The sequence below is a fragment of the Protopterus annectens genome, chromosome 3.part1 (genome assembly GCF_019279795.1).
Source record: "Protopterus annectens isolate FY-2018-M chromosome 3.part1, PAN1.0, whole genome shotgun sequence".
Taxonomy (NCBI): Eukaryota; Metazoa; Chordata; order Ceratodontiformes; family Protopteridae; genus Protopterus; species Protopterus annectens.
The window spans coordinates 1,873,567,956-1,873,848,081 of record NC_056732.1 but is presented as its reverse complement, the minus strand read 5'-3'; the positions used below and the strand labels follow the sequence as shown (position 1 = coordinate 1,873,848,081).

The 280,126-nt window shown below is 41.4% G+C and overlaps 1 protein-coding gene across 1 annotated transcript; it reads right to left on the bottom strand.

Annotated features, from left to right (window-relative positions):
- Positions 1-73,953: 73,953 nt before the first annotated feature.
- On the bottom strand, positions 73,954-240,337 carry LOC122798797 (zinc finger protein 320-like). The gene is made up of 4 exons (XM_044067910.1): positions 240,202-240,337; positions 172,160-172,286; positions 138,040-138,162; positions 73,954-78,282 (listed from the first exon to the last, which is right to left on the bottom strand). Exons 1-4 carry the CDS (start codon positions 240,211-240,213, stop codon positions 76,412-76,414), a joined length of 2,133 nt encoding a protein of 710 aa, XP_043923845.1. The 5' UTR covers positions 240,214-240,337; the 3' UTR covers positions 73,954-76,411.
- Positions 240,338-280,126: the final 39,789 nt, after the last annotated feature.

The following is a 280,126-nucleotide window of genomic DNA, read 5'->3' as shown; positions in this document are numbered from 1 at the left end:
GGCATTCCAGTTATGGTGTCATGTGCAGGTACATCAGCTGTTCCCCACTACATCGGTCCTATCACCTTTGTGATCTACAAGTGTTTGGCCAGAAGACACTGCTATTCCCTACTACAGGGCCAGATAATGTGATGCATACCTGTATGTACAATTCCAAGGGTGTGTCCATTTTACAGTTGCACATTATATACTGTATGTCTGGGGTACATTTCCCTGTGTACTGCTTGTATATCTAGGCCAACAGCCATGCCATGTCCATTTTTGAGATGGTGACACATATTACCACCATACATTTACAATGGCTTACTCATAGCATGTGTTATACTGGTGGGGATTGTCTGGTGCACTGTAGTTGTGAGGACTTGGCCCTGTCATCGGCAGTAGTGGGCAATGGCCACCAGGTAAAACCTCAACATGCATACATAGTGACCTCTCTCACACAATATGAAACACACACCAACCTAACACACGCATACCTGCATATTGTACAAATTCTACAATCTAAACTGCTACCTTGGCCACCTCTGGGCATCTGTGCTCCACTGGTATTATACCTACACATACATGCTACTGCATTTCTACCTAGGATTGGGGACACACCTGACTGTTACTACATTTCTACATAAGAGTGGGGGGCACACCTGATTGTTGCTAATACATGTGTACATCGGATTGGGGGGCACACCAGACCATTTCTACTTTTCTGCATAAGATTGTGGGGGGGCACTTGACTGTTACTACATGTCTACATAGGTATTCGGGGCACACCCAACTGTTTCTACATTGCTACACAGGATTCTGGGGGCACTCTTGACTGTTACTACATTTCTACGTAGGATTGGGAGGGCACACCTGACTGTTACTACATGTGTACATAGGATTAGGGAGCACACCTGACTGTTTCTACATTGCTACACATGGGTGGGGGGCACACCTGACTGTTACTACATTTCTACACATGATTGGGGGTGCACACCTGTTACTACATGTCTACATAGGTATGGGGGGCACAACTAACTGTTTCTACATTACTACACAGGATTGGGGGGCACACCTGACTGTTACTACATGTCTACATAGTATTTGGGGGGCACACCTGACTGTTACTAGATCTCTACATAGGATATGGGAGGCACACCATAATCTTTCTATATTGCCACAGGTGAGTGGGGTGGGGCACACCTGACTGTTACTACATTTCTACATAGGATTGGGGGGCACACCTGAGTGTTACTACATGTCTACATAGGATTGGGGGGCACACCTGACTGTTACTACATGTCTACATAGGATTGGGTGAGGCACACCTGTTTCTACAGGGCTAGATGGGAGTGGGGGGGCTCACAGCTGACTATTACATTTCTACATAGGATTGGGGGGGCACACCTGATGTTACTACATGTCTGCATAGGATGGGGGGGGTGCACATGACTGTTACTACATGTCTACATAGGATATGGGTGGGGCACACCTGACTGTTTCCCATTTACATAGGATTGGGGGGCACACCTGACACTTGTACATGTTCGCTGTGACTCTACTGGTATGTCCGGTACTCTATTTCATTCTGTTTTCTAACCTATCATGCTGACTAGAGGCATATGAGTATACTACAGTTCTTAGGTTTGATTGACTTACATATTAGTTTCTAACTTCCTACCCTTCAGAACTAATATCCAACTACCTGACCTGATGTAGTCTGTCTGTGTAGGCCTGAGGGGGGGGGGTTACCCATAAGCATCATTCAGAGGCTTTAGTACAGCCTTTGATTGTGTTTATCTACACTTGTCCTGCTGGCTGAGAATGTTGTTGGGTATGTGAACCTCCCTGACTGGCATGAGTGTGTCATATAGACACAGATGTGGACCAGCACATTTCCTGCAGTGGGTTTTGTCATCATGTGTAGTACTGGCTACTATGGTGACACCAGTATTTGTTACAGATCTCATGTTGCCACTATAGGTGTCTAATATCTGCTGGCATCCCATTCTGCCACCCAATTCCCTCCATGCTCACATCAATACCATAGATACAGGTAACAACACATACTACTCCAGTTGGCAATTGGTAAGGTGAGTGACTTACCTTGGGGGTGTGCCAGTATTGAGAATGATGGTGCTGGAGGGCTGCCTATGTCAGATGCATATAGTACACTCCCTAAACGTGGTTGGGCACAGGTAGTGTCATGTTTGACATCCCTTTTACTGTATCTGTGCGTCAGAGAAAAGTGTAATTCCTTGGGTCCCTCCTGTGTCAGTGTATGTGCTATGTGTTGCCTCTTTGCCAAATACCAGGGCATAGCGAGCACACCTCGTTCTTCCTACTTGGGCAGGCTCATGTTGCTCCTCCTCCAAGTCACTCTGTGGCTGTGCAGGCCTTGGCAATGGTGGGGGGCTGTGTGACCCTGCCCCGTGCTGTTCCTGCTGAAGCTGTTTCCACAGGATCATATTGTGTAGCATGGCACATGAGATGACAATTTGAGTACATGAAGCTGGTGATTACTACAAGGCTCCACTGGATGTATACAGGCACCAGAACCATGACTTGAGCATCGCAAACACAAGCTTTATTATAATTATGGTCAGTGTGTGTGCCTCATTATGGAGTTCTTGTATGGGTGTGTGTGCATTTCTGATGGGTGTCATCAGGCACGGATCCAGTGCATAACCAGCATCCCCCACTAGGTGACCATAAGAGCTGTCCCCTTTGGAAAATCTCTGGTACAGCTGCATCAGATGCCAGATGTGGGAATCGTGATAGCTTCCACGGCAGCCAGCACACACATTTATTAATATGCCCTGGGTATCGCACACAACCTGGCAGTTGATGAAGGGGAAGCCCCTGTGGTTGATGTAGGCCTTACCTCACTCACTGGGTGGTGCTTTGATGCATATGTGCTTGCAGTCTATAGCACCCACTACCTCAGGGTATTCTGCTATTTGTTGGAAGAGATGTATATTGCTGGCCAACACCTCATGGGTGTTGGGGAAATATACATGCTCACCAGCATGTGCTGACATGGTATCAATGAACTGGTGTAGTACCCTGGATGTTGATGCCTGTCAGATGCACATTATATCCCCAGTTGTCCTTTGGAAGGTTCCTGTAGCTATCATTCTTAGGCCTACACATACCTTGGTATCCACTGGGATGGGTTCCCCTCTGTTAGTTGTGTGTGTGAGGCATGGCTGGCACAGCTCAACAATTTGCTGTATGAGGTCCCTGTCCACCCTATAATGCTCCACTATTGCCAGCTCATGTAGACACTGGTAGGTTACCCTAGGTCTGTACAGTCTTATCTATCTCACTGTGGGTTGGTCAACAGCATTGTCATCCTCACTATCCACTTGTTGTTGTATGATAGCTATTGTAGCCCCTATCATTTGGTTGTTTTTGTTTGTTAAAATTCCCCCACTTGTATACACCGATGGTGTAGAGTATGTGGGAAAACCAGAGGAAAAGGTGTTTGCATAGTTTAAAGTAGTGTTCTGGGCTGGGCTGCTGCCTGTGTAATTGGCTGATTATGATACATTTCACCTGCCAGCTATGCTAGTTCTCCTTGATTACCTTCCGACTTTTCTGCATAAGATTGTGGGGGGGGCACTTGACTGTTACTACATGTCTACATAGGTATTCGGGGCACACCCAACTGTTTCTACATTGCTACACAGGATTCTGGGGGCACTCTTGACTGTTACTACATTTCTACGTAGGATTGGGAGGGCACACCTGACTGTTACTACATGTGTACATAGGATTAGGGAGCACACCTGACTGTTTCTACATTGCTACACATGAGTGGGGGGCACACCTGACTGTTACTACATTTCTACACATGATTGGGGGTGCACACCTGTTACTACATGTCTACATAGGTATGGGGGGCACAACTAACTGTTTCTACATTACTACACAGGATTGGGGGGCACACCTGACTGTTACTACATGTCTACATAGTATTTGGGGGGCACACCTGACTGTTACTAGATCTCTACATAGGATATGGGAGGCACACCATAATCTTTCTATATTGCCACAGGCGAGTGGGGTGGGGCACACCTGACTGTTACTACATTTCTACATAGGATTGGGGGGCACACCTGAGTGTTACTACATGTCTACATAGGATTGGGGGGCACACCTGACTGTTACTACATGTCTACATAGGATTGGGTGAGGCACACCTGTTTCTACAGGGCTAGATGGGAGAGGGGGGGCTCACAGCTGACTGTTACATTTATACATAGGATTGGGGGGGCACACCTGATGTTACTACATGTCTGCATAGGATGGGGGGGTGCACATGACTGTTACTACATGTCTACATAGGATATGGGTGGGGCACACCTGACTGTTTCCCATTTACATAGGATTGGGGGGCACACCTGACACTTGTACATGTTCGCTGTGACTCTACTGGTATGTCCGGTACTCTATTTCATTCTGTTTTCTAACCTATCATGCTGACTAGAGGCATATGAGTATACTACAGTTCTTAGGTTTGATTGACTTACATATTAGTTTCTAACTTCCTACCCTTCAGAACTAATATCCAACTACCTGACCTGATGTAATCTGTCTGTGTATGCCTGAGGGGGGGGGGGTTACCCATAAGCATCATTCAGAGGCTTTAGTACAGCCTTTGATTGTGTTTATCTACACTTGTCCTGCTGGCTGAGAATGTTGTTGGGTATGTGAACCTCCCTGACTGGCATGAGTGTGTCATATAGACACAGATGTGGACCAGCACATTTCCTGCAGTGGGTTTTGTCATCATGTGTAGTACTGGCTACTATGGTGACACCAGTATTTGTTACAGATCTCATGTTGCCACTATAGGTGTCTAATATCTGCTGGCATCCCATTCTGCCACCCAATTCCCTCCATGCTCACATCAATACCATAGATACAGGTAACAACACATACTACTCCAGTTGGCAATTGGTAAGGTGAGTGACTTACCTTGGGGGTGTGCCAGTATTGAGGATGATGGTGCTGGAGGGCTGCCTATGTCAGATGCATATAGTACACTCCCTAAACGTGGTTGGGCACAGGTAGTGTCATGTTTGACATCCCTTTTACTGTATCTGTGCGTCAGAGAAAAGTGTAATTCCCTGGGTCCCTCCTGTGTCAGTGTATGTGCTATGTGTTGCCTCTTTGCCAAATACCAGGGCATAGCGAGCACACCTCGTTCTTCCTACTGGGGCAGGCTCATGTTGCTCCTCCTCCAAGTCACTCTGTGGCTGTGCAGGCCTTGGCAATGGTGGGGGGCTGTGTGACCCTGCCCCGTGCTGTTCCTGCTGAAGCTGTTTCCACAGGATCATATTGTGTAGCATGGCACATAAGATGACAATTTGAGTACATGTAGCTGGTGATTACTACAAGGCTCCACTGGATGTATACAGGCACCAGAACCATGACTTGAGCATCGCAAACACAAGCTTTATTATAATTATGGTCAGTGTGTGTGCCTCATTATGGAGTTCTTGTATGGGTGTGTGTGCATTTCTGATGGGTGTCATCAGGCACGGATCCAGTGCATAACCAGCATCCCCCACTAGGTGACCATAAGAGCTGTCCCCTTTGGAAAATCTCTGGTACAGCTGCATCAGATGCCAGATGTGGGAATCGTGATAGCTTCCACGGCAGCCAGCACACACATTTATTAATATGCCCTGGGTATCGCACACAACCTGGCAGTTGATGAAGGGGAAGCCCCTGTGGTTGATGTAGGCCTTACCTCACTCACTGGGTGGTGCTTTGATGCATATGTGCTTGCAGTCTATAGCACCCACTACCTCAGGGTATTCTGCTATTTGTTGGAAGAGATGTATATTGCTGGCCAACACCTCATGGGTGTTGGGGAAATATACATGCTCACCAGCATGTGCTGACATGGTATCAATGAACTGGTGTAGTACCCTGGATGTTGATGCCTGTCAGATGCACATTATATCCCCAGTTGTCCTTTGGAAGGTTCCTGTAGCTATCATTCTTAGGCCTACACATACCTTGGTATCCACTGGGATGGGTTCCCCTCTGTTAGTTGTGTGTGTGAGGCATGGCTGGCACAGCTCAACAATTTGCTGTATGAGGTCCCTGTCCACCCTATAATGCTCCACTATTGCCAGCTCATGTAGACACTGGTAGGTTACCCTGGGTCTGTACAGTCTTATCCATCTCACTGTGGGTTGGTCAACAGCATTGTGATCCTCACTATCCACTTGTTGTTGTATGATAGCTATTGTAGCCCCTATCATTTGGTTGTTTTTGTTTGTTAAAGTTCACCCACTTGTATACACCGATGGTGTAGAGTATGTGGGAAAACCAGAGGAAAAGGTGTTTGAATAGTTTAAAGTAGTGTTCTGGGCTGGGCTGCTGCCTGTGTAATTGGCTGATTATGATACATTTCACCTGCCAGCTATGCTAGTTCTCCCTGATTACCTTCCGACTTCTGTTTTCCCTTACCATTGCCTTCCTGTTTAAGACTGGGGGTGCACCGCGTAAACAGAGTGCTCAAATATGCACAGAGCTGCTATTTGCTGGTTTACTTTTTTTTTCCCCTTTAAACCCAATGCGTGTTGTGCACACCCGCTTAGGCAATGTAAAGAGTACTTGGCAACCTGAGACACACCACCTTGCTTAGCTCTGCTAAGCTAAGGGCAAATGCGAGCCACAGGGCTCCAATCTGCTTACAATATGCCTGACACACCCCTCTATGATGTCAGCTAGCTTCTAGGTTTGGACCAAGCTATTCCTGCTCTTACACTTTTGGGTGCTGAAATGCATGCAGGGGAAATCAGGGATTCAGTATCATTCCCCTCATTTGCATAGGACTGCCTGCTGATGCATAGTTACAGGTCTCTCATTGAGCCTCCCCACTTAGCAACCACTATTCATTGGCCATGTTGTCTTCTGCCTGCCATTGAGTATAATGGCAAAATAGAGATTTTGGTTAGAATGCTTATTTTAGTTTTTTGTGTTAATTTTCACCCAATCATGTTTGCGAGCCGCTGCCCTATGCTTAAACGGGCAAGATCGGCTAAAAAAAATTAAAAGTTAATTTTTTTATTTTTGTAACTGTTTTTCATGCCAATGGCCATTGGCATGCTTTCTACATAATATACACCCTTTATTTGAGGCTATCATGGTTCCGCTTTGTATTTTTCCGAAATGTACTCGGTTAGTGGCCAAGTACATTTATGCAGATTACACTATTGTTGCACGGCCAGCTTACAACTTCCTGGATCACAAAATCACCTCATTTGCATGGATTTCACCTGAAAATTGGGTGATGTGCATACAGGGGATGAGTCCATGCAGGACTAGTGCAGGAGCACTCATGCACGCTCCTGCATGTGACTACAACTTATTCCTGGATCGCACGGCAGACATATTGCATGCTGTTGCTCCAGCACTAGTCCTGCACACCATGCATGGCTTGCTGAATCCAGGGGACTGTTATAATAAGTAGTAGTGACAATACCCAGATGAGGAAGTCAGAATATGCCAGGTAGAGAGTATGGAAGCAGATACCTCATATATTATAAGTACATAATGTACTTTTGTATAGATGTGTCTCTTTACTCCATGAAAGGGTTAGTTTGTGGAGTTTTAGCTTTAGTGGAATTTTTGTGACATATACATAGGCTATTTCAAGTCTGTTGCTTGGTAACAGATATGGATAGTAGGTACTGGTTGTGGTGGAGATGGGGGAGCCATTTGTTATGATATGCCTATGGATGACTGTTTTTTTTTTTTGACAGTACCTATGATGGTGTTACAGACATACTGCACCAGCAGTGTTTGTGCACATGCTCATGTGTCATGCACAACATGTTTACCGGTGTGGAAATCTACACACTGCACCACAATAGTCTTTTGGCTGGTATGGACTTAGGGTGCACTTAAACAATACACTGTGCCTTGCACTTGTTAATCCAGCACCCTATGTAATTCGCATCACTCTCCTCTGCTTTTGGTTCGTGCAGCTTGGATGTTGCATGCTTATAATGTAAAATTTTTTTTGGTATCATTCAGAACTATTCCTTCTACATCATGACTAATACTTCATGTAGTACTCTAGAAAGGACATCTGGAATAATCATAGCTCGCAAATGACCATTGTTCATAGGTGTTTACTACAGTAACGACCACAAGTGCCTTTTTAAGCTTAACCATGCATCCCAAATCTCTTACAAGTTCTGTTAACCTTGATAAGTGTAAGCATGGGCCTGGGAGATGAACCATTTACAGGTTACCTGTGCCAAACGAGGGATGAATTTGTGGTTTCCCATGCAATTGTCTCACACTCTGTAAATCTTGGAAACAGCTTTTGACTTTTACTGTGTGAATTTGTTAAAATTTATCTGCACAATATTTTTACACTATGGGCAACAGTGCTCACGCTTTGTATTATTTGATATGCTATCGTTACTGGAATGTGTTTCATGGAGCCTTTCTCCCCGGACCTCCACTTAAAATGGGTTCTCTGGGGACAATCGACTTCACCGGTAATCTAACTGGAAATAAAGAAATAAATAAATTGTACAAGTTGCTCATGAATTGGGTTAGGGAGGAACTGTGCTTCACATGGATGTGGAGCCTGATCCATAGATAGAGTAGTCTCTGGGATACATACCTATCTCTGCAGCAGGTCCTATTTATATCACAGGCAAGCTTTAAGTGTTTAGAACATGTAATTCTGGTGCTGCGTATTTTGTGAATATGCAGGAGATTCATCAGAGTGGGGTCTGACAATGCCCTGTAGGCCGGGCATAGATCTCCCCTATAAAAGCCTGTATGAGACATAATACAGGGCAAGGGCCTTGTCTTCCAGAAAGTCCAGAGTGATAACCCGTATATCTGAGCTATTCATCATAAATGTGCTCTGCATGTAAATCCATGAGGACAGAATATGCTAAATAATGACATAGATTGGATTTTCTGACTAGTTCTTTCGGACAACCATTTCTATTCATAAGGGCAGTATTGAAAACCTGCTCTTATTTTGGGGGAGTGGTTCCACCTTAAGTAGATTTCTGAAACTACTAGGCTGAGAGGTATCACCATAATTGAGCCTTTAGAGAATAACTAAAACCAGTAGGACCTACCACAGCAACAAGCTGAAAGGGACATATATGTGTGCTTGTAATTCTGTACCGTGCTGCCTAAAAAGTCTGTGACATTCTGGTTCTGTTACCTTCCTTACATCATTGCAACAGTAAGACTAATTCTCAAATGAATAATATGTACATAGGAATTAACTGGCCTGTTTTACATCTAAGGAAAAATAGGCAAAAACTATGCAACTGAGCAGTCACTTCAGGAATGATTCAGCGACCAAAAAAATTGACATATGCAGTATGACCACGGTGCTAGTCTGGACATGTATGGAAAAAGAACCTCAATGAGCAGTTACATCTGTAAGTGAACATCATTCCAGACTGGATTATAAAATGAAACCAGTATATTTATTACTTTTAGCAGAAAACACATACAACTAGGGTAATCTGTAATTTATCTAGTTACTTATGTATGTATGTGTTTATGCATGTACTTGCCATTTGTTGACTGTGAAAGTATGACCGGGTGGAAGCCCATATACAGGGGATGCCCAGGGAGAAAAGGTTCAGAATCAATTTAATCGTTTTCACATACAAGGAAGTAAATAAATAATGGCTAGTACATACATTGTACATATACTACATGAAACATAGTAGCATATTAATTACAGAGATTAGACATTACTAAGGAGCCCATATACATGAGACTACAGATCTTAACCAAAATACGATTCAGATCAATCTGATTCTGCTTGAGAGTCACTTAATTTTTTGTGTATTCAAATGTACTTACTACACATATCTTATAGTGCAGAGTTGAGAGGAGGGGATTTTTAGGAGAGGGAAAGTGAGGTAGAAATGTTATGTGTTTATTAATAAAGTGAGGAGCATGGAGAGGGAAGAAGCAAAAAGGAGAAAGAAAAGTTAGGGCTTGTATAGTGATAACAGCACTGTGAGGTATAGGTAAAAGAGGCAAGAAATGTTCAGTTCTGTAAAATAGTGCAGCAAGACAGTATCAGAGAATGAATATTTAAAAATTAAGGATTTATTTGATTAGCCTGGTGAAGGACATGAGCAAAGCCATGCATTTTTCCATAGCTGCTGAAAGTAATGAAAAAGATACAGAGCAGTGTGTGCATGCTAAATGAAAGTATAAACCTTTTAAATACAATGAAAAAACAACAGTAAGCCTTATAAGCACTACTTCTTTACATTTCAAAGAGAAGTTCCCCTGTCAGTATGGGCTGTAAATAAAAGCAGCACACACAGGAAATTGTTAGGCTTTCTGGAAGTAAGATGTACCCATCCCCCAGTGTACTGAAACCTGAGCTCAAAGAGTCAGAGCAGCCTGAATGTAAATATTAGGATCACATGACCTGACAGCTAAACCAAAACAAAGACAGTAGCAGAAAATCTTGACACTCTCCTAATGCGTCATCACCTTTGAGAAAAACTGTTTCCACTAATTACCACATCGATAGGAGCCAACTGAATACTGAAGGTGTTATGAGAGATCTGGGGCAAATGTTGACAGCAGCCTCTCCTTTGATCACCACAGTGCCACTGTGGTCAGAAAGTACTTCTATGTGGCACATCTCATTACCAAGGGTTTTGCATCCAGGAAGAAAGATGCCATCATTTCTGTCTACTATTCCCTCATTAGACCAATCATAGAGTATAATGCCCCATTTGGCATGTACTTCACTAGACACATGCAACAGCTGGAGAGGCCACAAAGGTACCTCACAAAGAGGACACCAGGCCTAAAACACATCGCCTACATGGACAGACAAAAAACTCCAGCTAGTCTCTGTCTCATATTATCTACTAAGAGGAAATCTATGCTTGACTTACAAAGCCATGTCTGACCTAGCTCTGTTAGAAATGCTACATCTAAAGAAATCCCAATCCCTCCGCACCACATGCTCCAGAGACCTCAGCCTCATTGCCACAATCAACAGAACATGCTGAAGGGACAAGTTCATAACCCAGAGACTGCCGATGCTCTGGAATAGATTTCCCATACATGTCAAGTAGAGCACCTCACTAGCCTTCTTCAAGAGAAATCTTGATGAGTGGATGGGAAATAGAAAGTTCACCCTGGGGATCACCCCAGTGGCTCTACTTGATAGAGGCACTGGGAACTAATGACAGGTGCAACAATGCCAGGGCACTTCTATGGGCTAGGCTTGTAAAGGCCCCAGGGCCATTAGCCTAGTACACACCTATGAACCTATGATTGTGAAAGCATGGGGTTGGTCTACATAGCACTTTGCCAACACTTCCAGTGCTTCTATGTGGGAAAAATAGAGCGTAGGCTCCACAATCTAATTTGTTCATAGGTTCATAGGTTGATACTAGGCTATCTGCCCTAGGGCACTTATAAGCCTAGCCAGAGTGTGTTTGGCATTTGCCACCCTTTTAGATTAGTTGACTGTGCCTCTGTATAGTAGGTCACAGAAGGTAGCCATATTAAGGTTAGTTTACTGTACCTCTGTCTAGCAAGGACACAGTGGAGATCCCAGGGGTAAACTTACAGTCTCCCATCCACTCGTCAACATTTCTCTTGAATAGGGTCAGTGAGGGCCTCTGCCTAACATGGATTGAGATTTTGTTCCAGAGTGAGGGGAACCTCTGGGATATGAATCTGTCCTTCCAGCATGTCCTATTTATTTCTGTGTTGAGGTTCAAGTCCCTGGAGCCTGTAGCTCTAAGGGATTTGGATTTCTTGAGGTGGGGAATGTCCATTAATTCTGGGTAGGACATGGCTTTATACGTCAGACACAGATTGCCTCTGAGTAGGCGGTACGCAACTGAGTAGAGCTGGAGTTTCTTTAGCCAAAGTGCATAGGGCATCTGAGTCCCTTGATCCTCTTGGTGAGGTACTTTTGGGGTCTTTCCAGTTGCTGCAGGTGTCGGGTAAGGTACACCCCAAATGGGGTATTGTATTCAATTATGGACCTGATAAGTGATGAGTAGAGGGGCACAATGACCTCTCTTGATCTAGATGTGAACCCTTTCATGATAAGGTGGGCTATATAGAAGGTCTTTCTAACTACTTTGGCAACGGGATTGTCAAAGGAGAGATTACTATCTACTTGGGTCCCCAAGTCCCTAATTACTTCTTCCATACTTAATGGATTACCACCTATGTGGTAATTTGTGGGCACTTTGTTTTTCCCAAAGGGGATGACAATGTACTTTTTGGCATTTAGCTTTAGGCCACGGCCCTGGCACCAATTATCCATCTCTGTGAGACCCTTTTGGAGGATGCTCGTGTCAGCCGGAGAGTCTATTATGGCGCCCAGTTTGCAGTCGTTTGCGAACTTTGCCAGCCACAGTCCACCCGTGTTAGCCTGTACCTCGGAGAAATATATACCGAACAAGAGGGGTCCCGGGACTGAGCCTTGTGGGATGCCACTTGTAACTGGTTTATAGTCTGACATAGCACCTGCAATTCTGACCATGTGGGTTCTATACCTGAGCCAGTTTGCAATCCATCTTGTGACATAGGGGTTGATATTTAAGCTGGTGAGCTTATTTATGATGCCCGAGTGGGGTATTGTGTCAAAGGCTTTTGTGAGGTCCAGGTAGGCAGTGTGGACTACCTTCCCTTCATCTATGGCTTTGCTAACAGTTTCAAAGAAGTCGACCAGGTTCAAGAGGCAAGATCTGCCTTTAACAAAGCCGAATTGGGTAGGATCCAGTGTCTGGAGGTTCCCAATGTCCTTGTTTATGATTTCCATGATGATATGCTCCATAGCCTTGCAGACCACGCTGGTCAGGCTTATAGGGCGATAGTTTTCGGGGTCTGTTGTGGCGCCACCTTTGTGGAGCGGGACCACTGTTGCTGTACGCCATTCCTTGGGTACATATCCTGTAGTAAGGCTGAGATTGAACAGTGTCTTTAAGTGAGGGTTTAGTTCTTCTTGGAGCTCATGTAAGACGCAGCCCGGGACACCGTCTGGTCCCATTGATGCTGTGTTTTTTGCTTTGGAGAGGGCAGCTCTCACCTGTGCATCTGTGATCACAGGGAGGCTACATTCTGTTGGGATAAACATTTGCTCTTTTGGAGGGGAAAGGGGGGAGAAGTTTGCACTGAACCTTTCTGCCAGGATGTTGGCAATGTCTGTGGGTTCAGTGTATTTTTTGTCATTTTGCACTAACTCAGAGCATATCTGGGAGTTGCCTCCCAGGTTCCTGAGATAACTAAAGAAGGCCCTGTGATTATGCTTAGTGTCTTGTGCAATTTTTCTTTCGAAGCTTGCCTTAGATGATTTTATGAGGGATCGTAGTTTCTTGCTAGTACTGATCAGAGACGCCTTCCCTTTGTGGGATTTTACTCTATCATGTAGTAGCTTCCTTCTTCTGTTATATAGCTTATTTATGGCCGAGGTCCACCAGACAGGTCTCCTGCCTTTGGAGGAGTGAGTCTTGGTTTTATTTGGGATAGCATGCTCCATGCATTCCTGTACACAATTATGACATTTGGAAAAGAAAAAGCATTAATGCACTGGCAAAACATATCAAAGAGCATGAAGGGTATTTCTTTAACTTTAACGTGTTGGAGAAAGTTACCCCTAATGAACAGGGAGGTCCCTGGTCAGTTTTATTAGAAAAAGAGTTATTTTGGCAGTTGCATCTAAATTCATATTACTGGCCAGGGTTGAATGTCCACATTAACATAACACCTCTGCTTAAAATAAAAACCCTAAAAACATAAATATTTGCTCAAAAATGTCTGTGTGTATTTGGGCTTAAAAGCATGTGAGAATTCTTTTTTAAAGAGAAATGTCAATGTGAACATTTTAGTTAATGGATTTCTGGATCAGCTGCACACAATCACGTTAATACAGGCAAGTTTTATCATATGATTTTTTTAATGTATTTAAACACTGAATGTTTTCTAGGTATTTTACCTGAGGAAGTTTTTTTACATGCAGTGAAATAAAAGCACTTATCTAGTAGTGAATAAAGTTTGGATTTTTTTATCATACATTTAAACCTACCAACTGAACTGAACCTATAAAGGAATATCTGAAGGTGGTACTGTTCAGTGCTAGAAGGCTTAACTAGAAACTCCACTCCCTGCAAGCCTTCAAGGCTAAATTTGAAGAAAAAATAGCTTCTCAGGCAAAGGTCATCCACAAAGCTTTCTACAGCTATGTCCGTAACCTCAGGGGAAATACAAAACAATGCACAAAACGTATTCTAAATGGCATCACTCACACTGAACTGGAGGCCACTGCCAACCTTTTGGCTGACATGTTCAACTCAAATCCCCTCCCACTCCCCTGATAGTTCAAAGAAAATACCACATAACACAATCCCCCCAACCTTTACTAGAGAACAAGTCAGTAATGCATTTCAAGTCCAAAAAGACTGCATTGATGGTCCCAGATAACTTCCTGGGATGTTTAATTAATAGCATGAAACATGATCTCTCTAGTACAGTTGAATCACTTTTCAACTGGAGCTTTCAGTCAGGTTTTGTGCCCAAGGAATGGAAGATGGCTAAAGTTATTCCCTTGCATAAAGGAGGTCCAACCACTGATCCTGGTAACTATAGGCCCATACGTATTACCATCCACATATGTAAGGCCATAGAAAGAATCATTATGGACAGGATAATGAGAACATAGGTAACCTGAAAATACTGGTCCCCATTACAGTTCAGCTTTGTTAAAGGGAGGGCATGCCTATTAAATCTGGTGGACTTTTTGAGAGGGTCACTAAAGCACTGAATAAAGGTAAGACTGCGCACATGGCTTACCTCGACCTGGTCAAGACTTTTGATACAATACCTGACTTAGGCATTATAGACAAGCTCACGAATGTGGGTATAAACCTTTTTATCACCCACTAGAAAGCCAGTTGGCCACTCTTATAGAACCCAGGAAGTCAAAATAGAAGAGGCTACTTCCACCAAGAGGCCAGTCACTAGCGGAGTCCCCTAAGGCTTGGTACTAGGGCCTGCCCCTTTTTGGCATCTATCACTCTGAAATGGAAGCAAAAGCTGAAGGTTTATGGCTGACTAAGTTTGTAGATGATTGCAAGCTGGGGGTTATCATCAACTTCCCTGCAGAAACTAGCATTCTTCAAGCAGATCTGTCTCTGACTAATAAATGATGCCAAAGCCATGGTCTTAAACTCAGTGTATTTGGGACACACATCTGTCTCTCCAGCATGTTATGGTAGGGTAAGGCTATTGCATGCAGAACCAAGGAAGTTAAAGTACCACTCTACTTGTCCCTTAACAGACCTATCAGAGTACCATGCCCCCTTTGGAATGCATCTAACAAGACACATACAACAGCTGGAATGCTCACAATGGTCTGTCACTAACAGAATTCAGGGCAAGAACACCCTGTCCTACACGGATTTTCTAAGGGCACTGTCTCTGTATTAAGTCTTCTACAAGCTACTTAGAGGTTATCATTGCCTGGCTTACAGGACTTCCCCAGACCCAGCCCTGATGGATCTGTTGCACATGCGCAAAAGAAACAGCACCAGAACCACTAGATCCAGTGATTTGAATTTCATTTGTGACATAAACAGAACATGCTAGACAGACAGATATGAGTCCCAAAGGATCACTGCACTATGTAATAAGCTCCCCATCCATGTGAAACAGAGGTAATCCCTGACCCTATTCAAACAAAACCTTAAAAACTGGATGAGAAATTGTATATTTACCCCCAGTCTGACCCTCATGTCCCTTATTAACAGAGGCCATTAATAAGAAAAGTATTATCTTAACGTACCCCCACATATCCTTAGTTACCTCCCTACTAACATACCCCGTATAGATACCTATGACAACCAGGACGCAAATGGTTTGGGGTGCACTGCAAGGTTTGTAAAGGCGCTACAGGATTTTAGCCTTGTAACAACCCATGAACAACAAAAAGATAAACTACTACTACAGCTGTACAGTAACTTAAAACAGCTCAACCAGAAGTAAAACTGCAATATCAAAAAGTGATAGCAACTGGAGAACAATACCCGAGTAAAACATCAGGAGAAAGGTAACACCACCACTAGGAAGGACACAGTGTAGGTTAACTGCCCCATACTGGTTAACTGTAACAATGAATATAACAAGCATGAAGTTGTTGATGTAGCTAGATAAGCACACCTACATTAGGTAAGACTAGCTAAGATGAACCTCCGCTGTAATGTGGGGGGGGGGGTCCAAGGATTTCCTCTTTAAAGTGGGGTTCTTTGGGCAATAGCTGCTTATGTGGATGTTGTTTACTTAGATAACATTAGCTAAGATGAGCCCACAGTGTGATATTTGAGGGCTCTGAGCTACTGACCCACTGCCATCTACTTGGACTTTGTTATCCCACCATATGACCCATGCTACAGGTATAAATGCATGCATGCATTTGATTTTTGCACATAAAATTTGGGCTGTCTTTGTATATGCATTCATATCATAAGTATTTGCCTCAGTTGCATTAATTTGGAGGTAAAAAAAAGGGTAGGTTCACTAAATGACCTGAAGTTTGCTTCAGTGGTAATCATGGGTATAAAACATGGGTTAGTCCACAAAGAAAGAGAGGAAGCTTGTAAATGCTTGCCCATTCATGCCTAAGTCATATATATATATATATATATATATATATATATATATATATATATATATATATATATATATATATACACATACATACATACACCCCTCTTCTACAAAACCTGTCTAAAATTTCTGGGAAGCATGGTCAGGCTTATAAAGACCCTTTAGGGTCATTAGCCTCATATTCTACTCAGATGATATAAGACATTATCATTGTGAAATATTAACTACAGAGGTTTTACACACAAGGTTTACAATTTAGAAATTCTTCTAGATGAAGTAATCATCACTAGGAGTGTTTCCAAGGTATAGCTGTAGTTCTTGCAGTCTCAAAAGAAGGAAAAATCAATTTCTTTAAAAAATACAAATCTTATGGAGGTATACGATCCTTGATAAGAAGATGAATAAGGGGGGCCTGGCTACGATCCCAAGCACATGACAGCACAAAAAGTATTTTAAGGCAAAGCCAAAGTTCTCTGATAGGATTTTGTTATTTTAATATTAAAAACTTTGAATATTTTTGTCTCTACATGTTACCACAATAATCCGGTAACTTTATTGAATCGAAATTTAATTTCTACAGGAGCATTTAGGAGTTTATCCTGTCAGAAGTTCTACAGACTGTAACAACTGTAAGTCATTCAAAGGCTTCTCTCCAAGATAATTCTATGAAGAATGAATTGCAAACAATTATAATCAGTATGCAAGACCTCTTCATAAAGATGGATAACTTGGAAAATATTACGGACAATTTGAAGAAAGAAAGAAACAAATGTATATAATTAAGGAAATCATCACAAAACATTCTGATCAAATAACAGCTATAGAATATTCTCTTAATAAGATAGATGGAAGACAAAATTAGAATGAAAGCCAGATAGAATTCTTATTAAAACAAAACAACTTATTACTAGAGAAGGTGGAATACCTAGAAAGCACATCAAGAAGGAACAATATTAGAATATATGGAATCCCAGAAAGAATGGAAGGTAACAACATGGTTCAACTCCTAAATGACTGTCTGCCAAAGGCATTACATTTACCTACATCTTTATTCTATGGAATAGAGAGAGCCCACAGGTCCATGCCAAATATTTCCATATCAAAAAACACATCAGCTTCAAGATCTACAATTGCTAAATTTTTGTCAACACAGGATAAGGATCTTATTCTGAGAGCTGCCTGGTTGGGCACTCCAGTTCAAATAAATGGGAACGGTGTCAGATTTGATAATGATTATACCACTACACTAATAGACAAAAGAAAAGCAGGTATCCCCTTAATCAAGAAATTGAAGAAATCTGACATTAAAGCACAAATTATATTTCCTGCCAGAATAAAAATCTCTCTACGAGAAGGTCAAAGAATATTCAACACTATGCAAGAAGCACTAGACGTTGTTAAAAAAATAAATAACTTGTTGGACAGAATTGAAGAAATGGACTTGTCTCTACCCAGCCTGAAAAGACAAGCAGCTAAATCTACTATAGACACCAAAGATAAAACTAGTAAGAAATTTAAAGAAAATCATCTGACCCTTATTTTATGACTGAACCTCTACTGTGAAGATTATCCCGGATCATCAAGGACGAACACTCATATTAGGTAATATTATTTTTTCTTTCAATATTATATTGCCATATATACAGTAGGAATATTGTAATAGGATAATATTTAATTTCTTATTGTGGGTAATAGATTTTATTGGGTGGGCAGGGTCTGATGTTGTTCAATGATCTATTGTTTACCTCCACCTTTATTACACACTTTAAGAGGATAACCATTTTATGATATCTTAATAGACAAGCTGTTAGTAAGTAATATTTTTGATATATGATTTTTATGGGACTCAGACTGGGAGGAGGCTTTGAAGAGAAGTTTGTTTTTCCATTGCTGAGATTTGTGCTGTGCATGGCTTTGAATTGCAATTTGTTTACTTTCTATTCTGCTGTTGGTTTTTCCGGTTTTGACTCTTCTGTATTTGTGTCTTTTGTTCTTCCTATTGTATAATAATAGAATAAAGTAATAGTCTTTTAATGTTTTTTTTCTGTTCTGGTCATTGGATGTATGGTTACTGTGTGGAGTATTACAAAATAATTATCATGTTTCTGTGGAGGAAGTGGGTGGCGGAACACAGATTAACTGTTTATCTCACTGAATTTATACTATGCATTAACATTAATCTGTTTTTTTGCCTTATGTATTTCCAGCTCCTTCTGACTCATGTTCTGCACAAGCTGCTGGTTGTTTTCTCTGAACCCATTCCAAGTTTCCCACTAAAATGGAAAGCTTCACTTTTGTCTATCACACAAGCTTAATTGCTTCCAAATGACAATGGTAGAGAGAAAAGACAGCATGGAAGTGCAACAAATTGTCCAAGGTGACCACTGAACTTCTGCATTACAGAATGCATGTCTGCAGTAACCTTTAATGAAATACAATATTGCAACACTGAAGACTCTCAGAAACCTGCTTGTCACTAATATTTCTCATTACAGGGTAGACTAAATAAATTGTACATCAGCTTCCAATGTGTACTTAAAACAATCAAGATGAGAAACAACATACAGAAATGCATACTGTGCTTAGTTAGGTAACTTGTTTGTCTATTAATATAGTTATACTGGCATTTTAGAAACCTAAATATTCCAGCTCTTAAATAAAATGGGAAATCTCTATATCACAAATAAAGTAGCAGTATTAAAGTTACTGTCAATGGTCACAAGTTTTCTTTTCCCCTCTCTCTCTCTTCTCAGTTACATGAAATGTCTTACACATCAATGTGTATAATCAAGGAGGGGGATAACACTATTTTATTGTTTGTCTTTTCGGCTTTTCCCAGTTGGGGTCGCCACAGCAGAACTCTGGTCCACTAATGATTGGCAGTAGATTTTTATGGTGCCGAGTTGCCAGCCCAATGCCCAACCTTTAACAAAGGCACGCCCATTCACGCATGTCTTTCGGAGGCCACTCGACCGTAGGGAAGACATGCAGACTCCACACAGAAGGCACGCCAGCTGAGAATCGAACGGGAGAACAAATGTTCAAAATAGAAGAAAATTAAAAAGGAGAAAGAGAGTGGGGATGAAGAGGGAGAGTAATGGAAAAGAGATAGAAACGAGTGACAAAGTAATAGAAATAGTAAGGATGAATAGACAGGAAAGAGTACAGAAATGAAAAACAAATAGAAGAGAGAAGAGGAACTGAAGGGAGAGAGAAATAAGGAAATATGTAATGAGAGGAAAGTAGAAAGATATGTAGAAAAAAGGAGATATGAAAAATAGAATATGGAAAGGATGAGGGGAGGAATGTGGGAAAATTATTCATATTTCTGTCGTTGCAATTTTGTTACAGAAAACTATCTAAAGGAAGGATTTTTCTTTCCTTAGTCCATTTTGTTTACTTGGAATAAAAGACACAAGGAATTAATAATGAGCATTTAAAACACTCAAAACACATTCTAAGCAATGTGTACTATAATGAAGTGAGCTATATGTTCAGTTCAATTACAGTAATGCATATATCCCTTACTAGCTCCACTAAATTAACTAGTCTGTTTTGGAGAACCTGAACTATAAGCTGTTGTTGTTATTACTACTTATGTTTTATACTAGACATATATTAGTTTTCAAATATAACTGGTAACAGATGATTATTAAAGGATATGAGGCTGCTTTTGTGGTCACGGTTACTTAGATCACATAACATACAGTTGAAGTCTGATTATATTGTGGCATTTATATCGGATTATCTACTGTTGGTATATATACAGTAGTGGAGACTTTCGCACCTAATTATGGGTAACCTCAAGAAAATATTCTTTACCTGTACTGTAAGACTGTGGCTTCTTCAGTTATATAAAAGTAACACAATTTTCCAAACAAATAAATGTTACTATTAATCCTCATAATTTTGATAGTCAAGAGAAATGCCTAGAGGATTGTCATATACAGACAGTAAGTCTTTTGACCTGATTGGAATCCTGTAAGGTGTCTATCAAATGTTGATAAAGATTTACATTTCATCCTCTTACATTACTATACGTCTAATAATATATACAGTCACATGCAAACCAGTTACATAAAATACACACACTTCCTTGCTATTCAATATCTTCACAAACTTACTATGCACCTCCTGCCAACTCTCCTCCATCATACAATACGCCGATGACTCTACTGTTTTAACTATAACTAACTCTCACTCAGAACTCTTAACAGCAACCCAGTCATTACTGAACTCTGTAGAAACATGGCTCTCCAATAAAAAACTCATAGTTAATCCTAAAAAAAAATCTTACTCTTCCTACCTAAATCAGCAAATCAAATTAAGACCTCCTTTACCATCCATTCACTCAATAACACCCCAATCATACCTGAATCAAGTTCAAAACTGCTAGGCATCACTATTGATGACCAGCTCAAATTTGATCTCCACATAAATAACTGCATCAGGAAAACCCACCAGAAACTAGGACTGCTTTACAGAAATAACAAATTCCTTACTCAGGAATGACAAATAGCCCTCACCCATGCCTATCTTCTTCCCTGCTTAACATACTGCTCTCAAATTTTTACTAATTTAAACTCCACACTTACTGCTAGACTTCAGGCTACATACCACAAAATAGCTAGATTTGCAACCCAACAAACCCACAGAACTCACCACTGTCTCACTAAAATACTTAAACTGGCTAGAACTGCCTCAACTCCTCCTTCTCTCTCAGCTCCAAACTATACATGCAATCCTATATCAGCCATCCTTTTGTCCAGCCTTACACCCTATTATCTCCCATTATGCTCCCACAAGAAACCTCCATAGCTGTTCTCAAGACCTTCTAAAAATCTGCACGCCTAAAGCTAAAGCAGGTCAAAACGTATACAGCTACCACCCCTCAATGGAATGGAACAAACTACCTCTTGAAATTCGAACATAGACTCATCCCAAAAAGTTTAAGCTAGCACTAAAAGAACATCTTACCAAAAAGTGGATATGCCAGTGCTCAAACCTCCTCGAAAACTCTCCTTCTCCTCTGACTCTCCTTCTATGCTTTCCCACTCATTAAACTCCTGTCTGAATAGACATCTTCATGTAAATGTTCACAAAATGTATTTTTTTTAAATTTTTTACCTTTATTTAATTGTTGAACTACTATCTTGTCATGTTTTCTTTATTTTAACCATTCTAAACCAATTTTGCTGTAACTCCACTTGTAAAACATTTGTGAAAATCTACTATTCTACTATGTATGTACAGATGCTTTTTCACCAGTTGTTTTTTTAAACTTGTAACTTGTACCATATGGTTATTAAGTATGTACTGGAGCTTTTCTCCCCGGGCCTCTGCTGAAAAAGGGCTTCAGCTCAGCCAGACATTCCCAGTCAACAAATGTAAAATAAATAAATAAATAAATTCCTAAATATGTTAGACAGATTATACTCTTTTATGATGGGGTAGCATATGAGAGACTTATCTGTTACTCAGTTTTCTGTCTTTCTCCTTGACTCATCCTGACTTAGAAGTACAATATTTCTGATAATATGAATCTAGTTCTACATTTAATGCTTTTAATATATATACTTTTGATTCAGGAAATTTTATTAACAGTTATTAACATTTGGTAAGGAAATATTAGGATTCACGAAGGCTTGCACGGAGTCTAAGAGTAGTGTAAGACTCCATGCAGCCTTCGCGATCCAAGAACAGCCCAAAGTCCGTGTAAGAGACCAGCTAAAACGTCTCTTACACGGAGTGGGCGTGGATAAGCTAATCACCTCACTTGCAGCCGAATAGCATGCAAATGAGGATGATTAGCGATCCAGGAAGCCCAAAACAGCCCGTGTAAGAGCCGTTTTAGCTGTAGAAATGTACTCAGTTGACAACTGAGTATGTTTCTGCAAAAACCACAATGGAGCCATGTCAGCTCCAAATAAAGGGTGCATATGTGTCAGGCAGCATGCCAATGGCCAAATATGTGGCCATTGGCAAGGTAACCTGATGCAAAAGTAATAAAAATATAATTTTTTTTCGGCGATCGACGATGTTTAAACCCAGCGCAGCCCCGCGCAAACAGGCTGAGCTGTATAAAACATAAAAATGAAGGTTAGAAACCCACAAATGTGGGTTTTATGCAATACATGGATTTTCAATGCAGGGACCAGCAGACCAAAAACAACATGGCCACCGTGTAGTGGTTGCTAAGGGGGGAAGCTGTGTTTAAGAGATGTAACTAAGCATTAGTAGGCAATCTGATGCAAATGAGTGTTAGGATACTGAATTCCACTGTCACATAGCAAATGGGCACATTCTGAGTAGTGTAAGAGTTACAGAAGGGGGAGGAAAAGAGTAGGAGATAGGTGACATCACAGGGGAGAATGGCAGAAAGAAATGCAGTTCATTGGAGGTCAGAGTTACATGACAGATGTCAGACAGATATCATGGAAAAAGGAGTGCCACAACATAAGCATGGGAAAGTCAATAAATGGAAGGTGTACACTGTTGCCTACACCAAAGTTTCTTGCTGGGCATGCATGCGCACGTGTGTGCACCATGAAGCGCGAGTAAGACAGTGTGCGCGCGTGTAAGGCAGACTGAGCATGTGGGAGCGTATTGGTAGCTGTTTAACACTGTTTGCACGAGTGTGCGTGCGTGTAGGGCAGACTTAGCATGTAGAAGCCTGTTGGCAGACCTGTAACACTGTTTGAGCTGGTGTGTGCGCGTTTTAACCCAAATAAGACGATTATGAACCGTGTAAGCATGTATGCGCGTGTGTAAGCCACTGTGAGCATGTTTCTGCTGGTATACACGCTGCTCCCCCCTGAGGAAACAGAAAGGAAAAAGGAAGCAACATAATTAGTAGGAAGCTACCAGGGAATACTGCTGGAGCTAGCAGGTGAAAACAATTAGAAGCAGGCAATTACACAGGCAGAATAGTAGCTCAGCCCAACACTTAAAAATCTGCAAACAGCAGTGCAAGATGTTTCTCTCAAGAGACACTGCAAGACAGGAGTAAGCTATTAGAAGTGAAAACTGAAAAAGCTGAACTCAGACCAGAAATGTTAGGGGCTGCCATAGCTGTCAGAATGAGACATAGGCGACTTGCTGAGGGCGGTGACAATGCAGATGGTGCCAGACAACCCACAGTGAGGAGATGGAGAAGAGTGTACAGGCCCAGGGTCACCTACCACGGGTCACATGAGCTGGAGATAGTAGAGCGCTATAGAGTGGACAGAGACCTCCTGCAGCAAATAGTGGAGCTGTGCAGGCCACGCCTCACACACAAAACCAACAGAGGGGAACCCATCCCAGTGGAAACCAAGGTATGTGTTGGCCTAAGAATACTAGCAACAGGTACCTTCCAGAGACCAACTGGTGATATGATGGGGATATCACAGGCATCAGCCTCCAGGGTACTGCACCAGTTCCTGGATGACATGTCAGCACATGTCGGTGATTATGTACATTTCCCCAATGCCCGTGAGGTATTGGCCAGCAATATGCGTCTCTTCCAGCAAATAGCAGAATACCCTGAGGTAGTGGGTGCAATAGACTGCACGCACATACGCATCAAAGCACCAGCCAGTGAGTGGGGTAGGGCCTACATCAACTGCAAGGGCTTCCCCTCCATCAACTGCCAGGTCGTGTGTGATGCCCAGGGCATAATAATGAATGTGTGTGCTGGCTGCACTGGGAGTTACCACGATTCCCACATCTGGCATTTGACGCAGCTGTACCAGACATTTGCCAATGGGGACATCCCACATGGACACCTAGTGGGGGATGCAGGTTATGCACTGGAGCCGTGGCTGATGACACCCATCAGAAATGCACACACACCTGAACAGGAATGCCATAATGAGGCACATGCACAAACACATAATGTAATAGAGCGTGTGTTTGGGCTGCTCAAGTCATGGTTCCGGTGTCTGGACACATCTGGTGGAGCCTTGCAGTACACACCAACAACATGTACCCAAATTGTCATGGTATGTGCTATGCTACATAATATGATCTTGCGAAAACAGCTGCAGCAGGACCAGCATAGGGCTGGGCCAAACAGCCCCCCACCATTGCCAAGGCCATCACAGGCAGAGCGTGACTTGGAGGAGGAACAACCTGAGCCTGCCCCAGTAGGCAGAAGGAGGCGTGCCCAGTATGCCCTGGCCTTGGCAAAGAGGCAACGCATAGCACATACACTGGCTCAGTAGGAACCCTGGGAATGAACACCCCTCTGACTCACTCAAATAATAACATGGATGCCTAAAATGACATGACCTGCTCACAAACATGTACAGGGAAGTGTAATATGCGCATCCGACAGAGGCAGCCCTGCAGCACCACCTGAGGCATGAATGCCATGTGTTAAGTAATGTAACACCATGTACTATATGCACACCTGAGGACCCTGACTAACATCCTACCCTCACCAAGCATCATGCCACAATATGACAATGAGATGATCAAGTGCAATAATTGACTGAAGTATCGCAGTTAGTCAAAGGGGATCCAATGTGTGCCAGCCTGGGATGACATGCTGAGCAAGACATGATGCTCCACCTGCTAGGACTGGCATGCACCTATCAGTGCAGGCCGTATGGATACTGGCAAAGGCTGTTGTTACCCACAGCGTGCCCTGAATAGGTAAGGCTCAAAACACAAACCTACTTCCATAGGTATCAGAAGGGATAAGAATAAGTTAAGGGATAAGTCGAAACAGCAAAATGCATGCAGTCTAAACTCACCCAGTATGGAGAATGTTGATATCTGTGCTGTAACAGAAAACTGGGTCAAGGCTCACAACAGTACCCTAACACTACCAGGTTACACCTCATACTGTGCTGTACAGCCTCAAAACATGGAACAAGCTACAAAAGGAGGGTGACTAGCAATAATTGTCAAGGATAACCACACCCCCATGTTGGTATCACAACAAGAAGCAGCATGGACTAGCCATGGTCAAGTAACAGTGGTTAAAACTGCCCCCCAGTTTATAGCCTGCTACAGACTACCGTCCCAACACCAGGAACTGCACCTGGCCTATGCTGGAATACATGAATATATCAAGTCCTCCAAACCACATTATATTGGGTGACTGAAAATACCCAGACATAGACTGGGAGCATTATACTAGCTCCAACACTGTAGGACAAAAGTTCATAGAATCCATAAACCAAAATGCCCAGGAACAACGTACCACTCCCACAAGAGGGGTAAGCATACTGGATGTGATAATCAGCAACATGGGTACTGGATGGCAAGATGAGAAGTGTATTGCTCACTGGTAAAACCAGACCATAGAGTAATCACACTGGATATACAAATCCTGACCACAGTCCCTGGCCGGAAAACATGTGTAAAGCAATATTTGCACTCCTCCAAACTGATGTGGAATCCATTAAAGGTCCTGTGCATGTGCAAAATATGGGCCACACCTCAGAACCTGTAATACAGCCATTCCATGAACACTGCCAGGAATGCTTGGATTATGCAATCCTAAATTAAAACAAGACACAATGCCATACACACAGGCATCTGGCATGGTGGACACCAGCCATAACCAAACCATGCAAGAGAATGAGGAAGCTACTACATGATAGAGCAAACATAAACAATGAAGTAATCACTGATCAGTAGTACGGCAATAAAATATGTCTACACATACAATCCACTAAGGCCAGCCACAACAAGTTGAATCTGTGAATCTTGAGGCAATGTTACACCTGCCCCAAGTACACAGACAACCCCAACTCCCCAAGAAATACAAATATATGTGAGAGATGCAACCATCTATCCAAACTGGAGGCTGAGCTCCCTCAACTCAGTACTCCCAAAACTAGTCAGGAGGAGAAGGTAACCACACACACCACAAACACAGTCCCACATAGACCTATCACAACTGCAAACCAAAGACATAAACACAGAAAAACATTCCCGGAGGCACAAATTACAAACACGGCACACCAACAGAGGCCTCTAAAGCAGACACCCAATCAAACAACTTCCAAACATAGCACATGCAACACATAGTACACAAAGCTGGTGTGCCAAACAGTCACAGGCCAGAAGGAGAAACAACATGCCTGATACAGTTGTAATAGGTGACTCCATAGCGAGACACACTGCTGTCCCGCACACCAGACTGAACAAGGGAAAGGGTACAGTAAGCTGCCTGTAGGCTGCCACAATACGCCGCATAACACCAGTATGCAGGTCACCCCAAAGCAAGTAGAAATATGATGCAGTCATAGTCCATGCTGGTGTGAATAACCTGAGATGTACCTCCCTAGACTACATGAAAAGAGACATAGATGAGCTCTCTGATTATGTAGTCCAGGCCGGTATGACACTCACCATTTGCAGCATCCTACCCTTACCAAGAATGATGCCACAGTACAAACACGGAATGATCAGTTATAGCAAGTGGCACACTTACTGGTGTCATTCCAAGGGGATCCAATGTCTGCCTGCTTGGGATGTCATGCTTGACAAGCCACACAGCTGTTCCTGGGATGGCTTGCACCTGTTACCCCTGGGCGTCTGGATATTGGATAAGGCTTTTGCCACCTCCATAGAGCCTTTCGTAGGCAAGGCTGAAAAGACTAACCCACCACCCTAGAAAACATAAGTGGAAAGAAACATAAGGGTAATGCTGACCAATGCCAGATGTATAAACCCCAATATGCATGCTCCTGAGGCCATCCCCAGTACGGAGAACATTGATGTCTGTGCAGTGATAGAAACCTGCTGCAAGCCTCCTGACAGCACACCAGCACTACCAGGTTATACCACATATCATACGTCATGGCCCCAAAACCTGGAACAAAACATAAAAGGAGGGTGAGTATCCATATTCAGCACAGACACCCATACGTCCAGGTAACTGACAATGCACAAGGCATTGGAGTCCACCCATGTGCAACTAACTATAGGCAAGACTGCTGTACAGTCTGTAGCATGCTACAGACCACACTCTCACACACAGGAACCCCACCCAGCCATCCTGAAGACACTGGACAGTATGAATGTCCCACCAAATACCAAACAAGGTACCACAAATTACCACATAGGTGGTAAACCATTATGTATGGAAGGAGTAATCAGGGACCTAGGGACACAAGTGGACAGTAACCTGTTATGTGACACTCACATTGCCAATGTGGCCAGGAAGACTGTCTACATTGGACACCGTATCATGAAAGGATTCACATCTACATCAACAGAGGTCATTGTGCCCCTATACTGTTCTCTTATCACACCCATAATCTAGTACAATGCCTCATATGGGATGTACCTTACCTGACACCTGCAGCAGTTAGAAAGACCTCAAAGGTACCTCACCAAGAGGATAAAGGGTCTCAAATATATGTCATATGCTGCCTGGCTGTAGACACCCCAGCTGAATGCAGTCACATACTGCCTACACAGAGGCATTGCATGCCTGTTGTACAAGGCCATGCCCAACACAGGAGTAATGGACATGCTCCACCCCAGAAAACTCAAAGCCATCGGAGATGTGAGAGTGAGAGATGTCAACCTCAACAAATAATGAAATAGAATGTGCTGGAGGGACAGATACATAATCCAGAGGCTCCCCACACCCTGGACCAGAATCCCACTCCATGTTAGGCAGAGCCCCTCACTGACACTCTTCAACAGGAATCTTGCTAAGTGGATGGATGATCGTAGAGTTACACTGGGGGTCTTCACTGTGTCATGTCCAGACAGAGGCACAGCAAGGCAAATCATAAATGGCCATAATATTCACATAGCAAGGGGTGGCGAAAGCCACACACACTCTGGCTAGGCTAACAAATGCCCTAGGGAGGATAGCCTAGTATGAACCTATGAACCTATGAAGATACAAATTGTACAGGACACTAAGGATAATCCCAAGGCTTTCACAACTGATGGTAGGAACCGTGTTGGGAATTCACAGATATGCTCTGAATCACACAAATATCACAAACAACATACCAAACACACACACATATTGCCAACATACATCCTGACAGGTGCAGTGCACCCCCCCCCCCAGAATGCAAAATATCTATCCCAGCAGACTGCTGGCCCCCTGACATTGCAGATGCTGAGGTAACAGCCAGCATCTACAAAGCAAAACACACAGCAGCAATGGTATGAGATGGTGTCCTGGGCTGAGTCCAACATGGACTCCAAGACGAATGGAATGTCAAATCACACTACTGCGCAATGTCAGCCTTACCACAGGATATGTACCCAAAGAGCAGTGTACAACAACAGTGGTCCTTCTCAACAAAGGTGTTGCCTGAATGGATACTGAAAACTACCACCCCAGAATCCTGAGAAGCTCGGTCTGCACAGCTATGGAAAGGATCAGCATGTACCGCAGGCATAAAGATATTGGGGACCTACTGACACCGGACCCTACCCAGTGTGGCTTTCTTAAGTGCAGATCCTGCCCCTAAACATGTTTGACTCAATTGAAACAGTCATTAAGGTCATTGATGAGGGCAATGTGGTCCACACAGCGTAGCTGGACCTTGCAAAGGCTTCTATACAATACCCTACATGTTCATTATAGATATGCTCACCAGCTTAAATATAAACCCACATGTCAGTAGAGGGGTTGCAAACCAGACCAAGGACAGAACAGACATGGTCAGACATGCTGCAGCCATGTCAGACTACAAACCAGATATAACTGGCATCCCACAAGGCTTGGTCCTGGGATCTCCCTCGTCTGGTATATATGTCCCATAGGTACAGGCCGACATGGAAGGACTGTGTCTGAACATGTTTGCAGAGGACTACAAACTGCTCACCATATATGATCCACCAGCTGACACAAGCATCCCACAAAAGGGCCACATAGAAACAGACGACTGGTGCCATAGCCATGTCAGCAAGCTAATTGCAGAAAAGTGTATAGTCAACCCCCGTGGATATACAGTAAGCGCCCACCAATTACCACATAAGTGTTAACCAATTACGTACTTAACATGTAATGAGAGACCTGGGGTCACAAGGTGATAGATATCCTGCATTGGACAAGCATGTGCTGTAGTGTTTACAGAAACATACCATATACCCACCTAATCATGAAGGTTGTCAAATCTAGATTAGGGGAGGTCATTGTGGCTCTGCAGTCATCCTTCATCAGTGTTACAACTGACTACAATAGCCCCTGTGGGATGTACCTCAGCAGACACCTCCATCAACTGTAAAGTCCCCAACAGTACCTCACCAGGAGTATCAAAGAGCTTGCACAGATGCCATGTGTTGCCTGATTAAACAAACTGCAGCTACACACACTGCCATACTGCCCACCCAGAGGCAAGCTGTGCCTGATGTATAAAGCCATGTCCAAGCTGGTATCAATAAACATGCTGCACCTTGTACAACCTGAATGGCAGTGAGCTATGCACATGAGAGACCTGAACCCCAGCACTGACTTACATAGGACAAGCTGTACTGCATGATCCATAACACAGAAGCCAACCCACCCATGAGTAAACCCCCAGTACAGGCTACCCATAGAGTCACTTATCGATTCTCCTCAAGAGGAATCTTGATGAGTGGATGGGAGATGGTAGCTTTATCCTGGGTATCACTGTCATGTCACACGTAGACAGAGGCACAGTATACTAACCATGACATATGTCATGGCAAACTCCACTTACAATGTGTGTCGAAGGACAAACACACTCTCCGACTAGCATTAGAAATGGCCTAGGGCACATCGCTAGTGTTTGCAAATGTACACCTATGTTGTGGAATACACTACCAATGTTGGACAAGCCTGGTTTAAGTAGTTCATATCTGAACATAATGCAACATGGTCAGATGTGCACAACTGGCCCCTAACCAGGCTGTTGTGCTCACTATGGAAATGTAAAGCAGTGATAGGGCTAAATCCCAGGATACTGTCCACCACAGTCAAAGTACTGAACCAGTACACTATACAGTACTACAGTGTTAGGTCAGTGTGAAAGGATGTTGACAACTGTATGCAAAGTATCCCATGCAAACCCTGCAGGCACAGTATAATCCTGTTGTGTTCACACACAAAACAGTTGTACAGTAACTACACAACATGACACACAACACACAACCATAAACGGGAGATATTTGTTGAAGTTCACACTCATCCACAAATGTGGTGGGCTGCAGAGTTCAACATATGGAATGCTCACACTGGGCATGCTCACACACTTTGATAAATGAGACATATGTCAGACAACATGCCATGGGAAGGCTGAACCTGGCATGCTCACACACTTAGGCCAAATCTCAGTTTAGCAGTTGGCCACACATATCTGGTATTTTTACGTGTTATTCCAGGAACCAACCACATTACAGCAATCTGCCCAGTGCACACAGTTAAATGACTACAGAGACATATGTGATATAGTGGATCCCTCCCATATGCAAACATCTTCCACAGATACACAAGTTGTTCATACAAACAGGGAATGCTATGGCAATAAAGATGTGCAAACAGTCTATCAGCAACAAATAATGTGCATTTGACAATTAAACATATGGGTGTAGAGGTCAACACTAGGCTGTTTGCCCTAGGGAATGACAGCTTAGCCAGAGTGTGCTTGGCGTCTGCCTCCCCACAGAATGCACATTTCCCTTTCTAAACACCGATGATGTCAGCACCCTATAAGTACAGCAGGAGAAGAGGAACCTCACAGTAATGAGAATAGTGCGCTCCGCTAATGTGTCTGTCTCAAGTGTCATAACATAGTTAGGTAGGGGTTTGAATCCTGCAAATGCTCAGTGTGTGTGTGTGTGTGTGGGTGTGTGTGAGTGGGGTTGGTATGTGTGCAAGTCTGTGGGAGGGAAATGCCCCTTTTGGCAACTGGGAAAACACACTACAGGATGCACATTCCCCTTTCTAAACACTGATGATGTCAGCACCCTATAAGTATGGCAGGAAAAGGGAAACCTCCCAGTAATGCGAATAGCGCGCTCCGCTAATGCGTCCATCTCAAGTGTCATAACATAGTTAGGTAGGGGATTGAATCCTGCAAATGGCAAGTGTGTGTGTTTGGCTGAGGGGGGTTATTGTGTGTGAGGGAAATGTCCCTTTTGGCAACTAGGAGAACAGACTACAGGATGCACATTCCCCTTTCTAAACACTGATGATGTCAGCACCCTATAAGTACAGCAGGAGAAGGGAAACCTCCAGTGATGTGAATAGCATGCTCCGCTAATGCGTCCATCTCGAGTGCCATTACATAGTTAGGTAGGGGTTTGAATCCTGCAAGTGTGTGTGTTTGGCTGAGGGGGGTTAGTGTGTGTGTGAGGGAAATGTCTCTTTTGGCAACTAGAAGAACAGACTACAGGATGCACATTCCCCTTTCTAAACACTGATGATGTCAGCACCCTATAAGTATAGCAGGAGAAGGGAAACCTCCCGGTAATGCGAATAGCGTGCTCTGCTAATGCGTCTGTCTCAAGTGTCATAACATAGTGAGGTAGGGGTTTGAATCCTGCAAATGGCAAGTGTGTGTGTGTTTGGCTGAGGGGGGTTAGTGTGTGTGAGGGAAATGTCCCTTTTGGCAACTAGGAGAACAGACTACAGGATGTACATTCCCCTTTCTAAACACTGATGATGTCAGCACCCTATAAGTACAGCAGGAGAAAGGAAACCTCCCAGTAATGCGAATAGCGCACTCTGCTAATGCGTCCATCTCGAGTGCCATAACATAGTTAGGTAGGGGTTTGAATCCTGCAAGTGTGTGTGTGTTTGGCTGAGGGGGGTTAGTGTGTGTGTGCAATTGTGTGTGAGGGAAATGTCCCTTTTGGCAACTAGGAGAACAGACTACAGGATGTACATTCCCCTTTCTAAACACTGATGATGTCAGCACCCTACAAGTACGGCAGGAGAAGGTATGTGGCATGGACAAAGACTGAGTCATATGTGTCCATGCCTCTGACTGACCTGTATGCTTGTGTTATGTGGTGGACCATAGTGTCCCACAGGCATATCACTGTGACCTTCACCTTGTCCAGCCTGGTGAGCGTGACCACACTGTACCGGACAATAAAGGTAGCTAACACAACTGTGGCAGGTGTGTTGTCTAGCCGTACAGGCTGTGACTGGTACACAGGATTTGTGTGCTATGTGTTATGTGTGATGTGTTCAGGCATAACGTATGCCTGTGTGCCAGCTGCAGAGGTGTGTGCCGCTCAGGCAGGATTCTGTTCTAAGGCTCCACAAATGGCCCAGTATGTTCACGTGCTTGTATTGCTGTCAGTGTAGGTCTACATCAGACTGGTATTGTAGTCACTGTAGTATTGCATGCCACCTGACAGGTTATGCCAGTACTGGGTTCAGAGTGCTTAGTCCCCAGTTTGGCTATGTGGGTCCATCTCATACATGTGTTGTACGTCCATGTGTAGGGGAGAGGGTTGACTGTGTACATGTGGCAGCTGTGACATTGCCACATGACCCACATATTCCACAACTGTAGCATAGAGGTGACTGACAACTGACCTTTGAACATGCTACCATAGTATTGTGATTGCCATGGTGATTAACAGCACATAGGGCCAATGGGGAACAAGGTACATAGGTTCATAGGTTCATAGCATCATACTAGGCAATCTGCCCTAGGGCATTTAAGAACCTAGCCAGAACGTGTTTGGCTGTCGCCATCCATTGTAAATATATCCTGCCATGCCCTTTTCCGAGGTTAGTATACTGTGCCTCTGTCTAACAGTGACACAGAAGTGATACCCGGGGTAAACCTACAATGTCCCATCCACTCATCAAGATTCCTCTTGAAGAGAGTCAATGAGAGACTCTGCCTAACCTGGACTGGGATTTTATTCCAGAGTGAAGTGAGCCTCTGGGTTATGAATCTGTCCCTTCAGCATGTCCTATTTATTTCAGTGCTGAGGCTCAGGTCTCTCAAGCGTGTATCCCGATGGGATTTGGATATTCTCAGGTGCAGCATGCCCATTAATTCCGGGTTCAACATGGTGTTATACATTAGGCACAGATTGCCTCTGAACAGGCGGTACGCCACTGAGTAGAGCTGGGGTTTATTTAACAGGTCAGCATATGGCATCTGTTTGAGCCCTTTGATCCTCTTGGTGAGGTACTTGTGGGTTCTTTCCAGTTGCTGCAGCTGTCTGGTAAGGTACATCCCGACAGGGGGATTGTACTCAATTATGGGCCTGATGAGGGATGAGTAAAGAGGCACAATGTCCTCCCCTGATGTAGATGTGAATCCCTTCATGATGGGGTGGGTTATATACAATGTCTTTCTAACCACTTTGGCCACGTGGTTGTCAAATGAGAGATTGCTATCAACTTGGGTCCCCAGGTTCCTAATTACTTCTTCTGTGCTTAATGGAGTACCACCTATGTGGTACTTTGTGGGCACTTTGTTTTTGCCAAAGGGGATGACTATACACACTTTTGCATTCAGCTGGAGGCCATGGCTCTGGCACAAGTTGTCTGTTTCTATGATGCCCCTTTGGAAGATGCTTGTGTCAGCTGGAGAGTCGATTATGGCGGCCAGTTTGCAGTCATCTGCATATCTGGTCAGCCATAGTCCTTCTGTGTTGGCCTGTACCTCCGATAAATATATACCAAACAAGAGAGGTCCCAGGACTGAGCCTTGTGGGACACCACTCATAACTGGTTTGGAGTCTGGCATGGCACCAGCAATTCTAACCATGTGGGTTCTGTCCTTGAGCCAGTGTGCAATCCATCTAGTGACATAGGGGCTTATATTTAAGCTGGTGAGCTTCTCTAGAATGCCCGAGTGGGGTATTGTTTTGAAGGCTTTTGTGAGGTCCAGGTAGGCTGTGTGAACCACCTTCCCCTCGTCAATGGCCTTGGTGACTGTTTCAAAGAAATCAACCAGGTTTGAGAGGCAGGATCTGCCCTTAACAAAGCCAAACTGGGTATGAACCAGTGTCTGTAGGTCTGTAATATCTATATTTATGTGGTCCATGATGATCCTTTCCATAGCTCTGCAGACCAAGCTAGTGTGGCTTATGGGGTGATAGTGTCCAGGATCCGTTGAGGCACCACCTTTCTGTAGAGGGACCACTGTTGCTGTACGCCACACTTTGGACACATATCCTGTAGTAAGGCTGGGATTGAACAGTAGGTTTATGTTTGGTAGTAGCACATCTTGGAGGTCATGTAGGACACAGCCCGGGACACTGTCTCGTCCCATTGATGCAGTGTGTATTGCTTTGGAGAGGGCGGCTCTTACCTGAGCATCTGAGATGTCAGGGGGGCAGCACTCTGCTGGGATACGTATTTGCCCTTTCAGTGTGAAGGGGGGTGAGAAGTTTGCACTGAACCTGTCAGCTAGAATGTTGGCAATGTCTGTGAGTTTGGTGTTTCTATTGACATTTTGGACTACCTCTGAGCATATCTGGGAATTACCACCCAGGTTCCTAACATAACTAAAGAAAGCCTTGTGATTATCCTTAGTGTCCTGTGCAATTTGTCTCGATGCTGGCCTTAGACAATCTTATGAGTGCCTGTAGTTATTTGCTAATACTGATCAGTGATGCCTTCCCTATTTGGGAATTTGCTGTATCATTTAGTAGCTTCCTCCTTCTATTGTGTAGTTTGTTTATGGTTGGGGTCCACCAGACAGGACGTCTGCCTTTGGAGGATTGGGTCTTGGTTTTATTCGGGATCACATGATCCATGCATTCCTGAAGGTGTGCATAGAATGCATTTATAGAGGAATCTGCGGTCTGGTCTGTAGTTTCCACAGGCCCGGGGGCTTTGAAGGTTTCCACCTCAGTTTTGAGGAGTGTGAATTTGCTTTAGAAAAGTTGTTCACTGTGGTGTTCTGGGCAGGGGGTGGGGTCGGGATGTGAATATCCAGTGAGATTAGTTTATGGTCCGATCTTACCAGTGAGGGATACACTTCTGGTCTGGAGCATAGAGTCCCCATGTTGGTGATGATCAGGTCCAGTATGTTTCCCCTTCTTGTGGGAGTGGTAACAAGTTGTTCCATGGCATTTGAGCTCATATATTCTAGGAATCTTTGGCCTAGGGTGTTGGAGCTAGAGTCATGCTCCCAGTCCATGTTTGGGTAGTTGACGTCGCCCAATATAATGGTGTTTGGAGAGACCTTCATATTTCCACTGTTCACAGGATGGCCAAGTGCAGTTCTTGGGTTTGGGAGGGTGGTCTGTAGCAGGCTATAACCTGGAAGGCAGTTTCACCCATTGTTAGTTGCACATGGATAGTCTCTGATGCTTGGTGCTTTGCCACCAACCTGGAGGTGTGGGTATCTTTGATGAATATCAATACTCCCCCTCCATTTGTGGTTCGTTCTGGGGCTGAAAAGCATGGTATGAGGTTAAACCTGGTAGTGCTGGTGTGCTCTCAGTAGCCCTGAACCAGGCATCTGTTACTGCACAGATATCGATGTTCTCCATGCCAAGGAGAGTTTCGGGTGCATGCATCTTGCGGTTTAGACTTCTGGCGTTGGGTAGCATTACTCTTAGTTTCTTATCCCTTGTGATACCTATGAAGGTGGGTTTGTCATTTGAGCCTTGCCTAACATAGGCACTATGGGGGTAGCAAGAGCCTTTGCCAATATCTGAAAGCCCATGGGTGACAGGTGCAGGCCGTCCCTAGCGAAGCAGGTGGTTCAACAGAAGATGGATATGTGAGGGTGTAGTGCCTGTGATTAGTTAGCAGTAGCATATATGACTGCTCACGTGGACACATGCCAGGTAAGTCATATGCAATGTGTCACAGGCAACGTACATGTGAACAGGACAAACAGTGACATTCTCTCAAGTGAGACGTGGACATACATATAGTAAGCTATGCAGATGGCACTAGGAGTTCACAGAAGCTCTATAACTATGCATTGCAGGTGGGATCAGTATTCCAGGGTAATTGCAAGCAAACATGCATGCAAACAAAGCTACAGTAAACAGGGCTGCATGTAGTCCATTGTACGACAAACAAGCTGTACCATTTCCAGTAGGTAACACTGCAGATATGCAGGCACTATGCACATGTACATGGAAATACACAGGTCAGATGGCTAGGGTCCAGTCTCAGCGCACACACGTGTACAGACCATGTACTGTCAGGATGTACAATAACTGGATGGAAACCCATGTGCTCATACCTGCAGTAATACACATGTCAAATAACAGACACTGAGCCTTCACTCAGTGGTTCCATACTTAGTAGGATGTATGCTACCTGGCCTGCCACCACAGTATCCCTGACATATATGGGGACTCTCCCTCCTGTGACAGTTAGTTTTGTGTGTTGGGGCTGTCTAGCATGGTATGAGATGTGAGCTTGGAGTGCTAGGGTGCTCCTGTGTGTCCTGTACCATTCGTGTAGTACTGCACACATATCAACATCCTCAAATATCCGCATTGCAGAGTCCAGTGTGGGCAACATGCCACTTGCAGTTTACATGTCCATCATTGCGTATTACTACATTCATTACCTTATCCCCTGTGCTACCTATGTATGTAGCCTTCTGTTGACATCATTACCACCAGTATGCCAACATGTGCAGATGATACACTATGGTACTTACCATGGGTGTAGACAACAGTACATGACAATCACACCATTACTGCATCAGGCATGCTGTGATATACCCACAATTAATTCAGCACACAGTACTGTTAACAACATGATACTATTACTACACGTCTATGTGGTCACCCTGTGCATCAGCCACATGTTAACCTGTACCTGCACAGTTGTTACAGATTGCAGGAGGTGGCACAGTTTCATCATATGCACAGGGTGTAAACTTGGTATGCCTGAGTCAGCCACCGATACCACCGATTGACATGTATGTGTATGTGTGTTGGTGAGGGACAGCAGTAGAAGGTGGGGCAATGTTGATGCAGTGTGTGCATGTATGCAGTAGCCCTAGGTGTTGTCAATTCGCATGTGTGTATGGATGCACACAGTTCCACCTCATGGCTGCCATACAACGGTGTTTGTGGACAGCCACAGACTGTACCTGCCAGGTCATACAGATCAGTGCCTCTGGCCACGGACACGGTACCTCTGCCTTGCAGGGGTGCTATGGACCATATCTGGTACCAACCCAGACTGGGTACTGTCATCAGAAGCAGGTGTTCATTGACTGGACACAGATCCCTGTCGGGCCTGGCCAGAGCCACGTGCACGTGGTCTCCTGGGGCGGTCTGATGACAGCACAGACCCAGCATTGCTGGGGCTGCTGTTGGCACTACGGGGGGCAGCCGCGGCCCTGTTGTTGTCCGCGACGACTGCCAGCTGCTGCTGTTGCTGGCATATGGCCACGTCAACGCCTCAACCGTCCACTATTGCCCTGGCTCATGGACATGTAGTTGTGGAACCGGTCTAATATGTCCCCACAAAGTCTGTCTATGACATCGGTGAAATTACGGATGGCAGCCGCAATGTCACGCATACTGTCAGTCATGGCTGTGCGACATGCTGTCAGCTCCCTCAGACCCTGTCTGGTGTACCGTTCCATACGTGACTGTGCCTGCATGACAGCCCGAAACATAGCTGAGGTTGTAAGACCTCTGTGGGCACGTCTGACAGGGGCAGTACGCCCACAGATGCTCCCACTAGACCCCCTGGACATCTGTCTGTGTGGTACCATCTCTGGGCCATGCCCATGGCTGCTGTGTGGGGAGGCATGTGCCACAGATACCACATTACCCTGGTCAATGCCCACTGTATGCTGTCCATCACCAAGGGACATTGGTGTCAAAGGGTGTATTGGCAGGATAACTGTGCACATTGATGGGGTCGACAGCTGTGTACTGTCAATCGGCTAACCAATGGTGGACCCTGGCATACCTTCCTGTGCCATTACACAGATGTCATCATTATCAGTACCCATGGCACCTGATTCAGGTTCCCTGCTACATGACACCAGAGCAGCACCAGAACCTGTGGGAGGGAAACAGGAAACACAGTTTACAATGTCTACACATTACCAGTGATGCACACATGCACGCATGCACACATGCACACATGCACAAGTGCACACATGCACAGGTGCACACATGCACAGGTGCACACATGCACAGGTGCACACATGCGCACATGCACACATGCACACGTGCACACATGCACAGGTGCACACATGCACACATGCACACGTGCACACATGCACAGGTGCACACATGGACACATGCACAGGTGCACACATGGACACGTACACATGCACACAGTTTCACACAATTGTACAGTACTCAGTATGCGTGATATCAGCACACAGACATCGACACACCTACATGCATACAAAGAGCACTACTAAGTGAGCCTAATATTACTATTACTATCAAGACTATTACAGGTATTGTTAATACACACTCACCAGCATGGATAGGCTGCATTGCTGTTACACCGGAGGGACCTGCAGACGTGAAGAAACTAATGTCAGTGGGCACAACTGTGCCATTGTTACTGAGTATGATACAGGTCAGTAGTACAACAGTCGCCTTTCACAGGTCTGCTGCTAATATTGAGGATATCACACTTGCACATTAAATACTATGGTGACAGCTACAAACCAAGGACACACCTCACACATGCATTAACTACCAGTATACACAACAGTCAACTATACATATGGCATATTACCTGCACGCTCACTGTCTTGCTGCTGCGTGGCTCCAGCCTCCATCATAATGCATGTCTGCTGCTGTTGTTGTTGCTGGCGGACTGGAGCCACTACACTCATGAGTAGTCCCTCCAGTCTGGTGAGTGGGGGATGTGTAGCCACCCCACCACCTGTGGCGACCTGTTGCCTGTGGATATCCGATGCACGCTGACGGACATTTCTGATTAAATCACTGCAGTGATGTCGTACCTGCTCATATGTCCTATTATGCGTGCCTATGTCATTTACCCGACGGACCAGGTCTTGCCACAGTGCAGTCCTCTCCTGCTGATTCTGGCTGGTGTGGGGAAAGAGTATTGCATAATCCCACACCAGGCTCTGGTGTATCTCCTCATTCTCAGCTGTGGAGTAAGCAGGATTCCGCGGGTGGGCCATGTACCTGAAAAAGAAAATAACCTGATATCAGCAATATATGTCAGCAGAATTTGGCACACATACTACACATGCTACTCGACTGTTATGATACAACATATCTCACATATATAGCATCTGTCTGTCTATTGGTGGATACACATGTAAATGGCCAGGTATCAGTGCTCAGCCAGCAACTGTGCAACAGTACCTGGCGCACTCCATATGACATACTACCAAACCCCAGCAGTCAGAACACTGATTCAGGTCAAGAGCACCTCCTCACTCTGGGGGTTTGTATCTAGGTACTGTATGGCCTACATCATCAACTACTGTGAGCTGACCACACACTAATTGCCCTGGATATACATATCCCACCTCCACCACCAGCACAAACGACTATAGTGAATAACATTGCAGATGCAAACTTTACACTTTGTAACAGTGACATGGTATCCTTTCAGCCCACTGGGCCAGTGGCAGATACAACCCACAATGCTGACCCCTACACAAATGCTTTCTACAGACATCTCCGAGAATGCATGGATCATGCAATCCCATATATGACCAAGACACTCTCCACAAAGGGACAGCATCCTGTCTGGTGGACCCCAGCCATAGACAGGTTGTATTACAAAAGATGGAAGCTACTGCAAGACAGAGCATAATTCCATAAAGGGAGGGCATGTCTGAGCAGCAGTAGTAAGGATCTATTTTCCATCATACAAACATCCATGGGCAACTTTGAGAGGGAAATCAAGAGGGACGCTACAGATAACCAGAAGGCCTTCTTCAGTTATGTTAGCAACCTGGTCAGAATCCATCCTCTATGCCCATAGTTAGTACAAAACAACAAATATTTCACTGAAACCACAGATATTGACAACATTGTGGTAGACAGGTTCAGTGCAGGTGTCACCCCGCCCTCTCCCCCAAAATAAGACATAGTTATCCCAGCTTACTGTAACCTCCCTGTCATCACAGATGTCCAGGTGAGAGACGCCCTCATGAAAGCAGAATACACAACATGACTGGGACCTGATGGTATCCCCAGTTTCATGCTACATAAACTCTGTCAGGAGCTAAACACACATATAGAAGTGCTATGTAACACTAGCCTGACTATAGGATATGTACCTGTACACTGGCGCACAGCAGCAGTGGTTCCACTCCACGAAGGTGGCACCTCAACATACCAATACAATACAACACAATACATTACATTACAATACAATACTATACAATATGCTATTGCCCCTAGGACTACAGCAGCATACTGTTCTGCTACCATGACTACTGTGACACGTGGTGTGATGGTACCTGCTGCTGTCACACAGTTACACAGGGTGGCTCATATGGCATATTACCTATCTGACTAACATTCAGCAGGGGTATGTGTGACATGTACTCATGGCGAGTCTTGCTTCTTAACACTGTGTGGTTTATTGCAGGGTATGTCTTATCTGTGGGTAGGAACTTTTACCTACACATGTGCTCTCTATTGCAGTGGCATGGACGACACACAGCAGTCATTTAGGTTGTGGATGGTGTGAGGTGTTACTATGGTTGTTGGACATCTGTCATGGGTGTGACTTACGTATGTAAATCCGGGAGTGGAAACCTCTATGTGGGTAGTATGTGTGTACTCTGTGGTGTTGTCAGTCACTGTGCATTGGTAATGTGTTTGAGTGCATTGTCACAGTGTTGTACATGTCACTGTGTCCTTCTCCATATCTGTAGCTGTCATGTGAGGTCCATACCATGGCATCCATTATGTGGTGTGGAGGGTACACCGACCTACATGTCCATAGCTGACACACCATGTCTGCTGACACATACCATGTGCAGGTATTCCAGGAATAGTGTGCCACTGTGAATATCATTGGGGCCACTATTGTACACATTTATGACCCTGTTCACCCCTGACACATGCAGTGGTGGGCAGCCAATCACATATCTGGTGGTTACTGGTGTAGGTGATTTGAAATGGGGTATGGTACTCCGGTTTTGTCACTGGTGTTCACTCCATGCCTTTGTCACCAGGCACCTGTTGCAATACATCTGTACACATGTGCCTCACTCAGAATTTATATACATCTCTCTCTCTCTATATATATATATACATATATATATATATATGTATATAGATATATCTATATGTATATATATATATATATATATATATGTCTGTATACATATACACATATATATATTGATGTACATATATTGCTATAGATGTGGAGAGGGGGACAGAGAGGGGATGAGAGTGACAGAGGGGGTGGGACAGGGGGTGTTGAGGTCGTCATATACAGTCATACCTGTAGATAGTCAGATCAGTCTGTCTATGTATATGTATCTACATATATCTATATCTGTATGTGTGCATTACATATATATGTTTGTACGTATTCTATCTATCTACATCTGTCTATGTATTCCTACATCTCTCTATGTATGTATACATATATGCATATCATATATATATATATATATATATATATATATATATATATATATATATATATATATATATATATATATATATATATATACATACATACATATTTTGACATACATACGTATCCATATGATAGACAGGTATATCAACATGTTTGTCTACCATACTGTATACACACACTAACATACTGCTAAACATACATAACTGTGAAACCTACTTTGTACATTGCACTACAACCTACAGTCAACCTACATTGATATGTGCACATAGATGCTCTCACATACAAATGTATGTACAGCCTTCACTGATAGTTGCTGTATGTCCCCTGCCCTTTACACATTTTCGTATACATATGGATACAGACCAATGACACATATGGAGGGTTCACAGTATGTAGACCTTTATAGTATTACTTTACATTACCTGTGTTTGTCACAGCTGCTTGTGTTGCCATCTGGTTTTCTGTCCTGCTGCTCCACTTCCCAGTTGTCAGCTTTCAGGTGGCTGTTGCTGAACAGTTTTGTTTGTGTCTGCTTAATTTCAATTTTCTCTGTCTCTGTCTCTCTCTCTCTCTCTCTGTCTCTCTGTCTGTCTGTCTCTCACGTCCTCCTCAGGGTGCAATGAAAGTATTGCATGTGTGGACTGGGAGTACAGCATACATTTGTAGGTATCTGCATATGCCCATGTGATGGCCTTTGCACCAATTGTTAGCCAGCATTTGCTAATTGCAAGCAGCAAGTTGTGTACTGATTGCAGTTCTCACTGTGATTTCAGAACAGTGCTATAAAAAGGTATGTGAGATAGGCGTAGCCCTTTCAGATTTTAAGGGCAGGGACCATGCTGTTATGCTGTGGACAATGTTCTGTGAGTGTAAAGGTTGGTATCTCTCTCATATTTCCAGCTGTGTTGTAGATTAACATTCCTCCATTCATTTCTCCAGTTTCCTGTACTAACTGTGTATGTAAACTGACACCTACAACTACTACTACTGTTAATGTGTGTGTGTGTGTGTGTGTGTGTGTGTGTGTGTGTGTGTGCTTTCCTTTCACTTTTGCTTGCACTTTGTTGCTAAGGCTTCAATATTTGCCCTTTACAGTCACTACTTGTATGCCTGCTAGGTGTCCTGACTGTAGTGTGCTGCTGTAGCTTTCCTATTTTCCATGTACATTCACACATTGGAATGCTTGCTATATCTGCTAGGATGTTACAGCATGCAGTGTGGTCTGGCCATGGTGTGGGCCTTGACATCTATTAGGGTATTTGAGTATGCTGCTGAGCAGGCCCCAGAGACTCTCAGGTTCATCTGTTATCTGCCTCATGGAATGGTACATATCAGTGGGGTACACCCATTAAATTGTCTGGTATGCTGCAGTTGTGACTGTGGGTTAGCATGAGCATATGTATTACTACACTTATTCTGCCATGCAAGTAGTGAATACTTTCAGGACTCCATAGTTACCATTGCATGTGTTGTTACACCTTTCTGCCTACTGTTTGTACATTTCACATGGAGTCTGTGGGGCATCCCTGTAAGTCATTCACTGTTGCTATGTCTAGGCTCTTAACTATTCAAATATGGTGGTGTCAGACCTCTCATGTGTACAAATATTTGCAGGTTGTCCACATTTCTGCCTCATATTTTGGTCAATATCTCATGCACAGCTTTTTCTGGCAAATCACTCTGGGCTGAAGTCAGAATATAGTGACAAACATTCAAGTTTCAGACTTCATACCCTTCCAAACATCCCACAAAATGCAGACCATGTTACTATTTGAACTGTCTGCGTTTGTTGTAACATTATTTGTAATGTGTCCCTGGTTTTGGGCCTTTGCTCCACATATTTTATTACTTGGTCTGGATGTGTTCCTGTAAGAGGTTGTGGGGTATGGGCAGTGATTATCCTGCTGTATGTGTGTGGCTTGCAAAGTGCTACAGTGACATTATTACCTACTAGCTACCAACTAGCATGGCTGTTTCTGTTCACACACTACTATTATGGAAATCCACTAGTTTTGACAGTAATTCTAAATGACATGCTTTGTGTACTACACATCCTATATTCCCTTTACATTCATTCCTACTATTACATGATATATTTATTTTAGCACAATGTTCTTGTATAAGAGTCATGGCTTAGTGGTAAGTCATGCAGACTACTGTTTCCAAGGTCCTGGGTTCGGGACTGCCAGTGGGATTTTATTTTGCTTCTGAACTGACTACAGGACCTGTCAATCAAAGTGACTAAGGCACTTTTAAGCAGTTGTAACCGGGTTAGTGCTGGTTTGTGCGGAGCTCACGCATGCGCACTGGAGTTTAGCTCTGTGCACACACGCGCACACCTGCTTACAACCACTTAACCGTGCTTACTCTTGCGCACACCCGCGCTATTTTCTTTGAAAGAAATGAAAATGGGGAGACAGGAAAGTGGTGAAAAAGGGCCACAGAGAGGGTAAGACAGTAGGGAAACAAGCTTGGGTTTTGCAGGAGGGATGTGGGTAAGGCCCATAGCTGCCCATTCCTACATCAGCAACAGCTGTGCATATGTTTGTAATTTGGTGTGACATTTGATACCTTCCACCCCTGAGAGAGGTGTAAGGACAACAGTAATACTTGTTGTACAGCCAACTGTAATTGATAGTTTCCATGTCTGGTAGACATATGTGCAGAATGGGCAGCTATGTATGGGGTGTAATTTTGTTGTGGGTACAGAGTGCCCTTTTTCTTTTTTTTTCAGGTGAGAGTAGTATGTCAGGTGAGGGAAGTCGGTATAGCTGGGGAGGTAGGTTGGGTAGGTCAAAAAACAAGACAAATAAGACGCATACAGGGGCGGTGTATGACACATGTGGGTGGGGTTACACAATTGACGGGGACGGAGGTTTGGATATCCAGAGCCCATGAGCCCACAGATGGCAACAGTGGAACTGATATCCCCACCCATGGGCAGTTGCCACTGTTCTTTCACTGCCCAGGATGGGGCTGTGCTGGGGGCTGTGTAGGCTGGGCAACAGGCATGCCCATAAGTTGTGCCACCTGTGCCTCAAGCTGGCGTAGGGGCTCAAGAACAGAGTCCCTGATCTCCCTACGCACCACAGTCCGGATGCTACGGAGGGTGAGTGGTGGTTCTCCTCCGGCCACGCTTGCAGAGGGGGGATGGGCCCGATCCCCTGCAGCGCTTCCACCCACAGGTGGCACAGGGCCACCGGAGGAGGGTCCAGACTGGGCACTAGTGCCAGGTGCACTCGCCAGCTGAGGTGGGAGAGGTGGGTCCGCTGGAACCCGCCTTCTCTGTCGTTCTATGTTTTGCATTATGGCATGACAGTTTGGGTTAGTAACATACAATACCATTCGCAATTAGTTGTAACAGCATGCATTAGTATTCCCATTAACCAAACACCCAGATATTCACACCACTGAACAGCGAGCATAACACATGCATAATTTGAACAGCAATACACAGTCCAACAACATGCAGGGTTGATTGATGGCAACAGGCCATCAGGTTTGGATGTATGAACAGGGCAGATGCATCAACGGACATGCAAATATTTAGGACCCATCAGGACAAATGACCAGGGGTGTTAATTGTGATTGCACATACCATTTTCACGTGGAATGGATTATATGTGGTTATAGGGTGGGGTGCAGAAAATATTATTAACACCTTCGAATACCAATACATACGCTGTACATTTCTAATAGCTACAGATATATACACACTACTGTTCTAACTACAGTTTCCTATATGATAACTACTTCACTTTGGTGATAGGACTGTTACTGCTACATCAATATACATTTTATTGTTATTCATACATGTTCATATCTGGCTTTGTTCAGCTACATCATCCTGCTACATTTGCTTTATATAGCTATAGACAACTGTGGATGTTTGATATTTCAGACAATCATACTATCTGCATATTGCAGACTGAGAGCAACGTATCCAGATTTTGGGATACACATTCCAGCTGCAGCAACACTTTGGACACATTTCACAGTTTGGTTCTACTTGTCACATTCATTTCATTCTGTACTGACTGCAGTATACTTTATACAGGGGTTATTACTACTTTATTGGTGGATTCATAACTCTTTCTCACACCCTCTCACTTGTTTTCATTTTACTATTCAGGATGGTACTTACTTCTAGGCTTTATTGACATGTTTTACCTGTAGTTATTACAATCCTTTCCAGCAGTCTCACTTCTGTCATGTTTCAGTATTTCAACAGGGATATATTTCACACATGTGAGTTGCTCATCTTCTGCAGCTTTAGCCTGCTGCAGGTTGTGCACTATATTATAGATGGGGCATCTTTATTTCAGAATTTATTTCAGAAATTTTCATTTTTCTGTTTGGATTTCAGACTGCAACACACTTTTGTAATCAAGCAATACTTGCAAACACTTTTACACTGTTACTTGCACATTTTATTACTTAGTGACTACACTGCACTCTTTTGCTAACTGTCATACTTTTATATTTCTTTACAGTTACTGGGAGTGGATTACTGACCTGCCTGGTGGCGCAACCGCACCAGCCTATCACCATAGGCTCATCGGTTCGCAGAACGGACACCTGCAGCTGTAATATAAATGAAGTAATATTGGAATACACATCTCCATAATATCAGCTAATTTAATTTCTTACATACATAATTAAATGTAACTTACTCAGTAGTGGGGCGTTGGGCCATTGCCGGGCCTCCTGGATCCAAAGGTTCAATTGGTCCTGCTTGCGTCTCTTCAGGTCCGCATGGTGGTGACGGACCTGCTCACCAGTCCTTGGAATCCCTGTGGCACTGGTAAGATCATGAGCCAACCGGTCCCACGCCTCAGCCCTATATGCTCCCCACAGGACCTGGCCCTGCATGAGTTGGGCCTCATGATTGTGGACTAGGAGCCAGACCATGTATCTGGACTCCTCAATGCCCCACCTCTGTGCTCGAAAGCAACTACCCTCACCTACACCTGACATTCTGGCTGCAAGTCAGTTCTACAATCGTTTATGCTGTGTATTCCTGCCTAAGGGGCTTATATATGCCGTTTTTCCCGCACTTATCTGTGATTGGCCATTTTGGAATTGTATCCACTTCACAAAACCTGCTTTGTCATGCTCCACTTTCTATTCATTCCTATATATTTGCTATTACTGCATTTCTGAGTACAGCTGTCGTAGCTTAGTGGTTCAGTACCTTGACTATGGTGCATGGTATCCTGGGTACGAACCTGGCCACTGCTTTTTATATTTTATGACTGTCTAGACAGGCTAGGGGGTGTGTCTGTGTAAAGGCAGTTTTGTTACAGCTTGCTCAACTTGCCTGCCGGTTAGCTTGTTAGCGCGGTGCGCAGCTCCGCGCAAATGGGGTGTGCTGGCTTACACCTCATTTGGCTGTCAGCATGCATAGTATGCTCAGCTCAGCAAGGGGCACACAGTTTGAGTGTGTTAAACCACTGCTCAGCTACGGGCACTCATTTTGCACCTGTTAAACCACTGCTCACCTACGGGCAGATGCACTCACCTTGTTAAACTGTAGCTCAGCTATAGGCACATCTGGCAGTTTTTTATTGTTTTGTTACCTCACATTTCTTCAAAATAAATGGACTATTTCATTACATTTTACATAACATGTGATTTTATATGTGTACATGTTTGTCAGGGACTTGTTTCGTGCTTATTTTGCTAAAAATAAAAGTTGGTGGTGTGGGGGCTCGAACTATGAATGCCTGCTCTTCAGCTGACATCTCTACCGCTACGCTATTGCTTCCTGGCTTACTTTGCATATTTAATTCTTATATGCTTTCCCACTGACTGCTAACTGTAGCTGCGCTACGGGCACGCCCGCGCAAACGAGCGCACTCAAGGGCAAACATCTTTACAATTTAAAAAAAATATGTAAGATGTTCATTTATATATTTTCTGTTCATAGTCTGTGGGGGCATGTGTTGTGTTGTGTTTCTTCACATTTCCGTGGACTCTGTCGTGGGTGTTTACTTTGGGCACTTTTACTCTTCTGGGGGCGTGTCTGCTTGCAGGGCTCAGCCTACGGACACGCCCCCTACTGTCTTACACAGACCGTGTTAGACTTAGGTGTGATTCAGCATGCTCTCATGAATATGCAGAGCATGCTGACATCACTCCGTTTAACTGCAGCCTCCATGTAAGAGCTATAACTCTTACATGGAGGCTTCGTGAATCCTGCCCATAGTCTTTCAGCTCTAAACAAGTTGAATATTTTGATTGTGAATCCATTTCTTTTGCAGATTATTATAATAAGAGGGTTTAATGCATTATTACATCTCTCTGTGTCATAAAGACAATTTATTTATTAGCTTTTATAGTTCTGTTAAGAAAGAATAATAAACTTTTAATTGGTTTGTAACATGATTTGAAACCATTACTTCACATGCTTAACACTAAGTTTTTGGAATGACATTTTGTAAAACCTATACTTCATAATATGATGGTTCGGTGCTTTTTGAATTTACTCTAGGTCCTTTAGAGAATAAATTACTATAACAATGTAGCAATAACACATATAATTCTGATACTGAAACATTAAACTTTAGGTTGAAACCCATACAATTATAATTATATTACCGAAATTTTACATTTTCTAGAGTCTGAACAAGATTTAATGAAAATCTTGAAATTACAATAGTTGTAAGGCTCCGAATTTAAAGGCTAGGGTTAAGAAATACTAGAAATAGCTGCTTAAACATAATTACTAGGTATGTATAGTTGTTACATATCAAAAGTATCAACTCGTGGTGCTTCAAAATATTGGAGAGCAGCCATCTATTAAATCATTCTGACATTTAATTTGATCATTAGGCTGTAGCCCTAGACAGGAATGGAATAGCGAGCTAGTGATGGAAGAGGGTGGCGTTGATGATTACAATATAAAACTGGGAATGAAATATTCCAGGATTAGGGATGTAAACAGTTTTAAAATTTTATTAGTAATGATTAGTACAATTTATGTGTCCATAATAGAATCCAATGTATTTAAACATATCTTCAAGAATGTCTGTTTATAAATGCATATCATTAAATGTAAATGGTATTAATAGCCCTCTTCACGGCATTGGAGTTTATGAATTCTAGAAAACGTTGAGCGAAGTAGTTGGTACATGAGTAGTTTTCCCTGTTAATGGTGCGGTACTTGAAATCACCCATTATTAGGGTGTTTGGTTGAACCTTAATATTTTCCAGTATATCAAGAAAAGAGGAGTGTGAATCCTGGGGCATGGTGGGGGATCTGTAACAAGCTACAATTTGGATTGCAGTTTTGCCCAGAGTTAGTTGCACTTGGATAATCTTGGATGCATTATGTTGTGCAACTAGCCTGGAGGTGTGGATATCCTTAATGAATATGGACACACCTCCACCTTTGGTGTTCCAGTCCAGGTTAGATGGCCGAAAGATGTGGTATCAGTTATAGCCTGGTAATGCAGGTGTGCTCTCTGGAGCCTTGAACCAGGTCTCAGTCACTGCACAGATATTGATGTTCTCCATTTTAAGGAGTGCCTTGAGTGAGTGCCTTTTGAGGTTTAGACTTCTAGCATTGAGTAGCATTACCCTCAGTTTTTGCTTGCCTGTACCTGTTATGGTGGTGAATTTGTCATTTGAACTCTGCCTAAAAAAGGCACTATGGGGTGGCAAGAGCCTTAGCCAGTATCCAGCATCCCTTGGGTGACAAGTGCAGGCCATCTCTGGCAAAGCATCATGGCCTGTCAACCATGTCATCCTTGGCAGACAGATACTTGATCCCCATAGAATGACACCAGAAGCTTAACCAATTGTTGAAGTCAATCATTTTGTCCTTGTACTGCGGTATCCTTCTGGGTGATGGAAGGATGCTCTTCAGGGTTAGGGTCATACTCGCTTGGACTACAAGATCGGAGAGCTCTTCCATGTCTCTTTTCATGTAGTCCAGGGAGGTATGTCTCAGGTCATTCACACCAACATGGACAATGACAGTCATATTTGTACTTGTTGTGGAGTGACTTGAGTGAGTGGGTTATGTGGTGTATCCTGGAATCTTACAGGCAGCTGACAGTAACCTTTTCCTTGTTTAGCCTGGTGAGTGGGACATCTGTGTGCCTCACTATAGAATCACCTATGACTAGTGTGTTGGGTACGTTGTTTTGCCTTATGGGCTGTGGTTGAGTTGCACACTGAGTCTGTGAGCTATGTGTTATTTGGGTTGTGTTGGGGGGTGGAGGTTGCTTGCTTTTCTGCTTTGGAGGTCTCTGCTGCTTGGGCAGATTATTATTGAGAGCCTCCGTGAATATTTTTGTGTTTCTATGTGTGGATTTTGGTGGTGTAGGTTTAGTGGGCTATGTGATGAGTGTGGTGTGGTGCAAGCGTTTACCTTCTCCCCTTGACTGTCAAGTTGTCTTGGTTGGAGAGAGCTTTGCCTCCAGTTTGGCTAGATAAGTGTATCTCTCACAGGTTGTATTATTGGGTGGTTAGGAGGAGAGGGTTGTCTGTGTACATGAGGCAATTGCTACATTGCCCCAAGATGCCCAGATTCATCAGGTAGACAGGAGGCAACACTGGGAGCTGACCCTTGGACATGCCTGAATAAAAAACTATTTTCCTCTAGGTAAGTGAGGAAAGTGAGTACAAGAGCTGTTTTCCTCTAAGCAAATGAGGAAGATAAGTACAGCAACAGATTTTCTCTAGGTAATGAGGAAGATTGAGTGCTGTAGTAATTTGTTGCTTATTTAGTGCTTACAATGAGTTCTGAACCAGTGCTGAGCACGAAGAAGCAAATTCAAGTGCTAAAACTAAGAATCTAGCTAGTTCTAAGGGAAAAACTGAACAGCAGACTTTATGGTGCCAGGAATAGTTTAACTCTAGCTAAGTGGCCCTGTGTTGGTTTGTAACTCAAAGTTGAAAGGGATTGAAATCAGCCCAAAACAGCCACTAAGGTTAATTTCAGAGCTGGCAACCACTCCTCCTGTGACAGACAGGCTGCTCAATGCTTACTACTCTCATTGATAAGCAGAAAGACTTCCCACTACCACAACAAAGTCTGGACAACTCAGAAACACAAACTAGAGTCCTGAAACCAGCAGATATGGGATCCGGACTATTCTAGTATAGGAAAGGGCAGGAAACAAGCAGTACAGATAGTATTTGTTTTTATGAAATTAAACATAAAAAGCAATTTAAGCAGTAAATATACACAGAAAAGGCTGTCACACTTTAGTGTGATCAGTATCAAATGCAGTTTAAATTATTAACTTTAAACAGAAAATCAAAGTGCACACAGAGTAAAACAATTTAACAATAAAATGCAGCAGAAATAACAACAGAACCACAGTAAAAACAGCTTTTAAAGTGTGATAAGCAAAAACAGTTAAGAGAAAGCCAAAAAGATACTTAGTATCATCAAAAAGTGTCTCCTTCTCGTTTCTGGTGCTGTAGTAGTCTGCAGGATGCCCAACTATGATCCGACGAGGTAAAACAAGCACAAACCCACACAAACACGGGTTTTTAACTCAGAAAGTTGAAAGGGATAGAAATCAGCCCAAAACGACCAATAAGGTTAATTTCAGAGCTGGAAACCACTCATCTAGTGACAGATAGGCTGCTCAATGCTTATCACTCTCGCTGATAAGCAGAAAGATATCCCACTACCACAACAAGGTCTGCACAACTCAGAAACACAAACTAAAGTCCTGAAACCAGCAAATCTGGGATCTGGACTATTCTAGTATAGGAAAGGACAGGAAATGAGCTGTACAATTAGTATTTTTTGCTTTTTTTAATGAAATTAAACAGAAAAAAAGCAATTTAAACAGTAAATATGCACAGAAAAGGCTGTTGCACTTGAGTGTGATGCCTACAGTAGTAAATGCAGTTTAAATTTTTAACTTTAACCAGAAAACCAAAGTGCACACAAAGTAAAACAATTTAACAGTAAAATGCAGCAGAAATAACAACAGAACCACAATAAAAACAGCTTTTAAAGTGTGATAAGCAAAAACATTTAAGAGAAAACCAAAAAGATACTTAGTATCAGCAAAAAAGTCTATCCTTCCCGTTTCTGCTGCTGTAGTAGTCTGTGTTCTTCTTATTAACCTATATCTCTCTTAAATGTTGGCTACAAAATTTTATGTCTGTTTTCACAAAAAGGCTAAATCAATTTATGTCCAGACTTGTAGGAGATGACCAAGCAGGTTTCATTCTAAACAGACAAGTTCAAGATAATGTCATTAAACTTTTCTCTCTGATTGAAAGGTCCTTCTTCCTCTTGTTAGCAGTATCAGTCACAAGTTTAGATTTAGACAAAGTATTTGATTCCATAAACTGGACATATCTGTCAAAGTTCTAAGAGAGTATACATTTTCAACATTTTTATTGTTCTAATAAACAGATTATATGAAAATTCCATATTGTATATTAAAATTGGAGCATTTTTGTCATGTTCTATAAAAATTTTGAAGGGTACTAAGCTAGGTTCCCCATTGTCATCTCTCTTATTTGATGTATAAATTGAAACTTTTGCAAATTTTAAGAGCAAATCCAAAAATAAAATGTTTTCTTGTCGATAAGAACTATTGTTCTAAGATTTATCTATTTGCCAAAGATGTTTTATTGACAATATGAGACATTGACTGTTCCATAAAACATATTAATTCAATCAAGCTTTTTGAAAAAAATTGCATGTCTAAGATTTAACCATAATAAAAAGGAAACAATGTTAATAAATTAAAAAAATAAGAATATTACTGGGAAAATATAATGAGTTTAATTGCAAAAATGAACAGTTTAAATAGGTGTACTTATAAAATCTAATTGGAATGAATCAATGAAAGTGAACTATAAAAGTTTAATTAATATAATAAGAAAACAACTAGAGGAGTCGAACACAATGTTTTTCACCATGGAAGGTAGAATAGCTTTGATAAAAATGATTTTACCAAAAATTTTATTTTTTGTACACACATTGATTATTTGTAAAAAGATAAATTAAATATTACTTAAGTTTCTATGGCATCATCAAAAACTCAGAATAGCCTTTGACTGGCACTGCACAAGTTAGGAAGATGGACGTATAGCCTTTCCAATCATTAAGCTATATACTCAATCAGTTATTCAGTGGTGGAACTCTGCCTACACTTCAAATTGGAAAATATTTATAAATCAGTCTTACTCTCAACCAACCAATAATACAGAAATTAACAATAATGTAGGTTCATAGGTAGGTACTAGGCTATCTACCCAAAGGCATTTATAAGCCTAGCCAGAATGTGTTGGCTTTCACCACCCCCTTAGATTAGTTCCCTGTGCCTCTGTCCAGCAGAGCCCATGAAGTGATCCCTGGGGTAAACTTTCTGTTTCCCGACCACTTGTCAAGGTTTCTCTTGAAGAGGGTTAGCGAGGAGCTATGCCTAATGTAGATTTGAGTCTTGTTCCAGAACATGGGAAGTTTCTGGGACAGGAATCTATCCTTCCAGCATGTCCTATTTATTGTTGTGGTGAGGTTTAGATCCCTGGAGCATGTGGCTCGAGGGGATATGGTTTTCTTTAGGTGGAGCATGTCCATCAATTCTGGGCTGGACATGGCCTTGTATGTCAGGCAGAGATCACCTCTGAGTAGGCGGTATGCACCCGAATACAGCTGGAGATTCTTCAGTTGAGCTGCATAGGGCATCTGCTTGAGGCCAGTGATCCTCTTGGTGAGGTACTTCTGTGGTCTTTCCAGTTGTTGCAGGTGTCTTGTAAGGTACATCCCAAATGGGGCATTGTACTCTATGATGGGTCTGATGAGTGATGTGTAGAGGGACCCAATGACCTCTTTTGATCTGGATGCAAACCCTTTTGTGATTAGGTGGGCCACATAGAAGGATTTTCTAACCACTTTGGCAATGTGATTATCAAAGGAGAGGTTACTATCTACTTGGGTCCCCAGATCCCTTATTAAGTCTTCCGTATTTAGGGGGCTACCACCTATGTGGTAGTTGTGGGTACTTTGTTTTTTTTCCAAAGGGGATGACTATGCACTTTTTGGCATTTAGCTTGAGGCCATGATTTTGACACCAGGTATCTGTCTCAGTGAGACCCTTTTGGAGGATGTCTGTGTCAGCCGGAGCATTAATTATAGCCCCTAGTTTGCAGTTGTCTGTGAACTTGGTCAGCCATAGTCCTCCTGTGCTTGCCTGTACCTCTGAGAAGTACATACCAAACAGGAGGGGTCCTAGGACTGAGCCCTGGGGAACGCCACTTGTAACCAGTTTAGAGTCAGACCTAGCTCTTGCAACTCTTACCATGTGGGTTCTGTCCATGAGCCAATTGGCAACCCATCTTGTGACGTAGGGGTTTATGTTCAAACTGGTGAGCTTGTCTATAATACCTGAGTGGGGAATGGTGTCGAAGGCCTTTGCGAAGTCTAGGTAAACTGTGTGGATGACCTTTCCCTCGTCTATAGCCTTGGTAACTGTCTCAAAGATGTCCACCAGGTTTAGGAGGCATGATCTGCCCTTAACAAAGCCGAACTGGGTAGGGTCCAGTGTTTGGAGTTTACCAATGTCTCTTAACGAGATCCATGATGATGTGCTCCATAGCTTTGCAGACCAAGCAAGTCAGGCTTATAGGGCAATAGTTCGCAGGGCCTTTTGTGGCTCCACCTTTGTGGAGTGGAATAACCATTACTGTGCACCACTCTGTGGGCACGTAGCCTGTGGAGAGGCTGAGTTTAAACAGTGTGTTTAGGTGAGGGGTTAGTTCATCTTTGAGCTCATGTAGGATGCAGCCTGGGACACCGTCCGGTCACATTGATGCTGTGTTTTTGGCTTTGGAGAGGGCTGTTTTAACCTGAGTGTCTGTGATTTCAGGGGTACTACATTCTTCTGGTATAGTTATGGGCCCTTCTGAGGGTGAGAGGGGGTGAAGTTTGCATTGAACCTGTCTGCCAGGATGTTGGCTATATCAGTTGTTTCAGTGTATTTTGTGCCATTCTGCACCAACTCCGAGCAGATCTGAGAATTGCCACTTAGATTCTTGACATAGCTAAAGAATGCCTTGTGGTTATCTTTAGAGTCCATGGCAATTTTTCTTTCGAAGCTAGCCTTGGATGATTTTATGAGGGAACATAGTTTCTTGCTGATACTGATTAGGGATGTCTTCCCTTCTTGGGATTTTACTCTTTTCTGTACTAGTTTCCTCCTTCTATTGAATAGCTTGTTTATGGCAGGGGTCCACCAGACTGGTTTCCTTTTCTTGGAGAAGTGAGTCTTGGTTTTGTTTGGGATAGCATGATCCATGCATTCTTGTAAGTGCCCGTAGAGTGCATTACTAAAGGATTTTGCAGCTTGGACAGCGTTATCCTTTAGCATGGGGGCTTTGAAACATCCCACCTTGGTCTTAAGGAACGTGAAGTTTGCTTTTGAAAAGTTTTTCGCAGTGGTTTCTTTGACCGGGGGTGGTGGCAGAATGTGGATATCCAGAGTGATTAGTTTATGGTCAGATCTAACCAGCGAGGGGTTGACCTCTGGTGTGGAACACTGGTCGCCCATGTTGGTGATGACCAGGTCCAATATGTTGTCACCTCTGGTGGGGGTGTTGACCAGTTGATCCAGGACATTTGAGTTTATAAATTTTAGGAAATGTTGGGAAAGGGAGTTTGTACTTGAGTAGTTCTCCCAGTTAATGTTTGGGTAATTGAAATCACCCAATATCAGGGTGTTTGGTAGGACCTTTATGTTCCCCAGTGTTTCCAGGAATGCGGAGTGGGGGTCCTGGGATATGGTGGGTGATCTGTAGCAAGCTATAATTTGAATAGCAATTTTGCCTGTTGTTAGTTGCACGTGGATGATTTCTGAAGCATCGTGCTGTGCCACTAACCTGGAGGTGTGGGTATTCTTGATGAATATGGATACTCCTCCGCCTTTTGTATTTCGGTCCAGGTTTTGTGGCCAAAATGTATGGTATGAGTTGTAGCATGATAGTGCTGGGGTGCTCTCTGGAGTCTTAAACCAGGTTTCTGTTACTATACATATATCAATTTCCTCCATACTGAGGAGTGCCTCGAGTGCATGCATTTTGAGGTTTAAACTTCTGGCATTGAGTAACATTACCCTCAGTTTTTTGTTACTTGTGCTATTTACGGTGATGGGTTTGTCTTTTGAGCCTTGCCTAAAAAAAGGCACTATGGGGGTGGCAAGTGCCTTGGCCAGCATTCGAAAGCCTAAGGGTGACAGGTGCAAGCCATCTCTAGTGAAGCAGTGTGGCTTGTCGAGCATGTCATCCCAGGCTGACAGACACTGGATCCCCTTTGAATGACACCAGAAGCTTAGCCAATTGTTGAAATTGATAACTTTTCTCTATACCATGGTATCATTCTTGGTGAGGGCAGGATGCTGCTCAGGGTCAGGGTCATACCGGCCTGAGCTACGTGATCAGAGAGCTCCTCCATGTCTCTCTTCATGTAGTCCAGGGAGGTACAGCTCAGGTCATTCACACCAACATGGACAATGACAGAGTCATATTTGTACTTGTTCTGGAGTGACCCGAGTGCTTGTGTTATGTGGTGGATCCTGGCACCTGACAGACAGCTAACAGTAACCTTCTCCTTGTTCAGCCTAGTGAGTGGGACATCAGTGTGCCTGACTATAGAGTCACTTATTACTAGTGTGTTGGGTATGTTATTTTGCCTTAAGGGCTGTGATTGCGTGGCACACTGCTTTTTTGAAATATGTGTTTTATGGTTTGTGTTGGGGGGGTGGAGGTTGCTTGGACGTCTGCTTTAGAGGTCTCTGTTTCTTTTGCAGATTTTTATTTAGAGCTTCTGAGTATGTTTTCATCTATTTATGTGTGTTTTTTTACCTGTGCTGGTTTCATAGGTCTATGTGAGACTGGTGGTGTGATGCAAGTAATTCCCTTCTCCTCTTGACTGCCTGGTCCAGTCTTGAGTTGAGAGAGCTTAGCCTCCAGTTTGGCTGTATAACTGCATCTCTCGCATGTTTTAGTGTTTGGTGGAAGGAGGAGAGGGTTGTCTGTGTACATGAAGCAACTGTAACATTGCCTCAAAATGCCCAGATTCACCATTTGGACCAGAGAGTACACCTGAGACTGCCCTTTGGACATGCCTGGATAGGTACAATGAACTGTTTTACTGATTGGCTGGTATGGTCGAATAGAGAGCCTTGTCCTTCTCTACAGTATAGGGGGAGTCAAGTGCTAAGGTTTATTAGTGCTTGCTATGAGTTTAGAGCAGGTGTCGGGATGAGAAGTGACTGGTTTGAGTGTTTAAGTTGAACGTTTGTCTAGCTCCAAGGGTAAAATTGAAGGCTAGACTTTGTGGAGCCAGGAATAGTTATACCCCAGCTAACTGGCTCTGCTCAGCACGCAAAACCGCACAAATGCAGGTTTTACAGCAGGGAAATTAAAGAGATAGAAATTAGCCCACAATGGCCAATAAACTACTAATTTCTGGGATTAAACCACTCCTCCAGAGACAGATAGGCTGCTCAAAGCTAGCTCTCTCACAGTGAACAGAGAATCTTCCTTCTATCCAAGTAAGGTATGGGCAAACACAGAAACTTGTAACACAGCCCTGAATTCAGCACTAACCTGAAAACTGGACTATACTAGCTTAGAAAGGTGGGGAAACAAGTTTTTTTTTCCAGAAAATAAAGCAGATACAATCAAAAAACACATTAAATGCACAGAAATGGCTATCACACTTGAGTGTGTAGCCTACAACAGTTAAACAGGTAATTTAAACAGAAAAACAACTTTGTTAAAGTGCAGACAGTAAAATAAGTACAATATGTAGCTGAAACAAGCTTTTACAATCACAGAAACTCTAGAAAATCAGTGTTTTAGGCAGAATTAGCTAAAGGCAGCAAGAAAATGCAGAAAAATGATACTTAATCACTCCAAAGTCTCTCTTTTGTCTCTCTGCTGCTGTAGACCTCTGCAGGGCACCAGGCAGGAACTTGCCGAGCTGTATACAAGCACAAAAACCTTGCAAATGCGGGTTTTATAGTAGGGCAATGAAAGAGATAGAAATTGGCCCAAAATGGCCAATAAACTACTAATTTCTGGGCTGAAACCACTCCTCCAGGGACAGATAGGCAGCTCAAAGATCCCTCTCTCACAGTGAACAGAGAAACTTCCTTCTATCCAAGTGAGGTTTGGGCAAACACAGAAACTTGTAACACAGCCCTGAATTCAGCACTAAACTGAAAATTGGACTATACTAGCTTAGAAAGGTGGGAAAACAAGTATATTTTTTTTTTTTCTTTTTTCAGAAAACAAAGCAGATACAATCAAAAAAGACGTTAAATGCACAGAAATGGCTATCACACTTGAGTGTGTAGCCTACAGCAGTTAAACAGGTAATTTAAACACAAAAATGACTTTGTTAAAGTGAAAGCATTAAAATGGGTACAATATGTAGCTGAAACAAGCTTTTTAAATTACAGAAACTCTACAAAATTGGCATTTTAGGTGGAATTAGCTAAAGGCAGCAAGAAAATGCAGAAAAATGATACTTAATCACTCCAAAGTCTCTCTTTTCTCTCTCTGCTGCTATCTATGTCTCTCTGCTGCTATCTATGTTTTAAGATACAGACAGATTATACTTGGTCATAAAAGATTAATTTTTAATACCAAAAATATTAATTTTACCCCTTTTATTAATTATACTTTAAATAAATTTAAGAATACAATGAATAGTAATTACCTCATTAAAATGTATTATTTATAATGTGCCCCATTGCTTTCAATGAAGGTTGTTTGGGCTCATTTAAGTTAAACAAACAAAATAAGACAAATGGAAGATAGTTTAAAATTCTGGTACAAGTTTCTGAACAAAAATATGTATGAGTTGAAGTTTCTAATACCTAGGTACAATATAACACACAATAATTGGCTAAATATACAAATATTTATATAATTTATTAGAAATGAGTTAAAACTAAAACTAAATACAAATTTGGAGACTTGGGGACATTTCCCAAGATATTAAATCTCTTATTTGAAATAAATGCCTTTGATAACAAAAATAAAACGTCTTTGTCAATGGTTTATAAAATTTTGAGGTCTAAGTTCTTGAACCCTGATGAATCCTTTTGGAACTATTCGAAAGGTGAAAAAAATTATTTTCAAAGGAGCCAATCTTCTTCTTCTTCTTCTTCTTCTTTCGGCTTTTTCCCGGTTAGGGGTCGCCACAGCGGATCGCCTTGTCCGCACATTGAATGGCAGTGGAGTTTTACGGTGTCGAGTTGCCAGCCCGGCGCCCAACCTTCCACAGAAGGCACACTCACACGCACACCTAGGGCCAATTTAGAGTGTCCAATCCACCTGCAGCATGTCTTTGGGATGTGGGAGGAAACCGGAGCACCCGGAGGAAACCCACGCGACCACAGGGAGGACATGCAGACTCCGCACAGAAGGCACCCCAGCCAAGGATCGAACCGGAGAACCTCTTGCTGTGAGGCGGCAATGCTAACCACTGCACCACCGTGGCCGATTTTCAAAGGAGCCAATAAAACTTTAATATTTAAATCTATCAATAATACAACCTCTTCTTCTTTTTGTAAAATTTTTACATGGAAGTGCATTCACAGAAACTTTTTAATCCTTAATATATATAAAAAGGACAATATTAAATGCTGGAGATGCGACAAATCCTTAGATGCAAATTAGATACATATGTTTTTAGAATGTAAAATGGTAACCTCATTTTGGACAGATTTCAAAAATTTCACCAAAGCATTGTAGTCGGAGAATTGTGAAATAACGGACTTATGTTTACTATTTAATACACCAGTACCAAATTCCATTCTAGGAATGCAAGTACATCTTCTCTAGTCTTTTCTTGTAATCACAAGAAGTTGTTACGTCAAATCAGAAATGTAGGAAAATCCTCTCATTCTTTGAATTTATTTCTTTAGCATAAACTGTATGTAATAGGGAATTTCTGAGTGGAAATGTTACAAACAAATGTCATGGTTAAAACTTAAAGATCTTTTAGATACATTTTAATAATGATTAGATAATTGTCTTTGTTATGGACCTTGCATATAGTTTTTGTCTCTATTATTTTTTGTTACTATCAGTTGATAATGTAAATATGTTTCAATAATTTAATTAAAATCAAATAAATTTTTTTTTAAAAAAAAGATGAATAAGGAAAGCTCCTTTCAAAAGGCCTTACATACTTTTAATGAAGATAAAGAAATAAATCTGAAATAACTGCAAGATGCACTTCAGTAGAATATTAATTAAACTCTAAACTGAAAATTTGAAACAGATCATTCACAACTGATGGTACAAGAACTATGAAAGAACCCAAACCTTTTGAAGTGGACCAAGTAGGCAGATATATCCATTTCCCTTTTTTACATTTTCCTAGTACTGAGCTTTATGAGAAGAAGTTAAGATATGCGCCACTGCTGGAATTGGAGTAACCATGTGGTGAGGGAGATATGGTGGAAGTCTGGCTGAGGGTTGTTAGATGGATGGGTCAAAGGGTACTAAACTACAGTGTCATAGATGCAACTAGTAGCATGCTCATCTTTGGTACAGAAGCCTGTAGGTTCTATTCCCACTACAGGTAGACAGTGTCAACCTTCGGATAAGATGATAAACCTAGGTTACATCTGCTTGAGTTGGTAGTAACTCAGGTGGTTTTAAATGATCCCATGACACCTATAAAAAGAGTAAAGGAAGTTCCCTGATGCCCTAGCCAACTTTCCCCTGGTAGTGTAAATACTACCTGAGGCCTCCTCTGAAAAGAGGCCACTAACCTAGTAGGACTATCCCAGCCAACAAAGGATTAATAAAAAATAAATAAAAAGAATGTCCTCAGAGACCGAACTTACTCCATGAGACCTGCATAAAGAAAAATTCACTTGTCAGGGCACAGAGAGGGCTAAGACGAATATCCTTAGATTGTTCTGTTTGGTTTTATGGATGACTTTCAGTTCAGTATCAGGGAAATTGGGAATAGCTTAACCAAGGCCTACAGCCTCGTTTTGGATGACAGGATTCCATAGTTGTATAAGTTCATAGGAGGTTACTAGGCTAATGGCCCTAGGGCCTACACAAGCCTAGCCACGTAAAAAACCCATGTACCCCAATTGACCACAGTTAGATGGTCATTATTAGCAGAGTGATTCTATGAGCAGCACTGACTCCTCCTGTCCAGAAGGGACATAGGTGCCACCCTGGGGTTAATGTCACAGGCTAGCTTGAGATCCCTGGACCGAACATCTCTTGTCCCATTTGATTTGTGGATATGCAGCATTTCTATTAGGACAGAGTCAGAGACTACTCTTTATGTCAGGCACAGGTCACCTTTCAGCAGCCTGTATGATACAGAGTACAGTGACAGGGCTTTCAGTCTTTTTAAGTAAGTCACATTTTGGAGGCTCTGGATTTTCTTGGTAAGATGCTTGTGCGGTTTCTCCAATTGTTACAAGTGTCTGGTGAGATGCTCAATTAGCGGTCTGATAAGGGTGGAGTACAGTGGAGTTATAACCTCCTTACTCTTGATGATGGAGAGTTGCTGTAGTTAGTGCTGATCAGTGATTTGAACGGGTGGCAGCAAGAGTCCCCCCCCCCCCCATGATCAGCTTTAACAATTGGCTTAATGTCTGGTGTCATTCAAAGGGGATCCAGTGTCTGTCTGCCTGGGATGACATGCTTGACAAGCCACGCTACTTCACAAGGGACGGCTTGCACCTGTCACCCCTGGGATTCCGGATATTGGCTAAGGCTCTTGCCACCCCCATAGTGCCTTTTTTAGGCAAGGCTCAAATTCTAAACCTACCACCCTAGAAAACAAAAATGGGAAGAAACTGATGGTAATGCTGCTCAATGCCAGAAGTCTAAATCTCAAAATGCACGCACTCGAGGCCCTTCTCAGTATGGAGAACATCGATGTCTGTGCTGTAACTGAAACCTGGTTCAAGGCTCCTGAGAGCAACCCGGCACTATTAGGTTTTACCTCATATCATGCGTTCCGGCCCCAAAACCCGGACCACACCACAAAAGGAGGGGGTGTATCCATATTCATAAAGGGTACCCACACCTCCAGGTTGGTGGCAACGCAAGCTTCGAAACCATCCAGGTGCAACTAACCATAGGCAAAACTGCTCTACAAATTGTAGCATGCTACAGGCCACCCTCTCAAACTCAGGAAACCCACACAGCCTTCCTGAAGACACTGGAGGGTATAAATGTATCTCCAAACACCATCATATTGGGTGACTTCAACTACCCAAATATAGACTGGGAAAATTACTCAAGCCCTAACTTTCTAGCCCAACGGTTCCTGGAGTTCATAAATTCAAATGCCATGGAACAGCTAGTCACTGTTCCCACGAGAGGAGAAAATATACTAGATCTCATTGTCACAAACATGGGGACAAAATGCTCCACACCGGAAGTATATCCCTCATTGGTGAGATCTGATCATAAACTAATCTCACTGGAAATCCACATCCCGCCCCCACCCCAAACAAAAAAGACCATAGTGAAGAACTTCTCTAAAGCAAACTTCACACTACTCAAGACTGGTGTGGTATCCTTCAAGGCCCCTGAGCCAGAGGAAACCACAACCCAAGCTGCGGAAGCCCTTACAAATGCCTTCTATGAACACCTCCAGGACTGCATGGATCAGGCAATCCCAAATAAAACCAAGACTCTTTCCACAAAGGGCAAACATCCAGTCTGGTGGACCCCAGCCATTAACAAACTTTACAATAAGAGGAGAAAGCTATTACATGATAGAACAAAATCCATAAAAGGGAAGTCACACCTGATCATTATTAGTAAAAAAATACGAGCACTCATAAAATCAACTAAGGCCAATTTTGAGAGATAAATTGCCATGGATTCAAAGGACAATCATAAGGCCTTTTTCAGCTATGTTAGGAACCTGGGTGGAAACTCCCAGATATGCTCAGAATTAGTCCAAAATGATACAAAAATCACTGAACCCACAGACATTGCCAACATACTGGCAGACAGGTTCAGTGCAAACTTCACCCTCTCCCCTAAAGGAGAGATAACTATCCCAGCCGAGTGTAGCCTCCCGGACATCTCAAATGCGCAGGTGAAAGCTGCTCTCTCTAAAGCTAAAAACACAGCATCAATGGGACCGGATGGTGTCCCGGCTGTGTGCTACATGAGCTAAATGAGGAATTAAACCCACACATAAGGCAGCTGTTTAATCTCAGCCTTACCACAGGATACGTGCCCAAGGAGTGGCGTCACGGCAACTGTGGTCCCACTCCACAAAGGCGGCGCCTCACGGACCCTGGTAATTACCGCCCCATAAGCTTAACAAGTCTAGTCTGCAAAGCTATGGAGAGGATCATAATGGAGCTCATAAACAAAGATATAGGGACTTGCAGACATTGGACCCGACCCAGTTTGGCTTTGTCAAGGGAAGATCATGCCTTTTGAACTTGGTCGACTTCTTGAAACAGTCACCAAGGCCATTGATGAGGAAAGGCAGTCCATACAGCCTACCTTGACCTTGCAAAGGCTTTCGACACAATACCCCACTCGGGTATTGTAGAAAAACTTACCAGCTTAAATGTAAACCCATATGTCACAAGATGGGTTGCAAACTGGCTTAAGGACAGAACCCACAGGGTTAGAGTTGCTGGCGCTGTGTCAGACTCCAAGCCGGTCACAAGTGGTGTCCCACAGGGCTCGGTCCTTGGCCCGCTATTGTTTGGCATCTACTTCTCAGAAGTAGAGGCCAACATGGGAGGAATTTGGCTGACAAAGTTTGCAGGCGACTGCAAACTGGGCCATAGTGGAAAGTGCATCGGACACGGATATCCTTCAGAAGGGACTCACGGAAACAGATAGCTGGTGCCAGAGCCATGGCCTGAAGTTAAACGCCAAAAATGTATAGTCATACCCTTCGGGAAAAACAAGGTAACCCCAAGCTACCATATAGGTGGCAATCCACTAAGCACAGAAGAGGTTATCAGGGACCTGGGGACCCAGGTTGACAGTGGCCTTTCTTTTGACACTCACATTGCTAAAGTGGTTAGAAAGACCTTCTACATTGCCCACCTGATCATGAAGGGATTCACATCCAGATCTAGTGAGGTCATTGTTCCCCTGTACTCTTCACTTATCAGACCAATGATCGAGTACAATGCCCCATTCGGGATGTATCTCACCCGACATCTGCAGCAATTGGAGAGACCCCAAAGTTCCTCACCAAAAGGATAAAGGGACTCCAAAATCTGTCATATGCTGCCAGATTGAAGAAACTCCAGCTCTATTCAGTCGCATACCGTCTGCTCAGAGGTGACATGTGCCTGACATACAAGGCCATGTCCAACCCGGAATTAATGGACATGCTCCACCTCAAAAATCCAAATCCACCAAAACCACTAGAGCAAGCGACTTAAACCTTAGCACGGATATAAATAGGACGTGCTGGAGGGATAGATTTATCACTCAGAGACTCCCTATGCTGTGGAATAAAATCCCGGTCCATGTGAGGCAGAGCACCTCGCTGACTCTGTTCAAGAGAAATCTAGACCTGTGGATGGGAGATCGTAGGTTTACCGCGGGAATCATCTCTGTGTCACTGCTGGACAGAGGCACAACAAACTAATGGGCACAGTATTTTTTCATATAAGGGGTGGCGTAAGCCACAAAAATTTGGGCTAGGCTTATAAATGCCTTAGGGCAGATAGCCTAGTATAAACCTATGAACCTATGAACCTATGAACCAATGGAAAGTCTGGAGTGCTATTGATAGCTTTAGGGAACATTTGTGAAGTTTTAGGATCAGCAACTGAGAATGCCTTGGAAACTGACTTCACAAGGAATGTGGTTGGCAAACTGAAAGCATGTTGACATACATCATTTATTTATCTTTACTGAGGTAGAAATTAGTCATGTCTACTTCTCTATGTATCAATCCATTGCCATACAGGAAAAGAAGGCCTGAGATGCCAACAGAGTGGGGAAGTCATCCTCATCTCTAGAACACTGATGCATAAAAACTGGTCTCTCTCCATGACCATATACTTTGGACAGCCTGCTTTGCTAGTCATCTTTTTGCATCCATGACCAACACAAAGTACATCAATTCCTTTTACTCATCCCTGCTCTAGAGAATAAAAAAGGACCATCTCATTTTACTCTCTCCTAGGCCACAGACATTCATGGTGACATCCATTGGAGGACAGGAGATTTGGAAAGGGCGTTGCAGAATCAGGTTCATCATACAGAGCCACCACAGTAACTTGCACTCACCACAGAAGTTCTGGTTTAGCAGCTTCTGTTGGAGTCCATTAAACATTTAAGGTCTGTTGCAACATCCTCATGCACCTTCATGAAGGGAACCATGTGAACTGCTGCTACCATAAAACCTTGTGATGTTTGAGAAAGAAAAGCATAGATTGCCTGAGCCCGAAGGATTTGAGACAGTGTTCATTCCAGGAGATGAAGATTCTAGGTATTTCACTTATCCAGTATCTTTGTGAGTAGTCTGGACTGTACAACTCTTAGATCTGTGAAGCCTCCAAATGGAACCTCCTAACCTGCAACTAAAACATTCCATGTTGGTGTGGCTAGAAGCCAGCTGTCTAGGTAAGGGGGACACTGCCATCCCTTGTGATCTGTGTTTAGCTGCAATTACAGCATAACTGATAGCGAAGGATGGAAATGTACTATGATCATCTAAACGTTTATTTTGGGATACATTAGTTTAAGACACTGAAGTCTAATATAGACCACAGGTAATCTGGTTTTCTGTTATTTGGAACTAAAAAAAGTTGACTAATAGTGTGAATTTCTAGACTAGAGGGACCTCTTCTAATTGCTCTTTTGCTGATGGGATTTAAGCCCCACCTTTATTCTCCAGATGGCGCAGTGGTGCAGCAGTAGCATTGTCGCCTCACAGCAAGAGGTTCTCCGGTTCGATTCTCGGCTGGGGTGCCTTCTGTGTGGAGTCTGCATGTCCTCCCTGCGTTCGTGTGGTTTCCTCCGGGTGCTCCGGTTTCCTCCCACATTACAAAGACATGCATCTGGAGCCTTTCTCCCCGGGCCTCCGCTGAAAATTGGCTTTGTTCCAAGTCGGACTTTCCCGGTTAACAAATGATAAATAAAAAAATAAATAAAAATAAAATATTGAAACACTGGATGTGGTGGGACTTCTGGCAAGGGAACAGAGTGGGACTGTGCAATGGTGATGAAGGGACTGTTGTAGCTTCTAGATATTATTGACCATATATCCACTTGTCCTATATAATGACCAGTTGTAACAGCAGGTAAAGAGACAGATGATCCTTGAATGCCTCCATAAATGGGAAAGATTTCAAGCATTACAGTGCAGTCCCCACAAAGGTGGATCACAGTAACCCTAGTACTGCCAACCATTCTTGCCACTGGACTGCTGTTCTAGAATATGCTCTACTCCACCCACATATGTTCTACATGGCTGCTCCTTGGGGCAGAATAATACATAATTTAAAGTAGGCATTTAGGGAAGCTAACCTGGTTCTATGAATGTTAGGGATGAACAACTGACAAATGTTACAACTGCATTACAGCTACAGTAGTTCTTCTCAGCCCATAAGCAAAACAAACACCAAGAGTGGAGGTCTCCATAGGGGATTTGCCTTCCACATTTCACTTCCCTCTCTTAGCTGACACAAAAAAAATCTTTAGCAAAATAGGAGGTTCTACAGTCAGGTGCTTATCTGACCAAGACTTGGCAGTGGTAGCAGCACAAAGAAGTGGAATTCAGACAAACATTTGTAAAGCATCCTCATTCAGAATAGAGACAAGATAAGTTTGCATATACTGGATGTACCGTGCAACAAAAGGGTTTTAGCTGTGGTACACTGGACAGATGTCAGGATATCCCCATAAGTACTAGAATACTACAACAGTGATCCAAGAAAGGACATCTGTTATGTACTTTCAGACATTGGAATGCACATGTTCAGTGCATATGCAACAGATACCTGAATGGAGAAATGATAAATCAGCAAGTAAGAGAGATTAGTATTGCTAGAAATGAATTCATCCTCAGGCCTTGGTGAGTACCTTCACTAGGTGAACCATGTTTTTCACAAAATCTCACTAAAATGACACTTGTATATAGACGGTACTTTATATAGTATATATCATGGACAGAAATATGTTAAAAAATAAAAAAAAGGTAGATGGGTGCACAAAACCCAGGATAAAAAGTACCCAATCCAGGTAGGTGAACTGGTGCCAGGACTGGAAAAATGACCGTGCAAAATCCTCAAGACACAGAAACATACTTACAATGGGGCTAGGCCAGGCCCAGGGGGAAGATGCTCCCCCCACCCCATTGTAGACGAAAGTAACAGTCCAGAAAAATCACAAAAAATGATAGGCCAGAAATGAGCCATACAGAGGACAGAGTGGACTACTGAGGACAAGAAAGAAATTATGTATTGTTACTATTATGCAAGAAGCAAGAATTTCCAGACCAAAGATATATGAAAAGATTAATTGAGAAATTAGAGGCAATAAAAATACTTCCAGAAGAAAAATTGTCAGAAGTTTAAATGCAAATTTGTGTTTATTAATACAACAGATCCATGAGAAACACTATACACACCAAGAAACCTTGGGCTGTTTGGAAAAAGAAGCAAGTGAGAAAGTGCTAAAATATAAAGAACAAAATCTAGAGGCTTTTCAAAGGTATAACAAAGAAATATGGACATGGGAAAGGAAGAGAGATGTGATATGGTGCAATACTTATGCAAAGGAGAAAGCCAAATTAAACAACAAAAAAAGGCAACCCCAAAGATATTCAAAGAGCAATACAGGCAAAGGCATCCAGATATGCAAAATTTCACAATAAAAAATAAGATCACAAAGATGGAGTGTATAACAAAAGAGCAGTCAAGTAGAAGTTAAAAAAAAAACAAAAAACAATAGAAACAGAAGTCATGGAATACTTGCAAAGTGAAGGATTTAGTGTAGAAAGTCTAACACAGGTTTTATCAGCAGCATGATGGAAGGAGTCCCCAAAGTAAGGAGAAACGGGAAGAGCAGGAGACATCTGAAGAAGAAATATGGACATAGGAAAGAAAAAAGATTTAATATGGTGCAATATATATGCAAAGGTGAAAGCAAAATGAATAAATACAAAAAGGGCAGCACCAAAGATATTTGAAGAGAAACACAGGCAAAGGCATCCGGATATGGAAAATGTTACAATACAAAAATAAGAAAACAAAGAGGAAAAGTGAATTAGTAATGGAGAAGTTAAGGAAATAAAAACTGAGGTTATGGATTACCTGTGAAGTGAAGGATTTTGTGTAGAAAATGTAATTTGGATAACATCGCAGCAGGACAGTGCAGCAGTGGACACCCCAATTAAGGTGAAACCAGTGGAGTGGGAAACATCTGATCAGTTGCGGTTGTGATTTTTGTTCTTTTGATAGTAAACCTAGTGTGTGTGTGACCATCTCTGTGGTGGACAAGTAATTCTCTTCCCTATGAAAACTGTTCGCTGATGTGAACATTCAATGAATGGATGTGCACTGTAAAGTGGTTGATGATTAGGTCTTCATAGAAATAAAACTTTGATGAAGTAATATAGACCCATTGCTTTTATCACGTCTATCTTTCTGAGTATTTTTGTTGCTCTATTCCCTCTTCTAACAGTGACACTTCTTGTCTTAATCGCTTTATAGTTTTCTCTGTTCGATACTTCCATGATGGCGTTCAATTTCTCCCCTTCCTTTCCATTACTGTCCTGTGTTCTTGTTTTAAGACTTTATCTCTGTTATTAATTTAGCTGCAGAGTAATGCATCCTATTTACTTGTGTTATATCTCATGAATCTCTGTGGACAGTCCTAATTACTGTGTTCATTTGTTTTATCAAACTTCTAATCTTTTGGGTTTTATTGACTTTTTGTAAGATATTTCTTTAATTGATCTTTATATATCTGTCCACCTCAATTAAATTAAGCAATTCTCCTCTTAGATCATTTTCTTGTAAACTCTGGGCACATTCTTTGTTCTCCATTTCCTGCAGGCATTCTATAGAAAGTTCCAAAGCATCTTCCTGTGCCACATTCTTGTCAGTTTTATCCTGTGTTACCCAGTGCTCTTTCATATGGGAACTCACTGGCCTATCACGCCACAGTATTGACTGTGTTGGAGTTGCCACAGTTTCCTGTTCTTTCCCTTGCTGTACAACTCCAAATGAATGTTTGTACTGCTTTCCTATGGAAGGCCCCAATGTATCTTCATATGGTGATTTCCGTGACGCATATCCTCGACTCATACTATTAAGTAGGTCGTAAGGTAAAAGCAACAAGATTGACAACATTCTGTCAATATTAATGTTAGTAACTCCCATTGCAAACCATGCTTCGAGTCCCTGCCTTGTGTACGTCCTTCTGTACAGACGTACACATGAACGCCAAGATTCCGACTGTCGCTCCTACCATGTTCAAGGAGGAGGCTATCGTGCAACTGAATGTCGACATTTTGAGTATAAACCCACACAATACATTATTTCAAACCCACCAAGGTGGGGGATGTGCCCCCATACCCCTCTACTTATATATACCAACTTAGACATCGCACTACAGTGGGGGAAACGGCAAATTTCTAATGATGGCAAACTAACTCCCTTCCCTTGGAAAACCATTTGCTGATGTGAACATTTGATGAATGGAGGTTCAATGTAAAGAGGTCAATGAATAGGTATTAGTGGAAATAAAACTTCCCTGAAGTAATATAGACCCAAAAGCAACACGTACTACTACAACAGATCAGGATCTATCTTGAACTATCACAAATAATAAACTAAAAATAGCACAAGCAGAAAAACTTAGAAGAACTGTAGATAAATATAAAAGAAAACTACAAAATGAGTAATTTATTGATGACCCAAAAGTTTTATAGAAAACTGAGAAACAAGGCAAAAGGAATTGGAAAACTACCAAAAAAAAAGAAATGGATACAATTTTGAGAAATATCTATAAAGATCCTGTGGAACACAACAAAGATGCTAAATGGACAGAAGTAAAAGAAAGAATAAGAAGTTCAAATGTACAGGATATGAAATGGGATCAAATAGTGGCCAGAGAGATTAAAACAAAGTTGAGAAAAGCTCCTAAATGGAAAACACCAGGCGCAGATGCAGTCCCTAACCTCTGGCTAAAAGTATTAACATATTTACAAGATTTAGCCATGAGTAAGAACTATTTATATACAAACCCTGAACAGACACTAGCTTGGCTAACAACAGGAAAAACAATGCTCATACTTAAGAGCGAACTTGCAAGCTATCCTAAAAACTATAGGCCAATAACTTGCCTTCCAATAACATATAAACTATACACTGGAATTGATTCCAATGGAGTTTACAGTCACTTTAGAGGAAAACCTCAATATTGGCAATAAAATAAAAGGGCAATAAAAGAAAGTCATAAGTCATAATGGAGAACTGTAAAAAGGGGATGAATCTAAATATGGCATGGATAGACTACAAAAAAGCATTTGACAGTATCCAAGATTTGTGGATAAAAGAGTGCTTAAAAATGTATAAGATATACACTACACTGATTGATTATATTACAGTGACCATGAAACAGTGGCAAACCACTTTGCAGTTAAGCCATGACAAAGGACAAATTATTACTCGAGGGATAAAAATTCCAAGGGGGATATTCCATGGTGACTCTCTGTCACTGCTGCTCTTTTGTCTTGCCCTTCATCCATTAAGCTGTCTAATCAACAGATTAGGTCATAGCTATAATTTGGCTACCAGAAAACAACAAAGTGTAAAGACTTCTAAACTTCTTTATGTAGATGATTAAAACTGTATAGTTCATCAGACAAGGAATTGAAAGCACAACTGCAAGTTGTCAAAACTTTTTCAGATGATATAAGAATGTCATTTGCTCTTGATAAATGTGCAAAATCAACCTTTAAAGCATGAAAGCTACAGCACCTAGAACATATCAGTTTGGGACAAGAATAGGTTCATAGGTAGGTACTAGACTATTGGCCCTAGGGCCCATACAAGCCTAGCCAAAAAATGTACCCTGGCTTTTGCCACCCAAGAAAATTATTTTCCTGTGCCCCTGTTGAGCAGAGTCACAGAAGTGATCCCCAGGGTGAATTTCCCATTTCCCATCCAATCATCAAGATTTTTCTTGAAGAGTGCTAATGACGAGCTCTGTTTTACATAGATAGGTAGTCTGTTCCATAGTATGGGAAGTCTCTGGGACAGGAATCTATCCCTCCAACATGTCCTGTTTATTGTGGTGACAAGGTTAAGATCCCTAGAGTGTGTAGCTCAGAGGGATTGGGATTTCTATAAGTGGAGCATGTCCAACAGCTCTGGGTTTGACATAGCTTTGTATATTAGGCAGAGATCGCCCCTGATAAGGCGATATGCAATGGAGTAAAGCTGTAGTTTTTTGAGGCGGTCTGAATAGGGCATCTGTTTGAGGCCAGTAATCCTCTTTGTGAGGTATTTCTGTGGTCTTTCCAGTTGTTGTGGATGTCTTGTTGTGAGGTACATACCAAAAGGGGCGTTGTACTCTATAATGGGTCTAATGAGTGATGAGTAGAGGGGAGCAATGACCTCTTTTTTTCTGGATGAGAATCCTTTTGTGATGAGATGAGCCACGTAGAAGGATTTCCTGACCACTGTGGCAATGTGATTATCAAAGGAGAGACTACCTGTGTCCCAAGGTCTCTTATCACATTTTCTGCATTAAGTAGACTACCAGCTATGTGGTAGTTCATGGGTACAGAGTTTTTACCAAAGGGGATGACAAAACACTTTTTGGCATTGAGCTTCAGGCCATGGCTTTGACACCAGGTATCTGTCTCAGTGAAGCCCTTTTGTAGTTTGTCCACATCATTAGGAGTTTCACTAGAATGTATACATTCATAATGCTTAACTATACTATGTTTATTATAAATTCATTGTATGCACACATATTACACGCACACACAGTGTGTGTGTGTGTGTGTGTGTGTGTGTGTGTGTGTGTGTGCGTTTCTGTATATGTGTATGTAAATAATGGACATGTGTACAAAAGCATGTGTGTGTACGCATTTAAACACAGATAAGTACTTATGATTTCCTTTTCTTAGTGTTTCTAATGCAAGGGCACATAGTAAATGTATGTTAAAGTTAATTCAGCTGTTTATTATGGTTGCTCTCTGACAATGCAAGGACTGACTCAGTCAGTAGGACTCTCTATCAATGGATCTGCATGTACCAGATATGCACCCCCTCTATCTAGAAGGATGCCACACAAGAATAAAATACCTTTTTATGCTTTTATTTTTTTTATCAATGCACCTAGTTGATAGGGTTGCCACTTTGACTCTCTTTCTGCAGTTCTGGCCTGTATGTATGTGGGGGGGGGGTATGGAAATGGTAAATGTATTTATACTTTACAAGAAAAAATATGTACTGACTTTTCTCTAAATGTCACAGAAATATTTGCTACTACTCAAGTTATCTTAATACAAACTATTATAAATAACATTTAGAGCTTAGAATTTCGATATTGTGTTGCTGCTTGTGTAAATTTGTCAGAAGAGTTGACAATTTCCTTTAAACTCCTGACTGATCTAATTGCTTTGTTTTGCTATGAAAGGGGAGTGTTAAGTTCTCCTACCCTCTGTAATAAAAACAGAGGAAACAGTTCCACAGCTTTTTGTCTTTTTTTATATCAGCTGCTGTGTTCCTGACATTAGTAGGATTAATTACCCATCTAAGATTGACAGCAGTACCTGACAGGATAAACAACAGATTTAACTGTGTCTATGATATGTCATGCAGGTGGAGACGAATTTCTCTACAAAGTATGTGAGAAGTTGAGTTTTAAAAAAAAAAAGTAGGTGGGCTTTCCCTTCCTTTGACTCCAATGCAAGGAAATAAAAGTTTTAAAATCTACAAGCAGGTTTCTGGTACATACACAATGCTGGAACCATATTGTAGGGTGAAAAGAAACCTAACAATTGAGTTAAACTGTATGAGAGGGTGGGGTGTTCCTTTAAGCATCTCATCCCAAGATGACACATACTGAATCCTCTTGGAATGACAGCAGCTACTTAACCCACTACTGAAGCCAAATATCATTTCTTTGTATCTCGGCATAACTTGAGGTTCAGGGATTATTCCAGAATTATCTTTTCTTTGTATCCAGGCATAACTTGAGGTTAAGGGATTATTATTCGAGAATTATCATTTCTTTGTATCCAGGCATAACTTGAGGTTAAGGGATTATTATTCTAGAATTATCTTTTCTTTGTATCTCGGCATAACTTGAGGTTAAGGGATTATTCCAGAATTAACTTTTCTTTGTATCTCGGTATAAATTGAAGTTAAGGGATTATATTCCAGAAGGGTACAGCTGAGCCGTATTTACACTAACAGTATGCTTCTGTAGTTTCAAACCAAGGAACTCTTGACAACAGATATATTCCTTTAATTCTACAGATACAGTTTTCTGTTTTAATGGATATTTTACCACTGTGGGACCATGTCATGTCAGGAGGCTTAATGACAAAATGAAACAGAAAATGTGGTGGAACTTCAAAGAGATTCAATGAGATTAACACATACAATGTTTAATTGTTATTCATCGTAAATATGTATATTACGTGGAGTTTTTCTCCCCAGGCCTCCACTGAGAATGGGACTTGTACCTAGATGGACTTTCCTAGTAAATAAACAAACAAATCTAAGGCAAAAACAAAACTCTGTGCAGTTATAGCTAGTCACTGCAGTTAGGTCATCAGCTTTGTTGGCTATTTGTACAATATTTAAATGCTTAGGATCTACGGATCTTAAAAAAATATACAACAAAAATACACCACAGGGAATTTATTTGCTTTACCAAACAGACAAGCTAGTCTGTTGACCCTTTTCAGCCACAACACGAACTCAAAGAACACGCATACATACTCAAAAGCAAGAACACAAATTACAAAGAAACAAAAACATAGACAGAACACATGGCATGCAGAAAATAGATGAGTACTGTAAGAGAAGGTACACTTTATATACATACATACATATGTAGAATATGTTGATTGCAAGCAATATTAAAAATAAAACTATATGTACTTACAATTCATACAACAAATGTGTACATTTAAATTTGTATGCAAATATCAAAATGAAATGTAGTAATATTTATTGGTTTATGAAGTCTGTATGTTAAATTATTATCACTAAAACCTGTGCACCTGGCTTCTTTGTGCAAGTGTTCTGTCAGTGTTACGTTTCTAAAGGTTTGCTGGTTTCGTACTTCATGGCTCCCTATGACAGGCCCTGTTCTGGAAAAGGATTTTTTTTTTACCATAGGTGTTTTGAAATAAGTCTAGGCTAGCTTGAATTATCATCTTCACTTTTTCTGAGAGCAGAGACTTGCTCTTTAAGAAGTAGTTCAATTCTCAGAGATGGCCAGTAACCCAACTCTATTATTTTAGATAGTAAAGTTCCAAAGAGAAGGGTATCTGTCCTTTTGAACAGGAATCTATTTGAGGTTATTTAGGAGATCACAATGGTATGGTACATGTACTGGCCAATAAGATGAAGATACAGATTTAATTTACAACCACTTGTATCCTTCAAGCATTATTTGAAGTAAAAAAGCTAAAAATGGGAAATCACATCCTAGTTTTGAAAGTACATTTTTTCTTTAGCCATGCAAGCAACACGAGAAAGCATAACATAAATCGTATAACTCATATTAGTTGGAGTAAAATCATAGTTATATTGTCAGTATGGGTAACGAATATTAAATTATTTAGAGTGAGACCCAGGTATTGATATTTAGGGACATCAGGGATATTACTCTGTTCGCCTTTCATGAGAGGTGTTTGTTTGCTAATTTCTGTGTTGTAGAAAAAAGCATGAGAATCGTTTTGGGGGGTTTGGTAGTCTGATGGAGGGGGATCACTGGCCAAAATTAGTGAAACTTTTGTACATTTGTTTGCAGAACTGAATGTGCTTTATTAGATTCAATCAACAATACAGTATCTACATGCCAATGGCAAGAGTGGTAGGTCAGAAGTGAGGTCATTAAAGACATCGACTAGAAGGGGGCCTAAGAAAGAAACTTGGGGGACTCCAATATTGAGGAAATCGATTTTATTTTCTTAAAAGGGCAATAATTTTTGTGTGGAGAGATTCCCAATGGGGACTTAACTGCCACAAACAAACCTCCACGTTGACTGCTGCTCTTGTGAAGTTCCAGAGATGCTTCTCCTTGAGACAGCAAGAAAACACTGACAAAAACCTTCACTCTGACTGCTGAATTCCCTCCTCTGGATTAGCCAATCAGCATTCAGAGCGAAGGTGTGGGGCAGCAGGAGCTTTGTGAAGCTGTCTGGTAGTTGTCGCCTAGGCAGTGAAACAAGCCATACAGCTTATATATATGCAGCAGAGGGAATAATGACCAACAAGGAGGAGCCCTCATTAAATAGACTTTCTCCACACTTATTTTCCAGTGCTTAACGCCTTTGTTTTATTTTTTTTTTTTGGCTTTGCAAATTTTTTAAAGTATTGTTAGAAATGGTACAGCTCATATCTTGATCGGTTTTGCTGCTCTGCGTTTGTTATACCTCATTCACTTTTCTCATCTTTTTGCACCGGTTTCCTTTTTACATTCTAAGCTACTTCTTTTTAACTGTTTCAACAGTTCTTTCTAACTGGCGTTTCCATGGTGGCGACCTATTTGTTCTTTTATTTTCCTTTACTAGTTCATGTTTTCTTGTTAATACACAGTAATGTATTCTGTTGATTTCTGTCATACCATGTGGATCTCTCCTTTTAGTTTAAATTACTGTATTGATTTGGTTCATGGATTTTTTAACGATTTGTGTTGTATTCACTTTTAGTATCCCCCGCTCTCTCATATGTATTGTTATATTTATCCATTTCTATTATGTCCAGTGGCTCTTCCCTTAAATTATTCGTCATAAGGTTCATAAGAAAGTACCAAGGTTAGCTAACCCCTTCTGGACCATTTTAAAACTAGCTAATTTCCCACAGGCGAGACTCAAACCCTATATGTTGTCTCTGCGAGGTAAACACCTTAACCATTATGCCAACCCTACCTCCATAATGATTCCACTGGGGATCGAACCCAGGACCTTCTGCCTGTGAAGCAGATGTGATAACCACTACAATACAAGTGTTTCTTCTTAAGTTTGTGTTTGTTGCTGTTTCTGACTCAGCATATAGATGTTTTGTTTTTTTGAGTAATTGGTTAAATTCCTGAGATTCTGTTCTGTGAAACATCTTTACTATCAATGGTTAACTAAATTAACAAACCATTTTCTTTACAGACACATGGTTCTACCTGCTGTGTCACTTCTTCATCCTGTATTTGTTTTACTATATTACCATTCTGAGATAGCATTTCTGTCTGGGATTCCCATTCATATCCTTCAGTTCTTAGATGATCTATCACTTCACATTCAATTTGTCTCTTTTCTATATCATTAAACTGCTTAGTTTTCAATATATAGCACTTCTGTGCTACTAGTGTCTTCTTTGTAACATTTGCCATGTCTGGGTGTCTTTGTCTGTATATATTGTCAAATATTTTTAATTTTGTTTTAGAGCGATTAGTTAGAATTGATTTCTTTTCTGCATATGACCTGCACCACATTAGGTCTCGCTGCATCTCTCGATTCCATTTCTGTCTCTTTAAGGTTGCAGATATGTGCAGTCTTTCTTCTCTTTCTCTTAATACTTCCATCTTAGCATCTTCTTCTAATTCACTCAGTAGTTTCTTGTCCACACATTGTTTTGCTTTCATTTGCTGAATTATGTATCTTAGATTTTTGTCTGAAATGTTTGACATTTTCTCTACTTCAGTAATTTTTCTACTTTCTATTTTTTCCCTTATTCTTGCAGTGTAACCCCTTTTGGGAAACTCTGGGTGTGTTGCATAAAAATAGCAAAACATGATTTCTTTTTTGTCCTCGTGAGTCCAAGTCACTTTTTTCAAGCCTCTTGCCTTCCTTGCCAATTTTTTTACTTTTTGTGGACTGTCATCTTCTGTTGTCACCGTAGGATCTTTTAGATCAGAGGCGAGCAATGTGTCAGGATCTCTGTCATCCTTAGAAGATTTTACACAAGTCTTCTGTCTACTGTGCTTGCTCTGGTGATTTAGGACAGTGCTTTTGCATCTAAAACTCTTGTCACACACACTGCATTTATAGGGCTTCTGCCCACTGTGGGTCCTTTGATGAATGCGCCAATACCTTCTGCATCTGAAACTCTTGTCACACATATTGCATTTATAAGGTTTCTGCCCAGTGTGAATGGTCTGGTGATTTAGCAAAGAGGCTTTGTGTCTAAAACTCTTGTCACATGTGGTACATTTGTATGGTTTCTGCCCAGTATGGGTATATTGATGGAGTAACACCGTACTCTTCGCTGTAAAATTCTTATCACACAATGTACATTTATATGGTTTTTGCCCAGTGTGGATACGCTGATGCAGTACCATGTTTTTCTTCCCTGTAAAACTCTTATCACACAATGTGCATTTATATGGTTTTTGCCCAGTGTGGATATGCTGATGCAGTATCATGTTTTGCTTCACTCTAAAACTCTTATCACACAATGTGCATTTATATGGTTTTTCCCCAGTGCGGCTACATTGATGGAGTAACACCGTACTTGTTGCTGTAAACTTCTTACCACACGATGTGCATTTATAGCGTTTCTGCTCCATATGGACACTCTGACTATATCCAATATGACTAATTTTATGCAGTGCTAATATTTCTTCACATGTAAAACTTACACCACATGTAGTACATTCATAAAGTTTCTCACTGGTAGACATTTTCTCATCCGTTGCCAAGGAATGCTTTTGCCTTTTCTCACTGTCAGTAACACGTGCAGTTGAGCTGTTATTTTCAAGAAGTGGCACATTGTTATTATTAAGCCATTTGCACTGCCTTTCTCTTGCACAAGTTTCCAGATACATTCCTAGTTCACTTTTCTTGATAATCATTTTATTATTTTCCAAACATTTAAGTTGTCTGGTTTCAGACTGTATCAGGTGTTGCCATGTGATCTTGTTTGACAGAGCTTTGCCATATTCAGAATCCTGGCGTTTCCCGTGGGATGGCTGCAGACTCTGGATATCAGGGAAATCTGGATTCCTACTGACTTAAAAGGGAAAAAAAAGTTTCTTAGAATATAATAAAAAAACACTGAAGGTTTACTGTCATAGTGCAAACTATATCATGTATCTGCTCACAAACTAACTGTAGTAAGCACTGAAATGTTGGCTAACAGTTCATTAATGAATGTGGCAATACACTATCCTCATGTTACACATTACTGTTCCCGCTAACTACATTTATGGGTATAAGCTAGTCTGTTTACTGTTATCTTCACGTAAGAGTTTCCAGCAATGTCTGATGTACTTTGCTATCTCCATGCTCCCTACAAAATGTATAAAATTCCTTCCATTAGTTAAATGCAACAGCATCAATTGTGCTCCTAAACATGCAAAGTCAACTCTTTTCAGGGCTGTTAGTAAGTCAGCTTATTCTAGTGAAAAAAGGGGAAATATATTATTCCACGTTTCATAAGTAATCATAGATAACACATACATAGTAATCATAGATAACACAACATATTGGGGAAAAAAATCTCATTCCAGAAGTCAAATGCCATTTGCCAATGAAGCTCCTTCTCAGATTCTTAAGTTGAAGAGTGAAACAAGGTCTTCTCATACAGGGCGAAAACTTGTATTCCATTAAAAAAACTCTTTTTCTTTTAAATCTGTAGCAAACCGCTTGTTACATTTGTGGCAAGTGGCTCCTACAGTTTATACCACACATGGGGCGCTTTAGCACTTTACCCCTTACCACAAATGCAGTACCAGCATTCATTTCTGAAGGCCAGAATGCAATCACAGCCTTAACACTTTGCACCTGGCGCAGCTGCTGCCCCTTCACCTGACCCTAGCTACCCTTCTATAACAGTTATTATAAAACTGGATTGGATATTTTAAAAGTACAGCAGGTAAGTAAACACACTGTTCCTGATGGGATAGTAAATAATGTTTTCTTATGATTAGTGCTATTAAGTATAAAAAAAACGAACAAAAATGAAGTCACGATTCTTATTATTTTTAATAAGTAATTAAGCTCAGTGGGACCAATGTGGCTTACAACAACAATGGAGTAGTATTCAATTAAATGACCTTCTCACAGTGTCACAGTTTGCAAACGGAGACTGAACGGGTCAAACCAACAATTAGACAATAAAGCTTTTTAGCAGTTCAGTCTTAATTCTTCATGCTAATCTGTCAAAAAAGCTGAAATATTTCTACTACTGCATTTGCAGAAGAGCGCAAACCATAAAACATGCTGAGAACAATGGACCTTAGTATATTTTGAAATGTAAATATCCTACACATTTTGAAATTTATGTAACAACTTTCATACATGTTCAAGACAATACAGAGAAATACAGTGCCATAAAACAATACAATCTACCAAATTTCTTTAATTTCTTGCAACGTAGGACATACTGATTGGTATTGCCTAAAAGCTCAATCAATCCTGCAAATCACATGAAATCCTTACTGTAAGAAGTAACATGATTTCATGTAATCTAGTGTGCCACACTTCTGGAACACAACAGGAATCGGCAATCGATGCATGGAAAAACATGAAAGGCCACAATGAATTACTTCACATAGTAAAGTATCAGGGCTTTGAAGACCAAAACAAGAAAAGAACTGCCAAGAAAATCTAATGTAGTTAAAGAACGGGACAGACTTGTCATTGTTTCAGTCTGATTCATACCTGCAGCACTACTGGTCCCGAGTTAGTCACATGATTGCTGGCTGGGGCACAGGCTGCAGCACTACTGGTCCCGAGTTAGTCACATGATTGCTGGCTGGGGCACAGGCTGCAGCACTACTGGTCCCGAGTTAGTCACATGATTTGCTGGCTGGGGCACAGGCTGCAGCACTACTGGTCCCGAGTTAGTCACATGATTGCTGGCTGGGGCACAGGGATACAAGTATGTGGGGACCACAGAAAGAATGATGGCCACTGACAGTGGAAAGGAGGGATTCTATCCTCTAACATAAGCACTCCTGACTGTCAGGCTGGCATATAGCCTTGGGTAAATGCCAAAATTATCTTATAAAGTAGACATTTCACACAAGAGAACCACATTATATTCATGGCTATGAAAATTTCAAGGGGCAGAAGTGGCTGTACAGTAAGACACAGTTTTACACAATGATAGTGTAAAATCAGGAAAATAACAGGCTTGTCAGAGGGTTTCTTGAATAGTACACTTACCTCAGCACTGTTAAAGCTCTAGCTTCATGTTACACCATTAACAGCACCCATAAGCATTACAGAAGACCGTCAGAAAGTTGCTAAACACTTTTTTAAAAGCCCAAATAAAGTGCATTTAATGGCTTTCCTGATGCTCTTCTGCAGTGGCCACTCTGGCAGTAGTAAATCTGTTACAGCTTTCAAAACTGTAAATCCCAAGCAGTTAGATAGGGGAATCTAACTCCACAAGGAAGTCAGTCACTAGTGGAGTCCCTTAGGGCTCACAGGTGGGGCTGCTCCTTTTTGACAACTATTTCTCTGAGGTGATGGTCAACATCCAGTCTAGGGACACGTCTCTGGAACAGGCTTCCTATCCATGTCAAGAAGAGTTTTTCCCAAACTCAATTCCAGTGTAAAACGGACACGTGGCTTGGAAATCAGAAATTTGCTCCTGGTCTGGAACCTGTGCCTCTAACAGATATGGGCAACCTGCAAATGCTATGCCACCGATGTCAAAGTCTACATATATCCCCAAAAAAACCCTAAGAGGATCAACCTGCCAGCTACATTTGTTAAGCAAGGTTAGGCTTAAAAAGCACCCCCCCAGAGGTTGTTAGGCTAGTAATCAGCTATGAACCTATAAAAACTTAGTGCCACAACATCCGTAGTAAATATGAGTACGTAAAACTTCATAGACTAAAAAGAATTATGATCAGCTGTGTCTGGTAATAACCCAACTTATTAAGTGTTCTCGACACGGGTGTAAGGATTCACATCCTCAGCTTCATGTATCTCAAACAGAGAACAATCTAGTTATGATTGGAGGACTGATCATAACCTTCAGTATCATCACAGGATCATAGGAGGTTACTAGGCTATTGGCCCTGAGGCCCTTAAAAGCCTAGCCAAGAGTTTAGCCCATGTTTAGACAAATGAACACCCGATGCCCCTGTCTAGCAGGGACATGGGTGGAATCCCAGCTCAAATTGCTGAAAACTCATTTCACTGAATCTCATTTCATTGAAGTGAAGTACTGGCACTGTGTAGAGTGCTGTAAGGCAAGTAAAAGGTATATGCCCTTTTCCCCACTGTAGTGTGATCCTGGAGTTAGTATATATAGTTGGGGGGTGTGGCGGCACAGCCGGGGCCCCCCCCTCACATTGGGGGATGTGGGGGGCATAGCTCCCCACTTAGTTTGGATTTATATTGTCTTCTGGAAAGAGTTATTCATTGGTGTTGTAAGTATGCATGTCTATGGTTTAAAATATATTGTTTTGAAGCTTTTGGTGAAATATAATATAAAACGAAAGTAGGTTGGGGGCTATGCCCCCCACAGCCCCAATGTGGGGGGACTGTGTCCCCCACACCCCTAACTATATATACTAACTCCAGGATCACACTACAGTGGGGAAAGGGCATATATCTTTTACTTGCCTTACAGTAGTCTACACAGTGCCAGTACTTCACTTCAGTGAAATGAGAGTCGGTGAAATGAGTTTTCAGTAATTTTAGCTTTAAGAGATTTGGTCAGGGTGAATTGAAATTCAGTGAAATGAGCTTTCAATGAAACAAAGTAGACCCATAGACACACACACACACACGTATATATATATAAATAAAAATATTCATACATACACGCACACGCACACACACACACACACACACACACACACACACACACACACACACACACACACACACACACACACACACACACATTGGGGGAGGGGGGGGTGCACTTTTTCCAGCAAAACATTTGTTTAGTTTACTGATAATAGAAACAGTTATGGAGCATTTGGCGTTTGAAGAGGATAGGGAGCGGTTGAGTTATATGAAAACAAATATTCTGGGCAAAGAAAAATAATGTTTCATGGGCGAAGATTTGGAATATTTCTTTTGCTTAAGGCTCTGTGTTTTGGAAATCTTGAGAAGTGTGACTGAAGTCAGAAGGAACAGGTTTCAAGAGTAGAAACCTACCAAGGCAAGACCCTTGTACCAATTAGAAGAAGCTCATGCTCCTTGAACCTGCATAGCATCTCCACAGCTGCACAACAGTGGTGAAAAGAGTGACTTCTATTCTTCTGACGAAGTCAACTGGATTGATGAACGCGCTTAACTATTTGTGTGAATAAAACTGTGCGGAGTCCTGAAACCCTGGTGGTGCATTTTTTGGTTTATTTTCTCACCACTGAATCAAACACTATTATTTTGGGGGATTTCAACTATCCATTTATAAGCAGGAAGACATACTTCACTACAAAATATAAAACAAATATTGCACTACCCTGAAAAGGAGTCAGATTTACTTGACTCGGTTAACTCAAATATAACACCACTGTGCTTTATGCATACAGCCACTGGTCAGATCTAAACACCATTCAGTAACCTTCAAGGTAAAGACCAAACAAAAAAAATGCCCACAAACCATACCATCTTTAGAGAAGTCTCTAAGGTTAATATATTTAAGTGAGCTGAATGTGTTGCAATAGTACCTGTCCTTCGATACCCAAGTAACAAAGAGAACTGCACTTGCAGAGAATTTCTATTCTAACCTCAGGGACTATATCAAGACATCTGCCCTAATCAGACAAGAAGAGTGCCAAGTTTATTTGGAACTCCTTGTGGTGGAACATTGGTATAAACAAGCTGTATAAGAAAAGAAAAAAATCTCCACTTTTAGGGATACCTGAAGAACCTTACATTCTAAATCTGTTCTAAGAAATTAAACAAAGAACTTCAACTGGTTGTATACGTGTTTGTTCCCAAGCATGAACTGAAAGATACAGCCTCTAGCAATTACAGCCATGGTCCTGCTTCAGTGTCAGAAACCTTAAGACCAATACCAAGCAATGTACTGCGCTGAAACACCCACTTAGCCCTGTGGACACAGCCAACATATTAGCTGATAAGTTAAATTTACTTCAACAACCCTCCCAGCCCTCCCATATATGACATTATATCGACATACAAAAGATCAGCTCTGAGGATGTTTTAAGTGTCCTCTCAGACTTAAGCACTGGTTCAGTGGGCCTTGAAAATGTGCTGGGATGTTTATTTGTCAGTAGAAAGTATTGTCTCACTGAGACACTCCTCAATCAGTTTAACCTCAGCCTCTCAAATGATTTTGTGTCAGAGGTATAGAGATAGTCTTACCATCCTAATCTGCAAGATAATGTAGCACATCATTATGGACCTCATAAACCTAAATACTGACAGCTTGCAATCCCATGGCCAAAACTAGTTTGGGTTTATGAAAGGGTAACCCTGGCTGCTTAGTCTAGTAAATTTATTTACAAACATGTAAGAAGCATTGTTCAAGGGAAAAATATGTACACATAATGAACCCCAACCTACCCAAGCCCTTCCAAACCATTTCAAACTTAGACATTATAGGCAAACTAATCAAACTAAATGTAAGCCTTTATTTTACCTTATCACCAGCAATGGTGACTCACAAGCAGAACACAGCAAATCAGCACAGGGGCAGATCGTCTCCTCTGAAAAGCTGACTACTAGTGGGACTTCCCCCCAGGACTCATCTTTGGGTCCGTTTATGTGGGTATTTACATTTCATAAGTCCAAGCTGATGTCAGGAGTCTCTTGTTGACCAGGTTCACAGGTTATTTCAAATTTAGAGCCATCATCAATTCTCCTGAGGATTCCATAGTCCTACAAAGTGGTAAAACATTTACAAACAAATAATATCAGGATCAAGACCAAAACTTAAATACTAAGAAGTGTACATCACATTCTTTGAAAAACATGAGCATCCATGCACATACCACAAAAGTGTCACCCCACTCCAAACTAACAGTTTGGGAGAAGAGCACTGTTGTGGACAATGAGCTCTCCTTCGACCACCATGTATCTACTGTCCATAGAAAATCCTTCTACTGAGCCATGCTGATTAAAAAGCTATTTATTCTACATCTACAGATGTCATTTATTTATTTAAGTATTTTTTAGTGACTGGGTTAGTCCCTCTAGGCCAGTGCCCTCATTTAAGGGGAGACAAATGGCAATATGAATTTACTGACTTGAAGAAATTTGGTCAGAGTACTTGGGGAATTTCCTCTATGATTTTTTAATAAGTGGTTTGGAATCTTTTACATCCACCTGTGCTACGACCATCTCAGGCTGATGGAACCTTAGTTTAACATCTCATCCGAAGGACAGCACTCACAGCAGCGATACACCCCCCCATACTGTACTTCAGTATCAGTGTAGGAAAATGAAATCCAAGTATCTGGTGTGGGAAAATACTCCACAGGCTTCGGATCTTCCAGCACCAAAGGTTAGTGTGATGCCTGTTGAGTCACTGACATATGTCTATTCATCTCACATTAGGCCCACATTACAATGTAACACACCTTTTGATGTGTACTTTTCCAGACATATGACCCATTTTGAAAGACCCTCAAATGGTTCCGCACTAAGAAAATCAAAGGCCCAATTCCTATGACCTACGCAGAATGCCTTCAAACGCTATCTCATTTTTTGTCTCTTACTGACTTCTGTGGTGTGGTCTGTATCTAGTGTACAAGGCCTTAAATGACCCTATCCTGAGTGGCCGTCTATATTGTTCACAAAACTGGTAATATCACAGACACCTAGCCAAATCATTATCCACCTCTACTATGCCTTTTTAAGCAATGCCAATCTGATAAGCAATGCCAATCTGATAAGCCCTACGGCTATTAATAGGACGTGCTGGAGGGATAGATTCATCACCCAAAGACTCCCTATGCTGTGGAATAAAATCCCGGTATATGTGAGGCAGAGCACCTCGCTGGCCTTGTTCAAGAGAAATCTTGACCAATGGATGGGAGATCGCAGATATACCCCAGGGATTACCTCAGTGTCACTGCTCAACAGAGGCACAGCAAAATAATGGGTATAGTTCCCCATACTAAAGGGGTGGCGTAAGCCACAAAACTATGGGCTAGGCTTGTAAATGCCCTCGGGCAGATAGCCTAGTATGAACCTATGAACCTATGAATAAAGTAAATTCTACTCAAGATAAACTAAAGGTGCTACTGCTCATTGTCAGGACTCTCAACAAGAAGCTCCAGTCCCAGGAAGCACTCTTCACCCTGGAGAGTGTTGACATATATGCTGTTACTGAGATCTGTTTCAAAGCCACAGAAGGCATCCTGGCAGTGCAAGGGTATAATGTCTTCCATACATTTAGACCAGCTACCGCACAGGAAGGGACAAAAGCTGGAGGTGTATCAGTCTACATAAAACTAAGCACACCTCAGGATTGGTCAAACAATATGATACGCTTGTGCTAATGCATGTCCAATTAAACTTAGGTAAAGTCCCATGTCATATACTTGCTAGCTACAGGTCCCTGTCTATAACCCAGGATAACCATACCACATATTTGAATGTACTGGAGTCACTCACAATGCAGCCCAACACCATATTCATGGGTGATTGCAACTATTACACCATAAACTGGGATACATACACAACCACTAACATGCAGGTTCAAAGATTCTGGCATTTTGTCAATGCAAAGACCCTGTAACAGTTAGTCTGCACACCTACCGGGGTGCAAATATCCAGAATATAGTACTCAAAAATATGAGGGAATGTTGCACCCCTCTTGTGTAATGTCATCACTGGTCAGATCAGATCACAAAATGGTCACTCTTGAAATAAATATAAAGCCTGAACTTGCAGCAACCCACAGAACCTTTAAGCACTTTTCCAAGGCTAACTACCTCCTATTAAGCAATGGCATAGCTAAATTCAAGTCCCCCCAAACTCAGAGAATACTGTGGTCTATGTTTATGGAAACTCCATATAAGCATGTAAATAACAACACAGAAACAGCGGTTCCAAACTGAAATAAACTGAGGACAAACTCCAAAACAAGCTCCCTTGATGGACCCCCAGTATAAATAGGTTGCACAACAAAAGATAGAAATTACTGTCCAAAAATAGGAAGGGCTATAGCCAAATGACCAAAAACTCCCTCATTAGTCTCAACAAGCAACTCACAGGACTAATCAAGCCCACCAAATCCAACTTTGAAGCAAAAATAGCCCCCCAGGTTAAGGATAACCATAATGCATTTTCCAGTTATGTATGCAGCCTTACAGGGAACACCCAACAGTGTGCAGTTGAAACTTCATATACCAAACTGGAAGATATAACAAATTTGGGTCTATATTAGAACACCGAACTTTCAAATTTTCGAGTATTCTAATGTCGAACCATATGAATCAAAAATTTAAAACATCGAACATACAGAACAGAGAATTTGTTCCTAGGGAAAAAATTTGCTGTTCCAAAACACATACACACAACACAACACAAGCACACCAAACAAACAGCAATCCACACACATACACCTAAACTCTTACACCTAACCCTACACTACACTATACATACACCACTAACTATCCACTTACCTTAACCCAAACCCTAACCCTAAGGTCCATCACTATCGCACAGTCACCTCACCCGCGCCCTAACCCTAACTCACCTACCCCACCCTAACCCTCACATCCACATAATCGCACACTTACCTGACCTGTGCCCTAACCCTAACTCACCTAACCTGCCCTAACCCTCATATCCACACAATCGCACACTTACCTGAACCCGACCTGTAACTTTCCACCACAGCACTGAAAATACCGAAGCAACAGAAATGGACAACCAAATTCTTTCTCTAGGGAAACATTTGTTTTTCTGTTTCTTCGATATTTTCAGCATTCGTTGAAAATGGGTCGATATTAGAACACTCAACATTTTGATTGTTCAGTGTTCTAATATAGACCCACAAATTTGCTAGTTGATAAATTTTGCTTCAATTTCATCCCATCACCCCTGTTACTGCCAAGAAATAACCTCTACGATTTCTACCCCAACTATAAAGAGTAGGTCCTCACTGAACTCTCCATAGCTAATCACTGCATGAATAGGCCCCGCTAATATCCCAGGATGCTTCCTAAATAGCTTGAAACACAGTCTGTCAGGCATGCTTGAATCTGTATTCAGCCACAGCCTCCAGACAGGCTTTGTCACTAGGGAGTGGAGGACTACAATGGTAATCCCACACAATACACAAAGGAGGATCATCAACAGACCCAGGGAACTAAAGACCCATACGTTTGATTAGTCTTTATGCATGGCTATGGAAAGAATTATTGTGACCAGATAAATAAAGAAATAGGAAATCTTTAAACACTGGACCCATCCCAGTTCATAGGTTAGTACTAGGCTATCGACCCTAGGGCCTATACAAGCCTAGCCATAACAATTCCCCTGGCTATTTCTTCCCACACTATTTACTTCCCTGGACCCCTGTCTAGCAGGACGACTGACTTGATCCCCGGCGTGAATTTCTTTTCTCCCATCCAGTCATCAAGGTTCCTTTTGAAGAGGGCCAAAGAGGCACTCTGCTTGACGTGTATGGGCAGTCTATCCCAGAGTTTTTTTTTCATTTTTTTCAAACGGCAGGTTATGCCTACTCAACCTGGTGGACTTCTTTGAGAGGGTCACTAGAGCATGGATAAGGGCAAAACAATGCCTACTGCCTACCACGACCTGGCAAAGGCATTGTGACACAACACCTCACTTAAGTATTATACAAACTCACAAATGTAGGTATAAATCACTATATGTCACCCAATGGATAGCCAAATGGCTTAGGGATAGGACACATGAAGTTAGGGTGGGGGAGTCTAACTCCACCAAGAGGCCCGTACCTAGTGGTGTCCCACATGGCTTGGTACTGGGACCTCTTCCGTTCAGAATAAACTTCTCTGAAGTAAAGATAAATATAGGGGGCTTTTGGCTGACCAAATCTTCTGATGACTGCAAATTGGGTGCAATGACAGAGTCCCCCAAAGAGGTGGATATTCTCCAGAATGGTCTAACACAGACAAATAACTGGTGCCAGAGCCATGGCCTAAACCACAATGCAAAAAAAAAATTATACCTTTTGAAAAGATGCAAATGTAACAGTAGACCCAGTAGTAAAGAACTTGGGAACTCAGGTTGACAGTAACTTGAACTTGGATCTTTGTGCATCTATGGTGGTAAGAAAATCCATCCATATGGCACAATTTAAAAGTAAGGGCATGGCATCCAGTTCTAATAGGATCATAGCCCTTATTAGACCAATAATTGAATACAATGCACCCTTCAGCATGTACCTGAAAAGGCATTTTCAACAGACAGAGTGGCCACCAAGATTGCTCTCTAAAAGAATACAGGCTGTAAATAACATGTCCTATGTGGGACTGCCTTAAACTCCTGTCCCTGTACTCAGAGTACTGAGGCACGATCTTGGCCTAACCAACAAGGTATTGTCTGATCTGGCTCTGCTGAATCTGCTACACCTTCTCAAGACAAAAAGCACTAGAATTAACTGATCTGAAGATCTAAACCCTGTCTGTGACATAAAACATGTTAGAGGGACAGGTAATTGTCTCCAAGTTTACCCCTTCTCTGGAACAGACTCGCCATGCCTGTGAAAACAGAGATTTTCCCTAAGCCCATTCAAATGCAGTTTGAATCAATGGATGGAAAATTGCAAATTCACCCCTGGCTTGTTACCTGTGGCCCTTATGGACAGGGGGAACCTGTAAGGCACAGACATATACCAAATCTGTTCTTGCTTATAGGCATTGATAATTGGGGAAAATTGGGGCATGAATGGCTAGGCTTAAAAAAGACTCTAGGGTCATTAGTACCCTCCTACGATCCAAAATATGATCTAAAACTTCCACTGCAATGTAAACAGAACCTGCTTGTGATATAGATACCTCTTCCAAATAAATGTTTTCCTCTGAAACAGAGTTACCCAGTTTAACTTAAACAAGGTAACTCCCTAACCTTCTTCAAACAAAACTTAAGAGTGGAGTCCTATGAAACAGGTAATATGGAAATTGTACTGGTTTGGCTACAGATGATCTATCTGAGTCAATTGCACAGTAATAACTGATGAATCTATATCATCTGCAGAAGTGGTCATTTACTTCTGTAATTGTTCATTGAGGTGCTTTTTGTATGCATCACCCTTTCAGGCTCTTGCTATAGTGGGCCAAACTGCTAAGGTTGCTATACAACAAAGGGGCATAACAGTACAGCAATTTGTCCTTACAAGGCCAATACAGAAAGTAGTAAAAGGAAGTAATAACTCTGTTGATAGGTCCTACATCTCCTAGCTTATCTGCCATTATTGAAAATTCACAGACAGTGGGGAAGGATTTATTTCTACCTTAAAGCTTTGGTAAAAACACCATGCCCTAAATAAGGGACTTCTGATACTTCCTTGTTGCAAATGTCCCAGTTTTACCCATTAATCACAAATGAGTGAAACAATACTAACAAGTTGGACATCTATAAACTGTGGAAAAATTCAGTCACAAAATAAGTGTTCAAATAATAACCTAAAATCAAATCAAGTAACAAACAGCAATGCAACTGGCCAATTGTCCATCGCCCTATGAGCAGACTGCATCGCCCACAATCCTGTAGTTTTAATATGCCTACTCTGAAGTTGCCATTCTGTAACTGTACAGTACAAACCATTTTAATCTTACCATGTGTCACAGAGTCATTACAATACAGTATATCAGTGGTTCCCAAACTTTTTCGATTCTTGGCTCCCTTGTTGAATCCAGGTTTTCCGAAGGCCCCCCCCCCATCAAATTCTAACTAGTCTAAAGCACAGCAATGTCAGAGGTACGCTATCTGACTAGAATAATCACTCCGCATTATAAATTCCACTGCAGGTTATTTAGCATTTCATTTGTTAAAATATAATTATTGCATTGATATTTTGCTGTGACATTTAGTGCAATGTGGTTGTGCCCAAAGTCTTGGTGCAAATCTAGATTTTTGCTCTGATAGCTATCTTTAAATCAATTCATTTATTAATTTGAATTTGTTTACCAGGGTGGAGCACTGATTAATTCTGACCAGTTTCAACCTCAGCCTTTTAAATTCAGAGAAAGTGTTTTGCTTTTTGCTCACATCACACAGCACATCTTAGCCCAAAGGCTTGATCTCACAGTGAAAAAAATAAACAACAAAACAAACAGCTAATCACCTGAGCACCGATCTTTGTATGCTAAGGCAGTGAATGGAAATGTCATGTCACTATCATGCTAAATAACCTGCAGTGGAATTTATAATGCTGAGTGATTACTGACTCTTCTAGTCAGATAGCGTACCTCTGACATTGCTGTGCTTTAGACTGGTTAGAATTTGACGGGGGGGGCGGGGTGGGGGCACCTTGGGAAAACCTGGATTCAACAAGGGAGCCGAGAATCAAAGTTTGGGAACCACTGCTGTAGAAATTCTGAACATGCCTGCCCTCTTAGACAGCTATACCCAAACTATATTGGCTTCTGTAATACTTCCCCTACTTTGAAATTACCCTTTAAAGGGAGAGTGTCAAGATTTTCTGCTACTGTCTTTGTTTTGGTTTAGCTGTCAGGTCATGTGATCCTAATATTTACATTCAGGCTGCTCTGACTCTTTGAGCTCAGGTTTCAGTACACTGGGGGATGGGTACATCTTACTTCCAGAAAGCCTAACAATTTCCTGTGTGTGCTGCTTTTATTTACAGCCCATACTGACAGGGGAACTTCTCTTTGAAATGTAAAGAAGTAGTGCTTATAAGGCTTACTGTTTTATCACTGTTTAGACTTCCATTTAGCATGCAGGCACTGCTTTGTATCTTCTTCATTATTTTCAGCAGCTATGGAAAAATGCAGGTTAATCAAATAGATCCTTACTTTTTAAATATAACAACATATGTGCCACAATTCTCTGATACTGTCTTGCTGCACTATTTTACAGAACTGAACATTTCTTGCCTCTTTTACCTATACCTCACAGTGCTGTTATCACTATACAGACCCTAACTTTTCTTTCTCCTTTTTGCTTCCCTCTCCATGCTCCTCACTTTATTAATAAACACATAACATTTCTACCTCACTTTCCCTCTCCTAAAAATCCCCTCCTCTCAACTCTGCACTATAAGATATGTGTACTAAGTACATTTGAATACACAAAAAATTAAGTGACTCTCGAGCAGAATCAGAGTGATCTGAATCATATTTTGGTTAAGATCTGTAGTCTCATGTGTATGGGCTCCTTAGTAATGTCTAATCTCTGTAATTAATATGCTACTATGTTTCATGTAGTATATGTACAATGTATGTACTAGCCATTATTTAATTTACTTCCTTGTATGTGAAAACGATTAAAATTGACTCTGAACCTTTTCTCCCTGGGCTTCCACCCAGTCATACTTTCACAGTCAACAAATGCCAAATACATGCATAAACACATACATACATAAGTAACTAGATAAATTACAGACTACCCTAGCTGTATGTGTTTTCTGCTAAAAGTAATAAATACACTGGTTTCCTTTTATAATCCAGTCTGGAATGATGTTCACTTACAGATCTAACTGCTCATTGAGGTTCTTTTTCCATACATGTCCAGACTAGCACCGTGGTCATACTGCTTATGTCAATTTTTTTTGTCGGCGAATCATTCCTGAAGTGACTGCTCATTTGCATAGTTTTTGCCTGTTTTTTCGTAGATGTAAAACAGGCCAGTTAATTCCTATGTACATATTATTCATTTTAGAATTATTAGGCTTACTGTTGCAATGGCATAAGGAAGACAACAGAACTAGAATGTCACAGACATTTTAGGCAGCACAGTACAGAATTACAAGGCACACATATATTTCCCTTTCAGCTTGTTGCTGTGGTGGGTCCTACTGGTTTTATTTATTCTCTAAAGGCCCAATTATGGTGATACCTCTCAACCTAGTAGTTTCAGAAATCTACATAAGCCTTAAACTTAAGGTGGAACCACTCCCCCAAAATAAGGGCAGGTTTTCAATACTGCCCTTATGAACAGAAATGGTTGTCCGAAGGAACTAGTCAAAAAATCCAATCTATGGCATTATTTAGTATCTTCAGTCCTCATGGATTTACATGCAGAGCACATTTATGATGAATAGCTCAAATACACAAGTCATCACTCTGGACTTTCTGGAAGACAAGGCCCTTGCCCTGTATTATGTCTCATACAGGCTTTTATAGGTGAGATCTATGCGTGGCCTACAGGGCATTGTCAGACCCCACTCTGATGTATCTCCTGCATATCCACAAAATACGCAGCACCAGAATTACATGTTCTAAACACTTAAAGCTTGCCTGTGATATAAATAGGACCTGCTGCAGAGATAGGTATGTATCCCAGAGACTACTCCATCTATGGATCAGGCTCCCCATCTATGTGAAGCACAGTTCCTCCCTAACCCAATTCATGAGCAACTTGTACAATTTATTTCTTTCTTTATTTCCAGTTAGTTTACCGGTGAAGTAGATTGTCCCCAGAGAACCCATTTTCAGCTGAGGCCCGGGGAGAAAAGCTCCATGAAACACATTACAGTAAGGATAGCAGTCGAATAAAAATAACAGTACATATCAAATAATACAAAGCGTGAGCACTGTTGCCCATAGTGTAAAAATATTGTGCAGATAAATTTTAACAAATTCACACAGTAAAAGTCAAAAGCTGTTTACACGATTTACAGAGTGTGAGACAATTGGATAGGAAATCACAAATTCATCCATGGTTTGGCACTTATGTCTCTAATGGACACAGGTAACCTGTAAATGGTTCATCTCCCAGTCCCATGCTTACACTTATCAAGGTTAACAGAACGTGTCAGAGATTTGGGATGCATGGCTAAGCTTAAAAAGGCTCTTGTGGTCGTTACCATAGTAAACACCTATGAACCTTTGAACAATGGTCCTTTGTGAGCTCTGATTATTCGAGATGTCCTTTCTAGAGTACTACATGAAGTATTAGTCATGATGGAGGAGGAATAGTTATGAATGATACAAAAAATGTAACATTATAAGCATGCAACATCGAAGCTGCATAGACCAAAAGCAGAGGAGAGTGATGTGAATTACACAGGGTGCCCGATTAACAAGTGCAAGGCGCAGTGTATTGTTTAAGTGCACCCTGCATCCATACCAGCCAAAAGACTATTGTGCTGCAGTGTGTAGATTTCCACACCGGTAAACATGTTGTGTATGATATGAGCATGTGCACAAACACTGCTGGTGCAGTATGGCTGTAACACCATCATAGGTACTGTCCAGAAAAAAACAGTCACCCGTAGGCATATCATAACAAATGGCTCCCCCATCACCACCACCACCAGTACCTACTATCCATATCTGTTACCAAGAAACAGACTTGAAATAGCCTATGTATGTGTCCCAAACATTCCACTAAAGCTAAAAATTCCATAAACAAACCCTTTCAATGAGTAAAGAAACACATCTGTAACTCCATAAACCAACCCTTTCATGGAGTAAAGGAACACATCTATACAAAAGTACATTATTTACTTATAATATGTGAGTTATCTGCTTCCATACCCTCTACCTGGCATACTCTGACTTCCTCATCTGGGTATTGTCACTACTACTTATTATAACAGTCTCCCAGATTCAGCAAGTCCTGCAAGGTGTGCAGGACTAGTGCATGAGCTCCAGCAGGCAATATGTCTGTCGTGCGATCCAGGAATAGGCTGTAGTCACGTGCATGAGTGCACCTGCACTAGTCCTGCATGGACTCACCGCCTGTATGCACATCACCCCATTTTCATGTGAAATCCATGCAAATGAGGTGATTTTGCGATCCAGGAAGTTGTAAGCCAGCTGTGCAACAATAGTGTAATCTGCATAAATGTACTCAGCCACTAACCGAGTAAATTTCTGAAAAATACAAAACGGAGCCATGATAGCCTCAAATAAAGGGTGTATATTATGTAGAAAGCATGTCAATGGCCAGATACATGGCCATTGGCATGGAAAATAGTTACAAAAAAAAAAAAAAATTAACTTAATTTTTTTCTAGCCGATCTTGCCTGTTTAAGCATAGGACAGCGGCGCACAAATGTGATTGGGTGAAAATTAAGATAAAAAACTAAAATAAGCATTCTAATCAAAATCTCTATTTTGCCATTATACTCAATGGTAGGCAGAAGACAACATGGCCAGTGAATAGTGGTTGCTAAGTGGGGAGGCTCAATGAGGGACCTGTAACTAGGCAGTCCTATGCAAATGAGGGGAATGATACTGAATCCCTGATTTCCCCTGCATGTATTTCAGCACCCAAAAGTGTAATAGCAGAAATAGCTTGGTCCTAACCTAGAAGTTAGCTGACATCATGGAGGGGTGTTTCAGGCATACTGTAAGCAGATTGGAGCCCTGTGGCTCGCGTTTGCCCGTAGCTTAGCAGAGCTAAGCAAGGTGGTGTGTCTCAGGTTGCCAAGCACTCTTTACATTGCCTAAGCGGGTGTGCACAACACACACTGGTTTTAAAAAGGCGGAAAAAAGTAAACCAGCAAATAGCAGCTCTGTGCATATTTGAGCACTGTGTTTACGCGGTGCACCCCCAGGCTTAAACAGGAAGGCAATGGTAAGGTAAAACAGAAGTCGGAAGGTAATCAGGGAGAAATAGCATAGCTGGCAGGTGAAATGTATCAGAATCAGCCAATTACCCAGGCAGCAGCCCAGCCCAGAACACTACTTTAAACTATCCAAACACCTTTTCCTCTGGTTTTCCCACATACTCTACACCATTGTTGTATACAAGTGGGGGAATTTTAACAAACAAAAACAAGAAAATGATAGGGGCTGCAATAGCTATCATGCAACAACAAGTGGAAGAAGCTGAGGGTGGTGAGAATGACAATGCTGCCAACCAACCCACAGTCAGGAGATGGATAAGAGTGTACAAACCCAGGGCAACCTACCAGTGGCTACATGAGCTGTAGATAGTGGAGCGTTATCGGGTGTGCAGGCACCTCATACAGCGAATTGTTGAGCTGTGCCGGCCATGCCTCACACACACAACTAACAGAGGGGAACCCATCCCAGTGGATACCAAGGTATGTGTAAGCCTAAGAATGCTAGCTACAACAACCTTCCAAAGGACAACTGGGGATATCAAGTGCATCTGACAGGCATCAGCATCCAGGGTACTCCACTAGTTCCTTGATGCCATGTCAGCACATGCTGGTGAGCATGTACATTTCGCCAACACCCATGAGGTGTTGGCCAGCAATATACATCTCTTCCACCAAATAGCAGAATACCCTGAGGTAGTGGGTGCTATAGACTGCAAGTACATATGCATCAAAGCACCACCCAGTGAGTGAGGTGGGGTCTACATCAACCACAAGGGCATCCCCTCCATCAATTGCCAGGTTGTGTGCAATACCCAGGGCATAATAATAAATGTGTGTGCTGGCTGCACTGGAAGCTATCACGATTCCCACATCTGGCATCTGATGCAGCTGTACCAGAGATTTTCCAAAGGGGACATCTCTTACAGTCACCTAGTAGGGGATGCTGGTTATGACTGGATCAGTGGCTGATGACACCCATCATAAATGCACACACACCCGTACAAGAACTCCATAATGAGGCACACACACTGACCATAATTATAATAGAGCATGTGCTTGCATTGCTCAAGTCATGGTTCCGGTGCCTGTATACATCGGTGGAGCCTTGTAGTAATCACCAGCTACATGTACTCAAATAGTCATCTTATGTGCCATGCTACACAATATGATCCTGTGGAAACAGCTTCAGCAGGAACAGCACGGGGCAGGGTCACACAGCCCCCCAAAGTTGCCAAGGTCTGCACAGCCACAGAGTGACTTGGAGGAGGAACAACATGAGCTTGCCCCAGTAGGAAGAATGAGGTGTGCTCGATATGCCCTGGTATTTGGCAAAGAGGCAACGCATAGCACATACACTGACACAGGATGGACCCAGGGAATGACACTTTTCTATGATGCACAGATACAATAAAAGGGATGCCAAACATGACACTACCTGTGCCCAACCACATTTACGGAGTGTACTATGTGCATCCGACAGAGGCAGCCCTCCAGCACCACAAGGTAAGTCACTCACCTTACCAATTGCCAAATGGAGTAGTATGTGTTGTTACCTGTATCTATGATATTGATGTGAGCATGAAGGGAATCGGGTGGCTGAATGGGATGCCAGCAGATATTAGACACCTATAGTGGCAGCATGAGATCTGTAACAAATACTGGTGTCACCATAGTAGCCCGTACTACACATGGTGACAAAACCCCACTGCAGGAAATGTGCTGGCCCACATGTGTGACCATATGACACACACATGCCAGTCAGGGAGGTTCACATACCCAATAAGAGTCTCAGCCAGCAGGACAGGTTTAAACAAACACAAACAAAGGCTGTGCTAAGGCCTCTGAATGATGCCTGTGAGTAACCTCCCCCCCAGGCCTACACAGACAGACTACATCACGTCAGGTTGTTGGATATTAGTTCTGAAGGGTAGGAAGTTAGAAACTAATATGTAAGTCAATCAAACCTAAGATCTGTAGTACACTCATATGCCTCTAGTCAGCATGATAGGTTAGAAAACACAATGAAATACAGTACCGGACATACCAGTAGAGTCATAGCGAATGTGTACAAGTGTCAGGTGTGCCCCCCCCCAATCCTGTCTAGATGTAGAAACAGTCAGGTGTGCCCCACCCATATCCTAAGTAGACATGTAGTAACAGTCATGTGTGCCCCCCCAATCCTATGCAGACATGTAGTAATGTGTACCCCCCAATCCTATGTAGAAATGTAGTAACAGTCAGGTCTGAACCCCTCCACTCCCATGTAGCAATGTAGAAACAGCTGTGCCTCACCCAATCCTATGTAGACATGTAGTAACAGTCAGGTGTGCCCCCAGTCCTATGTAGAAATGTAGTAACTGTCAGGTGTGACACACTCGCTTTTAACAATATAGAAAGAGTATGGTAGAGATCTAGTAACAGTCAGGTGTGCCCCCTCCATAAACCATGTAGACATGTAGTAACAGTTAGGTGTGCCCCCAATCCTGTGTAACAATGTAGAAACAGTTAGGTGTGCCCCCCCATACTTATGTAGACATGTAGTAACAGGTGTGCACCCCCAATCATATGTAGAAATGTAGTAAAAGTCAGATGTTCCCCCCCCACTCTTGTGTAGCAATGTAGAAACAGTCAGATGTGCCCCCCCAATCCTATGTACATATGTAGTAACAGTCAGGTGCACCCCCCAATCCTGTGTAGCAATGTAGAAACAGTTAGGTGTGCCCCCAATACCTATGTAAACATGTAGTAACAGTCAAGTGCCCTCACCACAATCTTATGCTGAAAAGTAGAAATGGTTTGGTGTGCACCCCAAATCCGATGTACACATGTATTAGTAACTATCAGGTGTGCCCCCCACTCCTATGTAGAAATGTAATAACAGTCAGGTGTGACCCAATCCTATGTAGAAATGCACTAGCATGTATGTGTAGGTATACCAGTGGAGCACAGATGCCCAGAGGTGGCCAAGGTAGCAGTTTACATTGAAGCATTTGCACAATATGCTGGTATGTGTGTGTTAGGTTGGTGTGTGTTTCATTTGTGTGAGAGTGGTCAGTATGTATGCATGTTGAGGTTTTACCTGGTGGCCATTGCCCACTACTGCCGATGACAGCACCAAGTCCTCACAACTATAGTGCACCAGACAATCCCCACCAGTATAACACATGCTATGAGAAAGCCATTGTAAATGTATGGTGGTAATATGTGTCACCACCTCAATAATGGACATGACATGGCTGTTGGCCTAGATATACAAGCAGTACACAGGGAAATGTACCCCAGACATACAGTATATAATGTGTAACTGTGAAATGGACACACCCTTGAAATTGTACATACAAGTATGCATCACATTATCTGGCCCTGTAGTAGGGAATAGCAGTGTCTTCTGGCCAAACACTTGTAGATCACAAAGGTGATAGGAATGATGTAGTGGGGAACAGCTGATGCACCTGCACATGCCACCATAACTGGAATGCCCTATGCATATTTGTGAGTCAGATGCAAGTAGTGCCCATAACACACATGCACCCAGCTCACCCAAACACCAACCACAGGTACCTCTCTGGGCGGATACCTGCTGTTGGGAATGGGCATATGACCCCCACCTGTGTATGGATGGCAATAGCAAAAGAATGCAGCATGCAGTGCAGGTGTCCCACACAGGTGTGTCCCTAGATGTAGGTATCACCCTGCCAGCATCCACACCACCTGATCAATACAGATAGAAAGTATTGGCATGAACACCTAGCACACCTACTCGGTCACCCCAGGGGAATATACTGTATGGTGGTCTGGGACTGTAGGACTGACAGAATGCAACGGCTTGCTACAGCTGGCCTGCATCACCACAAAATGGCCTACAGGACCCTGTCAAAGGCCTGAACCTCACACGTACTGCCAATGCATGTTATGTCATGGCCACCCAAAGAACAACATAACACACTCCACATAAGCCATATGCAAGGCCATGTGGACAAACCACAGTAACATGTCCACTGCATGAACTGTGGACCAACACCAAAATACAGCTGTGATGATGTGATAACCTTAGGGAAAGTATCACAGAATGTATGCATAATGTATTGAAGAGGATAGAACAATAGAGGGGGTGTGGGAGCATGGAATGTGGGAGGTCCCACACACAGCTGTATGCACATATTAACCTTGGCTGCAAACATCTAAACTGGTGGCTACAAACCTGCCCATACACCACAATAGGGGTAATGTCCTGACTTATGACTCCTGCCTTTGGGTAACCTGTGTGAATCTGTACAGCTGTGAGGTATTGCCACAGCAAGATAAGGCCACAGTGTCATGTCGATGGATGTACAAGTATGGGATCCTCTGTCAGCACTGTACCAAGTGGTTGAACTGGTTACACAGACCCAGAAGCAAGTGTCTGCAGCTCCCCCTCCAGAATGTCATAACTTTCCATGAATATGTAGGCATTTGCCCACAATACCAGACACAGCTGCATTCACCCTTGTTCCCCGGGCCATCACTGTGAGCAAGAATGTTCACCTGACAGTACTTGAGGATATAAAACATCACAGTGTATAACACTACACATATCTGACAATCTCTGCTAACACCAGTACGATGTAGCAGAAGTACCACAGACACAATCACCTACAGTACACACTATCCTTGCACAGTTTGACCCCATATTGGCAAATCATCTACAGATATCCTGCAGAAACAGTTTGCTACCTGTACTTGTACAAGATAAAGGTCTGCACTGCAGTAAAAACCATCTGTAATGGATCCACACATTCAATACAGAAGGGCATACTGGGCATGCTCACACACAAACAAAAGAAGCCCATGTCAGCAAACAGCAATGGCCCATACATATCTGACAGTTGCAGATGTTACTGCATACACTCCTCTGTCTGCTCCAGTCATGCTTTGCACACACATGAGATAGGAATACAGACAGCACACTATAATATGCCAAAAGTAGACATACATAGATGTGTGGAAGAGTGTGACAAAGAGTTATCCATCATGAGGCCTGTCCCACCCAGCACACAGCCAAATTGATACAACCACATGATGTGTAAATGTCACTCACTGTAAAAAGTAGCCACTTGTTTCCATCATCATTACAGACTATGTGGTGCAAGTGCTAGCTGTGCAACATGACTGTACAAGGCAGTAGTCATCTAGCAGCTGTATACATGTACCTGCGCAATATAACCCTGCATGTGCCGGCATGTGTTGTGTCAACACCTTGATGAATGGGTTATGGTGATTTACACACACTGCCATCCCCATAGCTTGATTATGATAAGCCTGCAGATGTCATCCACTTTGAATTACACCATTTGGAATGGAGTAGCCCAGTAATCTCTGTTGTGCATCCTAAGACAGCGTATGCTGTAGTATAATAAACTACTTAGGTAGGACTTCTAATCCCATACATGGCAATTGTGTGTGTGTGTGTGTGTGTGTGTGTGTGTGTGTGTGTGTGTGTGTGTGTGTGTGTGTGTGTGTGTGTGTGTGTGTGTTTCTGTCTGTGTAGGGGGTAATGTTTTTTAAGCTAGTCACACTCACTACAATTCAAATGCCCTACTTTGGCAAGGCTGCACATGTCATTCACTGTGAAATACACCTTTAGAAACGTGTAGCCCAGTAATATCTGTGGTGCATCCTATAACAGCTTAAAGCTGCAGGTTGATATAGTACTTTGGTAGGGGTTATATAGTCCCACACATGGCAAGTGTGTAACAATCAGGTGTTTCAGCTAAATAGCAATTCTGAATGTCCAAGACTTTTTCTTTTCTTTTACTTTTAACCAGTCACCTATATTAGGTGGATTTGAGTAAAAGACACTGCACAATAACATCTTAACACTGAAGGACTGAAAACATTTTGTGCCTACAGTGTAACATGTAACAAAACAATATGTCAGTCAGTGGCAGATCCAGATTCATTTTTTTGCCAAGGCACAAACTCCCCATCCTGCAAGCTGATAGTATATAACAATGGGTAAGAGAACGCATACTGAATCAGCATTTGTCTCCTTGGCCGGATCCCCTTTATAGCTGGGTCCATATCTCTCAACCCCAATGACCTCCTAGACAAAGTACACATGACAAATAACCTCAGCAGCCCTGAATGCACCCTTTCAAAACAACAGTCACATCTACTTCTAAACTCATTATTTATTTATTTTATTTATTTTCAGTTTGATTACCGGGGAAGTCCACTGGGCCAAGAAGTGCCCATTTTCAGTGGAGGCCCGGGGGGAAAAGCTCCATGTGCAATACAGTACAATAAAGGTTACAAAATACAAAGAAGGTTACATAATGAATGAGATGAAATACAAGAGTAGGATTCATACATTCAAAAAAAATAGCAAGCGTAATATACATCATGAGACAATTTAAAAAAGCAAAACACAATTTTTTTTTTTTTTTGTTACTCTTAGGAAATTCACAATATTTACAAGCTTGGAGTTTATTTAAAGTCAGCTAGTTCAGGTTCTTTAGAGAGCAAGCCATCATATAATCCAACATTCTGGTCATTGCAGGCTCCATTGTGAGACACACTGATATCCCTCTCACCAAGCTAAGGATAAAGTCACGGTCAGTTGTTAATCAAAGGCCAGGATCCACCTCATTATGCATGCACTCAGATCATTGGACCACAACTACTAGTATGATTCAGTCATAGTCCATGTGAGTGTAAATGACCTGAGACATACCTCCCTAGACTATATGAAGTGAGACATCATGGAGCTCTTGGAATACATGCCCCAGGCTGGTATGAGTTACCACTGAGTAACATTTTACCTTCTCTATGGATGATGCCACAATACAAACAAAAGATGGCTGACTTTACTAATTGGCTTAGTTTCTGGTGCCATTCTAAGAGGGTGCAATATTTGTCAGAATGGAAGGAGATGATCATAAACCATGCTGTTCTTCCAGCTCTCCCCTCTAGGCTTTCAAATACTACCTAAAACATTGTTTTCCCCCATAGTGGGTATTTTAGGCAATGCCAAACTGAAAGAACGTCTGACACAGTAAATCAAGACCAAGGAGATCTAAAGGCATTACTATTCATTGCTAGGAGTCTAAACAAAAAGCTCCACAACTTAGAAGCTCTCTTCACCCTAAACAAAGCTGATGTCTGCTCAGTCAGAGAGACTTTGTTTAAAGCTGCAGAGAGCACACCAACAGTGCCAGATTATAATGCCTTTCACACATTTAGACCAGCTACTAAACAAACAGGGACTAAAGGTGGAGGTGTTTTGATCAACATCAAAATTAAATATACCCAAGGATGGTCAAACAGGACAATACACTTAGGCTTCTTGTCATTCAAATCACCACAGATAAAATGAAGTAACACTTCCTTATAAGCTATAAGTCCCACTCTATGACCCAGGAAACCCATACCATGTATTTAATTTTATTGGAAAAGCTCATCATCCAACCCAATATCATATTCATGGGTGACTTTAATTACCCTACTATTATTTGGAATCATATATGACACCAAATGTGCAGGTGCAGAGATTCCTGGATTTTGTAAACACAAACTCCCTAGAGCAGATTGTCAGTACCAGGGGTGCAACCATACTGGATATGGTCCTCATTAATATGGGACAGTGCTGCACACCCCCCTAGTGTAATGTCTTGTCTGTAAGAACAGACCAGAAAATGATCTCCTTTGAAGTAAAAATAAAACCTGGAACCCTGGCTAACCCTGGAATAGTCAATGACTACTCCAAGTTTAATTTCCTACTATTAAGTGATAATCTGGCAAAATGTCAAGCCCCTTAAACCCTGAGAACTGCTGCCTATGCAGAACTGTTCGGTAAAATCCTGTACAGCATGTTAATAGCTGTACAGAGGCAGCTGTACCCACCAGGGACCCAACTCAAAAAAACAGCCACTCTGGTGGAACCACAGCAGAACAGGCTGTATAACAGGAGGAAGAAAGTCATGACAAAATTTAGGAGGTGGAGCACGGAATGGGTATATTTTTCAAATCTTGGGACTACAGCTAAGAAAGAAAATAAACATACGGTTCTGAACATATGACACAGAGAAACTTGAGTTAATGACTTTTTTCTCTCTATTTGTAATAAGGTGGAGGAGATGACAAATGTATATTGACAGACACATTTGGATGGGTGGTGGGAGTTATGGGTGACACTGGACATGCATAAAAGAAATTTACAACTTATTTTAAATACTATAATTATGAATGGTAAATGGGGAACAGTGAGTACTGGGGTCAACCTAAAGCATGTTTTTGTGAGTAAAGAAGCACTTGGTGTAAATACTGTCATGAAAGAAGATGTGGGCAATGTGGGGAAATGGACATATTGCAAAAAATTATTGGCTAAAATACAGAAAATGCAATGAATTTAAACATTTTTTAGTTTGACTGTCTTTACTATAAAAGGAAAGGTTAGAAGTGGAGTAGAATATTTCAGAAGAAAGGCAATCTAAGGATACTCAAACTGAAGACATTGGTGGAGAAAGTACTATGGGAGGACATAGTTGAAGAATTAAATGTATTTACTGTGGAAAGGGATGATGGAATGGGATAGAAAATGTTTTCAGCATGTATTAAAGTGCAAGATAAAACTAATGCACAGCATTAGGAAGTAAAAAAGGCGAAGTGGCAGAATTTGAGATGGAAGAACAAGAAGAAAATAAATCCATGGAGGCTGGGAATGGAGAAGGAAAATAAAATTAAAAAAAAAAAAACTGAAATAAGAAAGATTAAAAAAAAAATGGGAAAACATGACTACTGAATTTTAGCACTAAATGTAAATAAACAGCATTCGTATGATATTAGAGGTGTGGTACTAACCAAATGGTATAATGTTAGATGTGCGAAGGATGAAAAAAGGAAAAGAACTGAGACAATTATGGGGTAAAAAGATTACATGGTCAGTGGAGAATGATACACGTTCAGCAATAGTCGTCGTTTTTTCAAAAAACAAGAGTTAAAGATACAGGATGTGACTGCATTAGTACGTGATATAAGGAAATGGGAAGATGTGCAACGGAAACTGACGTTTATGCATACACCAATACGCTAGGGAGGAAAACGATAGCTTTGGAACATAAAAACTTTTTCCTATTAAATATGTCAGTTATAATGATGGGAGAGTTTAACTGCAATTTGAGAAATGCTGAGTGTTGACAAGCCGGAAAAAAAAAAAAAGACAAACTCCCAGAGAAGAGCAAATGTCATAGATGGCGAGAGTCAAGTGGGATGAGCTGATCCTTTGAATAGAACAAGGTGGTTTGAGATTGCCTGATTTAAAGGGGGTATTTCACAGCTACACAGTTAAGACTCCTACACATAGCACAAGCAGAAAACTATAATTCAAAGTGCAAAGGGATGATGATGAAACAGGGGGAAGCTCAAGAAACAAGAAGTGACTGGGATTTTGGATGCAGACCCTTAAGGATAATAACAATAACCACACAGAATATTATATTCATAGCAAACATTGGTGGCCTAAGACAGTGGGCTACACATTGGTTTACAAAGTCCACTGAACATGTGGGAGAAACAGATAAATGTACATTTTGTAAAACTGAATTGGAAATAGTCGCACATCTTGTTGCTGGGTGTGACATACTAATGGCAGAAGGACTGTATACTGAAAGGCATAATAATGTAGCAAACTGTTACACTGGCGATTGTGTAAACATTACGGTACTGAAGTATTTGAAAAACAGTGGAAACATGAGCCACAAAGCATCATAGAAAATGATGAAGTCTACGTCACACAGGATCACCCATTGCCAACAGTTCAAAAGAGAGATGCAAGAAAACCAGATACAGTGGTCCATGAAAAGAAGACAAAAGTAGCATCGATCATTGAAATCGCTACTCCCAGTGACTACAGTGTTTTTCTTACAGAGAGACACAAAGTCATAAAATATAAGGATTTGCAGGCAGAAAAGTACAGTTTTGTACCTACCATAAATGTAGATGTTCGAGTGTTCACCCTGCTGCAGTCATCACACTTGAGTTATCCTGTCGTCAGGCGGTCCCACAGTTGGCCGGAATTCCAAAGTCTTGGTCCGGCATCAGTTGCTGTCGCCGCATCCCTGAAGTCAGTGCGCCAGGGGTATATATATTGCAACCGACACCATTTTCTTCAGTTTTTCTTGCCCCAGATGTCAGGTGCCCCCAAAAAGGTGGTCAGAATTAGTACCAAAAGGAGTGAACACTGCACAAACACAAAATCCCTTCAGCTATAAGCAAATACATCAGTAAGGCATAGAAGAGATTTAGCCAGTAGATCAAAGGGGAAGGAGGGAGGGTAACCTGGACTGCAGCAGTGTGAACACTCGAACATCTACATTTATGGTTGGTACAAAACTGTACTATGTTCATCGTGTTACCCTGCTGCAGTCATCACACTTGGGTTATCCTGTCGTCAGGCGGTCCCACAGTCGGCCGTAATTCCAAAGTCTTGGTCTGGCGTCGGTTGCTGTCACCTCTTCCCTGACGTCAGTGCGCCAGGGGTATATATAATGCAACAGACGCCATTTTCTTCAGTTTTTCTTGCCCCAGATGTCAGGTGCCCCCAAAAAGGTGGTCAGAATTAGTACCAAAAGGAGTGAACACTGCACAAACACAAAATCCCTTCAGCTATAAGCAAATACATCAGTAAGGCATAGCAGAGATTTAGCCAGTAGATCAGAGGGGATGGAGGGAGGGTAACCTGGACTGCAGCAGGGTGAACACTCGAACATCTACATTTATGGTAGGTACAAAACTGTACTATGTTCATCGTGTTACCCTGCTGCAGTCATCACACTTGGGTTGAATCCCAGAGCTAAGGTAGGGGGGGTGTATCATAGAGGGTTAGTGGAGGCAATAAGGCCCTGCAGAACTGCAGTGGCGAAGCCCGCCCTGGACTTAGAGTAAAGAGGTAAGTGATAGTGTTTGGTAAAGGTGTGTACTGAACTCCAAGTTGCAACTTCTAAAATTTCCTTGGTTGGAACCCCCCTGAGAAAGGCTGTAGAGGTAGCTGTTGCCCTGGTAGAGTGGGATCTAATGGTAGCAGGAACTGGTTTCCCATGATGGGTATAGCAGAAACGTATGCAGTGACCTATCCATTTAGAAATGGTTTGCTTAGATATAGCCTTCCCTTGAGAAGCTGTAGCATACGATACAAAGAGCTGGTCAGTTTTTCTGAAAGCCTTAGTTTTGTCCAAGTAGTAACGAAGCTGCCTGTGAATGTCCAATGAATGCAGGAGTCTCTCACCTTTGTTCTGTGGATTGGGGAAGAAGGTGGGTAAGTGGATGGTTTGATTTAAAGCTACACTGGAAACCACCTTAGGCATAAAGGAAAGATTAGTTCGTAGAGAAACTCTGTCTTGATGAAAAATGAGGAAAGGTTCCACTGCCATTAGTGCCTGTAGTTCTGAGACACTCCTAGCTGAAGTTATTGCTAGGAGCAGGGCAGTCTTCCAAGATAGGAACTGAAGATCTGCAGAGAAAGCTGGTTCAAAGGGAGGTAGCGTTGTTTTTTCCAGAACAAAGTTGAGGTCCCATGTTGGTGTAGGAGCTCTCCTGGGTGGTCTAATGTTTTTTTGCCCCTCTGAGGAACTGCCTTAAAAGAGGATGTGAAAATAAAGGTGGATCCATGTTGTAGTGAGCTGAAATAGCTGAAGCATGGATTTTAATTGAGGAAAAGGAAAGTCCTTTGTGCAACATCTCAGCTAAATACTGTAGAATGTGAGGCATGTGAGGCTGAATTGTGTCTTGGCCTTTAGCTTGGTTCCAGGCACAAAACCTTTTCCATTTGTCCGAATAAGCCTTCCTGGTGCTTGGCCTCCTGGCTTCCAGAATAACATCCAGAACTGCTTGCGAAAGAGGAGCTGGTTGGATGTTTAGTTGATTTGCCATGCAGCCAGATTTAAAGTTTTGAGCTGGCTGTGAAGAATCTGTTTGTTTTGTTGTGTGAGCAAATGGGGTATTTGAGGCAATATCCAAGGAGGGCTGTGAGCCATATTTTTCAATAGCGGGTACCAGTGCTGGCGTGGCCAGTCTGGGGCTATGAGAATCAGTCGTGGCCTCTTCTTTTTGACCTTCAAAGGAACCTTTGTGAGGAGAGGTAATGGAGGGAAGGCATATGCTGTCAGGTTTTTCCAACTGAAAGAGAGAGCGTCCACTTTCCAAGCTTGATGGAGAAATATCCTTGTACAAAATTTTGTCAGTTGGTAGTTCTGAGGACTGGCAAACAGGTCTATGTCTGGAAGGCCCCATTTTTGAGTTATCATTGCAAATATTTGTGGATCTAGTTTCCACTCGTGGGGATCTTTGATGTTTCTGCTGAGGTCGTCTGCCAATGTGTTCTTCTGTCCTGGCAGGAATTGAGCTTGTAACTGGACTTGGTAGGCCAGAGCTGTGTTCCATAAGATCATTGCTTGCCTGCATAGAGGGTAGGAATGTGTACCCCCTTGTTTGTTTATGTACCACATTACTGTGGTGTTGTCTGTCTTTATTGCAAGTTGTCCTGGATGTAATAGATCCTTGAAGGCTGTCGGAGCTTTCTGTACAGCTAGCATCTCTTTTTGATTTATGTGCAGTTTTCTTTGTTCTGCAGTCCATAGGCCTTGAATGCATTGTCCTGCCATGTGTGCCCCCCAGGCATAGTCTGAAGCATCTGTTGTGATAGTTTGCCTGGCTGGGGGCAAGGTGAAAGGCTGACCCTTGTTGAGGTGACATGCCTGTGACCACCATAGAAATTCCTGTTGTAGGCAGGGAATGAGAGATATCATTGTGTCCAAGCTGTGGCTGTGTTGAGACCATACGCTTTTTAGGTACCACTGTAATTTCCTCATATGCAGCTTTGCAAATGGTATTATTAGTATGCAAGATGCCATGAAGCCCAAAGCCTGCAGATTTTTTCTTGCAGTTAATTGGGTCTTTGTTGCCATTGTCTTGAAATATTGAGTCAGTTGTAGTTGCTTGTCTGGCGTAAGATAAGCCTTCTGGGCTGTTGTATTCAAGCTGGCACCCAGGAATGTCATTTTTTGTGAGGGTACTAGTTTTGACTTCTTTTCGTTTACTGTGTACCCCAGACAGTTTAGTAGATTCTTTACAAAGGCCAGATGATGTAAGAGAATGTCTTTGCTTTCTGCTTGAATGAGGCAGTCGTCCAGGTATGGATATATTTGAATTCCTCTTTGTCTGCAGTATGCAATTACTGGTGCCAGGCATTTTGTGAAAATTCTGGGTGCAGTAGATAAGCCAAAGGGCAGTGCAGAGAATTGGTAATGGGTTGAACCTGCAATGAAATGGAGGTATCTTCTGCAACTTTGTCTGATAGGGACATGCAGGTATGCCTCCTTGAGGTCCAACGTTACTAGCCATGCTTCCTTGCCCAACATGGGAAGTAGCTGCTATAGTGTTAGCATCTTGAATTTGGGTACTTGTATGAAGGTGTTTAGAATTGAAAGGTCCAGAATTGGTCTCCAGGCATTGTCCTTTCTGGGCACTAGAAAGAGTCTTGAGTAAAATCCTTGACCTTGCTCTGGAGTACCAGTTGAATGGCTCTCATGTCCATGAGAGCTGTAATTTGTTTTTGAGCCTCTGCCCATTGATTTTGTGGCAGGTTTGGCATTCCTCTTTTCATTGGCAAGGTGTGAAAGTGGAATCTGTATCCTCGTGAAATTATGTCTAGGACCCATTTGTCCTTTGTGACAATGTGCCAGTTGTCTGCAAAAAGTGCGAGTTTTCCCCCCAAGGGGGCTGCCAAGAGAGTATTGCTTGGCCAGATGAGGTGCAAGTCATTGAGTTTACCTTCTGGTGGATTGAGACCTGTCTTCTCCTCCCTTCTGTGTTGTAGTGCCCCATTGGCGAGGTTTATACTGGGCTTGTGGTTGTCCTCTGCCCCTTGGGCGCCTGTACTTACCCCTCTGCGGTCTGTCAGTGGCTGGAAAAGACCAATATTTTGTTGGCCAGTTTCTGCTGAAGCGAGGGGGTTGTACTTGTAGGAAATCTTTGACTGTCTGCATAGATTTTGCCTTATCTTCCATTTTCTTTAAAACTTCTTCTGCTTTAACTCCAAAAAGAACATCCTGCTGTAAGGGAGCATCTAGTAGTTTTGCTTTAACATGATCAGGCAGAGTTTGTTCCTTTAACCAAGCATGCCTACATATAACAGACCCAGTGACAGCTGCTCTGCAGGAGGCCTCCAAAGAATCAAACCCACATTGTAAGGTATGTTTGCCCACCTGCTCAGTGGCGTGCAACAGATCATGTACTTCTTTCAATTCAGATTGTTGGGGGAGGGAGTTTATTCTTTGCTTTAACAGAGAGATTAGAAATTGCTGATACTTAAGCATATGAAATTGACAATTCAGTGCCCTCATAGCTAGTGTGGCTGAGGTGTAAACCTTTTTCCCCCACCTGTCTAGTGCTCTGGAATCCCTCTCAGAAGGAACTGGGTTTTTAGCTATAGAAGCCTTAGCCCCCTTGGGACCCTGGGAGATAGTATCTGGGTCAGCTACTGGGCTTTTGTAAAGAAATTTGTGGGAATCAGGCACTCTGTAGTATCTGTCAGACTTAGCCGGAGCAGGAGGTAGAGAGTCTGGGTTGAAACTGGATTCTAAATAGACATCATCCACAATGTCCAAAACTGGTGGGATGGCAAGGGGTCTGTGTTGGGGGAGTAAAAGAAACTCTCTGAGCCTTTTCTTTGAATCAGAGTAGTCCTGACCTTCCCAGTGAAAATGTTCCCTCATAGTGTGTAAAGTTTCCCCAAAGGAGTAGTCTTCAGGAGGAGAAGTTGAGGGAATAGAGTCCTCAGCATCAGAATCTTCATAAGGAGAGAAGGAATAGTCTTGGTCCTCAGAGGAGTCTGAAGAAATGGACATTTGCTCAGAGGAAGCAGAATCTTCCTCTTGTCTAGGCCTTTTGTCAGGAGGGGGCTGTGAACCCCTGATTAAAGAAATCAAATCTTCAGCCATTTTGAGCATCTGTTTCTTAGGCATAGGGCCTTGAACAGGAGACTGAAGTGCAGTCCTTTTAGATTTAGAAGGAGTCTTCGACTTAGAAAACGTTTTAATGGTGAAAGTCGTCGGTCTGAAAACGCCTTCAGAAACCGATGGCGTTTCTGTAGCACCGACGTCTTTAGAAGTAAAGTCGTCGGAAGGGCCTGAAGTAAAAGGCTGCGTCGGCCTGGTACAATCCGTCAAAATTTCCGTAGCGGTCTCAGGTTCCAGAACTGCGGTAGTCAGGGGCTGCGTCGGAGCCTCACTGAGAACCGGAGAATTGGAGACCGGATCAGCCAAGGCCTCGGAATCTGGCTTAGGACTGGGCTGCCTGTCCTTATCCCTGTGTTTTTTGTGCACGCCAGTAGTCGGTTGCTCCGATGGCATGGTGTAGTTAAATTTTCTACCAAAATAGTGTCATGCGAAATCAAATCGTCTTTTAATAGTACGCTTATTAAACCTAGCACAAAACCGACAAGAAGTGACGTCGTGGTCTGGGCCTAGGCAAGGTACGCAATAAGAATGAAAATCCTTATGAGGTATTTGCTTCCCACAAGAAATACAATTGTTAACTTTTTCTGACATCGGTCTGAGGCAAGAAAAGTTTCCCCAACGGGGTACTTAGCTTTATAGAAGACTTCGGTCTGAAATTCGAATTCGAAAATCTCAGGAGTCGGCCGACCAGCACTTGCAAACTGCTTCTGCTTCGGGCACCGCGCGGCAAGAAAGACTGAAGAAAATGGCGTCGGTTGCATTATATATACCCCTGGCGCACTGACGTCAGGGATGAGGTGACAGCAACCGACGCCGGACCAAGACTTTGGAATTCCGGCTGACTGCGGGACCGCCTGACGACAGGATAACCCAAGTGTGATGATTGCAGCAGGGTAACACGATGAACATCGACAGCACCGTGGAAGAAAGATACCCAGACAGTTCCAATAGTGGTAAGAGGAACAGGTCTTATAAAAAAGAATCTACAATCTTATTTAGATATGTTACCAACACATGCAACTCCATACGAATTGCAGGAGGAGTTATTACTGGGCAAATTGCAGGTGCTGCAAAGAGCACTTCTGGCTGACATCAAAGATTGAAACAATACTAACTTCATGAACTTTAACCATACTTTGACTTAGGAATGGGGTCCAGTTCTGTCACGGTAATAGAAACCCAAATACGGGTACTGCTGAACCAATTCATGTGTAGGTACATAGCTAACAGCTATAGCTTTTGTTTTATCGTCATTAATTTTACTCCCAGAAAAAAAATTTCAGAATGTTCCACAGCACTGAGATGTCCTCTTCTGTTTTTTTCTTCAGGTACAAAATAGCACTATCTGCAAATAAAGCCAACTTTTCTTAATTAGCATATCAATTATATCCTTGAATTTCTGAGTCTCATAATTTCTTTGCCAATGGTTCTGAATATAATGCAAATAACAAAAGGGAAAGAGGACATCCCTGCCTGGTTTTTCTGTTCAGACACACCTTATAAGAGAGGAACCCTCCCACTTTGATTTTTGCGTTTGATTCCTCATGTATCCTCCCAAGTAACCTGATTATTGCATCAGGGAATGCAAATGCTTTCATTACCCTACTCATGAAATCACAGCTTACTCTGTCGATACTTTCTGTGCATAAAGACCCAACAACAACAGCAGTATTTTCTTACATTCTGCTTTCTTCTGCATCGCTGTTCTTGTAATGTTGTCAAATGTTTTCCTCCCCTCAGCAAAACCACACTGATCCAGATCTATCAATTTTGGCAACAACGTTGCCATTCATTTAGCCATTATAGACATAAACGTTATAATCATGGCTAAAAATTGAAATGGGCCTATATTATCCTGGGTCTGATTGATCTTTACCACCTTTAAAGTATTGCAGGTACCACAGCTTTTTTCCAGGATGTTGGTGCTTCCCTCATTTTAAAATACTGTTAAAAAAAAAACCTTGCAGATCTTTATCGCTACCTTCCCGCCAGGTTCCAAACTTCCACTGGAATACCATCTACTTCTGGAGACTTTACTGCAGATTGGTTATATCTCAACATTTTTATGTCTTCTCCTCCTGAGCCTCAGCCGCCTCTAACCTTGGCATATTTAAGTATTCCATAAATATTTCCCTGTCTTATTTTTCCTGATTTCCACATTTCTCTGCTTTATAGAGATTTTGATAACATTTACAAAATATCTCTAATACCTCTACAGGATCTCTTGTTATTTTTCTTTTTATATGCACCCCTAAGTTTAGCAACAAGGCATTCTACTTTGTTACCCAAGTAGTTGTGCTAAAAGCTTTTGTGTTCTAGAGCTATCAAAAAAGTTCCTTAACAGCAATCTTTCTAAACTCATGCATATTATCCAGATATGTCTTTATTTTCTCTTTAGCATTCTGCAGTTGTTCCTCTTTTTTGTTCTGTGAAATTACCCTTATTCTGCAATACTTTAAGCTTTGCCATCTTCTCTACATAATTCTTGTTAATTCTTAACCATCTTTTTCTTTGATTTCAACCTTATTTTTAAACTCCACTTCCAATTTATCCCACTCACTAGCTAAAAACTTGGAGTACTATCTATGTTCCCTAATAACTCCCAAAAATGTCCACTAGACATTCCTTAAATTCCTATCTTTTAAAAGGTAGGTGGGGAAGCACCAGTGTCTCATTTTCCTTCATTAATCTGTATTTTTATCTTAGTTATTACTGGTGCACTATATGAAATTATTAGATGTGTGTCAAATTGTTCAATTAAATGCAGATGTTCCTGTGAGATATTAGTTCTGGCTAGTGCAGCGCACATATTGTACCCCTGGGGAATAGTATGCATATTCTCTCAGAGTCCCTACTACTGAACTCTTATCTTCCATACCACATATTTTCATACATTTCTTACAAAATCTACCCACTAGGCTTCCCCCAGATAAATCCCCATTGTTGCAAATCAAATTCTTGTCCTACCTGCAAGCAATATTACCTGCTGAGAGCTGAATATTTCTCCCAAAGTCTTCTTAAGCTCCATAACAGCGGTTTTAGGTGGAATATAAATACACACCAGCGTAATCCTCATCCCCTGCCCCTCACTACCAGAAATCTACCATTACTATCTTTCTCCCCTTCTATAACTACTAACGCTCCTCTTGCAATTAATACAAATATTCCCTGTTTCCTTTGTCCCTGATATCCTGCTGAATACATCCTGAAATCCTTTATCAAATTCACACACTCATTTCTTTCCAAATGTGTCTAATGTAGTACTGCTATTTACACTCTGCAGTTCGTTCTTAATTTATATTAAGTATGCATTCATTCTGTCTACATCTGTGAGACCATTCATATTCCAAGATTAATATGGACAATGTCATTATCATAAGTAAATATTCCCACCTATAAAATATAGCAGTTTTTTAAATGTCTGTTTCCAGGTTTTGTAATGCATGCACCGACTAAAGTTTGGCAGGTTGATCTTTTATTCACTTTCTCTTTTCATCTTCATTTGAACCTGTCACATTTTACAAGACTTCTTGTTTTATTGGAAACAAACACACCCATACAATCTGTTAATCTGTTAATGATGCATGGATCATGCAATCCCAAACAAAACCAAGACCCAATCATCCAAAGGCAGGCGTCCAGTCTGGTGGACCCCTGCCACAAATAAACTGTACAACAGAAGGAGGAAGCTACTACATGATAGAGCAAAATCCCTAATAGGGAAGGCATCTCTGATCAGTACTAGCAAAAAATTATGATCCCTCATAAAATCCTCCAAGGCCAGCTTCGAGAGAAAAATTGCACAGGACACCAAAGACAATCATAAGGCTTTTTTCACTTATGTTAGAAACCTGGGATGCAACTCCCAGACTTGTTCTGAGTTGATTCTAAATGACAAAAAATACACTGAACCCACAGACATCGCCAATATCCTGGCAGACAGGTTCAGTGCAAACTTCTCCACCCCCTCCCCCCCCAAAAGAGCAAGTATCTGTCCCGGCAGAGGGCTGCCTCTCAAACATCTCAGATGCTCAGGTGAAGGCTGCCCTCTCCAAAGCAAAAAACACTGCTTCCATGGGACCAGATGGCATCCCAGGTTGCATCCTACATGAACTACAAGAGGAACTAATCCCTCAAATAAAACAGCTGTACAATCTCAGCCTCACTACAGGATATGTGCCCACAGAATGGCGTACAGCAACAGTGGTCCCACTCCACAAAGGTGGAGCCTCTACGGACCCTGGAAACTATCGCCCCATAAGCCTGACTAGCTTAGTCTGCAAGGCTATGGAGAGGATCATCATGGAGCTCATAAACAAAGACATTGGGGACCTACAGACAGTAGATCCTACCCAGTTCGGCTTTGTCAAGGGCAGATCCTGTCTTTTGAACCTGGTTGACTTCTTTGAAACAGTCACCAAAGCCATAGATGAAGGGAAGGTAGTCCACACAGCCTATCTGGACCTTGCAAAGGCATTTGACACAATACCCCACTCGGGCATCATAGATAAGCTATCCAGCTTAAATATAAACCCCTATGTCTCCCCTCAAATCTTGTAACTGGACTAATCTTATATATCTCCCTCTAGAGGAAGCAGTATCTACTTTTAATTCTACCTTCCTAGCCATACTTGATACTCACGCTCCTAAAAGATTAATTAAAGCTAAAACTAATACTGCACCCTGGCTTACAAAAGAAACTAAATCTAAAATTAAAATCAGAAATAAAACATGGGAAAAATGGCGCTCAACCAAACTACCCCTAGATCGAATAAAATTCCAGCAGGAAAGAAATGCAACTAAAAAATCCATACTAGCTGACAAAAAAAACTACTACTCCCAACTACAATATAAAAATCACGACAATCCTCATAAATTCTGGGCTGGTCTCAACAACCTTCTTCATCCAGGCAAATCCTCCACTCCTACCCCAGAAAAGGTATCTGATAAAACACCAATAGAGGTAGCCAATACTTTCAACTCTTTTTTTACAGATACTATCCAAACCTTAGCCAACCAACTAACTGCCACCTGCTGCCCCATAACCAAAAACATCCCAGAAACCACATCCAATTTTAATCTACAACCTGTCACCACTTTCAATATAAGATCCTTACTACAAAAACTAAAACCTACTACTCTCTCTGCAGACCAACTCCCAGCCGAATATTTACAATTAGCCGCTGATGTCATAGCTTACCCCATAACAATACTAATTAATCGTACCATCAAGGAATCTAATATCCCCTCAATTTGGAAAATATCCCACGTCATCCCACTCCATAAGGGTGGTTCATCCACTGAATTGTCAAACTATAGGCCAATAGCTATAATGTCCCCCCTGGCCAAAGTCATGGAAAAATGCATACACAAGCAATTACTTCACTATCTTACCCAGAACAAACTACTGACCAGTTCTCAACATGGTTTCCGTCCTAGCCACAGCACAACGACTGCCCTGCTCTCTTTTACAGATACAATAAATCAAAACCGCAATAACAAAAAAATATCATCTGCTCTCTTTCTTGACCTCTCAAAAGCATTTGACATGGTCAACCACCAGCTACTTCATAATACTCTACAAAATCTCAACCTGGGCAACCTAACATTGGGCTGGTTCCAAGCCTATCTCTCAGGTAGGAAACAAGCAGTTCTCTGGCACAATAAACTTTCTATTCTCCTACCAAATACCATTGGAGTTCCACAAGGGTCCATACTAGGACCACTTCTTTTTTTCAGTCTTCATCAATGACCTCCATAAAACCATTCCCGAGGCAACATGTATACAATATGCCGATGATTCGACATTAGTATGTTCGGATACATCTATAGTTAAACTTCTAGCTAAAACCCAAGCCTGCTTTACAGATGTAGAAAAATGGCTAGCAGGACGTCAGCTAAACCTTAATCCAAAAAAGACAAAATTACTACTCTTTCATCCAACCCATAAACTCCCCAACACTACCTTCACCATTCAGTCAAACAACGGGACAATTATTACTCCAGATCCCCATACCAAACTATTAGGTGTGACCATTGACAATAAACTCAAGTTTAATACCCATATTAATCTCACCATTAAAACCATGAATAAGAAATTAGGGTCATTATATAGAATCAAATCCTTTCTCACTCCCATGACAAAAGTGACCATTGCACGCACGCACTTGCTCTCTACACTTCTCTATGCATCCCCTGTGCTCACCAAGCTTAATAAAACCGAGCTGAATAAACTCTCATGTTCTTATAATCACATAGCCAGATTTGCTACGGGTATGCCATACAGAACCCACCACTGTAAAAACCTAAAACACCTAGGATGGATAGAACTTCCAAACCTCCTACAACAATCCCAACTCATCGAAGCATTTAAAATACTAAAATATCCGGATAAAACCCCAGCACTAAAGAACCTAGTCATACCATATACTAATCTAAACAGACTACGTTCCTCTAACATACCACTTATTCAAAAAGTAAAATCCAATAACTCAGGAGGGGATGCTATATTCACTAATGTCACTGCCAAAATATGGAACACCCTTCCCTCTAGTATCACCACCATCACCTCCTTACACAACTTTAAGAAAAGTCTATTCCATTATTTCAAGTCCCACTGGCTATGCCAATGCTCACATCCGGACTAAACCCCCCCCTCTATATAGCTGTCTTAAATATTTCTCTCCTCCCTACCTTATCCACAGGGTACTCTACTTCCTCCTATCTCTTCACCCAAGCACCTTTTTTTCTTATACCTCTCTAAGGGGCCAATCGAAAAATGTTAACTTTCTGTACTGCTTTTGCACTGTCTGACTATATGACCTGATTTTGTGTTCCTCTCGTGTTTTTATATAATCAAGTGTATTGTTATGCTCCATATTCATTCTCTTTGTACTTAGTAAAACCAATGTACGACTTTATTATCTGATTTTGCTCCTCTCCAGATTTGGATCATAACCAATTGTATTGCTATGTGCCATCTTACTCTCTTGTATGTAAACTAACTTAAATGTGGAGCTTTTCTCCCCGGGCCTCCGCTGAAAATGGACATGTATCCAGTCGGATTTTTTCCCGGTCAACAAATGTAAAATAATATAAAATAAAAATAAATGTCACAAGATGGGTCGCAAACTGGCTCAAAGACAGAACCCACAGAGTGAGAGTTGCTGGAGCCATGTCAGACTCGAAACCGGTCACAAGTGGTGTCCCACAGGGTTCTGTCCTGGGACCACTCTTGTTCGGTATATACTTTTCCGAGGTACAGGCAAATGTGGGAGGACTATGGCTCACCAAGTTCGCACACGACTGCAAACTGGGCGCCATAATCAACTCTCCAGCTGACACAAACATCCTTCAAAAAGGTCTCACAGAGACAGATAACTGGTGCCAGCACCATGGTTTAAAGCTAAATGCCAAAAAATGAATAGTCATACCGTTTGGCAAAAACAATGTGCCCACAAATTACCACATAGGCGGAAACCCATTAAGTACAGACAAAGTTATTAGGGACCTGGGGACCCAAGTTGATAGCAATCTCTCCTTTGAAAACCACATTGCCAAAGTGGTTAGAAAGACCTTCTACATAGCCCACCTCATCACAAAGGGTTTCACATCTAGATCAAGAGCGGTAATCGTGCCCCTTTATTCATCCCTCATCAGGCCCATCATAGAATACAATGCCCCTTTTGGGATGTACCTTACCCGACACCAGCAGCAATTAGAAAGACCCCAAAAGTATCTCACCAAGAGGATCAAGGGTCTCAAACAGATGCCATATGCTGCTCGGTTAAAAAAACTCCAGCTCTACTCAGTTGCATACCGCCTACTTCGAGGCGATCTATGCCTGACATACAAAGCTATGTCAAATCCAGAATTAATGGACATGCTCCACCTCAGTAAATCTAAATCCCTTATAGCCACAAGCTCGAGGGACTTGAACCTCAGCACAGAAATAAACAGAACTTGCTGGAGGGACAGGTTCATAACCCAGAGGCTCCCTTCGCTCTGGAATAGAATTCCAGTTCATGTGAGGCAGAGCACCTCACTGAATCTCTTCAAGAAGAATCTCGATAAGTGGATGGGGGATCGTAGGTTTGTCCCAGGGATTACTCCCGTGTCACTATTAGACAGAGGGACAGTAAACTAAACCTTAAAAAGGGCACAGTTAACTCAAATCAAGGGGTGGCGTAAGCCATACAGAATCGGGCTAGGCTTATAATTGCCCCAGGGCAGATAGCCTAGTATGAACCTATGAACCTATGAACTAATAGAAACACACAAAATTATGTACGTCTTCAAATACTGACGTTTAATCCACCAGGTAGGAACGATTATCCCAATAGATAGCTGCAAACATAGGTCTTTTCTAACCTAAAGCTAAGGTTATCCATGCTAAGCATATTACTGCCTGTGCTCCTACTTTGACTAACTGCCATCTGTTCGTTTTTATCATTATTCCCCTCCCAGGTGAAACACTTGCATTCTTTTGGAAAACGTTAACTTTTACCCTTGAATAAATCAGTGCATTGCCTTTTTATTGTCCTATAATTAACATGTTGCCATGGAAATGGAAGAAAAAAATGTAGCCCTCAGCTGTAATCTTCTACAACGTGCTGAAAACATTTATTGTTAAAGGAAAACTTTTCATTACATTCTGTGTTCTCTTATTTACTTGTTTCCACTCAAAACTTATTAGATTAAGCCAAGGGTCTTCATAGGTTCATACTAGGCTATCTGCCCTAGGGCATTTATAAGCCTAGCCAGAGTGTGTTTGGCTTTCGCCACCCATTTTAAATTAATTTTGCTATGCCCTTTTTTGAGGTTAGTATACTGTGCCTCTGTCTAACAGTGACACAGAAGTGATACCCGGGGTAAACCTATGATCTTCCATCCACTCATCAAGATTCCTCTTGAAGAGAGTCAATGAGGGACTCTGCCTAACCTGGACTGGGATTTTATTCCAGAGTGAAGGGAGCCTCTAGGTTATGAATCTGTCTGAGGTGCAGCATGTCCATAAATTCCGGGTTAGACATGGCTTTATACGTCAGGCACAGATCGCCTCTGAGCAGGCGGTATGCCATTGAGTAGAGCTAGAGTTTCTTTAACCAGGCAGCATATGGCATCTGTTTGAGCCCTTTGATCCTCTTGGTGAGGTACTTTTGGGGTCTTTCCAGTTGTTGCAAGTGTCTGGTAAGGTACATCCCAAAAGGGGCATTGTACTCAATTATGGGCCTGATGAGGGATAAGTAAAGAGGCACGATGACCTTCCCTGATCTAGATGTGAATCCCCTCATGATTAGGTGGGCTATATAAAATGTTTTTCTAACCACTTTGGCCACGTGGTTGTCAAATGAGAGACTGCTATCAACTTGGGTCCCCAGGTCCCTAATTACTTCTTCTGTACTTAATGGATTACCACCTATGTGGTAATTTGTGGGCACTTTGTTTTTGCCAAAGGGGATGACTATACACTTTTTGGCATTTAGCTTGAGGCCATGGCTCTGGCACCAGTTGTCTGTCTCTATGAGGCCCTTTTGGAGGATGCTTGTGTCGGCTGGAGAGTCGATTATGGCCAGTTTGCAGTCATCTGCGAACTTGGTCAGCCACAGTCCTTCCATGTTGGCCTGTACCTCCGAGAAATATATACCGAACAAGAGAGGTCCCAGGACTGAGCCTTGTGGGACGCCACTTGTAACTGGTTTGGAGTCTGACATGGCTCCAGCAATTCTAACCATGTGGGTTCTGTCCTTGAGCCAGTTTGCAACCCATCTAGTGACATAGGGGTTTATATTTAAGCTGATGAGCTTATCTATAATGCCCGAGTGGGGTATTGTATCGAAGGCTTTTGCGAGGTCCAGGTAGGCTGTGTGGACCACCTTCCCCTTGTCAATGGCCTTGGTGACTGTTTCAAAGAAATCGACCAGGTTTAAGAGGCAGGATCTGTGCTTAACAAAGCCGAACTGGGTAGGATCCAGTGTCTGTAGGTCCCCAATATCTTTATTTATGAGGTCAATGATGATCCTTTCCATAGCTTTGCAGACCAAGCTAGTCAGGCTTATAGGGCGATAATTTCCAGGATCCGTTGAGGCACCACCTTTGTGGAGAGGGACCACTGTTGCTGAACACCATTCTTTGGGTACATATCCTGTAGTAAGGCTGAGATTGAACAGTAGTTTTATGTTTGGGTTTAGCTCTTCTTGGAGTTCATGTAGGACGCAGCCCGGGACACCGTCTGGTCCCATTGATGCTGTGTTTTTTGCTTTGGAGAGGGCGGCTCTTACCTGAGCATCTGAGATGTCAGGGGGGCAGCACTCTGCTAGGATAGATATTTGCCCTTTTGGTGGGGAGGGGGGGAGAAGTCTGCGCTGAACTTGTCAGCTAGGATGTTGGCAATGTCTGTGGGTTCGGTGTATTTTTTGTCATTTTGGACTAATTCTGAGCATATCTGGGAATTCCCACCCAGGTTCCTAACATAACTAAGGATAATCACAAGGCTTTCTTTAGTGTCCTGTGCAATTTTTCTCTCGAAGCTGGCCTTAGACGATTTTATAAGTGCCCGTAGTTTTTTGCTAATACTGATCAGAGATGCCTTCCCTTTTTGGGATTTTGCTCTGTCATGTAGTAGCTTCCTCCTTCTATTGTATAGTTTGTTTATGGCTGGGGTCCACCAGACAGGACGTCTGCCTTTGGAGGATTGGGTCTTGGTTTTATTCGGGATTGCATGATCCATGCATTCCTGAAGGTGTTCATAGAATGCGTTTATAAAGGATTCTGCGGTCTGGGCCGTATTTTCCACACGCCCGGGGGCTTTGAAGGATTCCACCTCGGTTTTGAGGAGTGTGAAATTTGCTTTAGAGAAGTTTTTCACTGTGGTTTTCTGGGCAGGGGGTGGGGTCGGGATGTGAATAACCAGTGAGATTAGTTTATGGTCTGAACTTACCAGTGAGGAATATACTTCTGGTCTGGAGCATAGAGTCCCCATGTTGGTGATGATCAGGTCCAGTATGTTTTCCCTTCTTGTGGGAGTGGTAACAAGTTGTTCCATAGCATTTGAGTTTATAAATTCTAGGAACCTTTGGGCTAGGGTGTTGGAGCTAGAGTAATGCTCCCAGTCTATGTTTGGGTAGTTGAAGTCGCCCAATATAATGGTGTTTGGAGAGACCTTCATATTTTCCAGTGTTCTCAGGAAGGCTGAGTGGGGTTCCTGGGTTTGGGAGGGTGGTCTGTAGCAGGCTATAAACTGGAAGGCAGTTTTACCCACTGTTAGCTGCACATGTATAGTCAGTCTCTGATGCTTCGTACTGTGCCACCAACCTGGAGGTGTGGGTATCTTTGACGAATATTGATACTCTCCCTCCTTTTGTGGTTCGGTCCAAGTTTTGGGGCCGAAAAGCATGGTATGAGGTACAACCTGGTAGTGTTGGGGTGCTCTCAGGAGCCTTGAACCAGGTTTTTGTTACTGCACAGATATCGATGTTCTCCATGCTAAGGAGAGTTTCTTGTGCGTGCATCTTGAGGTTTAGACTTCTGGCATTGAGTAGCATTACTCTTAGTTTCTTATCCCTTGTGATACCTATGGAGGTGGGTTTGTCTTTTAAGCCTTGCCTAAAAAAGGCACTATGGGGGTAGCAAGAGCCTTTGCTAATATCCGAAAGCCCAGGGGTGATGGCTGCAAGTCGTCCCTAGCGAAGCATCATGGCTTGTCGAGCATGTCATCCCATGCTGACAGGCATTGGATCCCCTTTGAATGACACCAATACTTAAGCCAATTGTTGAAATTGATCATCTTGTCTTCATATTGTGGCATCATTCTTGGTGAGGGTAAGATGCTACTCAAGGTCAGGGTCATACCGACCTGGGCTACATGCTAAGAGAGCTCCTCTATGTCTCTTTTCATGTAGTCCAGGGAAGTACGTCTCAGGTCATTCACACCAGCATGGACAATGACTGAGTCATATTTGTACTTGCCTTGGAGTGACCTGAGTGCTTGTGTTATGTGGCAGATCCTAGCGCCCGATGGGCAGCTCACCGTGACCTTCTCCTTGTTCAGCCTGGTGAGCAGGACGTCAGTGTGCCTGACGATAGAGTCACCTACTACAAGTGTATCAGGTGTGTTGTTTAGCCTTAAGGGCTGTGACTGTTTGGCACACTGGCTTTGTGAGCTATGTGTTGCACGTGTTTTGTTTTGAGGTAGCGGTTTCTTGGTTGTCTGCTTTGGAGGTCTCTGCTGCTTAGGCAGATTTTTATTTAGAGCCTCCGAGTATGTTTTTGTGTGTTTATGTGTTTGGTTTGCTGTCGTGGTAGGTCTATGTGAGACTGGAATTGTAGTGAGTGTGGTTTCCTTCTCCTCCTGACTGGTTACACCAGTACTGAGTTGAGAGAGTTTAGCCTCCAGTTTGGCTATATGGTTGCATCTCTCACATGTGTTGGAATTTGTTGGGAGGAGGAGAGGGTTGTCTGTGTACATGAGGAAGTTGTAACATTGCCTCAAGATTCCCAGATTCACCAGCTGGACCGGAGAGGAGATTGACAACTGACCTTTGGACATGCTAAAATAGTATTGGGAATTCCTTTATATTTGAAAAAAAGGGCCAATGGGGAACAAGGTACTCAAGGGGAGTTTGTGAGGGTGTAGTGCTTTTAATTTTTTAGTGCTGACTTATATAATTGCTTTAGTGAGCAAGTGCCAGGTAACTTAAATGCAATGTGTTACAGGTAACCTAAATGCAAAAATGACAAACAGTAACTTTCTTTCAAGTGAAACAAGGAAATAAGTACAGTAAGCAATGCAGATATCATTAGGGATCCACAGAAGCACTGAAAAGCCGCGTTTAGGTGGAATTAGCGTTTCAGGGAAATGACAAGCAAACAAACAACAAGCATACAAACAAAGCTAGATTCAGCAGGCCTGGATTTAGTCTATGCTACAGCAAACAATGTGTACCAATTTCAGTAAGAAACAGTTCAAATATGCAGGCACTATAAGCATTTAACCAGAAATTCCCAGCTCAGAAGGGCAGAGTCCAGCCTCTCCTCCCACAAGAGTGCAGACCACGAACATTCTTAATGTAAAATAACTGGCCTGAAGCCCAAGTGCTTAAACCAGAACTAACACTTTTAGAATAACAGACACTGAGCCCTCATTCAGCAGTTCCCAACTTAGAAGGATGTAAGCTACCTGTCCTGCCACCACAGTGCAGGCCACAAACCTTCCTAATGTAAAACAACTGGTCTGAAGCCCAAGTGCTTAATCCAAAAGACTTAGAATGATAGCTACACTTTAATCAAGTTACTACCAAGCAGTAATAAATACAACTGAATACTTTAAAGAATGCCTGGATTAGTGCTCAAGTTATACAAACAAAGCTAGATTCAGCAGGCATGGATCTAGTCTATGCTACAGCAAACAAGGTGTACCAATTTCAGTAAGAAGCAGTTCAAATATGCAGGCACTATAAGCCTTTAACCAGAAATTCCCAGCTCAGAAGGGCAGAGTCCAGCCTCTCCTCCCACAAGAGTGCAGACCACGAACCCTCTTAATGTAAAATAACTGGCCTAAAGCCCAATTGGTTAAACCAGAACTAATACACTTTTAGAATAACAGACACTGAGCCCTCAATCAGCAGTTCCCAACTTAGTAAGCTACCTGTTCTGCCACTACAGTGCAGACCACAAACCTTCTTAATGTAAAACAACTGGTCTGAAGCCCAAGTGCTTAAACTAAAAGGCTTAGAATGAGTAACACCAAGCAGTAATAAATACAATTGAGTACTTTTAAGATGACACAAAAACAAAATAAAGTAGGAAGAAATACAAATACAGTAAAAGCAGATATTTTTTTTTTTCACAACTGAACTTCTTAGGTAACAGAAAGCTGAAACCTGAGACAGCTTTTAAGAAAGAAATCTCAAAAGAACCAATGAGGTGCTTAGTCTAAGCTGTAGTCCAGGTGACCTAAGTCAGCCAATGACCTCAAACAATTCCCTCTCACTGAAATGCCTGATGGCTTTGGCTAAAGCAAGATGTCCCTGAATATGTGCTCAGACAGACAGCCTCCACAAACACTAGGCCCAAATACAAGCCTGAATATGGAAATGCTACAAATATCCCCACTACTTAGAACAAACTGCAGAAATGTTTCTCACAGCTGAAAAGCAGCAGTGAGCTTTAAATGAAAGTTTTAAACAACTAAAGGAGCCTCTAGAAAAAAGAGTTTAACTGCAACAGGTTATCAGAAACAAACAACCCAACAGATGCTTAATAAAAGTGGACAATTTCCAGTTAATACATCACACACAGTGAAACTAGGTAGAAAAATACACAGTACACAAAGTGCTATAAATAACAAAGAAATAAAGAACAAAATAAACAAAAATCAGGATACTTAATGTTATATATTATAGCTCTTAATCCAGACATTAATCCAGACATTCACTTATGCAAAAGTAAGAGAAAATATGTCAGCTCTGCATATCTTATGAGCTGTGTACCCCACCTCAATAAACCAAGATTACAGCCTATTAACTTAAACATGCTTTTGTATACCTTTTTTCTCTTTTTTGCATTGCAATGCTTACATTCCCTAATACTAACAAAGATAATAAGCCAAAATACCATGCTATCCTAAGGATGGTAATAACTAATGTGCTGGCAACCTCCTTTCTTGTGGGCAGAGGAGGTAGCAATCAAAAAGTAAAGCTATAAATTCTATGGTTACCTGTAAGGGCTGTGGGAAACCAGTCACATTGTGGAATCCTTTTCTTTTGAGCAGTTCGAATTACCAGTGCAACGTTCACTTCCATGGTGAAACAAAGGTATTCCTCTTGTCTGGCCACTAAGGTGCAAAGTTATTCTCTAGGTCTAACTTCACTGAATAAAGGACTGATCTGGAATGAATTGTCTCAAGGCTGAATGAATTGTCTCCAGGCTTCTTTCCTTCTTTGACCAAACCTAACCAGCTGGAAATTTCTCTAGCAAATAACTTTACTCCCTAGTAGCCGGACAAGAAGAATACTTTTGTTACTCCCTAGTAGCCGGACAAGAAGAATACTTTTGTTACTCCCTAGTAGCTGGACAAGAAGAATACTTTTGTTACTCCCTAGTAGCCGGACAAGAAGAATATTTTTGTTACTCCATAGTAGCCGGACAAGAAGAAAACTTTTGTTACTCCCTAGTAGCCAGACAAGAAGAATACTTTTGTTACTCCCTAGTAGCCAGACAAGAAGAATACTTTTGTTTCAGCACAAAAGCTAACAAGACACTTGTAACTTGAACTGCACAAAAGAAGAGTTCCACAGGGATACATCTTATTCAAGACATGACTGGTTCCCATGGCTCTTACTAGTAACCATATGATTTAAAGAAGAAAAAGGCAACTGTTTACTGTCTTTATCACATACAATAACTAAAAATGCTTTACTGTAGAACATGCTATTTATATTGTGACGTCCCCACTCTGGGCAAGTAATTAAGCTACCTGAATCCTCACCACCGACACTGGAGAGGGATGTTCACTTGGAATACAAATAGATACACTCAGTATTTCTAGATGCAGACCTCTCTGCATCAAGCACAATTTCCCTTAAGAGCACACAGGGAACACATTCAGCCCGGGGTCTGGATTTCTTTATATCTGTCTCTGTCCAGGGCCCCAGTTAGGCTCCCCACTAGCACGGCTATAGAGTTAAGTCCTCAGCTGAATGTCCAAGTCCTTCAATACCCTCTCTCTGTGAAACCAGTGCTTTCTGCCCAAGTAGCTGACATACACTCACTGTGAGATTTGATTTTCACACACACACACACACACACACACACACACACACACACACACACACACACGGGAAAGGCTGGCACAGATTTACTTGATGTGTCCCCTTCTGCCCAGACTATAAAGTAGTTGTCACTGTCACCAGACACTACAAAGCCAGCTACCTAAGGCTCTTGCAAGGGTACCTTATTATACTGAGTGAAATTAATATTAATACAAATGGTAATGCTGACCAAACAGCCAGGCTTCAGGAGTGGCTAAAGTGTCACCAACAGATATAAGTACTCTCAAAGGTTAAAATATTCTCTAAAGGACCAGCCACAATGACAAGTTTAAATATATTTAATAACAAGTAATAAAAGAACATGAAAATACAAAATATCTATTTACAGTAAACACCAGAGTTTCAGTCACAGGAAATATTAAAAATAACACAACTGGAAAGATTCACATAGTTACAGAAAACCAATACTCAGCTATTCTTACTATATTTTCATGACTGATCTAGAGAATTACTGTCCCTACTTACTTAATAGAGCAAAGCAATATGACGTAGGTGAGGGATCCTTCTATGTCAGATTCCAAGAAAATAGACTGCCTGAGACTTCTGTCTCACCTAATATTAAAACATTATTTCTGTACAGAATGACATCACATACATCTGACCATCTGACCTCTGGTTCCCATGCAATCCCCCATTGCTAGAAACCACCAGGTTAGCACCTGCATGTCAGTAATACACACACAAGAGCATTGTTCAGATCTGGTGCAGTTTCTGGAAGTCATAAACAATTACAAACTTCTACTCCTCCTACAGTGACTAACAAATCATGCTTCTTACATCCATTGCTTCTCTGGCTTCATTCAAAACTCTGAGATAAAATCTTTATGGCCTAGGCCCAGTAATTTTATTTCTTACTATTTTCCAAAGTTAGCTGGAGCTGAGCTTAACCTCTTCTCTTCCAGTATCCTCTGTTAACATATGTATATTTAATTCAGTTATAATACAGTCAGGGCCCACTGTTGGGACATTTTTAACACAAGCAAATTTACAATTCATTTTCAACACAACCATCTGTACAAATCAGTTTGATATTCAAATAACATATAATGCTTTACTAAATTCAAGCTAGCTGTGCTGGAACAGGTTACATATCCACTTCCTACATCTCCTTGCATAACTGACAATACCTCACATTATCATAGCTATCATGAAAAGTTTTATAGGCATACTACTAAGAAGAGAAATCATTGTCATTACAATTGCCTTTTTCCTTCATCTTCCCTTCCTTCCCCTTAGTGTCATTCCAAACATTAACGACATGAAGTGAGGAAAATGCCTTTCAGGTAACCACAAGTTTGACAAAGTGAACAAAAGTCCATTCTTTCTACTTTTTCTTGTACAGACATATTTCACAAAAGAGATTGATGTTGTGTAATATCACATTTATTCACTAATTTACAAGGTTGCTGACCTTCTTCATGTTCATTCCATCTCCCAACTCCAGAATCTGGTTCAATTCCAAGGTACTTTCAACCCTTCTAGTCAAATTGTGGATTTCTCTGTCTTTGAAGCAATTTCCTTTGGAACCTTAGGAAAGGTTTCAATGGCAAAATGTCTCCATTAGCTTTATTAGAAGAATGAGAAGCCGAGTCCACGTCTGGTTGAAGACTCACTTTTTGTTGGACAAACTTTTGTATTTCCTCCTTAGCCTAGTCTGCATCAAAAATTATTTTGATCCTCCAGGAAAAAACAGTCTGAAGAGAGCTGACTACAGCCATCTTGAATCTCATACCTGCCTCTCGACATTCCCTGACTACTGAAATAAATTTGTTGGTCTTCTGCCTGGTGTACAGTGAATAATAATTTTTGACAATCACTCAAGTGTCTCCAACTTTTAACACTTTACCCTTCTGCCACAGTTTTGTCAGAATCAGCTCTTTCTGTTGGAAGGATTGCATCTTTACTAATACAGGTCTTGTCTGATTTCTCATGACAAGGTTTGTATCATACACACAATGTATTCTTTCAATTAACAAATCCTGCTGTGGAATACCAGTCAATTTGCTTATTTGTGCCTTCATAAAATTTTGCAGTCTTTTCCTTCCAGTTTCTCTTGTACACCAGAAAACCTCATGTTTTCCCTATGTGCTCTGTCCTCCAATTCCACCATTTTTGAAAACATCTCTTCTTCAGCAGTCTCACTCTCAGCCAGACATTCTGATTCTGACCTCTGATTTTTTTTTTTTTTTTTTTACAGTTTTATCAGCTCATCTCACTAATGCTTCTTCCATTTTTTCAGACTTTTTTATTTTACCTGATACACTCCTTTAGTGTTACATTTATTTTATCATATCTGAGCACATGTGACTTATTGTTTCCTCTAGATTACTAGAATCCATGTCTTGCACTAAGACTGGAGCTTGAACTGCTTTTTGTTGAATAGGTACAGGATTCCTCATAGTCAGTGTTTTCTCTTTACCTTTTCTAGACAATTTTCTTTCAGGTTTTCTTAGTTTATTCTTTGCTGACAGGCAGGCAGTGTACTTACTACCAGTAACTGAATTTACTAAAAGTGACAGGAGTTCCTGGTCCTTATCTTTCAGTTTCTTTTTCACAATGGGAGAGCTGAAGGTAAGCTGTGTGCAGCCATCTTGGAAAGTCCACTGGGAGGCTACCTTCACTCAGAATTGGTTTTATTGGACTTAATTAGTCCTATTAGTTGTCTATTTAATTTGATCAGGGAGTCTTATCTTTATGGGAGTTAAAATTCCTGATTTTAGCCATGATTTTTTTTTCTTTTTGTTGTATAACATAACTAGCTTGTGTCTGTAATGACTCTCTCCATATAGTCCATGGAGGTACATCTCAGGTCATTTACGCCTACATGGACTAAGATGGAATCATACTGGTACCTGTGATGCACTGACTTGAGTATGTGCATCATTTAGAAAATCTTAGCTCCAGATAGGCAACTAACATTGTCTTCTCCTTGTTCAGCATGGTTAGAGGGGCATCAATATGTCTTACAATGACTAGAGTCCTGGGACGTGTGTTTGCTTGCGTTATGGGCTTTGTATTTGGGGCTTAACTGAGTGTGGCTGTATGTGTGGTGTTAGGTGTCACACCACCGAGTGTGGCTGTATGTGTGGTGTTAGGAGTTATACCACTGAGTGTGGCTATATGTGTGGTATTAGGTGTTACACCACCAAGTGTGGCTGTATGTGTGGGGTTACGCTGAGTGTGATGTATGTGTGGTGTGAGGTATCACACCACCGAATGTGGCTGTATGTGTGGTGTTAGTGTTACACCACCGAGTGTAGCTCTATGTGTGGTGTTAGGTGTTACACCACCGAGTGTGGCTCTATGTCTGGTGTTAGGTGTTACACCATTGAGTGTGGCTATATGTGTGTTGTTAGGTGTTACACCGCTGAGTGTGGCTTTATGTGTGGTGTTAGGTGTTACACCACTGAGTGTGGTTACATGTATGGTATTAGGTGTTACACCACTGAGTGTGGCTGTATGGGTGTTAGGTGTTACACCACTGAGTGTGGCTTTATGTGTGGTATTAGGTGTTACACCACTGACTGTGGCTGTATGTGTGGTATTAGGTGTTAAACCATTGACTGCAGCTGTATGTCTGGTATTAGGTGTCACACCACTGACTGTGGCTGTATGTGTGGTATTAGGTGTTACACCACTGACTGTGGCTGTATGTGTGGTATTAGGAGTTACATCACTGACTGTGGCTGTATGTGTGTTGTTAGGTGTTACACTACTGAGTGTGGTTCTATGTGTGGTGTTAGTTATCACACGACTGAGTGTAGCTGTATGTGTGGCATTAGGTGCTACACCACTAACTGTGGATGTATACATGTTGTTAGATGTTAACACTACCGAGTGTGGCTGTATGTGTGGTGTTCGGTGTTACACCAGAGTCTGGCTGTATGTGTGGTGTTAGTGCTGATTTTGTGGAGTGCTTTTGGCTTTGCTGAGGAAAATATTTGCTGATGGGTAGTCTAGCAAGTATTTGATGTTCACCAATACTGCATTTAAGCGTGCCAACATACAGTGGTCTATGTATGTGCTTCTATGTGCTATGTGAGATGGATGTTGTGTGCATTGATTTGACAACCTGATGTGTGTTTTTATGTGAGAGTTTAGCCTCCAGTGACAGTGTGTGTGCACACCTCTTGCATGCTGCATTTTTTACTTTAAAGATTAAGTAGTTGTCAGTAAACAAGAGACAACTGCTACGTTGTCTTAAGATACCCATATCCACCAAGCTGGCTGCAGAAAACTTAGGAAGCTGCATATCCATGTTGTTCTGACATCCAGCTGGTATGCTACAAGGGTGTGGTATATGTGGGTTAACAGAAATCTATTTAAGGTGCTTTTTTCAGGGGGTATTAGAGGCAGACTAGGCTGCAGAATACTAAATTATATTAAAATTAATGGTACTGCCATGATGCACAAACTAGCTGCTCTAAGCTTGCCAGTGCACAAGGTATTTGATCTATACTTACTGTTTTCAGGGTACCACTTTATGGGCAGTTCTATAGGAATCCTTTTCTTCTAGTTATTTGCATCTGTACAGAGCACTGGTGGGCTCAGCAGCTCCACATAAAAGCACCAAATTTATACCAGGACTGAAAATACAGAAAACCAACTACTTATCCCTCTGCCCAATAAAACAACTACACTTAAAGATCTTTTGTGTATTTTTCAGCTCATATAGATCAGACAAACATGTCATTTCGACCATACTACTCTCCCCTGCCTTCAAAGACATGTTATGTTCTACAGCACTGCAGTCCCCACCTTCCAAGACATGTCATGTTCTACAGTACTGCACTGTACCATCAGAGAAAATTCATATTCTACAGTACTGCACCCACCACTTTCAGAAACATAGCGTGTTCTACAGTATAGCTCCCCCACCTTCAGAGACATGCCATGTGTTATGGTACTGATCCCCACCTTTGGGGCATGTAAAGTTCTACAATACTGCACCTGCTGCCTTCAGACACATACCATGTTCTACAGTACAGCCCCCACCTTCACAGATCTCCTACAGTACTGCATCCCCACCTTCGGAGACATGTCATCTTCTACAGTGTTGCCCCCCCCCCCACCTTCACAGACATGTCATGTTCTAGAGTACTGCTCCTGTATGGTTTCACCCCTTGGGGCCTTTGCTTTCTGTGGAATACTTGCCTTTCTGAGCTCTGTATGGGAGACAGTAACTCATATTCCATGGGAATGAATGGGGTCAACAGGCAGTGAAGTGTCATATGTGAAAAAAGTCAGGGTCAGAGTACAGCGAGTCATTATCATTAACCTACCTATGACTAAGAGAGTGCTCAAGTAGTGAATGTTCATCCATAACCATCGGGGGGAAGGGTTGGCATAATGGTTAAGGTATTCACCTCATAGACACAGGGTTTGATTCTGACCTCAGGATATGGCCCTTCTGGGCAGTCAGCCTTCACTGATGAACAAAAGGCAAGGTAAAGGAAACAATACACAATCATCGTCCATGTCACTTTTTCCTTATGTTACGAATCGCCTCACTCTGACGGTCAGCATATTTGTTATTGCTGCACTGCTGGGCCCAAAACTGCTAGTGGACATTCCTGTTCATCTACAGCCGTGACTAGAGCAAGTGCACTTTATGGCAGGAACTCCTCCTTTACTCTGATAGAGGAAGACCCTTCCTCCCCCCATCCACAAGGACGTAGCACATAAAAACAGAACTGGAATCACAGTACTCACCCCAGAAGGGCAGCTTCCTTCCATCCTTCCCCAGCACCAATAGTACCAAAGCTTGTTTCTCAAATCCAGGTCATTTGGGGCAGAATTAAAACTTTATCTTCCAGCAGCAGACATTACAAGGAAAGTTTCTTTTTTTTTTTAACTAATTTACAAGTGACTGCATCACATTAAGCGAGAAGTAGGTATTCACAGTGTCCCTAGCTGGCACTCACCACCCTCTACCACCTCAAAGCTCTTTCTTCACACTTGTGCATAGGAGTAAAGAACCCAAACATTTATTTATTACAATTTGTACTTCCTGCTGATATCACTGTCAAGAAGCTGACCAGTTAATTATCCGGACATTTACTTACTGCTGATACTGCTGTCAGGAAACTGACCAGTTAATTATCTGACCTTGTACTTACTGCTGATATGGCTGTCAGGATGCTGACCAGTTAATTATCTGGACTTTTACTTACTGCTGATACTGCTGTCAGGAAACTGACCAGTTAATTATCTGAACTTGTACTTACTGCTGATATGGCTGTCAGGAAACTGACCAGCTAATTATCTGACCTTGTACTTACTGCTGATACTGCTGTCAGGAAGCTGACCAGTTAATTATCTGGACTTTTAATTACTGCTGATACTGCTCTCAGGAAACTGACCAGTTAATTATCTGACCTTGTACTTACTGCTGATACGGCTGACAGGAAACTGACCAGTTAATTATCTGACCTTGTACTTACTGCTGATACTGTTGTCAGGAAGCTGACCAGTTCATTATATGCCTTTGTACTTACTGCTGATATTGTCAGAAAGCTGACCAGTTAATTATCTGACCTTGTACTTACCATCACTGTCAGGAAGATGACCAGTTAATTATCTTACTTTTTAATTACTGCTGATACCACTGTCAGGAAGATGCCCAGTTAATTATCTGACCTTGTACTTAATGCAGATACCACTGTCAGGAAGCTGACCAGTTAATTATCTGACCTTTTACTTACTGCTGATACCGCTGTCAGGAAGCTGACCAGTTAGTTATCTGAACTACTAAGTATCAGTTAATTATCTGACCTTGTACGTACTGCTAATAATGCTTTCAAGAAGCACACCAGTTAATTATCTGACCTTCTACTTACTGCTGATATCGCTGTCAGGAAACTGACCAGTTAATTATCTGACCTTGTACTTACTGCAGATACCACTGTCGGGAAGATGACCAGTTAATTATCTGAGCTTGTACTTACTGCAGATACCGCTGTCAGGAAGCTGACCAGTTAGTTATCTGAACAAGTACTGACTGCTGATACCACTGTCAGGAAACTGACCAGTTAATTATCTGACCGTGTACTTACTTCTGATACAGCTGTCAAGAAGCTGAACAGTTAATTATCTGACCTTGTACCTACTGCTGATACCGCTGTTAGGAAGCTGACCAGTTAGTTATCTGAACAAGTACTGACTGCTGATACCACTGTCAGGAAACTGACCAGTTAATTATCTGACCGTGTACTTACTTCTGATACAGCTGTCAAGAAGCTGAACAGTTAATTATCTGACCTTGTACCTACTGCTGATACCGCTGTTAGGAAGCTGACCAGTTAATTATCTGACTTTGTACTTACTGCTGGTACCACTGTCAGGAAACTGACCAGTCAATTATCTGACCTTGTACTTACTGTTGGTATTACTGACAGGAAACTGACCAGTCAATTATCTGACCTTGTACTTACTGCTAGTACCGCTGTCAGGAAACTGACCACTCAATTATCTGACCTTGTACTTACTGCTGGTATCACAGTCAGGAAACTGACCAGTCAATTATCTGACCTTGTACTTACTGCTATCACTGTCAGGAAGCTGACCAGTTATATGAATTTGTACTTACTGCAGATACTGCTGTCAGGAAACTGACCAGTTAATTATCTGACCCTGTACTTACTGCAGATACTGCTGTCAGGAAACTGACCAGTTAATTATCTGACCTTGTACTTACTGCTGATACTGCTGTCAGGAAGCTGACCAGTTAATAATATGACTTTGTACTTACTGCTGATATTGTCAGGAAGCTGACCAGTTAATTATCTGACCTTGTACTTAATGCAGATACCACTGTCAGGAAGCTGACCGGTTAGTTATCTGAACTAGTACTGACTGCTGATACCACTGTCAGGAAACTGACCAGTTAATTATCTCACCTTTTAATTACTGCTGATACCACTGTCAGGAAGATGACCAGTTAATTATCTGACCTTGTACTTACTGCTGATATCGCTGTCAGGAAGCTGACCAGTTAGTTATCTGAGCTTGTACTTACTGCAGATATCGCTGTCAGGAAGCTGACCAGTTAGTTATCTGAACTAGTACTGACTGCTTATACCACTGTCAGGAAGCTGACCAGTTAATTATCTGAACTTGTACTTACTGCTGGTACCACTGTCAGGAAACTGAACAGTCAATTATGTGACCTTGTACTTACTGCTGGTATCGCTGTCAGGAAACTGACCAGTCAATTATCTGACCTTGTACTTACTGCTGGTACTGCTGTCAGGAAACTGGCCACTCAATTATCTGACCTTGTACTTACTGCTACCACTGTCAGCAAGCTGACCAGTTAATTATCTGATCATGTACTTACTGCTGATACAGCCATCAGGAAGCTGACCAGTTAATTATCTGACCTTGTACTTACTGCTGATACTGCTGCTAGGATGCTGACCAGTTAATTATCTGACCTTGTACTTACTGCTGATACGGCTGTCAGGAAACTGACCAGTTCATTATCTGACCTTGTACTTACTGCTGATACAGCCATCAGGAAGTTGATCAGTTAATTATCTGTCATAGGTTCATACTAGGCTAGGTTCATACTAGGCTATCTGCCCTAGGGCATTTATAAGCCTAGCCAGAGTATGTTTGGCTTTCGCCACCCATTTTAAATTAATTTTGCTATGCCCTTTTTCGAGATCCGTATACTGTGCCTCTGTCTAACAGTGACACAGAAGTTGATCAGTTAATTATTTGACATTGTAATTACTGTCCTTGTACTTATTGCTGATATCACTGTCAGGAAGCTGACCAGTTAGTTATCTGACCTTGTACTTACTGCTATCCCTGTCAGGAAGCTGACCAGTTATCTGAATTTGTACATACTGCAGATACCACTGTCAGGAAGCTGACCAGATAATTATTTGACCTTGTACTTACTGCTGATATGGCCATCAGGAAACTGACCAGTTATCTGACCTTGTAAGTACTGCTGATACTGTTGTCAGGAAACTGACCAGTTAAGTATCTGACCTTGTACTTACTGCTGATGTTGCCATTAGGAAGGTGACCAGTTATTTATTTGACCTTGTACTTACTGCTATTAATGCTGTTAGGAAGCTGACCAGTTAATTATTTGACCTTCAACTTACTGCTATCATGGTCAGGATCCTGGCCAGTTAGTTATCTGACCTTGTACTTACTGCTATCACTGTCAGGATACTGACCAGTTAATTATCCGAATTTGTACTTACTGCTGATATGGCTGTCAGGAAGCTGACCAGTTAATTATCTGATCTTGTACTCACTGGTGATAGAGCTGTCAAGAAACTGACCAGTTAGTTATCTGACCTTGTACTTACTGCTGATACTGCTATCAGGAAGCTGACCAGTTAATTATATGACTTTGTGCTTACTGCTGATATTGTCAGGAAGCTGACCAGTTAATTATCTGACCTTGTACTTAATGCAGATACCGCTGTTAGGAAGCTGACCAGTTAGTTATCTGAACTAGTACTGACTGCTGATACCACTGTCAAGAAGCTGACCAGTTAATTATCTGACCCTGTACTTACTGCTGATACAGCTGTCAGGAAGCTGACCAGTTAATTATCTGACCCTGTACTTACTGCTGATACAGCTGTCAGGAAGCTGACCAGTTAATTATCTGACCTTGTACTTACTGCTGGTACCGATGTCAAGAAACTGACCAGTCAATTATCTGACCTTGTACTTACTGTTGATATGGCTGTCAGGAAACTGACCAGTTATCTGACCTTGTACTTACTGCTGGTACTGCTGTCAGGAAGTGACCAGTTAATGATCTGACCGTGTACTTACTGCTGGTACTGCTGTCAGGAAAATGACTAGCGAATTATCTGACCTTGTACTTACTGCTGATACAACTGTAAGGAAGCTGACCAGTCTGACCATGCACTTACTGCTGACACCGCTGTCAGCAAGCTGACCAGTTAATTATCTGACCATGTACTTACTGCTGATACAGCCATCAGAAAGCTGACCAGTTATCTGACCTTGTACTTTCTGTTAATACCGCTGCCAGGAAGCTGACCAGTTAATTATCTGACCTTGTACTTACTGCTGATACGGCTGTCAGGAAACTGACCAGCTAATTATCTGACCTTGTACTTACTGCTGATACAGCCATCAGGAAGTTGACCAGTTAATTATCTGTCCTTGTACTTATTGCTGACATCACTGTCAGGAAGCTGACCAGTTAGTTATCTGACCTTGTACTTACTGCTATCGCTGTCAGGAAGCTGACCAGTTATCTGAATTTGTACTTACTGCAGATACTGTTGTCAGGAAGCTGACCAGATAATTATCTGACATTGTACTTACTGCTGATACCGCTGTCAGGAGGATGACCAGTTAATTATTTGACCTTGTACTTACTGCTGATATGACCGTCAGGAAACTGACCAGTTATCTGACCTTGTACGTACTGATACTGCTGTCAGGAAACTGACCAATTAATTATCTGACCTTGTACTTACTGCTGATGTTGCCATTAGGAAGCTGACCAGTTAATTATCTTACCTTCTACTTACTGCTGATATGGCCATCACGAAGCTGACCAGTTAATTATTTGACCTTGTACTTACTGATATTAATGCTGTCAGGAAGCTGACCAGTTAATTATCTGACCTTCTACTTACTGCTATCGCAGTCAGGATCCTGACCAGTTAATTATCTGACCTTGTACTTACTGCTATCGCTGTCAGGAAGCTGACCAGTTAATTATCTGACCTTGTACTTACTGCTGATATGGCTGTCTGGAAAGCTGACCAGTTAATTATCTGACCTTGTACTCACTGGTGATAGAGCTGTCAAGAAACTGACCAGTTAGTTATCTGACCTTGTACTTACTACAGATACCGCTGTCAGGAAGCTGATCAGTTAATTATTTGACATTGTAATTACTGCTGATACTACTGTCAGGAAGATGACCAATTAATTATCTGACCTTGTACTTACTGCAGATACCGCTGTCAGGAAACTGGCCAGTTAATTATATGACCTTGTACTTACTGATGATACCGCTGTCAGAAAACTGACCAGTCAATTATCTGACCTTGTACTTACTGCTGGTACCGCTGTCAGGAAACTGATCATTCAATTATCTGACCTTGTACTTACTGCTGGTACCACTGTCAGGAAACTGACCAGTCAGTTATCTGACCTTGTAGTTACTGCTCGTACTGCTGTCAGGAAAATGACTAGTGAATTATCTGACCTTGTACTTAATGCTGATACCACTGTCAGGAAGATGACCAGATAATTATCTGACCTTGTACTTACAGCTGGTATTGTTGTCAGGAAGCTGACCAGTTAATTATCTGACCTAGTATTTACTGCTGATACTGCTGTCAGGAAGCTGACCAGTTAATTATCTGACCTTATACTTACTGCTGATACAGCCATCAGTAAACTGACCAGTTAATTATTTGACCTTGTACTTACTGCTGATACAGCTGCCAGGAAGCTGACAAGTTAATTATCTGACCTTGTACTTACTGCTGATACAGCCATCAGTAAACTGACCAGTTAAATATCTGACCTTGTACTTACTGCTAATAATGCTGTCAAGAAGCTGCCCAGTTAATTAACTGACCTTCTACTCACTGCTGATATCCCTGTCAGGAAGCTGACCAGTTAGTTATCTGACCTTGTACTTACTGCTGATATCACTGTCAGGAAGCTGACCAGTTGTTATCTGACCTTGTACTTACTGCTGATATCACTGTCCGGGAGCTGACCAGTTAGTTATCTGACATTGTACTTACTGCTATCGCTGTCAGGAAGCTGACCAGTTAATTATTTGACCTTGTACTTACTGCTGATACAGCTGCCAGGAAGCTGACAAGTTAATTATCTGACCTTGTACTTACTGCTGATACAGCCATCAGTAAACTGACCAGTTAAATATCTGACCTTGTACTTACTGCTAATAATGCTGTCAAGAAGCTGCCCAGTTAATTAACTGACCTTCTACTTACTGCTGATATCGCTGTCAGGAAGCTGACCAGTTAATTATCTGACCTTGTCCTTACTGCTGATACCGCTGTTAGGAAGCTGACCAGTTAATTATCTGACTTTGTACTTAGTGCTGATACGGCTGTCAGGAAGCTGACCAGTTAATTATCAGAACTTATGCTTACTGCTGATAATGCTGTCAGGAAGCTGACCAGTTAATTATCTGAACTTATACTTACTGCTGATACTGCTTTCAGGAAGCTGACCAGTTAATTATGTGACCTTGTACTTACTCCTGATACCGCTGTCAGGAAGCTGACCAGTTAATTATCTGACCTTGTACTTACAGGTGACGTTGCTGTCAAGAAGCTGACTTTTCTGCAACACTGTTCCACTTTCATTGTCATCAGTCTGGACTGTTTCATCTTTATTAATAAGTAACCAAAGATGTTCCGCTGGGATCTTATACCCTATAAATCAAAATCAACAGAGATGGTACAATTGAAATAAGATCCTGCCAGGAATCTTTGGACTATATTTACAACAGTTTGATCATTAATAACTGATGGACAACAATACAAATTTGCCAGACCAGACCAAAAGTTCACTGAAAATCAGGGCAAAACCTGCCTAACTCTGAAGTCAAATGGCTAATGTCTGCATTGCTGTATTCTAGTGCTGTACTCTTGCTCTGTTTTGGCATGAACAATGACGCACCAGTTGTCTTACAGAAACTTCCATACTGTTTCCATTACCATCACAAGTGACTTTCTTAGATGCATGCAATTTTTACATCTGGTACAGTTTTGATACTGAAAAGGCATTCAGTTCTACTTTATTTACTTACTTTATATTCCTTTATCTGATACATGCCATGACTGTGAGGATGTTTGTTGAATACAACAGAATCCAGAGACAAAGGCAAATAAAACTTCAAACTAAATGGTACAGTAAGAAGACATTGTATGTTCCACAAAAAAGAACGTCTGTGCAAGAACTCACCATAATAGCCATGGTATGTTCCACCAAAAAGAATGTTTGTATATGAACTCACCAAAATAGCAGATACTTCCAGTGGAGACACTGGTGTAGTAGTATTAACAACATTTCAGAATCATGCACAGGCTAATATCTGCCCACTTGGGGCCAATTCCAGGGACTCTGAATACATCAAGGTGCAAGCTTAATCCTCCTGCATATGGAGATGGTATACAGCATCCTGGAATAAATGGGCACTGGTTCACTCCATATTGTGTTTTTTTTTGTCACAAACCTTATATAGGCCTTGCCCCACATGCAATAAGTGCCAACTTTTAGGAATCCTAATTCTAATTCACAAGAGCCTTTTTATACCCAAATAACCATCAGAAAAGTCCCGTACCATATATATGATACTTATTTGTGAGCCTTTTCATCGAGGTGGCAGTTTCCGGGACTGGTTTGCTGTACTTTGTTTGAATATATATTAAAGAGCTATAGAACTTCCTCCGGCACAAGAAAGCCACAGCACCTATCTACCGGAACAAGAATCAATCAGTTTTAAACCCAGTGCCATTTTTCTAGGTGAACTAAACTATCAAACTATACACTGGGAAACCCACACCCCATCTAGTGCACAAGCACAAGGATTCCTGGACCCTGTCAATACAAATGCCCTGGAACAATTAGTAAGAGTACCCACTAGGGGGAATAACATCTTGGGTCTTGTCCTTACTAATAAGGGAGCATCTTGCACCATCCCTTGCGTAACTTCATCACTTCAGGTTTGACCATAACGTAGTCTCCTTCAAAATAAAATTTAAACCAGAGATCCCTTCCAACCAAAGTAACTTTAGAAATTTCTTTAAGACAAACTACCTACTCCTAAGTGATACATTGGTAAGTTTCATATCCTCTAAACTCAGTTAATTCCATTGAATGCACAGACATGTACACCAACACACTATAACAGCATGTAAAGAGCTGCACAGATGCAGTTGTACCCACCCCAGAAACAAACCCACATGGTAGAACCACAACATTAGCAAGGAATAAAAGGAAATTAATTTTGACCAAATGTAAGAAGAGCAATTCCCAGAATGTTAGAGCCCTTGTCACCGAAATAAACTCAGGAGATTAATAAAATCCACCCACGCCTAAGACAAATCACAAGGCATTTTTAGTTATGTTTGTAATCCCAAAAGTACAATGCAGTAATGTGCTGAGCTGATTGTGAATGATGTTATCTACACTAAGGCTGAAGATATAGCAAAGCTACTGGCTGATAAATTTAGCTCTTACTTTACCCCTCTCTCGCCTCTGTCTGTCCCCCAAGACATATCTGAAACTGGTTCAGCTCTAGCTATCACCCAAGATCAAGTCCTATAACTGCTATCAAAAGCCCAAAATACTGCATTGATGGGTCCTGGCAATATTCCTTGGTGCATATTAAATAGTACGAAGCACAGTTTAGCTGCACCTTTATCAGCACTGTTCAGTCTCAGCCACACCCCTAACAATACTGTTCAGTCTCAGCCACACCCCTAACAATACTGTTCAGTCTCAGCCACACCCCTAACAACACTGACAGTCTCAGCCACACCCCCCTAACAACACTGTTTAGTCTCAGGCAGACACCTAACAATACTGTTCAGTCTCAGGGAGACCCCTAACAACACTGTTCAGTCTCAGGCAGACCCCTAACAACACTGCTCAGTCTCAGGCACACCCCTAACAACACTGTTCAATCTCAGTCTCCATGCAGGTTTTGTACCAAGTGAATACTGAAGAGCTACAGTCATTCCCCTGCATAAGGCAGGACCTTCCACAAACCCAGGCAATTACAGACTCATATGTCTGACCAATCTCATATGTAAAGCCATGAAAAGACTTATCAAAGAACTAATCAATCAGGACATAGGGAACCTCCAATCACTGGATCTGTCTCAGTTTGGATTCATTAAAGACAGGTCACTCTTACTCAGCTTGGTAGATTTTTTTTTTTGGGAAAGATCACCAAAGCAATGGATAAAGGCAAAATAATATGCAATGTATAATCTGACCTGGCCAAAGCTTTTGGCAATTCCCCAGTCAGGCATAGTAGAAAAGCTAAATAAACTGTGAATAAACTTCTATGTCTCCCGCTGGATTGCCAAGTGGCTTACAGATAGGATGTAGAAAATCAAAACGGGAAGTTACCGACACAAAGAGATCAGTCACCAGTGGAGTTCCAAAGGGTTCTGTGCTGGGATCTCTCTTGTCAGGCATCTACTTTTCTGAAGTAAAAGCCAACACCAAAGGGCTCCAGCTGACTATGTTTGCATATGGCTACAAGCTAAGAGCAGTCTTTGAATCCCCAAATGACTTAGTCGTCATGCAGGAATGTTTCTCCAAAATAAATAACTGTTGCCAAAATCATGGACTGAAACAAAATAAAAAAAAATGCACTACTCTATCCTTTGGGAAGTCATCTACCCCAGGGAACTACCACATGGACAATACACCCCTAAGAGATGACAGAGTTGTTTGGGATTTGGGAACTTATGTGAACAGTGACCTAATTTTGACCAATGTTTGTCCACTGTTATAAGAAAGTCCTTCTATACTGCACAGCTTATAAACAAAGGGTTTGTGTCTAGATGTACAGAGGTCATTGTCCCTGTTTACTCAGCCCTTATTAGGCCAATCATTGAAGATAATGCCCCCTTTGGTTTGCATCTGTCCAGACACATGCAACAACTGGAACACCCATAGAAGTACCTTACTAAAAGGATACAAAGACAAAACAATATATCCTACATGGACCGACTCAAAGCCCTGTCACTATACTCAGTATCCTACAGACTGTTAAGAGGTGACACGTGTATGGCATGCGAGGCATCCTCTGACCTAATACCAATCAATTTACTGCACATCAGCAAGTCAAATGGCATCAGAGATACTCAATCTAGGGATCTAAACATCTTCTGCAACAATGGAACAATTTTGAGGGACAGGTATATCTTGAGCAGGATACCGCTGCTTTGGAACAGACTCCCCAAAAGCAAAAAACAAAGTTCTTCCCTATCCATATTCACCTGCAACTTGGATCTATGGAAGGGAAACAGAAAATTTACCCTAGTGCTACCCCCTGTACTACTGATGGACAGAGGCAGCTCCTAAATGCTTTATCCCATGCTTGGGTCTCCTCAAATTATCTATGGTATGATCCCAGATATTCTCATCTGGGATTATCTACAATTATTGACCCTGTATGGGTAAGGCCAATTTCTAACCAAATGTGATAGGTTAATTATAGCACAAAAAGGGAAATTGGCTAGGCTTAAAATGGCTCCAAGAGCAGATAGCCAAGTACTTACCTATAATCCTATGAAAATATAATGATAATATCCCCCTTCAGGAAAAAAAAAACTGCCTTGTAGTGCTACATTTTTCCACATGAGATAAGAAGAGCTAGAACTAAAAAGGTGATGCTACTCAAACAGATAAGGTCACTGTATTTTTAACATATAGGAAACAAAAGGTAAGCATCTGTCTTGAGCCAGGCTGTTAGGGTTAAATTGACTACAAGAGAAAATGAGTTTGACTTATAAATGGATGTTTTGGTAAAGTGTTTTTGAATAGATAATACCTATTAAAAGAAGTAAGAGATATTACTGATGTTGTTAGGGGTGACAATAGAAAATTAGCTTCCTGTTTTATATGAAGAGGGTTTAATGAGGAAACAGGCAAGGGGTGAACTTGGTGTGAGGAGAAATAATTGGAAAATGTTTGGTTGGCAGAGTGTTAGGAAATTAAATTAGTTTTTTTAGTGGAAGAGGGTAAAACATTAAGCGTGACAGAAAGTAGTACATCTAGGAACAATGACGTGGGCCCCGTAAAAAAGAAGGGGGCATCTGAACATGGGAGTTTTAAATCATTTAAATATATGCTGATCAGTCCTTACGTTTTGCACCTTACCAAGGGTTGTATGAAGAGGAACAAATAACTTGTTATTTTAATAATGTGGTTTATACGTCACTTCTTTTTCATTTTCATCATCATATTTTGGAAAGAGAGGCAGGCAACTACGGGAAAGGGTGTCTGATTGTTTTTACAATACAAAAAGAAAGGAAGAGTATATTAGACATTCTACCAAATCTAATGTTCAAGAGAGTTTCGTTTCTCGTTTTAGATAAGGAATTTCAAAACGAGAGCGGCAGTGACATCCAGTTATCCGATAACAAGGAAGTACACTGACATGCTCAAATCCTTATCCAAGAGAGAACAAAGTTATCAGCCTGTTCTGAAAGCTAAGACATTGAAATGATTGCGTTTGGGGCTATAATGAACTAGGTATTGATTGACAAACGTGACTTCTTGTTTAATTAAGTACAATTAGCTGTTTTACTTAAGGTGTATATTGTCCTGGTATTAAATTGCCTGAAGAAGTCCTAGTTGATGATGTGAATAAAGTGCTACCAAGTTAATACACTCCATATATATTATTGGTGTGGTATTCATTTGCACATACACACAAAATTATATATATAGGCCATCAAGGCTTGTAGTTCCAAAATCATTCTTATGGACATAACTGCCAACAGACATGGTCTTCTAGGACAAAAAAAGAGTGAGACTGAGGCTGTTGGCTCAAATGAGTCAAAGCTCAGCTGCTCAAGGATGGAATTCAAGTTAAAAAGAGGAAGGGCACCTCTTCTAGGTGGCCATAGGTGAATCATTCCACTTAGGATCTGACTAAATAATGCCACCACTGCCAGGATTAAATATTGCACACCTTGAGATAAAAAAAAGATGTGCAAGAGTCAGTCCTTCCAATCTGTCAACCTGAGTTCCTTCAGGTTTGGATGTACCAAGTTTCTAGTGACCACAGAAGAATGCAAATTTATTTATTTTATTTATTTCAATTTGTTAACTGGGTAATTGAGCTGGTGCACTGACCCTTTAGCATCACAATCCATGTATAAAACACACATCACAAGATAATAGTTGTTGCACGGTGCAAGCAGAGTTTAAATAATTTTACAAATATTTACAATACATTAGCCCGGGTATTTACCCAGTAGACAGGGTTATCAAAACAGAGCTTGTACTCATAAATAACAAATATAACAGACGCTTACAGTGCATGCGTTACTAGTCATGTATATGCATAGGCGATTACTAGGCTAATGACACAAGAGCCTTTACAAGCTAGCCAATAATACCGAGGATATGACAATATTATATTTTAATTCCCCCAGATATGGGATGGGGAAGTATCAGGGCAGTGGGTCTTTGGGTGTTGGGGCCAAGAGTCATTTTACAAACTGCCTTTGAACACAAGGGACATGGAAGAGTACACGGAGTAAATTTATGGCTCCTCATCCATTTATCCAAATTCTTTTTGAACAGAGTGAGGGATAGGCTTTGTTTTATGAACACGAGAAGTTTCCCTTGAGCTCCTACAGCATAGGACACAAAAAGTTGTTCTGATTTCCTGAAGGGCTGTGTTCTGTCCAAACAGTAACGTAGCTGTCTATGGATGTCTAAGGAATGTAGCAGCCTTTCCCCTTTGTTTTGAGGATTGGGGTAAAAGGTAGGAAAGTGTATGGCCTGATTTAAAGCTACCCTGGATACTACATTAGGCATAGATGACGGGTTGGTTCATAGGGAAACCCTGTCCTGATGGAGGATGAGAAAGGGCTGCACAGCCATGAGGGCTTGTAGTTCCGAAACCCTACGAGCTGAGGTAATGGCCAGAAGGAAAGCTGTTTTCCAGGACAAATATTGCAAATCTGTTGAGGCAGCTGGTTCAAAGGGAGGTAATGTTAATTTTTCTAGAATGTAGTTAAGATCCCAGGCTGGTATTGGTTGTTTCCTTGGAGGTCTTATATTCTTATCTCCTCTGAGGAACTGTCTTAAAAGTGGGTGAGAGAATAAGGGTGGATCAGTATTGTATTCTGCAGAAATGGCTGAGGCATGAATTTTGATGGAGGAGAATGAAAGTCCACTGTTCAACAGCTCAGCTAGATACTGTAATATCTGAGGCAAATTCAGTTTTCTAGGATCTTGGCCTTTTTTCTCATTCCAAGCGCAAAAACATTTCCATTTTGCGGAGTAAGCCTTTCTAGTAGATGGCCTTCTGGCCTCCAAAATGACATCCTGCACCTCTTTGGAGAGTAGGGTCTGTTGTGGTGTTAAGGAATTTTCCATGCAGCCAGATTTAGAGTTTTCAGCTGACTGTGAAGAGTTTTGTAGCTGTGCTGAGTCAGTAGAAGAGGCATTAGAGGTAGGGTCCAGGGAGGAGTATGTGTTAGGCTCCTCAGGAGTGGGTACCAGTGTTGTCTTGGCCAGTCTGGAGCAATCAGTATCATCTTCGGTCTGTCTGCTCTTGCTTTCAAGAGCACCTTGGGCAGAAGAGGCAGAGGTGGGAAAGCGTAAACTGTCCATGCTGTCCAACTGAATGAAAGGGCGTCCACCCTCCAGGCCTTTGGATGAAAGGTCCTTGAACAGAACTTTTTCAATTGATGATTCCTGTGGGAGGCAAAGAGATCTATGTCTGGTCTTCCCCACGCCTGGATTATCTTTGTAAACACTTGAGGATGCAACTTCCATTCATGTGGATCTGTCATATTTCTGCTTAGATTGTTGTCTGCCAGCGTGTTTTCCAATCCTGGCAAGTACTGTGCTTGAAGATCAATTTGCCATTCCAGAGCCAAGATCCAAAGTGACATGGCTAGCCTGCACAGGGGGTATGAATGTGTTCCACCTTGTTTGTTTATGTACCACATTACTGTGGTGTTGTCTGTTCTTATCAATAATTGCCCTGGATGCAGGAGGTCCTTGAAAATTGTAATTGCATTTATCACTGCTAGCATTTCTTTTTGATTGATGTGAAGGTGCTTTTCCTTTTGGGACCATTTGCCCTGAATGCACCTGTCTGTCATGTGCGCCCCCCCAGGCGTAGTCTGAGGCGTCTGTTGTGATGACTTGATTTGCTTGAGGCTTGCAGAATGGAAGACCTGTGTTTGTTTGGCATGCTTGGGCCCACCATAGAAATTCCTTTTGCAAACATGGAATTATTGGTATTATTGTTTCCAAACTGTGGCTGTGTTGAGACCATAGGTTTTTAGGTACCATTGAAGTTTCCTCATATGCAACTTTGCACATGGGATTAGAAGAATGCAAGATGCCATGAAGCCCAGAGCCTGAAGGATTTTCCTTGCAGTGAGCCTGGTACAATTTGCTAGTATTTTGAAGTAATGAGTTAGTTGCCCTTGTTTTTCTGGCGTAAGATAGGCCATCTGGGTGTTTGTGTCCAAGTTGGCACCTAGGAAAGTTATTTTCTGAGATGGTGTTAGCCTGGATTTTTCCTTGTTGACTGTGTATCCCAGAGAATTCAATAACCGTGTTACATAAGCCAGATGTTCCAGAAGTATGTGCTTGTTGTCCGCTTGGATCAGGCAGTCGTCCAAATAAGGGTAAATTTGTATCCCTTGAAGTCTGCAGTAGGCAATTACTGATGCCAGGCATTTCGTGAATACTCTGGGCGCAGTAGATAAGCCAAAGGGCAATGCAGAGAATTGATAGTGGATTGAACCTACAAGAAATCTGAGGTATCTTCTGCAACTTTGTCTGATTGGGACATGCAGGTATGCCTCCTTGAGGTCCAATGTTACCAGCCAAAACTCCTTGCCCAGCATGGGAAGAAGTTGCTGTAATGTGAGCATCTTGAATTTTGGTACGAGTAGAAATGTGTTTAGGATGGATAAGTCCAAAATGGGTCTCCAGTTGGTTCCTTTCCTTGGTACCAGAAAAAGTCTGGAATAAAAACCTTGAACTTGTTCGTGAGTAGGTACCTCTTGAATAGCTTTCATGGCCATAAGCTTTGAAATTTGTATTTGAGCCTCTGCCCTTTGATTGTGTGGCAGGTTTGGCATGCCTCTCATTTTTGGAAGAGTGTGAAAATGAAATCTGTAGCCTCTGTTTATAATGTCCAGGATCCATTTGTCTGTTGTGATAATATGCCAATTTCTTGTAAATAATGCCAGCTTTCCTCCCAAGGGTGCTGTCAGCTGAGACTTGCTTGGCATGAAAAGGGGGAAGTCATTGGGTTTGTTTCCTGTATTGCTGTGCACTGTCCTCGCCACCTCTTGGTGCTGGAGTTTGCCATTGTCTGCCTCTATATGATCCTTGAGGTTGTCCTCTGCCCCTTGTGCGCCTGTATCTACCTCTTTGTGGCTTGTAAGTGGCTGGAAAGGACCAGTTCTTTGAAGGCCAATTTCTGCTAAAACGTGGTGGTTGAACCTGTAGAAAAGCTTTGACAGTTTGCATAGATTTAGCTTTTTCTTCCATTTTCCGTAGTATCTCCTCAGCATTAGTACCAAATAGTACATACTTTTGTAAAGGAGCATCTAGTAGCTTAGCTTTAACATGGTCAGGCAAGGTTTGTTCCCTAAACCAGGCATGTCTACGAATGACTGATCCTGTCACAGCAGCTCTACTTGAGGCCTCTAGGGCATCATAGCCACATTGTAAGGTGTGTTTACCCACTTGTTCTGCTCTATGCATCATATCCTGCAACTCCTTCAAATCTGGTTGTTCAGGTTGAGACATTTTATTTCTTAGTTGTGATAACAGAAACTGCTGATATTTAAGCATATGGAACTGACAATTTAAGGCCCTCATGGCTAGGGTGGCCGAGGTATATACCTTTTTTCCCCACCTTTCTAAGGATCTAGACTCTCTTTCGGAAGGTAGTGGATTCTTAGCAGTAGAGGCCTTCATTCCCTTGGGGCCTTGAGAAATGGTTTCAGGGTCAGCATTATGGCTTTTGTAAAGAAATTGGTGAGAGTTAGGAGCTCTGTAGTACCTATCAGGTTTGACTGGGGCAGGAGGCAGGGAATCCGGATTTAGGCAAGCCTCCGAGTAAACATCATCAAGTATGTTCAAGACAGGAGGTATCGCCAGAGGTCTGTGCTGAGGTAACAAAAGAAATTCCCTAAGTCTTTTCTTGGAATCAGAAAAGTCTTGGCCTTCCCAATGGAAGTGTTCCCTCAAGGTGTGCAAGGCTTCCCCAAAAGAAAAATCCTCTGGGGGAGATACAGAAGGAATGGACTGCTCAGCATCCGAATCTTCAAAAGGGGAGTACGAGTACTCCTCTTCATCAGAATGTTCTGAAAAAATGGAATCCTGGTCAGAAGAGGGAGAAGCTTCCTCCACTCTGGGTATCTTGTCTGGAGGGGGCTGGGAACCCCTGATAAGAGTAATTAAATCCTCAGCCATTTTTAGCATCTGATTTTTAGGCATGGGTCCTGGAGATGGGCCCTGTGCAACAGGCCTCTTGGGATGCATGGCTGATTTAGACTTAGTAAAGGTCTTAATGGAGAAGGAAGATGAGGGTCTAAAGACACCATAGGTGGAAGTGGACCTATCCACATTAGGAGGCTCAACACTCACAGTGGCTTCGGTGGTTGTAGTCTGGGTATGGGCCGAGGTACCTGCGGTCTCGGTTACAGAGGACACCGCCAAAGAAGTGTCGTTGGTAGTTAGGGGCTGCGTAGGCGCCTCGCTGAGAACCGGATCACATGTAGCCGGTTTTGGTGTGGTGTCGGTGGAGACTGCGGGCCTCGCGTGTCGGTCTTTGTCCTTGCGTTTTTTGGACAAAACGGTAGTCGGAGTATCCGACGACATTTTATAATCAAAGGCTTTACCAAAGTGCTGGGCGAACTCCGCCCGATACTTAATAGTGCGTTTATTGAAAGTAGCGCAAAAGCGACAGGCCGAGACGTCGTGGTCTGGGCCTAAACAAGGTATGCAGAGGGAATGGAAATCCTTATGCGGTATTTGCTTCCCACAAGAAATACAATTGTTAACTTTGTCTGACATCGGTCTGAGGCAAGAAAAGTTTCCCCAATGGGGTACTTAGCTTTAAAGAAGACTTCGGTTTCCAATTATTCGTAATTTCAGGAGCTGGCCAACCGGCACTTGCGAACTGCTTCTGCTTTGGGCACCGCGCGGCAAAAAAGACTGAAGAATATGGCGTTGGCTGTGTCTTATATACCCCTGCCGCACTAACGTCAGGAAAGAAAGCGACAACAACCGACGCCGGACCTAGACTTTGGAATTCGGCCGACCGAGGACCCGCCTGACGGCAGAAAACCCATCTGTGATTACTGCAGCTGTATGCACGATGAACATCATATATATTTGCAAGAGATGGAAGTCTGCCTGTTAGAATTAGTTAACATATTGGAGCATTTTCTTTTAAACTCTGTCATGGTAATGTATGCATATTGTAACAAAGCATGGTAGCTCTCATTACTTGGGAGTGTATGAGTGGCCCACAAATCTGTACATAATTCAGATAACTAATTCCTACAGTGGTGTTATGAATGATGGCGTAGTGGTGCAGCAGTAGAATTGTCACCTCACAGCAAGAGGTTCTCTGGTTCGATTCTCGGCTGGAGTGCCTTCTATGCAGAGTCTGCATGTCCTCCCTGCATTTGTGTGGGTTTTCTCCAGGTACTCTGGTTTCCTCCCACATTACAAAGTCATGTGTCTGGAGCATTTTGCCCTGGGTCCCCACTGAAAATTGGCTTTGTTCCAAGTCAGACTTTCCTGGCAAACGGATGTTAAACAAATAAATAAAATAAGTGTTCATTGACAACAGACTGACGTTTCATTATGAGTGGTGGTTTGCTCATCAGTACCTTTTTTTTTTAAGAACAAGGTGCTAGTCTAGATTAATGAAAGCAGTTTGTGTAATGAGCCAATGACCTTAATATAAAAAGAGGGCTGAGAGAAGACTGACCACAGAGAATATGTTCTTTGTGAAATGGAATGTGGTGGAAGAAAAAAAAATCAGCCAGACCAGAAAGAAGAACCTGAAAATTGTTCTGTCAGAGGAATCCAAAAAGACCTACCAACAGAGACCGTTTTCCAGCCATTTTGTACCAAGTTAATATATTTGCTTTTGGTTCCACCACGACCCTTTTTTTGCACATTTTGTATGAGTGGTTGTCTCAACCACTTTAATTTATTGGTGGATTGTGTGGAGGGAGTAATATGGCAGAAGTTATTAATACCACAGATCCATAATTATACCCATCATGAATGAAATATGAATGAAACTTCCTCAAAAAAGACGTGGTATATATGCTGGAAATTATATTTCATGCATGTACCTGTGTATCAAGGGGCCACAGTAGAACAATCCAAAGGGATGCTGACAGTACCCAAGTCAATGTACTTGTGTATCAAGGGGCCACAGTAGAACAATCCAAAGGGATGTTGATAGTACCCAAGTCAATGGCTACACCAAGAACAGAGCCGTCACTAAAATAACTAACTAGGGAGGAAGACTTAAAAACATATCTTTCCACCTCCAAGCTTTCCTAAGTGACAGTACCTAGTTGACTGGCCAGGATCCTTTTGACTCAATTAAATGAAGAACCACAGACAGCCTTCATGGACATGGAGGGGACTGAATATCTGGACTACGAGAAAATCAGAAATGCATTACTTGATAGAGCTGGTGTAACCTTAGACACACAAGTTACAAAGTTTCACAGTTGGTGTTTTTCATAATGATCATTGGATCATAAGAGGTTACTAGGCTAATGACCCTGGGGCCCTTACAAGCCTAGCCAAGAGTTTATCTCCAAAAAAGAAACCTCAGTCAGCACCAATCACCCGTTAATGAGAGACACAGGTGGAACCCCTGGGACAAATTTATGGTTTCCCATCCATTCACCAAGGTTGTGTTTGAATAGGGTCAGCAAGGTACTCCATTTGACATGTATGGGAAGTCTATTCCAGAGACTGGGCAGCCTCTGGAGACAAGTCAGTTTCTCCAGCAGATTTTGTTGATGTCGCACATTAGATTTAGGCCTATCAAGCGGGTAGTGTGCGAGGAGTTGGACTTACGGATATGGAGCATCTCTAGCAGGGTAGGATCTGATATTGCTTTGTAGGTGAGACACAGATCATCTCTGAGCAACCTGTATGATACAGAGTAGAGTGATAGTGATTTGAGCCTGTCCACACAGGTTAGGTGTCGGAGGCCATGGATTCTCTTTGTGAGGTATTTCTGTGGCCTTTCCAGATAGTGCAGCTGTTTGGAGAGGTATATACCAAATGGAACATTATACTCAATTATAGGTCTAATAAGAGAGGCGTACAGAGAGGTAATAACCTCTTTTTTTCTGGATGTTGTCCCTTTACTTATGAGATGAACTAAGTAAAAGGCTTTTCTTATCACCGCTTCCACATGATGGTCGAATGTGAGATCGTTGTCAACCTGTGTACCCAGGTTTCTCACCACAGGTTGTGTGCTTTGGGGGTTGCCGTTGATGTGGTAATCAGTAGGGGCCATGTTTTTGCCAAATGGTACAATAATACATTTTTTTGTGTTTAACTTAAGGCCATGATTTCGGCACCAGTTATTTGTAGCTGTGAGACCCTCTTGCAGTATGTTAGCAACAGGAAGTTATTAGGTGGGAGAAGGAAATAACTTTAGTTATAATCCACCATGGTGAAGCGAAAATAGAAAAAGCTATGGAGGGATGTTATCTGTACTGCACAGTGATCTATTTCAACATGTAATATTATGGTAAGTTACTTGTACAAGTGTACTATGTTCTTTATTAGACCACTACTGCAGTATTCCTTGCACATAAGAATATTCCCTGAGCATGGTTAGATTGGGAGGAGGAGGCGAGGGAACCTCCTGCAAGTTAAGGATGCCATGAAGGACAGCCTTAGAAAATCCATTTTTTTATATAGACTAAACATCTAGTTTGCAATGCTTAGTAAAAGTTTGGAACAAGGACAAAGTAGCAGCTTCCAGAATAGCTTTAGAATCCTCACCACCTCTGAAGTAGCTAGTGCAATGTGAAGTAGGCCTTAAAGATGTCTTGGTAACTGTTTTCCATAATTAGAGCAGCAACATTTATTGACTGCAAATGAAATGATTTGTTTAGACACTGGTAAGTCAATCCTCTTTCCTGCAAAATAACTAACAATTAGCCAGACAGAGTCCAAGTAGAATTTGAACTACATATAAACACTGAAAGAGTGAAGAATTCTCTCTCTCTTTCTCTTCCATGTTGGGGGTTTGGAAAGAAATAATGAAGCTGGATAGACTAGTCAAGACTAATTTCAAAACCCCTTGAGAAATGAAAGAAAGAATGGTTTGAAGAATTACTCACTCATTATGAAAAAGAAATAAGGAGGAATGCACAAAAAAGGTCTGCGACTCAGAAACTCTTCAAGCTGAGGGTTAAAAGCCACTGACTAAGATGTTTTATTGTCCAGGGCAAGAATTTTAAAGAGAAATTACAAGATGGTTATAAAGGAGAAATAATTAGCTTCTCCAACACATAGTTCAAACCCCAACGGGGATCCTTTTTATTGGAAATTTAATCTGGAAAGTCTCTTTGACAAAATTTGACATGATCTGAATCTGATAAAAAAGACTCCAGATGCAAACAAGCTGAAATTGCTCAAATATATACATTTAGGGATGTGAAGGGCACCCAGATTTGAGAAACTCACAAAAGAAATATACTGAAGAACCTGGGCACCCCAGCTAACTGGTGGTTAAAAGGAATTAAAATCCTATCATCTATACTGCGAGCTTCTGAGTCTTTAGTTGGGATGCGTTAGTAACCCTTTTTCACAAGTAGGAAAATCTACCAAGAGAGGAAGGGTCTGGAAATGACTCTTGGTCAGTTCCTTCAGAAAACAGAACCTGTGTTGCCTCAGTCAAAAAGGTTTAGCAGTGACATTCATAGACTGTCCTTTTTTATTGTTAGAAGTACTTTTGGAATCAGAGGAAAGAGTGAAAGGCATGCAGAAATTTCTAGGTATTGAGAAGGCATCTGCTGTTATTGCCTGTCTGTCAAGAATCATGGCGCAAAATAGTCTAAGTTGTCTGTTCTGTACTAATGCACACAGGTGTATCTGTAGGATTCTGAATGGATATATTAATTGAAAGAAGACCTTCCTACTTAATATCCACTCACGAGGGTCTGTCTTTGACTTTCTTAAAGAGAATGCAGTCCTAGCTGTTCAGATGAGACAAAAATATAGAATGCCTGAAGAAAAAGTCTCTGTTGCAAGAGTTCTTACAAATCTTTCACAGATAGTATGCAAAGAGGTAAGACTTAGTCCCATCTTGTCTGTGTATTACATAACAGTGGCCTCATCTCTCACATCCTGGAGCAGGTCCCTGTTGTCCACAACTTCAGCTTTCAGTCTACTGGTCAAGGACATAATTTCTTTGATACTGATTTGACAAGTTCCTATCAGCATTTTGAATGATGAAAATGCCAAATTTAATCGAACTGAAATGTTAGAAATCTCAGAAAAGCGAACTGACGGAACATTGATTTCTTTCCCAGGGGAAGAAATCAGTGGTCCGTAATCGTAGATTGCCATTTCCTCCACTGTGGTGTGGTCTCGAAGTTGGGGGGTGTGGGGGGCACAGCCCCCCATGTTGGGGGGTGAAGCCCCCCACTTTTGTCAGTGTTTAAAGTATTGAAAAAAATTATTTTTTTTTTTTGCACGGAACACCGATTTCTTTCCCTGGGAAAGAAATCAATGTTCCACCAGTTTGCTCTTTTGAGATTTCTAACATTTCAGTTCAATTAAATTGCATTTGGCATTTTCAGCATTCGATATGCTGATATAGACTCGATTTGACTCCCTTTAATGTCAGTAGGATGAGTCATCAGTTCTTAATGATGTAATTTACTATTTAAGGAGAAATTTTGGAGGGGAAAAGTTAGATTCTGATGAAATCCCTGCTTTAGAGGGAAGAAAGCGCTCAATCAACTGTTTTTTAAGGATATACCTGGAGATTTTAACGATATCTGGAGATTTTAACAATAAAGGAATGGTGTTTTGAGTCCATATGCAGTAACAGTGCTTTACATTGAGTGATTTGTGGACTAGTAGCACTGATTGGCTTCTTTTGGTTATTAACAAGGACTCCATACACTCTGGGTCCTGTTTCCTTGAACACAGTCCAAGGTATCTACTGAAATTATCTGCATTGACTAAGGGTTTGTAAAGTGGACTCCAAATCGACTTGACACTCAAAAGCAATTAATGAACCAGACAATAAACAACTGGATTGTCTGAGAGAATTTTTTTCAAACACCTTTATTGAATCATCACTTGTCACATAGGCAAACTTACATTTATATAAAAGTAACCAAACCATATTATCAAGTCCACATTTACAAACATTATACATCACATATATTGATACATATCATACAATCTAAGCAACATTACATAAATTATTCAATTTCTGCCTTTCCTTAAACCTCAATCTTCCCCAAAACATTTTCCTGCATGTATTGTTCCCACAATTTCCATTTTTTCTGTTACTCCTATCCTTTTCCAAAGATCCCAATTCCTGTTCTTTTATCTCTGTTACTATATTCCCTACTTCAAGTTTAGTTGGTTTAGATTTTGATTTCCATTTTCTAATAATTGCTTTTTTGGTAGCCACCAAAATTAAACTTAACAAGGCCTTACTATGTCTAGGCATTTCAGATCATGTATCCCAGCTAAAAAATAATTTTCCTTTGTTACGCTCATCTGCTTGCCTAGTTTTCCAGACAGAGTTCTCCATAAGGAATTTTTAAGTCTGCCAATTCATTGCACTCCCAAAACATATGTTCCTGGTTACCTCTTTCTTCCCCATTACACTTCCCACATTTGCCATCTACCTGAGGAAAAATCCCTTTGAGTCTGCTTGAGTTATAAAAGTATGCATGCAAACATTTCTGGGCAAAAATCCTAAATCTTCTAGATTTTGTTGCAAATTTGGGAGTCATACATATGTCCTTACATTGTTTATTTGTGAATTATAGATCTAATTTCTCTTACTTTTTCTGACTTTTTCAACAGCAACTTCTACACTAGATCAAATTAAAAACTCATCCAGTGTAGGTCTTGCATTTAGGATACCCCTATCCCTTTCTCTTTGTCTATACTGTGATATCAATCTCAGATAGGAAAAGCAATCACTAGCCTGCAAATCAAGTTTTCTTGGCCTCTTCCCATTCTATTACTTTTCCTTCTCTAATTATTTGCTCTCAATATATTGGTTTGTGTGTCTTCTTCCTCCAGTGAATTCTAGCCCCCTGTTGTCTATTGTCTGTACCCCTAATTGCAGTCATCCCTATCAGGTGAATCTCCTTTCTCCATTCCTGTGTTGGCTTACTTCTTAGTATATTTTCTACTACTTTACGATCATAACATTCTGTATGATCGTTATCCTCCTTAATGATCTGCATTCATAATCCCATTCTTTATTCATTTCTTGAATTACCCCTACTTCATCATCATACCTTTGCAAATTGAATTGTAGCCTTTTGCTTGTGTTATGACTAAGAGCCTTAACTGCTTAGCTCTATAACATCAACTTAACATTGGGTAATCCTAAACCTCCTTGTTCTATTGGGAGGATCAGCTTATCTCTCTTAACTCTTGCCCTCCTCCTCTCTCAAAATATTTAAACTCTTTTTAGTTACTATCCACAACTTATCCTCTTGTTAATAAAATATGCCTGACTATAAAACTAAAAGGGCTAAAAACATTTTACTGCTTGTATCTCGCTATTCGTGTCCATAGGTATGCTGGATCAGATGGGTCTTTTGGTATTCTAACCACTGCAGCTTTTTTCCAGGATGTTGGTGCAGCCCCTCCTTTTAAAATACCGTTAAAGAAAAGCTTCCAGATCTTCATCATTTTCTTATCTGCTAGCTTCCAAACTTACACCAGAATACCATCTGTTTCTGGAGACTTTCCTGTGGATTGGTTAAATATCACCAATTTTATCTCATTTCCCCCCATCTTAACTGTCGAGCCTCATCTACCTTTAACCTTTGCATATTTAAGCCTTCCATAAATATTTACATTTCTGCTTTTCCTTAATTTCCCCACTGCTTTATAGAAATTTCCCCACTGCTTTATAGAAATTTTCAAAAAATGTCTCCAATACCACTGAAGAATCTCTATTATTTTTATTGTTACAGGCTAACCAAGTTTGACAACAACCCTTTCTACTTTATGTTGCCTAATTTGTTGTGCCAAAAGTTTTTGTGCTCTGGAGTTCTCAAAAACAGTTCCTAACAGCAGTGTTTTTAAACTCATGAATATTATCAAGGTACTCCCTTATCTTCGCTTTACTACTCTGCAGTTGTGCCTCTTGTTTTGTTGTGAGATTCAATTATTTTGTAACTCTTTAACCTTTGTTAGCCCCTCTAAATAATTATTACTTCTTAGCCAAATCTATTTTCTTCTATTTCTACCCTATTTTTAATCTCCACTTTCATTCTACCCTACTCACTAGCTATAAGTTATGTGGTACTTTCTTTCTTCTCTTATAACTCCAGGGTAATTTCCACTGCCCATCCCTTAATTCTTCTTTTTTAACAGCTAGTTACTGAAGCACCAGTGTCTCAACCTTACTTCATTATACTGCATTTTTATCTTAGTAATTACTGGCACATGATCTGAAATGGTTATTGGATGTGTATCAAAGTTCTCAATTAAATGCACATGTACCTGTGAAATATCATTTCTGTCAAGTATAGCCCAGTTATTATACCTTGAAGAGTAATATGGAAATTCTGTTGGGTTCCTACTACTGAATTTTTGTCTTCCATACCAAATCGTTTCCTACATCTTTTTCAGAAATCTACCCTCTTTTCTTATATTTTCCCTTCTAGGTCCCCATTTACATCCTCAGTATTGTAAATCAAATTCCAATCCCCACCTATAAGTAATATTCCCTGCTGAAGGCTGATTATTTCACCTGAAATCTTTTAAGCTCCAAAAACAGCACTTCCAGGTGGAATATAAATGCATGCCAGTGTAATTGTCATCCCTTGCCAGCAGCCCCTTACTACTTCAAATCTGTCATTATTATCGTTTTTTCTCTTCTGTCACTTTTGGAGCTCCTTTAGCAATGAATACAGGTTTCCCCTTCTCCTTTGTCCCTGATATTCTGCAGAATATCCATCCAGAAATCCTTTATCAAATTTACATGCTCAGTTCTTATGGTTCATAGGTTGATACTAGGCTATCTGCCCTAGGGCATTTACAAGCCTAGCCAGAGTGTGTTTGGCTTTTGCCACCCTTTTAGATTAGTTGACTGTGCATCTGTATAGTAGGTCACAGAAGGTAGCCCTTTTAAGGTTAGTTTACTGTGCCTCTGTCAAGTAGGGACACAGAAGAGATCCCAGGGGTAAACCTACGATCTCCCATCCACTCGTCATGATTTCTCTTGAAGAGAGTCAGTGAGGGGCTCTGCCTAACTTGGACTGGGATTTTGTTCCAGAGTGAGGGGAGCCTCTGGGATATGAATCTGTCCCTCCAGCATGTCCTATTTATTTCTGTGCTGAGGTTTAAGTCCCTGGAGTGTGTAGCTCTAAGGGATTTGGATTTCTTGAGGTGGAGCATGTCCATTAATTCTGGGTTGGACATGGCTTTATACGTCAGGCACAGACTGCCTCTGAGTAGGCGGTAAGCAACTGAGTAGAGCTGCAGTTTCTTTAGCCGAACAGCATAGGGCATCTGTTTTGAGTCCCTTGATCCTCTTGGTGAGGTACTTTTGGGGTCTTTCCAGTTGCTGCAGGTGTCGGGTAAGGTACATCCAAAATGGGGCACTGTATTCAATTATGGGCCTGATGAGTGATGAGTAGAGGGGCACAATGACTTCTCTTGATCTAGATGTGAAACCTTTCATGATAAGGTGGGCTATATGGAAGGTCTTTCTAACTACTTTGGCAACGTGATTGTCAAAGGACAGATTACTATCTACTTGGGTCCCCAAATCCCTAATTACTTCTTCAGAACTTAATGGATTACCCACCTATGTGGTAATTTGTGGGCACTTTGTTTTTCCCAAAGGGGATGACTATGCATTTTTTGGCATTTAGCTTTAGGCCATGGCTCTGGCACCAGTTATAAGTCTCTGTGAGACCATTTTGAAGGATGCTTGTGTCAGCCGGGGAGTCGATTATGGCACCCAGTTTGCAGTCATCTGCAAACTTGGTCAGCCATAGTCCTTCCGTGTTAGCCTGTACCCCAGAGAAATATATTCCGAACAAGAGAGGTCTCAGGACTGAGCCTTGTGGGACACCACTTGTAACTGGTTTAGAGTCTGACATGGCACCTGCAATTCTGACCATGTGGGTTCTATCCCTGAGCCAGTTTGCAACCCATCTTGTGGCATAGGGGTTGATATTTAAGCTGGTGAGCTTATTTATGATGCCCAAGTGGGGTATTGTGTCGAAGGCATTTGCGAGGTCCAGGTAGGTTGTGTGGACTACCTTCCCTTCGTCTATGGCCCTGGTAACTGTTTCAAAGAAGTTGACCAGGTTCAAGAGGCAAGAGCTGCCCTTAACAAAGCCGAATTGGGTAGGATCCAGTGTCTGGAGGTTCCCAATGTCTTTGTTTATGAGTTCCATGATGATACGCTCCATAGCTTTGCAGACCAGGCTAGTCAGGCTTATAGGGCGATAGTTTCTGAGGTTCATTGTGGCACCACCTTTGTGGAGCGGGACCACTATTCGTGTACGCCATTCCTTGGGTACAAATCCTGTAGTAAGGCAGAGATTGAACAGTGACTTTATGTGAGGGTTAAGTTCTTCTTGAAGCTCGTGTAAGATGCAGCCCGGGACACCGTCCGGTCCCATTGATGCTGTGTTTTTTGCTTTGGAGAGGGCAGCTCTCACCTGTTCATCTGTGATGTCAGGGAGGCTACACTCTGTTGGGATAGACATTTGCTCTTTTGGGGGGGGGTGGGGAGAGAACTTTGCACTGAACCTGTCTGCCAGGATGTTGGCAATGTCTGTGGGTTCAGTGTATTTATTTGTCATTTTGCACGAACTCAGAGCATATCTGGGAGTTGCCACCCAGGTTCCTGATATAACTGAAGAAGGCCTTGTGATTGTCTTTAGTGTCTTGTGCAATTTTTCTTTCGAAGCTGGCTTTAGATGATTTTATGAGGGATCGTAGTTTCTTGCTAGTACTGATCAGAGATGCCTTCCCTTTTTGGGATTTTTCTCTATCATGTAGTAGTTTCCTCCTTCTGTTGCATAGCTTATTTATGGCCGGGGTCCACCAGACAGGTCTCCTGCCTTTGGGGGAGTGAGTCTTGGTTTTATTTGGGATAGCACGATCCATGCATTCCTGTAGGTGTCCATAGAATGCGTTTGTAAAGGATTCTGCAGTTTGAGCCATATTTTCCACTGGCGCGGGGGCTTTGAAGGATACCACCTCGGTTTTGAGAAGTGTGAAGCTTGCTTTTGAGAAGTTCTTCACCGTGGTTTCCTTGGCTGGGGGTGGGGACGGGATATAGATGTCCAGTGAGATTAATTTATGGTCTGACCTTACCAATGAAGGGTATACCTCTGGTATGGAACATAGATTCCCCATGTTGGTGATGACCAGGTCCAATATGTTTTCCCCTCTTGTGGGGGTGGTGACCAGTTGTTCCATAGCATTTGAGTTTATAAATTCTAGGAATCATTGGGTGAGGGTGTTGGGGCATGAGTAGTTTTCCCAGTCAATGTTTGGGTAGTTGAAGTCATCCAATATAATGGTGTTTGGAGAGACCTTCATATTCTCCAGTGTTCTCAGGAAAGCCGAGTGGGGTTCCGGAGTTTGGGAGGGTGGTCTGTAGCAGGCTACAAATTGAAAGGCAGTTTTGCCCACTGTTAGTTGCACATGGATGGTCTCTGATGCTTCGTGCAGTGCTACTAACCTGGAGGTGTGGGTATCTTTGATGTATATGGATACTCCGCCTCCTTTTGTGGTTCGGTCCGAGTTTTGCGGCCGAAAAGCATGGTATGAAGTATAACCTGGTAGTGCTGGGATGCTTTCGGGAGCCTTGAACCAGGTTTCTGTTACTGCACAGATATCGATATTCTCCATACTGAGGAGAGCCTCGAGTGCATGCATCTTGAGGTTTAGACTTCTGGCGTTGAGCAGCATTACCCTTATTTTTTTTTTTTCATTGTGTTGTCTATGGAGGTGGGTTTGTCTTTTGAGCCTTGCCTAAAAAAGGCACTATGGGGGTGGCAACAGCCTTAGCCAGTATTCGAAAGCCCAGGGGTGACAGATGCAAGCCATCCCTAGCAAAGCAACGTGGCTTGTCGAGCATGCCATCCCAGGCTGACATACACTGGATCCCCTTTAAATGACACCAGTACTTTAGCCAATTGTTAAAATTGATCATTTTGTCTTTATATTGTGGCATCATTTTTGGTGAGGGCAAGATGCTGCTCAAGGTCAGGGTCATACCGGCCTGGGCTACATGATCAGAGAGCTCCTCTGTGTCTCTTTTCATGTAGTCCAGGGAGGTACGTCTCAGGTCATTCATAGGTTCATAGGTTTATACTAGGCTATCTGCCCTAAGGCATTTATAAGCCTAGCCCAAAGTTTTGTGGCTTACGCCACCCCTTATGTTAAAAAATACTGTGCCCATTAGTTTGTTGTGCCTCTGTCAAGCAATGACACAGAGATGATTCCCGGGGTAAACCTACGATCTCCCATCCACCGGTCAAGATTTCTCTTGAACAGAGCCAGCGAGGTGTTCTGCCTCACATGGACCGGGATTTTATTCCACAGCATAGGGAGTCTCTGGGTGACAAATCTATCCCTCCAGCATGTCCTATTTATATCCGTGCTAAGGTTTAAGTCGCTTGCTCTAGTGGATCTGGTAGATTTGGATTTTTTGAGGTGGAGCATGTCCATTAATTCCGGGTTGGACATGGCCTTGTATGTCAGGCACAGGTCACCTCTGAGCAGGCGGTATGCGACTGAATAGAGCTGGAGTTTCTTCAGTCTGGCAGCATATGACAGATTTTGGAGTCCCTTTATCGTTTTGGTGAGGAACTTTTGGGGTCTCTCCAATTGCTGCAGGTGTCGGGTGAGATACATCCCAAATGGGGCATTGTACTCTATCATTGGTCTGATAAGTGAAGAGTACAGGGGAACAATGACCTCACTTGATCTGGATGTGAATCCCTTCATGATCAGGTGGGCAATGTAGAAGGTCTTTCTAACCACTTTAGCAATGTGAGTGTCAAAAGAAAGGCCACTGTCAACCTGGGTCCTGAGGTCCCTGATAACCTCTTCTGTGCTTAATGGATTGCCACCTATATGGTAACTTGGGGTTACCTTGTTTTTCCCGAAGGGTATGACTATACATTTTTTGGCATTTAACTTCAGGCCATGGCTCTGGCACCAGTTATCAGTTTCCGTGAGACCCCTCTGAAAGATATCTGTGTCCGATGTACTTTCCACTATGGCGTCCAGTTTGCAGTCATCTGCAAACTTTGTCAGCCATAGTCCTCCTATGTTTGCCTGTACTTCTGAGAAGTAGATGCTGAACAACAGGGGGCCAAGGACTGAGCCCTGTGGGACACCACTTGTGACCGGCTTGGAGTCTGACATGGCGCCAGCAACTCTAACCCTGTGGGTTCTGTCCTTTAGCCAGTTTGCAACCCATCTTGTGACATATGGGTTTACATTTAAGCTGGTAAGTTTCTCTATAATACCCGAGTGGGGTATTGTGTCGAAAGCTTTTGCAAGGTCAAGGTAGGCTGTATGGACTGCCTTTCCCTCATCAATGGCCTTGGTGACTGTTTCGAAGAAGTCGACCAAGTTCAAAAGGCCCTTGACAAAGCCAAACTGGGTCGGGTCCAATGTCTGCAAGTCCCCTATGTCTTTGTTTATGAGTTACATTATGATCCTCTCCATAGCTTTGCAGACCAGGCTTGTTAAGCTTATGGGGCGGTAATTACCAGGGTCCGTAGAGGCACCGCCTTTGTGGAGTGGGACCACAGTTGCCGTACGCCACTCCTTGGGCACTTATCCTGTGGTAAGGCTAAGATTAAACAGCTGCCTTATATGCGGGTTTAGTTCCTCATTGAGTTCGTGTAGCACACAGCCGGGGACACCATCCGGTCCCATTGATGCTGTGTTTTTAGCTTTAGAGAGAGCAGCTTTCACCTGCGCATTTGAGATGTCTGGGAGGCTACACTCTGCTGGGATAGTTATCTCTCCTTTTGGGGGGGAGAGGGGGGTGAAGTTTGCACTGAACCTGTCTGCCAGTATGTTGGCAATGTCTGTGGGTTCAGTGATTTTTGTATCATTTTGGACTAATTCTCTGCATATCTGGGAGTTTCCACCCAGGTTTCTAACATAGCTGAAGAAGGCCTTATAATTTTTTTTGAATCTATTGCAATTTTTCTCTCAAAGTTGGCCTTGGATGATTTTATGAGTGCTCGTATTTTTTTACTAATAATGATCAAGGGTGTCTTCTCTTTTATGGATTTTGCTCTATCATGTAACAGCTTTCTCCTCTTATTGTAAAGTTTGTTTATGGCTGGGGTCCACCAGACTGGACGTTTGCCCTTGGTGGAAAGAGTCTTGGTTTTATTAGGGATTGCCTGATCCATGCAGTCCTGGAGGTGTTCGTAGAAGGCATTTGTAAGGGCTTCTGCAGCTTGGATTGTGGTTTCCACTGGCTCGGGGGCCTTGAAGGATACCACACCAGTCTTGAGTAGTGTGAAGTTTGCATTAGAGAAGTTCTTCACTGTGGTCTTTTTTGTTTGGGGTGGGGGCGGGATGTGGATTTCCAGTGAGATAAGTTTGTGATCTGATCTCACCAATGACGGATATACTTCCGGTGTGGAGCATTTTGTCCCCATGTTTGTGATGATGAGATCAAGTATATTTTCTCCTCTTGTGGGAACGGTGACTAGTTGTTCCATGGCATTTGAATTTATGAACTCCAGGAACCTTTGGGCTAGAAAGTTGGGGCTTGAGTAATGTTCCCAGTCTATGTTCGGGTAGTTGAAGTCACCCAATATAATGGTGTTTGGAGATACATTTATACCCTCCAGTGTCTTCAGGAAGGCTGTGTGGGGTTCCTGAGTTTGAGAGGGTGGCCTGTAGCATGCTACAAATTGTAGAGCAGTTTTGCCTATGGTTAATTGCACCTGGATGGTTTCCGATGCTTCGTGCATTGCCACTAACCTGGAGGTGTGGGTATCCTTGATGAATATGGATACACCCCCTCCTTTTGTGGTGTGGTCCAGGTTTTGGGGCGGAGCATGATATGAGGTAAAACCTGATAGTGCCGGGGTGCTCTCAGGAGCCTTGAACCAGGTTTCAGTCACAGCACAGACATCGATGTTCTCCATACTGAGAAGGGCCTCGAGTGCGTGCATTTTAAGATTTAGACTTCTGGCATTGAGCAGCATTACCCTTAGTTTCTTCCCATTTTTGTTTTCTAGGGTGGTAGGTTTAGAATTTGAGCCTTGCCTAAAAAAGGCACTATGGGGGTGGCAAGAGCCTTAGTCAATATCCGGAATCCCAAGGATGACAGGTGCAAGCCGTCCCTTGCAAAGCAGCGTGGCTTGTCAAGCATGTCATCCCAGGCAGACAGACACTGGATCCCCTTTGAATGACACCAGAAATTAAGCCAATTGTTAAAGCTGATCATCTTGTCTGTATGTTGTGGCATCATTCTTGGTGAAGGAAGGGTACTGCTCAGGGTCAGGGTCATACCTGCCTGGGCTACATAATCAGAGAGCTCCTCTATGTCTCTTTTCATGTAGTCCAGGGAGGTACATCTCAGGTCGTTCACACCAGCATGGACAATGACTGTGTCATATTTGTACTTGCTGTGGAGTGACCCGAGTGCTTGTGTTATGTGGCGGATTCTAGCGCCCGATAAGCAGCTTACTGTGACCCCTCTCCTTGTTCAGCCTGGTGAGTGGGATGTCAGTGTGTCTGACTATGGAGTCACCTATGACAAGTATGTTTGGTGTTGTATTTGGCCTTAAGGGCTGTGACTGCTTTGCACACTGATTTTGTGGTTTATGTGTTGCCTGTGGTGTGTCATGAGGTGGCAGTTGCTTGGATGTCTGCTTTGGAGGCCTCTGCTGTTTAGGTAAATTTTTGCTCATAGCCTCCGAGTATGACTTTGTGTGTTTATGTGTTTGATTCATTGTTGTGATAGCTTTATGCGAGACTGGTTTTGTGGTGTGTGTAGCTGCCTCCTCCTCCTGTCTGGTCTTGCCAGTCCTGAGTTGAGAGAGCTCAGCCTCCAGTTTGGCTAAACAGCTGCATCTCTCGCAAGTATTTGTGTTATGTGGGAGGAGGAGAGGGTTGTCAGTGTACATGAGGCAATTGTAACATTGCCTCAATATTCCCAAATTCACCAACTGGACAGGAGAGGACGCCAGCATCTGGCCCTTCGACATGCTAGAGAAATTTAGAAGTTAGGGGTGTAACTGAATAAGAGAGGACTTAGTAAGGAAGTGGGTACTTCTGGGGGGGGGGTTTGCTAGTGAGGGACTTTGTATAATACAGAAGTGCTAAACCTGAAAAGAAGATGCTTTTAAGACAAGTAAAAGCTTTTAGGAACAAGTGCTGCACTTTTTAGTTAACGGATATACTGTTTAGATTACTAGTAGAGCAGTTCTAAGGGAAAAAATGAAGAACAGACTTTATGGAGCCAGAAAAAGTTTAACCTTGTTAAACCAGCGCTGCCTGATGCTGCTCTAGTGGCAACTCCACGCTAAATCGCGCTAAAGCACTCTAAAGCGTGCTTGATAGCAGGGGCTGGAAAGAGTCAGGAATTGACCTAAAACGGCCAATAAAACTACAGTTTCAAGTCAGTAACCACTCCCACGGGGGGCAGGGAAGCAGCTCAATGTTTTACACTGCCACTGATCAACAGAGACACTTTCCTCTAGCCCAAGCAAAAATGGCCTCAAACTTACAAAACAGTTCAAGAACAGCAAGCCTGTAACTTGAACTTTTTTAAATCTCAAAAAAGTGGGAAAAAAGCAAGATTTTTTTGTTTGTTTTTGTTTTTTCAGAGATAGCAGAGGTTCACAAGTAATATCAAGTTATAACAGTGCAGTAAATGACCCCACACAAGAGTGCTAGGTCAAAGACAGAAAATATGCAAGTTTTGAGAAAAAAACGATTTTAAAATTAAGTGCAAACAGGAAATTCAGTATACAGCTTTTGGGTGTGCTCTAAATACAGCTACTAATGCAGAAATCAAGTTTAACAAGCCAGAAAATGCTCAAACTAGGCAGCTATGCAGAACAAATAAACAGAGGAAAAATACTTAAAATCTCAAAAGTGGCTCCTTTCTTCTCTCAGCGTTTTCTCCTCCTGGTGGGTGCTTCACCAACAGCCAACAAGCCTGAAAAGATGCCAAAACCACGAGGCAACTAGGTTTTAAGAGAGGAAGATGAAGGAGTTTTGGAAATGACCCCTTTTGGCCAATAAAACTACAGTTTCAAGTCAGTAACCACTCCCACGGGGGGCAGGGAAGCAGCTCAATGTTTTACACTGCCACTGATCAACAGAGACTTTCCTCTAGCCCAAGCAAAAATGGCCTCACAGAAACTTACAAAACAGTTCAAGAACAGCAAGCCTGTAACTTGAACTTTTTTAAATCTCAGAAAAGTGGAAAAAAAGCAAGATTTTTTTGTTTGTTTTTTTTTTTTCACACCAGCATGGACAATGACAGAGTCATACTTGTACTTGCTTTGGAGTGACCTGGGTGCATGCGTTATGTGACAGATCCTGGCATCCGACAGGCAGTTTACAGTGACCTTCTCCTTGTTCAGTCTGGTGAGCGGGGCGTCAGTGTGTCTGACAATAGAGTCACCTATTACAAGTATATTAGGTGTATTGTTTAGCCTTAAGGGCTCTTAACAAATATATCTCTTGTAGCATTGTTACTTGCACTCTGCATTTCTTCTCTTTCCTTTTTGTCTATACCCATGAAAAATCACATTCCAAGATAATCTGGAAAGTGCCGTCCTTATGGTAAGAAGTCAGAATTCCCACATATTATATATGGCAGCTTTTTAAGTGTCTATTTCAAGCTTTTGTGTTAAATTCACCTATTAATGTTTGGCAGGTTAATCTTTTATACATTTTTGTTATCATAAACATTGAAACCAGTGCCACATTTCACAAGACATTTTATTTTAATAAAAACCCTCAAAAAAAAAAAAAAAAAAACACAACCCAGAGCACCCCCATAACCTGTTAAGTTAATGCAAATGCACATAACTATGTCCATCCTCAAATACTGAAGTTTAACCCTCCTAATAGGAACATTGGTACCAAATAGATAGCCCTAATTAACCAGAAACTGAGGTTATCCATGCTATAATGCATGTTACTGCTTCTACTTACACTAATTGGTGTCTTGTTCTTTCTTTTACCTTTACCCCACAAGTGAAAACTATTTATATACTTTCAGAAAGCATTAACCTTTTAGCCTTGAAGAAACCAGTGTCCTTTTACTGCCTTTAGCTTGTCTCCATGGAAGAGTAAGAGAAAAAAGTACAAGTTTGTTGCAGCCTGCAAGACAAGCTGAAACATTTATTGCTAAAGGAAAACTTTTCATTGTATTCAGTGTTCTCATATTTACTTGCTTCCACTAAAAAAATATTAGATTAAGCCAAGGGTCTTAATGTAGGCATTTAACTGTTCAAAAGTAAGAGAAAACATATCAGCTCTACATATATTATGATCTGTATACTTATGTTCTGTATACATTTGCATCCCACCCCCACCTCAACATCCCAAGATTACAGCATATTAATTTAAACATGCTTTTCTCTCTTTTTTTCTCTTTCTGCACTATAAATGTCCATATTTTAATACCAAAAAAGAAGGAAGAAGAAAGAGAAAAGGAAAAAAGATATGTTTATTTTAATACATTTATCACATAAAAGAGCAGCAAATACTTTTCTCAATATAAGTTGCATATGTTATAGTAAGGTTTCACACAAATACTGTTGAGAAAATAAATAGTTTTACTTACAATTACTTTTTACTGCTTCCTCCTCCCCAATGTCCATCCACACAATACTGACAAAGTGAGGCAAATGCTTTTCAGTTCCCTGTACATTTAACAAAGTCAGCAAAAGTCCACTCTTTCCACTTAATTCTTCTACAGCCATATTTCACAAATGCAAATGAATCTTTGCAGTCTCACATTTATTCTCAAATTTCCGTGTTGCTAGTCTTCTTCGTATTCATCTCCATCTCTCAAATCCAGATTCCAGTTCAATTCCATGGTACTCACAATTCTTCTGGTCAACTCCTTGTGCTTTTTTGTCTTTCAAGCATTTTCCTTTGGAACAATGGAAAGGTTTCAATGGAAAAGTCTCTTTATATGCTTTATTATCAGAAGAACGAGAAAGAGAGTCTCCTTCTGCTTGATGGCTCATTTTTACTTGAGCAGACTTTTGCATTTTTCCTTAGCCTGCTCTGCATAAAAAAAAAAAAAAAAGTTTGATCCTCCAGGAAAAAAAAATATTCTGAAGACAGCTGGGTACAGCAGCTTGAATCTCACAGCTACCTCTTAATATTTCCTGATTACTGGAATGAATATGTTTCTCTTCTGCCTGGTGTACAGTAATCATGTTCCAAACACACTCTACTGTCTCCAACTTTTAATACGTTGCCCTTTTGCTGCAGTGTTGTCAGCATCAACTATTTCTGCTGGTAGGATTGTATCTTTACTAATAAAAGTCGTGGATCTTTCTCGTGGCCAGATTTGGAGCATATACACTATGAGCCCTTTCAAGTAATAGTTCCTGCTGTGGAAACCAGTTTGGTTGCTTATATATGCTTTCATAAAATTAATACAGTCTGTTCCTTCTAGTTTCTCTGGTACAGCAGAAAATTTCAAGATTTTCCCTATATGCTCTGTTCTCTAATTTTACCATTGTTTAAACATCTCTTCTTGAGCAGTCTCATACGCAGTTAGGCTTTTCTTCATTTTGATCTCAGCTCATCTGAATATCTGTTTAGAGCTTCTTTCATTTTTCCAGCCTTTTGTTACTTGAGTTGATCTACTCCTTCAGTGTTGTTTGTTTTTTTAATCATCTCTGTGCACATTTGACTTTTTTTCCTCTAGATTACTGGAAGCCATGTCTTGCATCAAAGATGGAGCTTGAACTGTTTTTTTGCCAAACAGTTGCAGGATTCTTCCTAGCCAGTATCTTCTCTCCACCTTTTCTAGATGATTTTCTTTCAGGCTCACTTTTCCTGTTTGCAGGCATCCAGGCACTGTACTTACTAACCAATAATTGAATTTTACTCAAGCTGCCAATATCACTGGCAGTTGTTTCGCAGTTTCTGTTTTCATACTGGGACAGCTGAAGTTAAGCTGTTGATCAGTGTGCAACCATCTTGGTCACTGATGTTTGAGAGAAATTTGGTGAAATTTGGTACTGAGTTCAGACTGAACTGTGATACCACCAGAATTTCATCCTGTGAAGCCTGACTTAAGAGACCATGAGGATTACTGAAGCCATGAACCCAAGTATTTTGAGAAACTCACCACTTGAGTCACAGTTCTGATTTGCTAGACATAAAGTAGATTTAAATGTTATAAGCTAATGTTGTGTATAGAAATAGTATAATCCAACCAGCATTTCCTATTTATTAGGCAGTTTAGAAAAAAAAAAACACTATGGAAGAAGGATTCAGGGATTTCTTTAGACTGAGAGTGAATCCAACATTCTAGAGGAAGTTCACAGAAAAAAATCAAAGGCCTTTAAGAAGGTGTTAAGAGTAAATATATTACATCAGACAGTTGCCAAGATAAGGACATATGTGAATTCCTTGGAGTCGACAGAAACTTATGAATGGTGCCAGACACACTGAATATCCGTAGAGCTATAAATATTCCAAAGGGTAAAGAAGTAACCTGATAGTATTGAGTCTAAGACAGACAACTTCAAATATTTTCTGTGACTTTTGCAACTAGAAGTGTGTCTATATATTTGTGTATTCTTTAAGTTCAGAGTAACCAGAACAGCATTTCACTAAAAACAAACTGAATAAACAAGAGAGCATCTTGAAGTGAGGAATCTTTAGAAAAATATTTAGTCTGGACAGGTTTAGAATAGGCCTCCAATTTGCTTCTTTATGGGGAACTAGAGAAAGTCTTGAATAAAAACATTTCCCCACCAGAATTGAGGCACTACAAAAGATGATTTGAAACAATAGGTAGAATTGGGAGTTCTTGGTCTTTTGGAATCTAAGGAATGCCCAAGAGTGTTGGTGTGGAATTCCACTGACGCTTATTACCTCTTCCTATGATGTTCAAAAGCCAAATATTGGAAGCCATTCTTGCCCATAATGGTGAGGAAAGGGAAAGTTGCCAACAAGTCTATGGGAAGAAGAAAGGAATGCCAGGTGGGAAGGGTAAAAAGGCAACAGTAGACAGGGGTGGTCTGTATTATGATTGGAGCCCTAGTATCCAGGCTGCATAGGTTCAGAGCCTCATTGCCATTTATTTTTTAATTAACATTTACCTGATGTTCAATGTTGTTTCTGAAAAAAGGTAATTACTATCATATCTAAATCACTGGAGAAAGAAAAATGTGTTTTATACCTTGCATGATTTTACCCCTTTCTTCTATCTTCTTGAGGACTTCAGCTGAGGGACTCCAAACAAATCTCTAGCAAGACGGGCATTGAACACCTGTACCCTAAAGCTTTCAGAAAGGGACTGGGGCCTTAGCAAAGCATGCCTACCAATAAAAGAGCAAATAGCAGCAACTCTAGTAGCTGCAAAAATGGCATCCTAGCCACATTTAATAGAATGTTTAGCTATGGGTGAGGCAGAATGGAGAATCTCTACCAAATTAGAGCCTTAGTCTTTACTGGGAATCTCAGCCATTTTCAGAATTCTGACCTATGCTACCCACATGGATAAGAGAAATGTTACCATAGAGGTTTGACAATTAATAGCCAAAAAGAACAGACTGACAGAGGTATAATGTTTTTGGTCATATCTGTCTAAGGATGTGCTTTCTTTAAGATCAGGAAGTGGGTTGGCACTGGAACCAGTTTAGCTTCCCCTCTATAAAACTCAGCTGAAATGACTGCAGGGTCAGCAATAGGACTTGATGTGAGTCCTAAACCCTGTAGGATCTAGACAGCCTTTTTGGAACAGTAGTCTGAGACTGAATGGAAAAAAGAAGCTGAAACAAAGGCACCCTCTAAGATTCCAAGCACGGAGGAATGGTAACTGGTTTGGGAATATCTATATGAAGGATATCAAAATGCCTTCTTTGAGAGAGGGTCCATACCACATTTTCCATTGTTAAAATGGAAGAAAGTTTTGGAGTGCAGGCTTGAGATCATAAGAGAAAAAATAAGCATTTTGTCAAAAATAGAGTCATATGAAATGGAAGAGGTACTGATCGACGCCTGTTGTGGCTATCCAAACATGCTGAGTAGATAAGAGTATTGTAAAAGTGATGGAAGGCAAGAAATAACTTTGGGAGGTTTCTCAAATAAAAATAATTGATACACAAGGTACAGACAGACAACTGCAGGGTTTTTGCACAGGCTATGGAACTTGACAAGAAGGGAATTTAGCAACCTTTAGTATATGCAACTGAGTGTGCAGCTAGACAAGAAAAGAGGAAAAAAGTTTGATTGATATATAACAAGGGACCTGAAGATAGCAAATGATGATTTGCAAAAACTGCCAAGGAATACACGGAATAACATTGTAGAATAAGGGGTACTTTATGCAGTCATTAGTTTTGTTGAAAAAGGGTTGGCATTTACATGGAAAATCTGGAAGGACAGCTTCTGTTGTACTGGGGAACATAATTATAGCAAGACTTTGGATCAGGACTTAATACATTATTATAGTAATAAGTAATTAGCTCACCTCCGAGTAATGAGGAGTCACATTGCAAGTAATTAAATGACAGATGATGTCATGTGTAAATACGTTTATAGTGCAACTACCGCCTACATATATAAGTAATATATTTATACACACCCACACCCACACACACACATATCCATACATATATATATATATATATATATATATATATATATATATTAGTTTGTTTGTTTTTTTTTCTCTCCCTCTCTGCCAAGTGTGGGATGCATTACACTTAGGAATAGTATCCTAATCAAGGTATGCAACCCTTGATTCAAGGTGACATATCAAGTAAAGATGGCCAAGAATATGGGTAGTTGCTATGAGCACATCACAGGTAAAACACACACAGACAAAGTTTTTAACAGAGCAACCCATTGGGTACCAGTGGTAATGCAGGGTTAAGGAGAGCAATAACAAAAAGGCAGCCTGACTACAGAGCCTGCATAGTTACACAATATATAGCAGAGTCCTGCATGTACCGAACAGTGAACAGTAATACATTTAAAGGTTTCAGCTTTAGTACGAGCAATACGAGGGTATGAAAAGGAGATTTTAGAGAATAAGCTGAGGTACCATTGCCCCTGTTATTTTAAAAGGGGGGGTACTATTAACGGACTCTGAGACATGTATATGACAGGGGAATATGGGGTGATATTAGAGTGGAAGGTGGAGAGCACAGTAAGGAAGTATTGGAAGAGAAAGGGAGAGATGCTAGGGCAGAATGCAATGAGAAGCATTAGGATAGGAGTGATAGAAATAAAAGGACTTAAGGTACATTAAACCTAAAAAAAGGAAAGGAGAACAGGACTATGGTACCACCGGAGAACTCAACCTACCCAGAGTGCAACAAGCATTACAGTGGTTGGGAACAGACAGGCTGTGGATGCCAGAAAAGATAACAGACGTTGAACCTTAGAAACAATTTTAAATAGGTTGTACATAGTTAAAGGGGGTTGTACTGGTGAGGGAAACAAAGTGAAAGAAAGCAACGGCTGATTTAGAAAAGAAAGAGGGGAAGGAAAATTAAGGAGATAATAACAGGGAAGGGGAAAAGGAGCAGAAGACACAAACGCAATCAAAACATAAAAATTAAGAAAGACCAAACTGATATTTAATGAATGGAATTTTCATTAGTACATTGTGTATTTTACAGTAAACTAAATTAGACATAGATGCATGTATTTTTAGCTTAAACTTTTCTGTTAAATTAAAAGAAAACATGCAGTAATAATAATAATAAATAAATCAAACATTAGGTCTCTCTCAAGCGGATACTACTTCATCCAGTGTCCAGGTAGCTCGGGTCCTGCCTTCGAAAGGATAAAGTAAGAATATGGCTGAAGTAATGAACTACGTTGTTGGATACTGAGACACTTATCAGTGTCTAATATCAGTTTCATTATTATTGTCACATTAAACATTCCTTTAATGACTCTGTTTCCCAGCTCTAGATTTCAATGCAGTTATGAACCATAAAACAAATAAAAAGTAGTATAAGAAACTAGATACACTGACGCTGCGCAAATCAATGTCATTCTCAGACGGGATTAAACATGCTAACACATCACATCACTCATCATAGAACATTACCATCCCTACAGTTAAATTACATGCAGCTAAACATGCTAACACATCACATCACTCATCATAGAACATTATCATTCCTACAGTTAAATTACATGCACCCCACAAATAAGAATAACACCTCCGAAATCCCGTCTTACCTACAGAAATCATGGTCTCATAGTTCTGTACCATCACCTCCTTGTGCAGCTCTTTCTGTTGTTTACTTAGCATCTTCCACTCCTCTCTTGAAAACCTGACAGCAACGTCTTCAAAGCTTTCTAGTGTCTGAAAGCAGACAGAATTTCTTTACTTGAGTTACTTTCATTTAGACAATTGATGAATTTTAAATATTTCAGCAAAAATTGTAACCGGATATGTTAAAATGTGGCACAGATGCACTGGTTGCCCATTTGTGAAAATGAACAATATTTTCATTTTTATATTCAATGACAGCTTTAGTGGGATAGTGAGCAGGATGACCAGTAATGTTCATTCTCTCCCGATATAACATGTTTGTAAGAAGACTTAGTGGCCAAAGACATTTAACATTTACTTATAAAGAACACAAAGGATAATGATTCGGTCTCTGATCATAACCAGCGTCCATGTTGGAGACATGGATGTCAAGCAATTCATCCTGAGAGGTGACTTGGGGCATTTATAATGAGAACACATAATAAAGATCATAATTCTTTGTAGTGCATGAAGCAGGTAAAGCCACATGCACTACAAGTTAAAGAAAAAAAAAAAAGAAAAAATGTAGGAGAATAAATAGTTTTGCCAGCTTTGTAAACCTTTAAAACCAAGGGAAATACTTCAGTGCTGTCAGACAGCAGACAGAAACAAAAGTGCCCCGCCGAATAACGAACTGCTTTAAAAGCTGTTAGACATGTCACTTTACCACTCTTTCTGCTTATAGATCCACAGGAGATTACTAGGCTAACGGTCCAAGAGCCCTTACAAGGTAACCAGAGCTTCCCAATTTTCAATAGCTAGGTGAACAAAGTTCAAAGAGGTATGAGCCTATGTTATAGCATCTAATACCAATTGCCTCTGTCCGTGAGGGACATGGACACCACCCCAGGAGTAAATTTAGGATTACCCAATCATTCATCTAGGCTGCACATCAACAGGGCCAATGAACTGCACTTTTATGCAGGGCATTCACCATACTGTCTCTCTGCCTGCAGTATCATAATCCTACCTTGATTTTAGACAGGTAAAACTTAAGTTATCTACTTTCACATCTAACTACTCTAGTGCACACTGCAGTGTTTAGGATAAACCATGTTTTTTCATCTTACCTTTAAGCATCCCCGTGACTAGCACTTGCTCCAAAACCTGCTGGAAAGCACTAGGAAGCCTTAAACTGATACAAGCACTCAACTCTCCTTGTTAATAAGGAAACACTCTAATACTGGGTGATTTCAACTACCCTGCCATTAACTGGGAAAACTACTCGTGTACCAACACCTTTGTCCAACGGTTCTTGGAATTCATAATTTCCAATGCCCTGGACCAACTAATCCATAGTCCTACCAGGGTATCCAGTATTTTAGACCTGATCATCACCAACATGGGAAATCGATGCTCCACACCTCTGGTCACCCCCTCATTGATCAGGTCTGACCATAAGCTAATCACCCTTGACAGCCACATCCCTCCCCCACCCCCCAGTAAGAAAACCTCCGTAAAAAAATTCTCCAAGGCCAACTTCATGCTGCTCAAGTCAAAAGTGACAAACTTCATGACACCCATGCAGACAGGAACTGAAAGTTTGACTGCTGAATCCTACACTAAGGCACTGTACGAGTACATACACTTGTGCATGAATCGTGCCATCCCAAATAGAATCAAGACGTTCTCTTCCAAAAAAAAAAAAAAGCCAATCTGGTTGTCCCCTGCCATAAACAAACTTTACAACAAAAGGAAGAAACTGTTGCAGAAAAGAGGAAAATCCCAGGATGCAAAAAACTCCCTTACCAGCCTCAGTAAGAAGCTGAGATCCCTTATAAAATCCTCCAAAGCTAGTTACAAAAATAAAATTGCCAAAGATTCCAACGACAACCACAAGGCATTCTATAGTTATGTCAAGAATCTAAATGGCAATGCTCAGATCTACTCTGAGCTACAACAGAATGGCATTAAATATACTGATCCCAAGGATATTGCCAATATCCTGGCAGACTGATTCAGTGCCAGCTTTACCCAACTTCACCCCCCGCACCCCCTAAAGGGCCCATCTCAATACCGAAAGATTGCCAAGTTCCGGTAATAACGGCCACACAGGTAAAAAAACGTACTCTCCAAAGCTAAGAATACAGCATCCATGGGACCAGACGATATCCTGGGCTGTGTAATACATGAACTACAAAATGAACTGGCACCTCACCTAAGTGTCATGTTTAATCATAGCCACACCTCAGGCTTCGTGCCCACCGAGTGGTGCACAATTACAGTTATCCCACTCCACAAGGGGGAATCCACCTTGGATCCTGGGAACTACCGCCCCATCAGTCTGACTAGCCTGATCTGCAAGGACATGGAACGTATTATCATGGAACTTATAAGCAAAGACATTGACAACCTTCAAACACTAGACCCCCACCCAGTTTGGGTTCGTGAAGGGCCGAGCTTGTCTCCTGAACCTGAATGACTTCTTCAAATCAGTCTCCAGAGCTGTGGACGAGGGTAAGGCAGTCCCCACAGCCTATCTGGACATCGTAAGGCCTTCAACACCATCCCCCACTCTGGAATCATAGATAAACTTACTAAGCTGGCCATTAATCCCTACATCACTCAATGGGTTGCCAACTGGCTTACTGACAGAACCCACACTGTAAAAGTAGCAGACTGCAAATCCAGCTCCAGATAAGTGACAAGTGGAGTACCTTAGGGTTCCAGGACCACTCCTGTTTGGCAACTACTTCTCTGAAGTATAGGCCAACACTAAGGGACTCTGGCTAACAAAGTTTGCAGATGACTACAAACTGGGAGCCATTATTGAATCCCCAAATTATGTGGATATTCTACAAAAGGGCCTTACAGAAACAGATGCTTGGTGCCAGAGCCATGGGCTCAAGCTCAATGCCAAGAAATCTATAGTTATCCCCTTTGGGAAAAAACATGTACCCGTGAATTACCACATAGGTGGCAGTACACTAAATACCGAAAATGTGATGAGCCTTAGGGACACAGGTGGACAGAGGTCTCACCTTTGATAACCACATCGCCACAACAGTCAGGAAATCTTTCTATGTGGCACACCTCATCACTAAGGGCTTTTCATCCAAAAAAAAGGAGGTCATTGTCCCACTATGTTCATCCCTCATTTGACCCATTATAGAATACAATGCCCCATTTGGTATGTACCTCTCAAGACATCTGCAACAACCGTAAAGGCCACAGAAAGAATCACAGACCTAAAGCAGATGCCCTATGCTGACCATCTAAAAAAACTCCAGCTATACTCCTGTTACATATCATTTACTCAGAGGCGATCGCTGCTTAACATACAAGGCCATGTCAAACTCAGAGCTGTTGGACATGCTACACTTAAATAATCCCAATGCCTCAGAGCCACATGCTCCAGGGATCTAACCCTTGTCATAACAATGAACCAAACATGCTGGAGGGATAGATTCCTGACCCAGAGACTCCCCATACTCTGGAATAGACTGTCCATACATGTCAAGCAGAGCACCTCTTTGGCTCTCTTCAAAAGGAACCTTGATGATTGGATGGGAGATAGGAAATTCACCCTGGGGATCACATGTCAGTCACCCTGCTAGACAGGGGCCCAGGGAAGTAAATATTGGGGGAAGAAATAGTCAGTGAACTGTTATGGCTAGGCTTGTATAGGCCCTTGGGCCGATAGCCTAGTACCAGTCTATGAACCTATGCACAGACCCACCCAAAACAATCTACATCAACATCACCTGTACACTAAAGATGTACAGCCCTACTACCTCTATCTTGATGATGTACAGATTCACAGAAAATAAAACTACACTACTACATATTACCTGTATCATGAAACTCTAGAAATAAACAGGCCTCCTACCACCTGTAACACAGATCTCTATTGTTACATGCATCCGTGCATAACATTACCCCATCGTGTGTACAATGAACTTCATTGCCGAAAAGCTCGCTTACCACCTGTACCAAGGATCCATACTGCTGCTGACTTCCAAGATGGCTGCACATTGAGTAACAGCTTAATTTTCAGCTCTCCCAGTGTGAAAACAGAGACTCAGAAGAGAGAGTCAGTAAACTCATATTTTTGGGTAAATTTCAGTGACTGACTAGTAAGTGCAATGCCTGGATGCCAGCAAAAAAGAAACTCAGAGAACCTAAAAAAAAAATCAATCACAAAAAGTGAGGAAAAAACACTGACAGAGGAATTCTGTAGCTGTTTAGCATAAAGCAGTGTAAGGTCCAGCTTTGGTACAAGACATGACTTCCAGTAACCTAGAGGGAAAAATAAGTCAAATGTACTCAGACCTGATAAAAATAAACAAAACACTAAAGGTGTACATCAACAACAAAAAGCTGAACATTTCTGAAGATGCTTTAAACAGATGAGGTGATAAGACTGCAAAAATCAGAGGCAGAAATGAAAAAAAGGCTGGCTGAATATGAGACTGCCCAAAAAGAGAAGTTTCAAAAATAATAGAATTGGAGGACAGGGCACATAGGGAAAACCTTAGATTTTCTGCTATACCACAGAAGCTGTAAGGAACAGACAATATTACTTTTATGAAAGTACAAATAAGCAGCTGGACTGGTATTCCACAGCAGGAGCTGTTAACTGAAAAGGCACATTGTGTGTATGCTCCAAACCCAGCGATGAGAAAGCAACCTAGACCTTTAATAGTCAAGTTGCAATTCTACCAGCAGAAGGAGTTGATTCTGACAAAACTGTGGCAGGACGACAAAGTACTTAAAGTGTGAGACATAGTATTTGTGGAAAATGATAACTCACTGTACACCAGGCAGAAGAGCAGTACATTTATTCTACTAATGAGGGAATGTCGAGAAGCAGGTGTGAGATTCAAGCTGCTGTACTCCGCTATTTTCAGAATATCCTTTCCTGGAGGGACAATTTTGTTTTGTTTGTTTTGATGCAGAGCTTGCTAAGGAAGAAATACAAAAGTTTGTTTAACAAAAAGTGAGCAAGGAAATAGAAGGAAATTCTGCTTACTGTTCTTCTGGTAATAAAGACTAAATTATACTTGTGAAACATGACAGAACAAGAAAATCTGGAAATAATGGACTTTTTGACTTTGTTAAACTTGTAGGAGACTCTAAAGCAGATGCCCTAATTCATGCCATTAATGTTTGAAAGAATGTTTAGGAGGGGGGAGAGGAAGGAAAGAGTTAACTGTAGGTAAAACAAGATTTTGTTCTTAGCAGTAGTATTTTTATAATACATGATATAAACTGCATGCTATAAAGTAAAGTTTTCTCTCTTATTATCAAGTGTAATAGGGATACTAAAGTAAACAGATGCCCCTGTTTTTTTCTTCTTTCTTTCTTCTTGTTCAATTTTAAGACATGTAGGCACTATGATGTTAAAAAGAAGAAAAGTCTGGTCAAAAGAGCATGATACAAGAAAAATTGATGTGCTTTTTCCCACTCTTGAATAGAGAAATGACTGGATTAAGGTCCTTGGTTTGATCTAATAAGTTTTAAGTGGAAAGCAAATAAAGAACAGCATTGAACATAATAAAAACATTTCCTCTAGCAAATAAATGAGTGCTTGTAGAAGAAACTCTGTATCTGGATCTCATATCTACATGGAGACAATCTTATAAACAATTAAAAACAGAATACTTCTTTCTTTCAGTCACTTGGCGATAATGTTTTCTGAAAGCATTCAATGTGTTTTCCTAATCTGGGGGAGCAAAAAGATAAGACAGAACCAAACAGCACTTAGTAGAAGCACAGGCTGTATCATGCATCTTAGCATAGGTAACCTTCCTTTTAGGTTACTGCAAGTCTATGGCTGTCAGTTTGCCACAAGTGTTCATTAGGAGAGTAAAACTTCAATATTTAAAGATGTACACATTTTTGTTTTAGTATTAATTTAATAGATTTTAGCCATGTATTGAGGTGTTTTTTTTTTTTTTGCTTGAGGGTTTTCAATAAAACAAAAAGCTTTGTAAGATGTGACATAGACTCAAATGGATATGACAAGAAAGAACTGCATAAAAGATCAACCTGCGAAACATTAGTGTATGCATGTAACACAAGCCGGAACTAGACACGTAACAAAAAAGCTGTTACAGATAAAAGGTGAGAATAATAACTTTCTAACATAATGATGATTTCTACATTATCTTTAAATGTAAATGGTCTCACAGATCTATACAAAAAAAGAAAGAGCAGTGAACTGTATTAAAAATGTAGAGTGCAAATAGTGATGCTATAGGAGACACATTTGGAACAAACTGAACATGTGAATTTGATAAAGAAAGGTTTTCAGAACAGTTATTCAGCAGAATATTTGGGACAAATGAAAAGTGGGGTACTTATATTAATGGAACGAAGAGCTCCAACAGTGATAGAGGAGGATAAAAAAATAATAATGGTAGATTTGTAGTACTAAGGGGCTACTGGCAAGGGAGACAGATTACACTGGCATGTATTTATATTCAACCTAAAACTGCTATAATGGAGCTTAAGAAAACTCTGGGAGAAATAATCAGCTTTCAGCAGGGAATATTACTTATAGGTGGCGACTGGAATCTGATTTGCAGCAGTGAAGATGTAGCCCAGAAGGGAAAATATAACAAAGGAGGGTTGCATTTTGAAGACATTTATGAAAATATTTTGCATGGAATATGTGAATTTAGTAGTAGGAGTTCAGAGTGAATTTACATATTATTTCCCAAGATACAAAAACTGGGCTAAGCTAGACCACCGTGAAAAACTTTTCAAAAGCAAACTTCACATTACTTAAGACCGATATGGAAAGGTTCACAGCCCCCATGCTAAAGGGCAATGCTGTCCAAGCTGCTGAATCCCTTACAAAAGCACTCTATGAGCACCTGCAAGAATGCATGTATTGTGCTATCCCAAGCAAAACCAAGACTCACTCCTCCAAGAAAAGGAAACCAGTCTGGTGGACCCCCTGCCATAAACAAGCTATACAATAGAAGGAGGAAACTAGTCCCAAGAAGGAAAGACATCCCTGATCAGTATCAGCAAGAAACTATGATCCCTCATAAAATCATCCAAAGCTAGCTTCAAAAGAAAAATTGCCAAGGACTCCAAATATAACCACAAAGTGTTCTTTAGCTATGTCAAGAACCTAAGTGGAAACTCTCAGATCTGCTCTGAGTTAGTGCAGAATGGCACAAAATACACTGAACCGACTGATATTGCCAACATTCTGGCAGACAGGTTCAATGCAAACCTCACCCCCCTCTCACCCCCTAAAGGGCCCATAACCATACCAGAAGAATGTAGAGCCCTGGCAATCACTGACACACAGGTTAAAACAGCCCTATCCAAAGCCAAAAACACAGCTTCAATGGGACCAGACGGTGTCCTCGGCTGTGTTCATAGGTTCATAGGTTGGTACTAGGCTATCAGCCCTAGGGCCTATACAAGCCTAGCCATAACAATTCCCTGGCTATTTCTTCCCACATTATTTACTTTCCTGGACCCCTGTCTAGCAGGGCGACTGACATGATCCCTGGGGTGAATTTCCTTTCTCCCATCCAATCGTCAAGGTTCCTCTTGAAGAGGTCCAAAGAGGCACTCTGCTTGACATGTATGGGCAATCTATTCCAGAGTCTGGGGAGTCTCTGGGTCAGGAACCTATCCCTCCAGCATGTTTTGTTTATTGTGATGACAAGGTTTAGATCCCTGAAGCGTGTCTTACACAAGCTCCAAAATGAACTAACCCCTCACCAAAACACACTGTTCAAACTCAGCCTCTCTACAGGCTACGCACCCACAGAGTGGTGCACAGCAACATTTATCCTGCTCCACAAAGGTGGAGCCACAACAGACCCTGGGAACTATTGCCCTATAAGCCTGACTAGCCTGGACTGCAAGGCTATGGAGAGCATCATCATGGAACTCATTAACAGAGACATTGGGAACCTCCAAACATTGGAACCTACCCAGTTTGGCTTTGTTAAGGGCAGATCATGCCTCCTAAACCTGGTGGAATTCTTTGAGACATTTACAGAGGGTTTAGATAAGGGAAAGGAGGTCCACACGGCCTACCTAGACCTCACAAAGGCTTTCGACACCATTCCCCATTCTGGTACTAGACAAGCTCACCAGCTTGAACATAAACACCTATGCCACGAGATGGGTTGCCAATTGGCTCATGGATAGAACCCACACGGTGAGAGTTGCAGGCTATAGGTCCGACTCTAAAACGGTTACAAGTGGCGTCTCACAGGGCTCAGTCTTGTGACCCCTCCTGTTCAGTATATACTTCTCAGAGGTACAGACAAGCACAGGAGGGCTATGGCTGACCAAGTTCGCAGACAACTGCAAACCTGGGGCCATAACCGACTCTCCGGCTGATAAAGACATCCTCCAGAAGGGTCTCACTGAGACGGATACCTGGTGTCAAAATCATGGCCTCAAGCTAAATGCCAAAAAGTGAATAGTCATCCCTCTTTAGAAAAAAAAAAGTACCCGCGAACTACCACGTATGTGGTAGTCCCCTAAATACAGAAACTGTAATAAGGGATCTGGGGACCCAAGTAGACAGCAATCTCTCCTTTAATAATCATATTGCCAAGGTGGTTAGAAAATCCTTCTACGTGACCCACCTAATCACAAAAGGGTTTGCATCTAGAACAAAAGAGGTTATTGTGCCCCTCTACGCATCACTCATCAGACCCATCATAGAGTACAACGCCCCATTTGGGATGTACCTTACAAGATACCTGCAACAGCTGGAAAAACCACAGAAGTACCTCACCAAGAGGATTACTGGCCTCAAACAGATGCCCTATGCAGCCCAACTAAGAAACTCCAGCTGTACTCAGTTGCATACCGCTTACTCAGAAGTGATATCTGCCTGACATACAAGGCCATATCCAACCCAGAATTGATGGACATGCTCCATCTAAAAAAAAAAACAAATCCCCAAGAGCCACACGCTCTAGGGATCTAAACCGCACCACAACGATAAATAGGACATGCTGGAGGGATAGATTCCTGTCCCAGAGACTCCCCCATGCTATAGAACAGGATTCCAATCTACATTAGGCAGAGCCCCTCACTAACACTCTTCAAGAGGCACCTTGACAAGTGGATGGGAAACAGAAAAGGGGGTGGCGAAAGCCAACACATTTTGGCTAGGCTTATAAATGCCTTCGGGCAGATAGACTAGTACCTACCTATTAACCTATTTAATTGAAAGTTTTCATATGTATCCAATAACTTCTTTAGATCTCACGTCAATAATAACTAAAATAAAAATGCAGAATAATGAAATAAGAATGAGACACTGGCACTTTTCTACCCATCTGTTGAAAGGAGGAGTTTAAGCAATGGGTAATAGAAATTATTCAGGAGGTAACAGAGATGATAGATTTTTTTCTGAAAATATAGCTAGAGAGTGGGTTAAAAATTAAAGTGGAGTTTAAAAATAGGGTGGAAATGAAAGAGAGGTATGGTTAAGAATTATTTAGGGGGACTGAAAAGGTTAAAGTATTGCAGAATAGGGGGAATCTCACAGAACAAGAAGAGGAGCGACTGCAGAATGCTAAACAGAAAATAAGGGATTATCTCAATAATATAAACGAGTTTAAAAATATTGCTGTTAAGGAACTGTTTATTTTTTTGATAACTCCAGAGCACTAAATCTTTTATCACAATAACTCAAGACAACAGAATGTAGAAAGGATCTTCGCCAAGCTCAGGGACCCTAAAACATGGAAGATAACAAGAGATCCTGTAAAGGTACTAGAAATATTTCAGAAATTTTACTGAAATCTGAATGTCTTTTGACTTTTCCTGGTTAGGGGTTGCCACAGCGGGACTCCGGTCCGCTAATGATTGGCAGTGGATTTTTACGGTGCCGAGGTGCCAGCCCGATGCCCAACCTTCAAAGAAGGCACACCCATTCACACACGCACCTACCTGCATGTCTTTAAATGTCACTCGACTGAGGGGAGGACATGCAGACTCCACAAAGAAGGCGCTCTAGCCGAGAATCGAACCGGAGAACCTCTTGCTCTGAGGCAACAATGCTAACCGCTGCACCACCACGGCCCTTACTAAAATCTGTATAATGCAGAAAAATATGGAAATCAAGAAAAGCTACAAATGGAAATGTTTATGGAAGAATTAAATATGTCAAGGTTAGAGGTAGATAAAGGTCAATTACTAACAGTTAGGATAAGAGGAGATGAGATTAAAAATTATTATGTACAACCAAACTCCCCAGGAATAGAGAGTATTCCTGTGGAAGTTTGGAAGCTAGGAGGGAAAAAAATTAAAAATCTGGAAGATTTTGTTTAACACTATTTTAAGAGTAGGAGAAGCACCAACATCCTGGAAGAAAGCAGTGTCAGCTATAATACCTAAACAGGGTAAAGACCCATCAGATCCAGCTTCATACAAGCCCAACCAACTACTGACTCCAACACAACATGAGTTTAGACCAGGACACAGCACCACCACTGCCCTCCTTTCCTTCCTCAAAATCATCAACTCTGCTTGAGACTCTGGCGACACAGTTTCTACCCTCCTCCTTGACTTATCCAAGGCCTTCAATACCATCTCTCATAAGCTCCTCCTTTCTAAACTCTCTCATCTTAACCTTTCCTCTTCTTCTATCAACTGGTTCACCAGCTATCTTTTAGCCAGGGAACAAGCTGTAAAATGGAACAACTGTACTACTTCTGTCCTTCACACCCCAACAGATGTCCCTCAAGGCTCTATATTGGGTCCCTTACTATTTAATATTTTTATTAATGACTTCCACCAAAAAATCCCCAATGCTAAACTTGTCCAATATGCAGATGACTCTGCTATCATCTGCTCTGCCAAAACTCTCCCCAAATTAATAAACCTTACTCAAGAGGCCTTCTCCTCCACTGAGTCCTGGATGATTGGCAACCATCTAGCCCTTAATGCCTCCAAATCCAAAGTAATGACTTTTTTCTCCTTCTAGACACACTGCTATTGACAAAGCATCCTTCTCTATACTCAGTCTAAACAAGACATCTGTTGAAATAGTTCCCCATGCAAAACTTCTGGGCGTCCTTATTGATGACCAGCTAAAGTTTGACGTCCACCTACAAACCAATATAAAAAAAACCATCAACAACTCGGAATGGTTTATCGTCACAGACACTACCTTTCTCTTTCATCCAGACAACTTCTATCTACCACATACCTCATCCCCTCCCTTCTGTATGGAGCCCCACTACTTACTAATCTCCAATCAACCCTGAAATCTAAACTATCGTCATGCTATAATACAATTTCTAAGTTTGCCACAGGATCCAAATCCTCCACTCATCATTGTAACTCCCTCCATGCACTAAACTGGTTGGAACTCACAAACTACCTAACTTTCATTCAACTGACAACAGCACACAAGCTCATTTTTAAACCCTCTAGCTGTCCGTCTCTCTCCTCTTCCTTAAAAATCCACCAGCCACATAGAACACTAAGACCCACAAATCAAAACCTCTTGAAACTCTACAAACCTTTACATTCACCAGGGCAACTCTTACTATCCATCTCCCTTGCTAGATTATGGAACTCTCTTCCTCCTCACATTAGAACTACCCAGAATCTCCCTTCCTTTAAAACCCTACTCCACTCTCATCTCTCTTCTCTCTGTGAATGCTCCGGTACTCATCCTTCTTGAATTCTGACACCTATCTTTATCCTATCCTATTCAAAACTCAGCCATTGCATAAATAATTATTTTGTCTCCATTTATGATGTACTAATTGAGCATTAAGTTGTTATTCTTGTAAATATCTTAAAAATGCTGTAGTTAGTTATTACTTTTGAATGTTTTTATAATATTGCCTTTCTGTCTGGAGCTTTTCTCCTTGGGTCTCCATTGAAAATGGGCTACATTGGCCCAATAGACTTTCCCGGTTAACAAACTGCAATAAATAAATAAATAAAATAAATTTCAATCCTAAACCATGATTATGAAGTGTTTATGTCTATAATGGCTAAAAGAATGGCAAATATGATGCCAAAATAGGTAGATATGGATCAATATGGGTTTGTGGAGGGGAAGCAAACATTTAACAATGTTAGTAGAACACTGATGATCCAGAGGGAAGCAGAATGTAAAAAAATACCATTGTTGTTGGTGGGTCTTGATGCAGAGAAAGCGTTTGACAGAGTAAACTGGGAGTTTATGAGCAGAGAATAGAAGCATTTGCATTTCCTGATAAGGTTGATGAGGAGGATATATGAGGGGATTGAAGGCGAAAATTAAAGTGGATGATTCCTCCCTGATAATTTCTGTTTGAGGAGAGGAACCAAGTGCTGTGCCCTCTTTCTCGTTTGTTAACTGCACTCTATTTAGAACCACTGTCAAAGAAAATAAGGTCCTCAGAAATTCAAGGATATAATTTGCACTAAAGTCAAGAAAAGCAGTCTCTATTTGAAGATGATATTATTTTATACCTGATAAAATGAGAAGAGGACATTTCAGTGTTGTGGAACATTTTGAGACAGTTTCAAATCTTTTCAGGATGCAAAATTAAAGAAGAAAAAACAAAGGCAATAGCTGTAAATTATGTAACCACACACAAACTGGTTCAGCAATATCCATATTTATGGGGACTTGTTAAATGAATTACTTACAATTAAATAGGATTCTGGTGTGGCAGCTGTAGATATGTGAGAAGAGACTAAACAAAAGGTAATACAAAAACTGAGAAATTGGAAGCTCTGTTTTATGGATATATGGATAGCCAGATACAAGCAGTTAAAAATGTTTTTAGTCCATTTAGTTTTATACAGAGGTCAGGCATATTTTTGTCAACCAGAGGAGAAGTTGTGGATAGCAATTACTAAAGAGCTGAAGGATTTTATCTGGGAGAGAAAGAATGCAAAAGTCAAGTGGGATCAGTTGATTTTCCAATTGAACATGGTGGTTTGGGATTACCCAATTTGAAGGGGTATTTCAGAGCTACACAGTTAAGGCTCCTATAGATAGCACAAGTAGAAACCTCTAATTCAAAGTGGAAAGGCATGATGATGAAACACGGGGAGCTCAAAAAACAAGGAGGGACTGGGATTTTAGATGCAGATCGTTAAGAAAAAATAAGACTAACCATACTGAATATTATATTCGTAAAGTAGTAGAAAGCATTCTAAGAACTAAGCCAACACGGGAATGATGAAAGGAGATTCTGCCAATGGGGATGACTAAAATTAGGGATGCAGACAACAGGCAAGAGGGGCCTCAAACTTATTGCAGAAAACTGGCAAATGAACCAAAGTATTGGGAGCAAATAATTAGAAAGGAGAAGTAACAGAATGGGAAGAGGCCAAGAATTTATTTGGACTGCAGGCTAGAGATTTCCTTCCCTATCAAGGATTGATATGAGAGTATAGACCAAGAGAAAGAAATAGGGGATCCTAAGCAAAATAGCAGTACTGGTAGAGTTTTTAGTAGAATCTGGAACAGAAGCTGCTGTTTTTTTCTCAGGTAGACAGCAAATGCTGGAGATGTGACAGGGAAGAAAAAGTAATTGGGAACACATTTTCTGGGACTGTAATGAGTTGGTAGACTTTAAAAATTCCTTGCAGACTGCTCTATCAGAAATACTGGGTGAGCAAATTGGTATAACTAAGGAAATATTTTTTTTTTTTAGTTATGATAAAGAATCGGAATTGCCTAGATATAAGTAAGGCCTTGCTGAGTCTAATTATGGTGGCTGCTAAAAAAGCAATTACTCGAAAATGGAAATCAAAGTCTTAACCAACTGTACTAGAAGTAGTGAATATAGTAACTGAGATAAAATAACTGGAAATGGGATCTTTAGAAAAGGGGAGGGGCAAATTACATAGAAAAAATGGGAATTGTGGGAACAATGCATGCAGAGGAGGAATGAAGTTTAAAAGCAGGCAGGACTTAAATGAGCTATGTAAAGCTTGACTAACAGTAACTGGATAGTTTATAAGTGATGGATGTTTGTAACTAAAGTCATGTCAACATGGTTTGTTTTCACTTACATAAAAGTATGACTGCCTATGTCATAAGTCATCATTTAATAAAGATGTTTCATTTAAATACAAGTATGACTGCCTATGTAATAAGTGAAATTTAATAAAGATATTTCTTGTTAAAAAAAGAATCTATACTGCTAAACAGGCTGCCCCAGAGCATTACTTCTCTACTATACATTCCAAGGATCTGTAGTGCCACTCAGGCCCCTTCGCTCCAATAACACAAATACTGCAAAACTGTACTGCCACTCAGTGCCTTTTACTCCAGTAATGCACATGCCACAAATCTGTACAACAACTCAAGCCCCTTCACTCCAATAATACATATACCACAAATCTGTACTGCACTCAGGCCCCTTCACTCCAATAATACACATACCAAAAAATGTATTGCCACTCAGTTCCTTTTACTCCAGTAATTCACATACCATGAATTTGTACTGCCACTCAGGCCCCTTCACTCCAACAAAACACAGACCATAAATATCTACTGCCTCTCAGGGCCCCTCACTTCAATAATACATATACCATGACTCTGTATTGCCTCTCAGGGCCCCTCATTTAAACACATATCACAAATCTGTACTGCCACTCAGGCTACTTCACTCCAATAATACACATACCACGAATCTGTACTGTCATTCAGGCCCCTTCACTCGATAATACACATACCACAAATTTGTACTACCAAATCAGGCCCCTTCACTTTAGTAATACACATACCTCTAGTTTGTACAGCCAAATCAGGCCTTTCACTCCAGTAATACACATACCACAACTTTGTACAGCCAAATCAGGGCCCCTTCACTCCAACAGTTCACACACCATGAATTTGTACTGCCACTCAGGGCCCCTCACTCCAATAACTTCCTACCAGCTTTACTATCATGAATCTATTATCTATACTGTTAGACAGCACAATTCAATGCACCACTTTTATGCTGTGTGTAGCAAGAACATATAGTGTTCCACAGGACCCTTACCAAACTACCTCCCTTTCACCTGTACTGTGGACTTTTATTAGTATACAGGACTCCTACTAACACAATACTTGTACCACCTGTACCACGAATATGTACTATTACACAGGTCCCCTTACCACACTCTCCCCCTGTAAGGGAGTCCACAGTAATATAGTGGTTAGGATTCATCATTCACACCACTGTGGCCCAGGTTCAGTTCCTAGTCAGGGAAGCTTCAATACATTTTTTCTGCATCTCCAGATACTCCAGCTTCCTCCAACTTCACAAAAACATACTGGTTAATTGTCTTCTCAAAACTATTAATAAACACTGTATTTATCCATGCCCCTGTGGCCTAGAAGTGGCTGAAAAGTATCACATGACCCATTCACTCAGCCACTAAATTGATACATCTATCTGTTCCCAAAGGCTGGACCATTCCCTACTTCTCTCTCTGGCCATTTACAGTATTTAGTCCATTCGTCTCTACACTCCATTTGCCACAACCTTCCTGTCTGTCTCATAGTCTCCTTAGTCCCAGTCTTTTCTTCACCAGCTTAGACATGCGAGTCTAGTGTTACCTTTTTCCCGTGTTCCCTTCATTCCTAGCTTAAGCCATCGTTAACTGTTCTTTTTATTTCTCCCTCCCCCCTCCCACTTTCTTTTGGTCTTTTCCTTCATCTTTGTGAGCCCCTAACACTTTGACTCAATCTATCATTTTTTCCATGCCCCTTTATTCCACTGACTGACTGAATATGCTCACTGCAAATGCTTCAGCATGTCTTTCAAAATTTAGATCTCCAACCAACCTTTTCTATATTAGAGTTGAGCTTCACTTTGCTTTTCCACATCTTTCTCTTATCCCAGATCAATCTGTCACATTTGTTTTGGATGTCTTTAATCACCTTCTCTTTCCTCATCATACATGTGTGTCGTATGATGTATCCCACTCTTTGGATGATCATCATTTTAAAAATACATATGCTTCCAGTTAATACTACGGCTTTCCCCTTTTACATACCCAGAGTTTCTCATATTTCCTTCGTAGTTTCCTGTCTCTCTCCCTCTGGTCTCATCATCTACTCACCCCCATACTTCCAGTCCAAAATCCTTTATTCCCAGCTTTGTTGGTATTTGTAGTTTATATTCCTCGTCTTTCTCTTTTTTCTGTCTCTACTCTCACATCACCATTTGTTTCCTGTCCCTGCTCTCACATCACCATTTGTTTCCTGTCCCTGCTCTCACATCACCATTTGTTTCCTGTCCCTGCCCTCACATCACCATTTGTTTCCTGTCCCTGCTCTCACATTGCCATTTGTTTCCTGTCCCTGTTCTCACATCACCATTTGTTTCCTGTCCCTGCTCTCGCATCACCATTTGTTTCCTGTCCCTGCTCTCGCATCACCATTTGTTTCCTGTCCCTGCTCTCACATCACCATTTGTTTCCTGTCCCTGCTCTCACATTGCCATTTGTTTCCTGTCCCTGTTCTCACATCACCATTTGTTTCCTGTCCCTGCTCTCACATCACCATTTGTTTCCTGTCCCTGCTCTCACATTGCCATTTGTTTCCTGTCCCTGTTCTCACATCACCATTTGTTTCCTGTCCCTGCTCTCACATTGCCATTTGTTTCCTGTCCCTGTTCTCACATCACCATTTGTTTCCTGTCCCTGCTCTCACATCACCATTTGTTTCCTGTCCCTGCTCTCACATCACCATTTGTTTCCTGTCCCTGCTCTCACATCACCATTTGTTTCCTGTCCCTGCTCTCACATCACCATTTGTTTCCTGTCCCTGCTCTCACATCACCATTTGTTTCCTGTCCCTGCTCTCACATCACCATTTGTTTCCTGTCCCTGCTCTCGCATCACCATTTGTTTCCTGTCCCTGCTCTCGCATCACCATTTGTTTCCTGTCCCTGCTCTCACATCATAATTTGTTTCCTGTCCCTGCTCTTACATCACCATTTGTTTTCTGTCCCTGCTCTCACATCACCATTTGTTTCCTGTCCCTGCTCTCACATCACCATTTGTTTCCTGTCCCTGCTCTCACATCACCATTTGTTTCCTGTCCCTGCTCTCACATCGCCATTTGTTTCCTGTCCCTGTTCTCACATCACCATTTGTTTCCTGTCCCTGCTCTCACATCACCATTTGTTTCCTGTCCCTGCTCTCACATCACCATTTGTTTCCTGTCCCTGCTCTCACATCACCATTTGTTTCCTGTCCCTGCTCTCACATCACCATTTGTTTCCTGTCCCTGCTCTCACATCACCATTTGTTTCCTGTCCCTGCTCTCACATCACCATTTGTTTCCTGTCCCTGCTCTCACATCACCATTTGTTTCCTGTCCCTGCTCTCACATCAATATTTGTTTCCTGTCCCTGTTCTCACATCATCATTTGTTTCCTGTCCCTGTTCTCACATCATCATTTGTTTCCTGTCCCTGCTCTTACATCACCATTTGTTTTCTGTCCCTGCTCTTACATCACCATTTGTTTTCTGTCCCTGCTCTCACATCACAATTTTTATAAGACTGTACACCATCCAAGCATCTCAATTACAGGGTTCAAATTTCTTCAGGACTACTTTTGCTGCCCTTTCTCTGTTCTCAACAAATAATATGCAATCAAATCCAAATAATAGAAATTCTACATTCCCTCCTTCCTGCTCCTTCATTTCTTGAACTTCTTTTGAAAATAGATTCATTGCTATTATGGAACACATTTGGAGATAGTGGGCATCCTAGCCTAGTCCCCCTTTGGATATCTATCATTTTATCAGAGGGTTTCCACATGTAGGTCTCACCATACTTCTCAGCAGTGGCGGCTGGTGACTTCAAGTCAAAGGGAGGGCTGCAGGAGACAGCTTAATGGGTGGGGCCAAAGGGGAGGGGTGTGGTCATCTGAAAAGGGGTGAAGCTATGCTCAAAACCAGAAAAACTGGAACTTTAATTAAACACGCTATCCTGGGTGCCAAACTGTCATTATGAGAGTCCAATCAAGACAAAATGAAGTGTAGAAGAAAAAAATATTTCAAAGCATTGGCTACATGACAGCTTACTTAATATCTAGATGGAAACAAAAAGGCTGTAAGACATGAAAAATAAATTACTTTTTAAATACATTACTGGAATGCCAGTCAAAATCAAGTATCAAAAAACAAGCAGCATTCAACTCAAACCACTTCTCCCTGCACTGCAATTCTAATTATAATTTATATTCAGCTTTATAAAAAGTACCAAGTAACATGCGGGAAGTAGCAATCTCTGTGATACCCCACTTGTAAAAATGTTTCTTATCCAAAAAAGACCTGCAGCCTGACAACAATCATCTACTTGTTTCATGGCGAAAACATGATCAAAGTAAAAAAATGAACAGCAAACAAGAAACAAGCTCAAGATAAATTGCCTAAAGGATTACTGCACAGGTTATGGACCACACATGATAGATTGGCATTCTGTTCAGTTTACGGGTAAAGCCTGCAAAGATGACTTCAAGTCTCCAACAAATGTAATGAGCTTCTGAAAATACTGTAATCCTGTCCTTTATTACAAATACCGTCATATGCATTTCAATACCTAAGGCTTATATGTTATCTAGTTATGTAAATATTATTTGCATGGCAACAACAAAAAGGCTTTCAATGTTGGTAATTATTTAATAGTATGCTTATTAAAGCTTACTTGCATCTTACAATCTCAGACAAGCTTACCTGATGGTCATTAAAGCATTGCTACTTGAACATAGAGAAAAAGGCACTGCAACAGCATGCATTTTCTGAATAATAAGAAGCATAAATCAACAGTATAAAAATATGACAGAAAACCAGAACATTCTGCAAAATCAAGGACAGATGAAAAGCCACTGTAGTACTTGTGTCTACCTTGGATAGGGGGATACTCTGCACACTTACCTTGCCTTGCTTGGACACATCCAGAGTCACTACATGGGGGAGTGGGGTGCAACAAGTATGTCACAATTTGAAATGTCTCTGGCTGACTGTGATGGCCCTGACACATTTGTCATACCTGTCAACCTCAGAGCAAGAAATCTGGACAAAGCCATACATAGAAGTGGGACAAAGTCCCAAAAATAAGGACACTTTTTAAATATTGCTCTTATAAACTTAGAAAGATAATAGAGTAGTAAGTCTTGCATTAGTATGCATTTTCTGAAGGGTATGAAATCTGAAACTCAAATGTTTGTCATTATTTTCTAACTTCAGTCTTTAATGATTTGCCACTAATTTGCCATAAACCACAATTTTATGAATAACGGACCAAAAATGTGATGCAAAAATATAAAATAGCCACACAATACAGCTGGGAACCTGGCAAAGAAGGGACACTTTAATATTAGTACCATTAACTTGAGCAACTGACAAAATAAGAAAATCTACATGCATTACTGAAATAAAAGTAATCTATAACTCTGATCATTACAATTATTTATTAATTGTAAACCCTCTACATTTTCTTCCAAAATTGCCATTTTGCAGAGGCATTATTAGGGGGAGAGCAACATTTTGAGCCAAAATCGAGGACAGTTGAGAGGTTTGAATATGACTAATTCTATAAAGTGATTTATTTGCATGTACCTCTCAACTTCTTAATCCAGGAAATTTGGACAAAGCTAAATTTATTGGGGCAACATACAAACAGTGCAAACAATTGCTCTTGTATAACCTTAGTTGATAGAATAACAGGTCTTGCCTTAGCATGCATTTTTCTGAAGGTTATGAAGTCTGAAACTCAATGTCTGTCATTATTGAGTGACTACATTCCTAAATGATTTGCCAGAAAAACACATTTTATGAGGAACAAACCAGAAATAAGAAGCAAAAATCTATTAATTCTGCAAAAATCTGGACAGTTGAGAGGTATAATTTAGCTGGAGCTGTCTGAGTTTGCCGCCCTTCCCCCCTCAAAAAATCATGGTCGAATGGAGTTTCCCCCCTGCAGCCATTCCAATGTCCCACTACTTGGCTATTTTGCCCCATATTTCACCCTATTTGCCATAAACACTACAATGTGCATACTGCTTTACTTCTGCAATGATTTAGATTTCATTTTAAAAGTTTTATTTTGCATTTTACAGCACAAACCCGAATAGATATCTGTTAAACAAAGCAATGCAGTCTCACAATGAAAATAGACTTAGCATTAAAACTTCTCTGCCCTTGAAACTCACATTCATTGAAACAGCATTGAAACCCACATTCAAAGAAAATACATTTTGCCAGTGGCAGATAAAGATTAATTTTGGGCTGTTTTCAAATCATAGGCCTCTTGCACACAAAACATACATGCGTTCTTTAATATACATTCCTGATTGTATTAAATGATATTCCTTGTATAATACAGTACAGTTGTTAGAGAGTGTTTTAAATTTATTGTTTTGAACCAAAAGTGAAAAGGCACCAACTAGCTACAAGTAAATGTCACTTTAAGCCCTTTGTGTTTCCTAACTCAGACAGATCAGCCAACATTTCTACTCCCACTGAAACTGCAGTCCAAGACTTTTTAATGTAAAAACACATTTTTGTTAGCCAAAAGTGAAAAAGTATCAGAAACAAATCAAATAACTAGCTACTTTTCTTTTGGCACTAGAATAGCAGTCCCAGTGTTCTTAATGTAGAAACACACGACAGATAGCTAAAAGTGTAAATGTACCAACTAGTTACAACAAGTAATTGTCATTGTAAGCCACCTTCTGTGTTCCCAACTCAGACAGACCAGGCTACTCCTACTTGTAACAATATGAGCTGTCATTTAGATGGTACAAAACAATTATTGCACGATGTTGGTGTTGGCTAACAGAATATGACTTGTAACTGGAAACTATTCCACAAATATACAACATGAGGGACTGCTGATTTTGTACTTTGGTTATTTATTTAAGCTGGCCTGTAGTCTGTCATATTAGATTTGCTTTTTGAAAGCTGCTGTCCTATTTAGCAATAAAATCTGCTTGCAACAACATGAGTTATTGGTGCAGAGGATTAAGGCTGTGAAATGTAGTTCTTGTATTGCAGGGTTTCATTCCCTCAGCCCTCATGCCTACTGTGTAACCTTGTGCAAGTCACTTAACCAGACTTTGCTCCTGGTTCACCCCTGAAAATGGAGCGTGTGTGTCTAGTGGGCCTATCTGGTTAACATATTGACATTATTATGTCTCCAAATATCTCATCTGAATTGAACTGAAGTCAAGGTAATCACAAAAGCATCCATAAAAATATTTTTTTTTTGTCACGTTTCACAAGATAAAATATGTTTATTGTCTCTCGCAGGATTCATATCTTTTGGACGCTGTTGACTTATCATTCCTTAAACTTTTTCTGACACTCTATTCACCCCTTAGTCATCTTCCCAGCTTTAGCACCATACATAATCTCGTGGGAGTCTCCACTTTTCATTGGAAATGCTTTTCATTAGTGGCCGCATCTTGTAACCAGGAAGTAGTAGGAAAGGTCAGGTAGGGATAGGTACCATCAGTGGCAGGATTAGATTGTTTTGAATATTTACCTAGTCCCACCTTCTTTCTGGAAAGTTGCAGTGCTTGCTGTGCCAAAGAAACATGCCAATATTCTTCACTGGTTCCATGCACCACCATCGACTAGTGTGCTGCACACAGTTTGTGAGACTGTCACCCCTACAACCATGTAGATATTATGACTGTTCCTTCTAGCCTCTACCTTGCAGGTGCCACAATAATGGGCTTATAAACAGCCATGCTTTTCTTGAGCTGTGAGAGTTATCAATTGGGCGCTCACTTCCATCTGCAGATGACATCCCATGAATTTGAGTGAATGCAGTGAAAGAACTTCAGATGTGTCGCTCCATCAGTCCTCAGGTCTTTCCTGCAGCAGGTGCTACAGAAGCCCAGTACAGGTACTACAGATAAATTAATATCTACCTATACATTGGCCTTGACAGTTTCACCTTGCTTCCAGTCATGTACACTCTGTCTATTTAGTTACGTGTAAGCCATAGTATAGCTTTTTGCTCCATGCATTCAGGCAGATAGTATTAAGGCTTGATCACAAATGGAACCACGTTAAGCTGCTGGTGGATACATTTAGACTGGATCATCATTCTGTTCTGTAGCAGTTGGAAATCTTTAAAAATCTGTCTTTTATGCAATACAGATTTTTGCCTCAGTTCAACTATTTTTCAGGTCAACAGTATAGATTTTCTGTTGGTTGGCTGAGGAACTGCAAGTCATCTAATTGCCTTTATAACTTTTTATACATATAATGTCATTGTCTCACTTCCATAACCATAGCTAGATCCTCCCTGGCACAATGGGTATATTGTTCTTCAGGTTAACCCTCCCTCAGCCCAAAGTTGAGAACCAAAAGAAGATTTTCAAAGGTCTTCCCAAAGTAAAGTTGCAGATCAGAAAAAAATCCAAAACCAAAACATTGCAATTTTAAGCATCTGACAAAATGTCATTTTTTACAAGGGGCATCTTCCTCTTGCCCCAAATAAATGGGGGGGAGGGGGAGTATACCTTCACATCCTTAGTCTCTAAATGTGTTTATTTCAAGGTTGCACAAAATAAGAAAACATGGAAAAGGGATAACACCAAACAGCACAATCATTCATAAAATGTCCAATGCACTAAACTATAACGTAATGACACAAAGATCCAGGACATTTTAAGTACTGTACATAGGTCTGGCATGATAGCTAAACACAGTTTGTCTAGTACTACAAATGCTATCATTCACCTTCCTGAAAAGAAACTGTAAAACACTATGATGATTACTTCTGTATATATGAAAAATAATGAACAGTCTGAGAGGTATTCATGCAGAAACATAAAATGAAAACCTTAACATGCCACTAATCTACTTCCAGCTCAGAAAAAAACAAAAAACAAAACAATTAAAATCATGAACATCGACTTGAACTACTGCACACGGGTAGATGAGAATTGTTTAGGAAGTAACAGTTCAACCTTTACCTCAGAAGGAGATGAAACTCTGTGGAAATACTCACTAGAGGAAGAATGTCACAGAATACAGTTCAAGTCACTTCCTGTCTAACTAAACTGCTATTGCATTGCATGACAAACTGGGAAACAACAGTTCCATTAGTATATCAAATCAATGTTTTTAATGAGAAAAGTGCTGTCATGAAACCACTCTTTTGCAAAGAGCATGTTGTTTTCTTTTTTATATATGATTCACCACGGTGAAAATCATATTAAACTACAGTTCAACACAATTAAGAGAGCTAATAAAGGATCGTGTAATAAATAATTGTAATCAATCACTGTAATGTAATTTGCTAAAAGTAAAAAAATGAAAGAATAAATAAGCAGATTCACTGAAGTCTATTTGGTGATCTTCCTAAAGACTGTTGAAATAAATGCATTTTAATTTAGAACTTGAAAGCACCAATGCAATAATTTCTCAACTGTTAGGGTAAAATATTTCTCAAGAAGGAGAACAAAGAAACTAAATACTTTACACACTTAATGATCATAAAGAAACCCCAGCAACCCACTTGCCACATGAGCAGTGTTTGAGTACCCAGGGCAATCCATTTTATATCTGGAATGGCAAAACAAGATCATCCAGCAAGGAAGGTAGGCTAATGAATGAGCCCGTAACAATTTTTTTTCTAATAATGTGACCATTTGTAATCTGATGTAAACAAAGATACAATACATGTCAGGCTCATACAAGATTGAATTGTAACACAGGACAGTTTTACTACGGGAACGCAGAAAATTAGGAAAATGAAGGAAGCGGTGTAATGAACGGTACCAGATGAAGATGGCAGTCAAAGGTCTGTTTGGTCAGCGAACAAATATGCTACTTCAACTACGTTCCTAAGAAAGAGGGACAGTTCACGTCACTCCCCCAACACAAATGCCTTTATTTTATCCAGTTGATTTTCCTAAAGAATATAATCATATGCAAATCTATTTCTACTGGTCCTTGTAGGTATACCCTAGCTTACCTCACCTCTCTGATCTCACTTTCAAAGTTCAATTGCAGCAGGTCCGCTTCTTTCAAAGTACACACACATACTGGAGTGAATCAAATTTGCAGCAGCAGTTCCTGTTTCTCGGCGCCGGAGGAATGTATCACAATTGCATGTGCTGCCTCCTCAGCGCTCGTTCCGAGACTGGAACAGTTCCTGTTTCTCAGCGCTTGTTCCGAGACTGCAGACCTTGCAGTCTGATCTCCTTCCAGTCTATGCAGTTGTAACCACATAGACTTCTGGGGCGTCTGTAGACTGCTGCCTTCTTTACGAATTTGGATTGGTTAAACAGCAGTCTGGATTCAAGTTTCTAAGCATGCATGCGTGCAGTTCTGAGATTTTTTTTTTTATTTTGGGGATTTTTTTATTTTGGTTTACAGCTGGGGATGGGGTGCTGCAGTCCAATATCACGAGCCGCCACTGCTTCTCAGATGTTCCAATTTACGAGGAATTCTCCTAATTCTGAGTCTTAAAAATGTCATGTTCTATGCTGATCCACACAGAAAGGGTCTGCCACAAATTCAGAATCAACAATAAAAACAATTCTGTTTCTGGGTCTCAGATTTTCCCTTCTCATCTTCTACAATGTGCTCTGCCATAATGTATATATAGAACCACACTGTATAGATGATGAACAGAGCCATGCGACTTACACCACAACTGAAATCTTTTTTGCAAATCCAAGTTATGTATTAAGTGTTGTTACTCTGCATACATATGATGAAGCTTTTCACCTTGAGACACCATTACAAAATGGGATATACCCAGTTCTAGTGTACTGATCAATACACAAAACAAAAAGCATTAACTAAAACAGCATGTGCATGCCACCTCTACAAATTTCTATGATATTGTCCTAGACAAGCTCTCCTACACTCTGTAGGGGTCACTGTCTCCAATTTCTACAATAACGGCCTACCCTACTTTTCTTTTTAATATACATCACTGCCCCATTGTGTAATATGCTCCTTGTTATGTGGCTGACAAAATGATAATGCTGGGACAGACTAAGAAGGAATACTGGTTGGCTAAGAGCGAGGCCAAGAGATGGTAACAGCAAAGAACAAAACATCACAGGCACTTGACCAGTTTCTGAAAAGGGACTGAGCAGAAGGCAGCAAGAAACTCTATCAGGCTGCAAGTTAAAGACAGAAAGATAAAGAAGAAGGTCAGACACGTAAGGGATGCCAGCAACAACCTGCTCACCAGTGCACAAAGGACTTCAAAAAGGCAAGGGGCAGGTGAAAAGGAAGAAATCAAAACTGAATGTGGAAGGACTGAAGAGCATTACTGTAAAAAAAAAAAGAAAAGACAGATGTAGACAACATGGCTCAAACTGTGGATGTACAAAGCCAGCTGGATGAGACCTGTATGCTTGCAAATGTAATACGCAATGAAAACAGTGAGATTAATAAGACTGATGGTGATGAAGATCATTCCTTTGTAACAACTGATAGAGCAGATATTACTGTATTAGAAGGTGAAGATTATTCAGAGCTGGTCAGAAAAGATATTCTTGTAATTGGAGATTCTATTATTAGAGGAATTGATACTTACATCTGCAGAGAAAATAATGACTATCAAATGGTGTTACGCTTGCCAGGACCAAAAACAGAATATGTGAGATCCTTGGAATGCCTTCATTTAAGGAAGTAGGAATCTGTTTTCATTCATGTCGGTACAAATGATCTCATCTGCAAGGACTCTCCGACTGTTAGTAGGGGAACTTACAGCCCTCTTACAGCTTGTACTAGTGTTAGGACATATTTTTCACAAATCACATATAGAAAGGGTGGTCAGGTCACTGTGAATGAAAATATTTTTTGGATAAATGCCTACATGGAAAAAAAAAGTCCTGTTTTAAAACAATGGAAATGTGTAGAGCATCCTAGCCTAGTTTTGGGTACACGTGTTCAGTCAGGATGGAATGCATCTGTCCATATCAGGGAAGAGAATTTTTGGAATATTTGGCAAACACTAGGCAGGATTTTTCCAGGTCAAAAATGTAACAGTTCACATATATTAACATTTGATGCATCTGTGATGGTTGTTAATGCAAGGAGGATTAATAATAAAGTTTTTTATTGGATAATTTGCTACGTTAACACTAGACTGATGTTGTTATTGGATGTGAAACGTAGTTAAACAACAATGATTTGAAACCAGCTACCGTAACAGACATTCTAACAAAAACATCAGGTGGAGGTGTTATTATAGGGATTAAAGATAGTTATGCGACCTATGATTATTACATGTTCAGTGATAATACCAATACTATAGATTGCGTAACTATGACACTAAAAATGACCCTGGAACATATAACAATTGTTGGAGTACAGAGACCGCCAAACTCAAGTGCCGATGACCTAGAGGAATTCATACATTACTTGCATGAAACACAGGAGGGAAAAATAATATTAGTTTGGGACTTGTCTGTCTCATTCAAAGTTTCTATCCCACCCAATCTGCCCCCCAGCCATAACCAGGCTAAAAAGCTGACTACAACCTCTTAAGGGTAGCTTAACACCACCGCCCCCCTCAGAGGATGCAGACAACTAAGCTGAACAGTACACCAATGCAGAATAAGATCACCTGTACAAATGCATGGACTCAGCCATACCCAGCAGAACTAAAACCTGCTCCACAAGGAAACACAAACCTGTCTGGTGGACATCCTCTATCAAGAGGCTTTACAACAAAAGGAAAAAGCTCTTGTCCAAGAGTAAAAAGGAACAAATTCCTAATTTGAAAAAGTCCCTCCTCAGCCTCAACAAGCAAATTAGATCACTAGTGAAAACCTCCAAAGCCAATTATGAATTGAAACTAGCCTCCGAAACAAAGGGAAACTACAAAGTCTTCTTCAGGTATGTCAGGAACCTCCATGGCAAAGCCCAGGTTTGTTCCAAATTAGTACTGAACGGTAACACTTACACTGATTCTGTTGACTTAGCCAAGCTGCTAGCAGATAACTTCACCCCCTATCCCCTCCAAAGGCCATTTCCAGCAAGAACTAGCTACACCATTGAGCACCCTATTCAACCATAGCCTAAGTACAGCTTCATTCCAGCAGAATGGAGAACTGCCATTGTCCTCCCCTTGCAGCACAAAGGTGGTGCCAGTACTGACCCTGGAAACTATTGCCCCATTAGCTTGACAAGCCTTATCTGTAAAGCCACGGAGCATACTATTATGGATCTCATAAACAAGATTATAGGCAACCTCCACGCACTTGACCAGTTTGGATTCATCAAGGGCAGATCTTGCCTGTTGAACCTGGTTGACTCTGAGACTGTCACCAAGACCCTGGATGAGGGAAAGTCAGCACATACAGCTTACTTTGACTTGGCCAAGGAATTTGACACAATCCCCCACTCACGCATCATCGAAAACCTAACACAACTTGGCGTAAATCCCTATCTCATCAGGTGGGTGGCCAACTAGCTCACCGATAGCACCCACAAGATCAAAACAGGCGCCTCTGCCTGAAACAGCAAACCTGTCACTAGTGCCGTTCCCCAGGGATTTGTCCTGTGACCCCTACTGTTTGACATCCACTTTTCAGACGTCCAGGCAAAGACAAAAGGCCTGTAACTACAAGCCCTATTTCTGGCTCATAATTTAAATTTGGTGGATTTTGCAGTTGCCCACCCCACTGTAGATTTGATCTGGGACACTCCCCCAGTCGCATCTCTTTACCACATTCTGGCTAATAAACTCTTTCTGCACTTGCTTTTAGACCTTTTTAATTTAATTGCATTTTTTAAACTGTGTTTGGTCTAATATTGCTACATACTCAAGTGTGCTAGCTTGCACTACATGTGAATTGTTTTTACTGCTGTTTTAGCTACTTTCCTGTAAAAAAAAAGTGTAAGCCTGTTTCCTACCTTTCCTGTAACTGTTTCCTACCTTTCCTGTAACTGTTTCCTACCTTTCCTGTAACTAAGTGTAGTCCAGATACAGATTTGCTGTATCCAGGACTGTATGTAAGCTTCTGAGCCCCCCAAGCCTTTATGTGTTGTAGGGAATCCTTCTAGCTTATCAGTGGGAGTGGTAAGCACTAGGTAACCTGTCTACCACATAAGGAGTGGTTCTGGCCCAGAAATTGTAGTTATTGGCCGTTTGGGCAATCTTTTCCATCTCTCTCAACTTTCTGATTTGAAAGCCTGCATTTGCACTTGTTTCTGTCCTGTAACTCGTCTAGTGCAGATACAGATTCTTAGTTTTAGCACTTAAATTTGTTACTTTTCTCACTTGCTTAGAGAAAAACAGCTCTTGTACTCACTTTCCTCACTTATCTAGAGGAAAATAGTTTTTTATTCAGGCATGTCCAAGGGTCAGCTCCCAGTGTTCTCTCCTGTCTATCTGATGAATCTGGGCATCTTGAGGCAATGTAGAATTTGCCTCATGTACACAGACAACCCTCTCCTCCTACCACCTAACACTACAACCTGTGAGAGATGCACTTATCTAGATAAACTGGAGGTAAAGCTCTCTCCAACCAAGACTGAACTTGACAGTCATGAGGCGAAGGTAAACATCTACACCACACCACACTCATCACATAGTCTCACTAAATCTACACCACCAAAATCCACACATAGTACCACAAAATTTTATTTTATTTTACATTTGTTAACTGAGAGAGTCCGACTGGATACATGACCATTTTCAGCAGAGGCCCGGGGAGAAAAGCTCCAAATGTACAAAAAAGATGACAGTAAATATTCATGGTTACATTAAAATATGTAAAATCTTAAAAAAATTCTATATACATGGTTACATTGAAGTTTAAGATCATTGTAGGTTTATAGTATTACATATGTACAGCAATCATAGCAAAGCATTTGAGTGTACAGAATGGCATGATACTTAGATTGATGTCACGAGTGACTACTCGGAGAAAAAAGGTGGTTAGTGAGAAAAAGGTGTTTAGTTAAAAGGAGAGTTCTTGGACATGAGATGTAGAAGGGTTTAAGACATACTTGTAGAAAAGTTAGGATAATAGGATACAAAAGGGGAGGTAAAGACGAGGGACTTAAATGGTTGGCTTAGGGAGTTAGAAACACAGCATTCTAAAGTTGAGCACAGGAAGTTAGGTTACATTTAGTGAATGTTGTTCCGAAGGTTATAGAGAAGTAGATATAATTAGGGTGGGTTCAGGTAGGTTTATTCCTAATTGCATCATTTACCTTCAAGAGTTGCATGTGTGTCGAGTTAGCCTAGGTCTAGACATGGACATAGCCAATGCTTGTTTAGGTGACTCTTTAGGGATGTTTTGAATTGGGGTAAGGAGGCTATAGTGGTAAGATCTGGGGGGAGTGTGTTCCATTTCTTACCAGATGAGTTGGAGAGAAGTGATTCTCCAGCTGAGTTGTTGGCTTTGGCAGATTTAACTTGCATCTTGTTAGATGAGCGGAGGGATGGTAGGCTGTAGTAGGGGGGTGATAATATTTGCCAGAATGGGTGCACTGTTAGGTTGGTGGAGGATTTTATGAATAACTATGAGTTGGGTTGTATGGGAGTTGATTGGGTAGCTCTAGCCAGTCCAATGTTTGAAGATTTTGACAGTGATGGGTTCTGTAGGCTGTGGCGAATCTAGCTATATTGTTGTAGCAGCTAGCTAATTTGTTTAGGTTACCTTTCAGAAGGTTTAGGAAGATGGGTGAGGCACAGAGAAGGGTTGAGAGAAGGTGTGTTCTAGCTATGGCTGTTCTTGCCGGTGGGGTTAGGAATGGTTTAATTCTATATAAGGAGCCTAGTTTTTGTTAACTGTTTTGATGTTTTTTTTTCGATATGAGTGTCAAATGTAAGGTTATTATCTATTATTACACCAAGAAGTTTTGTGGATGGTTCTGGAGAGATTATGGTGCCACTATTGGATGAGATTGTAATGTTTGGTGATGAAGTTTTTCAGGTAGGGGAGAGAAGAAGAAGTTTGGTTTTGATGGGATTCAATAGGAGACGGCGATTATTGAAGCAGACCTCTACTTTGTTGAATATGCTCTGGGATAGGGATTGTAGGTCTGAGGGGGTAGTGGCAGAACAGATTAGGGTAGAGTCTTCTGCATACTGAATACAGGTTGCTTCTGGGATGACTTTGGGTAGGTCATTGATGAATATCGAGAAAAGGAGGGGGTCTTATATGGACCCTTGGGGACACCAAAGATGATTGGTAGTAGGGGGGATAGATTGTCTTTCCAGAACACTGCTTGTTGTCTGCCCTGCAAGTAAGAATGGAACCACTTGATTACTAGGTTGTTTAGGTTGAATGATTTGAGTGTGTCTAGGAGTAGGTGGTGATTCACCATATCAAGCACTTTGGATAGGTCGAGAAAGAGGGCAGAGGAGAGTATGTTGTGATTACGGTTGTGCTTTATTGTGTGAGAAAAGGGAGATAGAATGGCTATAGGTCTATAGTTTGAGAGCTATGTGGAGTTAACCCCTTTGTGAAGTGGAATAATGTGGGAGATTTTCCAGATGGAGGGACATAGGATTCTTGGAAAGTACGGTTGATTAAGATGGAGATAGGGTATGTTATTTCGTTTGCGGCCTTTTGTAGAAATATAGCAGAGAGTAAGTCTGCTGCTAGAGTGGTGGGTTTGAGTTTAAGTAGGGATTTAATATAGTCTGTGGGGATTGGATCATATTTGAATGGGGATACACTATCAAGTGGGGCTGAGGTGGTGTTTGCGTAGTTGGGAGGTAGGTTATTAGCTAGGGATTGCACTGTTTCTGTAAAGAAGGTACTGAAGGCGTCTGCTACACTTTTAGGGGGTAGGTGTAATATAGATGAAGGGGTGGGGGTAGTGGATTTTCCTGGATGGAGCAGTTTATTGAGACCTGACCAGAATTTGTGTGGCTGATTTTGGTGCCTTTTCTGTAAGCTGAAATAGTAGGTTTGTTTATCTAGCTTAGTAGATTTTTTAGCTTTGTTTCTCAATTGTTTGTACCTAATACGATCTTGACTGGATTTGGTGGATTTCCAGGATGTCCATGCTGTGCCCCTAGTAGTTAGCTTTTGTTTAGTAGCTTTGGTTAGCTATGGAGTTATTTTGCTTTTGGTTCTGATATTTCTTTTGGGAGCATGCCTGTCTAAGATGGCTAGGAACTTAGTATTAAAGTGTGAGACTGCTTCGTCTAGGGGAAGTAGCTTTAGGTTGGACCAATTGCATGATTTAAGTTCAGTCTGGAAATTGGTGAGGTTAAAGTTTTTTGTGTTTCTAATGGTTTTAAGGGTGATATGCTGAGGCATGTCATTCCTCTTTCTCATTATGTATGTTAGGAAGTGGTCGCTCATGTTCTCAAGGTAGGGTTCCTGATATATATAACTGAGGTTTGTTGTTTATAAGTATCCAATCTAGGGTGCTTTCTTTATTGTTGAGCTTATTAATTCTGGTGGGGGAGTTTATTTTATTTATTTATTTTATTTTACATTTGTTGACCGGGCTAGTCCAACTGGATACATGTCCTTTTTCAGTGGAGGCCCAAGGAGAAAAGCTCTAAGTACACAAAACATTTAATATCACAAGTTATTTATATCAACAGTACAATAATGTATCACAATACATTAGGAAAAATAAGATTGGTACATAGCATAATGGGACTTAGTTATATTCAAATGATAAGAAGGAAAATATTAGTGAAGAGGTAGGGAAATAAAGGATAGTAGAGACATCTTCAGGATAAGACAACACTTGAAAGGATAGTTCGGTAGGTGGATTAGGTTGAGAAGCTAGAGAGTAAAAAGGTCAGTGAGTAAAGCAGTTCTAAGAAATAAGTTTAAATAAGAAATTTTGAAGGAAAACAGGGTAGTACTTAGGAAAAGCAAGAGAGGAGAGATTAGTCAGGGTTATTGCAAGAACATAGCCAGTGGTTGGAGAGGAAATGTTTAAGGTTAGATTTGAATAGAGGGAGAGACGTAATAGCTGTAAGGTCAGTAGGTAAGTGGTTCCATATTTTCCCAACATAGTTAGAAAAGAGAGAGTCTCCTGCAGAGTTATAAGAGAAAGACGTTTGCATCTGCATTTGATTAGTAGAGCGTAATTTTTTTAGGTTAGAATATGGTGTTATGAGTGTGGAGAGAATTGGGGTGTTATTGGGTTGATGAAGGACTTTATGGGCAATAATAAGTTGGTTGAAATGTAAAAGGTGAGGTAACTCTAGCCAACCTAGTTGTTTAAGGTTCTGACAGTGATGTGTCCTATATGGTGAGTTAGTGGCAAACCTGGCAATGTTATTATATGATCTAGCTAGTTTCTTAAGGTTGTTTTCAGACAAGTTGGTATAAATGGGGGAGGCATATAATAGGGTAGAGATTAAGTGAGTTCTTGCAATTGTAGTTCTGGCTAGTGGTGTAAGAAATTGTTTGATTCTATACAGGGATCCTAGTTTTTTGTTAGTAGATCGTATTGTAGTGTGTATGTGAGTGTTGAATTTTAGTTGGTTATCTATTGTGATACCAAGGAGTTTGGTGGTAGTCTCAGGAGATATAATGGTACCATTATTATATTTCAAGGTAAACTGAAGAGGGGGAGATGAGTGTGAGGGTTTAAAGAGTAGTAATTTGGGTTTTTTTGGGTTGAGGAGAAGACAATGGTTTAAGAACCATTTTTCTATAGTGGTGAATGATTTTTGCGTGAGAGAAAGAAGTTCAGTTTGGGAAGATGCTGAACAAATATATACAAACAAATTTATAATTTGGGAGAAGCCATTTAAGTTAATGTGGGTGGTTGGGGTTTTTGATGAACAGGTTTTTCAATTGATATTGAAGTCTCCTAGAATAATAGTTTCTTGGGGGGGGGGGTGTAGTGGATAGCCAATGGAGGGTAGTTTCCAAGGTCACTATATTGTCACCTGGGGACATGCAGATACATGCTATGTTGATAGCTTTGTGTTTGTTAAGCTGGAACTTTATTAAGTGTTTCTGAGGTGCTAGTTATTAGGCTTTGTGGGATGGTGATGGTGGACACCTGTAGAGTTGATTTGTACATGATGGCTACACCACCACCTTTCCTATCTTGCCGGTCAAGTCTTAGGATATTGTAGGTGGGGGGTATTATCTCGTTGTCAGGGATGGTGGATTTGAGCCAGGTTTTGGTAAGACATAACAGGTCAGGGAGTCCATGTCCATAATGGCATGTATATAGTGAATCTTATTACTCATGTTTCTGATGTTTAGGTGACAGATTAGTAGTGAATTAGGGGCATTGTATGTGGTCCGTAGATCGGTGACAGTAACATTTGTGGAGCTTGTGGTTTCTGGTAGGGGTGGGCCTGGGTTTGGGTGGATATCTCCATCTGCTATGAGGGTTGGTTTAGACTTCCTTACTAGTTTCCGGATTTTTAGGTGGAGCAGATCATAGTGTCTAGTCCTAGGTTTTATGTAGGTGGCTCTAAGGGAATGAAGAGGTGTTGGGGTAGTACAGTTGGAGTTCAGGTAGGGTTGAAATGGTGTGGGGTAATGGGGGTGGAAGCTAGCAGTGGTACTGGGTGTGGGACATTGAGGGATAGGTAGATAGCAGTATTCATAGGAGGTGAGGAGATAAAAAGTGATAAGTGGTGGTGTGATGTACAAGACTGGTCTAGACTTTGGATAGAGAGCCAAGGAAGGTGAGTTTTAGGACAGGTTGGGATGGAAACAATCAGCTGTGTAGGTGGTTGGGCTAGTACGCTACCATGCACAGAGGGAGAATAGACTAAGAGGACTGGAGGTGGGGAAGCAGAATAAAGTGGTGGGGGAGAGGGGTAGTGGATAAAGAGTAAAAGTACAGTGGATGGGCAAATAGGAGCTGAAAAGAGGGGGATTCAGGCTGTCATCTAGTAGCCAAACCTTGTAACTACAGCAAGGTGCCTTACAGAGCCTGAGGCTGGAGAGCCTATGATCTGTGGAGGTATGGTGGACCTGGAAAGGGTATCGAGAGCTAAGTAAATGGGTATAGTGAAAGGGAATGGTGGCTGCCGCAGAGTCAGAAATACAGTGAGTTCTATCCACCTAGTCAGGTTGTGGGAATAGCGTTTAGGTTTAGCACAACTCAAGAGTATACAGATATACTTTAGATTGGTTTCCCATGAAGCAGTAGTAGGTATTCCTTCAGGGATAGGTTGTTCAGGACCTTAGCAGAATAAAGTTGGTCTCTTCACCACTTCCAGCCGGATTAAAGGTAGTGTGAACGTGGGCAGAGCAGCTACAGAGAATGTTAAGAGGAGAGGTAATGAGGAATAAGGACAGTAATAGACACCAGTTCCCCGGTATAGTCAGTACACACAGACCCTTGCAGATAAGTAATATAACTATCAATATAATTAACAAGCTGTAACCATCCGATAAAAGCTTAGGGCAGCATAAAAAAACCCTATAGCAATATGCAGTATAAAGCAGGGATATGTAACCTTAAAACATTGGTAAGAATAACTATAAAACGTTCTAAAACACTATTTATCACATAACAGACCTTTACAGTTATTCATTTCTAAACACTAAAGCTTAGCACTTCAAACAGTATGCATAAGAAGCAACTATTTATCACATAACAGACCTTTACAATTATTCATTTCTAAACACTAAAGTGTAGCGTTTCAAACAGTATACATAACAAGAAAATGTGCAAATGTAGACACTGCCCTTTGGTTCAAAACTTTATTTATATGTCCAAAGTCGTGGTCACTAGTGTATAACACAGCTAACTTCTTGTTCAGTTAGATTCTATGTGTAACAGGGCTACCTTCAGTTTTAGGAAGACTCCATTACATTAGAACCTTCTATTGCTCGGAAGCATGGTGGATTCGCCAGTAGGGACTGTCTAACCTCACTGCTATGGCGTATTCGCAAAATACACTGTAACTACTTGTTATACAGTAGCACTTGAGCAGCAAAGTATCTATTTGCTGGTTTGGGGACGCCACCAAAGGTATACAATGATTAGGGGGTTTTTATGCAACACAAGGCTCACACGTGTCTGAGCTGTTAAAGCAGGGCTGGCATTTTATGTTTGCAGCCTGTATAAGGCCGGGATTCTGAATAATCAGTCAAGTAATGGACGTAAGCCTTAGTTCCCTTGCTCGGATGCCTCTACAGACAATGGCTGAGTTATACAGCCTCTGCGAGTCATAGGGACCATAAAGGTGTCTATCGATTGTCAGGAACCCCCACTACCCTATTCAGAAGGGCAAATATAGGCAGGAACACACACTGCCCTCTTTACTAGGGCAACTATAGGGAGTAATACAACAGGGTTAAGCCGTGAATGGCCCAAGATACCAGTTCTTAGGCATCTATCATTAAGACGCTACACAGAGTGTTTAAGTATTAAAGGGATCTACAGTATGGCGACAGTCTTACACGTGTCAGAGCGTGTACTATACGGGCGCTGCTGATACTGTATGTAGTCATTGGTAGGCACGGGAAGTTATTTACAACAGATTACTATCTGTTCTAAGCCTCAGTGCCTGGTTAATTCCGCTACAGACCGCAACTTAGTATTCGCGGAGGCTCTCAATAATAATCTGTCTAAGCAACAGAGACCTCCAAAGCAGAAACACAAGAAACCTCCATTCTCCAACACAACCCAAATGACACATAGCCCACAGACTCAGTGTGCCACTCAACCACAGCCAATAAGGCAAAACAATGTACCCAACACACTAGTCATAGGTGACTATATAGTCAGGCACACTAATGTCCCACTCACCAGGCTAACTAAGGAGATGGTTATTGTCAGCTGCCTGTCAGGTGCCAGGATCTTCCACATAACCCACACACTCAGGTCACTCCACAACATGTACAAATATGACTCTGTCATTGTCCATGTTGGTGTGAATGACCTGAGACTTACCTCCCTGGACTACATGAAAAGAGACATGGAAGAGCTCACCGATCTTGTAGCCCACGTAGGTTTGACCCTAGCCCGGAGTGGCATTCTGCCATTGCCCAGAATGATTCCGCAGTACAAGGACAAAATGATTGACTTCAACAATTGGCTAAGTTTCTGGTGTCATTCTAAGGGGATCCAGTATCTGTCTGCTTGGGATGACATGGTCGACAGACCACGATGTTTTGCCAGAGATGGCCTGCACCTGTCGCCCCTGGGATTCTGGATACTGGCTAAGGCTCTTGCCGCCCCTATAGTGCCTTTTTTTAGGCAAGGTTCAAATGACAAATTCACCACTGTAACAGGAACAGGCAAGCAAAAACTGAGGGTAAGGCTACTCAATACTAGAAGTCTAAATCTCAAAATGCACAAACTCGAGGCACTCCTTATAATGGAGACCATTGATATCTGTGCAGTGACTGAGACCAGGTTCAAGGCTCCAGACAGCACCCTTGCACTACCAGGCTATAACTCATACCACACTTTTCGGCCATGTAACCTGGACTGAAACACCAAAGGGGGAGGTGTGTCCATATTCATTAAGGATATCAGCACCTTCAGGCTAGTTGCTCAGCATAATGCATCCGAGGTTATCCAAGTGCAACTAACTCTGGGAAAAACTGCAATCCAAATTGTAGCTTGCTACAGATCCCCCACCATGCCCCAGGATTTCCACTACTCTTTTGTTGATGTACTGGAAAATATTAGGGTTCAACCAAACACCCTAATAATGGGCGACTTCAACTACCCCACCATTAACTGGGAAAGCTACTCGTGTAGAACTCCTTAGCTCAACGCTTTCTGTTATTCATAAACTTCAATGCCCTGGATCAACTTATCCACACCCCCACCAGGGGCAACAATATCCTAGACCTAGTCATTACCAACATGAGTGACCTTTGTTCCACACCTGAAGTCAACTCCTTATTGGTCCGATCCAACCATAAGCGAATCACCCTTGATATCCACATCCCGCCCCCACCCCAGCCCCATTAAGGAAACCACGGTAAAAAATTTCTCCAAAGCCAACTTCATGCTTCTTAAGACAGAACTTCATGACACCCAAACAGATGGACAATACAGTTACAACTGCTGAATCCTACACAAATGCACTCTATAAGCACTTAAATGAGTGCATGGATCGTGCTATCCTTCAAAAAAAGGAAGCCATTCTGGTGGTCCCCTGCCATACACAAACTGTACAACAAAAGGAAGAAACTGTTTCAAAAGAGAGTAAAATCCCATGAGTGGAGGAGCTCCCTGGTCAGCCTCAGTAAGAAGCTGAGATCCCTTATAAGATCCTCCATAACTAGCTACGAAAACAAAAATCGCCACTAATTCTAAGGACAACCACAAAGCATTCTACAGCTATGTCAAGAATCTCAATGGCAACACCCAGATCTACTCTGAGTTACAGCACAACGGCACGAAAATTACTGAACCAACTGATATTGCCAACATCCTGGCAGATAGGTTCAGTGCTAACTTTATCCCCCCACCCCCACCCCCTAAAGGGTCCATATCTATACAGGAAGAATGCAGAGTCCCTGTAATCACAACTATGCAGGTAAAAGCTTCACTCTCTAAAGCCAAAAACACAGCATTCATGGGACCAGAGAACATCCCAGGCTGCATTTTACACAAACTTCAGAATGAACTGGCTCCCCACCTAAGCACCATGTTCAACAATGGCCTTGCATCAGGCTTTGTGCCCACTGAATGGCGCACAGCAACAGTTATCTTTCTCCATGAAGGGAGAGCCACCACCGATCCCATGAACTATTGCCCTATTAGCCTGACGAGCCTGGTCTGCAAGGCCATGGAACGTATCATCATGGAACTCATAAACAAAGACATTGGTAACCTCCAAACTCTGGATCCCACCAAGTTTGGGTTTGTGAAAGGCAGATCATGCCTCCTGAACCTGATCGACTTCTTTGAGGCAGTCACCAAAGCCGTAGATGAGGGTAAGGTGGTTCACACAGCCTATCTTGACTTCGCCAAGGCTTTCAACACCATCCCCCATTCTGGAATTATAGCTAAACTAACTAAACTTGGTATAAATCCCTACATCCAAAAAGCAGGCAAACAAGGAAAAAATCGCACATATGAACCAAAGAATGAACCTGGATGCTACTGTTCAGCGAAACAATAAAGCCACGAAGAGAAATGTAGGCAGACTTCCATTTAATAGTTAAAGCCACAAAACAACAAAACACATAAACATATTCAACACTTCGTTTTTGTTTCTAGCACTTCCTCAGATGTGGGCTGTCACAAACCAATCCACTTCATTACTTAGACTCCGGATACTTTTTTCCCCAGCTCTTACCTCCTAGGTAGGGCTCTAGCTAGAGTAATAAGTAATGAAGTGGATTGGTTTGTGATAGCCCACATCTGAGAAAGTGCTAGAAACGAAAACGAAGTGTTGAATACATTTATGTGTTTTGTGGTTTTTACTATTTTCTCTCTGTGGCTTTATTGTTTCGCTGAACAGTGGCATCCAGGTTCATTCTTTGGTATAAATCCCTGCGTCACAAGACGGGTTGCCAACTGGCTCACTGACAGAACCCACACTGTAAAAGTTGCAGACTCCAAATCTGACCTCAACCCAGTGACAAGTGGAGTACCACAGGGTTCAGTCCTGGGACCTCTCCTGTTTGGTATCTACTTCTCCGAAGTACAGGCTAACACAGAAGGCCGCTGGCTAATGAAGTTCACAGATGACTGCAAACTAGGAGCCATAGTCAAGTCCCCAAATGATGTGGACATCCTACAGAAGGGCCTCGCTGAGACAGATGCCTGGTATCAGAGCCATGGCCTCAAGCTCAATGCCAAAAAGTGCAGTGTCATCCCCTTTGGTAAAAACTCTATACCCATGAACTACCACATAGGCAGCAATCTACTTAACACCGAATATGTGATAAGAGACCTTGGGACCCAGGTGCTGAGTAGTCTCTCCTTTGATAGTCACATCGCCACAGAGTCGGGAAGTCCTTCTATGTTGCACACCTCATCAAAAAAGGGTTCTCATCCAGGAAAAAAAAAAGAGGTCATTGTTCCCCTCTACTCGACACTCATTAGACCCATTATAGAGTACAATGCCCCTTATGGAATGTACCTCACAAGACATCTGCAGTAGCTGAAAAGGCCACAGAAGTACCTCACAAAGAGGATTACTGGCCTCAAACAAATGCCCTACACTGACCGTCTCAAAAAACTCCAGCTTTACTCCGTAGCATATCGCCTGCTCCGAGGTGATCTCTGCCTAACATATAAAGCTATGTCAAACCCAGAGCTTTATATGAAATCCCAATCCCTCCAAGCTACATGCTTTAGGGATATAAACCTAGTCACCATAATAAACAGGACATGCTGGAGGGATAGATTCCTGTCCCAGAGACTTCCCATACTCTGGAACAGGCTACCCATCTATGTCAAGAAAAGTTCTTCATTAGCACTCTTCAAGAAAAATCTTGATAAGTGGATGGGAAATAGGAAATACACCCCAGGGATCACTTCTGTGTCTCTGCTTGACAGTGGCACAGGAAAAAAAACTTTCTTGGGTGGCGTAAGCCAGGGAACCTTTTTGGCTAGGCTTACATAGGCCCTTGGGCCGACAGCCTAGTACCTACCTATGAACTAAGCAAGTTTGTGGACAACCTTAAGTTGGGTGCTGTCATTGACTCCCCAAATTATGTTAACATACTGCAAGAGGGTCTCATAGCAACAAATGACTGTTGCAAAGTCATGGCCTTAAGTTAAATGCAAAAATATGTATTATCATACTATTCTGCAAAAACATGGCCCCTACTGATTACCACATCAGTGGCAACCCCCTAAGCACACAACCTGTGATGACAGACCTAGGTACTCAGGTTGACAACAATCTTACATTCGACCATCATGTAGTGGCAGAGGTCAGAAAAGCCTTTTACTTGGTTCATCTCACAAGTAAAGGGATTGCACCCAGAAAAAAAAAGGAGATTACCTCTCTGTACTCCTCCCTCATTAGGCCAATAACTGAGTATAATGCCCTGTTTGGCATGCACCTCTCCAAACACCTGCACCAACTGGAAAGGCCACAGAAATACCACACAAAGCGAATCCATGGCCTGCAACACCTGTCCTACCTGAACAGGCTCAAATCACTATCAATCTACTCGGTATTGAAAGAAAAGATTATATTAATAAAAATAATTTTACTTAAATCATTTTACACTTATTTATTATGGCCTGAAATGAACATCAATATAAAAGTATTTCAAAAGAGATTCAGTCTATTTATGATACATGAAATAAGGAGAATTTTGTTCCAAATACAATGCTATAAAATGTACTCGAATATTAATATAAATATTAGCAAGCATGAAACTCAACAACAAACATGGACTTAACACTACTTTCACTGAACATAAATGGTTTAAATAATCCAAAGAAAAGATCAAACCTACTAAAATATTTAAAATTAAACAAAGCGCAAGTAATATTTCTTCAAGAGACTCACTTTAAAGATGATGAAAAGCATTTATGGAATCAAAATGAGTATACAACAATAGTGCAATCATCATATAAAACCAAAACTAGAGGAGTTAGGATACTATGGAGAAAAAACATCATTAATCCCCAAATTCTTTATAGCTATGAAGATAAAGAGGGGCTTATAACACTTGTTATAATAAAATTCAATAATAGAATCTGGACATTAGTAAATCTTTATTGGTTCCCAGGAATAGGAAAAAGTATGACAAAGAAACATCTAGACTTTATTAGTAAAACATATAAAGGTAGCTTGATATTAGGTGGTGACTTTAATTGCATTCTTGATAATTCAGAGACCACCAACAAAAAAAAATTACGTATAACTCCTATAGCAAAGCTACTCAAAAAATGGGTTGAAAATCACAATTTAATAGACACATTCAAATTTAGAGAAAGTAACTCGCTGTTATTTTTGCACCAAGATCACAGATTTACAACCCAAACAAGAATAGATAAAAGTTTTGTTGCACAAGACCTTGATGCAAAGATAAATAGTATTACAATCATACCATGTTCATTATCAGATCACAGAGCAATACTTATTAATATTCAAACAAATTTTAAAAAATTAATACAAATGACAAGAATTCCAGCATACATTATGAAACTAAAAGAATTTAAACCTTGGCTACTCACAGAGTTGAAATTCTTTCTAGACACTAATCTCACTAATGAAATCAGCATAGTTATGGTATGGGACCCTCGAAAAGCCTATATTTATGGTAAAATTATCACATGGTACAAAAATAAACTAAAAGAATGGGAATCAGAATTACTCAACATACAAAATCAAATCATAAAAATAAATAATAATAATTTAACAAATGCACTGACTAATAAGAAGAAAATTAATGATCTGCATTGAAAGTTTAATGAAATTCTAACACAAAACTAATCTAGCACTAGAAAGATTAAAATTAAACTCATGTGCTGTTTCTCCTAAACATATGCATAACTTGGCGATAAGAGTTAAAGTACAATCTAAAAGAAATAACATTACTCCTATTATACATGAAGGAAGGAAGAACAAGAAAGTGTCAGATATAAGTGATATATTAGATGCTTTTAAATACCATTTTACAGAACATTATAAGATGGAAGGAACTCAAACAAAAAACTTTAATTTAGATTTGAAACCTGAATTGATTAAAACAATCCCAGAAATTTTAAAATTCGAACTTCAAAAACAAATTACTCTTAAAGAAATTTCAGAGAAAATCAAAAAAAGCAAAAATAATAAAGCTCCAGGAATGGATGGTATTATAGCTGAAATATACAAAATCTTTCCATCATCTATAATCTCAGTCTTCCAAAAAACCTTAATAGAAATACAAACACACAACACCATTCCACCATCTTGGAGATACTCATTAAATACTCCTATAATAAAAGAAAATAAAGATGCATCAAAATGCAGTTCCTATTAACCAATTTCATTACTAAACAATGATTATAAAATTTTATGGCTATTCTAGTCAATAGAATCAAAAAATCTATAATAAAAATTATAAATGAAGATCAAACAGGATTTATACATAATAGGCACACCTATGATAATATATAAAGAATACTAACTTCTTCTTCTTCTTCTGGCTTTTCCCAGTTAGGGGTTGCCACAGCGGATCACCTTGTCAGCTCATGATTGGCAGTGGAGTTTTACAGTGTCGAGTTGCCAGCCCGGCACCCAACCTTCCACAGAAGGCACACACATGCACACACTCACACCTAGGGCCAATTTAGAGTGTCCAATCCACCTGCAGCACATCTTTGGGATGTGGGAGGAAACCAGAGCACCCGGAGGAAACCCACGCGACCACAGGGAGGACATGCAGACTCCGCACAGAAGGCACCCCAGCCGAGGATCGAACCGGAGAACCTCTTGCTGTGAGGCAGCAATGCTAACCACTGCACCACCATGGCCACCCATACAAAGAATACTAACTATTATTGACTATTTAAATAGAGAAAAACAAGTGGCCTTAATAATTGCATTGGATATCGAGAAAGCTTTTGACTCCTTAAACTGGGATTTCTTGTTCAAAATATTAGAACATTATGAGTTTCCTAGCTCCTTTATTTCATTAATAAAGAACATATATAAAAACAATTTAGCATATGTAAAATTAGGACCTTTCACCTCTGAATCAATAATATTGACAAAAGGCACAAAACAAGGTTGTCCCATGCTCACCATATTATTTGCATTAGCCACTGAAATATTTGCCATCTCAATACGAAACAATCCCAAAATAGAGAGTATAAATTTATGTAATCAATATAATTCAAAAATAATGTTATTTGTAGATGATATACTTCTTACCATGTCTACTTCTAAAAATTCATTAATTAAAGTAGATATAAAGTTGATAAATGTTATTCAATTTCAGGATTACATTTTAACAAAATGAAATCAAATTTTATGATATTGAATAAAAAAATGATTTTCAAATAAATGATAATCATATAATTGGTAAACAATCTCTCACTTTAAACTATCTAGGTATAACATTAAGTACAACATTAGAAAAAAATTTAAATATAAATTACAGAGAAATCATAGACACAATAAAGTCAAATATAATAAAACGGAACAAAATATATATAACATTTGAAGATAGATTGCAAGTAATAAAAATTATATTACTTCCAAAAATTCTATATATAGCACAAGTTATTCCAGTAATACCAGACAAATATTTTTTAAAAGAAATAAATACATTATTATTAAGATTTCTTTGGCATCCTAACAAAAAACAGAATAGCTTATACACACCACATTAGACCATGGAAACTAGGTGGAATCAATTTCCCGGATATTGAAACTTATATTAGAGCCTCCATTTTTAAAATAATTATAAATTGGATAGATCCATGCTATTCTTCTAACTGGAAATCTCTCCACGCTATTATTTATTCAAATGAAAATACCAGTTTAAAGAATTTAATGATAGACAATCATATTAATAAACCATGGCATATCTTATGCGCTAGCCTTCAATATAAATTAAACAAAACCTACTAATCTAAAATACTTAAATTATATGTATAATTCCTTTAGAAGATTTTAAACTTCTAATACAGATATAAAGTTATGGCTAGAACTTTTATATCTTTTCAATGTAACAACAATTTTTCCAAACAAAATGCATAGGACGGTTTTCATTATTTGGGAAAAGAAACAATTAATTTGCTGGCAACAATGCATTAATGAACATAAGGTTTTGGATAGTCAACTTATAATAAAAACTTATAATCTCTTTACATCAGACTGGGTATTATTACAAAGCATATTACAATACTCACAAGATCTATGCATAATAATTAACAATTCTTCTTTTAGAGATAAACCAACACTTATAACTCATTTATAAGAAATAGTATACAATAATCAAAACTGGGAAAATTTGACGTCAAATTATATAAAATTTTAATAAATTATAAAGTTAAAATCAATCAAAAATGTTGGAGTCATGTAACAAAAGGTCATTCAATAAATTTATCCCTGGAAAACAAAACCAAAATACTAAATTCTGTTAAATTGACATCCAACATACAATTTTGGAGAATTTACACATGGACATTTTTGCACAGATCTTTTTTTTTACACCAAATAGATTAAAAAATGTAATACTTCTAACAATGTTACATGTTGGACATGCTTGCAGAGTTGTAAAGCAGATTGGATACATGTATTTCATGACTGTATTAAAGTTAAAAAAATGTTGGGAAGATGTCAGCAATTTCATACAAGCCATATTCTCAGATACATTTGTAGTAAGTAAATCTCTAATTTTGTTGAATGTTAATGAGAATTTAGATTTAAATAATAGCAATCTCTACCTACTATGGAACATTCTAGCAAATGCTAGAAAATGTATTACCAGAAAATGGAAATCAAATCTGGAACCATAATTTAAAGAATTTCTGCTAATATTGAAGGAAACTGCATTACTGGAAACCAGAGTAAAAGAACTAAGATTAGCACCAAGACGATGGAACAAGAATCCATGGGAAAAAATACTATCACTTATTGAGACACTAAACTTGAATTCAAACTCTTAATGAGAGTAAAAGAAAAAGGAACAAATGATCTCTCATTAATATGATGTTACTCTGACTAGACTGATCAATATAATAATTTAATTTCAGGCCAACTGTAAATATTGTACATAGTTAATCATACTGTTTTACTTATCAGAAAACGTATTAAGATTATTATACAATGGAATTATTTGAAAGATTAATAAAAAACACTTGGAGTAAAAAAAAAATCTACTCGGTATTGTACAGATTGCTCATAGGTGATCTGTGTCTCGCCTACATGGTAATATTAGACCCTGCCCTACTAGAGATGCTCCATATCCAGAAGTCTAACTCCTCATGTATTACCCACTCAAAAGGCCTACATCTTCAAAAATAGATAGAGTCTTTATTTCTAACCAGATGGTAACAGAATTAATAAATTCTAAAATCATTTTGTGTCCTATATCAGATCATAATTCAATTGTCTTTGAGTTCATGATAAAAAGTACTTACAATGTTCAGATCAAAAGGATACCAGCATATTTAACTCAACTAAAAGACTATAAAGACTATATACTTTCAGAAGTGCAACATTTTTTAGAACTGAACAATACACCTGAAGTCTCCATTGTTTATGTTTGGGATGCTTTAAAATCATATCTATATGGACAAAGTATCAGATGGTATAATAATAAAAGGAAATCTTGGGATAAGGAATTACTAGATATTCAAAGTAAATTAGACTCTTATAAGCATAATAATAAAGAAAATATTATGGATAAAAAAGTCATTGAAGAAATAAACAAACTAAATGAGAAATACAAAGAAATTGTAACTCATAAAGTTAAAATAACTTTAGAGAAATACAAGTTTTTGTCTTATTCAATAAGCCCCAAATACTTACATAGACTTAAAAATAAAACAAAAAGGTTGAATAAGCAAAATCATATTAAAGAAATTTTCTCTCAAAGGAAAAAGAAGAATGTTTCTAGTCTACCAGAAATATTAGATGAATTTAGAAATCACTTTCACAAAATTAATCATAATAACATTAACATGGAACCTATAGATAAAATAAAGAAATTTATAACTACAAACATGAATAAAAAACTTAATAAACAACAAACTAAACTACTGGATAAAAGTATTTCATATACAGAGGTTGTTACGCAAATAAACAAGCTTAAATCAAACAAAGCACCAGGTAATGATGGTATTATACCAGAGATATATAAAATTCTTTCTAAAAGTACATACTCATTAATACATAAGGTTTTTATTTTGGCCCAAAATGAGCTAATAACTCCCCCATCTATGCAATATACATTTATTTCGCCAATTGTAAAACCCAATAAAGATCCAACTAGATGCACTTCATATCGACCCATTTCATTACTTAATGTTGATTATAAAATGTTTATGAGTATTTTTGCTGATAGATTGAAGACAATCATCCCAGGCATTATAGATATAGAACAGACAGGCTTCATTGTAAATAGAAACACTTTTGACAATATAAGGAGGACTCTAACATTAATTGATTTTGCAAATAGGAGAAAGAAAGATTTAACCCTTATTAGTCTAGATATAAGTTCAGCATTTGATTCAGTAAGTTGGGACTACTTGTTTACCTTACTGAAGTGCACAAACTTCTCAGATGCATTTGTAAATCTAATTGAACATCTATATAAAGGTGCATTGGCTTATATTAAGATAGGAACATATGTCTCACAAAAAATACCCATCTTAAAAGGTACAAAACAAGGGTGTCCACTTTCTCCACTATTATTTACTTTAATAATGGAGCCTTGGGCTAATCTGATCAGAAACAGTACTGATATAGAGGGATTTGAAATAGATGAGAATACAACATCTAAAATTCAACTTCTTGCAGATGATGTTCTAATTACATCAGCAGGATCTAATTCCTCTATGCAGTCCCTATTTGATAAAATGATGAGTTTTAAAAATATTTCTGGTTTAATATTCAATGAAGAAAAAACTAAAATACTACCTATATATACACGAAAAAATGTTCTCATTAGTGATTTTAGTAAATATATACCTAATTCAGGTCAGATAACTTATCTAGGTATAATATTAACTAAAGATATCAAATCTATTATACATAATAATTATAATACCTGTCATCTTAATATACAAAATCTTTTCAATACCTGGAATAATATGTTTTTTACTATGGAAGAGAGACTTACAATTATTAAAATGATAATATTCCACAATATATTATATTTAATACAATTAATAATACTCCCACCTACAAAAATAATTATCAAGAAATTGAATACATTAATGTTAAACTTCCTATGGGCACCTAATAGACCTAGGATTGCATTAAAGAAACATACCAATAGCTGGTCTCAAGGGGGCATTTCTTTTCCAGACTTTAACTTATATACTATCTCTTCTACTATAAAAGTTATTACTTTGTTAATAGATCAGTCATATGTTGCAAAATGGAAAGATTACTGGGAACTAATTAGTGTTCACTTCATGAAAATCTCTTTAACACATAAAAATATGATTGTAAATAACTCCATGCTATGGTTACTAAAAGAATTTTGCACTTCACCTATTACACCAAAATATATAATTAGTTATCCATTAAACATTATTATTAGTTATTGTAACTTTATATTCATGCATCCTAAGTATAAGGAATGGAATTTTATTATATTCCCTATAAAGTATACACGTGGTATGCTTTTGTCATCTACTTCTGAAGGAACTCATTCAGTTACAGACAATGATCTAAAGTACTGGTATCAGTTGCTATCTGATAATAAAGTTAAAAATTTAGATCTTTTAAAACAAGAATTTGATCTGAGAGAAACTTGCTGGTTAGAAGTTCAGACCTTTAGACAACATCTCATTAATAAAATTGATTTAATGTCTATAACAGTTAAAGAATCTATTCCAACACTGATTGATTACTTGATATTAAACTTACAACATAAAGTTTCTGATAAAGGTAAACTTTCATACATACATAAAATTATTAGAGAAGAAACTCATTACAATGTAGATACCTATTGGAATTATTTCACTTCCATTAATGGTGAATTACCAAATCAACAAGATAAACAATATATATTGGAATCTGCCTATAAAACTACTTCTTCCATCATCTGGAGACTTTTTACTTGGAAATTTTTACATAGATCCTTTTATACACCTTTGATGATGAATAAAATAAATAATAAAGACAATCTATGTAAAAGGTGTAATGTAGAAATTAATGCTGATTGGGCACATATGTTTTATGACTGTATAAAATTGAAAGAATATTGGAAGTCAATCAATGATTTTTTGCAGGCTCTTTTTACAGATAATTTTATTATTTCTAAATCTCTTATATTATTCAACACTCCTGTACCTCAAAGTGTTAAAAAAGTTAAGCTTCCCCTGTTATGGTCTATTCTAGCAGTGGCTAGAAAAATAATAACCAGAAATTGGATTTCAGATACACCTCCTTCTTTTAATGAATTTAAAAATGTTATGACTGTAGTGTGCCATATGGAATTGATGACAATAAAATCAAGAACTACTAGAAAAACATCTTATTATGTTATATGGGATACCTTACAAAATTTGTTAAAAAAAATCTTAACTTCAATAGCATGGTATTTTAGTTTAATTAATTGATTTGATTGTAGTGGATGTCTTTGTAAATACTTTGGTTGTTTTATTGAATGTTATAACCATTTCTATTTCAATTACTTGTATAAAATTGTTATGATATTTACTTGTATGTTAAAAATAATAAACTTGTTTTCAAAAAAAAAAAGGCCTAAATCTAATATGCAACATCAACAAAAACTGCTGGAGAGAGAGGTTTGTCTCTCAGAGGCTGCCCTGTCTCTGGAATACACTTCCCATACATGTCACAGCACCTCACTGACCCTCTTCAAGTGCAACCTTGATGAGTGGATGGGAAACCACACATTTGTCACAGGGGTTCCACCTGTGTCCCTCATTCACAGGGGTGACAGGTGCTGACCGAGGTTTCTTTTTTTGGGGATAAACTCTTGGCTAGGCTTGTAATGGCCCCAGGGCCATTAGCTTACTAACCTACTATGATCCAATGATTAAATGGAAGCAAAACAGTCACTATGTAAAACTAACTGGAGTGAGGTGTTCAGTGAAAAACTGCAGATGGAATGTGGAAAGTTTTGAAAGAGAAATTATTTGAGTGCAAAAAATTAAAAAAAAAATGTTTAACTTCAGAATCTAGGCATACAACATCTGGGGGATATATTTCCATAAGAACAAGATATCTGATTAAGGTGAAAGACAAAAAATATAAGAAACTGAAGAGAGATCAAACTACAACTTAACTGAAATAAACATGCTGGACAAAGAAATTAAGCATTGTGTGAGGCAAGATAAAAAAATTTGAAGAAAATGAATCCAAATGTATTGAGCATAACAGGAAATATTTTTATAGATACATAAGGTGTGGAAGGTGTAAAGATACACAAACTGATAAACTGTGTGCAGATTCTAAAATGTATTCACAGACATGATAGATTATAGATATATTTTACAGTATCTTATGCGAAACAGTTTGAATCCATAAAGGGAGTGATAGGTTGCCCTAGTGACATCCAAGTAACCAAAGAAACTGGAATCAAATTAGATTATAATGAAAAGGTACTGCGCAAACTGGATCCAAATGAAGCACATGCAGGAGACAGAATTAGTAACAATGAGCTGAGAACACTCTTATAGTACCATTATATATATTATTCACTAGGTCATACAAATATGGGGAGATTCCTCAAGACTGGAAACGTGCTTATTAAACTTGTCTTTAAGGGAAAGGGGAGTCTTATAGAGCCTTAAGTCTACTTTCATCTTGTGGAAAAATAATGGAGAAGGTAATATTGGATAAGTTATTGTCAGAATTGGATAGGTTAGAACGTGAAACCATATTTCAGTATGCATTTAATGAAAATAGCTCTATTACCACCCATAACATGATACTCTATAACAATATAACAGCTTTGATTAAAAAAACTGTGCTGTAAAGAGATTTATATACATTTAACTTCAGCATTTTGCAGGGTCATACAAAAACACTGATCAATAAATTAGAACAACTAGGTATCAATGTACTCTTGATAAGATGGATAGCTGGATGACAAACAGGAAGTGACAAGTATCATACAGCAATTGGACAGGTGAAATTCTTAGTTACGGTCAGGGTGTCCCACAGGGCTCTGTCCTAGGTCCTTACTTTTTAGATTTTATCTTTGAGACCTAACTTTGTCATCTGAGGTGTTCTATAGTCTACATGCCAATGACCTGAAATTGAGTAAACTGATTACATGTGCTACAGATAAGGTATGTCCGCAAAATAACTTGACTAAATTGACCATTTGGGTACTGGGAATGATATGCTGATAAATGCATCAAAAACTAAGCATATGAGATTTGGGAGATGTAAATTGAAAGGTGAGTATTTAATACAGTTATGAGTAAACTGGAAAGAGTACAGTGGAAATATACCAAGGGCATCCATGGATGTGAAAATTTAAGTTATTATGAAAGACTAAAATATCTGAACCTGTACACTGTCTCTTACAGATATCTAAGAGGAGAGCTTATTTAGGTATATAGGGCATTTAGAGACAGCTACCTCTGAGAATGTTTGGGGTTATCAAAAAGTACTAGAGAATCATCAGATAACCTATGTAGAAGGTTCTATAGGAATGAGAAGTGTACTAATTGGTTCTCTGAGAGAGCATGGAGCAGACTACCAAATTATACTAAAGCAAGTACTAGTTTAGATGTTTTTTTAAGAGCAGCCTGGACACTTATTGTGGGAACAAGTGTTTTGGTTTATTGTCAGGCTACAAGGGCATTTATGCTCATGCTTGAAATATTTGTATGTAAGGCAGATGGAAGGAGTACTTCCAGCATCAGAATGAAGAAAAAAATACTAAAGAAACTGTACTGCCCAGATACAGCCAAAAATGAAAGAAGAGAAGGAGCCTACCCTAGAAGAAGTAAGAACAGTCGTAAGGAAATGAAGTCAGGGGAAAGCAGCAGGATCAGATGAGGTCAAGGCAAACATGATCAAGATGTTGGGCAAGTGTGAGGAGAAATGGCTCCAAATGCTACTCATAGCAGTATGGAGGGAATGGCATATCCCACATGACTGGAGATTAAGCGTTCTAAAACCAGTATAAAGGGGACATTCACAGCTGTGAGCACTGCATAGGTATTAAACTCCTGTCGCTCTGCATGAAAATTCTGGACAGGCTGACTGATAAATACTCAGAGCAGTATAAAGTAAAGATTCAGATCAGGATGTAGCACAATGAGACACATAGCTGAAAAGAAGCCAGAGATGATGAAAGAAATGGAGTACAGATAAGACAGTTGTAATGGCCCCACATGGAGAAATCAGAAGTAGCTCAGAACTGAGATAGAAGGGAAAATAGTAGAAAAGTTTAATAGATTTAGGTAACTAAGAGGTGTGGTTGAGGAGAAGGGAAGCTTAAATGAGGATGTCAAAGCTAGAATCACATTGGCTGCAGCCAACTGGCACAGAGCACCACTGGTAGCGTGCGTCAGAAGAATGCCAAAGAAGCTGAAAAGTAAGGTGTACAAAACAGTGGTGCGACCAGTACTACTACATGGTATAGAAACCTGAGCAGTAAAGACAGAGCAGTTGTAGAAACTAGAGGTGATGAAGTGTCTGAGATGGGCAACTGGATGCGCACGGTGGAACAGACAAAGAAATTAGGAACTCAGAGCAAAAGTCCAAGTAGCTCCAATTACACAGAAGGTCAGAGAGAACAGATTATGGTGGTGTGGGCACATGTGCAGGAAAGCAGATGAGACTCTCATGAAGAAAATTGGGACAGACAAAAAGAAGTCAAGAGCAAACAAGGGCATCCAACAAAGAGATGGATAGAATGTGTGATAGAAAACCTTTGACAGTCAGGGATGACTGCTGAAGAATGTAGAAGAGTAGGGCTGAAGATAGATGACAACAGTTGACATGACACCCTGATCCCATGTAGAAAAATGGGAAAGGGGGTTGTTGATGATGAAGTCTAGGGCAGTAACAAAAACAAAAGTCTTCTGTAACCCTACTCATTTTACCCTTCATGCATCACTGCCCCATATTTCTACCCCTGACCTAGGTGAGACCAAGTCCATTAAAAGACTGGTCACCTGCCTGCCAGATACTTCAGAGATCCATGTTGGGATTGTTCTTATTTGGCATCTACTTCGCATTCGTAAAGGCTAATTTCAAGGTCCTTTGGCTGACAAGTTCACAGATGACTGAAAATTGGAAGCTATCATAGATTCTCAACATAATATAAACATCTTACAAGGTCTAACACAGACAAATGACTGGTGCCAAATTCACGGATTAAAACTCAGTGCCAGGAAATGTATTATAGTGCCTTATGGGAAAGCTGCCACCCTGGCTAATTACTCCATCAATAAGACACCCCAAAGAATTGACATGGTAACCAGGGATTTGGGAACATTTGTAGATAGTAATCTGGCCTTTGGCCAGGTGTCCAAGGTAGTATGAAAATCATTCTGTCGCCTAACTTATAAGTAAGGGCATGGCATCCAGGTCAAAGGAACTAATACTGTCACATCATTCAGCCCTCATCAGACCCATCATAGAGTATAATGCCCCCTTCGGCATGTACCTGAACAGGCATATGCAACAGTTGGAACACCCACAAGGGTTCCTTATCAGGTGAACCAAGATTATAAACATATTGCCCTATATGGATCATCTTAAAGCTCTGTCACTATACTCAATTTCTTAGATTACTGAGATGTGAGCTATGCCTGGCATACAAGGCACCCTTGGATCTATCTCTGATGGACCTTTTGCACATCCACAAAATGAACAGCATCAGAACCACTAGATCAAGGAATGCAAATTTTGCTTGTAACATAAATAAAACATGATGGAAAGACAGACGTGTCTCAGAGAATCCCCATTCTCTGGAACAGGCATCCATGTGAAACAGAGTCTATCCCTAACCCACTTTAAGTATAACTTTGACAAATGGATGGAAATCAGAAATTCACTCCGGGTCTGGCCTCCTTGTCTCTGATAGACAGAGGTAGACAGTAATACCCAAACTAATGTAGCCCTCCCACATAACCTCTAGAAACTTCCTAGCATACCATCTCCTAATAAACAAACATGATGCATACAGACACAACTGGGTTGAGATGCAAGTCTAGGCTTATAAAGGACCTGGGACTCCTTAGCCTAGTATGTACCTACGAACCTAACTTACCCATGTTCTCATTCAGTTTGTGTATCCCCTTTACATTGTTTTGGTGCATGTGTCTCTGCCTGTGGTTTCACAGGAAGCCTACCCATACAGCTCTTTAGAATGCATGTCATAGCCTTTGGTTTCTACAATAAAACACCAACCTGTACTGCAATTTATTCTGTACTTTCCTCTGCCCCATATTTGTATGGAAGTTCTGTCTACCCACACTCCTCTCAAGTCTGTATTACTGCCTCAGAAGCTTGCAATACTCTCTACTCTATGGATGCCACAGCAACAAGATTCTACAATCTATACAATACTCTACTCATATGCCCCTTTTGTCTTTATATGTCACCGTAAGGGGTTTGCAAATAAGCCTCTACCCGTATTTCCACATTGTCTTTGTTACTGTCTTAGGTTTCCAGAGTAACCCTCTACCAGAATATCTCTTTGTACCAAAATGTTTATTTATTTTTTGTTTGTTTGTTTACCGGGAAATGTCCGACTGGGCATGAGGCCCATTTTCATTGGAGGCCCGGGGAGAAAAGCTCCGTACGTACAAACAGACAGTATTAAACAATCAAACTGAACATGCATTAATCAACAATGTACAAAGCAAGTCAGTAAAGAAATTATTTATTTAGCAATAAACAGCAAATAATTAAATTTAACAAAAAAGGCACAGTTAGAGATAAAAACTGGCTGCGTGAGTTAATAGTGAGAACAATGTGATACAGTAATTGCAAGACAGAGGAATGCAGTCTACATAACAGTTAAAGACAAATCAGTATATGTGTGTACATTCCTAACTGAAACTGAGTGTAGAATCAAGACAGCCTTCAGCAGTTAATAGTTGTAGCTGTGAGCATGAGCTAGTTTAGGGTAATGTAAGGGGGTAGTAGGTTAGCTAGTTTAGGGTAATGTAAGGGAGTAGTAGGTTAGCTAGTTTAGGGTAATGTAAGGGAGTAGTAGGTTAGCTAGTTTAGGGTAATGTAAGGGGGTAGTAAGTTAGCTAGTTTAGGGTAATGTAAGAGGGTAGTAGGTTAGCTAGTTTAGGGTAATGTAAGGGGGTAGTAGGTTAGCTAGTTTAGGGTAATGTAAGGGAGTAGTAGGTTAGCTAGTTTAGGGTAATGTAAGGGAGTAGTAGGTTAGCTAGTTTAGGGTAATGTAAGGGAGTAGTAGGTTAGCTAGTTTAGGGTAATGTAAGGAGTAGTAGGTTAGCTAGTTTAGGGTAATGTAAGGGGTAGTAGGTTAGCTAGTTTAGGGTAATGTAAGGGGGTAGTAGGTTAGCTAGTTTAGGGTAATGTAAGGGAGTAGTAGGTTAGCTAGTTTAGGGTAATGTAAGGGAGTAGTAGGTTAGCTAGTTTAGGGTAATGTAAGGAGTAGTAGGTTAGCTAGTTTAGGGTAATGTAAGGGAGTAGTAGGTTAGCTAGTTTAGGGTAATGTAAGGAGTAGTAGGTTAGCTAGTTTAGGGTAATGTAAGGGAGTAGTAGGTTAGCTAGTTTAGGGTAATGTAAGGGGGTAGTAGGTTAGCTAGTTTAGGGTAATGTAAGGGGGTAGTAGGTTAGCTAGTTTAGGGTAATGTAAGGGAGTAGTAGGTTAGCTAGTTTAGGGTAATGTAAGGGAGTAGTAGGTTAGCTAGTTTAGGGTAATGTAAGGAGTAGTAGGTTAGCTAGTTTAGGGTAATGTAAGGGAGTAGTAGGTTAGCTAGTTTAGGGTAATGTAAGGGAGTAGTAGGTTAGCTAGTTTAGGGTAATGTAAGGGAGTAGTAGGTTAGCTAGTTTAGGGTAATGTAAGGAGTAGTAGGTTAGCTAGTTTAGGGTAATGTAAGGAGTAGTAGGTTAGCTAGTTTAGGGTAATGTAAGGGAGTAGTAGGTTAGCTAGTTTAGGGTAATGTAAGGGAGTAGTAGGTTAGCTAGTTTAGGGTAATGTAAGGGAGTAGTAGGTAGCTTAACCAGGAGTATGGCAGGAGCAAAGCCAGTGTTTTGCTAGATGTTCCTTAAGGAGGTTTTTAAACTCACGAATGCTGGAGTTTTTGGCCATAGGTTGAGGAAGAGTGTTCCACAGTTTGGCAATTTTATGGGAAAAAAAGGGCGGTACCCTGTGTGTTGTGGGCTTGGGTAATCTTTAACAATTGTTTATTTGAGGTCTTAGAGCTCTAGGATTGCTGTTGGGTTGGACTAGATTGGTGAGTGCTGGGCAGTTGTTAGGTTTGTGATTTATATTGTGGGCTATGGACAGTTGGTTAAATGTTAGAAGGTTTGGTAGTTCTAACCATTTAAGTTGGTAGAGTGCAGTCACAGCTTGAAGTTATGGGAAAGAGTAGTGGAAGCTAGGTTAGGAAGGGAGGTGATGATTAGCGATCAGCAGTATGGTTTCATGCAGGAAAGAGCACTACAGATGCGATGTTTGCTCTGAGACGGTTGATGGAGAAATATAGGGAAGGTCAGAGGGAATTGCATTGTGTTTTTGTGGACTTGGAGAAAGCATATGATAGGGTGTCTAGTGAGGAGTTGTGGTATTGTATGAGGAAGTCAGGAGTGGCAGAGAAGTATGTAAGTGTGGTATAGGATATGTACGAGGGTAGTGTGACAGTGGTGAAGTCTGCAGTGGGAGTGACAGATCCAGTTAAGGTGGAGGTGGTATTACATCAAGGATCAGCTCTGAGACCTTTCTTATTTGCAATGGTGATGGACATGTTGACAGATGAGATCAGACAGGAGGCCTCATGGACTACGATGTTTGCAGTTGACATTGTGATCTGTAGTGAGAGTAGGGACCAGGTTGATGAGACCCTGGAGAGGTGGAGATATGCTCTAGAGAGGAGAGGAATGAAGGTCAGCAGGACTAAGAAAGAATATGTGAGTGTGAATGTGAGGGAGGATAGAGGAATGGTGAGGATGCAGGGTGTAGACTTGGTGAAGGTGGATGAGTTTAAGTACTTGGGATCAACATTTCAGAGTAATGGTGAGTGTGAAAGAGAGGTGAAGAAGAGAGTACAGGCAGGGTGGAATGGGTGGAGAAGAGTGACAGGAGTGATTTGTGACAGACGGGTACCAGTAAGAGTGAAAGGGAAGGTCTACAAGAGAGTAGTGAGACCAGCTATGTTGTATGGGTTGGAGACAGTGCCATTGACAAAAAGGCAGGAGTCAGAGTTGGATATGGCAGAGTTAAAGATGTTAAGATTTGCACTGGGTGTGACGAGGATGGACAGGATTAGGAATAAGTATATTAGAGGGTCAGCCCAGGTTGGACAGTTTGGAGACAAAGCCAGAGAGGCAAGATTACGTTGGTTTGGATATGTGCTGAGGAGGGATGCTGGGTATATTGGGAAAAGGATGCTAAGGATGAAGCTGTTAGGTAATGGGAAAAGAGGAAGGCCTAAGATAAGGTTTATGGACGTGAGAGAGGACATGCAGGTGGTTGGTGTGACAGAGCAAGATGCAGAGGACAGGAAGAAATGGAAATAGATGATCTGCTGTGGCGACCCCTAACGGGAACAGCCGAAAGAGAAGAAGAGTACAGAGCAGTGGTGGGTTCTGTAAGGGTGGCCTGTGGCAAACTTGGCGATTTTATTGTAGCATGATTCCAAATTATTTAGGCCAGACTTATGAATGTCTGTAAATACTAGAGAGCCGTAGAGAAGGGTGGAGAGTAGATGTGTGTGGGCAGTGGCTGGTCTGACGTCTGTAAGGTAAGGTTTAATTCTGTAAAGGGTGACAAGGTTGGAGTGGACTTTTTGATGGTGAGGAAGATGTAGGTGTCAAACCTTAGGTTATCATTGATTGTGACACCTAGCAGTTTGGCTTGGCTGGTGGGTCTATTTTGGTTCCGTTTGTGGAAAGGATAGAAAGTGGAGTCAGACATGTTTTGGGTTTATTTTAATTCAAGACAATTAACTTGGTTTTATGACACAGATGTTGATAAAAATTCCCTCTCCACTAACCCTTAGTCTGAGTGCGTAATTTCTCCAGATTTCTGCATTAACCCCTAACCATACTCCCTTTTGTCTGGGAGGTTTCTACAATAACTTCCAAACCCTACTCTCATTTAATCTTTGTAGGTTATTATCCAGGTTTGTATAATAATACAATATCACTGAACCCAGCAGGTAATACAAACATATCTGATGGGAAGAAGCTACTACAGTTGTGTGAGGCACCCTTCCTTAGTACACTTCTGCATCTTCACTCATAACATGCATACAAGCTCCAACAAGTGCTAAGAGTCCTCCAGCTGATTTCAGACCTCTTTCACCAATGACTACTCCTCCTACTTACCAGCGGGTAAGTGCCATCCTGAGATGTCAGACCCCTGCCCAGATCTCTGCATGGCAGCAGGGGAAGAATCTCAAATTAAACTTTCAGAGACAAGGCCCAGTTAACAACATAGTATTAACATATGCATAACCTGGGTGTCATTAGCCCCTGCCAATCCTCTGCTCCCAACAACAGTGGGTTAATGTGGCACCATCACCACCATAGGAAGCACATAAAGTAGATGCCTGACACAAAATATTAACGAAACAGCATCTTATCAACTACCAGGTTACAAAGAACTGCAGCTCTACTGACCATAAGCTACAGGACCAATAAAGCCACAAACCATCACGGTGGCCACTACACTCCTTAAACCTCAGTATTTATTTATTTATTTTACATTTGTTGACTGGGAATGTCTGACTGAGGCGAAGCCCTTTTTCGCAGAGACCCGGGGAGAAAAGCTCCAGTAAATAGATATAACATTTTGTCATTATTAACAGGTATTATACAGTTGGAATAAGGCAATCAGCTAGCATGCTACAACAGAATTTTTGAGAATATACAGATTACATTTTGTCATAAATACAAGTATTATATATAGAATAATGTAGAGAAAAAAAAACAGGTAGACAATAGTCAGAGCACTTTTTTTGAAATTAGTAGTTAGAATAGAAGAGCAACATAGGAGTAGAATGTCAAATTTACAATTAAAACAATCAGGATGGAATAAAAGTTTGAGAGAGAGGGGAAAAAGCTATTGATTAGTGGAGAGAAGTAGAGGGTTTTCAAGGTGGGTTTGAGCACTGGCAGATCCATTTCCTGTTGAAATATTATTTTAAAGTTAGTTTAAATTGTTTGGGATGTGAGAGTGTTCGAATTTCAAAGGGAAGTTTGTTCCATTTGATAGAGGTATGATAGCTGTATAGGCTACACCCTGCTTTAGATATTGGTTTATAGATTTTTAGGAGGTCTTGGGAGGAGCTTCGGAGGCTTCTTGTGGGAGCATAGTGAGAGATGATGGTGTGTAAGGCTGGACAGAAAAATGGTTGGAAGAGAATTGCATGTATGGTTTGGAGCTGGGAGAGAAGGAACAGGTGAGGTAACTCAAGCCAGTTTAAATATCTTAGAGAGAGACAGTAGTGAGATCTATACGATAGTTGAGTTGCAAATCTAGCTACTTTATGGTATGTGGTCTCAAGTCTAGTGAGGAGCGAGGAGTTTAGGTTATTAAGGATTTGTGAACAATATGTTAGGCAGGGAAGAAGGCAGGCATGAGTGAGGGTTATTCTAGCTTCCTGGGTGAGAAATCTTTTATTTCTATAAAGTAGGCCTAATTTAAGGTGAGCATTCCTTATACAGTTGTTTATGTGGAGGTCGAATTTTAGTTGATCATCGATTGTGATCCCAAGGAGTTTTGAGCTAAATTCAACTACAATAGGAGTGTTATTGAGTGACTGGATAGTAAAAGAGGATTTTATATGGTTGGATGTTTTGGGAAGGAAAAGTAGGAGTTTTGTTTTGTTAGGGTTGAGGATGAGTTTGTTGTTTGAGAGCCATGTTTCAACTGAGTTAAAGGATGTTTGGGTAGCTGATAAGAGTTCAGAGGGAGAGTTTGCTATTGTAATGACTGTAGAGTCATCAGCGTATTGGATAATAGAGGAAAGTGGGCAGGAGGTACAGAGCAGGTTTGTGAAGATGTTGAAAAGCAGTGGCCCTAGAATGGATCCTTGTGGGACTCCCATTTGTATTGGAAGGGGAGTAGATAAAGCAGTGTCCCATTTTACTGATTGAAATCTATCTTTAAGGTAGCTTACAAACCAAGCCACTGTATCAGGTGAGAAGTTAAGGTTAGACAGTTTGTTTAGTAGTAGAGAGTGAGAAACAGTATCAAAGGCCTTTGAGAGATCGAGGAAGAGACAGGAGATAAGTTTATGGTCATCTCTGGCCAGGGTGATAGCACTGAGAAAGGATAGAAGTGCAGTGTATGTGCTATGCTTTGGTCAGAAACCATGTTGTGTTGGGGTAAGTAGGTTTTCCTGAGACAGATGATCCATGACTTGAGTATATATGCACTTTTCAAGAACTTTTGACAGAGGAGAGAGGATGGCAACAGGTCTAAAGTTACAGATTTCAGTGGAGTTACCACCTTTGTGGATAGGTAGGGTGTAGAAATGTTTCCAGATGGATGGTACTTTGGATTCAGAGACTGAGTGGTTTATGATGATAGAGATGGGAAGGGCAAGTGAGTGGGCAGCTGTCTAAAGAAAGTATGATGGGATGTTATCAGCAGATACTGAGCATGGTTTTAGTTTGGAGAGCAGGGTTCAAATGTAAGTTGTAGAGATGGGCTTCAGGGAGAAGATTTTGGGAGGGGTAGTTGTTGAGGAGGAAGCTTGGTTAATGGGGTTAGTTGTAGTGGAGCTATTGGAGTTAAAGCGTTTGGATATTGATTCGACAAAGTAAGAATTGAAGGTGTTAGCAGTTTCTTCTGGTGTCTTTTCTGGGTAGGGTTTGGTGAGGTAGGATTTCCAGGATAAAGTATTTGATTGATAGCATTCCAGAATTTTTTGGGGTTAGATTTTAGAGTAGAAGGGGGGTTGGAATAGAATTCTTTCTTGTCTTTATTGAGTTTACGATATCCAGAAAAGTAGAGTTGAAAGCAATGACAGCTTCATCTAGGGGGGAGCTGTGTGAAGAAGACCCAGCATACTCTAGATAGGAGAGCGTTGAATGTTTCGGGGCTGAAGTTGGAGAGATTATATCTAGTAATATATCTGTGTGGTTTAGAGAGGTGGGTTGAGTATCTTAGCACCTTTATGGGTGAGTGGTCACTCAGAGTATTGGCAAGGGTTTCTGGACTATGATATTTAGAAGGAGCTGAGACAAGTATCCAATCAATGAGGGTATTTGTGGTGTGGGTGTTGTTAAAATGTGTTGGCTTAGTAATGAGCTGGGTAAATCCATATAAATTTATATTATATGGGGAACCTGGGTTATTTAGGGTTAGCCAATTAATATTTACGTCACCAAGGAGGATTGTTTCATTTGGGATGTTTAAGGAGAGATAAGAGAGAATGTTTTCCAGTAATGGAATTTTGTCCCCTGGAGGGATGTAGGTAGCTACTATAGTAATTGTGGCATAATTGTTTAGTTTTAGGTTAACTGACAATGTTTCTGCTGGGGAGAAAGATGGCATAGAATGGTTAATGTGAGAAATAGTAAGATTGTTGGAACAGACTATGGCAACTCCCCCGCTCTTTTTGTTGTTACGGTCAAGGCGAATAATGTTACAGCCAGGGGGGAGAATATCATTATCTAGGTTGTGGGGTTTAAGCCAGGTTTCTGTTACTGCGATGACATCAGCGGTATGATATGCTATCCATGCATGAAACAGACTAACTTTGTTGAGGATGCTTCGGGTATTAACAGAATAGAAGGAGATTTGTTTTTGAGGTGCAGTTTGGTGGGCTGGGGTGAGAGGGGTGTTTGGGATAGAGGTAAGGTTAGAGTTTGGACCTGGATTTGGGTGTATGTCACCTGCTGTTAGTATTGTAGTGGAGAAGCTTTTAGTTTTTGATGTGAGTGGGTAGTATCTAATAAGTTTTGTTTTGTTTTTTGAAGATGGGGGTAAGAAGGAGGTATTTTTATTTGTGGGAGTTGGATGTTAGAGGCTAAAAGAGGGGGAGAGATGGTGATGACATTGTTAGAGTAAGAGTGATCATTTGGAAGTGGGTTGGTGGCTTGTTTATGGAAACAGGGTAATGGTGCATGGGGTGCAGTGAGCTGAAATAATAGGGTTAGATATAATATCAGAAGGTTGGTGAGCAATACGGTATACATAGTGAGAGTCAGATGTAGAAATAAGTTTGAGATATAGTATATATAATATAATATTGACCAACAACCTATAACCAGCAGCAATTATCCACCTAGAGGTATGGGTGTGTAATCCAAAACAGTATCACCTTTAAATTCCTATATAAATCATGTCATGTTTCTGTTTAAGTACAATAGGGGAATATATAATCCAACTTCAAATAGGTCCTAAAGTCTTCAATAGTTATTTGTAGCTCAAATATTGACATTCTCACTACGTCACATTCAAATGTTATATAATGGTTAATAAACCCCCCCCCCCCCACACTTGTGTAAAGGATGTCTATAGTCAACAAAAGAGTTTAAATGCAGAGTGTAAAGCACTTTCCCCATACTCCTATACAGTTCAATGGATCAGTTCCTTACAAAATAACGTTTTTCACATCAAAAACAAAACAGTATATGTATAGCAAATCAGTATACAGGAAAAAAAACTTCTGCTGTCTTCAGACCTTACTATATGCAGGATCTGATGAGGCTTTCTAGTTATCTCATTTTATGTGTGCGCTAGGATACCAAAAGTAAAGGAATGGAGGAAGACGTAACTTTTGAAAATACAGAAATTATGTCTTATAGCTACTGTTATAGTGAGCCCCTCACAGAAATATTGTCTATAGGATTATCTACCTTATGTGAATACTCTGTGTTTCTGAATTTGTTCATTTTTTATTTATTTTAAATTTGTTAACTGGGAAAGTCCGACTGGGCAGAGCCCATTTTCAGTGGAGGCACCGGGAGAAAAGCTCCAGCATAGTAAAATGATACTTAAAAAGTAATGCATAAGACATAAAACGTAATACATAAAAACATACATAAAAATGACACTACTTTTGTAATACCTAAATATGTAGATAGGTGACTGTGTTTTAACTGTTTTTTCGACAATACAGTTGCTCAATATTTAGAGAAATACCACTCCAATGGTGTTTATTTTTACACGACTTACACTAGCAGAGGAATGTTATAATATTAGTTATAAAAAAACTAGAAAAGCAGACATTATACGGTATACACTTTCTGTTCGGTAAAAGAGGTACGTAACAGTAAATTACAGGGTGAGGAGGAGAGAAAGGTAAAGTGGGGAAGAAAAGAGGTCAGAAATGGAAAAGAAAGTTACTTATTCAAAGGATAGGAGGGAGAAAGTGTTTGTGCGATAGTGACAAGTCTAAATGATAGTTTTATGAGTAAGGGAAAGAGATTATAGCTGTTCCAAGTTAGCCTGGACTGTTACATGAGCATAGTCATGAGTCTGCTAAGTAACTTTTGAGCAGTTTTTTGAATTGAGCCAAGTCAGTAATGGTTCTAACAGAGCGAGAAAGTGTATTCCAAGTTTGTTTGTGAATCTCTTTACTCTGGCTGTGCCTGCAAATGGTCTACAGTGATCAGTGTAATAACCCAGTGAACAAACTAAAATAAATAAATGCATTTCATCAATTCCATCTTTTTTTCTCCCTTCATTAACAATGCATCGATAGAATCAGGAACTATGCATCTAAGCTATGCAAGAAGGAGCTGGTCAACACTCCCTAATAAACTATTATGGGACCCCCTTTCTACCCATAAAGATCATGTTTAAAGCCAAGAAACATCTTTATGCATACCGACATTCTTTTTATACAAAAACAAAAGTCTACTTCACACTCAATTATAAATAAACTATTTTTAAAATATTTTGCAGTTATTGGTCTCCACTTAGAATAATTATTATAGTGTCAAATACTGCTTTTATCTATTATCTTAAAATAATCTTGTATTACTTCTCCTTTACTGGAAATAACTCTCAACTGTCCATATTTTCGCAGAATTTCCAGATTTTTGCCTCGTATTTTTGGTCTGTTCCTCATAACATTTAGAAATGAAGTCACTAAATAATGACAGACGTTTGAGTTTCAGATTTCATATAGGTTCACAGGTAGGTACTAGGCTATTGGCCCAAAGGCCTACGTATGCCTAGCTAACAAGGTTCCCTGGCTTACGCCACCCAAGAAAGTTATTTTCCTGTGCCACTGTCAAGCAGAGACACAGAAGTGATCCCCTGTGTATATTTACTATTTCCCATCCACTCATCAAGATTCTTCTTGAAGAGTGCTAATGAAGATCTTTGCTTGACATAGATGGGTAGCCTGTTCCAGAGTATGGGAAGTCTCTGGGACTCCAGCATGTCCTGTTTATTGTGGTGACAAGGTTTAGGTCCCCAGAGCATGTAGTTCGGAGGGATTGGGATTTCTGTAGGTGTAGCATGTCCAACAGCTCCGAGTATGACATAGCTTTATATGTTAGGCAGAGATCACCTCGGATTAGGCGATATGCTATGGAGTAAAGCTGTAGTTTTTGAGGTGGTCAGTGTAGGGCATTTGTTTGAGGCCAGTAATCCTCTTTGTGAGGTACATCTGTGGCCTTTCCAGCTGCTGCAGATGTCTTGTGAGGTACATTCCAAAAGGGGCGTTGTACTCTATAATGGGTCTAATAACTGTCGAGTAGAGGGGAACAATGACCTCTTTTTTCCTGGATGAGAACCCTTTTATGATGAGGTGTGCCACGTAGAAGGACTTTCTGACCACTGTGGCGATGTGACTATCAAAGGAGAGACTACTGTCAACCTGGGTCCCAAGGTCTCTTATCACACATTCGGTATTAAGTAGATTGCTGCCTATGTGGTAGTTCATGGGTACAGAGTTTTTACCAAAGGGGATGACACTGCACTTTTTGGCATTGAGCTTGAGGTAACAGGCATCTGTCTCAGTGAGGCCCTTCTGTAGGATGTCCACATGATTTGGGGACTTGACTATGGCTCCTAGTTTGCAGTCATCTGTGAACTTTGTTAGCCAGAGGCCTTCTGTGTTAGCCTGTACTTCAGAGAAGTAGATACCAAACAGGAGAGGTCCCAGGACGGAACCCTGTGGTACTCCACTTGTCACTGCTTTGGGGTCAGATTTGGAGTCTGCAACTTTTACAGTGTGGGTTCTGTCAGTGAGCCAGTTGGCAACCCATCTTGTGACATAGGGATTTATACCTAGTTTAGTGAGTTTAGCTATAATTCCAGAATAGGGGATGGTGTCGAAAGCCTTGGCGAGGTCAAGACAGGCTGTGTGAACCATCTTACCCTCGTCTACGGCTTTGGTGACTGCCTCAAAGAAGTCGATCAGGTTCAGGAGGCATGTTCTGCTTTTACAAACCCGAACTGGGTGGGATCCATAGCTTGGAGGTTACCAATGTCTTTGTTTATGAGTTCCATGGCCTTGCAGACCACGCTCATCAGGCTAATAGGTTCATAGGTTCATAGGTTTATACTAGGCTATCTGCCCTAAGGCATTTATAAGCCTAGCCCAAATTTTTGTGGCTTACGCCACCCCTTATATGAAAAAATACTGTGCCCATTAGTTTGTTGTGCCTCTGTCCAGCAGTGACACAGAGATGATTCCCGGGGTAAACCTACGATCTCCCATCCACAGGTCTAGATTTCTCTTGAACAAAGTCAGCGAGGTGCTCTGCCTCACATGGACCGGGATTTTATTCCACAGCATAGGGAGTCTCTGAGTGATAAATCTATCCCTCCAGCACGTCCTATTTATATCCGTGCTAAGGTTTAAGTCGCTTGCTCTAGTGGTTTTGGTGGATTTGGATTTTTTGAGGTGGAGCATGTCCATTAATTCGCGGTTGGACATGGCCTTGTATGTCAGGCACATGTCACCTCTGAGCAGACGGTATGCGACTGAATAGAGCTGGAGTTTCTTCAATCTGGCAGCATATGACAGATTTTGGAGTCCCTTTATCCTTTTGGTGAGGAACTTTTGGGGTCTCTCCAATTGCTGCAGATGTCGGGTGAGATACATCCCGAATGGGGCATTGTACTCGATCATTGGTCTGATAAGTGAAGAGTACAGGGGAACAATAACCTCACTAGATCTGGATGTGAATCCCTTCATGATCAGGTGGGCAATGTAGAAGGTCTTTCTAACCACTTTAGCAATGTGAGTGTCAAAAGAAAGGCCACTGTCAACCTGGGTCCCCAGGTCCCTGATAACCTCTTCTGTGCTTAGTGGATTGCCACCTATATGGTAGCTTGGGGTTACCTTGTTTTTCCCGAAGGGTATGACTATACATTTTTGGCGTTTAACTTCAGGCCATGGCTCTGGCACCAGCTATCTGTTTCCGTGAGTCCCTTCTGAAGGATATCCGTGTCTGATGCACTTTCCACTATGGCCCAGTTTGCAGTCGTCTGCAAACTTTGTCAGCCAAAGTCCTCCTATGTTGGCCTGTACTTCTGAGAAGTAGATGCCAAGCAATAGGGGGCCAAGGACCGAGCCCTGTGGGACACCACTTGTGACCGGCTTGGAGTCTGACACAGCGCCAGCAACTCTAACCCTGTGGGTTCTGTCCTTAAGCCAGTTTGCAACCCATCTTGTGACATATGGGTTTACATTTAAGCTGGTAAGTTTTTCTACAATACCCGAGTGGGGTATTGTGTCGAAAGCCTTTGCAAGGTCAAGGTAGGCTGTATGGACTGCCTTTCCTCATCAATGGCCTTGGTGACTGTTTCAAGAAGTCGACCAAGTTCAAAAGGCATGATCTTCCCTTGACAAAGCCAAACTGGGTCGGGTCCAATGTCTGCAAGTCCCCTATATCTTTGTTTATGAGCTCCATTATGATCCTCTCCATAGCTTTGCAGACTAGACTTGTTAAGCTTATGGGGCGGTAATTACCAGGGTCCGTAGAGGCCGCCTTTGTGGAGTGGGACAACAGTTGCCGTCGCCACTCCTTGGGCACGTATCCTGTGGTAAGGCTGAGATTAAACAGCTGCCTTATGTGCAGGTTTAATTCCTCATTTAGCTCGTGTAGCACACAGCCGGGGACACCATCCGGTCCCATTGATGCTGTGTTTTTAGCTTTAGAGAGAGCAGCTTTCACCTGCGCATTTGAGATGTCCGGGAGGCTACACTCGGCTGGGATAGTTATCTCTCCTTTAGGGGGGGGGTGAAGTTTGCACTGAACCTGTCTGCCAGTATGTTGGCAATGTCTGTGGGTTCAGTGATTTTTGTATCATTTTGGACTAATTCTGAGCATATCTGGGAGTTTCCACCCAGGTTCCTAACATAGCTGAAAAAGGCCTTATGATTGTCCTTTGAATCCATGGCAATTTTTCTCTCAAAATTGGCCTTAGTTGATTTTATGAGTGCTCGTATTTTTTACTAATAATGATCAGGGTGACTTCCCTTTTATGGATTTTGTTCTATCATGTAATAGCTTTCTCCTCTTATTGTAAAGTTTGTTAATGGCTGGGGTCCACCAGACTGGACGTTTGCCCTTTGTGGAAAGAGTCTTGGTTTTATTTGGGATTGCCTGATCCATGCAGTCCTGGAGGTGTTCATAGAAGGCATTTGTAAGGGCTTCCGCAGCTTGGGTTGTGGTTTCCACTGGCTCAGGGGCCTTGAAGGATACCACACCAGTCTTGAGTAGTGTGAAGTTTGCTTTAGAGAAGTTCTTCACTATGGTCTTTTTGTTTGGGGTGGGGGGATGTGGATTTCCAGTGAGATTAGTTTATGATCAGATCTCACCAATGAGGGATATACTTCGGTGTGGAGCATTTTGTCCCCATGTTTGTGACAATGAGATCTAGTATATTTTCTCCTCTCATGGGAACAGTGACTAGCTGTTCCATGGCATTTGAATTTATGAACTCCAGGAACCATTGGGCTAGAAAGTTAGGGCTTGAGTAATGTTCCCAGTCTATATTCGGGTAGTTGAAGTCACCCAATATGATGGTGTTTGGAGATACATTTATACCCTCCAGTGTCTTCAGGAAGGCTGTGTGGGGTTCCTGAGTTTGAGAGGGTGGCCTGTAGTATGCTACAATTTGTAGAGCAGTTTTGCCTATGGTTAGTTGCACCTGGATGGTTTCCGAAGCTTCGTGCGTTGCCACCAACCTGGAGGTGTGGGTATCCTTTAGGTCGATAGTTCCCAGGATCAGTGGTGGCTCCCCCTTTGTGGAGTGGGATAGCTGTTGCTGTGTGCCACTCAGTGGGCACAATGATGCGAGGCTATTATTGAACACGGTGCTTAAGTGGGGATCCAGTTTGTTCTGAAGTTCATGTAAAACGCAGCCTGGGATGTTGTCCGGTCCCATGGATGCTGTGTTTTTGGCTTTAGAGAGTGCAGCTTTTACCTGCGTAGTTGTGATTACAGGGACTCTGCATTCTTCCTGTATAGATATGGGCCCTTTAGGGGGTGAAATTAAACAACTCTGGCAAGGATCAAACCAAGGACCCTGCACACCCTAGACAAACCGATATACCACTAAGCCATGACAGGTACAAATAAATAACCTCTACAAGACTCGAACCCAGTACCCTGCACACCATAGCCAAACTGATTTACCACTAAGCCATGTCAGACATTCAACAAAGCATCCTTCAGAAAATACATGCTAACTCAAAACCTTTTATTCTAGCAACGTTCTAAGTTTATAAGAGCAATATTTAAAATCTGTCCGTTTTTTGTTTCCTCTTATTTTTGGCTTTGTCCTAATTTCTTGTGCTAAGTGTTGAGAGGTATAAGTAAACTACAATGTAAAATCTTATCTATGCACATCAGAAGTTATCAATGGCTACATAGCAGTTCTTTATGACATTCTTAATTCAAAATTAATTGCACAATGAAATCAATGCTAAATACACTCTTCAAAGCACTATGCATTATTAATTGGTGATACTAAATTATTAATGCCATGCCAAACATTTGACATTCCCAAACACTTGGTTCTATGCCACTCTGAAATTCTTATTTAAATCATACAGATTATCTAATTAAGCACAGAACAACAGTTTTCAGCACATGCCCTGTGACATCTGCATTTTTTTTTTTTTATTTCCAGCTTAACACAAGCCTGATTCTGTCCCCATCTATTTATATGGTGGGGATTCAGCTGCACATGAAAACAAAACATACAACACATGATTAGAATTACAAAGCATATTTACTACCCATGAACTGATTCCATCTGCAACGTTTTGTGGCTCAGAATTCCTTACATACAGCTCCAATCTCCCCTACACCTGCCCCCACCCCAATCAGACTAAACTACACCACTTGCAAATATGAGACCTACTGCCTCTCATATTACGAAATTAGAAAAAAAAAATCCATCAGTCCACAGAAAGTAAGCTTGCCCAGCAACAAAAAAATGCTTACCTCCAACTTCATGGTCCTCCAACTCAGACTTCAGTCCCACAAATATTACTGTTAAGGGACTCGGGGAGTTAAAGTGTTACTACAGTCTTCTGCACAAAAACAGATACCTTCGCTGACTTTCAAATAAGTAACACCAAATAATTTCCTATTCACCATGTCCTGTGCACCTGGGAAATGTGTCCCCACATCAATGATTAATATTTATAAGTAGCAAGAAACCTGGAAGAATGCGGGGCTTATTTAAATATTTCATGAGACAGGCTGGTACAGCCACAATGTATTCACTCACCTCTGTTAGGAAGACCAGTTTACTATGAATCTTTGCTTTTTAAGCTGCAGAACAAACCAGGCTCCATACACGCATTTTCATTTAGTCTCTTGTGTTTCTTATTGTTGCATACTGTGTACACTGGAACATGATTTTAATAGATCTGCAGTTCTTTTTCAGGTGCTCTGCCAAATAAGTATACTTATGGCTTAGTACAACACAGATCTAAGAGGTCTAACATGAAATGTAAGACTAGTCCTGCTCACTTTGTATACAGTATAAAAGGCAAGGTACTCTGTCCTTTCTCACAGCTAAGGTATACCTACATAGTAGGTTCCTCTGAGAATCACTATAGCATCATTTACCACTGTTCACAGAAACACAGGTTCTGATTTTCAGATAAGGACTGCCTGGTTGATTCGTCTGTTCATTCCCCTCTACTTTAAAGGACCGGTACATGAAAAAAGTGAAAAAAAAAACATATATATTTAATGTTTTCTTGTAGTTTTAGATTATGCAAACCTGCCTACAGCAAAATAAATAGTCATTACTAATTTTATATTTTTTAGGCCTGAATGCCTTCATGGGGGCAGACATCCTCATGAGATGTTTTCCCTTGGAAAGATAAATGTGTCTCACAATATATTGTGAGAGCACTGTTCACGAGAATAAGCCACCCATCTGTAAATTGACAGAATATAGTTCCATACACTTTGAATGGAAGACCTGAAAAAAATGCTAACTTTGAGAGCCCTCAGAACAAATGTTATTGAATAGGCTGCAATGAGTCTTACAAATGGTTTTCCTACTGTGTCTAGTAAAATAAACATTTTAAAATGCTTTCTTGCTGTCACATACATATAATTATCTTTGCATAGTAATTCTGTTATATCATGAATTGAACTTTATTTCATGCAAAACTTTATGTAACGATGAAATGCTTCTGTGTTTTTCTTTTTTTAACGGTGCTTTCACAAGCCTCTGATTTGACCTTTGGCTTCTGCTGCATTTTACTCACCTTAGTTTCATACTTTCTGAAAACCTGCTCTCAACTTGTCAGTACCAACGTAAGGGACAAAGGACACAAATCAGACACTTTTTACATTTCATTACTGGAATGCAGACAAAAACAACAAGAGTATATAAATAAACCTGAATGCTCTGAAATTGAAGTCTGTTAGTGTAATGAAGGTCATTATTTGATAATTATAGCTCACTGTCTCTTTTCATAAAGCATCAGAGATTGTAGGAGGTCTGGGCAAAATCATGGGTTCCCCGTTTCCTTTCTCCCATTTTCTGCCTTGTCCCTTTCTGCACCTCTAACTGTACATTTTGCAAATATAAAAATGGCAATTAGTCTTACTGTACTCACTCTGTATATCAGAGTAGTAGTAACACAGAACTGCCTTCTAACAATCTACGTTTCACTTCATTGCATTCATTTTATTGTACCCACTGTATCTGCCTGAGCTGCTCATTAAAAATGCCACCATCAGTGCTCTACCCAGGTAATAAAGAATAAATAACAATTAAAAAAGACTCTGGAGCTGAGTGGATATACTACATCTGCTTGGATACTGTGAACCAGTCATGACTCATTAATCAAAAATGCTAAAGTACTAGCGAGACCGTGGTCCGGTGCAAAGGAAATGTACCCTGTGGAGATAAAAAATAATGTGTATGTATTTATATCTATCTATCTATATATATATATTTTTTTTTTTTTTTTTTTTTTTTTTTAACATTTGTTAACCAGGAAAGTCCAACTTGGAGCAAAGCCAATTTTCAGTGGAGGCCCAGGGAGAAACACTCCAGACGCATGTCTTTGTAACATGGGAGGAAATCAGAGCACCCAGAGGAAACCCACATGAATGCAGGGACGACATGCAGACTCTGCAAAGAAGGCACCCCAGCCGAGAATCGAACTGGAGAACCCCTTGCTGTGAGGTGACAACGCTACCTCTGCATCCACATACACATATATGTTAGGTTAGCCATCATTGAAAATACAGTATTATCTTTGCATAAGTCTAGAAATGCAGCCATATTAATGCAGGCTTGACAGTTTACATAAAGTTTCAATAAATTACTGAAAATAACCTTCAGTCAGGAACATTGATAAGAACAGAATGTGCTGTACATTTCAGTACAAACACGTCTTGTTTGTATGCTACAAGGCTTGGGAACCAAGGCTAAACTAAAGAGGAATGCAGAACAGGGTTTTGGTATTATTAAGAAATACTTCAGACACAGTCAGAGAAGTCAGTTAGTTTTGCTTGGATTGACATACAGAAAAGATAACATATCCAGCATTCCATACTGTGAATTAGCTTTTGGACTGATATGCAAAAAGGGTCTTTTGCAGTGCAGAGACTTGAGCCTGAGTACAGAAATTAGGTCAAATATTCAGACTATTCAGGAGGAAACGACTGTTTCAGTTGATATTATTCAGGAGAATCAGAATATATGTGCAGAAACTTTGGCTATATCTGTTAGCACTATTATTGTTATCCAGCCATCCAGAATTTCTACAGACTGTTATTGTTTATTGGAATTGTTAATGAAGACAGTATTCAGATATTAACATCTAATAAAGCATTATTAACCGAACTACCGTACTTGCAGCGTATGTTTTGTGAATGTACAAAAGACTGGGCCCATAAAGGAGAGGCTGGCACTTGTTCAGCACAGTTCTGGATAATTAACAGATAAAGACTCTTATTCCGTCTCACTTTAGTTGTTTCCCGTTAGATCCAGTATCTTCTTCTTCTTTCGGCTTTTCCCGGTTAGGGGTCGCCACAGTGGATCACATGTCCGCTCATGATTGGCAGTGGAGTTTTACAGTGTCGAGTTGCCAGCCCGGCACCCAACCTTCCACAGAAGGCACACACACACACACACTCACACCTAGGGCCAATTTAGAGTGTCCAATCCACCTACAGCATGTCTTTGGGATGTGGGAGGTAACCTGAGCACCTGGAGGAAACCCACGCAACCACAGGGAGGGCATGCAGACTCCGCACAGAAGGCACCCCAGCCGAGGATCTAACCAGGGAACCTCTTGCTGTAAGGCGACAACGCTAACTGCTGTGTCCAGTATACTACAGTATTATCAGTTCTTTTATATATAAGTGATATGGTCTTTGCATTGAATTCTGTTCGATATAAAGTAATTTGAAGCAACATCAAAGTATTGGCCAGGCACCTTGTCAGCGAAGGTATGTCATGGAACCCATACATATTAAAATAGAACACTTAATCTAAAGTGAACAAATGAAATGTCATTAATTCAGAAATTAATGCATAATGTTTGCATCTGAATGACTACAGAATTCATAATGTGTGAAGACAGTTGAATAACAAACAACCTGTATCTGATGTGAAAGGTGTAACACAGTGACAGTAAAGAGACTGCAGACATCAGGACTCCTAAGTTCATGGTTTGCTTGGGGTTTGAAATAAAGACAAAGGAAAAGATGGGATAACAAAAAGTAATGCACTGGCAGTTACGTGTCAGCTAGACATGGCCCCTACACATGCCTTAATTGTGCTATCTGATGACAAAGAACATTATCATGGTGAGACAAGTAGAACAGAAGAAATATGAGCATTGTCATCAGCTTCTGGCATTGCAAAAGTACCCACTAAACATTGTCCAGAAAAACATTACCTCTCCCATCACAACAAGGCTTAGAATTTATTTATGTTGTTTATGCTATCAGCTATCCAGTTACTATATCATGTACATCACAGTATTTCTAACAAGCACATGCACACACAAAATATATTTTATTACAGACAAACATAAAAACATTACCTCCTACCACAATAATTTGTAGAATTTACTTAGGGTATCAGCTATCCTGTTACTAGACCATATACATCACAGTATTTCTAACATGCACATGCACACACAAAATCTACGTGTGTGTGTGTGTGTGTGTGTGTGTGTGTGTGTGTGTGTGTGTGTGTGTGTGTGTGTGTGTGTGTGTGTGTGTGTGTGTGTGTGTATATATATATATGTATATATATATATATATGGAAAACTTGAACTACAAATAGTTGAGACCATAAGATCAAAGCTTTGATACCTCAAAATTGTAATAAAAAAATAAAAACAAATTTTACGTTTTTGTAAGGGGTCAAGTCCCCTTGCATCTCCCACACCCCCACACCTCCTTCTAAATGAATATGAAAATGAAGTTTCAAAACTTTGATCTTATGGTCTTCAAGTTTTGAAACTTTGAGATTGTGAAGTGAATCCATATATATATATATATATATATATATATATATATATATATATTTATATATATACATATACATGTATACACACACACACATACACACACATAAATATATATATATATATATATATATATATATAAATACATTTATATATATATATATATATATATATATATATATATATACAAACATATATATATATATATATTTATATATTTACACACACGTGTGTGTAAATATATATATATATATATATATATATATATATATATATATAGAGAGAGAGAGACACACACACACACACACACACACACACACACACACACACACACACACACACACACACACACCTATACATACACATATACAGATAGATAAATATAGATAAAGATACACATGTAAGCACAGACACACTCGTGTAATTATCAGCATATTCCTTTTGTCTGTTTAGAAAGAAGACAAACAGATCTATTTGAGGTGTCCCCCACATCAAGATAAATTCCAGGAATACCTCTGAACTGAGTTTCTAGTCACAAGGATCTGTCCAAGATTTGCTGATGTTGTCTGCCACTATGTTTTGCTCTAACAGTATGTAAGATGCCTGAAGAGTTAGGGAGGTCAGAATAGATAACTCCCAAGCAATTATTGCCACTGGCACAGGGTGTATGACTTGGTATTCTGTTGTCTAAGTACCACATCACTGTGGTGTTCTTGTCTGTAATCACCTAAAGAGGGCTTGGTTTCCAAAGATGATGTTCAGCTTATATAGACTGAATTACAGCCAGTATTTCTTTGTCATTTATATGCTTTGATCTGTTCAAATTGTCTCACAGACCTTATACTTTACTAAACTGGAAACTGCAACCAAAGTGAAATCAGACGAGTCTGTCAGGACTGACTGTTTTGGGGTAACCTGGAATTGAGAAGCATCTGATTCTTCTACCACAGAAATTCTAACTTTACAAAGTCCAGCACTAATGCATGGAGCTATTGGGGGACAGGTACTGGGTCCAAGTTTTTGAGGAACCACTGAACCTTTGTTATGTGCAGTCTGGCAAATGGTATCACTGGGATTGTAGAAGCCATAAGGCCTAGTATCATAAGGAGTTCTCTGGCTGACACTTGGAACAGACAAGAAAGTTTGGGAATACTTCACACTATGCCCCCACCTTGTCTTGGGATCCAAAGGTTTATTACATGAAAATGTGCATAAGGCACCCTAGAAAAACAATCTTGTGTGACAAAGTCAGGAAGGATTTCTGCGTGTTTATATGAAACCCCAGTTGGGTTAGGTTAGGTGAAAACTTTGTTATGGACGTCTGGCATCTGGGTAAGGACTCTATGCAAATAAGCAAGTCAACTAAATAATGAAAAATGTGGAATCCCTTCAGCCTGCAGTGAGGCACCTCTGGGCAATGCATGTTACAAACACTCTTGGTGCAGTAGGTAGCCCAAAGGGTAATGCAGAGAATGGATAATGTGACACAGATACACAAAATCTTGGTCATCTGCTGAATTTGTCTGCTATTGGAATGTGATGGTAAGCATCCTTGAGATCTATGGTTGCAATAACACTGTGGTCAGACAGCAGTGCTAACATTGACTGGAGGGTCAACATCTTGAATTTTTTAACCTTCATATAGAGATTAAGAAAGGAGAGATCCAAAACTGGTCTTCATGAGTGCACCCTTTTTGGGGACCAGAGACATTCTGTGTGTGTACCTGTTATACTCTCAGTGAATGTCACCCCACAGGTGCCAGTGGTGAGGATTGAGGCTCCTTAATTACTGGCACAGAGGTGGGATATAAATGTGACATATTGTTTGGCAGTGGTGGGTCATCACATTTGGGTGGCAGTGTTGGGATCACCACATCACATATTGGGATTCAGTGATGTGGATACTGAACTTCTGTAGCCTGTAAACAGTGGTCACTAAAGAAAGTGTTTGCACTCCAAAGCAGCCACATGGTAGACATTCAGAGTTTCATATCACAATAGTTGTATTTATTTTTGTTAGCTTATTTTATCAGGGAGAGCAGGCAAGGATGTTGTGACACCTGTGCCCTGACCCAGCAATCAAGGAGCCTCAATCCTCACCACTAACACCAGTGTGGGGTGTCTCATATAGGAGGAAAGGATAACAAATACACACAGTAAAGTGCAATTTCCCTTAAGAGCACACAGAGATCACAGTCAGTCCAGAGCTGGTCACTCTCTTACTTTCCAGGTCCCCAATAAAACTCCCCACTGGCACAACTATAGGGTCTAGATCTCAACCTAGTGGGCAAGCTAAAACCTCTAGCACCCTCTCAGTCCAACCAGTGCTTCGTGTCCCTGCCCAAGTAGCTCACACACGCACACGCACACACACACACACACACACACACACACACACACACACACGCACGCACGCACACACACACACACACACACACACACACACACACACACACACACACACACTTTGAGAAGAGTTTAAATAACCACACAGACACTCCTGGGGAAGGCTGGCACAGGTTCTCCAGCTGTGTCCCCTTTTCCCAGACTATACGGTAGTACCATCTGCCACCACCCACTAATATTCATCAGCTACTCAAAGGCCCTTAAAAGAGTGTCTAATTATTACTGTGCAATATTATTATCCAATTGGTAGTATAGCCCAGGGCTAAAGCTATTGAAGTGGCTTTGTACAATTTTACCAAAGGCATGCAAGTACTCTCAAGAGCTTAAATTATCTCTACAAAAACAGCCACAGCTGAAAATGTTTAAAAATATTTAATAACTGTACTCTCCAGTCCAACTGGTGAATATGGGCATTTTGAGGCAATGTTACAACTGCCTCATGTACACAGACAACCCTCTCCTCCTACCACCAAACACTAATATATGCGAGAGATGCAATTATACAGCCAAACTGGAGGCAAAGCTCTCTCAACCCAAGACTGGAAGTGACAGTCAAGAGGAGAAGGGTAATACTTGCAACACACCACCAGTCTCACATAAACCTAATAAACCAACACAGGCAAATAACACACATGAATACATGAAAACATACTCGGAGGCTCTAAATAAATATCTGCAAAAGCAACAGAGACCTCCAAAGCAGACATCCAAGCAACCTCCACACCCCATCACTAGCCATGAAACACATGCTTCACATAATCATTGTGCCACGCAATCACAGCCCTTAAGGCAAAAACACATACCCAACACACTAGTAATAGGTGACTCTATAGTCAGGCACACTGATGTCCCACTAACTAGGCTGGACAAGGAGAAGGTTACAGTTAGCTGCCTGTCGGGCCCCAGGATCTGCCACATAACACAAGCAAAAAAAAGAACAACCACATTCAGGAGCCAGGAAACTGCTGATTTATTGTCTTCTGGTACCTCGGCTAAAAATAAGCCTTCACAGGAATAATTCATGACAATCAGCAGCATCTTTTTATAATGACTTCAATTAAATAATCAATTGACAAATATATGAGATTTAAAGAGACATCAACTTTACCATAAAAACATATTATATTATAAAGTGAGATTCATCTCCAAATTTAAATCTCTAGGTGCAAGAGTGCCAAAGTTTAATATAAACCTACTTTCCAAATTAAGTAACCTCTGAGAAAAGTTACCATAACGCTTAACATCTGGCTTAGCTAATACACAGAAAAAAAGTGAATCCAACACACCGTTATGAACTGTGATAAAATGCTCAGAAATAGGGCTATCCAACCTGCAATTCCTCACATCACCAATGTGCTCCAGAATACGTATTTTAATTTGACGTTTCGTTTGGCCAATATAACATTTCGGTGGTGCACATCCACAACCCACAATATAAACTACCCCACAGGATTTACAATTAAATCTATCAGTTGCAGTGTATTTAACACCATTAATAAATTCACCTGATAAATTTTTCACCCTAGAACAGACCTTACATTTCCCACACTTAAACATACCAGTATTTTCACTCATAACTCTGGTATTGTAGTTAAGGCTCAAAAGCTCTTTCAAATTCGGGTATCTTCTATATGAAAAAGTAACTTTATTAGGAAATAAATGTCCTATTTCATCACTACAGCAGACTATGGGCCACAGAAAATCCACAACATTCTTCAACATGTTAGAAAATGGAGAGTATTTTGTTACAAAAAATATTTTCTCATCCATATTGTTATACCTATTATCCATATGTCTTTTAGAAAATTGTACATTACTCCTAACAAAATCATTTTTATTCCACACTCTAGTTTCACTTTTTTTAATTAAGTTTTCAGAATACCCCCTAGCTAAGAGCCTACTCTTTATATCATAAAATTCCTCTAGCAGGAAGCAACTTTCAGAGGTGTGTTCAAAGGTACGTTTAAACTCACCATATGGGAGACCCTCAATTAAGTGGGTCGGATGTGCACTACTAGCATGTAAAAATTATTGGTTGCTGTTTCTTTCTTAAAAGGTCTAAACTGAACTTTGTTCTGAATGTCCACATATAGTTGAATATCAAGAAATTGTATATCACTCAAATTCACTTTAAAAGTAAATTCCAAACCAAACTTATTACAATTTAAAGTGTCAATAAACTTCCCAAATTCCGAAATATTACCTCTCCAAATGAAAACCAAATCATCAATGTACCTACAATATAAAATAACAGACTTATGAAAAAATTCAAGAGTGTACATAAAGCTAGTTTCAAAATAGGACATAAACAGAATAGCATATGTAGGGGCAAAATTTGCACCCATTGCTGTGCCTTCTGTCTGTAAAAAAATCTTTTGTTCACGTAAAAAATAATTATGAGTGAGAGCAAATTCCAGTAACAATATAATAAAGGATGTCCATGGTCCTTCACCTAAAATTTTACTAATCGCTTCTAAACCAAAAGGTGTCTTAATGTTGGTATATAAAGCCTTAACATCAACTGTGGCCCAATAATAATCTTTTTCCCATTGCAAATTTTTAACCAAGCCACAGTAATCATTAGTATTTTGAATATGTGATATAACATTATTCAATTCTTTCTTTAAAAGGCTATTCAATAGTATCACAACACTCAGGTCACTCCAGAACAAGTACAGCTACGACTCTGTCATTGTCCATGTTGGTGTGAATGACCTCAGACATACCTCCCTGGACTACATGAAAAGAGACATGGAAGAACTCTCTGATCATGTAGCCCAGGCTGGTATGACCCTGACCCTGAGTAGCATCCTACCCTCACCAAGAATTATGCCACAGTATAAAGAAAAAATGATCAGTTTCAACAACTGGCTAAGTTTCTGGTGTCATTCAAAGGAGATCCAGTATATGTATGCCTGGGATGACATGCTCGACAAGCCCCGTTGCTTCATAAGAGATGACTTGCACCTGTCACCCTTAGGCTTTCAAATACTGGCCAAGGCTCTTGCCACCCCATAGTGCCTTTTTAGGCAAGGCTCAAAAGACAAACCCACCACCATAAACAGCACAAGTAACCAAAAACTAACGGTAATGCTACTCAATACCAGAAGACTAAACCTCAAAATGCATGCACTCGAGGCACTCCTCAATATGGAGAAAATCAACATCTGTGCAGTAACAGAAACCTGGTTTAAGGCTCCTGAGAGCACCCCAGCCCTACCAGGCTATAACTCATACCATATCTTTTGGCCACAGAACCAGGATCGAAACACAAAAGGCGGGGTGTATCCAGATTCATCAAGGGTACCCACACCTCCAGGTTAGTGGTGCAGAACAATGCATCAGAGATCATCCATGTGCAACTAACAATGGGCAAAACTGCAATCCAAATTGTAGCTTGCTACAGATCACCCACCATGACCCAGGCCCCCATTCCGCATTTCTGGAGACACTGGGAAATATGAAGTTCCTACCAAACACCCTAATACTGGGTGATTTCAATTACCCAAACATAAACTGGGAGAACTACTCAAGTACTAACTCCCTTGCCAACGCTTCCTAGAATTTATAAATTTGAATGCCCTGGATCAACTGGTCAACACCCCTACCAGTGGGAACAACATATTGGACCTGGTCATCACCAACATGGGCAACCGCTGTTCCACACCGGAGGTCAACCCCTCGCTGGTTAGATCAGACCATAGACTAATCACTCTGGATATCCACATTCCGCCCCCCACCCCCAATCAAGGAAACCACTGTGAAAAACTTTTCAAAAGCAAACTTCACGTTACTGAAGACCGAGGTGGAAAGGTACACCACCCCCATGCTAAAGGACAACGCTGTCCAAGCTGCTGAAACCTTTACAAAGGCACTCTATGAGCATCTGCAGGAATGCATGGATCATGCTATCCCAAGTAAAACCAAAACTCCCTCCTCAAAGAAAAGGAAACCAGTCTGGTGGACCCCTGCCATGAACAAGCTATACAACAGAAGGAGGAAACTAGTACAGAAAAGGGTAAAATCCCAAGAAGGAATGACAACCCTGATCAGTATCAGCAAGAAACTACGATTCCTCATTAAATCATCCAAGGCTAGTTTCAAAAGAAAAATTGCCAATGACTCCAAAGATAACCACAAAGCATTCTTTAGCTATGTCAAAAACCTAAGTGGAAAATCTCAGATCTGCTCTGAGTTAGTGCAGAATGGCAAAAAATACACCAAACCGACTGATATTGCCAACATTCTGGCAGACAGGTTTAGTGCAAACTTCACCCCTCTCTCACTCCCTAAAGGGCCCATAACCATACCAGGAGAATGTAAATCCCCATCAGTCACTGACACACAAGTTAAAACAGCCCTATCCAAAGCCAAAAACACAGCTTCAATGGGACCAGATGGTGTCCCAGGCTGTGTCTTACAAGAGCTCCAAAATGAACTAACCCCTCACCTAAACACACTGTTCAAACTCAGTCTCTCTACAGGCTACATACCCACAGAGTGGCGCACAGCAACAGTTATCCCACTCCACAAAGGTGGAGCCACAATGGACCCCGGGAACTATCGCCCTATAAGCCTGACTAGCCTGGTCTGCAAGGCTATGGAGCACATCATCATGGTTCATAGGTTCATAGGTTCATAGGTAGGTACTAGGCTATTGGCCCTAGGACCTGTACAAGCCTAGCCAAAAATGAAGAGTGCTAATGAGGAGCTCTGTTTGACATAGATAGGTAGTCTGTTCCAGAGTATGGGAAGTCTCTGGGACAGGAATCTATCCCTCCAGCATGTTCTGTTTATTGTGGTGACAAGGTTTAGGTCCCTAGAGTGTGTAGCTTGGAGGGATTGGGATTTCTTTAAGTGGAGCATGTCCAACAGCTCTGGGTTTGACATAGCTTTGTATGTTAGGCAGAGATCGCCTCTGAGTAGGCGATATGTTTCAGAGTAAAGCTGGAGTTTTTTGAGACGGTCTGCATAAGGCATCTGTTTGAGGCCAGTAATCCTCTTTGTGAGGTATTTTGAAGGCCTTTTCAGTTGTTGTAGATGTCTTGTGAGGTACATACCAAAAGGGGCGTTGTACTCTATAATGGGTCTAATGAGTGATGAGTAGAGGGGAACAATGACCTCTTTTTTTCTGGATGAGAAACCTTTTGTGATGAGGTGTGCCATGTAGAAGGATTTCCTGACCACTTTGGCGATGTGATTATCAAAGGAGAGACTACTGTCCACCTGTGTCCCAAGGTCTCTTATCACACTTTTGGTGTTAAGTAGACTACCGCCTATGTGGTAGTTCATGGGTACAGAATTTTTGCCAAAGGGGATGACAATGCACTTTTTTGGCATTGAGCTTGAGACCATGTCTTTGACACCAGGCATCTGTGTCAGTGAGGCCCTTTTGTAGAATGTCCACATCGTTAGGAGTTTCAATTATGGCTCCTAGTTTGCAGTCATCTGCGAATTTAGTTAGCCAAAGACCTTCTGTGTTAGCCTGTACTTCAGAGAAGTAGATACCAAACAGGAGAGGACCCAGGACTGAACCCTGCAGTACTCCACTTGTAACTGGTCTGAAGTCTGATTTGGAGTCTGCTACTTTCACAGTGTGGGTTCTTTCAGTAAGCCAGTTGGCAATCCATCTTGTGACATAGGGATTTATACCTAGTTTAGTGAGTTTATCTATAATTCCGGAGTGGGAGATGGTGTCGAATGCCTTGGCGAGATCTAGATAGGCTGTGTGAACCACCTTACCTTCATCTATGGCTTTGCTGACTACTTCAAAGAAGTCTATCAGGTTTAGGAGACATGATCTGCCTTTTACAAACCCAAACTGTGTGGGGTCCAGGGTTTGGAGATCTCCAATGTCTTTGTTTATGAGTTCCATGATGATATGTTCCATGGCCTTGCAGATGAGGCTCATCAGGCTAATGGGGTGGTAGTTCCCGGGGTCTGTTGTGCCCCCCCCCCTATGTGGGGTGGGATAACTGTCGTGGTGCGCCATTCAATGGGCACAAAGCCTGAGGTGAGGCTATGACTGAACATGGTACTTAGGTGGGGTGCCAGTTCATTCTGTAGTTCAGGTAGAAGGCAGCCTGGGATGTTATCAGGTCCCATGGATGCTGTGTTCTTGGCTTTAGAGAGTGAAGTTTTTACCTGTGCAGAACTTTGCATTCTTCCAGTATAAAGATGGGCCCTTTAGGGGGTGAGAGGGTGGTAAAGTTAGCAATGAAGATATCTGCCAGGATGTTGGCAATATCAGTTGGTTCTGTATATTTAGTGTCATTGTGCTGTAACAGAGACATTGGGAACCTCCAAACCTTGGAACCTACCCAGTTTGGGTTTGTTAAGGGCAGATCATGCCTCCTAAACCTGATGGACTTCTTTGAGACAGTTACCAAGGCATTAGACGAAGGAAAGGATGTCCACACAGCCTACCTAGACCTTGCAAAGGCTTTTGACACCATTCCCCATTCTAGTATTATAGGCAAGCTCACCAGCTTGAACATAAACCCCTACATCACGAGATGGGTTGCCAGCTGGCTCATGGATAAAACCCACATGGTGAGAATTGCAGGCTCTATGTCCGACTCTAAACTGGTTACAAGTGGCGTCCCCCAGGACTCAGTTCTAGGACCCCTCCTGTTTGGTATATACTTCTCAGAGGTACAGGCAAGCATAGGAGGGCTATGGCTGACCATGTTCGCAGACGACTGCAAACTAGGGGCCATAATTGACTCTCCGGGTGATACAGACACCCTCCAGAAGGGTCTCACTGAGACAGATACCTGGTGTCAAAATCATGGCCTCAAGCTAAATGCCAAAAAGTGCATAGTCATCCCCTTTGAAAAAAAAAAAGTACCCATGAACTACCACATAGGTGGTAATCCCCTAAATACAGAAAATGTAAAAAGGGATCTGGGGTCCCAAGTAGATAGTAATCTCTCCTTTGATAATCATATTGTCAAGGTGGTTAGAAAATCCTTCTATGTGGCCCACCTAATCACAAAAGGGTTTGTATCTAGAACAAAAGAGGTTATTGTGCCTCTCTACTCATCACTCATTAGACCCATCATAGAATACAATGCCCCATTTGGGATGTACCTTACAAGACACCTGCAACAGCTGGAAAGACCACAAAAGTACCTCAACAAGAGGATTGCTGGCCTCAAACAGATGCCCTATGCAGCCCGACTCAAGAAACTCCAGCTGTACTCGGTTGCATACTGCTTACTCAGAGGTGATCTCTGCCTGACATACAGGCAATGTCCAACCCAGAATTGATGGACATGCTCCACCAAAAAAAAAAAAAAAAAAATCCCGGAGAGTCACACGCTCTAGAGATATAAAATTCACCACAATGATAAATAGGACATGCTGGAGGGATAGATTCCTGTCCCAGAGACTCCCCATGCTTTGGAGCAGGCTTCCAATATACATCAGGCAGAGCCCCTCACTAACACTCTTCAAGAGAAACCTTGACGGGTGGATGGGAAACAGAAAATTTATCCCAGGGATCACTGCAGTGGCTCTGCTGGACAGTGGCGCAGGGAACTAATGGCTCTGCTGGACAGAGACACAGGGAACTAATCTAAGGGGGTGGAGAAAGCCAACACATTCTGGCTAGGCTTATAAATGCCCTTGGGAAGATAGCCTAGTACTTACCTATGAACCTATGAACCTATGAACAAATAATCAAAACACAAGACAATACTTTTTACTACACAGTGCTAGTCTCTCAGAGATCACAGAGAAATACTTAAAAGAATTCAGTAGTACAGTTCTGACATGGATGTCCTCACTTCCTCCTACCTTCTTCCTGTCTGTCCCAAATCTTCCTCACCAGAATGTCTTCTGATTTTCTGCACATGTGCCCAAACCACCGTAATCTGTTCTCTTTGATCTTTTCTGCAATTGCGGCTACTTTGACTTCTGCTCTAAAGTCCTCAGTTCTTCGTTTGTCCCACAGTGTGCATCCCACCACCTTTCAAAGACACTTCATTCCCACCCCCTTTAGCTTCTTCATCTATTCTGCCTTTACTGCCCAGGTTTCTGTACCATACAGAAGTACTGGTCGTACCACTATCTTGTACACCTTACTTTTCAGCTTCTTTGGCATTCTTCTGTCATAGACTACACCTGATACTCTATGCCAGTTGGCTGCAGCCCCTCTGATTATAGCTTTGCCCTCTTCATTCAGACTACCCTTCCCCTCAACCACCCTTCACAGATACTTGAAGCTCTATATCTGTTCCACTATCTTCCCTTCTATCTCTATTCTCAGCTTCTTCTGATTTCCCCAATTTGCTGCTATTACCACTGTCTTATCTGTGCTTGGTTTCATCCCATGTGCCCTCAGAGTTACTTTCTATTCTCCTATCCTTTGCTGAAGTTCTAGCTCAGAGTCTGCCTGTACTGCCACATCTTCTGCATACAGCAGCTTTGTTGATCTGTCCCCTCCTACCTGTTTCCTAATGTACTCCATCACCAGTATGAACAGCAGTGGCTCTGCAAATATATAGAAAACAGTATATATATACTGTTTTCTATAGATTTGCAGAGACAGCCTTACAGAACTATCTTCAAGTTATAGAGCTGAGTATATTTTCTGTGTTATTCTGTATTATAGAGCTAAATTGTCTGCTTGATATCTGTGTCTTACTGTTCTGCAAATCTATAGAAAACAGTATATATATTTTTTTATAATTTGCACATTCCTTACATCTGTGTTGAAACTGCTCCCCACCCCCTCATTTCCTGCCTTGTCTTTCAGCTGATATAATTTAGCTAGTGCTGTGTCTCCTTTTAATTAACAACCTGTATTCAAACTGGAACCTTAGTTTGAGAGACAGCCTTACAGAACTATCTTCAAGTTATAGAGCTGAGTATATTTTCTGTGTTATTCTGTATTATAGAGCTAAATTGTCTGCTTGATATCTGTGTCTTACTGCTCTGCAAATCTATAGAAAACAGTATATATATTTTTTATAATTTGCACATTCCTTACATCTGTGTTGAAACTGCTCCCCCACCCTCCCTATTCTTGGTCGTAGTTTAAATTTGGTGGCTTTTGCAGTGCCCGCCCCACTGTAGATTTGATCTAAGACACTCCCCCAGGACATCTCTTTACCGCATTCTACCTAATAAACCCTTTCTGCACTTGCTTTTAGTCCTTTTTAATTTAATTACATTTTTCAAACTGTGTGTGGACTAATATTGCTACATATTCAAGTGTGCCAGCTTGCACTGCATGAGAATTGTATTTACTACTGCTTTTGCTACTTTTCTAAAAAAAAAAAAAAAAATCTTCTGCTTTTACTGTACTTGTGTTTCTTCCTACTTTATTTTGCTTTTAAGGTCATCTTAAACATTCTCAATTGTATTTATTACTGCTTGGTGTAACTCATTCTAAGCCTTTTAGTTTAAACACTTGGGCTTCAGACCAGTTGTTTTACATTGAGAGGGTTTGTGGTCTGCACTGTAGTGGCAGAACAGGTGGCTTACATCCCTCTAAGTTGGGAACTACTGATTGAGGGCTCAGTGTCTGTTATTCTAAAAGTATATTAATTCTGGTTTAAGCACTTGGGCATTCAGGCCAGTTATTTTACATTAAGAGGGTTTCGTGGTCTGCACTCTTGTGGGAGGAGAGGCTGGACTCTGCCCTTCTGAGCTGGGAATTTCTGGTTGAAGGCTTATAGTGCATGCATATCTGAATTTCTTCTTACTGAAATTGGTACACCTTGTTTGCTGTAGCATAGACTAGATCCAGGCCTGCTGAATCTAGCTTTGTTTGTATAACTTGAGCACTAATCCAGGCATTATTTAAAGTATTCAGTTGTATTTATTACTGCTTGGTAGTAACTTGGTTAAAGTGTAGCTATCATTCTAAGTCTTTTGGATTAAGCACTTGGGCTTCAGACCAGTTGTTCTACATTAGGAAGGTTTGTGGCATGCACTGTGGTGGCAGGACAGGTAGCTTTCATCCTTCTAAGTTGGGAACTGCTGATTGAGAGCTCAGTGTCTGTTATTCTTAAAGTGTATTAGCTCTGGTTTAAGCACTTGGGCTTCAGGCCAGTTATTTTACATTAAGAAGGTTCGTGGTCTGCACTCTTGTGGGAGGAGAGGCTGGACTCTGCCCTTCTGAGCTGGGAATTTCTGGTTAGAGGTTTATAGTGCCTGAATATTTGAACTGTATCTTACTGAAATTGGTACACCTTGTTTGCTGTAGCATAGACTAGATCCAGGCCTGCTGAATCTAGCTTTGTTTGTATGCTTGTTATTTACCTGGAACGCTAATTCCACCTAAAACACGGCTTCTCAGCGCTTCTGTGGATCCCTAGTGATATCTGCATTGCTTACTGTACTTATTTCCTTGCTTCGCTTGAAAGAAAGTTACTGTTTGTCGTTTTTGCATTTAAGTTACCTGTAACACATTGCACTTGTTACCTGGCACTTGCTCACTAAAGCAATTATAAGTCAGCACTAAAAATTAAAAGCACTACACCCTCACTCCCCATTGGCCCTTGTTTTCAATTATAAAGGAATTCCCAATATTATTCTAGCATGTCCAAAGGTCAGTTGTCAATCTCCTCTCCGGTCCAGCTGGTGAATATGGGAATCTTGAGGCAATGTTACAACTGCCTCATGTACACAGACAACCCTCTCCTCCTCCCAACAAATTCCAACACATGAGAGAGATGCAACCATATAGCCAAACTGGAGGCTAAGCTCTCTCAACTCAGTACTGGCATAACCAGCCAGGAGGAGAAGGAAACCACAATCACTACAATTCCAGTCTCACATAGACCTACCACGACAGCAAACCAAACACATAATCACACAAAAACATACTCAGAGGCTCTAAATAAAGATCTGCCTAAGCAGCAGAGACCTCCAAAGCAGACACCCAAGCAACCGCTACCCCAAAACAAAACACGTGCAACACATATCTCACAAAGCCAGTGTGCTGAACAGTCACAGCCCTTAAGGCTAAACAACACACCTGATACACTTGTAATAGGTGACTCTATCGTCAGGCACACTGACGTCCCGCTCACCAGGCTGAACAAGGAGAAGGTCACGGTGAGCAGCCTGTCTGGTGCTAGGATCCGCCACATAACACAAGCACTCAGGTCACTCCAAGGCAAGTACAAATATGACTCAGTCATTGTCCATGCTGGTGTGAATGACCTGAGACGTACCTCCCTGGACTACATGAAAAGAGACATAGAGGAGCTCTCTGAGCATGTAGCCCAGGCTGGTATGACCCTGACCTTGAGTAGCATCTTACCCTCACCAAGAATGATGCCACAATATAAAGACAAGATGATCAATTTCAACAATTGGCTTAAGTATTGGTGTCATTCAAAGGGGATCCAATGCCTGTCAGCTTGGGATGATATGCACGACAAGCCACGATGCTTTGCTAGGGACGGCTTGCACCTGTCACCCTGGGCTTTGGATATTGGCAAAGGCTCTTGCTACCCCATAGTGCCTTTTTTAGGCAAGGCTCAAAAGACAAACCCACCTCCATAGGTATCACAAGGGATAAGAAACTAAGAGTAATGCTACTCAACGCTAGAAGTCTAAACCTCAAGATGCACGACTCGAAACTCTCCTTAGCATGGAGAACATCAATATCTGTGCAGTAACAGAAACCTGGTTCAGGACTCCTGAGAGCACCCCAGCACTACCAGGTTATACCTCATACCATGCTTTTCGCCCCAAACCTTGGACCGAACCACAAAAGGAGGGGAGTATCGATATTCATCAAAGATACCCACACCTCCAGGTTGGTGGCAAAGCACGAAGCATCAGAGACTATCCATGTGCAACTAACAGTGGGTAAAACTGCCTTCCAGTTTATAGCCTGCTACAGACCACCCTCCCAAACCCAGGAACCCCACTTGGCCTTCCTGAGAACACTGGAAAATATGAAGGTCTCTCCAACACCATTATATTCAGCGACTTCAACTACCCAAACATAGATTGGGAGCATTACTCTAGCTCCAACACCCTTGCCCAAAGGTTCCTAGAATTCATAAACTCAAATGCTATGGAACAACTTGTTACCACTCCCACAAGAGAGGAAAACATACTGGACCTGATCATCACCAACATGGGGACTCTATGCTTCAGACCAGAAGGGTATCCCTCACTGGTAAGATCAGACCATAAACTGATCTCACTGGATATTCACATCCCGACCCCACCGCCTGCCCAGAAAACCACAGTGAAAAACTTCTCTAAAGCAAATTTCACACTCCTCAAAACCGAGGTGGAATCCTTCAAAGCCCCGGCCTGTGGAAAATACGCCCAGACCGCAGAATCCTTTATAAATGCATTATATGAACACCTTCAGGAATGCATGGATCATGCAATCCCAAATAAAACCAAGACCCAATCCTCCAAAGGCAGACGACCTGTCTGGTGGACCCCAGCCATAAACAAACTATACAATAGAAGGAGGAAGCTACTACATGATAGAGCAAAATCCCAAAAGGGAAGACATCGCTGATCGGAATTAGCAAAAAACTAAGGGCACTCATAAAATCGTCAAAGGCCAGCTTCGAGAGAAAAATTGCACAGGACACTAAAGATAATCACAAGGCTTTCTTTAGTTATGTTAGGAACCTGGGTGGGAATTCCCAGATATGCTCAGAATTAGTCCAAAATGACAAAAATACACTGATCCCACAGACATTGCCAACATCCTAGCAGACAGGTTCAGCGCAAACTTCTCCCCACCCTCCCCACCAAAAGGGAAAATATCTATCCCAGCAGAGTGCTGCCCCCCCCCGACATCTCAGATGCTCAGGTGGGAGCCGCCCTCTCCAAAGCAAAAAACACAGCATCAATGGGACCAGACGGTGTCCCAGGCTGTGTCCTACATGAACTCCAAGAAGAGCTAAACCCAAACATAAAACTACTGTTCAATCTCAGCCTTACTACAGGATATGTACCCAAAGAGTGGCGTACAGCAACAGTGGTCCCTCTCCACAAAGGTGGTGCCTCAACGGACCCTGGAAACTATCGCCCCATAAGCCTGACTAGCTTGGTCTGCAAAGCTATGGAAAGGATCATCATGGACCTCATAAATAAAGATATTGGGGACCTACAGACACTGGATCCTACCCAGTTTGGCTTTGTTAAGGGCAGATCCTGCCTCTTAAACCTGGTTGACTTCTTTGAAACAGTCACCAAGGCCATTGACGAAGGGAAGGTCGTCCACACAGCCTATCTGGACCTCGCAAAAGCCTTCGATACAATACCCCACTCAGGCATTATAGATAAGCTCACCAGCTTAAATATAAACCCCTATGTCACTAGATGGGTTGCAAACTGGCTCAAGGACAGAACCCACATGGTTAGAATTGCTGGAGCCATGTCAGACTCCAAACCAGTTACAAGTGGCATCCCACAAGGCTCAGTCCTGGGACCTCTCTTGTTTGGTATATATTTCTCGGAGGTACAGGCCAACACGGAAGGACTGTGGCTGACCAAGTTTGCAGATGACTGCAAACTGGGTGCCATAATCGACTCTCCAGCCGACACAAGCATCCTCCAAAAGGGCCTCATAGAAACAGACAACTGGTGCCAGAGCCATGGCCTCAAGATAAACGCCAAAAGTGTATAGTCATCCCTTTGGCAAAAACAAAGTGCCCACAAATTACCACATAGGTGGTAATCCATTAAGTACAGAAGAAGTCATTAGGGACCTGGGGACCAAGTTGATAGCAATCTCTCATTTGACAACCACGTGGCCAAAGTGGTTAGAAAAACATTTTATATAGCCCACCTAATCATGAAGGGAATCACATCTAGATTAGGTGAGGTCATCGTGCCTCTTTACTCATCCCTCATCAGGCCCATAATCGAGTACAATGCCCCTTTTGGGATGTACCTTACCAAACACCTGCAGCAACTGGAAAGACCCCAAAAGTACCTCACCAAGAGGATCAAAGGGCTCAAACAGATGCCATATGCTGCCCGGTTAAAGAAACTCCAGCTCTACTCAGTGGCATACCGCCTGCTCAGAGGTGACCTGTGCCTGACGATAAGGCCATGTCCAACCCGGAATTAAGGGACATGCTGCACCTCAAAAATCCAAATCCCATCGAGCTACACGCTCGAGAGACTTGAACCTCAGCACTGAAATAAATAGGACATGCTGGAGGGACAGATTCATAACCCAGAGGCTCCCTTCACTATGGAATAAAATCCCAGTCCAGGTTAGGCAAAGTCCCTCATTGACTCTCTTCAAGAGGAATATTGATGAGTGGATGGGAGATCATAGGTTTACCCCGGGTATCACTTCTGTGTCACTGTTAGACAGATGCACAGTATACTAACCTCGAAAAAGGGCATAGCAAAATTAATTTAAAATGGGTGGCGAAAGCCAAACATACTCTGGCTAGGCTTATAAATGCCCTAGGGCAGATAGCCTAGTATGAACCTATGAACCTATGAACCTATGAACTAACTATCCACTTACCTTAACCCAAACCCTCACCCTAAGGTCCGTCACTATCGCACAGTCACCTCACCTGCGCCCTAGCCCTAACTCACCTACCCCGCCCTAACCCTCACGTCCACACAATCGCACACTTACCTGATCCGTGCCCTAACCCTAACTCACCTAACCCTCATGTCCACACAATCGCATACATACCTAACCCTAACCCTAACTAACCTATCCCGCACTCAATCGCACACTTACCTGAACCTGACCCGTAACTTTCCACCATAGCGCTGAAAATACTGAAGCAACAGAAATGGACAACCAAATTCTTTCCCTAGGAAAAAATTTGGTTTTCTGTTGCTTCGGTATTTTCAGCTTTCGCTGAATAGGGGTCAATATTAGAACATTCGAAGTTTTGAAACTTCGATGTTCTAATATAGACCCTAATCTTTAGGAATGGCAAACGCAACAGGTTTTTCAGAGACTAAAGGGAAACATAAACATATGGAACCTGGTTTGCTAAACATGATATGCAAATTCATTAAGTAAAATTGTCTTCCTGCAACAGCGTGGTACCACTGTGTGAGAAGAAATCAGTACCAGCCTATCTCATGAAATATTAATCACAGTACATTCCTGGTTGAGAAGTGCATTGGAAGGGGAAATTGAAGAAAAAAACAGCTGACTGTTCACGTAATGTAATGTAAAATACCAGGGGAAAAGATGGCTGAAAACAGCTTAAAGGGGCACTATATGAGTTGTAAAATGCATTTCTTGGACTTAGGTTTGCCTCCAACGTGATTAATGAGATCCCTCTTTGTGATGTCGTTCATGACATAACACTGTAAACTATCCAACCCTCAAAAAAAAATTCTTTGAAAATTATGCTTACGCCTCTATCCCATTCCAGTTTTTGTTCCCTGTGGAATACGATGCTTATCTTTTCTGTTCCTATAGAACAGCTTTTTGAGTCACTTCTTCAATCAACATATCTCATAAGTACTTTGCTTCATAGAGTAAGTGTTTCCAGCTATACACCTTCATTATTTAGATCTATTTTAGTAGATTAGTAAGTCTGACCAAAAACAGCACCTCAAAAACAGTAGTTGCTTCCCATGTATAACCATGCATTCCCCTAATAACGAAACTAAGAAGCTGCAGATTATTTATCTGGTACACGTTCATGGGATAGACAAAGGGGGGAATTCAGTAAAGCTAACACGGAGTGATTTTCCATGTAAGCATAGGGGCACAGAGCTTACACGGAAGTAAGCACCAGTGTGTGATCCAGTAAACAGAGCAGATGGGTGTGCACGAGCATGCGAACATGGAGGTGTCTGTGGCATGCAAATCACCTCATAAGCAGGACAAATGAGGGTGCTAGAGTGATCCGGCAAGCAGAGAGGCAGTCCTGCATACCCCATGTTGGTGTCCAAAGTGTATACACAAAATGTACGTGTACAACAAAATAAAAATTGAACGGACTGTAAAAGCCCATTTAGAAGGTCAGAAATTCCATAGTAGGCACAGATATGTGCAAAACTATGCCCTGTGTGTCCAAAAAGTAATCCAAAATAATTTAATATAATTTTTGTAATACCCATATTACATTTGTGCACCGGACAGCAGTGTGCAAACATGCTGTTATGCAAAAAATATAAAAAAGTGTAAAAACAAAAAATAATAAATGTGACAATAATGCATTATAGGGCCTTGCATGGAGTATGGACAATGATAGATATCTGTGGTTAACTGGTTAGGTAGTTCGGATCGCAGTTGAAAAAGGTTTAATGCAGACACAGAAGTACACTGACAGCACAATAAATTCACACAAATGCTTTAACTTGTTCACCGTGTTTTCGTCATATGACTTCATCAAATGAGTGTACCAACAGTTAAAACACTAATTGGCTAGGCTTAAAATGGCTTGCAAGGGCAGTTAGCTTAGTACTAATCTACGAAACTATGAAACTATATGCACTTTTTAAAAATCCCAAACCAGTCAAATCAACTGTGTAATTAAAACAACTATGTAATTACACAGTTGATTTGATTGGTTTGGGGTTTTTAAAAAGTGTAGACATTAGTGTTTTAACTGTTGGTATGCTCATCTGATGAAGCTATAGGACGAAAATGCGGTGAACAAGTAAAAGCATTTGTGTGGATTTATTGTGCTGTCAGTGTGCTTTTGTGTCCACATTAAACCTTTTAGGTTCATAGGTTCATACTAGGCTATCTGCCCAAGGGCATTTATAAGCCTAGCCCATAGTTATGTGGCTTTCGCCACCCCTTTAGTTTGAATAAAAACTATGCCTATCATTTTGCTGTGCCTCTGTCAAGCAGTGACACTGAAGTAATCCCTGGGGTATATCTGCAATCTCCCATCCATTGGTATAGGTTCATAGTTTAAGCTTAGCCAATTATCCCTTGTGAGACTCAAACCCTGCACCTTGTGTTTGTAAGGCAAAGACCTTAACCATTAGGTTTATGACTGAGATCCAAACTGCCTAACCAGTGCCTTTCTTTGGTTTTACTGTTGGAGTTGTTCTTAACACACTTTATCTTTTTTATTCATTACTAGATATCTGTGGTTGCTAAGGAGACAGGCCCTGGAATAGTGTAGTATCCAGACTGTGTGCACTGATCTGTATGCAAATGAACTGGTGTTACTGAATAGCAAAAATGGGTTACTGTGTCTGCAGATGAAATCTGTGTGCCCCAGAACTATGTTGGTACCACAGGACAGCTAGCTGACATCATAAAGGGGTGTGTCACTATCTGTTCAAGCACATTGCAGCTCAGCAGCTCCTGTTTGAGCAGCACAATTCTCAGCTAAGCAGTAGAGTATGTTCAGTGTTGCTAAGTTTCTTTTAGCTTCGGGGCACATGTTTTAGCTGGTTTGAGTGTGTTTGAGCATGTTTGTGTGGTGTGCCACCATGCTGTGTGTGCCCATCGATAGGGGAGTGTCCATTAAGTGCTAAGCATTGTTTATATCTGCAGTGCTGGTTTGCACACCATGCCACAGTGCTTAGCAGGTAAGGTAGTTAAAAAGAAAAAGAAAAAAAGAAAATTGCCTGGGAAATCCAATTATGTATAAATTACTGATGACACCTGTTCCACTTAAACTGGGCCATTCAAACCCCTCAGTGATGTACTTGGCAGGTAGAATGCATCATAATTAGCCAATCACTCACCCTGCACCTGCAGCAGAGCACTATAAAGTATTCATGCACCCTGCAGTCTGATTTTTCCCCATGATCTGCACCACTGGAGTACAGACATGGGAATTTTAACTGAAAGAACGCTAGGGGCTGCTGCTGCTCTGCTACATGTGGATGCGCTAGAGCTGAGGGCAGTGCTGATGCTGCTGCTCTGCTACATGTGGATGCGCTAGAGCTGAGGGCAGTGCTGATGCCGCTGCTGTGCTACATGTGGATGTGCTAGAGCTGAGGGCAGTGCTGATGCTGCTGCTATGCTACATGTGGATGCGCTAGAGCTGAGGGCAGTGCTGATGCTGCTGCTCTGCTACATGTGGATGCGCTAGAGCTGAGGGCAGTGCTGATGCTGCTGCTCTGCTACATGTGGATGCGCTAGAGCTGAGGGCAGTGCTGCTGCTGCTGCTCTGCTACATGTGTATGCGCTAGAGCTGAGGGCCTGCTGCTGCTGCTGCTCTGCTACATGTGTATGCACTAGAGCTGAGGGTGTGCTGCTGCTGCTCTGCTACATGTGTATGCACTAGAGCTGAGGGCAGTGCTGCTGCTGCTCTGCTACATGTGTATGCGCTAGAGCTGAGGGCAGTGCTGCTGCTCTGCCACATGTGTATGCGCTAGAGCTGAGGGCAGTGCTGCTGCTCTGCCACATGTGTATGCGCTAGAGCTGAGGGCAGTGCTGCTGCTCTGCCACATGTGTATGTGCTAGAGCTGAGGGCAGTGCTGCTGCTGCTGCTCTGCCACATGTGTATGCGCTAGAGCTGAGGGCAGTGCTGCTGCTGCTGCTCTGCCACATGTGTATGCGCTGGAGCTGAGGGCAGTGCTGCTGCTGCTGCTCTGCCACATGTGTATGCGCTAGAGCTGAGGGCAGTGCTGCTGCTGCTCTGCCACATGTGTATGCACTAGAGCTGAGGGCAGTGCTGCTGCTGCTCTGCCACATGTGTATGCGCTAGAGCTGAGGGCAGTGCTGCTGCTGCTGCTCTGCTACATGTGGATCCGCTAGAGCTGAGGGCAGTGCTGCTGCTGCTGCTCTGCTACATGTGTATGTGCTAGAGCTGAGGGCCTGCTGCTGCTGCTGCTCTGCTACATGTGTATGCGCTAGAGCTGAGGGCGTGCTGCTGCTGCTGCTCTGCTACATGTGTATGCACTAGAGCTGAGGGCAGTGCTGCTGCTGCTCTGCTAGATGTGTATGCGCTAGAGCTGAGGGCAGTGCTGCTGCTGCTGCTCTGCCACATGTATGCGCTAGAACTGAGGGCAGTGCTGCTGCTCTGCCACATGTGTATGCGCTAGAGCTGAGGACAGTGCTGCTGCTCTGCTACATGTGTATGCGCTAGAGCTGAGGCAGTGCTGCTGCTCTGCTACATGTGTATGTGCTAGAGCTGAGGGCAGTGCTGCTGCTCTGCCACATTGTATGCGCTAGAGCTGAGGGCAGTGCTGCTGCTGCTGCTGCTCTGCCACATGTGTATGTGCTAGAGCTGAGGGCAGTGCTGCTGCTGCTCTGCCACATGTGTATGCACTAGAGCTGAGGGCAGTGCTGCTGCTGCTGCTCTGTCACATGTGTATGCGCTACAGCTGAGGGCAGTGCTGCTGCTGCTCTGCCACATGTGTATGCGCTAGAGCTGAGGGCAGTGCTGCTGCTGCTGCTCTGCCACATGTGTATGCACTAGAGCTGAGGGCAGTGCTGCTGCTGCTGCTCTGTCACATGTGTATGCGCTACAGCTGAGGGCAGTGCTGCTGCTGCTCTGCCACATGTGTATGCGCTAGAGCTGAGGGCAGTGCTGCTGCTGCTGCTCTGCTACATGTGTATGCGCTAGAGCTGAGGCAGTGCTGCTGCTGCTGCTCTGCTACATGTGTATGCGCTAGAGCTGAGGGCAGTGCTGATGCTGCTGCTCTGCTACATGTGTATGCGCTAGAGCTGAGGCAGTGCTGCTGCTGCTGCTCTGCTACATGTGTATGTGCTAGAGCTGAGGGCAGTGCTGATGTTGCCACTGACAATAGGCCTAGACTGAGAAGGAGAAGAGTGTTCAGGCCCAGGGTAACTTTCCGGGAGCTACATGAGCTGGAGATTGTAGAATTCTACAGGGTAGACAGGGACATAACTACAAGAACTCACTGAGCTCTGCCACCCTCAACGCAGACCCTGAGTCAACTAAGGGGAACCCATCCCAGTGGAAACAAAGTTATGTGTAGTCCTTAGAATACTAGCTACAGGTACTTTTCAAGGACCATCTGGGGACATGATGACGGTGTCACAGGATCAGATTCCAGGGTACTTCACCAGTTCCTGGCTACCTTGCAAACTAATGCCAGTGAGCACATTTATTTACCCCACAGCCCTGAGGAGAGGGCCAGCAGTATGCATTTCATCTACTGTGTAGCACACTACCTTGAGGTACTGGGTGATGTAGACTGCACTCATGTACACATCAAAGCACCGTGCAGTAAGGAAGGTAGAGTCTACATCAACTGCAAGGGTTATCACTTCATCAACTGCCAGGTTGTATGCAATGCTCAGGGCATTATCATGAACGTGAATGCTGACAACCCTGACAGTTATCTTGACTCCCATATCTGGCATGTATCACAGCTGTGCCAGATGTTTGCTGGGGGGACATTCTGTACTGCCATCTAGTGGGGGCTGCTGGCTATGCACTGGAACCATGGATGATGACACCCATCAGAAATGCACGCACACCTACTGAAGAACACCATAATGAGGCACATGCAAAAACTAGGAACATCACAGAGCATGTGTTTGGACTGCTCAAGTCACAGTTCCGGTGCCTAGATATATCTGGCGGAGCCCTGCAGTACTCTCCAGCCACATGTGCAAGATGTTCACAGTATGTGTCATGCTACACAATATGATCCTGCAGAAACAGCTGCAGCAGGATCATCACAGGGAAGGGACACACAGCCCCACACCACTGCCTAGGTCCTCATAGCCACACCCACAGGGGGACTCTGAGGAGGAAACCCCTGAGGCCGTCCCTGTAGGCAGACATAGGTGTGCCCAGTATGCCCAGGCCTTGGCAAAGAGACAATGCATAGCACATGCACTGACAACCTAGGGTCCTAGGGACTGACACCTTACTCCAACTCACATGGGTTGGGAGGGTGGCCTAATGGTTAAGGTGTTTGCCTTGCAAACACAAGGTGCAGGGTTTGAATCTCATAAGGGATAACTGGCTAGGCTTAAAATGGCTCGCAAGGGCAGTTAGCTTAGTACTAATATATGAACCTATGAACCTATACATAGTAAAAATGATGTCAGCCACACCACACAACCTGTACTTTACCATGTATTGGCTGTGTAGTGCATGCCTCAGACAGAATCAGCCCTGAAACACAGGCATTTCAACAGCTGCATTCACAAGGTAAGTTACTCTCCTTTACAACAAATGTACAGGGTACTAGACTATGGTAGCATATGTATGGACATGCTGCATGTATGCAAGGGAATAAAGTGGGCTAATGGGCTACTTGCAGGGAATTAACAGCTATGTGGGGCAACATGTGCTCTGTCCAATACTGAGTGCCCCATAATATGCATTAGGTCACATGGCTGAAAAACCCACCGCAGTATGCAAGGGAAATGCCAACAGTGTGGTCACGGGACAGACGCACAGCTGTCAATACTAGAGTCTCCTTCCCCCAACACATCAATATTCCCATACGACTGCAGTAACAGTATGTGTGCAAGGATATGTCAGTAGACCACACAATCCCAGGGCTGTCACACAGAACCTGGATACATGTTATATTTTCCACAATACGCAGGGGTCAAACTGTCTGCTGTTGATAGTGTGAGGAATTAAACCTCACTTTCTGGTCACTGCTGCGACTCACTGGGCTAAGTACATTAGCATGGTTGATGGTGTTGAGGGTTCAAAGCTGTGCCTTTTGCATGTGAGGTACTCATATGGTAGGACATCCACAGACTGTCAATATGCCACAATCTGTTACTGCAAGAAAGCTGGACAAAGCCAGACACAATGCAGGGATAGAGGGCCAAACATACAGACATTATACATACTCTGATTAACCTAGAAGGTGGTTATTATAACAGCAGGTTGCAACAGGTCAAAGTAGCAGCAGGATGTAAAGGCCATCACTTAACCGTGTCATTACGTACAACAGTTCAGTGTGCTCCATTTAGTAGTATATTACTGAAAAAATACAACTGTATGAGAAATAGAGCAGACATATAGGGCAGAATGCTGAACAGTCTGCAAAAACATGTTAATTGACAGGTGTGAATTCTGTAACCCTGTGTGTGGTGTTACATCATGTATCCCAGTCACATCATACCTACAACCACTTAGAGCAGGAAATTTGGACAAGGCCATGAACAATAGTGGGATTTTCCCAAATAAAAGATGAAGGAGTAACTACTGGCCAGACAAATGTAGAAAGTTCAGAGGATAACAGGTCATACATTAGCATGAATTTCCTGATGTGTATGGCGTCAGTAACTGTAATGTCTGTCATCATTTCCTAAAGTCAGTCTATAATGATTTGTCACTGAGAACATCACAATGCTATGTAAAATGTACCCTACATATGATGCAAAACTCTGTACAGTCCATTACAACTTGTACAGTGATAGGTATGAGTCATGTATTATGGTCAGCACACAGCTGGGAATCCCTTGGACATAATATCAGGGAGGTGCTGGGCTGTTGAAACAGGTGCAGCAGCCAATTGGCTGTTGCACACAAAATCCCGGACTGGAGTACAGGCAGGTCTGGCCTGGAGTCACCTTATAAGTACTGACAGTCACACTGGGCATGCTCCTACACTTAGCTAACTTGAGCCCATGTCTGATGCCTCATCTGCCTAAAGAACTGAAGATGTTAAAATATGTCTGTGCATACAGACAGCTATGTACACGTATCTGTCTCTCCTTATCCCCCTCACACATGATAACCCTATCCGTAAGTGGCATATAATATATATATATATATATATATATATATATATATATATATATATATATATATATATGTATATGTGTGTGTGTGTGGGTGTGTGTATGTCTATGTGTGTGTGTGTTGGTGTGTGTATGTCTATGTGTGTGTGTGTTTGTGGATTCACTTCAGAAGCTTGAAATACTGAAATATCGAATTTCAGTATCTCGAGCCCAGAAAATCGAATCCACAAAACCACGAAAACTCAAAACCGCGAAATTCAAAATCTCGCACACCGGAGATTTTGAATTTTACAGTACTACTGCACACACACACACACACACACACACACACACACACACACACACACACACACACACACACACACACACACACACACACACATCATTCTCCACACACACACACACAAACACACACACACATAACCTTTGTGCTACATGAAAGCAGGGGGGCAAGCACCCCTGCACCCCCCATGTGGGAGGCTGCACCCCCACCCCCCCCACTTAAATATTCTCACTCAGAGGTCACACTGCATACAAACACACACAAAACACCACCATACAAGCTACATTCTCCTTGCACACAGAGACATCACAGCAACAACTTCACATCACTGCTTACCTAGAGCAAGCTTTAACTGTTTTCATAGTTATTTACTGTATTTTTTATTATCTGCACTCAAAAGTACATTTTAGTCGAAATTAGTCTAATTCAAGTCGAAAAGTGTTTGTTTGCTGTTTAATTTAATTGTTTGGCTGCCCACTAAAGTGTGCTAGCCTGTACTACTGACTTATTGCCTTTTCTGCATTTCTGTGTGTTTCTATTTAAAAACCAAAAAAAACAAAAAAATATTCCTTGTTTTCCTGCCTCTCCTAAATTAGTTAGACCAGTTTACAGGCCTTGCTGTATCCTGGGCTGTGTTCTAGTTCCTGTGTTGTCCATTGCCTTACTTGGATAGAAGGAAGTTTCTTAGCTCACCAGTGGGAGTAGGGAGCCTTGAATAGCCTACCTGTCCTTGAGGGAAGTGACCTCAGCACAAGAAGCTGTAGTAATTGGTCATTTTGGACCATTTCTAGCTCTTTTGAAGTTCCCTGGTTAAAATCTGCCTCTGGCATTTTTTTGAAGCCATATTGCTCAGACACGGCTCCACGTGGTCCTGTTGAGTCTTCCTGGCTACAGAGAACTGAAAAAAAGTGACTGCTTTCCTGATTAAGTATCCTGCTGTTTTTATATTTGTTTTACCTTCTACTGCTTACCTAGAGCAAGCTTTAACTGTTTTCATAGTTATTTACTGCATTTTTTATTATCTGCACTTAAAAGTACATTTTAGTTGAAATTAGTCTAATTCAAGTCGAAAAGTGTTTGTTTGCTGTTTAATTTAATTGTTTGGCTGCCCACTAAAGTGTGCTAGCCTGTACTACTGACTTATTGCCTTTTCTGCATTTCTGTGTGTTTCTATTTAAAAACAAAAAATCCAAAAAAATATTCCTTGTTTTCCTGCCTCTCCTAAACTAGTTAGACCAGTTTACAGGCCTTGCTGTATCCTGGGCTGTGTTGTAGTTCCTGTGTTGTCCATTGGCTTACTTGGATAGAAGGAAGTTTCTTAGCTCACCAGTGGGAGTGAGGAGCCTTGAATAGCCTACCTGTCCTTGAGGGAAGTGACCTCAGCACAAGAAGCTGTAGTAATTGGTCATTTTGGACCATTTCTAGCTCTTTTGAAGTTCCCTGGTTAAAATCTGCCTCTGGCATTTTTTGAAGCCATATTGCTCAGACACAGCTCCACGTGGTCCTGTTGAGTCTTCCTGGCTACAGAGAACTGAAAAAAGCGACTGCTTTCCTGATTAAGAATCCTGCTGTTTTTTATATTTGTTTTACCTTCTACTGCTTACCTAGAGCAAGCTTTAACTGTTTTCATAGTTATTTACTGCATTTTTTATTATCTGCACTTAAAAGTACATTTTAGTCGAAATTAGTCTAATTCAAGTCAAAAAGTGTTTGTTTGCTGTTTAATTTAATTGTTTGGCTGCCCACTAAAGTGTGCTAGCCTGTACTACTGACTTATTGCCTTTTCTGTATTTAGCACGGAGTTGCCACTAGAGCACCATCGGGCAGTGCCGGTTAAACAAGGTTAAACTATTTCTGGCTCCGTAAAGTCTGCTCTTCATTTTTTCCCTTAGAACTGCTCTACTTGTAATCTAAACAGTCTATTCTCTATCTGTAAAGCTCAGCACTTGTTCCTAAAGCATTTTTAGTCAGGTAAAGCACTTCTATATTATACAAAGTACTTCACTAGCTTAAAACCCCCTTGAGTACCCACTTCCCTATAGGTCCTTTCTGACTCAGTTACACAGCAAACTTTTTCATTTCTTCTAGCATGTCAAAGGGTCAGTTGCTAGCGTCCCCTCCTGCTCAGCTGGTGAATCTGGGAATATTGAGGCAATGTTACAATTGCCTCATGTACACAGACAACCCTCTCCTCCTCCCACAAAACACAAATACATGCGAGAGATGCAACTATATAGCCAAACTGGAGGCTGAGCTCTCTCAACTCAGGACTGGCAAAACCAGACAGGAGGAGAAGGTAACCACACACACCATAAACCCAGTCTCACATAGAACTATCACAACTACAAATCAAACACATAAACACACAAAGACATACTGGAGGCACTGATCAAAAATCTACCAAAACAGCAGAGGCCTCCAAAGCAGACACCCAAACAACTGCCACCTCATGACATAACACAAGCAACACATAGATCACAAAGTCAGTGTGCAAATCAGTCACAGCCCTTAAGGCCAAACACAATGCCAGACACACTTGTCATAGGTGACTCCATAGTCAGACACACTGACGTCCCACTCACCAGACTGAACAAGGAGAGGGTCACAGTAAGCTGCCTGTCGGGCGCTAGAATCCGCCACATAACACAAGCACTCAGGTCACTCCACAGCAAGTACAAGTATGACTCAGTCATTGTCCATGCCGGTGTGAATGACCTGAGACGTACCTCCCTGGACTACATGAAAAGAGACATAAAGGAGCTCTCAGATTATGTAGCCCAGGCTGGTATGACCCTGACCCTGAGCAGTATCCTACCTTCACCAAGAATGATGCCACAATACAGAGACAAAATGATCAGTTTTAATAATTGGCTTAATTTCTGGTGTCATTCTAAGGGGATCCAATGTCTGTCTGCCTGGAATGACATGCTTGACAAGCCACGCTGTTTCGCAAGGGACGGCTTGCACCTGTCACCCCTGGGTTTCCGGATATTGGCAAAGGCTCTTGCCACCCCCATAGTGCCTTTTTTAGACAAGGCTCAAATTCTAAACCCACCACCCTAGAAAACAATAATGGAAAAAAACTAAGGGTAATGCTGCTCAATGCCAGAAGTCTAAATCACAAGATGCACGCCCTCGAAGCCCTCCTCAGTATGGAGAACATCGATGTCTGTGCTGTGACTGAAACCTGGTTCAAGGCTCCTGAGAGCACCCCGGCACTATCAGGTTTTACCTCATATCATGCGTTCCAGCCCCAAAACCTGGACCGTACCACAAAAGGAAGGGGTGTATCCATATTCATCAAGGATACCCACACCTCCAGGCTGGTGGCAACTCACGAAGCATCAGAGACCATTCAGGTGCAATTAACCATAGGCAAAACTGCTCTACAGTTTGTAGCATGTTACAGGCCACCCTCTCAAACTCAGGAACCCCACACAGCCTTCCTGAAGACACTGGAGAGTATAAATGTCTCTCCAAACACCATCATATTGGGTGACTTCAACTACCCAAACATAGACTGGGAACATTACTCAAGCCCCAATACCCTAGCGCAAAGGTTCCTGGAGTTCATAACCTCAAATGCTATGGAACAACTTGTCACCATTCCCACAAGAGGTGAAAATATACTAGACCTGATCATCACAAACATGGGGACAAAATGCTCCACACCGGAAGTATATCCCTCACTGGTTAGATCAGACCATAAACTAATCTCACTGGAGATCCACATCCCGCCCCCACCCCCAACAAAAAAGACCACAGTGAAGGACTTCTCAAAAGCCAACTTCACACTTCTTAAGACTGGTGTGGTATCCTTCAAGGCCCCTGAGCCATTGGAAACCACAACCCACGCTGCTGAATCCCTTACAAATGCTTTCTGTGAGCACCTCCAGGATTGCATGGATCAAGCAATCCCAAATAAAATCAAGACCCTTTCCACCAAAGGCAAGCGCCCGATCTAGTGGACCCCAGCCATAAACAAACTTTACAACAAGAGGAGAAAGCTACTACAAGATAGAGCAAAATCCCTAAAAGGGAAGACATCTCTGATCAATACTAGTAAAAAACTACGATCACTCATAAAATCATCCAAGGCCAACTTTGAGAGAAAAATCGCCAAGGACTCAAAAGACAATCATAAGGCCTTCTTTAGCTATGTTAGAAATCTGGGTGGGAACTCCCAGATATGCTCAGAATTAGTCCAAAATGATACAAAAATCACTGAACCCACAGACATTGCAAACATACTGGCAGACAGGTTCATTGAAAATTTCTCCCCTCCCTCCCCCCCAAAAGGAGAAATATCTATCCAAGCAGAGTGTAGCCTCCCAATCATCTCAAATGCCCAGGTGAGAGCTGCTCTCTCTAAAGCTAAAAACACAGCATCAATGGGACCGGATGGTGTCCCCGGCTGTGTGCTACACAAACTCAATAAGGAACTAAACCCACACATAAGGCTGCTGTTTAATCTTAGCCTTACCACAGGATATGTACCCAAAGAGTGGCGTACGGCAACTGTGGTCCCACTCCACAAAGGCGGTGCTTCTACGGACCCTGGTAATTACCGCCCCATAAGCTTAACAAGCCTGGTCTGCAAAGCTATGGAGAGGATCATAATGGAACTCAAAAATAAAGACATAGGGGACCTACAGACATTGGATCCTACCGAATTCGGCTTTGTCAAGGGCAGATCATGCCTCTTGAACTTGGTCGACTTTTTTGAAACAGTCCCCAGGCCCATTGAGGGGGGTAGGGCAGTTCACACAGCCTACCTTGACCTTGCAAAAGCTTTCGACACAATACCCCACTCGGGTATCATAGAAAAGCTGACCAGCTTAAATGTAAACCCATATGTCACAAGATGGGTTGCAAACTGGCTCAAGGACAGAACCCACAGGGTTAGAGTTGCTGGTGCCATGTCAGACTCCAAGCCAGTCACAAGCGGTGTCCCACAGGGCTCAGTCCTGGGTCCCCTCTTGTTCGGCATCTACTTTTCAGAAGTGCAGGCAAACATAGGAGGATAGTGACTGACAAAGTTTGCAGCTGACTGCAAAGTATACGCCATAGTTGAAAATCCATCAGACACAGATATCCTTCAGAGAGGTCTCATAGAAACGGATAACTGGTGTCAGAGCCATGGCCTTAAGCTAAACGCCAAAAATGTATAGTCATATCCTTTGGTAAAAACAAGGTAACCCCAAGTTACCACATAGGTGGCAATCCATTAAGCACAGAAGAGGTTATCAGGGACCTGGGGACCCAAGTTGACAGTAACCTTTCTTTTGACACTCACATTGCCAAAGTGGTTAGGAGGACCTTCTACATTGCCCACCTGATTATGAAGGGATTCACATCCAGATCAAGGGAGGTCATTGTTCCCCTGTACTCTTCACTTATCAGACCAATGATTGAGTACAATGCCCCATTCGGAATGTATCTTACCCGACACCTGCAGCAATTGGAAAGACCCCAAAAGTTCCTCACCAAAAGGATAAAGGGGCTCAAAAATATGCCATATGCTGCCCGACTGAAGAAACTCCAGCTCTATTCAGTCGCATACCATCTGCTCAGAGGTGACCTGTGCCTGACATACAAGGCCATATCCAACCCAGAATTAATCGACATGCTCCACCTCAAAAAATCCAAATCCACCAGAGCCACAAGAGCAAGAGACTTAAACCTCAACATGGATATAAATAGGACGTGCTGGAGGGACAGATTCATCACCCAGAGACTCCCTATGCTGTGGAACAGAATCCCAGTCCATGTGAGACAGAGCACCTCGCTGGCTCTGTTCAAGAGGAATCTTGACCAGTGGATGGGAGATCGTAGGTTTACCCCGGGGATCATCTCTGTATCACTGCTGGACAGAGGCACGGCAAACTAATGGGTATAGTATTCTTCAACCTAAGGGGTGGTGAAAGCCACACAACTCTGGCTAGGCTTATAAATGCCCTAGGGCAGATAGCCTAGTATGAACCTATGAACCTATGAACAAAACACACTGACACACACCACAGCCCCTACCCAAAACCCTTACACACACACACACACACACACACACACACACACACGCACGCACGCACGCACGCACGCACACACACACACACACACACACACACACACACACACACACACACACTTACCTGAATACATAACCACAGCAAAAGTTCAGAAGCATGAAATTTAAAACCCCCATTATTCGAGGTTTTGAATTTTGCACTTCTGAACTTTTGCTGTTCTCAGTATTTGACTTTCTGGGCTCGAGATACTGAAATTCAATATTTCAGTATTTCAAGCTTCTGAAGTGAATCCGTATCTATATATATATATATATATATATATATATATATATATATATATATATATATACATAGCTACACAAATGTGTAGAGTGAGTTAGACCCTTCACATATATCTATATAACACAATTACATAACATACACACACCTACAGTTAAGTTGACATTCCTGTTATTTATATATATATATAGATATACATACATACACATGTGCATATCTGTGTGTGAGGATGTACAAATGTCCACACTTATCTACAGCTATTCACACAACAGTTGTCTGATGATAACAGACCAAGGCCGCATAATGACACAATCCACCAAATCACAGAAACCTGCACCTGTGGAATATTACCCTGTAGACAGATAGTGGTGAGCAGGTGCTATAATGTGTAATGGCTGCAATGCAGGACTTGAGCAGGTCATATTGTCACTGGCCAATTTTCCACCTAGCAAACTGCAACCAGCCACACATGGCGATACTGGTAACTCTACACACATAGCAGGGGTATTAACAGGTACCCCAGTGTTAGGACAATAGATAGAATAACAGTATTAAGCAGGTTCACTCTGCAGGCCACATGTGCTGTGTAATACAAGGCAACTTTGTGTAGTCCACAAGTATTGTGGCTGTAGGCACATGTACACATAACGCATGCACTCAGGTCTCTCAACAGCAGGTACAAGTACGACTCAATCATTGTCCATGCTGGTGTTAATGACCTGAGACGTACCTTCTTGGACTACATGAAAAGAGACATAGAGGAGCTCTCTGATTATGTAGCCCAAGCAGGTATGACCCTGACCTTGAGCAGTATCCTACCTTCACCAAGAATGATGCCACAATACAGAGATAAGATGATCAGCTTTAACAATTGGCTTAAACTCTGGTGTCATTCAAAGGGGATCCAATGTCTGTCTGCCTGGGATGACATGCTGGACAAGCCACGCTGCTTCGCTAGGGACGGCTTGCACTTGTCACCCCTGGGATTCCGGATTTTGGCAAAGGCTCTTGCCACCCCCATAGTGCCTTTTTAGGCCAGGCTCAAATTCTAAACCTTCCCCCCTAGAACAAAACAAAAAAAAAAAACTAAGGGTAATGCTGCTCAATGCCAGAAGTCTCAACCTCAAGATGCACGCACTCGAGGCCCTTCTCAGTATGGAGAACATCGATGTCTGTGCTGTGACAGAAACCTGGTTCAAGGCTCCTGAGAGCACCCCAGCACTATCAGGTTTTACCTCATATCATGCGTTCCGGCCCCAAAACCTGGACAATACCAAGAAAGGAGGAGGGGTATCCATATTCATCAAGGACACCCACACCTCAAGATTAGTGGCATCGCACGATGCATCAGAAACCATCCAGGTGCAATTAACCATAGGCAAGACTGCTCTGCAATTTGTAGCATGTTACAGGCCACCCTCTCAAACTCAGGAACCTCATATGGCCTTCCTGAAAACACTGGAGGGAATAAATGTATCTCTGAACACCATCATACTAGGTGACTTCAACTACCCTAATATAGACTGGGAACACTACTCAAGCCCAAACACTCTAGCCCAAAAGTTCCTGGAATTCATAAACTCAAATGCCATGGAACAACTAGTCACCATCCCCACAAGAGGAGAGAACATACTTGATCTCATCATCACGAACATGGGAGCACGATGTTCAACGCCAGAAGTATACCCCTCACTGGTGAGATCTGATCACAAACTAATCTCGCTGGAGGTCCTCATCCCGCCCCCACCCAAAATGAAAAAGACCACAGTAAAGAACTTCTCGAAAGCCGACTTCACACTTCTAAAGACTAGTGTGGTCTCCTTTAAGGCCCCTGAGCTGGCGGTAAACATTACTCAAACCGCTGAATCACTTACAAATGCCTTCTACCAGCACCTGCAGGGCTGCATGGATCAGGCAATCCCAAGCAAAACAAAGACTGTTTGTACCAAAGGCAAGCGTCCAGTCTGGTGGATCCCAGCCATAAACAAACTCTACAACAAAAGGAGAAAGCTACTAACTACAAGATAGAGCAAAATCCTTAAAAGGTAAGACACCGCTAATCACTATAAGTAAAAAGCTAAGAGCTCTCATAAAATCATCCAAAGCTAATTTTGAGAAAAAAATAGCTAAGGACTCTAAAGACAACCATAAGGCATTCTTCAGCTATGTCAGAAACTTAGGAGGAAACTCCCAGATATGCTCAGAATTAGTTCAAAATGATGTGAAGATAACTGATCCTAAAGACATTGCCAACATACTGGCTGACAGGTTCAGTGCAAACTTCTCCCCCCCCCACCCCCCTAAAGGAGAGATATCTATACCAAATGATTGTAGCCCCCCAAACATCTCTAACTCCCAGGTGAGAATTGCTCTCTCCAAGGCAAAGAACACAGCATCCATGGGACCTGATGGTGTCCCCGGCTGTGTGCTCCATGAACGCAACGAGGAATTAAACCCACAGTTCAGACAGCTGTTTAATCTTAGTCTCACCTCCGGATACGTACCCAGGGAGTGGCGCACAGCGACTGTGGTCCCACTCCACAAAGGCGGTGCCTCCACCGACCCTGGAAATTACCATCCCATTAGCTTGATAAGCCTTATCTGCAAAGCCATGGAGAGGATCATAATGGATCTCATAAATAAAGACATAGGGAATTTGCAGACTTTAGATCCAACCCAGTTTGGCTTTGTCAAAGGCCGATCATGCCTTTTAAACTTGGTTGACTTTTTCAAAACAGTCACCAAGGCCATTGACGAGGGAAAGGCAGTCCATACAGCCTACCTAGACCTGGTGAAGGCTTTCGATACAATACCTCACTCGGGTATCATTGAAAAACTCATCAACTTAAATGTAAACCCATACATTACAAGATGGGTTGCAAACTGGCTGAGTGACAGAACCCACAGGGTCAGAGTTGCTGGCGCCATGTCAGACTCAAAGCCTGTCACAAGTGGTGTCCCACAGGGCTCAGTCCTGGGCCCACTCTTGTTTGGCATCTACTTTTCTGAAGTACAAGCAAACACAGGAGGGTTATGGCTGACAAAGTTTGCAGATGACTGCAAACTGGCCGTAGTTGAAAACACATCCGACACAGATATCCTTCAGAAGGGTCTCACAGAAATGGATAACTGGTGCCAGAGCCATGGCCTTAAGTTAAATGCCAAGAAATGCATAGTCATACCCTTCGGGAAAAATAAGGTTACCCCTAGCTACCATATAGGTGGCAATCCCCTGAACACAGAAGAAGTTATTAGGGACCTGGGAACCCAGGTTGACAGTAGCCTTTCATTCGACACTCATATTGCTAAAGTAGTTAGGAAGACCTTCTACATTGCCCACCTTATCATGAAGGGATTCACATCTAGATCAAGGGAAGTCATAGTCTCCCTATACTCATCACTCATCAGACCAATGATCGAGTACAATGCCCCATTCGGAATGTATCTGACCCGACACTTGCAGTAGCTGGAGAGGCCACAGAAGTTCCTCACCAAAAGGATAAAGGGTCTCAAAAATCTGTCTTATGCTGCCCGACTGAAAAAACTCCAGTTATATTCAGTTGCTTACCGCTTGCTCAGAGGTGACCTATGCCTGACATACAAGGCCATGTCAAACCCAGATTTGATGAACATGCTTCATCTCAAAAAATCTAGATCCCCAGAGCCACAAGGGCGGAGACTTAAACCCTCGACACGGTTATTAATAGGACGTGCTGGAGGGATAGATTCATCACCCAAAGACTCCCTATGCTGTGGAACAAAATCCCGGTTTATGTGAGGCAGAGCACCTCGCTGGCCTTGTTCAAGAGGAATCTTGACCCTTGGC

What these genes read in the sequence shown, in the direction of transcription:
- LOC122798797 (XM_044067910.1), bottom strand. An exon ending in TGAGACCATGATTTCTGTAG is followed by an intron (nt 138,163 to 172,159) that starts GTAAGACGGGAT and finishes TTTGATTTATAG; the next exon opens with GGTATAAGATCCCAGCGGAA. An exon ending in TCTTGACAGCAACGTCACCT is followed by an intron (nt 78,283 to 138,039) that starts GTAAGTACAAGG and finishes TTCCCTTTTAAG; the next exon opens with TCAGTAGGAATCCAGATTTC.